Raw genomic sequence first — 252,430 nt, 5'->3', positions numbered from 1 at the left:
TATGTTCCAAAATCCTACTACAAATGGATGCCGTTAGTCACCATAATATTTGTTACTGATTATTGTTTGGCATTATCTTTTGATCTGTACACAATTTCAATAGCTCTACTGGATGGAAGTAATTCGTGGTAATCATAGTTACAATTTTTATACATTTTTTTGAATATTATGATTACTGATTTTTAGCTGTGTTGATGCTCACTGTCACTATAGTATTAACAAAAACATTTATCTCAACAAATATATTGCAAATAAAATTAAATGCTCTTATTAACCATTGATTGAAAGAATAGTCATTGTTAAAAGTATTGTAAATTCTAAGAGAATGTAGTCACCATAGTTTAGACAGTATACCTGTGCTACACAAAATTGGGTAAATACTCAACAATATAATTGTCAGAAACGTAACAGCCTATACTATTTGTTATTGAGAGGCAATAAAGTTTAGCTTGTGGAGCTGGAAGAAGAGAAAATAATATCAAATAACTGGAGTATGTATGAGAAGTGCAGAGGATAAAATAAAGATCAAATTGAATTAAAAGCAGGATCTGATTGTGTTTGTTCCACAAACCATAATTGCAACCTCTCACTATAATGTGAAATTAGTCAGTTTGAGTACACTTTCTCAGCAAAACATGCAATAACATACTGGTTGTTTACATGATTTTTTAAAACAATTTTATTTAATTTTTCCCACACACACCATACTACTACACATTCAGAAAATCTTCTAAGAAGTATGAGCTGTCAAAATTAATATCATTTTGTGTTTGGAGTTAATTTTACCCTCTGTTAAAATATTCCTTACATCAGTGGGTAGGTAGTCAAAGAGTTTTATTGCTGACTGATAGATTATATAAAACATTTCTCTGTCTAATACTATATTTATGTGTGTTAGTGTTATTTTCAAACAGTGATTGATTGTTGACAACTAGGAGGATCACTCAGTTGTAGAATAATTTAGACTTTGCTGTATATACCACTGATGAAATCTTCTCAAGCTTCCGTCCAAGTAGCAACTTTGAAATTTGTTGTTCTGCTGAGTCGCACTCTCATCTTCTGTCGAAGTGTTAATAATGTTCGGATCTCCCATATATGTACCTCAGTGGAGGCCATCTCCCCTCCCCCCAATCTCTCCCCAAAACTAGCTGGCAGACCTCATTGTCAGGGTTGTCATGGAACCTTATCTTACTTTATTCTTTGATGATGATCTCCCAAAAGCCACTAGCTCAGCACAACATTTCTGTTTTCTGAGTCCCTTGTTGGAGCTGTGTTCTGCCACTGCTGGTTTATCTTTAGGCCCTAGACATACGCATTAGTGTTCATGTTCATAAGTGGGTCACCCCTCCCCTCACACCTCAAGGATTCTCGTAATTTTGCTGAGGAAGGCCCAGTATACAGCATAAAGATGGATCTCTCTTTCTCTACCTGGCTGTATAATTTGTTTTCGTCAATTCACATCTAATCTGCGTTTCACTGTATTTTGGTGAAGCTTAACAGCTTTGCTTTTTTGGGAGGGGGGGGGGAGGGGGTGCTGTCTTTGCCACAGATGACACATGCCCTGTGTACTAGAATCATTAGCGAAGTGTGCCCTTGTGCCAGATGATGACAGCTCGTTGCATGATGGTACAGATCTATGTGGGTCTACTTTCTGTAGACTGCATGTTCTAGTGTACTGTTACTGTCAGTGTTTCTTCAAATGTCCAAAAATGGAAGACAGTTATGCTATTCTAGCTCCATCTTGGAACTATATGTTTTGATGGACACTGTTCAAGTGATCCAGCAACTCATTCAGAGCCTCTCTGCCATGTTTCCACAGAATACAGTTGTCATCCACATAACTGATGAAGTTTTTAGGTTTGAGCTGTGCAGTTTTTAGTGCCATCTCCTCAAAAAGTGTTCCATACAGAGATTGGCAGTCCCAGGGGCAAGTGGCAAGCCCATTGCTGCTCCCATCAACTTGTTCATAAAACTCCCCCCTCCACATTTGAAGTAGGTTGTGGTGAGTAAATGTTCAGTGTTTGGAGCTCAAAATAATCTGCTAAGAGTACTAAGACATCTTGAAATGATACATGTGAAAAGAGATGTTACGTATAAGCTCACCAGTAGATCATCCTTCTGCAATTGTGTCTTTCAGTTAGGCCACAAATTCAGTTCAGTTCATGTGATGATTCCAGTGTCTCACTATAGCTTTCAGAAGTGAGTTTAGATACTTGGCCCTCCAAATGTGAGTGCATTTATGATATTGACTGTACGAGGCAGCGGTACACCTTTAAATTTTAGGCAATCTCTTCAAGCATGGAGTTGATGGAGCATTTGGATACAGCCACTTCATATCTTCTTTCATTAGAGCTGATTTGTGAAACAAACCTATTGTTTTTGTTGTCATCTTGGGTGTTTGGTCCTTCTTCAGTTTCCTGCAGCAGAGTGCTTATTTTCTGTCAATAGTTATCAGCACACATTAGAACTATTACATTTCTTGAGTCAGCAGGAGGGAACTGATGTGTTTCCATTTTCTTGTAGCAATGATAGTGCTCTCCGTTTTCTGCTGTTGTCATATTTTATTTTCGAAGTCAGGATTTATCAATGATCCTACAAGTTTCCCACCTAATTTCCACTGCCTTTTCGGCTGACAAGCTATGAACTGCTTCTTCAACACAGCTGCTAATGTCCTGTTTTGGTATTGTGTTTGGAACAGAAGTGAAGTTCAGCCCTCTAGAGATGGCCAAGGTTGAAGTAACGTACAGTTCTTTCTTCATCAGGTACCTAATTCTTATGCTGTCTTTGACATCCTGGGTTTTCATCTGAGCTCCTGCCAGCCTCAAGTTTTCCACATTGTCTAACATTCTCACCTAGTGCCACCTATCCATAGTAGTGCTAGTCCTGGTGTATCCTTTCTCCCCATACCACATCCAGTTTACATAATATTATTAAGGCTGCGGATTCCACGTGATATCTGTCCTTTAAATCATGTCCGAAAGAACAGACACCGTGCATCAATTGCACAATTGTGTTCCTTGATGGGCAGTGAATCCACTATCTTCAATGTGGATGCACAATTATGCCTGATCTCCTGCGGGAACCTCAGATTTGAGAGTATGGAGGACATGGGTGGGACTGCAGCTACAATATGTGATAAAAAGTTTCCAGACACCTGGCTGAAAATGACTTAGAGATTCATGGCACCTTTCATCGGAAATGCTGGAATTCAATATGGTGTTGGCCTACCCTTAGGTTTGATGACAGCTTCCACTCCCACAAGCATACATTCAATCGTGCTGTAAGGTTTCTTGGGGAATGTCAGCCCATTCTTTGTGAAGTGCTGCACTGAGGAAGAGCTATTGATGTCAGTCGGTGAGGTCTGGCACAAAGTCGGTATTCCAAAACATCCCAAAGGTGTTCTATAGAATTCAGGTCAGGACTCTGTGCAGGCCAGTCCATTACAGGGATGTTATTGTCGTGTAATAACTCCACCACAGGCCGTGCATTATGAACAGGTGCTTGATCTTGTTGAAAGATGCAATTGCCATCCCCAAATTGCTCTTCAACAGTGGGAAGCAAGAAGGTACTTAAAACATCAGTGTAGACCTGTGCTGTGATAGTGCCACGCAAAACAACAAGGGGTGCAAGCCCTTTCCATGAAAAATATGACCGCACTATAAACCACCACCTCCAAATTTTACTGTTGGCTCTACACACACTGGCAAATGACCAGCAGGCAATGCACCTCATATGAAAAATGTTTGTTTTTGGGGGTGTCCGGATACTTTTAATCACATAGTGTATGTGGTGCTAGGTGGGAATGTGTGTCAGCTAAGAGGCATTCCGAGATAATCCACGCACTTGGGATGAACCTTGTGTGCAGCTGGCAGAGTGATTAATTCAACAGGAGTTCCTTCAAATCCCAGTCCAGCTCACATTTTTATTTGTTTCCACTGATTCCACATAAAGTCCTTATGCAGCCAACATCTGTTGTCCCTTCCCTTCCCTCTCTTCCCACACCACCTTCAATTTGCATAATATGTATCACAGCTGCAGACACCTCGCATTCATATAATTTGTTCATAGGTTGTTCCTTAGAAGACAAGATTTTTGGCTACCAAAAGTACTAATTGTGCTGGGGACCACTTCCATAATTTCTATTCAAAGCAAATTGTTGAAATTTTTACCATATGTTCTTAAGGTGATTATGTTGGGGAACTGTGAAACTTTCTTTGATATAGTTATTGGTTGCCGAGATTCAGAGGTTCAGTCACCATACTTACATGTGTAAAATACACACATAATATCCAGTTGTAGGTGTAAATGTAGTTTTAATTGATGTAGTGAATGCATGGCAAGGGTTCTGGAGTCATTACAAGGGCTCTGAAGTCATCAGGCTTTATATTTATTGGCATTTTTCACCAACAGGACTTAGACTCTGTTTAATGGGCAAAGCACACAGCTACGGGCAGCCTTGGCCTGTAAATTATTCAATGGTGCTTCTGGTGGTGTAAGCACCTTACAAAAAAAATATTTTGCTGTTGGAAATTAATCAAGCACTGCAATTTTTTGGTATACTGCAGGTGTAACCTAAAAATGTTGTGCATATTTATTTAAAGTGGTGTAAAGTGAACTTGCTTGGAAGGGAGAGGATTTTGTGTTAATCTTATATATGCGTACTTATTTGTTGTTTTTATGTATCGAAGTATATAAATAGACTCAAAATTTCAGTGACCTACCAGTGCAATTTATTTTATATAAACAGCATATCCTGTTGTAACAGGGCAAAGATGGGAACCAGTGAAAAATGCTCCTGTTGGGGCACAAAAAAGGCAAATATGCTTCTCTTTAAAAGACTCATAGAAAAGTGAGGAACCAGCTGCCTCTATCCTCATTCCACCTTCCTCACCAAAAATTTTCACTTGTCAACATACTCACAATTTTTTGTGTTGAAAGAGAGCTACAGAGAATCAGTGATGGGGGAAGAGAGAGGAGACAGTGATGGCGAGAGAGAGAGAAAATGGTAGTGAAGACAGTATAGTGGGTGTCAAAGAGAGGTGAGATAGTGAGGGTCAGTGAGAGACAGTGGTAGTAATAGAGAAAGAGGGATTAATGAAGGTAGAAGGAGTGTGAGCAAAAGAGAGAGGAGACAGTGTGAATGAAAAAGAAATGAGTGGAGACCAGAAACAGATTTGCGGTGTCTGGACTCACTCCCCCCCCCCCCAATGCGCACTTCCCGCTGTCCCTTGTACCTACATGTTCGCTTCACAGTCTAGGGTCAAAACCCCGAGCAAACCATCCCCAAGGACGTGTGACATGGAGGCAATGGTGATTGAAGAGGAAGACAAGAGACTGCAAGAGAAAAAGAAAGAGACACTGGCAATGGGAGAGAAAAATAATGAGAAAAAGGCAATGGCAGTGGGATAGAGAGACAGTGACAGTGATGGTGGCAGAAGAGGAGACAGTGGTAAGGAAGAGCAACACAGAGACAAACAGGAGAAAGTGCCAATGGGAGAAAAAAAAAAGACACATGGGCAGAGAGACTGTTTATAGAATGTTTGTTGTTAAAAGAGCATGAATATATTCAATGCAAAAAATTTGGTAAGGGAGGTGGAATGAGGATTGAGGCAGCTGGTTCCCCAGTTTTCTAATTATTTAAAGAGGAGCATATTCATCTTTTTTTGTGTTCCAACAGGTGCATTTTTCAGCTGGTCAGAATATGTTTTAAATTCTGTCATAAATGAATGTCAAAGATACTGGACTAGTTTTGCAGATCCCTTCTGCTATCCTTCTTGTAGATAGGTGTGAATTATACTCTCTTAAGTAATTTTGATATAATTTTTGCCATGCTACCAAAAATTACACTAGATAGGAACATTTGAAAACAAAGTTCACCATTTCTCATTTTGTTTTGCTACCTGCAGTTTCCCTTCCTCTGTTTGATGAGTGTATGGTCACCAACATTTGTGGTAATGATAGCCTTGACTTAAGATCAGACTTTTTTAAGGTTCTGTGAGAGTTCTTCTTGGTAGTTCATTTAGATTCTCCTTGTGTACTAATTGCATAAACTAAGTTTACTCTTGCCGCAGTGGCTGATGGAAGAGACTATAAATGCATTTCCCATTTACAGTGACTCCTACCGGCCACTGCGACGAGTGTCAACTTAGTTTGTGTGAATAATATGCTTCTATTTGTTCTACACATACAGTGTGATAGAGAAGCAGGAACATTGGTGTTAGCAGGAGTGTAGATGTTCAATAAGTGAGACAGGGGAAGGGGGACACATCAAACTGTGGAGTAGTAATGGAGATTTATAGAAGAGCAGAGTGTGTGGTTGTTGTGAGCATACGTTAACAACATGGTGGCAGTGTGACAGCCCTATAAAGAGTGTTTTATCACAAGTAAGAGAACCTGCCCTGCAATCAAGTTCCTTGTTCACACATAATTGGAATGTGGGTTTATACCTTTGAAGAGAGTGTTTTGGCTTGTATTGTGCAAGCTGCAGTGGTCAAGATTCTTCATCATTCAGTGCAAAAAATTGCCTCATCATTATGACTCATACTGTAAGCATGCAAAGAATCTTCCATAGTCTCAAATTTCATCCTTATTAGCTTCAGACTGTTCAAAAACTAAAAGCTAATGAATCTGATTTGTGCATACACTTTCCTGAAAATCTTTTGGCTAAAATCATAGAGAATGCTAACTTAAATGAAAATTTTTGGAAGTTGAATGCAGCCCATTTTTCACCTCAGCGGATTCATGAGGAAGTAGTACTGGATACGAACAAATATTTCTGTACTCGACCAGTGCCACTTACTCAGTGCTAAATTTACTATATATTGTCCATTGTGTGTCGTGGTGTCATAGACCTTTACTTCTTTGAAGATGGAGGCGGCTTCACTATCAGTATGACATTTCAATGGTATAGCAACATGATAGACATTTTTATCTACAAGGTTCCATTCTCTTTCAAATCTTCACATCCAGCTCACCTGGTTTCAACAGGATGAGCCTACTTCACACACTGCTCGACTGTCTGTGACTCCAGTGAAACATTTCTATGAAGCTCACATAAGTTCAAAGAATGCTGACATTGGTTGGGCTGCCCAGATGTTTAAAACTCTGTCTGTGGCTGCTTTTTGTGGGGACATCTGAAGAACCTTGTGTACCAGACAAACTTTACCCCGTTCAAGACTCGGTGTGAGGAAAACATCCCAGAGAACTCATTGTGCCGCACTTTGCAGAGTTTTTAGAATTGATATTGAATGTCTACAACAAAATGGATTACACTTAATAATGACAAAAGTTTTAAATAGTGTTGACTGAGGAAATTTCTATTAGTGTACTACATTACTGTATCACATTATGGCATCAAATAAAGTTATGTTTCAAATTTTCGTATTCCTATATGCCACCATATATTATGTAATAGTCACTGTTTCTTTGGAAGGTTCTTACAGAGACTTTATACCATTTAGAGTCCCACCTGTCATCAGCTGTTATGCTATGTATACCTATCCAGTGAGTGGTCAGCTATTCTTCCAAACATCTGCCACATTTCCTCTACATGACCTTGCCCAGAGTTAAATGTTTCAGATTCCTTGTTTAGGTATGATGTTATTGAGTCTTTAACTTAGTTACTGAGGCCTTCTAGACAGTTTTTGATTACGTCTAAGGTTACTCTGCTGGTCTCTAAGAAAATCCCTTGATACTGAGCCTTGCCCAAATGATCTCAAATACAGCTTCAGTTTCTGCCTTGGGAGTTTTGAGTTTCTTGTCTACTGAGCCAAACACACCACCACTCCAAAAATCTCACTGCTGCAAATTCTGGGTTTTAACTGTAGTTTTGTATGCTGTATTATATGAGTTGTATTGCTTATTAAGCATGCTTCAAACTCTGACACTTTGCTGCAAATTACTGTGTTGATCACTAGGAACCTAATACAGCAGTCCTGCTAATCCGAACGTTCGGTTAATCTGAACATGAAAAATGTTAGTGTGGAAAACTGAGTGCTTAACTGATGTACATACACACTATTTTAATTTACACAGTACAGTAAACATGTAATAGAAAAATTGACAAGAAGACATTAGGTTTAAACAATACATAACAATGAAAGAAAAGCTGTCAAACTTACTAAAATACAGCGAACATTTTATCCCTACTTTTTAGATGACAAAAACTCAGTCATTGTCTTTTTGGCGTAATGAAGACATTATGTTATATGACGCATAGTTGCACCATCGTATAATAAACATCAAATCAGCAGGTGTAGCAGTGGGCTGTTGCTCCATATATCGTAGCGAAAGGTCAAAGGCTTCTGCTGCATCACTGTGTGGCACCAGTTCTCCTTTGTCGCTTTCAAGCTCTTTGTCACTTCTGTCACAGCAGTCCACTTCTTCCTGGCCTAGAGTCAACAGTGGCAACTAAATCAACGTCAGTATGGTACTCCACACATGCCCATCCACTAATCTACATCTCCTCCACTAGCTTCTTCACAACCAGGGATTGTCTGTATCATTTTTAGTAGATTTTCGTCGTCCTTTTCAATTAGGTTGTCCTGAAATTCAAGAGATGTCCACCGTTTTCTTCATGCTTTTCTCAGAGTATTTTCTGAAATATTTTGCCATGCCTCAGCGGCTCAATAAACAACATCCTTAACATCATGTTAAAGAACATTAAAAATATCTTACACAAGACTACACAAAAAAATTGAAAACTAATTATATGTGGGGATTTCAACATTGACTTCACAAGTGAGTCTAATCAAAAAACTTCTTTACTGAACCTCTTAGCAACTTTCAATTTAAAGGCTACTATAGAAGTACCAACACACATCACAAAAACCTCAGCCACAATTCTTGATCAAATATTTACAAATGTGCCCTTCAAACATACAACACAGACCCACAGTACAAGCTTTGAGGACCACACAGCCCAAGAAATTAGTATAAGATTAGGAAAACCGTTTAGTTCAACTGAATGTCTAACTACTACATCTAGGAAGTATAATGACCAGAATATACAACATTTCCTTAACTATATGTGTAAAGAAACTTGGGAAGACATATATGAATGTAAAAGTACAAATGATAAATTCAACAAATTCCTAAATAGTTTTAGCTATTATTTTGAGCTTTGGATTTCCACTCCATAACAAGACAGTCACAAAAAAGGATCTGAAAAAAAAGGGGTCACGATAGGGATACATATATCTGTGAAGAAAAAGAGACTACTTCATGAAATATCTAGACAGCATACCACATCCCCAGAATTTAGTTCCTATTTTAAGAATTACAAGAAGATTTTAACAAAAGTCATAAAAGAAGCAAAAAGAATGGCAAATAGTTCCTTCATAGCAAATGCAAAAAATAAAATGAAAGCCATATGGGAGATTGTAAAGCATGAAACAGGAGTAAAATGGAGAGAATACCATAATATCAAACTGAATGAAAACACTTCTGTAATATCTGATCCCCAGCAGATAGCAAATAATTTTAACTCTTATTCCTCTGAGGCAGCTGAGATTCTGCTGAAGCAAAACCTTCAAAATGCCATCACTGCAAATCACATTAAAACTATCCCTAGTAACAAGTCTCTCTTCCTATACCTAACAGATGAATAGGAAATGCAAAAAACAATACGGGAGCTAAAATCAAAAATTTCCTCTGGTACTGACAACATACCAGACCATATCATTAAAAAATGTGCACCCTTAGTAGTTAAGCCCATGGTAGACATATGCAATAGTTCACTTTCTGAGGGAATCTTCCCAGAAAGGCTAAAAATAGCTAAAGTGAAGCCCCTGTCAAAAAAAGGGTGAAAAAACAGATATAACAAATTATAGGCCAGTCGCTCTACTATCTGTTATTTCTAAAATAATTGAAAAAATCTTTTTCATAAGACTCGTAGATTTCATTGAAAAAAATAAACTTTTCTCAGCTGCACAGCATGGTTTCCGAAAATGTAAATCCACTGAGATGGCTATTATTGATTTCTTAAATGAAGCTTTAAATGCATTCGATAAAAAAGAACACATAGCAACAATATTCATAGATATTTCAAAAACATTTGACATCGTTAACCATGGTCTGTTGCTTAGAAAGCTAGAAAATGTTGGTGTCAGAGGCCCAGCCTATGAATGGGTAAAGTTATGTACAAAGAAGGAAAAAATTAAACTTCCTATCACTCAGAAAAACAGTGTGTTAAATACAGTGTGCCGCAGGGTTTTGTACTGGGACCAACCCTGTTCTTGCTGTTTGTAAATGGCCTGGAACCATCCAGCCCTAACTATAAATACATTAAGTATGCCGGTAATACAAATATACTTGTCGAAGGAAAGACCCCAGAAGAGCTCCAAAATGAAATAAAAAAGAGCACTACTCATGTATCAGAATGGTCACAATGAACAACTTAATAATAAACACACGAAAAACAAACACTATGCATCTACACACAGTGCAGAATAAACAGCCTTTAACTGCAACCATAGAACTGTTAGGCAAAAGACTTGAAATTGTAAATAGCACTAAATTTTTGGGAGTTTGGATCCAAGATGACCTAAGATGGCAGAAACACACACAACACCTATGTAGTAAACTAAATACCATTTGTTATAGTATAAAAATTCTTGTTGGATGCATATCTATGCAAGCCATAAAAAATGTGTACTATGCCCAAGCAGAATCACTACTAAGATATGGTTTAATTTGCTGGGGAAATTCACCACTCAGCAAAAGCTGTTTTATTGCACAAAAAAAATTATAAGAGCCATGGAAGGCTCAGCACCTTGATCTTCATGCAAGCCCTCATTTAAAAAGCTTCATATTCTTCAATTACCATGCCTATATATCCTAGAAACAATAATGTTTATAAGGAAAATTGTAGATGAAAATAGCAAGATTGCTCCAGAAAACCAAAATATCCATTCATACAACACAAGGAATAATCAAGATTTACATATGCAGTTTTCACATACAACACTAAAACAAAAAGGACCCTTGCAAGCAAGTATAACAAACTGCCTAAAGAAATTAAGGCAATAATTAGCATGTATAAATTCAAAACTGCAATGAGTGACTACATGCTACAGAATTGCTACTATAGTGTTGATGAATTTTTATCTACAATGTAAATATGTGAAAAATTTAGTTTATACAATTAAGCCCAAAATAAGAAATGTGTACATGTAGATTTATCAGTGCATTATATGTGGTCTATTACATATATGTGTGTGTCTGTATAATCAAGGCCAAAAGTATGAAATGTGTGCGTGTAAAATTTATTTGTGTATTTGTGAAATGTTATTCCCATATGTTATATTGCTATATACTGAAAACTATACAACAGTTTTTTCTATTACACTTTATTCCAAATTATTTGACTTGTCCTGTATCATTATGTACCCAATATACAATACAATACATTGGTCTTTTTTATTTTGTCCACTAAAGGAATGCTATCATCTTGGATCAGCATTCTTAAAAATTGTTTTCTATAAATCGGTTTTCATGTTTGCAGTATGCCCAAGTCCATTGGCTGTAGATGTGGTGTAACATTCGGCAGCAAAAACTTTGCCACAATTTCTCCATCACATAATTCCTCAGTGCTGGGGTGAGATGGTACGTTATCAATCAAAAGGAAGGGTTGCACGGGGAGACAAATGATTTTCCTTAGAAAACTGTTGAACAGAGGGAACAAACTCTCCCTGAACCATTCTTTGAACAGCTTACCATCAATCCATAGTTTTTTTCTGGTTGTGATAATATACAGTCGGGCACTTCATTCTGCAGTTTTTAAAAGCTCTGGGCGTAGCAGATTTGTCGATCAGCATTAAAGGCAGCTTGTGATTACCAGCAGCATTGCTGAACTCTAATAGAGTCACACGATCTTTGCATATTTTAAAACCATGAGCATGGTCTTCTGCTTTTGATGCAAGGATTTTTGTTGGCAATGCCCTAAAAATAAGGCCAGTCTCGTGCGCATTATAAATTTGTTGTGGAGAATACATTCTCTCTCTTATCATTTTTTCAAACTCACCCAAGTATTGCGTCACAGTCAAAAGTAAGCTGCTCTCTAGTATTTGTTAGCTGATGGATTCCATGATGTTTTTTTAATCTGTCCAACCAACCCATACTCACACTAAAAGACTCATCGCCATTCATTAACTTCTTCAGGTAAACAGCCTTCTCCTGAACCATTGCTCCACTCAAAGGAGTTCCCCTTCCTATTTTCTGTGTAAACAAAGGAAAAGAGCTTCATTCACTTTAGCGTACTGGGACTGTTTCAAAGTCTGCCAAATTTCGAGTGGTTTTCCCGAAGACATTGCACAGGACTGTTCAAGCTTCACTGGTTCTTCTTCAAATCACAAATGGTTGCTTTACCCAGTTCCGTTGCCAGTTTAGATATGTTCTAACCATTGTCAATCCACTTCAAAAAATTCAGTTTTTCTGTGAGAGTTAACCTTGCGTGTTTCCGTATACACATGACAAAAATATGTACACTGCTACACCTGAACGAATACAATACAACTGTTACATGTGCCAGTGATCGATAATTAACGTAATCAAGTGCTTTGCGAGCCAGCTGGCAGTGCACTGACCTCAGCCTGTAGCGGAGTGGTTACATGACAATAACATCCCTGTAATGGACTGGCCTGCACAGAGTCCTGACCTGAATCCTATAGAACACCTTTGGGGTGTTTTGGAACGCCAACTTCGTGCCGGGCCTCACTGACCGACATTGATACCTCTCCTCAGTGCAGCACACAGTGAATAATGAGCTGCCATTCCCCAATAAACCTTCCAGCACCTGATTGAACGTGTGCCTGTGAGAGTGGAATCTGTCATCAAGGCTAAGGGTGGGCCAACACTACTGAATTTCATCATTACCAATGGAGGACGCCACAAACCTGTAAGTCATTTTCAGCCAGGTGTCCGGATACTTCTGATCACATAGTCTGACAAACCGCTCGTAGTCAAGGGAACGAATAGTGATGGGTCCTGTACTTTCCTCAGAAGAAAAATATCCATAGAAGAGGATAGCTCTTGAGGTACCGTTGCTGTTAGTGTCATGTCTCTTTCAGTAGCCCTCTGATCACACCCAATCGCTTTACAGCAGTCACAGCAATTTTTAGCTCATTATGAACAGCAGCTGACTGATTAGGAAGAACGGCATTCACATTGTCGCGGCATTGTGGCTGAAGCAGTGTTTTGCAGAACAGTAAGCATATATCTTTAAACTAACCTTGGTGACTTGTGTTTTAATTTCTGGATCTGTTCCATAACAATGATTATAAGTTCCTATTAAGAACAGAAATGATTAACATGAAACAAAATAATATCTGGTCCGACAAGAGGAGACTGAGTTTAAAACTTATTCCTTGAAGTTACTTGCAACTTTTAGTCTCACCAGAATTTGCTGATGAAATTTGTAGACTCACTAACTGGAACACAGAAATATTGTTTTATTAAAACATATACCTTGAATATTCTGAAAGAATATCTTTTTCTCACATAAATATTCACTGAAATTAGGAAAAGATAATTGTTTGAATGAAGATACTTCTGCAAAAATTATTTAGAGCGCAAACATAAATTTCAACAGATGCTACTGAATGAAATATTTTACTTGATCATCAAATCTCAAGGTTTATTTAGAGATGCCAGCACTTCTCTTTTCCCATGTTCCACATATTTCTTCGCCACTAATCTTCTTTCTGGAGGTCACTGGCTGCCATTGCCTTATAGCTACCTTCCTAGGAGGATGTCTTCTCTCTCTTCTCCCTTGTGCAGCCCACAAATAAATTCATTTTGGCCATCTGTTTCATCCATCCTTTCTAGATAACCAAGCCATAAGAGTTTTTATGTTTTTATTTATCAATTATTGTCTCTCACAATCTCTTTTCTTGTATTATTCTTCAAATAATATCTAAAAAAAATAAAGTTGACTTGTCATATTGGTCTTTGAACTACGTCAGTGTTGTTATTTGATAATATCCACTTCCTGAAAACCACTGTGAAGTCTATATCAGAGGATACATCCCATTGTACCTTACTGTTTTTTTAGATTCATATAGGCAGCATGGGAAGAATGAATGCTGAAATGCCTATGTGTGTGCTGTAATTAGTATAATCTTGTATTCACGGTCCCTTTCTGAATTGTGCATAGGAATCTGTTGTATAGTCCTAAATTTCTCACTTCATATAAACTGTGCTTTTGCTGTTGGGTGAAGCCGTGCGGGACTAGCCGAGCGGTCAAGGCACTGCAGCCATTGACTGTGCAGCTGGTCCCATCGGAGGTTCGAGTCCTCCTTCAGGCATGGGTGTGTGTTTGTCCTTAGGATAATTTAGGTTAAGTAGTGTGTAAGCTTAGGGACTGATGACCTTAGCAGTTAAGTCTCATAATATTTCACACACATTGAACATTTTGCTGTTGGGTGACATTGATACTCAGAGGTGAAATCATCACATCCTTAGCTTTTGTTGCATATAGTTCACTTTCTCTGTATCTCCAACTACAATAACCTGATTGTAAGAGAAAAGAAGGTTGTACAAAGTTTCATCTTCTATGGTTCTTCACATTCTGCAGCTGTTATCTTTTTCTCCACCTCCTAGGACTTAGGGGCTTTGTCTAGATAGATTTTAAATTAAACTGGTAATGACTGGAAAACTATACTCCCTAGTTTAAAGCTTTTACTACATACAACCTGTATGTAACTTGTACAGCTTAAATACATATATGCAATGCACCCACACTTAACATGCTGCTCCACACCCTTTCTTGTGGAACGGTGTCATAGGCTTGTTGCAGATCTACAAAGACTAATGAAGCCACTGTACCATTAGCTGTTTGTTTATGCGTGAGATTGTGTGTATCAGATATCCTGTCTAAGTACGGGTGCCCTTTTCTACATCCATTCTCCTTATACGATGTGTGTACTTCCATCTCTGTTCTTTATTTTTCTGACAGAGCTCTATTAGCCTTTCTCCGCTGTCATCTAATGTTTGTTTCCATTGGCACATATAATAGTCTCTTCAGTTCTCCATGAACTTTAAATGTTTAAGTTTCCAAGCATCGAGACTTTGTTTTCAATTGCCATTTCCTCACATTATCTTGAGAGTTCAAAAATGGCTCTGAGCACTATGGGACTCAACTGCTGTGGTCATTAGTCCCCTAGAACTTAGAACTACTTAAACCTAACTAACCTAAGGACATCACACACATCCATGCCCAAGGCAGGATTCGAACCTGCGACCGTAGCAGTCGCACGGCTCCGGACTGCGGGCCTAGAACCGCGAGACCACCGCGGCCGGCGATTATCTTGAGAGTTCTCATAAAACAAACCCCTGATTGCCTTGTCAGCATCGTGAATGGATGCATAAACTACCAGGGTTGTCACAAAGTGTCCATTAAACTCCATATGCATGTGATTCTGGTCCAAAAACATGACTGACCCATCTCCCTACTGAATGCGTAGGCCTGCGTGCCTGAGGTATTCACTGATACTTGGACACGTACAGTCTTTCCTGCAACAGACATAGACAAATCCTGCACTCATTGGTGAAGAGAGCCCAATGCCATTGATACAGGTTCCATTCGTGATGCTATCCTCTGAAAGCCACGGTGCTGGAAGCCATGCACTGTTTGCAATTGGAGACAATGTTGGTCGTGTAGAGACAGTTAATTACTATCCAGGTCAACACAAATTTCCCAGTTGGCTCCTAATTGCATATTTCTTTGTCAAAGATATTTGATGGTGTAGTAGGGAACTTTGTCAAATGTCGTCCAATATTTGATCAAATCTAGGGCCTCGCTGTAGATTTGATCAAAGAAGTTGCTTGTCTTCTGTTCACTGCAATGTGACATGTTACCACATGGAGCACTAGCATCGCTGCAGCATTCTGTTGTCTGTAGTGTTTTTATAAACATTGCCGGTAAGTATAATTGGTGTGTGCCGACAACTATAAAATTAATAGAGATGTATGAAGCTGCTGAGGAGCTTAACAATGTGAGACACCCTGAATACAAAAATAGATTAAGAAGATTGGAGACCTGACCTGACCTAACCTAACCCTCTCCTGTAGCAAGGAATCGGAGTGTTACAGTGAGCCTGTCTTCTGCATATGTAGCAGTTCTTAAGTGAATATTGTGCTTTGTGATATGAGGAAACACTTCACTGAGCACATACAGAAATGTATACTCATCCATTCTTAAGTAATTGATGTACGACAATGTCCTCCACTATAAGCTCACGTAACAAGTCTTGTTGAATGCTTTTATCGTGTGGTCATAAAACCCATGGCTTCATCCAGGTATGTTTCCTTTTCTTCCCCGCTTCTCATATGCATGTGCACACAGTGCAGTTGTGGTATATGCAACTGCTGTGGTTAATAACAAGTTGTTGTTGTCAGCCATCTTGAACTTTGACGAAAAATATGATGACAGTGTAATACCCCTTCTAGCACTACATCAAAGATCTTTGTCAAATATATTTGATGGAATATTTGATCACATCTTCGATCAAATCTTTGACAAAGAAATTTGATAGTGTAATATCGGCCATAGTTCAATTGCAATTCTCCTCTGTTTTAGTTCTTTGCCACAATTTGTGGGTAGCATCCATCAGTTGGTGTTGTTGACCACAGGCAATCACTGTGCAGGAGATCTTCAATGATTTGTGTCTCATAATGGTTGAATGTTCAAGTAAAGTTGCTGTGATGTGATATGCAGCTTCCCATGATGATATTTCTGCTTGCCATAAAGTGACAATTGGTACCCTGCCTAAGCACAAAATGACACTTGTAACGAATCTGGTAGGTTTAACATTGTAAATGAGTTGGATCGCTTCATTCCCCATTGGAGAGACAGCTATGTTTGGCCTTCTCTCGTTGTGTTGACCTAAAGACAAGAGTATTGGCTTGCTTTTCATATTTTCATTCCCTGTTGTTTAATGGAACCATCTTATGGGCCACTGCACTTAACATCAAATAAAATGTTATTCAGCAGAAGTGAGCAGCAGTAGGAATGTTGTGTACAGTAGATACCAGTGCCTCTTGCAGCAGCCTTTTTAATGCTCTTGGAATTATTTACACTCACTTCCCAACACATTTCTTTTTGTTGATAATAAAAATCAGTTTCAGCTGAACTGTGATTTATACAGCTACAATGCAAGACACAAAACAATTTTCGTGTGCTCCTTGTCAAGACTTCAGTATGGAGATATGTGCTGTGGCAGGCAGATATTCAACGAGCTCCCATACAACACACAGTAAGCAATTGAGAATCCCTACCAATTCAAAAGCAAATCGAAAATATATCTCATTAGTCATTCTTTCTAGGGGTTATCCACATATCTAGAGTCAGGGATTGAAAAGTTCTGTTAAGGCTGCAGCTTTTTTTTTGTGTGTGTGTGTGTGTGTGTGTGTGTAGCTGCTTTCCTTCAAAATTACTTGATTAAATTTAGATGACCTAAGCACGAATTGCATTAAGCTGTATAGTGACAGTTCATTATTAATACAGCATGCAGATTAAGTTTCAACGGTTTCCTCTTGTCTTTTTTAATGTATACCTTGACCTGTTCCACATCTCCATCTTGATGGCATCTACAGAACACAGTGAATGATGGTGATGAATCAGTCAATCAATCAGCAGCACACTGAACTGAAAATGCATGTTTTTTTGTACCCCTCTATGCAGGTTATTCTGCATAACAGTGTTCTGTAATTCAAATAGCATAAAGAAAGAGATATCTATGTATTTTTTTAAAAAAAAAGAATCTATTCACATTCTGAGGGCGGTGTAAAACGTTTTTTGAGCAGCTTGTTTGCAGAGTCAAAAGCTATTTGAAGGTCTAGATATATACATGTGATATGTTTCCTAATAATATAGCTCACATTTGTCACTTTTTTTTATAGTTTAATGAAAATGAGTGGAATTATACTTAATTTTTATGTTACAGAAGTGCATATAATCAGCTGCCAACACCGATGCAAAATATTGTCCAGAGTTACCTAAGGCATATATAGGGTGAAGAAAAAATATCACACTTGGCAGTCAGCATGTGATTCCTGATTGCAATAGAAAACAAAAGTGTATCGAGCAAAACCTAGCCCTCATATATGTTTAATGGAATTGTGATTTAAAAAACAAGGCTCTGACAGTGGTGTAAGTGCATGCTACATGGCCAAGAATAGGTAGAATGAACTCTGTGCTATGCCAGAACTGTCCCATTACCTCACTGAGGCAATGTTCCCTCAGTGGGGAACAGATATCTGGACTTCCTGTTGTTCCAGTTGCATTCACACCCAACTTTCTTTTTTCTCCAATTGAAGCATCAAATTATATCCATTTTTCACCTCCACAATGTGGTATGTTGTGTATTTCTTTTTGCTTCTGTTACCTTTAAACATTAAGACATAACATGAACTACTTACAGATGTATATGACCACTTTGTTTCATCATGACATAAATAAAGCCAATAGAAAATAAAAGTGGATACAGTAACATTGTCTGTATCATTGAGGCACAAAAAATTCAGTAGGTAGGCAACACTAAATTGCAACCTATGCTAAGCACAATAATTCCATTCTGTACATTTCATGTCCAGGCTTATCTTCACAGAGCTGGTTTGTACATGTACAAGAAACATTCACTTAAGATGTTCAAAGTGACCACCTTGCATTTGCAAGCACTTCGCCACTCACCAAATCATGATTTGCTGTACCCTAAAAACACATCTGCATCTACGATTGCTGAAGAGCCAGGCAGTTGAGCTGTTGAAAAAAAAGTCATATACATCCATATGTGGAGTACTATAAACTTGTTTAAGTGTCCCCACAAATAAAAAACCTAGTGGATTAAGGTCAAAGAAATGTGGAGGCCAGAACATTGGACATCCACAGCCAATCAATTTCCCTGAAAACACTTCATTTTAATAGTTACATACATTCATTCCAACATTCGGTGATGCACCATCATACTTAAACCATTGCTGTCACCGAACACAAAGTGGGACATTTTTAATGTGTCAGGCAAAGCATTACAAAGAAATATACAATATAGATGTGAATTCAACTTGTCTGGCAATATGTAAGGGCCTGAAAGCACTCCTCCCATTATTCAAGCACACAGGTTTATATGCCAGAGCATGTCTGAAAGCCACATTCATAGGTGACATGTGGGTTGCATTCCAACCAATAATGGCTGTTGTGGAGGTTGAAAATACTTTCACAAGTAAAGCTAGAGTCATCAGTTTTTCATGTTATTTTTAAAATTTCCATTATCTTGCACTCACTGCAAAAGCCGCTCACAAAACTATACTCAGCCAATGAGGTCTTCTGGCCACTGGTGTTGGGTTAACATGTAATGATGTGGATGCAGTTCTTCATCGTGTGACACTGCAAAAACCAGTCTTTGACATATCTTGAAGTGCCTTGTAACATCACAGACTCTTCACCGAGGTAACTGGTGAACGGTTTTGAGAATTATGGCCTCCGTTTGTGGAATATGTGTCTAGTCCTTGGATGACATCTGTCCATTGCTTGTGGACATAGATTATTGGTTTCCCAAAGGCATCGCTCAAGGCAATGAAAAATATTCTTATTGGGATGGCACTTTTGAGGGTACCATGCAGCATATGCACTAGCAGCGGCAGCAACTTGGTTATTCGATGCACTCAGCACCAAAAGCATATTTAGATATTCTTCATTTGTGTACTCCATCGGCAAGCCACCATACATGAATTGACAGGACCAGTTATGAGTGTGCATTCCATGATTAGTAGGTGCATGCATGCAATTTAATGAATCCCACTGTCATGTGATAGGTATTGTCTTGTGACAGAATGGTGTCGTGCTTGTAAATGATGAGAACTAGAGAACGGGTGTCTTAAAAAACCAGACAAGTGCAAGTAGGACTCACACTCTAAGGGTTCTGTACAAACTTAATTATGAATGTAAAAAGTTTACCTAAAGTTTTGATGCGTGAGATTGCAAGTATCAGAATATGTCACATGATAGATCCTATCCTTTGACTGCATAACATAAATTTTTTACACCACCAAAGAACATTAGACATTCGTATTTGATACAAATTTCAACTTTATAGCTCTATATGTCCTGAGAAAATGGGTCGCGACAGACAGACGGACAACAAATGGCATAATAACATTTTTATTTGAAGTTGTTACAAATTAACAAGTTTTTTAAATTTTTTCTTTACTTGTACTGTGAAACCTTCCTTCTTGCCAAATTTCATGATTCTAGGTCAACTGGAAGTACCCTACAGGTTATCATAAACGATTTCATGAGTGTAGAAAAATGTGACATAAATGATATTTTTGTGATTGCATTGACCTGGAAGCTTAAAATTTTTGCACTGCCAAGGAACAGTAGTCCTCAGTGTTTCACATAAATTTGAACTTGGTACCTCGATCTGTTCCTGAGAACAAGGGATCTTAAGAACTGGACAGATAGTACTTCCCCAAGTGCAGTGCGAAACCCTGAAAACAAAAAATGAACCTGACATGGCTTCGAACCACAGCTCCATGGTGGGTGTGGGGTCGACGTCCCAGCAGTCTATTCAGTGAGCTACGACTGCTACTATGGTAGTGTTGGGTGATACAAGTTCATATGTATATTCTGATGCGCTGCATGATGTAACAGTATTGTTAGCTCCTTATTTTCATACACTTCTTTTCAAAATTCTCCTGATCTGATTTTACCAGATTAATTTTTGTCTTGAATCTGGATGAGGACTCGTGCTGACTTCCGAATGTGGAATTTTTTCTTCACCCCGAATTTTTGAACAATTACACTAGGTATATAGCAGTTATCATATTTCATGGTCAAAGTATGGGTCTTAGTTCAACTGATGATACAATATGTGTATTAAATACATATTTGCATGACTGTAACTTTGTGATAAACACAGAAACATAAAGGAGGCAATATGCATCAACACAAGAGTATTGACTCTCTCTATTTATTTTCTTGTCATTTGCATGACACACATGTTACATATAGTGTACTGCCTTGTTACTAATGTTTCCGTTTTGTAATATTTCTTTTCTCTTATGGAGGGCAGAGCATAATATGGCAAGTGTTCTGTTTACACAACCTTTTCAAGCTCTTGTAGTATTTTAGTCAAGAATGACTTGAGGTTTTACTCATTCTTTTTCATTAGTTCTCTGCTTGTGCTATATCAGCATTATGTACTAAACTGAGCAGATTCTTGTTTATTTTTCAGCTCAGAGTTATTCTTTGTCTTGCTGGAAAGCTGAAGTATCTCCCATGTTCAAATTCTTGCTCTTTATTCCAGTTGGGATAATTATCTGGTTCAACTTGAAGGTGCCATGAAAGTCACTTGTATTGCATATTGAATATCATAATGATACCTTAAGCTACTATATCAAACATTAATTGTAACACTCAACACTCTTGGCCACAGTGTACATAAGGATGTTTCAGTTCTATCAATTACCCAAATATCTGTTCAAAAAAGGATTGATCAGGTAAATATCCTCTTTTGGATTCACATAACATGAAAGACATTATGTTAAATTGGTATATTTTAAGTGGCGTATACTGTATCTAGCCAAATCTTGCCTTTATATCTAAAAACAAAGATGATGTGACTTACCAAACGAAAGCACTGGCAGGTCGATAGACACACAAACAAACATACACACAAAATTCTAGCTTCTGCAACCAACGGTTACTTCTTAGGAAAGAGGGCAACCGTTGGTTGCGAAAGCTAGAATTTTGTGTGTATGTTTGTGTGTCTATCGACCTGCCAGCACTTTCGTTTGGTAAGTCACATCATCTTTGTTTTTAGATATATTTTTCCCACGTGGAATGTTTCCCTCTTTCATATTCAAGTCTTGCCTTTGATTGATAACAGAGACTGATCTACTACAAGAGTTTTTTCATGAATATGCCACTGCATTTAGTATTCCTTTAGCTCATGGTGCATTGTCCAGATTTTCTTCACTTATATTTGACTAGATTACCTGCATAATATTTTTAATTGTTGCAAAGTGTTGGAATATTTCAGTTACTTGAATCTGTGGAATGGTGTTGTTTTATCAAAAAATGGATGTAATATATGTGAAATTCATGTAATTTTACTATGATTTTCAAAATTCAGATCAGAAAAATATGTATGTCTTTACTTACCATTGTTCTGAACCAGAAATACATGGATATACATACCTGCTTGTCTGTTGAACTGAGAGACTTGGTAGTTTGCCATGCAAAAAGATCTTGAAGATCTGTAAAATTGGCATCTGCTGATACTTCATCTTTTGGGAAACCTGCAGTGTGTTCCATCAAGAAAAGGGGAGTCTGTTAAATTTCAGCAGCTCAACTGTGTGCTGAATAATGGTGCACCTTGGGGAAATGGCAGGAGGGGCTGTGTATACCTTGGAGCCTCATTCAGCATATTGAAGATGCTATTCTGGCAGCCTTTGAGGGAACTAGGGTTGTGAAATGTGTTGGTACAAATGATGCCTGTTGTTTGGGCTCAGATCATTCTTGGATTGCTCATAGAGTTTTAACAAAGCATTGTCCCCATTGTAATAACAACAAACAGATCTGACCTCTTTGAGGATGCCCAAATTCAAGCTGATACCAGTGATCAGCAACAGCTATTAGCAAAGTACAAAGGGCAGCTAAAACAAACAGAATGATTTATATTTTCAGTAAACTAGATAAGAGGCAATAGTGCTGTATCTCAAAAAACGATCTTGAAACATTTAGCTCTGGAGAGGAGCATGTTGAAGAACTGTGTCTCAGGTTTACAGAAAAAGTAGACCATGCACTTGGTAGGCCCCAGGGGGTCCACAACTCTTTTGTGGCTCCCCCCTCCCCCCACCCCACCCCTTCCTTTCCACTTCTCCCTCTCTTTGGGAGTGTGCTTTGTGCTAACATCTGGAGACGGACTCTTGTGGCTGTAAGATGTAATTTCTCTTCTTTGCTCTCTATGCTGGAAAGTCTCCATCCTCCCTTTCTCCCTCTCTTTTTCTTGCCTCTTCTCTTTACCCTCTTCCCCGCTGTGGCATTTGAGAACTCCCTTCTTTCCTTTTCTTTACTCCTCCCTTTCTCTTTCTTTCCTCCCTTTCTCTTTCTTTCCTCCCTTTCTCTTTCTTTCCTCCCTTTGTGTGTCTGAAGGCCGACCCATGAGTTCCCTTGTGTAGTCAGTGACGGGGTAACGCGTAATTCCCCACACGGGTAGACAGATAGGACACGTATGTACCCCCTGGTAAAGTCCAGGCCCAGGAAGGGGTGATTACCCGAGCTGGTACCTTCCAAATGTGCCAATTGGTCCCTCTGTCCATTTCTCGGGCGGTATGACCTGAGGTGTGGACAATCACCTAAGGTGGGAGTGCCATCTGGGAGGCCCACGCCATCTGGGAGGCCCACACAAGGAAGGAGCACACCATCGGAGACGCCGGTAATCATGGGGGTACTTTTGCAATGGTTTCCCCTATATCTACAACTTCTGCTCACAATAGAAAGCTAGATGAGTCTCAGCCATGGACAATTCTTCCATCAGTGCCAAAGTTCCTAGTTGTTTCTCAGTCTGACAAAGGTCAAGACTTCTCCACAGTCAACCCTTTCATTATCCAGAAAGGTGTCAACACAGTTGCAGGTCCTGTAAAGTCTTGTTACCAGATACGAAATGGCACCTTGTTGTTAGGAACAGTCAGTGCCCTACAGGCACAAAAATTAATGCGAACTACGCTGTTACATAGCTTCCCTGTCCAGGTGGATGTGCACTGCACTTGAAATTTATCACGTGGGGTGGTTTATACACGCTCACTCAATGGATTATCCAATGAGGACATTCAAAATTACCTGTCTGGCGATGGTGTAACATCTGTACATCAAGTCATGAAAAGAATTGACAAGGACTCTCTTTTTGACGTTTGACCGAGTTCAGCTTCTATTGAACATTAAAACAAGATATGAGATAATTTCAGTCCGCCATTACATTCTTCAGCTTCCATTGAACATTAAAACAGGATATGAGATAATTTCAGTCCGCCCTTACATCCTCAACCCTACGCATTGCTATCGTTGTCAGCGGTTTAATCATACCAGCCAGTCGTGTTCCAATATGGCCAAATGCGTTAATGTGGAGGGATACCCATGAGGGTGATGTCCACTCCACCCCCTCATTGCATCAACTGTATGGGTGACCATGCTGCTTCTTCTAGAGATTGCCCTGTTTTCAAAGACGAACGAATTATTCAGTAAATCTGAGTGAAGGAAAACGTGTCTGCATTTGCTGCTCGTAAGTTATTCACCAGTAGAAAGCCCACTGTGCTCCCAGCGGGTAAATATGGCACTGTCATTGCATCTCCTCCGACTACTAAGGAGGTCACCACGCAGACTTACAGTCTCACCTTTAGCGCCACAGTTGTCAGATCAGCCAGCCCAAAGATTGAAGATTGCCCATTCAATCTCCCCACCATCACCTGCTCATTCTAAGGCTCACCCTTCATTGGCTGCTGCTAAATCATGGGCCCCAAAATCAGATGCCTGGACTCCAAAAAAGAGCCTACTCGCGAAGAATTTTTACCTACCCCGACCTCATAACCATTGATTCCTCCCTCATCTCAATGTCCTGCTTCCAAGAAAGCTCATAAGAAACAAAGTTCCTGCCCTTCTCCGCCATGACGCGTCTCATCTACAGTGCCACCCAGCAGCAGCCGCCCTCGGCCGTCTTCCGTGTCACCTAGACGCACCACTGGTGGTCGATCAACCAGTGGATCACAGGCGGCAGGAGCTGCCCCGATAAACCAATGGGTCAGGATCTTCTGCCTTTGGCTGAATGCTGTTTCACACCGTCAGCAGCTGGGTCTCAGCAGTTGTTGAGTTGACAGCAACTGTGGTGATTTTTCGCTTTTCTGTTTACCCTATGTCAATTATCCATTGGAATATCCATGGAATTTGCTCAAATCAGAATGAATTGTCGATCCTCTTATGATCCTACTCCCTGGTCAACTTATGTCTTCAGGAAACATAGCTGCTTTGTCTTCCCTATTTCCAATCGGTCTGGTTTAATCTTCCCTCTGTTGATGGCACTTCGGCACACGGGGGACTTATGATTCTTCTTCATGATACTGTCCATCATCACCCAATCCCCTTAAACAGTTCCTTCCAAGTTGTCGCTGTACGTCTTTCCCTTTGTGGGTACACCTTCTCTCTTTGTACCATATACGTTCCATCATCCACACCAATGGTAAGAGCCAATCTCCTACATCTCCTTGGTCAGCTCCCGCCCCGTATTTGCTGGTTGGGGACTTCAATGCCCACCACCCACTTTGTGGATCTCTGTGTCCTTGTCTGCGAGGCTCCCTATTGATTGATCTCTTCCACCAAGCAGATCTTGTTTGCCCCAACACTGGGGAACCTTCATTTCTGTCTGCCTTCATGTCAAACTTCACTCATTTGTACCTTTTTGTTGGTACTATTCAGCTAGTTCGGCGCTTTGAATGGTTCGGTCTTTGCTGATACACACTCAAGTGACCGTTTTCCATGTGTCATTCAATGACAGCTACAACTGTCATCTATGCGCCCAAGACGCTGGAAGTTTTCCCAAGCCGATTTGATACTTTTCTCCTCTCTAGTGACATTCGATGACTGTCAATTTCCTAGCATTGACGATTTGGTCACTCATGTTACGGAAGTGATTCTTAGAGCTGCAGAACGTTCAATACCTTGTACCTCCCCTTTGCCCCAAAGCCCCCCAGTTCCTTGGTGGAATGAGACATGCCATGATGCAATAAGCGAGCGGAGACATGCTTTTCGCGTTTTCTGCCACCATGCTACGTTGGCCAACTGTATCTGCTATAAGCAGCAACGTGCACGATGCCGTCACATCATCCATGATAGCAAGAAGGCAAGCTGGGACTTCTTTACCAGCTCCTTTAACACATTCCCCTGATCTGTAGTGTGGAGTCGAATTGGACTGTTATCTAGCATGTCTAGTTTCTCCCTGATCTCTGGGATAATTGTCGTGCATGATACCCTAGTGGACCCAGTCGCAATTTCTAACTCATTGGGTCAACACTTTGCTGTGATTTCAAGCTCTTCAAATTACCCACCAGCCTTTCTCCTGATTAAACGAGCAGTGGAAGTGCAACCTCTTGCTTTCTCCTCTCAGAATAGCAAAAGCTGTAACACTGTTTCCTCCATGTGGGAACTCTAACACACACTCTCTTCTTCTCACTCTTCCACCCCAGGACCGGATGGCATCCACATCCAAATGTTGCTGCATTTATCATACCGTAGTCTGCGTTACCTCCTTCGCCTTTATAATTGAATTTGGACTGACAGTACCTTTCCCAGAAGATGGTGGGAAGATATCGTCATTCCTGTTCTGAAACCTGGAAAGGACAAACATCTCCCATCTAGCTATCACCTCATGTCCCTCATGAGTAGTGTATGTAAGGTTTTGAAGCATATGGTAAATAGCCATTTAGGCTGGTGGCTGGAGTCCCGAACCTTTTAACACCTGCCCAATGTGGTTCCGGAAAGCAAAGTTCTGCAGTTGATCATCTTGTTGCCCTTTCCACTTATATCATGAACAATTTTCTCAGGAAACCCCAAACGGTAGCAATATTTTTTGATCTGGAGGGAGCATACAATACCTGTTGGAGGACAGTCATCCTCCTCTTGGGGCTTTTGAGGTCGGCTGCCCCTTTTTATTCGTGTATTTATGACAGAGCACACATTTAAGGTGCGGGTGAACACTACTCTCTCCCGTACTTTCTCCCAAGAAAGCAGGATGCCCCAGGGCTCCGTGCTAAGTATTATACTGTTTGCCATCACCATAAATCCAATTGCGGATTGTCTCCTTCCCGATACCTCAGGTTCCATCTTTGTCGACAATTTTGCGATGTACTGCAGCTCTCAATGGACCAACCTTCTTTAATGTCGTCTTCAAGGACGTCTCAATTGCATCCACTCACGGAGCACTGAAACCGACTTCCGCTTTTGTACCAGTAAGACCACCTGTGTAAATTTTTGGCATCGTACAGAGTTTCCTCCTCCTTCCCTACATCTAGGCCTTGTCCACCTTCTGTTCGCAGATGTCGCCAAATTCTTGGGACTTATGTTTGACAGAAAACTGTGCTAGTCTTCCCATGTCTCATACCATATGGCTCGCTATCTGCAATTCCTCAACACCCTCCGTGTTGGTAAGTTTGTTCCAGGATTGACTTACAGAAATTTAAAAACAGTAAGTGGTACCTGTTAATAGCACTTATGGCGACCAGTATAATGAAGCCAAACACAACACACCACCAGCGCTGACTTGTAAACAAATAATAACTCGAGAAACCAAACAATGGAAACAACAGATGGGAATATCAGCAATGTAGGAAAGACAGATTGCTACTTACTGTAAAGAAAACACATCAAGTTCCAGGTAGGCACACGCACTGTTCACACACACATAACTACCAATTCCAGCATCTCAGGATGGAATCATTCAGAAAGTATCTTTTAAATGTGCTTGTCTTCAACTAGATGTGCCCTCTTTACGGTAAGTAGCAATCTGTCTTTTTTACATTGTTGATAATTCTCTTCAACTGTAATATACAATTTGTGAAATAAGGATTGAATCATCCCTTGACAAAGACATGACGGTTCTGCTAGGTGCAAAACAGCTTAACTGTCCAACTCAGCCAAAATCAGATCACTCAAACTAAACAAGTAAATAGAAAAACTGACAGAGAGAGAAGAGGGGATAAGTAACAGAAGAACATTGCTTACTAGTGGAATATTTCATTAAGAGTTCTATGGGCACACATAGTGTTCAGTCACTAATAAGACTGACTTAGCTGTGCAGTAAAATCTTGCCACAGTGATAAGACTGAGTAATGATGTGTGCTAATCCATAATTAATGAAATTAAAACATTTTTAATTGTACAACTTTTAGATTTGCCAACCAATATACAGTAGTTATTACTCAGTCAATACAGTAATTATTGCTCAATCGTATCACTGTGACAAGATTTTACTGCACAAGTCAGTTTTATTATTGACTGAACACTAATTGCACCCATAGAACTCTTAATGAAATATTCCACTAGTAATTTGCAATGAGTATTGGAGCATTTATTATAAAATATACAGGATTATTCTAAATGATGGACCCATTTTCAAAAATTTGTATGTATTCAAGTACAAATCCAAAGTGAACAAGCTTTATACCAGTGAAAAGAGGAAGTAGTTTTTGGCAGTGGGCGGGTGGTGATTGTTTCAGAAGCAGCTCGTAGAGTTCGCACGGCAGTACGGCTGTCATTCCATTTCTCTGTCAGCTGTGAGTGAGATGGTGGCTGTGAAGCACAAGGTTTTCTGAATTTTTTTAGTTTACAAAAAGTGAGTCACAGATTGCAGTGTAGCAGGCTTTTCATACCAAATTCAGTATTCCCCAACCACCAACTCTTAAAAGCATTAGCCGTTGGTTTAACCAGTTAAAACTGACTGGGAGTGTGGGCAAAGCAAAAAGCACAGGCCAGCCGCGTGTGTCAGAGGATGATTAATTACAAATTATTAAATTAATATCAAACATTATGAAAAAAAAACTTTAAAACTTCCTCTTCTCATTGATGTAAAGCTTGTTCATTTTGGATTTGTACTTGAATAAATACGAAGTTTTGAAAATGAGTCCATCATTTTGAATAACCCTGTACATTATTTGTAGTTGAACTTCATTTTAAGATCCAAGTTGACAAGCTGAATTTCCACCAATAAGGATACTACTTAAAGCCAACGAGGAACAGGAGCTTGTGAATAATATCATAGGTTCAGTGTCTTTTGGAAACACTCATTGCACACAAAGGCGCCTTGTTATAATTTATTTTCAGAATTCCTGCACCAGTGAGAGCTGGAGCAGCACTTTGAGCTGTAGTACATTTCTGTAAGATGGAAACTGACCTGGCTATTAGCTGTACAACTATGTTGTTTTTACCTAACAGAAGAGCCGCATTTGCCAAAAGAGTACGCAATTCATATTTCACAGATCATACAGTAGAGACAACGTTGCATTTTGTCTTCTAATCTCCTCAAGGCTGAGGTATGTGTATAATTTTCAAATGATAGTTTATTTCCTATGTAATGAACTTTGATGTGACAAAGAAAATAGCACAGAAATTTGCAAAATTTGATGAAAAGAAACACATAATTTGGCATAACCCCCAGAATTTGACAAATAAATGAATTGGACAATAACACTGGATTTTGCAAAACACAATACCAAATTTTGCAAAGAAAAAACATGGAATGTGGCAAAAAAATCTAATTTGGCTAAAAATAACTCTGAATGTGGCCAAAAGATAATACTAAATGTGACAAAAGACTATCAAAAAGTTTGGCAAATGTAGCAACTAATTTGGCAAAAAATAGCGCTCAGCTTGGCAAAAAATAGCACTGAATTTGGCCATAAAATAAAACTATTTTTTCCTGTTCTTAGATGTAGTGTAATCTTTACTTCCCAATTATGGCAGTGCTCTGACTGCAGAACACACTGAGTGAGGTAGAACAATGGTTAGCACACCGGACTCTCATTAGACAGGACAGTGTTTCAAATCTGTATCCAGCCATCCTGACTTCACCTTTCATGATTTCCCTAATTCACTCCAGGCAAATTCTGTATGGTTCCTTTGAAATCTGATTTCCTCCCCCTTTCTTCAAACAATCTGTGTTTGTGCGCAGTCTCTAATGACCTTGATTTTGATAGGACATTAAACCCTAATTCTCGTTACATCTTCTTGACTGCAGAACAGTTAGACTGATGGTTTACATTACTAACAAACTGAAACTTCGAAGACTCTGCTTTGAGTCAAACTGTTTTGCTATATACTACTGAAAAGATAAATGTTAAAAGCATCTTGGAAAAGATGGGTGGTAGGGAGCAAACAGAGAAAAATGAGAAAGCTACAGTCATGCTTTTGATTAGTTTGTGTGAAATTAGGAGCCTTCCATAGTTCAGCAGTGCAGTTGACTCTAAGTATTTTTATATGCGTGATGTTGAAGTATCATAAAAATGGATGAAACGGTTATAATGTTATAAAAATGTGTAGGATAACTGTGCATATTGATTTTGACATTTGCTTTGGGAAGTGGCGAAAAAAATAACTAGTGGTATGTTTCAGTAATGTCTCTGCATTCCAATCAATTAGAAGAATTTTTCTTTATACAGGTCAGAAGTCGCTCCATAGTTTTAAATGTCATTAAATTTTTTAATTAATGAATATTTCCGCACAAAACAAGTTCTCAAAACTATAAGACTATGTTTACTACACTACAATTACACACATGCTTCTGCATTGTTGACCAATTAGTGTAAACGTATAGGAAAGTCATCAATTTCTGCAAGGAATTCGCAGGTACATTTCCAAGGATGACTGTGATCCTCTCTTGTATTTCACCCAGAGTGTGTGGGTTTGTTCAGTACACCTCTTCTTTGGCACAATCCTACAAAAAATGTTCACAAGGGGTGAGGTCAGGACTTCTCATAGGTAATTCACGGGGTCCTCGCTGTCCCGGACAACATTCTGAAAAGTGTTCATCCACCTTTTCATTATCAGTGCAGGCAAAATGAGGTGGTGCTCTATCTAGTTGAAAAAAGATATTTGCAACATTGTCCCATTGTGATATCAGTGACCACACATTTTCATTAAGCATCTGTTGATATCAGTCACCATACATGGTGTCTCATAGTATGAATGGACCAGTGAGATCATTCTGCAGTCATACCGCATCAGACTGTCAATTTTGGTCAACTGTGTGATTTTTCAGTTGTCATTACTGGACTTGTTTCTGCCCAGTAATGACAGTTGTGTCAACTGATAAATCCCCCAATGTGAAATACCACCTCATTGCTGCTCCAAATAATATTCTTGAACAAATGTGGCCAGTAGTTATGACACGACAGCATAATTTCCCTGTATTCCATCTGCCTGTCACAATCCTCCAACAATAACTCCTATACATAATGGGGTTTCCAGGTCAGGTCCTTCTTCAACACAACAATCACTACATGCCTGCTGATCCTTCTCTCACAAGCTGCCTGGAATAGTGATAACCAGGACTGTGCATGAAGGTGTCCCTCACTGCTGCTACATTTTCTGCAGATCACGTCACTGGAAGTCATCATTCTCTTGGTTTATCCACAACCGACGCGGTTATCATTAGCTTAACGTCACAATTTCTAATGGTTTTAGTGTCAAGTGTGGCGTGAGGGTCCTGAAAACCCTGTCACCATTGCTCAACAATTGCAACACTTTGGACAGTGAAGTGACCTGGGTGCACTCTTGTAAAGTCAACTTTCCTACCACTCATCATTTACCATAGGAAGATGTTACAGATAATCAAGGTATTCTCAGGTATCCTGTAACAAAACACAACAACATTTGTTAATAAATATCAACAATGAAAAAATTTGTGGACATTTAAAACTAGGGAGCGATTTCTCAACCATCCTGTAGTTGTAGTGGGGTTTGCGTTACATTATCACTATTTTAAATATGTTACATATTACAAACCTATGGATGCAGATGTGTTGCTGCGTCTATTTGAGTGATCTTCATTAGTGGCAAATCATTGTTTCATTATTGCTCATGGTGATGAAGGTGAAACATGTCATCCATGAACTAGCATGTGACTGCGTTTAAAAGCATCAATTTCTTTGTAAATGATACGCGAAGTGTAGGTATTGTGAAAGTTATACTTTCCAATTAACAGTTAGCTCCATTGTTTTCCTCTACTGGTGATTCAACGGGAAATTGTATAGAATTCAAATCCACTCTGAAATTATATGCAGCAAACAGCTAAATACTCAGGTGACTCATTGTACATCTTCCTATACAGCTGTTTCTTGAATTTAGAAATCAGTTCATGGTAGGAGTAAAAAATCTTCCTATTAAAAATTTGATATTAGTATTCTGCAGTATTGTGCTTTCTATTACTTCAGATGTTGCTTTACTTTTTCCTTCACTTCCTTTAGCTTCTACTTTCTAGGGTTCCATACCTCAGTCAGTAAAAATGTAATTCTTATAGGATATAATTAGCCAGCTATCACAAGTAGTTTCCAATCAGATATTAAAAACAATTTATTATAGGACAATTTTTTGCACAGATTAGTTATGGGATAGAGATATGGGACTGTGCTGCTGACTGTGAACAGAATATTAATCCTGCAGAAAAGAGAAATCAGGATTATACATGGAATAAGGGACAGAAGCTCCTACAGGGAAACCTTCGTACATAATACATACCTCACAGTCTATTCACTGTGTCTTTACAGATTAATTACATTTTTTGTGATACATCAAAACAAATCAAACAAGTGCTCTGATATGCACATCTATAATACAAGAAAAACTGATACTATGGACAAAGAACAAAACTGAAAATGACAGACTGTATAGTCCATGTTAACAACCAGATATGATGTAACAAACTGCTGAGCTCTGTAAGGTGTCACAAAGGGAAATTATTCAAAGTGAAAGTGAAATCATTGTTGACTGATAAGCGCTTATACTCTTTGAGTGAATATCAATACATCAAATTGAAATCTTTGTTACCTTGTTATGTTAAATCTGAATGTTTGTAATAATTATGATGTAACATAAATTATGTTGTCTTACTAAGTACACTGTCATTTGTACCATGCAAATGTTTTCACTTATTCGTATATAAAATGTACCTGCTCTCTTTGAAGCTTGTAAATTTATTGTCGTACTAAGTACACCAATATTTGTATTATGTAGATCTATATGTAATCCCTTATGCATATATATAATGAATCTGTTTGTATGAAACATGTAAAAAATTGCTGTGACATTTGCAGAAGTCACCAGTTGGTGGCTTCACTCAAAAAATACAACAAATAGATTAAATAAATCACTTTGTTGTCCATTTGTTTGTCTATCTGTCTGAGTGTTAAGATTCCTTCTTCTCAGGAATGGTCAAACTTATTTCACATACTAAGGTCTACAGTCCTTTGGTGGTGTAAAAGACATTTAAGCTTCTCAGGCAATAGAATCTAAAGATATAGCAATCTATTTTACACTCACACACTTACTCATCAAAACCTTTCGGGTACTTTCTGTTGATCTCTAATAATGAAATTTGGCAAGAAGAAAGGTTTCAAAATACAAGTAACAGAAAAATTCCAAAAATTGTTAATTTGTTATTAAATCACATAAAAAATATTCTTTGCTATTATAAACCTAAATTCCATTCATAATCTGTCAAAAAATCTCAGGAAGTGCTATAGGGCTTTTGATTCACAAGGAATTTACAAATATTTTGTGTGGTAAGTGGCTGCACTCTGGTGAAATAAAGTAGCTTGCAACTGTGAAAGTGACACCATTGCCATGTAGCACTGTTAATGCAAAAAGCACCCCACTGCTGCACTGACTGCCTATGCCTGTGACTCATACTGCATCATCTAATATTCCAGAGCAGAGTAACACTGGTAACTGATGCAGGATTGCACTTTCATTATTTGGAATGAGGTTCCGATATTTCATAACAGGATATGAAGTGTTCCACAGAATAATTTGACATTTGCATAATAACAATAACCCTATTGCTGTGTGAACCATTTTATTCTCTGGAGACTTCCTTCAAGTCCTACCAGTAATTGCCGTAGGAATGAGAGCATAAAAAGTCAATACATCTGCAGTTGCCATTTGGCGTAGCATATTATTATAACTGCAAAATTAATAAAATAAATGAAAAATTTTAATAGTGAATGTAAAATTGCACAAAAAATTTAAACTTGAAATTTAAAAGTTCTTGAAAGTTGTGGAATTCCCTGGACTGATATCTTCCCAGTATCAATATCAATAACAGGCAAAAATCATTGAGCTTCTTGATTCCCAATATGAATGAACTACCTATATATGCAATTAAGTATGTACAGAACCATCAGTGTGTGAGTCCTACTCAAACCTACCTAGATTATTCTTTCCTTTTCTCACTTTCTTATGTTATCACTCACTGACGACGAGCTTTAAAACTAGATCAGATGAATTTTAAATATAATCAACTTGCATTTGGTATCATCATCATCTGGGATTCTATTTGTGAATAATTATGTAGTCAAATAAAATAGAAAGAAACTTCCACATGGGAGAAACATATTAAAAACAAAGATTCCAAGACCTACCAAGCGGGAAAGCGCCGGTAGACAGGCAAAATAAAATAACACAAAAACACACACACAAAATTACGAGCTTTTGCAACCGGCGGTTGCTTCGTCAGGAAAGAGGGAAGGAGAAGGAAATATGAAAGGATGTGGGTTTTAAGGGAGAGGGTAAGGAGTCATTCCAATCCCTGGAGCGGAAAGAAGCTCCTACAGGGAAACCTTTGTAATCATACATACCTCACAGTCTATTCACTGTGTCTTTACAAATTAATTACATTTTTTGTGATACATCAAAACAAATCAAACAGGTGCTCTGATATGCACATCTATAATACAAGAAAAACTGATACTATGGACAAAGAACAAAACTAAAAATGACAGACTGTATAGTCCATGTTAACAACCAGATATGGTGTAACAAACTGCAGAGCTCTATAAGGTGTCACAAAGGGAACTTATTCAAAGTGAAAGTGAAATCATTGTGGACTGATAAGTGCTTATACTCTTTGAGTGAATATCAGTGCATCAAATTGAAATCTTTGTTACCTTGTTATGTTAAATCTGAATGTTTGTAATAATTATGATGTAACATAAATTATGTTGTCTTACTAAGTACACTGTCATTTGTATTCTCCAGAGAATAAAATGGTTCACACAGCAATAGGGTTATTGTTATTATGCAAATGTCAAATGACTCTGTGGAACACTTCATATCCTTTATGAAATATCGGAACCTCATTCCAAATAATGAAAGTGCAGTCCTGCATCAGTTACCAGCGTTACTCTGCTCTGGAATATTAGATGATGCAGTATGAGTCACAGGCATAGGCAGTCAGTGCAGCAGTGGGGTGCTTTTTGCATTAACAGTGCTACATGGCAATGGTGTCACTTTCACAGTTGCAAGCTACTTTATTTCACCAGAGTGCAGCCACTTACCACACAAAATATTTGTAAATTCCTTGTGAATCAAAAGCCCTACAGTACTTTCTGAGATTTTTGACAGATTATGAATGGAATTTAGGTTTATAATAGCAAAGAATATTTTTATGTGATTTAATACCAAATTAACAATTTTTGGAATTTTTCTGTTACTTGTATTTTGAAACCTTTCTTCTTGCCAAATTTCATTATTAGAGATCAACAGAAAGTACCCGAAAGGTTTTGATGAGTAAGTGTGTGAGCGTAAAATAGATTGCTATATCTTTCCGCTCCCGGGATTGGAATGGCTCCTTTCCCTCTCCCTTAAAACCCACGTCCTTTCATCTTTCCTTCTCCTTCCCTCTTTCCTGACAAAGCAACCGCCGGTTGCGAAAGCTCGTAATGTTGTGTGTGTGTTTGTGTTTTATTGTGCCTGTCTACCGGTGCTTTCCCGCTTGGTAAGTCTTGGAATCTTTGTTTTTAATATAATTATGTAGTCAGTAGTCACTTATGACGTGTGAGCTCAGCAGCCACGTGTCATTACTTCTGTCAGTATTGGTTGAAGTGTTGAGCCGGTACAGTAAGTTGTGCTACCTATAACTGCTCTCCATGTGAACATCAGTTATCTTCCTTTATGACTGTCCACATGCCCAGCAATATGAGCAGTAGAGTATCTGTCCTTGTAGACAAATAGCACATCAGTGCCATCCCGTTACTGGTGGTGTGGTAGCTAGTGGTATGATGGAGTTCCTGCAGTAGCTGCAACTCGACTGATGCCCATGATCAGTTATAATGGTCTGAGAAATGCCAAACCTCGAAATCCATGTGAGTAACAGTGCCTTTGCCACAGTCTATGCACAGATGTCTGGTATGGGAATAGCTTCAGGCCAACTTGTGAAGCAATTGACTGCTGGGAGCACATGATGATGACCATCTGATTAGGGTAATGGCACGACAATTTCAACATTTATGTGTGAAAATATCGTCACCAGTGTTGGGAACTGCACCATTGGAGATAAAGTGTGCCAGCTGACTTTGTTGGGCTAACATTCTAGGCAAGAGCGCACACACTCTTTACGCTGCTTCTGTATTCCTGGCCACATCACCTTGCTTGCTACTTATTCAGCCATTTTCCTTACACTCATATGCGCCAGATTTTTTAAATCTTGAAACACTACACGACAATGTCCTACAGGTACATATATGCTTTGTTTGTTCCATGCTATGTCACACCAAATGGCGATGGTACAGTATGACACAGGAAGCCATTTCAATTGCAAAGTTGTGTGTTCGCTTAGAAGCAAGTCATGTAACATTGTGTTCTCTTGTTGTTCCGCTGCTATTTCATTCCATGGCACTGCATGTAGACTCACAATTTTGTGATGCGCAGTGTGTGACAATATTATGACTGCCCAAAACATACAAACTGCAGTTGTAAATTGTGCAATATATTGTGCTTCTCTAGACTGATGATGATGATGAGGAGGAGATTAGTGTTTAATATCAACGACGTCATTTGAGATGGAGCATAAGCTCATATTAGGTAAGGATGGGGTAGAGAATCGGCTGTGCCCTTTCACAGGAACCATCCCAGCATTAGCCTGAAGTGATTTAGGGAAATCATGGAAAACCTAAATCAGGATGGCCGGATATGGGTTTGAACTGTCGTCCTCCCAAATGCGAGTCCAGTGTGCGAACCACTGCGCCACCTCACTTGGTTTCTCTAAACTGATGAAGTGATTCATGATTTGTCGCACATGGGCAGAAACTAGTGATCAGTTTTTGAATAGTAAAGACGATACAATTCCTGCCTTCCACTGATGACTAAAAATGCTTGACTGTCATGTAAATCATCAATAGCTTGCAAGCAATAACACTCCAATTTCTTTGTTGTGTTGTAGGGTTTTGTGAATAAAACATGAGCAGTTATCAGTGGCTCTCCAATTTCTGCTGCAGTGCTGCTCCAGTCGTAGGTTGACTCACGTTCAACATGAGAGCTGGTTAGCACACTGGACTCACATTCGGGAGGACATCTGTTCAATCCTGTCTCTGGCCATCCTGATTTAGGTTTTCCATGATTTCCCTAAATCACTTCAGGCAAAATGCCGGGATGGTTCCTGTGAAAGGGCACGGCCGATTTCCTTCCCCATCCTTCCCTCACCCGAGCTTGCGCTCCGTCTCAATGACCTTGCTGTCGACAGGACGTTAAACACTAATCTTCTCCTCCTCCATGAGAGCCAGTGGTGCATTAATGTGTGGATAAGCCAAATTGGTGCTTGTGCTAAACCTTGTTTGACTTTGTGGGACACCTTTTCACTTATTGGGCTCCAACTCACTTTCGGCTACCAGATGTATGTTTGCCTGAAAGCAGTGAATTAAGTGGTTCCTATAGATTTTCCATATAGTGTGTTGCAGGTAGTAATTGATCATTCCATAAGTTCTGCGGAGCCCGTTGTTAGTTACCAGCAAAAGTATATCTTAACACTCTGCGATCCATCCCAGAAGTGGTGGAAGGTCTGCTGACAAGACTAAATATCCTAAACATTGGATCCATGTCTTGCCAAAAACACTCTTTACTGCTTTAATAACTATGCTATACCCTTGCAGGCACTGAAAAAGTTGTGTTGGGTGTGTGACATAGATACATATAAGATGAGGATATTATTCATGTAACAAAATATAGATGTCAGACCTTGCAACACATCATGCTTAAAGCATTGCCATGTTTGTCCAACATTTCGCAACCCAAAAAGCATGAAGTTGCATTGAAAAAGACCAAAAGTTGTTGTCACCATAGTTTTTTCTACATCTTCTGGTGCTACTGGACTTTGTACACATGCCTTTCTACAGTCGACTATGCTAAATATCTGAACTTGAGTGATGGCACAGAGTACCAATCAGGAATTGTACAAATGTTTAGTGCCCCGTAATCCCCACACAATCACCAGGATCCATCTCTTTTGGACACCATGTGGAGTGGAGGTCCCCACAAACTATTAGATCTAAAAACTAAAAAGTTCCTGTCCCACTGCCCATCATCATTTGACTCTTCATCTACTAGTACTTTATCAGACAGAAGTTTGCCAACAGATGAAAATGCAGCAAAAGACCTATGCCGAGTATAGGGTTAGCAACATTGGCAACTATAAATGTCCATGTAATTTCATGAGGTAGTTCTAGATCCAATGTCATCATATGTTCCCTATAAGTGTCAATGCGAGAGTTGGTATCTGAAGTGAGCATGTGTTGAATTAATCTGTTCATAGTAATGCACAGCCATTTGGATAGATTGTCACATCCACCCTGAATCAACAAGAAAATTTTGGCTAGAAATATTATCACAGGAAAACGACCACAGAGACTGTTTGCATTGCTGGGAGTGTTGCATTAGCATGGCAACTCACACTCTTGCTTTTTTGAATGCACACATTGTTGGTGATGAATATCGGCATCCTCTAACATTCTTCTACAGCGTTTGGGTGACTATGAGGATTGATGCGTGGCTGAACAGCTTCCCCAAAATGCCTCTGGTACCAGCACCACTGTAATGAAGTTGCGTCAAGTCTGCATCGCTTATCTTTCTGCTGCCTTATCGAATGTTCAGGGTCACACTCGTAGTGATTGTGAAATGTGCTCTTTTGTTCCAACAGCTTCAAATTTAGCCATGCAACCTGATCTTCCAACTGCTCCACACTTTTCTCTTGTTTGGTGCATCAGTGCCCATTGCACATGGTTCTGACTTCATGTTGACATTTGCTGCTTCATTGTTTGTTATATGACTTCTGTCGGCCACACTTTCCCTTTTGACACCTACTGGAATTTCAGAGGAGAGAGACACTATTGCATCAATTTTCTGGGCTAATTCCCTCAAAGGCAAATCTTGATGAGCTGCCACAACTGCATGGATTCTGACAAATAATTTATGTGGCCACAACACTCATAACAACTGTTCTGGTAGTAGCTTTGGACCAGTAAAAGCACATAAAGCTCGCAACATTTGTGATCATGATCTGTTACTAATCTGTTCCTTGTCAAAAGCTCTTTGCAGCCAAATCGTTGGCGACAAAGTGTTACGCCACACAAGTGTCTCCTTTATCAACGAGTATGAACATTGCCGTAGAATATCTTAGATTTCCTCCATAACTGCTCCTCCTAAATGCATTGTGGTTATTGTGTATTTGTCTTTGTCTTTATGCTTACCATGTTGCTGGAAGAGGCACTCAATATGCATGAACCAAATCTGTGGATGATTATGCCAGACTGTTGGAAGCTAGACGGCACCCAGTCAGTTTGCACTATACCTGTCTTGCTGATTACTCTTGGCTACTGCATGATGCAGCATAGTTGCAGTGTTGGTTGGCTCTGCCTTACCTTCTATCCCTGTCGAACATGATGGTGCATCTGTCATTATTGTTTACTAAGTGCAGTCGAACGTGGTGGTGCATCTGTCATTATCATTTACGAAGATTTTTTTTTTTTTTTTTTCAATTCTGACTTTTCTTTATCAAATCACATCAGGGTCACCACTATGGGTAATTATACAGTGAACAATGTAACTACCACAGAAACTCACGAATACAAGTTTCTAGAAAGTCTCTTTGTTGAAACTCAACTCGTAACTAACTAAATATCCAAAGAACAACAATATAAATTCTAAATTGCTAATAAATGTTCTTTGATGCACCAAACAGCCTTTGTCTGCCTCTTGCCTTACCTGTGCTCACAGTAACTAATGTTATCACATTTTTTTGACAATTCTGATCAGGGGCTGAAAGTAGGTTCAACATTGATCAGTCCTTCCCAAAAAACAATGTGTGTCATTTCAAGTAAGATAACGTTGCTTATCGTATATGGGAAATCCACAGCTATCATATAACTTAATATCTTCGAAAATCAAGCACTTAAGTGTTAAAAATTTAATGTTGTTGTTAAGCTTCTCGTTTAATGTTTACTCATGTATTTATTGCACATTGTCTGAAGGTAAAATTGCCTTTCATTTTAAAACTGCCTTAGCCACTGGTCATTAGCCATAAAAGTCAAGGCTATGAGTTTTCCATACAATGTACCATTCAGTTAACACAATGATGTAATGAAATACAATGTACATAACTTATAATGTAATAAATGATAAGGGACACAATAACATTTTCATTTAGAGTACTTTTTTTTCTCACATACACAGTAAATCCGAATTAACTGATTGACTCATTGACATATACAACAATGATGAGAAATTAATAAAGGAGGGGAGGTTCTCCTTAATGAGTGGCTGGGAGCAACAGAAACACAATTCTCTGTTAAAAAAGCAGTTTGGAAGATTTGAGGCAGTTGAATGAAATTATTTTGATTTGGACATTAAGTAATAAGAGAGACAGTCTACATCCAACTGTGGGAAAGACTGACTCCTCCATATAGGTGAGATCACAGCAGAGGGATCAACAACTTCATTCTGGTATCGTCTAGCTTTCAAATGAACAAATTTTGTATAGTTCTGTGAGTGATTGACAATGAGCTGATAGTGAAGTGTCTTTCTGGCCATCATTCTGTGTCTACATTTATTTCATGATGCAAAATGGCAAATACTTGGGATTCAACAATGAAAGATCCAGGATGAAATAACAGTATGAGTTTTAGAATAGACTGTTAATCACGAGATAGAGGCAGAGTTCAACAATGGCACATTTAATATTAGACTGCCAACAGAGATGAAAGTGGCTCTGTGTGTGTGTGTGTGTGTGTGTGTGTGTGTGTTCTTTCTTTTCCTCCAAAGGACTTAATCCTGTAGCTAAAATCTAACAGTCTACTGTTAAATGTGACAATCTGCTGTTTAAATATAGTTTACTCATCATTCTAAGAAGAAAATTCACTTTGTTTTTAAGGGTCAGAATGTTGAGTAACTTGTTTTTCAGTACATGAGCATAAGAAGTATGCAAATGGATCACTGCTAAGTGTTAGTTGCACATGTTCCTTCCAGACATTAGAAGGTTTGTCACTTCCAAAATATTAGAGGATCTTGTTTCTATAAATATTTCTGGAGCCAAATTTAGAAAATGGCGAAGAGATGTATTCTGTCATTTCATAAGAAAAATATTACAATAGCTGCTGCAGAATGGATTTATCAGTACTATACTGATATTACAATGAATAAAACACTGATAACATAATTTATGTAAGTAATGTGATATTTAATTAAACAGGATAACATCATAAAATTTAAAATATGAGTTACGGTATTTTCCATTCCAGCCAGGTGAACAAATAGACACAATTTTGAAATTTATGTCCCATTTTTCCACTTGGACAAATCCATGTACATATACAAGCAGACACACATGTTAATTCATGCACGCATGTGCACACAAACACAAACAGACACACACACAAACACACACAAACACATATGTTGCACTTCAATATAATGTCAGACTGTTAACAACCCATCACTTATCCCTGAAACTCAAACGAGTATCCCTGTCCAAAACTGTGAGGACCATTGTCCTGTTCCTCCTGCGGTTCCTCTATGGGTGTCTGCTGTAGTTGTGGTGCCTGTTGTTGGTGCTGCTGCTGTGGAAATGTAGCTGGAGCAGTTGAGCGGAAGAGGCCCAAACTGCCCTGGGGAGCAGCAGGTGCTGGACGTGGGGTTACTTGGACCTGTCAAGTGTAAAAATAAATTCGGAATATCCCTCATATCTTTTTAAAAACTGACATATTACCAACAGGAAATATGTAATCATTATTTGTATGATAATTCATTACATCACACTTATAAAAAATATTTACATTACCAGTTTTGGCAAGTAGTTACCGTCTTCAAATGGGCTCAATCCACTAGAAAGCTTTGTACAGATATATAACGAAATATAATTAGGCTCTGAATATCATGATCATTTAACAATTCAATGAATGTACATCATATTGTCATAAAACAAAAGACTAAATTTTTGATAAGTGATGATTACTAGTTTATTCTTTGTTGCATGTAACAAAGATGTTTAGACCTTTTTTCCTCTATTTAGTCAGGTGATTGGACCCTTACAAAGCATCATTATGTGCATTTAAATGAGTTATCAGGTGCTTATCTCCTGTACCGTCTTCACTTATGAGACTAGTTTCTGCACCAAATAAAGAATGAACAAAACTCGTGAAAGTAATATTAACAAGTTGTATACAACTATTGTGCATGAATCACAGCTGTACTACAGACTAAAGTTGGCCTGAAAATATATCAGTCTTGTATATTCAGATGTACCCATTACTTTGATAACCATCTGTACACAGTACACAAAATATTGTGGAAACTTGGTACATTCTGTAATTTGGGAATGAGACCGAGAATGTGACCATCATTTTTAATCTTTCCTGAAAAGTTATAATTCTGCATGAAACATAATTGGTGAACCTTTAAAGAAAGGGTAAAGTAGAGATATAAAATAGTAGTTGGCCATTTTATTGTGATGTGAATCTTCTCTTTTAATGAAATTGATAGGATGGCAAGAAAAGTTGTTGGTTCTGCACAGAGTGATTTTGTGCCAGGACAGGCATATGTTGTGTGTCATCATCTGCAGTGGGGTAAAGGACTATGTTGGCAAGATCAAGAGGTTAATGTATAAATGGAACTCGGGTAGGCTGTACACAGAGGATTCATAATCTGAGGCACTTGAGTGCCAAACCTAGTTGTCAACCAGTGCTTCATGTAGTGAGACATTAGTGTTAAGATTCTTTTCTTAGCAAAGCATTATGATATTTAAGAACAAACGTCTTATTAGGAATGACTAGGAAAATATTTCCATAAAATTTTAGAGGGGCTGCAAAGGCTGATTTTCATAGAATTTATTTCTGTTATAAGATTGTCCCAGACACATTTATGCCCTTTATTTGATGGTATAATTTCTTTGAAGCAATGTTTAAAACACATGTTGGTAACTTCATACTAATATAACAAAGAAACTAAGTAGATTCCTTACTCTAGCTGTGATCACTGTGTTTCTGTTCCTTTCCAGATGTATAAAACAAATGTAATTCAGTACTCCCTTGGACGCAATGATGGCACTGTGTTATTGTGTTTAAATAAATATTAACCAAGGATATATTGGCACCATGCAGTTTGTAGTAAAGTGATTAAACAATTTGTCATTGCAGTGCATTGTATCACAGTTTGTACGTCTTTCGTTGTAAACAGAATCGTGCTGCAAGGTACAGACCACATGAAATTCCAAACTAGTTCTTAAAATTCAAAATGGCATTTAGAAATCTTTGTCCGCTTTGGGTGTTGCCAGTAGGAAAATTGTTTCATCGGAGCTTAATATTAATATAATGAATCTATGCAGACAAGATATTCATCATCTATATTATCTTAAGAAGTTTTTATAAAGTTGCTGACTGAACAGGAGACACAGATGGCATTTAAATATGTAAAGCGTGTGTATTCCAGGAGATTACCTGATATGGAGGCTGTGCATGCTGCACAGGCTGTGGGTACGGCAGAGGTTGTGCACGTACAGCTGGTTGGTAAGCTGCTGGAGACGGTGGAGGCCTTGGTGTTGCAGCTGCTGTCTGTGGAACAAAGCAAGAAGCATGAGCTACTTTTTACGTCCTTGTAATATTTCCATGATGACACAAGAGTAACAGCAAGTGATCAGTCTATAGTTTGCAGCACCAAGTCCACATGGATATTAAAATGTATCGCTAGTGGTTTCGGATCTCCAGCACTCGTTTTCAAGTTTCCTACAATAAAACAGAACCTAAGGTATCACACTGGTCAGCTACTTGTAGTTAGCAGTTAAGTCACCACTTTGTCACAGAGACTTTATAAAAAGTTTGTACAGTAATCATGCGTCTTAACTTATACTAGTCATAAAATAAAAATGTAGGGTTAAAATGACATATGAAGATCACTTTTTACCTTTTTGCAGTCAACCACTAGATGATGCTATTGAGATGTGGCACTACTATTGTTTTAAAATGTGTCATTTGTTGTTGTTAAAAACATTGACAATTCAGGAATTGGCTAAGTAGTTTGTTTACTGTGACCATTTAAAGAAGTAGTACGGTGTAAAGAAAATGGAAATTCCATGTAAAACTTTTAATTGGATGATTTCTTACCATGTTCTAAGTAACAACAATGCCTTGATTCGCTTCATTTATTGTTTGGTAGTCACCTTCAGAGCAAATGGTTGAAAAGGATTGGCATGTGGTTTACTATGAAATAGATGCACTCTTAGAAGTATAGAAGACTGCAATATAATCAATTTTGTGTGATCATTTAGACAAAAAGACCTGTTTCTGATAGATTTTGCACTAGCTCAAAAATGTGGTTGTGTCTATTGATGTAAACAGATGGCCAAAAAATTCAACCAAGAAAAGGCAAAACCCATATACAAAATTTTAACAGGAAATTTAACTTGGATATATTCATATAAGCCAGAAATCAAGCAGCAGCCAACACAAAAGGGACCCAACTAAAGTGGATCATTCATGATGACCTTGGAAGATAATCATTGCTTGTTTATTTGGTTACATAAGACATTGTCATGACCAGTGGTATAAAACAGAATGAGATTTTCACTCTGCAGCGGAGTGTGCGCTGATATGAAACTTCCTGGCAGATTAAAACTGTGTGACCGACCGAGACTCGAACTCGAGACCTTTGCCTTTCGCTTCGGTAGTTCAGATGGTAGAGCACTTGCCCGCGAAAGGCAAAGGTCCCAAGTTCGAGTCTCGGTCGGGCACACGGTATATAACAGTTTGTTTACCAGAGATTGATGAAATCAGCAAACACAACTGTAAATGTGATATCATGCATCATCAAGACAATACCGGCTGTCATACAGAACATAAAAAATTTGATGAGGTAAAAACTTTTAATTCATATCTCTTTTCCATACTCAGCTGATTTCTTACTAAACAACTTCTTTTTGTTCCCTTATTTGAACAAAAATGCGTTCAGAGAGACAGTCGCATGATAAGAGACTATACATGAGTGAGGTGCCACAATGCATCTTGGTGCCCAACACACCACTTCCAACCGCCGTTATTGGTGAGACTTCTACTGCCAATTTTGGAGACTCCAGGCAGAGACAAGAGATATGTTATCTCATAATTCCTAGGCTGTATAGGGTAGAGTCACAACTGTAAAGCTGGTGGCAATTTAATGCGACATTGCTACCATATTGTGGAACAAACTATAAATGTATGAGCTTGCTGTGTCACCATCTAACAGTGGTCATTATGTATGTAGGCCTAACACTGGTTGAGAACTGTTTCTGATGATTCAGGGGAATACAATATTCATAACTGATTTGTTGAATTATGTATTTTTCTTTTGCCAATGACGTAAACATTGCAGACTCAAAACATTGGTACTTTTGTGATCAAACGCTGAGCAGGGTTCAAGATGAGAGCAAGTAATGCACAACTTGATATCACTGCATGGAGAGCAGAACCAAGATGACTTCAAGTAACTGGACATCATAAATACATGCAACTGTAGTAATGGTCATTCACTTGAACAATTACACCTGTGTTGAGGCTTGCTGCTGGAGCCAAACTTATTCTCAGTAGCATTTCTTTCAGTAGTAATGTAAGCAGTAAAAGCTGTCATTCCTTTTTCTGGTACTGCACGTCGCGGAATATGAATCCGCACCAGACGTCATGGATGTCGAAGACCTCTAGAGGTCTTTGCACCATCGCGCCATAAGCTGTGACGGCGCACACCTCCTGGCCCGCTTTTAGTGTGAGGGCACTACAGTGGAACACGTGGTTCCAACGGCCAATAGCAGCGCCCCTGATAGAGTAATTAAGCACCTGCCTCTCGCTCAGCCAGCCAGTCTAATCTCACATACGTCTGTGGACACATCACCTCGCGTTAGACAGCTTACTTACTTGTTCTGTGTACGAGTAGACGTGTTTGTTAGGTTTCCTGTGACTCCTTTGTTCGATCTTGTTGTTGTTCATTCTGTCCTTCTTGGTCGTGTCCATCCTCTCCTATTGTGTCGTTGTTCGCAGGTCTCTTCACAGGTCCCGCCGCACTTCTGTCATTTCAACCTTGCGACCGTCCCGGTCGCAGTTACATCTTGGCAGCGAGGTAAATGGTGGTCGTTGTTGGTATGGAGGCGAAGTTGGTCTGTCTGCTGGAGCAACAGAAGCAGCTCATGCAGCAGCAGCTCCAGTTAGACATCTTACAGAAGTCGCGGCAGTTGCTAATGGACAAAGTCGATGCCAGGTACACGTTACCGCAACAGCTTCGTAGTCCTCGGGTGTCCGATGCTTTCCCACGTCCACCGCCGTTTCCACCCTTTAATTACACTAAAGAGGACTGGGAAACCTACTTACATTGGCTAAAACAATATTTCACGGCATGTCATGCCATGGACGACTCCTTGCGGCGATCATTGTTTTTGTCTTGGGCCTCTCCAGACACGATCTTTCTTCTCCGCAAGTTGGCTTCGTTGTCAGATCCTGTGGCTCTCTCTTTCCAGGAGATCTGCCTTTTGCTGACAAACTATTACTCCCAACGCTACCATGTGGTCACCTCCCGGCTGGAGTTCCACCAGTACCATAAACAGCGTGGTCAATCGTATCGTTCCTGGGTCACGGACTTGCAGGGTCTCAGCTGTCAATGCGATTTTACGTGCACCAGTCAGCAGTGTAAGGCTTCGTATGCAGACTCCCTGATCCGAGATGTGGTGGTTCAGCTGGCTCTTGATCCTGAGGTCCATACTGCAGCGTTGAAACTCGACAACCCCTACTTGGAAGAGATTCTCCGCATTGCCCAATCCTTTGGAAATGCTCAAGTGGCTAACGAGCCTCTTATGGCACGACCACAGGTGGCAGCAATCGTGGTGTCACAGCAGGTTCCGCCCTCGCGCCGTCGACGTGGCCTGGCCGACAGAGGCCAGCGCCATCGGGACTCCTCATTGTCTGACGTTTCTATGGCATCGGGCGCCTTCGGTCGCCCCTCGTCACCGGTCACGCGGCACCACAGTGCTTTACTGCCCATTTGTAGGCTGACTGTCCCCACTGTTGTAAAACGTGCTTGTTGTGTAACAAGGAGGGCCACATCCAATTGATTTGTTGTAGTCGCTCGACTCACTCCAGTCCTGCCCCTCCTGGGCCTCCAGATACTGTCCATGCTCTGCAGTCAGTCGTCCCACAGGATAACCCATCAGTGCAGAAGCTTTTCCTCACACTCCGCATTTTCACAGAGGATGTCAGTTTTCAGGTCGACACTGGGGCCACCGTCTCACTGATTAATATGGCGACGTATACCCGGCTGGGCTCTCCTGCGTTGTCGCCTCTCTCTCGCCATTTGGTCGCCTACAGAGATGGTTCCATTCCCCTTCGTGGGCAGTTTGTTGTCCAGGCGATGTACAAGCATGTTCCCCGGCTCCTTACCCTCTTTGTCGTCGACCATCCATTGGCTTCATATATTTTTGGCCTCGATACATTTCAACTGTTTGGCTTTACAATTAATGACGAAGTTAAGGTCGTTTCCACCACTGTTCCATTTCAGGACTTGGACGATCTGTGCTCCGCTTTTGCGTCATTGTTTGCACCAGATCTCGGATGTGCTTCTGGCTTTCAGGTGCACATCACCCTATGGCCGGATGCACAGCCTCGCTTTTTGCGGGCCTGGCCCCTTCCGGTGGCCTTGCGGCCAGCGGTCAAGCAGAAACTTGATTGGCTCCAGGCGTGCTGGAGCCTCTAACTTACAGTGCATGGGCGACACCACTGGTGGTCATACGGAAATCCATTGGGTCCTTTCGGCTGTGTGGGGACTTTGGCGCTACAGTCAATGCTCAGTCCCTTGTTGACACTTACCCCATTCCCCAACAGGAAGACCTTCTTGCCAAGCTTGCCAGGAGAGAGTATTTTTCTAAGATTAACCTGGCTGAGGCATACCACTATTTGCCTTTGGATGCCGAATCTCAGAACATGGTTATCAACATGCCTTTCAGATTGTATAAGTACAAGCGCCTTCCCTTTGGTGTCTCTTGGGCGCCGACCATTTTCCAGCGATTCCTGGAGCAGCTTACACAGCCTACCCCTGCCAGTGTGAATGATCTAGATGACATCCTGGTCACCAGGCGTTCCCGCCAGTAACATTTGCAAAACCTCAGCACTTTATTTCACGCTCTGCAGTCTGCTGGTTTATGCTATCGGGTGGACAGGTGTTGTTTTTTTCAACTGGAAGTGGAATACGTAGGCCACTAACTTAGCAAAGATGGCATTTGCCCTTTGGGTCATAATGTTGCGGCCATTGAGGCCCTTCCTCGTCCCAAGGATTTATCTGAACTTCAGGTGTTTGGGAGCAAGGTTACTTATTACTAAATGTTCTTGCCCCAGGCTGCCTCCATTGCTCAACCCCTCAATCACTTGCGTCGCATAGGGGCACCTTTTGTTTGGTCTTCAGCCTGTGACCAGGCTTTTCTCCGTTTAAAGGCAATGCTTAAGTCTGCTCCCTTGCCTTACTCCCTTTTCTTCGGACCACCCCTTGGTTGTGGCAGCCGATGTGTTGGCATACAGCATTGGGGCTGTCGTCGCGCACCAGGATGCCGATGGCTCCGAACAGCCCATCGCTTATGCCTCGAAGACTTTGACCCCAGCTCAACAGAACTACTCCCAGATTGAAAAGGAGGCCCTGGCGATCGTGTTCGCCGTCCAAAAATTTCACAGCTATCTCTTTAGGCAATGTTCACCCTCCAGGCGGACCATAAACCCTTGGTTCCACTTTTCAGACCTCACTCTCACCTTCCAGAGTGGACGGCTCAGCATCTCCAGCACTAGGCATTGTTTTTACATAATTACACTTACACCATCCGGTATAAGACCACCACCCACCATGCTAATGCGGACACTTTGTCACGTCTCCCAGCAGGCTTCGATCCTGCCTTTGACCAGCAGGAGATCCTCTGCTTTCAAATTGATTCCGCCCACCAGAATGCGCTAGACGGTATGCCTCTTATGGGTGCTCAAATTGCTGCAGCTACCCGCCGCGATCCAGTCTTACGGTAGGTTCTCAACTATGTGGTCCATGGACGGCCGTCCTATGTTACTCGTCGGATGCAGTCCAATTTCAGCCCCTGGCGCCACCTGACCCACAGGCTCTCCGTGGTTGATGATGTCCTTCTGTTGGCCACGGAGTCAGATGCCCACCGAGTGGTCATCCCTCCAGAATTGTGGCTTCAGGTGCTCGGTTTGTTACACCGCAGGCACTGGGGTATGTCCTGTATGAAAGTTTTGGCTCACAGGCATGTGTATTGGCCTGGCATCGATGGCAATATTGAGTGCTTGGTCCATGGGTGCACTGTCTGTGCGTGTCACCAGGCAAGCTCCTCTCAGTTGTTTGCACCATAGCCTGTGCCTTGCCAGCCCTGGGATCGCATCCATATCGATTTTGCGGGCCCTTTTTTGGGGTCCAAGTGGTTACTCATCATTGACGTCTACTCCAAATACCCACATGTCCGCATAGCATCCACCACCACAGAGGCTACACTCACGGCCCTGGCCCAGGTTCTCACCATTGAGGGCCTGCCATACACATTGGTCTCCGATAATGGTCCCCAATTCAAGGCATCCTCTTTCCACGACTTCTGTCAGGCCAACGGTATCAAACATATCCGTAGCCCCCCTTTCCACCCTTCGTCCAATGGCGCGGCGGAGAGGCTTGCCCGCACTTTTAAATACCAGCTGACTAAGGCAGTCAACACATCTCCAACCATGTTGCCCTTACTCTGTTTTTGAGCACCTATCGCACTACGCCAATTGATAGACGCAGTCCAGAAGAGCTTCTTCATAGGCAGCAGCCGCAGACTGTGCTCCATTTGCTGATGCCATCCTCCTCCCACCCCGACTCCCGGCCCTCGTAGCGTTTTACCCTGGGTCTGCCACCCACCTCGGCACCGTCTCGGGCGTTTCTGCCCCTATGTGCAAGTTTCAGGGGGGAGGGATCTGGTACCGCGTGCCGCAGAATTTGATTCCGCACCATTTGTCATGGATGTCGAAGACTTCTAGAGGTCTCTGCACCGTCGCATCATAAGCTGTGGCGGTGTGCGCCTCCTGGCCCGCTTTTAGGGTGTGGGCGCCACAGTGGAACACTTGGTTCCAGCAGCCAATAGCGGCACCCCCGATAGAGTACTTAAGCGCCTACCTTTCACTCAGCCAGTCATCTAATCTCGCGTACATCTGTGGACACATCCCCTCGCGTTAGACAGCTTACTTACTTGTTCTGTATATGAGTAGACGTGCTTGTTAGGTATCCTGTGACTCCGTTGTTCAATCTTGTTGTTGTTCATTCTGTCCTTCATTGGTCGTGTCCATCCTCTCCCATAGTGTTGTTGTTTTCGGGCCTCTCCGCGGGTCCCACCACACTTTTGTCATTTTAACCCCGCGACCATCCCAGTCGCAGTTACAACACTTCTGTTATTATTTTGTAAGTGTGGGCTTGAGTTCTTGCAAGAAGTTAAGAATTGTCTTTCGTTGTTGCTGTTCTGTCATTGTGCGTGGAGATCAGGTTGAATGGGAGTGAAGAAGGAGAGGCCAGAGGGTACAGCAGAAGTCAAAGATGAACCAGATTATTTAGATGAAAGTCAGACTGAGGTAATCATTGGTACATGGACACAAATGTAATGCTGCAACGAGTATTAGATAATACAATGCAAGGTAATACCAGGTTTCTAAAGGCAGACCTTAATCTATAAGGAGAGAGTAGAGATGGGGGAATCTATGAAGAGGCTTAGACTTCTTGAAGGAATTTGTTGCCACGAAAATGGATTAACGGATTTTGAGGTGAAAATTGAGATAGTCAGCAAGAAAGTCAAATCTTTTAAAAAGAAGTTTAATCAGCTAATAGATGTAACTGAGTCAGTTTAACGTGACAGATAGCTGAGGTAGATGAGAAACTGACCATCAAAATCATGAACCTTTGGGAAGCAATGGAAGAAAATCTTGAGAAAGAGATTTCTAAAATTTGTTCTGAAATTATGGAAGGAAGAGGCTAGTGTTCTGGAGGGGACTATAAAGCAAGTTGACAGGAACTTTGGGGAACAGGTAGAACAGTTTAAGGATAGATACTTCTGGAATCCAGGTAAAAGTAGAATCACTAGAAAATAGTACTACGGGATGGAGCCATCCTCGGAGTATCACTAATTGGCATCAAGGGGTTACCAATCATGATTACAAATTTGATTCTAAATGTATTGAGATTGGGCAGTTAAAGCAGTAGGAGGGAGCAATACATTCTGAGACTTGATTAAGCAATTCAGGGCTAAATATTGGTTGAAAAAGATCAATACGGAGAGCAATGATTGTGATTCCAAGAATCATCAGTATGAGTATTGACAAAATTCCTGCTATTCCATGAAGGAATACATTGCAAGATTGTCTAGAATTGTGTATAATATAAATATGCCAATGTGTGAGAAACGTTTAATCTATTCCATACAGTAGAGGTTACCGAGAAAAGTGTAAAAGTATGTAAGTCTAATGAAATTTGATTTTGAGCAATGTTTGAGTCTAATAATAAGATAGATATGTGGTATAGTAGGGGGACCCAGAGAAGAGAAAGCAGATAATATTTTTAGAATGAGATGTGTTTAGATGTGTACAGGAATGAGAGGAGGAAGAGGTCGACGATATTATTGAGGTGGATATAATTAGCATTTATCAGTAAAACAACTCTCCACATTAGTAAAAGGCTCATCTAGGGTCAAAAATAAGAAGTCTAATAAGTTTTACTGGTGGTGTGTACTGGTAAAGAAAAGTAGGAGGTCAAAATTGAGTAGAAAAAGAACTATCAGAATTGGGGTGAGTTTATTTATTGTGAGTCATGTGAAACCGGACACATGTACAGACACATATTTCAGGGAATTTAGAAGAGGAAGGAAGAAGGGTTAATCAGAATGAATTAAACAAGTAATTGTTGATGTTTACAGAAACAGTGGAGAAAAGTTGTCTAGGAATCCCTCATTGAAATTCTATTTGATCATAGGGAAAGAGGAGAAGGAAATCAATCACAAGTCTGTAAACAATACACTGGAAAACAGATCTCAGGGAGAGAATGCAATTAAAGTTGATAATGTGGCTCAGGCGGAAAATAAGTGCCCAGAAGAGACATTAGCTAAATGGGAAGAGGAATTATGCAATATGGTTTCAGGTGGACTGGAAGATATTGTAGGATAAGTTGATAATAGGGAAAGTACTGGAGAAAGATGAGCCAGACAGTGAAGAGTATTTAGACAGGCTAGAGTTCAAAGAGGAATTAGAAAATGACTCAACGGAAGATGATTGGAAAGAAATACTATGAGGTGACGGCACAGATAACAAAATAGTTACATCTTCAACCGCAGGGGTGAAATGAGAAGAAAAGGAAATTGACATGGGAGAAACAGAGTCTGATGAGGATGGTGGAATTTGAATATGTTATGTGAGGATGGAGGAAGCAGACAACATTGTAGATAACATAGGTAGGGATGAAAAACCTATTTTAAAAAAATGTGGTAAGACAGTAGTAACAATATAGGAATTGAAGAGACTTTGTGCAAAAAGCCATCAATAAAGGATTAATCCAAGAGGGCAAGAAATACTTGAGACAGCTCATCATACAAGTACAAGGAAGTCAGTATGAGATGTTAGATAAAGGCCTGCTTTAAGAGGGAATTATGGAGGAAGAGATGAATATATGTCAGCCTATAATAAATATAAAAGTATGCGGCTGGCATTAGTAGTCTTGAGCTTTCTCCTTCACAGAATCTATGTTTGAAGTTTTAAAAGGCAACAAAATTTAACAGAGATTATGGTGACGGGTATTAAGGGCATGAGATGAAGCCCAAATTAACCTTGGAGTGATCACATGGCATCTTACAGTGCCAGGCACACTATTTACTCATTGTTGTTTAACAGACACACTGGCAGACTAGTGGCGCCATATACCTTCCAGTTAACTAAATTCACATAATTTTGCTCATCTACACCAAATTAAGTCCGCAGCTCTTGGTCTCGTGGTAATGTTCTCGCGTCCCGAGCGTGGGATCCCGGGTTCAATTCCCGGTGGGGACAGGGATTTTCACCTGCCCCAATATAACTGGGTATTGTTGTGGTGTCTTCATCATCATAATTTATCTTCATTACGGTCAGAGGAAGGCAACAGCAAACCACCTGCATTAGGAGCTTGTGTAGTACAGCGGTGCGGGTCTCTTGCATTGTACCCTTATGGTCTGTCAAGAAGCATGGGACTTCATTTTCATACACCAAATTAGTTACAATACAGTGTTGGAGAGGACATGACATTCCCAGTGTTGCATCACCGGAACTTACTAGATTACATGTGATCTTCACCACACTAAAGTTAAATATTCTGTTTTTATTTAATCTAGTAGTTTTTAATATTTGTTAGTAATAGCTGTTGGTAACAGTTAATAGGCCTCATAGAGGTTCTAAAGTTTGGAAAATGTATGTGACAGGTACACACTGCATTCCAGCTATAGAGGAAGATGATGAATCCAGTGATAAATTTGGCATTTTTAGGGCTGTAGAAGAAGATGGTGTGGAAACATGAACAGAAAACACAATCAGTGAGCAAGAAGTGGACTCCAGTGATAGTGATGATCATGTTGACAAATGTGTTCAAGGCAGAAAAACTTGTACAAAATTGTCAAGTGTGTTCACCATTAAATGTTGACTTTCAATGACAAAACATTGTCAGTCACTTACCAGGCATGGAAGGTGCCACAGAGAACACTAATGGACTGCTGGAACGCTTTTTCAACAATGAGTTCTCTAGCATTGCTGTATACAGTAATAAGAAGATATTTGAAGAGCAGAGACATTATTCCCGAGAAAGGAATGCTCATCGGACAAATCCAGTTGAAGTAAAAACTCTGTTAGGAATACCTGTATTTATGTGCTACAAGAAAAGACACCCATACACATACTAAAGATAATGGGCCTCCAGTAATACGAGAGAATTGAATTATCTCATCTGATAATGACTGAAAGACAATTTAGGTTCGTCTTATAATGTTTGAGATTCAACAGGAATGTGTGCTGGTAAACAGCCTCAGGCCATTTTGAGTTAGCAATGAACCAACATCCATTGTGAAATGTCTCACTTCTTTGATCTCAGGAACTGGGTGTATTGTATAAATGTTGTTGCTTCTGTAGAATTATTAGTTCTAAAATTTTGCTTTGGCTGTTTTGGAATAGATGGCAGCAGAGTACCTGGTAGAGTGCTGGCTGTTGTGGCTGACGGTATGCAAGCTGCCCCTGTGGCTGTGGCTGGGGCTGGTATGCCAGCTGTGGTTGAGGCCGCAGTTGTGGCTGTGGCTGATAGGCCAGTTGTGGTTGTGGCTGCTGCTGGTATGCCAGCTGAGGCTGTGGTCGAGCCTGCAACTGCTGAGGTGGTGCAGCAGCACCAGGTGATGGCTCGCCTTCCAGCACCTGTGTACATAATTGTCTCTCAATAACAAGTAATAATGCAACAGTAACATTGAAGTTGCTGTTAAATCATATTTGTAGCCTGACTTGTCTGAAATAACAGACATTATTTTGATCCTGCAGCCTCTATGAATCAAGACACGAAGGAATTAAAGGACATTAATTGTGGGTGTCACTGATTTATATCAATGGGACAAGTTGAAAATTTGTACAGAATCAGGATCGGACATGTGTCCAGATGGCGTAGTGGTCAGCACATCTGCCTAGTAAGCAGAAGACCCAGGCTCAAACCCCAATCCAGCACAAATTTTCAATTTGACCCATTGATATAAATCAATGGCAACTGGCAGCTAATGTATTTAATTTCTTTATATATAGTTTACAGTACTATTCATCACTGTAATATAATATAACCATGGAATTCCCTGACAGGCTGAAAGGAAAAATGTAGTTATCATAGTCTATTATTACATGATTAAAATTTGTACAGAGTGCCATTGAAGTAGAATGTAACGATAAAGAAGCGATATAAATTAGTTACATTTGCACATACTGAAGATAAATGATCAGCCAATAAAAATAATTTTCAATTAGTTTTCACTCATCTAATCTAGGTTAGAGAAGTAGGGCAAAAAATAAAGGAAGTGACACATAAAGATATGGATCAATTAGCCTCCTTTTCAGTAACAATTCATTTAGTAGTTATGCATACAAAATTATGATGAAGGGACCTAAACAAAAAGTACATGTGAAATTTATTAATAGGAACGAGGAGAAATAAAATTATCATCCATTTATGTAGGTATCTTTGAATTAACATTGATGAAAAGCAGAACTTTCGTGCATACTGTCTGCCAGACAGGCGTTAAAATCCTAAACAAAACAGTAACAACTGCTCAGAGTTTTCAGCTGCCATTAAGTACAATAAAAATGTTTCACAGCATGATCTTAATCGGTGCTGAGGGTTACAGGTTGAGTGTTTGGGTGCATAAAGCCAGAAAGGTAAGGACAGCACAGGCTCTACAGCAAGCACAGAGAAGTGTACTCCTGCACTTGACAAGCACTTATAGAACAAAACCAACTGAGGTGCTGCTGGTGATACTAGGATTCCTACCTATGGAGCTAGTTGTATGAAAGAGAGGTGCACAATACTAGCTCTGAAAGGATGAATAGAGGCAAATCGAATAAAGAAATAAAGGAATGCATTGATAAAGAATAGCAAGAAATCTGGGACAGGGCAGAAACAGGGTGGAGAACTTACCAGTTCATTCCTAACATAAAGGAAAGATCCAGAACAACATACTTCCTTCTGATCAAAGGAGCTGTTGGGACATGGCCTATATCCCACCCACTTAAAAACATGGCAACACACCACAAACACTTTTAAATATGGAGCAATTGGCATCCTTAACCCCATAGTCTGGCAGTGAACCGTTAACAAGATTTTACAGATCAGGACAGCAACTTTTCCGGTAGTACAGTGGCCTATAACACAATAAGGAATGAGTAACTGTGGCACAGCCCACCTAATTAGCTGTGTGGTTTAATGCACTGCTTTCCTGATGGGAAGGCGTTCCGGTCCCTGGCACGAATTCGCCCATCAGATTAGCGTCAAAGTTCGGTGTGCCGGCCAGTCTGTGGATGGTTTTTAAGGCGTTTTTCCATCTGCCTTGGCGAATGAGGGCTGGTTCCCCTTATTCTGCCTCAGTTACATTATGTCGGCAATTGCTGCACAAACACTTTCTCCATGTATGCATACACCATAATTACTCTATCACCCAAACATTGGGGTTACACTTGTCTGGTGTGAGAGGTTCCCAGGGGTTCCACTGGGGGCCGAACTGCATAATAACCATGGGTTTGGTGTGGGGTGGAGGTGGGGTGAGTGGACTGCTGTAGCCTGGTGTTGGGTTGTGAACCACTAAGGGCTGCGGCAGGGACAAAGCCTCTCCACCATTTCTAGGTCCCCAGTTCAATACAATACAATACAACTGTGCCACAGATTGAACACTCTAGAATATCGGGTTATGAACTGCAAGCGTACATGGTTGAGAGACAAGCAAGAAGAGGCCATACGTCATGACAGTAAAATGTGCCATGGCAGAACATCCTTCTACAATGACCTTCCGGAAGCAGTGAGGAGATGAGTCTCAGGAGGACGAGGAAGAATATCCTGAGATCCTGACAGCCATCACCAAATCTCTGAACTTTTGGTGGAAAAGAAACACAGCCCCTGTGAATCCTGAGTTGTGCCTCAGCATGCTGGGGCCTAGATGTTCAGACAAATGAGGTACCTAGCTTTGGCCTGATACCAAGCACAGTAGTGTAATGTACTTCTGCATAATTTAGTGTTGTATAGTAGTGTAGATTGGGATTATAAATTGAAAAATTTGTGATCCAGCAATACAGCAGAGTGTAGTAGAACAATAGCATGTGCTTTCTGGATTCCAGATGAACATATATGTATGTGCACAATATCGCCAAACAATAGGATGAAGAAATAGTTTTTCCTTTCCTTTAAAAATTATTACAATTTGTTTTGTTTGTGTAGAACACCCCCATCACCACCACCTCCCCTAAACTCCATACTGCTTAGTTATATTAACACATTTGAAATTATGTTAAAATACACTCAAAGACAAAAAAATGACGCACCATGAAGAAATTGTCCTAATCGAACAGAAATCGTTTGATGTAATGTTCATGTATCGACATACAAATGATTACAATTTCAAAAAGATTGGATGATCTATTCAAGAGAAAGAGCTTCACAAATTGAGCAAGTCAGTAATGCAAGCAGTTATTCAGCTTAGCATTGATTGGTAGAGTTGTTGATGTCCTTCTTAGAGATACTGTGCCAAATTCTGCACAATTGGCACATTAGACCGGCAAAATACAGAGCTGGTTGGAGGGCCCTGCCAATAATGCTCCAAACGTTCTCAATTGGGAAGATATTCGGCGACCTTGCTGGCCAAGACAGGGTTTGGCAAGCACGAAAGAAGCAGTAGAACCTCTCGCTGTGTGCAGACAGGCATTATCTTACTGAAATGTAAGCCCAAGAAGTCTTGCCATGAAGGGCAACAAAACAGGGCGTAGAATATTGTCGACATACTGCTGTGCTGTAAGGTTGCTGTGAATTAACAGCCAAAGGGGTCCTGTTATGAAAAAAAAATGGTATGCTAGACCATCAGTCCCGGTTGTCAGGCTGTAAGGCAGGTGACATTCAGATTGGTATTCCACCACTGTCTGGAGTGTCTCCAGACATGTCTTTGCTAGTCATTGGGGCTCAGATTGAAGTGGGACTCGTCACGAAAGACAATTCTACACCAGTCAATGAGATGCCAGGCCAAAAAGTGTATGGAGACGCCCCACACAGTGGCAGGATACGAACCTAGCTGTCGCCCGCCATATGGCCCCACAACCGGGAGTGATGGTTTAGCATGCCTTTTCTTTTCATGGATGACATCTTTGGCTGTCATCCATGGCACCATTACAGAACAGCAGTTCGCTGACGATCGTCTATGCCCCGTGTTGCTGTCCTTCATGGCAAGCCATTCTGTGCTTACATTTCAGCATGATAATGTCCACCCACACACGGCGAGAGTTTGTACCGCTTGTCATCGTGCATTCCAAACTCTACCCTGGATAGCAAGGTCGCAGTAGTCGGCAACTGAAAACGTTTGGAGCTTGAAGGGCAGGATCCTCCATTCAGCCCGAGATTTTGATGGTCTAACGTAAAACTGGACAGAATTTGGCACGACATCCCTCAAGAGGATATCTGACAACTGTAGCAATCGATACCAAGTGGAATAACTGCTTGCTTGAAGGAGAGATGTGGACCAGTGCGTTATTAACTTGCTCAGCTTGTGAAGCTCTTGCTCACAAATAAATTATCCAGTTTGTCTGAAACTGTAATCGTTTGTTTGTCTGTAGATATACGTCACATCTACCGATTTCCGTCCCATTCGGATAATTCCTCCGTAGCGCCTCGTTTTTTGTTTTAGAGTGTATTATGTGCTACATTTGTGGAAATTTGTGTGCAGTATTTGGTGTGTTCTTGTGTGTAATGACTGACTGAAAGAAAGTAACAAATAAATAAATAAACCCATTATCGGTCACAGCTCACGGCTACCGCATTCTGCGAGAGAGCTCGGACGATACAGTTACCTTGAAACCGTCCTTGCCGGCTGTGTAACGCACACTGATGGTCCGGCCGTTAGGGTCGACGTAAGAGTAGGCCCCACGGCGGCTGCCGTCGGGCGCAATGCTCTCGCCCTGCTGCAGACCGTTCTCAGCGCGGAACGCAAAGTTGAAGGCGCCGTCCGTGGTGAGTGCCTGGCGGTGCAGCAGGATGGCGGGTGGCGGTGGCGCGCGCGCTGCGTCCTGGCCGGGGGCAGGACCGGCGCCAGGGTTGCCGCCGGGGCCGTGCTGGGCGCGCGCCGCCCCCGACAGGAGCAACAGTGACAGCAACAGCGGGGCGGCCTGCGGGAGGAAGGACTTAGACACACTCAGCGCAAGCTCCCTGTCATAGCAGGCACCACCGTCCTTATTAACATTTGATTTGCTTCTAGACCAATTCTTCTCCTGCCGTGCACATTCTTCACCAGTGGCGACCGCTGTTAAGAGCATGTGAACACACTAACTTTTGACACCTTGCGGATTTACTGGTTATTTTTCTTTGAATGCTGTGAAACATAACGTAGATGCGTTAATCTGAAATACACGGCACAAATCTACCGCGCTATGCTGCATTGCTACTCCTTTAGACTCCGTGAAACTTGGCATCAGGATCGCGAGCACATCTTCAGTTGTGCACGTTTTAAGTATCTTTAGCGCATGCGCAACTGGTGTGACGTAATTGCCTTACGGGCTAAATACACACGGATTTGATAAACAACGTGTGCAGTGCACAGCTAGCCCTTATCTGTCTACTGCAAGTTTACATTAATGCTACGAGGTGGAGCGCACTGCAGCAGATTTTTATTCCCGTTCACTTGGCGTAAATTACGCTGGACGGTAGAACACTCCTCAGATATGCCAATTCATTCACTATATAACAAAATTAGATCGGGCATCAGTATACTTCAATTAAATCATGAACATCTAATGTGTACTACAGTATTTTGTATTGTACGTATGTCTGAAAGTTTTGAATGTTAAATTTAAAAAACCAATTTGTTTGGTATGTAACAATATTATACTAACAGCTGTTAGATTGGTATTGTTTTATTAGGCAACGAGTTTCGACGTTCCAGTCACGTCGAAACTGGTTGCGTAATAAGATAATACCAGTATAGCGGCTGTTGGTGTAATATTGTTACATTCCATTGACTAGCCGTTGTCCCACACTCCTGAACCTTGATGAGTCTCATTTACTTTGTATGGTAGGCTTGTGTTCTCTATTAAAACTGTCATTTTATGTTTACAGTATATTAGCCTCCAGCCGCCGGTGACATGAAATGAGCGTTCGCGATTGCTGTTTCTCGTACAGTGTCGCTGGGCCCGCCATTATAGCGTCTGGCTTAATTTCTGCTCTGTTTGCACGTCGGATGTCGCGGTATTCCCGTCGAATACTTTTCTGTTGGTTTGGAATATCGTAGGACGTTAGTTTACCGGCAAATCTATTTCTGTCGCTCCGAAATGTACAGCGTACTGTACTTCATTGTTTATATCATAGCACAAAAATAAACACACAACTGGAAGAAAAATGCACTCGAATGCAGGTGGCAGTGCAGCTCTGTTTAGACTGGTGAGTCAATGGGCGAGGAAGCAGTTCAGGGCCAGACTTTCACCTCTTCCCGGTAACTGAAGCCCAGCTCACTCTCGCCTCAAATTGTTTCCACGAGGGCTGTTTGATTTTTTTTCTTTCTTTCTTTTTCTTCTTACATTTTTTGAGTTGATTCGGATAACCTAGGTTTCGGTCGACCTGGGTTCGGTTAACTGTGGTTTTACTGTAATTTCACCAAGCTCTGACCGAGGCGCTGTAGAGCAGACTATTCGCCGTGTCATACAAGAATGTCATCTGAGAACTTTCCTTGGCGATCCAACAGAGTACCTGGTGATGACGGAGGGATCAATATATTATATGCGTGGCCTAGATGCTAGTTCGTAGTTTGAGAAAAGTGCAGTATTATTTGTCTGTGATGTAAGCATACTCTAAACAAACAAATAAATAAGTACACCACAAAAAGATTATAACACTGTTCCACTGGCTGTGACGAATGGACAGTTGATAACAGTTTAAATCCGGACAGAGATCTCGAGTTGCCATCTGTCGTTTACCATTGACACCATACCACATTCAACAAAGACTTGCAACTGCGATGTGTGTGGCGTTCCGTGGTGTTTAGAGATGAGTCTATGACGCCAGCGTGTCTATAGACAAACTGTTGAAAGGGTCACAGGAGCAACGATTCTCGAGACCCGTACCTCTCCAGCTCCTGGAACCATGGTGTGGGCAGGTATTGAGTCCGACAGCAGACCAGTTCAGTAATTTCTGAAATCAGGCTGAATGTTCCCCAGTATGTGACAAGAATGGTAAACTGTTGTCACGCCTTCACTACCGTGGCAGCCGGCCAGAGTGGCCGAGCGGTTCTAGGCGCTACAATCTGGAGCTGCGCGACCGCTACGGTTGCAGGTTCGAATCCTGCCTCGGGCATGGATGTGTGTGATGTCCTTAGGTTAGTTAGGTTTAAGTAGTTCTAAGTTCTAGGGGACTGATGACCTCAGCAGTTAAGTCCCCACATTTGAACCACTACCGTGGCATCAAATGGAATATTTCAGAAGTGCAATGCAAGGCCCCACTCTGAATTCACTACACAGGCTCCTTGAGGAATGCATGCATTCTTGACTGATCTCCTCAGTCCCCCTTTTTGTCACTCATAGAAGTTGTCTGGGATGCAATGGGAAGACGTATACTTTCCTATCACCCACAAGTTAACAGTCTTCATGAACTGACACAATATGTGTTTCAGGCATGGCAATAAATTCCTCAAGATTACATTCGGAGGCTAATTTTTGCATGCCACAACACGTACAACCCTGTATCTCCTTGGGACACACCTCATGCTACTGTTAACGATAGACACCAGTTTCGAGCGAAATGAAAGTTTAATACCATTTACAAGACGATACTGTACCATTTTAAGATTTCAAGAAAGCCTACGACTGCATAGACAGGCAAACACTTTTCAGTACACTAGAAGAATTGGGCACTGACAAGAAAACTTTGACAATAACTAAAGAAACAAATGATAGGAACAGGGGCGCCGACTTATAAAACATATTGGGGGAGGGGCGGCATACGGTGGGTCTTGCCCCGGCAAATTTTCTAAATGTTAGATGAAAAATAGTGAGTTTTAAAATTGTTTCAAGCATTTTAGAGTTATATGATCAACATTAGAACCCCGAAAACTGGACTCTCGATAACTCGACACTCTAGGAAGCTCGAGAAGCCTAACACATTTTTTGGCTTTGAAAAAAGAAAGAAAACATAAACAGGCACGGTATTTTCGTAAAAAAATTTAATTGATGGTAATAATCATGCTTATAGACTATGGCAGTTCAGTAAATACATAGCTCTGAAAAGACTGAAATTCACTACTTCACACACCATTTCTCCAATTGCAGGCTCTTGTGTAATGTACTCTCTTACATCACGCATATTTTTTTAAGAACAGTTGCTTTTTATTAGCGATATCGGCTAACATATTCAAGTGTACGCGCAATCTCTCAATGTCTAGGTCATTTTTTAAAAACTCGTTGATTTTTTAAAATTTGTTTCACCTCTGTTTACGAAAAGGAAGTACTCTTGTTCAACTACAATGACCTGTGTGAGTCCAGTTGAAGCAAACCGCTCAGTAATGCAAGATCGCACTGTTTCTCAAACTTCAATGTAAATAGCTTTGTAATATTCCTTTGGGGTTTTGAAAGTGTGCGGTGAGCTGGCTTCGTTGTTTTCATACTTTTTTGGTATACTTCGATTCTGAAGAAGCGAAGGATCTTCAACTTGTTAAGATTTTTCTTTTAAACACAATTCCCAAAAGTGTTCAAAAGTGTCACACCCTTCATTCAATACACAAATGAAACCCTCGTTTTTTTCCAGATCAGCAACACTTCATTAACGTGCTGTACTGGGTTGATATCTTGGCAATAAAGACGTAAAAAGAAATAAGTCTTGAATTGTTACATTGACTCAAGATAGCCTGCACATTTGTAACCTGCCTCTGTTTTGTCCTCGGCAGAAAAGGTTAAAAAAAACACTAGAATCTTCAAAGTTTTTGAATGTTCTCAAAATACTAGAAGCTCGCATAGCCTATCGAGTCGGGCAAAGGGGTCGTAGACCAGCTTGGTCGTTGGCGCTCTCACAGCGTATGCTTCTGAAAAGTTTTGTTGGATTCCCTTACGGGTTTATTAAGTCCTTGGCTAAAGCCATAATTGCCCTCATGGACGTAAGATGGCGGAAACTGTCTACAACTGCCAAGTTTAAACTGTGAGCAGTGCAGTGCACGTAACATGCTTTTGGTTGTATATCCAAAATTAATTTTTTTAGTCCTTTGAACTTACCTCTCATATTCGAGACATCATCATAGCACTGTCATCTTAAGTTATCCATTGACAAATCAAGACGAGCAAAAACTTCTTTTAAAATACTAGACAGAGTTTGTGATTCAGCGTTGCAGGTCTCGTATAAGGCAATAAAGTCTTCATTGATGATTAAGGAATCATCGACAGTACGAATACAAATTGACACTTGTTTGTGAATCGAAGAATCACTTGTTCCGTCAACCATAATAGAAAAATGTTCAGACTTCTTGACTGAAGTAAATACCTTTCTCAACACAGACTTTCCTAGTAGATCAATGATCTTGTTTTGAATATCGTGGGACGTCCACTTATACCCCGAAAGCCCTAACCAATCTTTAAACTCAGGTATGTCATTCATTCAGAGTTCCACGATTGAAAAAAAAGAGTTTACATCTTCGTGCCCTCTAATTGCTAGTCCTTGTCGGCATAGAAATTGCACGGTAGTAAAAATAGTCTCAAGAGCTAAAAGGCCTTTCTTCATATCACTATCCATTCAGTTGGGAGGCCACACTTTAGTTAATGATATAATTTAGTTTCAGAACACCTTCTTTATGCGCAAACGTATTTTCATGAACACGGAATTTATCCAAAGCCTTTTCCCAGTTAGAAAACCCAATGGAAATAAATGCATCTCTTTTTTATTTTTATTTTTTTGAAGAAAATTGTAATATATTTGTAGCATCTGCCTCTTTTCAGGTTTTGCAAAACACTTTTTGGGTAAGATACCTCATATTCTAGCCATGAGTATTTGATCAATCAAGACTTCTGAAATGATCTTCCCTTACCGGATTGTCCAGGTTTTGACTGTGAACGGTTCCAGCCTGAAGACGACGAAGCAATTGACGACACAATAATTGTTGGTGGTTGACCTGCAGTATCATCAACTTCCAAGAGTTTTGCACACGGGGACAAACTCTAAGCGTGCCCGCAGCACCGTAACACTAGCATGATTCACACCACTTGTTTTCAGTTAACCTGCTTACTACTGTAATAATTATTTGTTTTAACTCATTACTGAATGTATTTTAAAAGGTAACTATCGGCAAACAAGGAAATTAAAAAAAATTCCAACATAATTTTGTGATTTTACAAAGCATAATGTAACTAATAATTAAATTATTGGGGGCTCCGCCCCCCCCCCCCCCCCCCAAAAAGGAGTTTTTGAGGGGGCTTGGGCCCACTCAGGCCCCACGGGGTCGGCACCTGTGGACAGGAACAAAGTTCAAAATAAAATTCGACAGAGAAATTTCAGAACCATTTGAAATAAAAACTGTTCTAAGGCAAAGTGATGGCCTCTCCCCCATTGTTCATCAACTGCGCTTTGGAAAAGGTAATAAGAGAATAGTATCTTTCAAGAAAAATGAACCCAAGAAATCAAATCCGAATATAAAAAATCGAACAGCAAACTCAGCTGTCTAGCCTTTGCGGAAGATTTAGGAATATTTCCCGTAAACATCAATACAGTAGCTGACCGAACCAACCTGTCGAAAGAGACTGCGGAAAAAGGCACGATTACAAAATTCTTTCAAGAAGACAGAATTAGTAACAAACATTAAAATCCACCATAATTCCTAAACATAAAAAATTACCTTTCTCGTCAAATGATTATGACTTCTTCATCGTTGAAATAATTTTTATTAAAACACTTTATGTATTTACGTTCTTGTTCATGCATGATGTAGGCTTTTTGACTCTAAAAAGTAAATGTGTTTATGCTGTCAGATATTTCATCTGTCTTGTAAGAGAACGATAGTAGGAGAAAATATCAGGACCTCGAGTCACGAAAACAAAGCAAACAACACAATAAAGATTAAGAAGACACGAAATCACAAAATCCATTTCCATAATACAAGTGAGCTCATTCAGAATAGGTTAACTTTCGATTTTAGAAGACTTGTGATTGGTTGCTCATTTACACGCGTGCAAAAAAGGTGGATGCACTTTGAGTGGTTGATTTTAACCAGATAGTCACTCATGTAAATCGGGCTTTGAAAGAGACGTCGGAAAAATCCACGATTAGAGACAGAATTCTCAAGCACAAGACACAGTAGAATCACCGCAGTGAATAAATTTAAGTGCTCGGGAGAAATATACAGCCAAACGGTGTAGCTAAGATGCAAACAAAAATTAGAGCCCAGAAGATGGAAATGGCTTACCATTTAACGAAGAACGTTTGCAATAGAAAATCACTGTCAATGAAAAGAAAACTCCAGTACTACAAAAAAAATATCATAAAACCGAAGTGCCTCTATGCAGCAAAATTTTGGCTCTCAACAAAAAGGGTGAAACTGAAAAGTTCGAGCAAAAGGAAAGGAAGGAACTACGGAAAATACTCGGTTCAAGATAAGATGGAAGTACATGGACGACAAGAAGTAATGAAGAAATCTACACCCAAAATGGAAAACAGTCTGATGCTCTCAGGAAAAGGAGAATTTCATTTTATGGTCACATGGTTCGTATGAACCCGGAAAGACTGACTAAAAAAATATTTGGCCATTGCGAAAAAAATCCCAAAATGCAAATCAGTCGGCTCAGGGGAGTGAAAACGGGCTTAGCAGAAATCAACATTATGGGAGCAGAAATTGTAGACTGGGCGATTTTTCGAAACAAGATTCGAAAGGTCGGGGGTTTTCGGGAAAAGCTCAGGAATCGCGTCCCTATATGGAGAGACGAAAGAAGAAAAGAACAGAGTGAAAGATTGAAGAAATAAAGGGAAGATCTAAGATCAGGAATGAGAACAATGTCATGAGAAGTTATTTCAGTTATTCCATAGATGACCGAAATCGAAAAATAAGTGATGAACATTTCCACAAATTTTGATATAAATCGCACTAATGCTTCATGCTCTAACACTTCCTATTTCCGTCAGTCTAGGAATCAGCTCTGAAAAGTAGGCAGCCTGAAATGATAGTAATCATCAAGATTCGATAAACTTCATTTTTTGAATATCTTCGAAGTCAAAATTGGTATTTATTTTAAGTGTAGCATAGGTTAAAAACTGAAGTGACATATTTGTTGCAGTGGATAAGAAATTTACATTCGATAATGTAGAATATGCACCTAAATCGAACACTATTTGTGCTAAGTTCACTATTATTTCAGCTTCCTTGTAGTTATAGAAGCTGAAGCCTCCCGCCCCGTGCTCCCCTCTCCCTCCCATCAACCAAAATTCAATGGAATGGGGAAATTAGCATTTAAAATGTGATAGGCGAGAAAAAAAATGCCTTCAAAGCTTCCCTGACAGCATTCTCCGAAAGTTTTTTGAAGCTAGTATTTCACAAGGCTAAGAATGATAAGGATATGTTGTTGACTGGTTGAGTACCCGGTGTTGCGCGCTTATATATTCATTTCAATTCTATTAGTCCGTCACTTCCTTCCCCCTCTCTCTGTCCGTCTTATCTGTCCGCCTCTCTGTTCACCTTCTCCTCGCCCCTATCTCTGTTCAACTCCTCCTATGTTTTTTTTCTGATCACTTCTCCCTCAACGTTTGTCTGTTTGTCTCGTCCCCATCCCCGCCCCCTCCCCCTCTATGTGTCCATATCCTCCTTCCCCGCCGACCGGAGAGGCCGAGCTGTTCTAGGCGCTTCAGTCTGGAACCGCGCGACCGCTACGGTCGCAGTTTCGAATCCTGCCTCGGGCATGGATGTGTGTGATGTCCTTAGGTTAGTTAGATTTAAGTAGTTCTAAGTTCTAGGGGACTGATGACCTCAGTAGTTAAGTCCCATAGAGCTCAGAGCCATTTGAACCTCCTTCCCTTCTCCATTCCCTCCTCCCCCTTCTGTGTCCGTATTATCACGCTCACGATGATTACTGGCTCTTACCCTCACAGTGTTCTTTCCAGATAATAAGTAATATGTGTGCAAGTTTGGTTGAAATTGGTCCACGGGTTTAGCAGAAGTTTTTCTACCCCTGGCTTTGCCCACACAGGCACGTGTCACAAAGATTTAACGTATCTGTACACATATTTCATGTGTATCTCTGACGAATGTTGCCTCACAGTTTCGTTTTCACGCAGTTCTGTGTTTATGACGTCACATTTCGTGAACTATGGGCCGTACAATGATGTAAGTTGAGGTGCATCAAGTGGTATTCGTATGTGAACATTGTCTGCAAAATGTATCGCGAATAGAGATAGTAGTGGGCTACAGAAGTAATAAATTAAAACGCCATACCTGATGCGACAGTTTTACTGCATGAACAGCGAAAATGTACTAAGCGATAAAGTTTTGTCGTTTCATCATTTTGTGGGGGTCGTCAGTGAGAACAAGTTTCGTAAAGATTTGTAATCATCCATAAAGCTTGTTGCAAAAAAGGTTGGTGGTTCTAACCCGCCACAACAATTCTTTCCGGGTGGTAATACGTGTACCAAGTTTTGCTGAAATTAGTTGGCAAATAAGTTACACATTATGAGATGACTCCCAAAGACACGAGACGTGCCATGTTACCTCGGCATCATGAACAGCTCCTTAAATGTGGCAAACTCAAAACAGGTCATTTCCTTCCAATGGCCCCGACATCGATGTGTGAGACTTTTCTATTGCAAAATCAGAAACAGGAATCATACATTTCCTCTTAATTTCAAGTGTGCCTTTCTGATATCTTACGGTATGTACTAGGAGAGCTGTATGAACACCTGCTTGCACATGGACTGCACGAGCTGCCCCTCACTGCTTTGTTTCATACTGACAGTTTTTGACGTTTCTCCGATCAGTATCATCCCGATTTGTGTAGTGCTCCATAGGTTTCATATTATGCTTGTCACAAATGTGTTCGGAAGGTGATGTGGAACGTAATGAAATGTATGGACATCTGTTTTTCTTTTTTTGTGATCCATTTTTGATTAAACAAAGCCCATACATTGCCTGAAGTTGCGCACAAATTACTTGCGAAAACCCCATCAAAATTCGCCTAGTGGTTTTGGAGATCAGCGTGTTCGAACAGGCAGCACGAGCGTTTTACAAACGTATTCTCAGCATAGATGTTGGCTACGAAAACGTCAGATGTCTATAATGATCATGCTGCAAAAACGCAAACGTTCATCTTGTATGCTAGACGTGCTAAATTTTCAATATCTGTTGTATTATCTGTAACATACTTAGTACATTTTGTAGTTTTGGCCCTCTGTTGATATCGGCTCCTGTAATTTATTCATGGCAAAGACTATTTCCCCTGTGGTCATACTGCGTACAGAGTGGTGTCACATTTATCTCTCACCAGCACCACGTCTCGCTCCCGTATACAGGAAGTGTTGGACATTGGACAGAAATATATTCACTGCTCCACTGCCTCTGTACAGTTTTGTTTATCAAATGCGAATACTGTCGTCAACAAGATATGTGGTTCCATTTCGGTGAAATGTATTGTGGAAATTAGCAAATAAGTTACACATTATGAGATGACTCCCAAAGACACGAGACGTGCCATGTTACCTCGGCATCATGAACAGCTCCTTAAATGTGGCAAACTCAAAACAGGTCATTTCCTTCCAATGGCCCCGACATCGATGTGTGAGACTTTTCTATTGCAAAATCAGAAACAGGAATCATACATTTCCTCTTAATTTCAAGTGTGCCTTTCTGATATCATACGGTATGTACTAGGAGAGCTGTATGAACACCTGCTTGCACATGGACTGCACGAGCTGCCCCTCACTGCTTTGTTTCATACTGACAGTTTTCGACGTTTCTCCGATCAGTATCATCCCGATTTGTGTAGTGCTCCATAGGTTTCATATTATGCTTGTCACAAATGTGTTACCGAAGGACGCAACTCTCGAGTGTTATAGAGAAGAAAGAGTTAAAAATTTTTGATGCGTGCTTGTATACTTCGTATGGTCACAAACATTCAAGCAGTGCGTAATCGGGCGAGCAAGTGCGTAGCCTTGTAGTGCGAGGCCTGTAGATTGAACCTCGCTGCTGGTACTTTTTTCATTTCCCTGTAATTCTAACAAAAGATTTATTTTAGCTGTACAAATCAACATTAGTTAATTATTTATTTGTTGTTTATATAATATTTATTCCAAAAAAAAGAGAAATAAACTTTCTTCGTAAGGCGAAGGAAACAAAAAAAAAGGATACAGAAGGCTTTCAGTCCCATTAGTATAGTCATTTCATTTATATTATTGTACCTACATTTGTGACAAGCATAATATGAAACCTATGGAGCACTACACAGATCGGGATGATACTGATCGGAGAAACGTCGAAAACAGTCATTATTGCGACATACATGATTTTTCAATGTATCTTTTGCAAAGCAAAGTGAGTTTGCAGCTATAAACGGTTAGCGGTCTTCACGCAGTGTACTGGCGCATCACACATGTCGATGCATATCACCCAATACTGGTACAGACGACTGGTGGTAAACGGCTGATTGAATTTTTATGCAATCTTCTCTAGAAGCTGTCTCCCTACTCTGTTCGGTAATGGACGCGCAGTTTCGTTATCGTTTTGTAAGCTTCGTCGCCTGCATGTAAAAACAAACTTCGCAAGGCTGCACCAGAAGAGTACATTTCGTAGGGACTACTTTAATACTGTACTTTGGCGCAATAAAAGTAGGAATGAAGAAAAAACTACCGATAGCCAGATTCGATCCAGCAACATCGCACGTATGTGACTAGCCGTTACTCGCTCAGTCGTGGACTCCACGAATCCTAGCGACCAGAGAAATTATGTAAGCAGGTCTAGAAGTTTCAAACTTGAATTTCTCGAAAGTGGTTGAGAGTTGCGTCATCCTGTTTAAATATGTTGAATTCCTATTCGCGCTCTAAACCCAGACAGTGTGAATCAGATCTGTGAGGGAAAGTTCGTGCGGTACCCTTGTTAGTGTTCGTGCTGTCTTTCCTTTCTGTAAATGCTGTAGTCGCAGTATACATCTTTGTCGTAAACTGCGTCTATCTTAACACTATTCCTTGGACTCCAGAGGGCAAAGTTAAGTTAAAATAACGTTTAACAGTATTAAGAAACGTGGCGTTGGCAACAAGAGGTTGTCGGACAGCGCGCTGCATCAGAGAGACGGTCCTAGTTTACAGTTGACTACGAAGTTTCCATGTGAGAAGGAGAGTGAAGAGCGCAACAGTGGAGTTGCACTCTCCAGATTGATCAGTTGATTTTCGTAATTTTACACCGGTTGTAAGAGGCGACAAACTACGGTCGTTGTTGGCAGCAGCAGCTGCCGGCACGCGCAGCTGACGTTCTGCCAGGTGGTAAGCGCCGAATAACGGATCCAGCCCAATAACGCCTTTCACCGGCGTCTGATTTCTACCACATGTTAGAGACGAGAAACGGTCTCCTTCCATGTTCTGGAATTTCGAGGATTTATCGCAACAGAGACCTGCGTAATGCAGTCTGCGGGACAGTACAGAACCTATCAGCGTGGAACTTCCGACGCTCCGTAGTATGTTTATCATGTTTGCCTCACTCATGCCTCTGGGAACGTTGCTCGTGAAAGATTTAATACCATTATCGTCTTATATCAACGAATACTCAGAAATTGACTCAAACATACTATGTTCATTACGACGACACAGAAATTATTTAACGATGAAAAGCGAGAAATCAAGAGCTGTGGGAAACCTCTGCAGCCACACGTCGTATGTCGCACTAGCCTTCTTACATTTACAATCTTTTTCATAAAATTTCTTGACGTTATCATACTCCTTAATAAATCACTCCTTTGAGCGTTCTGTATGTCAGTCGGTGAAAAGGAACCCTTGTAGGATCAATTTGTTATCCGTCTATCTGTCTGTCAGTACGACTATTGAAAAACTCTTTTTCTTAGAAAGGGGGAAACGTACAAAATTGAAATGTATGTTACATATTAAAGTCTGCGGTCCTTTGGCGATTTAAAAAACTGGAGCTTGTTAGTCCGTGAAATCAAAAGATACGGCCATTTATGTCATATATTTTGATACCCGAAAAACTGACTCATTAAAACCTATAAGGAGCTTCCCGTTGACCTAGAATAATGAAATTCGCCTATAATGAAGATTAACAATACTAGTAAAGGGAAAAAACGCGATAAGTGTTAATTTGTAATTTGTAATTATGGGAATTTGAGAAGACTCAGTATGGACATGCGTTTGCGCGGACCATTATTCTGTCCCATGTAAATGGTCTGATTTCTTCTTCACATTTCCTGTCTTGTATTTAGTTGAGAGAACATCGATAGTGGTGTGCACATCTAGAAGGTGAAAGACAGGTGGAAGACGTGTTTGCTGGTTCTATAGACATAAGGAACACCTTGGCTGACTTTGTAAATTATAGGAATTATTTGAAATCTGATACACCGCCGAAACGGGTATTCGTGAGTGGAAATATCAGTTTCCTCTATTTTATCGAGTTTTCATGCAAAGGTCTTCACAGACAGAATAAGTTTCTAGATACTCAGTGGTTTACAGCATGCTCCATCTCGTTAAAGTTTCGGGTTTCTGGAGAAATAATTTCCAGTCTATATCCTCGTAATTATGTTGCATGAGCAACACTGCTATGCAAGCGACGTTGCTATATGCTTCATAACGTGAAGTATTGTGTACATGGTATAATATTCTGGCAAACCATGTGAAAATAAATGTGTTCTTGGACTCACAGAATCTGGAGATTGGTGTAGAAAAAAAAGCAAGCAAGCAGGTCGGGAACAGAAACGGTGACGCCTTTGTGCCGAGGGGAACCAACCCAGCCTTTGTACAACAGTCTTCGCGGTATATGTACAAGTGTCTCTCGAAAATAACATGATATTCTGGCAGACCATGTGAAATTATATATGTTCTTGTAATCCCAGAGTATGGAGGTTGGTGTAGAAAACAAGCAAGCAAGCAGGTAGGGACCAGAAATGGTGATGCCATTGTGCCAAGGGGAAACGGGCCCGCATTTGTACAACAGTTTGAAGAGTGACTTCGGTGCGCCGAGGATGCTCTGGTCAAGCGTCACAAGCAGATGACTTGTGACCATCGGCTGCGGGAAAATATCTAGTGTTACAAGGAGTATATACAGTGCTGTCTGTCTTTGCAGTATATATATGAGTGTCCATTGGTCGATAGCTATATGCATGATGCAAAAGGGGCGATTTTTTTATGGCGCAGGATACACATTGTATGTTTACTACATCGACACAGTACACGATATATTGCTGGGTTGGAGATTGGTTTCACGCTCTAGTATTCAAGCTTCCATTCTGAGTGACAGAGCAGCGTAATTGAGCAAGTGTCTTTCTGTATTAGACGATCTGTATGCCACTTTTACAGGGTTTAACTGTCAGTGCAATGTGACCATCTGTACAAAATAGTTTTGCAGCTGAAAGCCTCATCTGCGGAAAAAAAAGGCGGAGAGTGTTTCCGCACCGGCAGCAGTAGCAGGCTGGCAGTTAAATTCAGTAAGAGCCAATCAGAATGCTCCATTCATTCACAAGACATTGTTTGTGCTTGGACATAGGAGCCTGTACACAGCGATGAGAATGTTTGCCGTTTTGGAGATGTTTGCTGAAAGCAGGACTTAACGACTTCCAGGAAGGCTAACACTGGCGGATGGGGTGCCATGTTAGCACCATCAGAAGGAATGCATTCGGTCGTTATTCTGAGCTATTTTGTTAAACAGCTCCTATTTGGGCACGAATTTCCCTGCGGACAAGCTGAGACATCACAAAAGCGACGGCTAACTATTTCTGGGCATTTTACAATTTCTGAGAGGTCAAGTTGGCTCTTATTTACATAGCCACATGACATCAGTGTAACACTGAGAACCTTTTAGATGCGCCTGCGATGGTGAGTCACTACACTAACATTTGGCTTTGATGCGTCAGCCACGCTGGGCATGTAAACATGCATGCAAGGCTAGACACAGCTCGCATGTCCCATTAGGATATCTAGGAACAATGCAGGCTGAGCTATTCTGGCAAACATTGGAACAGATTTCTATAGCGCTAGACCTGCAGCTCTGTGCCATTGCGCCAGCAACGGTGCCAAGGTGAGCACGTATTTTGACAGGTATTCGCAGGTGTTGTCTATCAAAGGGATGCCGCCTCCTCATTCTTGCGGGACCCAGACTGACATCTGCATGTGGTTACACAGCTAACAGCTGCATCACCACTTCGAGGGGGCCACTGGTGCATCCCGACTCCTGGGAGAACGTGCGGTAGCATCCTGTGTGGTACAGGGTACGGTGGGTGGTGCATGCTGCACGATTGAAAGATTTCTAGCTGTGTGTAATTACGTGTGATGTGTGTTCCATGATGGTATCCTTGCACAATCTGCGTCTTTCCAAACAGCAGAGGATTATGAGCAAACTTTATTCTTATAAAAAAAAAAATATGCCCTTGAATTTCCCTTCGTGAGATCCTTCCTCTCCACCGAAGAGTCGCCAGTTTCCAGGTAGAGGAAAGGAAGAGGAGAGGGGAAGGGGAGGGGGCGAGGGGGGGATGAGGTGATCGATTTCCTGAAAAATCTTTAAATAAATAAACTATATTCCATACACTGCCTTGAATCCGCTCAATTGTTTAAATAAACAATGTTTGACACATTGTCCAGATTGCTTAAACAATATTCCATACACAGCAATCGATTTCCGGACAAATTCATTAGCCAAATAAACAAACTATCAACAGTCTTTTTGCACCATTTTTTGGGAGGGAGGGTGAGAGGGGAGGGAGTTTACCAGAGGGGGAGAGGTTAATTAATTGATCAATTTAATTAAGTAGTCAATCAAATTGATAAGAGTGAGAGGGGTTATTCCAATAACTCAGATCTGAAAGCGTACCTGTAGCAGAGAGGGGTGGAGGTTTCCTGACATGTGTGGGGGGGGGGGGGGGGGAGGGGATGTGTGCAGGTGAACAATAGTTTAAGGACCTATCAATTAAAGGAGAGCAATAGGTTAATGACCAGTCAATCAATGGAGAACAATAGGGTAAGTATCTGTGAATCAAAGCAGAACATTAGGTTTGCTTCCGAGTGCATACCTGCCCCTGATGTAGACAGCCTGCACTAACTAAATGCGCCGATGGCGGCTGTGGTCCAGTACTACTGGGGCTAACTTCATTGTGTACACCAGTTAACTGAAAGGAAAAGAAAGGTATCATCTCTTAGCAGAAATAATATCCTTGCCACCTTTCTAATATGAGGAAGAGAATTCGAGTACTTTGTCTGGAACGAATAATTAGTTAATCTGCTACTTGCTAGTGTGTGGTCGTCATGTAGACAACTCTGCAGAATCTAAGAACGGGACTAACTTCAATGTGAACACCGGAAACAAGGATGCATACTGTGTTTATCTTAACAATCACTTTATGTGGTCTTGATGGCATATGTACCTGGTTGAGGTTTAGGTTACAAGTGTGGCTACAAAATTTAGTTTTTATTGACTGTACCTAAGGTCGAATATATACAAAAAGTACCGTTGGAAGAAACATTGGGACATGCCAAGGTCTTGCAGTTTGGTGTTCAAAAATGGTTCAAATGGTTCTGATCACTATGGGACTTAACTTCTGAGGTCATCAGTCGCCTAGAACTCAGAACTAACTAAACCTAACTAACCTAAGGACATCTCACACATCCATGCCCGAGGCAGGATTCGAACCTGCGACCGTAGCGCCTAGAACTGCACGGCCACTCGGCCGGCACAGTTTGGTGTTGATTTATCTTCAGACTCGTATCACACTGAGGTCACAAAAGACATGGAATACCTCGTACTGTCGTGTCGGACCTTCTTTTGCTCAGCATAGTGCAGCAGCTCAATGTGGCGTGGAGTAGGTTAGTCGTTGGTAGTCCCCTGCAGAAATATTGACCAATGATACGTCTATAGCTGTCCATAATTGCGAAAATGTCGTCAGTGCAGGATTTTGTGAATGAACTGACCTCTCAATTATGTCCAATGACTGTTCGTTGGATTCATGTCGGCCAAATCATTCGTCCACTGTCCAGAATGTTCTTCAAACCACTCGAGAACAATTGTGGCCTGATGACATTGTGCATTGGCATCCATAATCATAATTCCATCGTTGTTTGGTAACGTGAAGTCCATGAAGGCTGCAAATACTCTCCAAGAAACCGAACATAAGCTTTTCCAGTCAACAATCGGTTCAGTTGGACCAGACGACCCAGTTCATTCCATGTGAACACAGCCCACACCATTATGGAGCCACCACCAGTCTGTACAGTGCCTTGTTGACAACTTGGGTTCATGGCTTCGTGGGATGTGCACCACACCATAACCCTACCATCAGCTCTTACCAACTGAAATTTGGACTCATCTGACCAGGCTACGATTTTCCAGTCATCTAGGGTCCAACTGATATGGTCACGACTCTAGGAGAGGCGCTGCAGGCGATATTGCGCTGTGAGCAAAGGCACTCCTGTCAGTCGTCTGCTGCCATAGCCCGTTAACGCCAAATTTCGCCGCACTGACCTAGCGGATACGTTCGTCGTACGTCCCACATTGATTTCTACGGTTGTTTCACGCGGTGTTGCTCGTCTGTTAGGGAAATTTGTGTTTTAACCCTGTGGTGCATGAATATCACTGCAGTGGACAACTTTTAATGGTCGATTCTCTGGCGTTTTCAATCAGTCATGAGGCTGAAAACGCATGCAGCATACAACACCAGTAGAGAGTGCCCGTTGCAGTGAACTGTGTGCATTTGCAGCCTCAGGACTGATTGAAAATGCCAAAGAAACGACCATTAACAGCTGTCCACCTTAGTGGACGCTATGCGCCACAGGGTTAAGCACAAAAAGAGCATGTACAGTAAACGTGCTAGTCGCCTAAATAGTTAATTTCGCATAATGTCTACGTACGTCACGTCTACGATTGTTTTTAGTGTACTCAGTCTGACAATAGAGTGGTGCCGAGTGTCAAATTTTAGTAGCAGTTCCTTATTGTCTGCAGTTGTATCTCGCCGGAACGAGCCTTGCAGCCTACTTGAACACCACTCGAGGCAGGCCATGTCGCGGATCTCGATACCGCCAGAGGCGTGTGTGGAAATATTGATGGTAATCAGCTGTTCCGTGACAGCGCCCGCCGCCGCCACCTTGCAGCTGCTGGCTGCGCCCTTTCACTTTCTGACCGAACGGGGCGCCGCGGTGATTTGACACATTTAGAAGACTTTTGGTTTCTTCCGCAGGTTGGTTGCGACTCTCCGAGCGATGTGGTGCGCTGTCTAATACAATCGGTCCCTGTTCGATACAAGCAAGGATCGAATCCCCTTTTATGAGTGGCAGTCAGATGGAAACGAGACAGCTAGGAAAAAGCAAATAAACTGTTTATTACGCTAGTGGCCATTAAAATTGCTACTCCACGAAGATGTCGTGCTACAGAAGCGAAATTTAACCGACAGGAAGAAGATGCTATGGTATGCAAATTATTAGCTTTTCAGAGCATTTACACAAGGTTGGCGCCGGTGGCGACACCCACAACGTGCTGACATGAGGAAAGTTTCCAACCGATTTCTCATACACAAACAACAGTTGACCGGCGTTGCCTGGTGAAACGTTGTTGTGATGCTTCGTGTAAGGAGGAGAAATGCGTACCATCACGTTTCCGACTCTGATAAAGGTCGGTTTGTAGCCTATCGTGATTGCGGTTTATCGTATCGCGACATTGCTGCTTGCGTTGGTCGAGATCCAATGACTGTTAGCAGAATATGGAATCGGAGGGTTCAGGAGGGTAATACTGAACGCCGTCCTGGATCCCAACGGCCTCGTATCACTAGCAGTCGAGATTACAGGCATCTTATCCGCATGGCTGTAACGGAGCGTGCAGCCACTTCTCGATCCCTGAGTCTGCACGAACAGTTCGTCTACGTTTGCAGCAGTATGGACTATCAGCTCGGAGACCATTGCTGCGGTTACCCTTGACGCTGCATCACAGACAGGAGCGCCCGCGATGGTGTACTCAACGACGAACCTGGATGCACGAAAGGCAAAACGTCATTTTTGACGTTTGGCGACATCGCGGTGAACGCACAATGGAAGTGTGTATTCGTCATCGCCATAGTGGCTTATCACGCGGCGTGATGGTATGGGATGCCATTGGTTACACGTCTCGGTCACCTCTTGTTCACATTGACGGCACTTTGAACAGTGGACGTTACATTTCAGATGTGTTACGACCCGTGGCTCTACCCTTCATTCGATCCCTGCGAAACCCTATATTTCAGCAGGATAATGCACGACCGCATGTTACAGATCCTGTACGGGCTTTTCTGGATACAGAAAATGTTCGACTGCTGCCCTGGCCACCACATTCTCCAGATCTCTCACCAATTGAAAACGCCTGGTCAATGGTGTCCGAGCAACTGGCTCGTCACAATACGCCAGTCACTATTCTTGATGAACTGTGGCGGTGTGTTGAAGCAGCATGGGCAGCTACATCTGTACACGCCATCCAAGCTCTGTTTCACTCAATGCCCAGGCGTATCAAGGCCGTTATTACGGCCAGAGGTGGTTGTTCTGGGTACTGATTTCTCAGGATCTATGCACCCAAACTGTGTGAAAATGTAATCATATGTCAGTTGTAGTAAAATATATTTGTCCAATGAATACCCGTTTATCATCTGCATTTCTTCTTGGTGTAGCAATTTTAATGGCCAGTAGTACAGTTTCAAAAGTAATCGCCATAACATACATTTATCCAATTCTGAGACAACATGGTGAGTGCCTTAATGGAAAAATGTTTGTTATTGCCCATGAAACCATGATTGTACCCAAGCGTGCACCTCTTAGCCCGAAGAAAGTCGACGGCCACGAATATCTTTCTTCAGGGCTCCAAAACTATGGAAATCACACGGGGGAAAGGGGGGGGGGGGGAAGAGATCGGTACTGTATGAGAATGTGTAAGGGCTTCCCAACGAAACGTTTGCACCGCAGCCGGAACAGCCTTGGCAAAATGTGGCCCCAATCACCCTCTCCATACAGTTTCGACCTCTCCCCACGAGCTTTCATAGTTTTAGAGCTCTAAAGAAAGATATTCGTGGCCTCGATTTGCTTTGGACGGAAAGGTGCACACCTGATTACAATCATGGTTGCATAGACAACGGCAGACATTTTTCCATGAAGTCAGCGAGCAACTTGTATCACAGTGAGAAAAATATATCTAAACAGTTATGGGGATTACTTTTGAAATAATAAACAGTTTACTTACAGGTTTTCTCCATCTATTTCGTTTCGATTTCTTCTGCTCCTTATATATACACATTGTCATCCGTAATAGGCTGGCAGATAGTCATTTTTTTGTTGTAGTGCACATTAAGTCTTCTCCCGAGTCCATTCAAAAGATATGCCTCTTTGTAAGCTCTCAGAAGAACATTCTTAGGTCAGTTCTGCAGAATAGAGCTTGTAAATTTTCCAAGCAGGAAAGTGCCACACCTGAATATCCGAGGTTTATTATTCAAATTTTTTTTTCTGCTAGAATATTATTGAAAGCGAAATCTATAAAACAATCAACACCTTTCTAAGTGGTTGTTACATAGGTGTTTTTCAAGAACAAAATCACGAATTCTCACTGTGCGAAAGTTGGTCCTGTCCAGAATATCAACCACAATAGCGCATTTTTTGGAATGACGGTGCCAAAATTTCGAACGCTTCAACAACAAACTACAAGAAAGAAGTAAGAGAAATGACAGAGCATCTGTTTCTGACAGGCGTTTTCTGCACGCAGAATATTTAGACGATATTTGAAATACGGACGGTGTTGTTCCAGAGCTCGATCCCATGGGACGTAACAGACTGGAAGCGAATGAAGTACTAACGGCTTTACGCTTCAGTGACAGTGACAGTGACCGCTACTCTGAAGTCCTAGGCAAAATACCCAAATTCTCCATAATTTCGTGTTGGTGAATTTGTTCTGAAAAGTTTCCATCATATTTTGACTCCTGGAAATTATAAATTTTCGAGTTCATTGAGTAGATGATACTGCGATGTTAGAGAGAAGGAATGTACCTAGTGTTTTCTTACAGTTCTCATAAGTTGTCCAAAAACCAAATTCCCAAATTATTTTATCGATTTGCCCATCACAAGTTTACTTACAAATGTGAAATTTTGCCTCGTACAAATTCTGAGTATAAGGTATTGCAAAATACAGTCTACAGAAGAAATAACTGCCATATTTTGAGGGACAGTTTCTCTAATTCTAGAGGAAGGAAAAAGGAAAATGTTGTTTTTTGGAATGGAAGTGTGAGAAGTTGTTTATTCCACTATATGGAAAGACTTTTCGTAAAATAGGCTCAGGAAATCCGCACAGGGTGAACCATACTGTAAAGAGCTACAAAAATATGAGAACTGCTTAAGAAATGAAATTGTAACACAACCTACGAAGTAATGGAGAGGCTGGCTTAGATTTAGTAACCGATTTTGGGTTTCATCGGATCGGTCAGAGCGCCCTTGATGTACGAACCTTAATTGGAACGTTCCGTCCAGAGTTGCAGAAGTTGTCTCAGGATGCTGAAAGTCCATGATCTGTTTCTCAATAAATCATGCATCGTTGGAGTTCAGAAGAGGGCAAAATAAGATACTTCCAGAAACGCAGCTGAATTACAGGGCATGTCGAAGAAATGCCTCTGGGAAAGTACGCCATAATTCGTTAGCGTTAGCTTAGTGCCAGTGTCTTTCTTCAACAATATGGCAATACTGCATCACATCGCTCAGTAGTATTGCTTCGGTCCTCACATCACTAGACTTCGGACAGAACGAGTTTACCTTCTAGGGAATTCAGACAGATCAAGTACCTGGCTTTCACAGAATAAATTAAGGAGCCAAACCGGAAAAAGCTGTATCGCAGGTATGAAGGAGGCTGCAGTAATCTGTATCTATACACGTACTACACAAGGTACCACCATCTGCATGGAAGAGGGTACCTTGTACCACTACTAGTCTTTCCCTTTCATATTCCTCTCGCAAATGGAGTGAAGGAAAAATGACAGTCTATGTGCATCCGTACAACACCTAATTTCTCTCATCTTGTCTTCGCGGGCCTTACACGAAATGTACGCCGGTGGCAGTAAGATCGTTATGCGGTCAATCGCAAATGACGATTCTCTAAACTATCTCAAGAACGTCGTCTTCGCACCAGGGATTTCGATTTGAGTTCATGGAGCATTTCCGTAATGCTCGCATGTTGATCGAACCTACCGGCGACAAATCTAGCAGCCTGCCTCTGAGTTTCTTCAATGTCTTTCTTTGTCCACCAAGTGGGGAGAGGGGGGGGGGGGGGGAGTCATATACACTTGATCAGTATTCATTAATGGATCACACGAGTTATCAGCACGCTGTCTGCATTATAGTTGAGTTACACTTTGCAGGAAGTCTCCCAAAAAATTGAAGTCGACCATTCGTCTTCCCTACAACAGGCGTTGTCGGCTCGTCCCATTTCATGTCGCTTTGCAGCGTTACACGTTAAACCCTAACCTTCCTTCCTTTTGGAACGTCACGCCTAGATATTTAATCGACGTGACTGTGTCGAGAAACACACCGCCATCATTGTATTCGAAAAGTACTCATCAGCATTAGCTTACGTTTTGATTCATTTAGAGCAAGTTGCCATTCATCACACCAAATAGCTATTCTAAGTCATCCTGCATTCTCCTAAAGTCAATTAGTGACACTTTCCCGTAGTACTTTATCAGCAAACAGTCGCAGATTGTAGTTCAACCTGTTCGTCATATGGTTTGCATATAAAGAACAACAGCGGTCCTATCACACTTCCCTGGGACACTCCTGACGATACCGCTGTCTCCGATGCACACTCTCCGTCCAGCCAAAGGTACTGTGCTGAAGAATGTAGGAATATACTGCAGCTCACTATTTACAACTAAATAAATAAATAAAAATAAAATGTGTCGCTCCCGAATGGTCCTCGAGGACGAGATTACAGCGTGCACAGACGAAGCGACGGGCAATTTTTCCAGTGCTGCATAAGTAAACGGATGGAGAAAGACTCTAAAACGTGGTACAATTTGGAGTACGGTTCGCCATGTACTACACAGTGGTTTGTAGAGTATGGATATGACGTAGATGTAGTTTCGTAATGGAGGTGTTACCAATGGCGTAGACTCAAAGTTTGAATTTCTAGCTTCAAAAATAAATAAATAAATAAAAACAAGGAGCTAAGACAACGATGCCAACTGTATACACCAGCGGTGAAATGCCGCTTTCTCCCGATCTATCTCAGCGCACCACAAAGTACTGCTGCTGTGGGGCGGATTTGTAAAATTTCCTAAGATCATTCAGTAACACAGAAGTTTATGAGGAATGTGAAAACGGAGACGTCCCATAAACAGTTTTCAGTTACTGCTAGAGCCTCGAACGGTGACTGCAGGCGACAAGACGCCTTGTTATTGGTATGCACAAGAAAACAAATAACAGCCCAGCCAGTAGAAGACAGCCCATCACCGCGGATAAAGAAAGCAAAACATTTGAGAACCAAAGTGAAAATAACCTGGGAGTAGTTTCGACTTAAGGAGTTTGCCTATCATGAATTATTCTGTTAAGATGACACAGTTAACCACTTCTACAAATTTCGAGTGATAGAACTATTCGCAGGTGCCCCCTGTGACTTTCTTCTGTGTTTCAAAATAAAAGGAGATATAACAGGAGAATATTTTCACAACACTGAAATGGTAATACAAAAATCGCCGAACCGGAGAAACAGGATTTGCGAAAGCAAGCACTTCCCAATCTAAAAGGTATCTCGCACGAATGGTGCTTCTTCAACGGCTTCAGAAGTGTGTATAGCACAGTCTGTTGTAAGACAACCTGCCACTTCTTGCCCTCCGCCAGCAGGAAGAATTTTAGCTACTTTTGCCACTATACTGGTCATTAAACAGTTCAAAGTGATCTTCTACTATATCTTTCGAGAACGGCCGTTATCGAACTGGTACCGTTGAAGTGCTATAGAAACAATGCTCGTAGATGTGTTTTCATAACACGGTGGTGAAAGGTACCGCAGGGAAGGAAGGTTCAGTTGGTGGTTTTAAATTATATGCAGACTGACATTATCGATCATAGTGTTTGTATTCCAATATTATGAAGCAGATTAGCCCTTAAGCTACTTTCCGATCTATTTACTCAGACACGCTCCGTGGTTGCATTTACAGGCTGTTTTCGTGTGTGTTGTTCGGGTTGAGCATTTCCGTGAAGTTTGAGTCTCACCTCACCAGAAACACGAGACACCGGTCCGCGATGTGTTTGCGCCTTGACTCTGTATCTGGAGTGAGTGTCACGGTCAGATCCAAGGCTCGGCTTCCCTTTCTCCTGAGCGCCAACTTCGCGACCGCCGCCCCACTTTTTGTCAAAGCCGCGTTATGGCGGTTCTGCCGACGCACTTTTCATGCCAGTAGACAATCTCGATGAAGTGGATTCAAAGCTGGTGACTTGATCATGCTGTTCGTAATTTGTGTCCATAAGATTAAGTTACCTTATGGAGTGTAGCGCAATTGTTTTGAGAGCTCATATCGATAAAGCAGATTGCAGTCTCGATGTTGACTTAAGAAAAATTTTGGACTCGGAGCCCACTAATTATAGATCAGAATCCTTAACGTTTGAATTCTTGAGCGTACTTTAAATTGGAATACAATAATTTTCCTTGAGACAGAAAAGTTTCTGCCGGCAAATCAGTACGGATTTACAAAGCGCCCCTCCTCCGAAACGCAACTTGCCCTTTTCTCGCAGAATATCTTTCGAACCAAGACGGAAGGCAATTGCGAAATATCATGTTCCTAGATTTCCGGCAAGAGTTTGAAACTGTGCCGCACTGCGTACTTTTAACGATAGTCTGAGCACATGTATTAGGTTCTCAGATATGTGAGTGCCTCGAAAGAGTTTCGCGTAGTACTTGACGTCTGCCAGTTCTGATTTTCAACATTTCCATAGCGTTCTCCCATGTATCGAACAAACCTGTGCCTGCACGTGCTTTCAGCATACTTGGTATGGGGCCTACCGACTTGAACAACACTCTGGGCTGGGTGGTACGAGTGTTTTCTGAACAGCCTTCTTTGTAGACGAGTCGGAGCCGGACGGGCAGTCTCCATCACGCCCCCACTCTATGGCGCTCTTGCGCCATAGCAGCCCCTTTTTGCAACTCGCACGCACCTCTCCGCAAATAGCTGCGCCCTGCCCTTTGTCAGAGCAAAGCGGTTTTCTTGCTACGCCCTGGTCGAGCACAGACTTTCACCGGCACCGCCTGTTCGGCACGTAGCTCATGGTTCCCTGAATTAACTACAGCCTTGCTTTAAATACCGTCACGCTTTTCGGGGGAAAGCGGCCTAAGAACTACAATAAATCCTTTTTTGTAGAGGCGGACGTGAACTGTCAAGTGCATTCCTGAGAACATTTGTTGGCAGCCTTGCCATTTCTTATTTTACTTATCCTTTTTATTCCCACTCTTTGCATGCCGAAGACCATCGGCAGCTTAGTGGAAAGCGCATTCCATCCCTCCTATGGTGCAAATCAGTCTCCTTCGCATGGTCGCGCTATAATAGTGATTCAACGCAACGACTTAATGTTTCTACTTGTTCGTGTGACATGGTCATTTGTGCCACCAATAGCACATTTCTCTATTCAGTTATAAATCGCTTATCATATGGTTGGCAAATATAATGTTACTGTGTGTACAAATTGTAATGCTTTTCGTGTGAGAAACATTAATTGATGAATCCATTTACTGATATTTTTCCCTGTTACCTAGATAATAAAATGGGCTGTTCTTCTGCTATACAATTACGCTTGTTATTCTCTCACTGAATTTGGCTACTTCAGTTTTCTTACCTGTGTTGCCCTTCATTTAGCTGAACTGACAGTTTGACAAAAAGACCTGACTGCATTGCATCTGTGGATGCTATAATGGACCGATTCTCATTTATTGATTTAGTTACATTCGTAATTTTGATCAATTATCACTGATAATGCGAAACTGAATCTTTCTGTTTGTTCTTTTGGTGTCTGCAATATTTTTTACGCGATTAGGCGATTCTATGCACAGGAGTGTAGTTTGTCAGTCAGTTCGTAATGCTTCAAATGGTTCAGAGCACTACGGGACTTAACATCTGTGCTCATCAGTCACCTAGAACTTGGAACTACTTAAACCTAACTAAACTAAGGGCATCACACACATCCATTCCCGAGGCAGGATTCGAACCTGCGACCGCAGCGGTGACGCTGTTCCAGACTGAAGCGCCTAGAACCGCACGACCTCGTAATGCTACTGACGTTTAGATAAATGAGTTATACAGCGAATAGCAGCAGGTCGCGATGAATAGCAAATCCAATGGAACCCATAATATGATGTGGCAAAGATTACATGAGTATTTCATCTCAAAAACTTATGTGTGTTACGTAAACTTTCTAGGGCGTACCTATTCTAGGCCTGCACGTAAGTCCCTTACCATTTCGTATTTATCTATCTCTGTCTCAAACGAATTACTAGGGTTGTGGGAACGAGTAGCTCTACTGTTGATAACATTTTTATGGGTGTATCGAGATTACAAAGCTACAGTGTTAAAACTCGTAGTTAAACTACAAAACCAATAAGGACTGGGCACTTCAAGATCTATTTGTGAAATGCAGTGTTGGAAAGGTGTAAACAACACATCTGACGTTAATGAAACATATAATTATTCTGGAGCACAGTCATAAACCACTTTGAAAACTGTTGTCAAGAAATTAACATTTTTAAATAGATCAAACGAACTTTGGGCTACCAATAGAATCAGAATATCATGCAAAGTATTCGTCATGGGATACGTATGACGACATGTCTCAAACACATTACAGTTTGTATTGTAAAATTATAACCCAAACCAACAGAGAATCAATTTGCAAGAAAAAAAAGAACGATTTGGAAAATAGTAGGAATTGGGGCATGAAAAAGGAATTCGCAAAATGAGGAAATTCGCTTAAATGATAATGACGATGCAGTAATGAAATACAGCTACATAATTGCAGACACTGCCAACAAGCTCTTTTTCCTTAGAAAAACCGCGGACGTTTTTGGTCTAAAGACGTCCTAGCTACATAGCCTACATTTCCCTGTGTCCAAAACAAGTTTAATAAATTTTAACTGTCGTTTTCTTTTTCGTTTCTTGCTCGACATACACAGATGTTGCTGCTGTTAAGCATAACAGTTCATTTTTCATAACACGGCTTCAGTGACGTCCGAAATACTGATTGGCAAATTTCTTGTGTGTGGCGACGTCGGGGAGAGTGTCTGATTGTAAACGATCTTGCTGTCAAGATAGGTACAAGCGCCCTTATGTTCGACTGTGTTCGTCGAACGATTCTAACACAATTCGGAAACGGTGGGGTGGTCCATTATTTTGCTGAAAGTACAGATCGTCTGCGGGACGATGTATGCAAGAAAACGGCCGAAGGTAATTGGATAGAACACATCTCCCGCTGTTTGTGTATCGTCGTCTTCGAGAGATCCAAACCCGTGCTCAACGATCCACCAGATCCTCTCCTCTTTAGCAAAGGCACTGGTTGTCTTAGCGCTGTTTGTGGACTTATTTTCTGCGGGCAAGTGTTCTCTTCACGCATGAGATGCTGTTTAATGTAGAGAGTTTCTCTCCTGTTGGTTCATCTGCCACATCTCTGGGACATGCTACAGGAATGATACGCATAAAAGCATGATGGTTCCAGTGTTTTCGCTTGGGCGACATCAAGTATGTGGCATGTATGTTCGTCTAGGTACTGTGACGACAACTGCTTATCTGTGCAGAGCTATCTATGTGCATGTTTTTCGTGGCGCATATGTTGGCTTCAACCAAAGATAACAGCCGACCACAGTGCGCTGGCCTGCTGGACGGATTCTTATAATCTGAAAAAAATCATGTGTATCTAGTGGTCAGCTCGCTCTTCCAAATTTACATCCGAGTTAGATACATAGTTCGGGCTAGACGCAAGTGTTAACCACAGTAATATCTCCGCACAAATTTTTACTGGCGTCCACAGAGCACCGGCCCAGCAAATGGGAGGTGTTACAGCAAATAATGATGTATTGCCCGAACCACAATTGTTGGGCAGGCTGTATGACTGTGTGAGGGCGTCAGAATCCGTAACTGACTCATGTTGTATGTTAACCGGTGACCTAGAAACGACGGAGAGGCTCCCCCCCCCCCCCCCCCCCCGCAGCTGCAGTGGTCCACAACCCCACAGCGACTACCGCAGACACTTCACCCCTCCCCCCCCCCCCCCCCCCACCCAGGGAACATTTCACAACAGACGAGTGTAACCACTATGTTTGCGTGGTAGACTAATGGTGATGTACGCGTATGTGGAGAACTTGTTTGCGCAGCAATCGCCGACATAGTGTAGCTGAGGTGGAATAAGGGAACCAGCCCGCATTCGCACAGACAGATGGAAAACCGCCTAAAAACCATCCACAGACTGTCCGGCGCATCAGACCTCGACACAAGTCCGCCGGGCGGATTCGTGCCGGGGACCAGGCGCTTCTTCCCGCTCCGGAAAGTTGTGCGTTAGACCGCTCGGCTAACGGGCGGGCAATTGACTCATAGTTGGATGGATGGATGGATGGATGGAGATGTTTGTATGGGCGCACGGCAGCAAGGTCTTCAGCGCCCTTGACCCATAGTTGGCCATCGGTGAAGGAAAATAAATCAGGTTTGTTTTAAGTACATGCTATAACGGTCGTGAGCGTTACCTACCTTTGAGTCTGGACGCGATGCTGGTCAAGAATTCATTTAAGACGTCAAAGGTGTCATTATCAACACCTCACTGAGTTTGAACGAGGTCGTGTAATAGGGCTATAAGAAGTTGGATCTCCCTTCTGCGATATTACAGCTGGCTGCTGTGACCGAGTGGTTCTAGGCGCTTCAGTCCGGAACCAAGCGGCTGCTACGGTCGCAGGATCGAATCCTGCCGCGGGCATGGTTGTTTGTCATGTCCTTGGGTTTAAGTTGTTCTAAGTTTAGGGGACTGATGATCTCAGCTGTTAAGTCCCATAGTGCTTGGAGCCATTTGAACCATTTTTTGCGGTATTACAGAACGCTTTGGCAGGAATGTAACCAGTGAACATGAATGGTGGCAGGGGTGGTCACGAGAGTGTACGGTCGCGAGAAGACAGGGCTCCGAATGACCGCGTAGCACTACCGCTAGGGAGGACGATCGTTTTCGGCGCATGGCTGTGGCGCATCGTACTGCATGCGCAGTAGCAATTTGGGTAGCAGTTGCCACCACAATGACACAACGAACGTTTACAAATCGGTTACTTCAAAGACAGCTACGAGCCAAACTTCCTGTAGCGTGCATTCCACTTACCCCAAACCGCCGCCATTTGCTACTTCAGTGGTGTCAAGTGAGAGGGCAGGATGCAGTTCTGTTGTGTTTTCTGATGAAAGTTGGTTCTGCCTCGGTATCAGTGATGGCCGTATGATGATTAGGAGGAGGTCAGTTGAAGGCCTGCAACCGACTTTTCTGCTTGCCAGATACACTGGACCTACATCTGAAGTTGTGGTCTGGGGTGCAGTTTCGTGTGACAGCAGGAGCAGTCTCGTCGTTATACCACGCACCCTGACTGTAATTCAGTACGTCAGTCTGGTAATTCGACGTGTTGTGCTGTCATTCATGAACAGTGTTACAGCGGGTGTTTTCCAACAGGATAGCGGTCACCCACATACTGCTGTTGTACCCCAACATGCTCAGCGGAGTGTCGCCATGTTGCCTTGGCGTGCCAGATTGTCAGATCTCTCTCCGATCGAGCCCACATGGGACATCGTCGGATAACAACTCCACCGTCATCCACAAACAGCGTTAACCGTCCCTGTACTGACCGACCAAATGCAGCAGGCGTGGAACTCCATTCCACAAACTGACTTCCGGCACTAGTACAACACAATGAGTGTACGGTTGCGGGCTTGAATTCAACATGTTGGCAGTTACGCCTGTTATTAATGTATCAAATGGTTCAAATGGCTCTGAGCACTATGGAACTCAACTTCGGAGGTCATTAATCCCCTAGAACTTAGAACTAGTTAAACCTAACTAACCTAAGGACATCACACACATCCATGCCCGAGGCAGGATTCGAACCTGCGACCGTAGCGGTCTCACGGTTCCAGACTGCAGCGTCTAGAACCGCACGGCCACATGGGCCGGCTTTAATGTATCAGCATTTCATATCTGCAATGATTTGTCCCGTGCTTCCATTAACCTTCGATCTTGCAATGTGAATCACTTAAATACGTTACCTGGACAGATGTATTCCAGAAATTTCACAACTTTCCATTAATTATTTTTTGGTGTTACGATTTTTTGCAATTAGTTTGAAACCTGCATTCGCTGATAGTGCGTGGCTAGGATGACTGTCGATACAGTTCTGTATTAGCTCTAATTCGTCGAATTTTCTCGTCATGGTCATTTAGCAAGACGTGTGCGGTAAGAAGCAATATATTGGCTGACCCGCCTTGGAAAACATGCCCTCGGAATTTCAACAGTAAGCGTCTCCGTGATGCAAACAAAGTCGCTTGTGGCCTCCGCCCATGTTGAGCATCCCTGTAATACTTTTGAGATTACAGAATGATTCTACGACGAAACATGCCCCTCTTCGTTGGATCTTGTCTATCTTTTCTAATAATGCAACATGGTAAGGGTTCCAGGCTTATGAGCAATACTTAATAATCGGTCGTACAACTGTTTTGTAAGCCACTTCTTTCGTGGACGAATTAGATTACCTAAATATCTTTCCAATAAATCTCAGCCTGACACCTATTTTTCCTGCAATTACACTACTGGCCATTAAAATTGCTACACCAAGAAGAAATGCAAATGATAAACGGGTATTCATTGGACAAATATATTTTACTACAACTGACATATGATTACATTTTCACACAATTTGGGTGCATAGATCCTGAGAAATCAGTACCCAGAACAACCACCTCTGGCCGTAATAACGGCCTTGATACGCTTGGGCATTGAGTCAAACAGAGCTTGGAAGGCGTGTGCAGATGTAGCTGCCCATGCAGCTTCAATACACCGCCACAGTTCATCAAGGGTAGTGACTGGCGTATTGTGACGAGCCAGTTGCTCGGCCACCATTGACCAGACGGCTTCAATTGGTGAGAGATCTGGAGAATGTGCTGACCAGGGCAGCAGTTGAAAATTTTCTGTATTCAGAAAGGCCCATACAGGACCTGCAACATGCGGTCGTGCATTATCCTTCTGAAATGTAGGGTTTCGCAGGGATCGAATGAAGGGTAGAGCCACGGGTCGTAACACATCTGAAATGTAACGTCCACTGTTCGAAGTGCCGTCAATGCAAACAAGAGGTGACCGAGTCGCGTAATCAATGGCACGCCAAACCATCGCGCCGGGTGATACGCCAGTATGGCGATGACGAGTACGCGCTTCCAATGCTCGTTCACCGTGATGTCGCTTAACACGGATGCGGCCATCATGATGCCGTAAACAGATCCTGGATTCATCCGAAAAAATGACGTTTTGTCATTCGTGCACCCAGGTTCGTCGTTGAGTACACCATCGTAGGCGCTCCTGTCTGTGATGCAGCGTCAAGGGTAACCGCAGCCATGGTCTCCGAGCTGATAGTCCATGCTGCTGCAAACGTCGTCTAACTGTTCGTGCAGATGGTTGTTGTCTTGCAAACGTCCCCATCTGTTGACTCTGGATCGAGACGTGGCTGCACGACCCGTTACAGCCATGCGGATAAGATGCCTGTCATCTCGACTGCTAGTGATACGAGGCCGTAGGGATCCAGCACGGCGTTCCGTAGTACCCTCCTGAACCCACCGATTCCATATTCTGCTAACAGTCATTGGATCTCGTCCAACGCGAGTACCAATGTCGCGATACGATAAACCGCAATCGCGATAGGCTACAATCCGACCTTTATCAAAGTCGGAAACGTGATGATACGCATTTCCCCTCCTTATACGAAGCATCACAACAACGTTTCACCAGGCAACGCCGGTCAACTGCCGTTTGTGTATGAGAAATCGGTTGGAAACTTTCCTCCTGTCAGCACGCTGTAGGTGTCGCTACCGGCGCCAACCTTGTGTGAATGCTCCGAAAAGCTAATCACATGCAAATCACAGCATCTTCTTCCTGTCGGTTAAATGTCGCGTCTGTAGCACGTCATCTTCTTGTTGTAGCAATTTTAATGGCCAGTAGTGTAGTTTTGTGTAGTCAGTCCGTCGCTATGGACGGTTACTGCTAGTTATCTCACGGTTGCTACTGTTCCAGTGGTTAATCACAATAGCGTAACAGAACAGTGGTGGGTCTCTTCACCCACTTGTGCCTATTCACCTGGCGTCGCGATGTTCTCAGAACACCTTTTGAAGCACACATTATCGGAACATTCTGTGTTGTACAGGATATCGAGGTCCCTTAACTTACGGATACGACCATAGTTCGGTTTGCGCGGGAACCGACATTGCCTATCGTGGAAACCTACATTCCGTTATCTGTAGCAATTCTAGTGAATGACACCCATAAAACATTGATCTGGTTATTCAGTAAGCCAACTCTACAACATTCGAAAGTCAACAAGCCAGGGATCGGAGTAGACTGTCACTCGTTGTGTGCTGATACTGTCGCTAACATTAATGTTGCCCGCACGTTATATACTTGTCGCACTTGGCGCGTGAACAGAGCTGCTTTGCGTGGGCTTTCAGGCGTTTCTAGCGAGCACTTTTACGATTTTCATTTGCGGTAGCGGCGGAACAATTTTCCGTGCGACGTAGCATGTGGAACGGCGCGCGCCGTCCATTTGGCGTTTCGCTCGTGCGGCGGCGGCGGCGCGGAAGCAGATTGCGACAAGGGCGGCCGGTACAGCGTGGGGACCCACCGACCGACCGCTGTAGCGCGCCTGCAGTCGAACGAACGGGCCGTCTCCTACACGCCTCTCCTGTAAACGGCCAGTTCCATGTGGTTAGACGGAAGCCTAGAGTTACGCTTTTCCCCGCAGTAAAAGTAACTATAAATGGAGCAGTGAAGTCATGTTGGAGGAGTGCTCTGTGCAAAGAAGCGTTGTTTACGTGGAAGAGACTAGTAGACACAGGAAGGTATCATATGGATTATGTAATGCTAACACCGAGATTTTGAAACAACCTTTTAAATTGTAAGACATTTCCAGGGCCACATGTGGATTCCGGCCACAATTTATTGGTTATGAACTATTGATTAAAACTTAAGAAACTGAAAAAAAAGGTAGGAAATTAAGGAGATGGGACCTGCAGAAGTTGAAAGGACCAGAGGTTGTCGACAGTTTCAGAGGGAGCACTAGGCAACAGTTGACTAGAAATGGGAAAGCAATGCAGTAGAAGACGAATGGGTAGCTTTGAGAAATGAAATAGTGCAGGCTGTAGAGGATCAAACACGTGAAAAGACAACGCCTGGTAGAATCCTTAGATAACACAGGAGATTTGAATTTAATTAATGAAAGGAGAAAATATAAAAATACAGGAAATGAAACAGGCGAAAGAGAATACAAACGTAAAAAAGTCAGATTAACAGGAAGTACGGAATGGCTAAGCAGGAATGGCGAGAGGGCAAATGAGATTTAGAAACATATGTCACTAGGCGGAAGATAGATTCCGCCTACAGGGAAGTCAAAGAGGCCTTTCCAGAAAAGAGAGGCAGCCCGATGAATATCGAGGGCTCAGATGCAAAACCAGTCCTAAGCAAAGAAGGGAAAGCTGAAAGGTGAAGAAGTATGTAGAGGGTGCATCCAACGGAGATGAAGACAATATTATAAACATGGAAAACGACGTAGATGGAGACAGATGGAAGTTGTGATACTGCGAGAGGAATTTGTCAGAGTACTGGAAGATCTAACTCTAAATAAGGCCCCGGTAGTAGGCGACATTCCGTCAGAAGTACTGATAGCCTTCGGAGAACGAGTAAAGACAATACTCTTCCACCTGGTGTGCAAGATGTATGAGAGAGGCGAGATACCCCCAGGCATCAACAAGAATGTAATAAGCCCAGTTCCAAAGAAGGCAGTTGCTAAATGTGTGAATATTGCCGAGCTATCAGTTTAATAAGTCATAGAATTTTTTACAGAAGAATGATAGAAGCCGACTTCGTGAAAGATCAGTTTGGATACCGAAGAAACGAAGAAACACGCGTGGCAATACTGAAAAAATATTCAAATGTGTGTGAAATCTTATGGGACTTAACTGCTAAGGTCATCAGCCCCTAAGCTTACACACTACTTAAGCTAAGTTATACTAAGGACAAACACATACACCCATGCCCGAGAGAGGACTCGAACCTCCGCCTGAACCAGCCGCACAGTCCATGACGGCAATACTGGCCTTAAGACTTGTGTTAGAAGATAGGTTAAGGAAAGGCAAACCTACGATTATAGTATTTGTAGACTTAAATTAAAGAAAGCTTTTGATTGTGGTGACTGAAACACCCTCTTTGAAATTCTGAAGATAGCAGGGGTAATATACAGGGAGCGAAGGTTATTTACAACTTATCAGAAACCAAACGGCAGTTGTAAGAGTTGAGGGGCCTGAAAGGGAAGAAGAGCTTCAGAAGGAAGTGAGACAGGGTCGTAGGCTATCCCCAATGTTATTCAATTTGTACAATGAGTAAGCAGTAAAGGATACCAAACAAGAATTTGGAATACACTTCAAGTTCAGGGAGAAGAAAAAAGAATTTGGAAGAGCTGTTGAACGGAATTAGCGGTGTCTTGAAAAGAGAATATAAGACAAACATCACCAAAAACAAAACAAGGATAATGAAATCTATTCTATCAGGAAACGACGCACTTAAAATAGTTTTGCTATTTGAGAGCAAAATAACTGATGATGGCCGACGTCGAGAGCATATAAAATGTAGACTGGCAATGGTGAGAAAAGAGTTTCTGAAGAAGAGAAATTTGTTAGCATGAAATATGGGTTCAAGTGTTAGAAAGTATTTTCTGAAGGTATTCGTCTGGAGTGTAGCCATGTATGGAAATGACATATAGCCGATAAACAGCTTACACAAGAAGGGAATAGAAGCTTTTGAAATGTGGAACTACAGAAGAATGCTAAAGATTAGGTAGGTAGATCATGTAACTAATGAGGAGGTGCTGAATAGATTTGGGGAGACAAGGAACTTGCGGCATAAGTTGACCAAAAGAAGGGATCATTTGACAGGACACAATATGAGACATCAAGCGATCATCAGTTTGGCGTTGAAGAGAAGTGTGGGACACGAAGAAGCGAATATATGAAGCAGATTCAGAAGGATGTAGATTGCAGTAGTTATTCGGAGATGAAGAGGCTTGCATGGAATCGAGTAGCATGGAGAGCTGCATCAAAACAGTCTCCAGATTAAAACTGTGTGCCCGACCGAGACTCGAACTCGGGACCTTTGCGTTTCGCGGGCAAGTGCTCTACCATCTGAGCTACCGAAGCACGACTCACGCCCGGTCGTCACAGCTTTACTTCTGCCAGTATCTCGTCTCCTACCTTCCAAACTTTACACAAGCTCTCCTGCGAACCTTGCAGAACTAGCACAGAAGTTTTAATCTGCCAGGAAGTTTCATATCAGCGCACACTCCGCTGAAGAGTGAAAATCTCATTCTGGAAACATCCCCCAGGCTGTGGCTAAGCCATGTCTCCGCGATATCCTTTCTTTCAGGAGTGCTAGTTCTGCAAGGTTCGCAGGAGAGCTTCTGTAAAGCTTGGAAGGTAGGAGACGAGGTACTGGCAGAAGTAAAGCTGTAAGGACCGGGCGTGAGTCGTGCTTCGGTAGCTCAGATGGTAGAGCACTTCGGTGCCCCGTGGTTCCGTGGTTAGCGTGAGCAGCTGCGGAACGAGAGGTCCTTCGTTCAAATCCTCCCTCGAGTGAAAAATTTACATTCTTTATTGCCGGCACGGTAGCTCAGCGTGTTCGGTCAGAGGGTTACGTGCCCTCTGTAATAAAAAAGAACTGAATCAATCGATCAACAACGAACATAAATGGATGTCTTACGACGTCCGCCCCGAGCAGATGCAACGAACAAAAGCGACCAAAATGAGGATTTTTTTAAAAAAAAAAGGAAAAAGAAAGATGGTAGAGCACTTGCCCGCGAAAGTCAAAGGTCCCGAGTTCGAGTCTCGGTCGGACACATAGTTTTAATCTGCCGGGAAGTTTCATATCAGCGCACACTCCGGTGCAGAGTGAAAATCTCATTCTGGAGAATTTATGTCGATTAATGACAATTTGTAATTTTTTCTGTTTAAATATTTTTATTTTTCTTTTCTGTTGTAATTTTTTTGTAGTCTAGATGCGCAGGATGTATCACAATTCATATTGACAACTGAAACAACTCAAAGTATAGGAAATAGAAGCAAAAAAAAATTCCAGTACACATGAGTCTGCTGACGAGCCGTTTGCAAGATAACTGCAAATGTGCTGTTACGAAACGCCACTGACTTTAGTATCAAATGTTGTCCGAGTTAGTACAAACATATTTGAATTCTAACATTTCCTATCAAGATCACTAAGGAAATGCAATCAGTGTACAAAGGAGATTGCCAATAAAACACCTGTCCGACTCGTTCTAGAAAATCGCTCAAGCGTGTGGCAGCCGTGCGAGATATGACTGTAATGGAATACTGAATGTACGCAGAGAAGAGCACTAAGGATCGCCTCAGGTTCGTTTGACCCGTGGGAGAACATCATGTTTAACCTGAAAATAACTGAATCGACAGACTTTTGAATATAGACGCAAACAATCCCTAGGAAGGCTACTTGCAAAGTTTCAAACACCAGCTTTAAGTGCTGAATCTAGGAATAGAGTATGATCCCTTATGTATCGCTCCCGTAGGGATCGCGAGCACAGTATTAGACTAACTGAGGCACTGAGAACCATAATGGCCTAAAGCACACCGTCATCGATTTTGAGATTGTGGTATGTACGGATACGTTGCTCTGCAGTGCTCGGTTGATACCTATGGCTGAAAAGATAATTTAATGTCTACATCATGTACGTAGTACAGTACTTTATAATCGCAGGTGCATCGCAGTTTTATCTGGAACTCAAGCCGACGGATGTGCTTAATGAAAATGATGTTAATAACGACCATGAAGTAGGTCATAATTGTGTGTGTGTGTGTGGTGAATTTAGTACCTCTTCTTTATGTTGTGATTCTAGTTTCAAATTGATTATAAACTTAACAGCTGTGAAAGGACACTATGCCACTAACCTATGTATGCAATTTCTTGAATTAACGTTAATAATAGATATAATCTCAAATATTAGTTAATAACGCCGGCGCTTCAGACCGAAACCGCGCTGTTGCTACGGTCGCAGGTTCGAATTCTGCCTCGCGCATGGATGTGTATGATGCCCTTAGGTTATTTAGGTTTAAGTAGTTCTAAGTTCTAGAGGACTGATGACCTCATATGTTAAGTCCCATAGTGCTTAGAGCCATTTGAACCATTTTAATTAATATTTCGTAACATAAAGTGGGTACGTTATTTTTTTGTAGGAAGCAAGGGATGGTGAGGCTTGTTTCGAAATAATTGGACCTATTTGACAGGTGGTTTGTGTATAAATTTCGTTTTCGCAAACATTTATTTTCCTCAAAACTTTGTTTTTTTGCTTTGGGCCCTTACGGTTCTCAGTGCCACAATTACTGCGAGCACAGAGGCATTTAAACAATCGCTCTTCCCGCGCTCCATACGTAAATAGAACGGGGAAAAGCCGTTATTAACTGGTGGAATGGGAGCTACCTCAACTGTCATTTGCAGAGTATGGATATTGATGCAAAAATTGCGCAAGTTTCGATCTACAGTTACAGATTTTTCTAAGAACATCTGAACAATTACGTACTGTAGGGTATAACAAGTTCATTGAGTGTAAACATTGAATCCTTTTTCGATGATGGTAGAAGTTAATTTCTACTGGAAATATGGGAATACAGAAAAAACTGTAAGTACAAATCCACACTTCCTCGCAAATTAATACGCCGTAACAAACATACGAAATGAATTAAGTAAAATAACGAGCAGACACATGTTTATAAATTTCAGGGCAGATATATTTAATATGGAAAAAAACGCTGGTTAAATAAATAAAAGCTAAACACTACCTGCGTAAAAGTACTTCACACTTTCCAGTTGCGCAGTTACCGATATTAAAAAGCTATCGAATATGTCAACCCACAGAGAATTAAAATGAAACGTATTTCAAACGACAACACCAGTAACGCAGCGAAGCAGTCGCATTGCGACAAGGCTGGAGCTTTAGGTATTGTGACAGCTCGTCCCGGCCTGTAGCGGCAAATGGCAGCAGGTAGGGTTGGGGCGGGCAGGGAACGCGCGCGCAAGGCACTCTGGCGCAACGGCCGGCCGCTGCTTTCTCCGGCACCCGCCCGCCAGCTGCTCTTTCCACTTGCCGATTACGTAATTTCGCTTCTTCTGTTATTAACTACAAAACACAACTAACGGGACGGAGGGTAATGTCGAGCTAGCAGAATTGTTCCTTCCTGTCTGTCACATGGTCCAGATGAAATTTCACTTGACTCGCGTTTCTGAAATAACAACAGGCACCCGCCCCAGCCTGTGATGTTTCATTTCGTTCCCCCCTCCCGTTCTGGATGCTCCACCTTTTTTGTCAGGCAGTATCACTTCGACAGTCAGCATCAGGATGGTCATCGTGCTCGATAGTGCAGCCCTGGTGAACGTAGTTTGCCGTCGCCTTCCTCTGACCTGAGTTAAGCTGTAGTTCTATCGTGCGGAAGAGCGTGGTGAATGCTGAATTAAAGGGAAAGAGAACGTGAAATCCGAAATAGGTCCATTGCCAACCATCTGGAATAGCATTAAATTGGACGCAGGTATTCATGTTCCGTTCAACTGGCGAATCACCATCCCAGTATCATGTGACTAACCAATAACGTACTGTGGAGAGATTTATGATTTAGCACAGGAATTCGGCGCGTAGTTGTATTCAGAAATTTTCGGCCAGCGTATCTCCTTCCCATGTCACTCAGAACAAGTGATAAAAATTTCTTGTCTCGCAGTGGTTGCCTTCGGGTCGAGCGGCAGTGGACTGGCTCGCCTCAGCGACCTCAGTTTCTCAGATGGTACCTAAAATTCTGTGGGACACGATTAAACGGTCACAGTACTCAGATGGCGATTTCGTATATTGTTAAGTTTGACGGAAGCACGGAACGCAGGATCTATCCGAAGGACTGTAGTAAATACACTATGCAACAGACCTGGAAACTGCGTGTAGTAGATGCACGTCTGAGAACACAGTGTGTATCTCTGATCCATATCTAATTATCGCATGGAAATTTTAGATGACTATAGATGAGATTGGTAGTGTAGCCAGCAATTGTCGCCTAACGTAAATAAACTGCAGGCAGAATGCATACGAGATCGGAAAGGGTCCATACAATCACTGCCATAGCAATGAAGCCGACTGCAGTCAGCAGTGGTTCTGAAATACGTTCTTGGAAAGCAATATTGCTGCGACAACGACGGAACGCGCTAACCAGTTTTACGAAGACGAGCAAGTAGCAGGCATCGCTTCTTTACTTGAGTGGTGCCAGAAAGTTCGATGCTTACAAATAATCTTGTCTTCGAAATGAAGTTTGCTGTTAATATAAGCTATGTCAGAGGTCCTCATAGAGGGCCTACATTTAACAGTAAGTACCCTACTTTTATTGTGGCTGGGTCTGCCTTACGACTCGTGAGAATTACTACGTCGCATGATGCTGCAATCAAGCAGTTTCAAGAAAGTAACGAAACGTGGCTCCAAGAAAGTTATGTTACTGCCATTTCCTCTCTCAGATTTGTTGTTTTTCGATTTATTGATGTAGGGTGTCGATAAAAGTAATAACTTGATCTGCTTCCACACATCGTTCTCTCTCTCCACAGACAAATCAAATTAGCGTTAAAATAACGGTGGAATTTGCTTGAAATGTGATATACGAATCACGTCTATCTGACAATCGATTCCTGTAAAAGTTGACTTCCTTTACTTCGTTATGAGCTTCGTTCCTGAGTCAACAGGACATTCCACAATCTTCCAGAGTTGGAGGCAGTCGTTGAAACACCCTGTGGCGGGGAGCTTCGGGTGCCCGTTATAGCTCGCTCCCCTGTTCTCCGGTCTGTTCTCTGGAAGGAGGGGAGTGCCGGCAATAGCGGCAGGGAGAGGGGGGGCTGTTGTCCCACCGGGAATTCCAAGTCTGTCCCAGCCTCACACGCCGATCCTGCAAATTCCTTTCATCCCACTTGAATGCTTCCGTTTAGAAGAACTTCTTTTCGCTTATTCCAAAGAGTTGAACAGCATAAAACGCATGTAACGGTTTAATGAGTCCAAAACCATACATATATATTTTGGGAGTTGCTGTAGAAAGAACGCCAGTATTCACCGCAGAGAGCTTTGCTACAAAACCTTCGTAAGTCCTGGCAGTGTGAGTCAAAAAAATTATTTTCTGCAGCCTATACCTCGCATAATGACCACTATAGTAAAATTAAGAGAAAATCGGACTATACAATGGGATAACGGGAATGTTCCCTCCTGCGTATCATTAAGAATTTAACTGGAAGGAGAGTAATGATTCTGGTACATCATGAAGCCTATACCACCCACACATCACACTCGTACGAGGGACTTCAAAAGGCAAGCCACAATTCATCACGACAAGCCGAGTAACTTTTATTGAATGCTGCACTACACTTCAAAGTGACACAGATACAGTCATCAAATTCCGTAAACGATGGCCGGGAAGTCTTACGAGTCGTTTAATTCCTCGACCGTAGATATTCGCTTCTTTGTCACCGAACCATTCGAAAATCGCTGCGTGAACGTCCACTTCGTCTGTAAATCTCGTCCCTCCTCCCCGCCCTCACCCCCCCCCCCCCCTCCACCTCTGCGATGTTATCTGTTTACTGAAAAGGTATGAATTTCCTGGTCAGCATCATCCACGTCTGTGCGGCCTTGGTAAAATTGTTTGCGCCATTTCATTACCGCTGGACGCGATACAGCATTTGGTCCGTATATAGACCGAATTTTATGGTGAATCTATGTGCAATTAAGGCGCATTGCCCACAAGAATTGCACTGTCCTGCGTACTTCAACTTTGGACTACATTTCCAGTTGCCGCGCCATTTGAATCGCAGATTCTGATGTACCTGTTATCGTTACCTCTGCAGAACTTTGTCTGCCGTTGACCCGGAATATGTGTACTCTCTCGAGACATTGTGCCACTTTTGTTGCACAATGGACTTCGCGTGGGATGACACGTGTAACTTACTTTCTAAAGTCAGTACGTATAATGGCTTCAGAGTAGAGGATGAGTTGCTACATCAGCGTAATTCACCAGGCGCGCTGGACTTGTAACGAAGCTAATGTCCTGTTAGAAGTGTGGATGGTGCTGTGGAAAATTTCTCACCATCAGTGAGAGTCTGAAGTGTAAAAAGAAAGCGCCAAATAGCAGGGCGAAATAAAACCTTACTGAGCAAGTTAAGTTTGTAGGAAATAAACGTTATCGAAGTAAAATTCGTGTTGTTCTCAACTCTGAATAACAAGGTCGAAGCTGACATTCGCGTATAGAAGTAGGAAGGCACGTAACAAATGACTTATACCACACATAAGCTTTTAAATAGACAAAATTAATCATTTCTTCACATATTGCAGATAGACAATCTCGGGTGACATATGTAATGTTGGTTCACTCATACAGTTATTCTCTTATTCAGAAAATCACTCTATTTGAAAAGGCTTTCTCAGAAGTTTTTCCTGTCTTACTTAAATTATTTAATAAAGCAACATGTTTCGATGTATAAACCTCATCATCAAGCTACAATCACGATACAAAAACAGAAGTATTCAACAGTCAATAGGGCTTTACATTGTCACTTTACTCCTATTTGTCTTGGACATTCGTTTATAGTCTGTTACTGTGCCTCAATAAGAAATTATTGCTGGGAGTTACTGCTTCATGTTTTCCCTCGCTTTTACACGCCACAATAGCTGTTTTAAGCGTGAGTCGTGAAAAAGTAAATGGAAGATCGTGGTTTTAACGTCACGTCGACGATGAGGTTATTAGTGACGCAGCACAAGATCGGGCAGGACGAAGATGGCGAAGAAACCTGGCCGTGTACTTTTGAAAGGGCTGATAGGACTGACCCCGACATTCGTTGTAACTGTTTTGGGGGAACCACTGAAAACCTAAAGCAGAATGATTGGACCAAAATCTGACTCCCTGTCTTCTCGAATGCTGCTCCAGTGCCTCAAGCAATGCGCCACATCGTTTGGTAGGAACGAGTCTTGGATTACTACATCATGCTGCGCCACTACCTCACACATAAGGCTCACCGAACATGTAAATATATTTCAACTGAAATCTGTGTGTCTGAAACATACAGTTCAGATATTTCTCGCTTTCTAACCCGGCAGTGCTTCATTTAATACGGTAATACAAAAAAAAAAAAAAAAAAATTGCGGAGAGACATTGATAATCGAAAAGATAATAGACTCTGTTGTTTTCCCACCAAAGATACGTTCTGCGGATTTATTTCAAGAAGCGAAAACAACAATTAATGCGACTGAATGGTCTGTGGCCTAGCAACATGCTATTCGGAACAAACCGTGAAGGATTCTGGACCACGGTAATGTCTGAATGCACGCTTGCCGGGACAACGTCCACATGCGCTCCACTTTTTCTTCCGCTGTGCAGGACAAGACCACCACTGAGGCTCTGTGTTAAGTTCAGGTGCCTCGGACAGCGACACCACTTCTTGGAAATACACAGCGGAAGGCTTCCCTGTTCATCCGAATGACTTCCAGCTCCTTCCATAGATGAAGAAGTGATTGGTAAGATGGAGTGAAACCGTCTAGATCGTTCAATTTCGCTTAACATCATTCTGCCTGCTGACATCATCAAACCACTAGTTGGACTTGTAAAAAAAAAGGTTGACAATGTTTTATTTATTGACACTTGACATTATTTTACAAGTTCTACTCTCGTGATAGCAGTAGCCGAAACACAGTTATAAATAACGTGACAACTTAAGCGATGTAGGCGGTTTTACTCACAAGCTATGCACAATGATTGCGGACTCATTCATGATATCGATTTGCTCTGTTAATAATAATAATAATAATTTAGTGTGACTCAGTGGCCGAGTCCCAACTCTTTCAATTGGGTGCCACTTCAGCGATTTACGTGCCACTAATTTAAATCTACACATGTTACCGAACCGGGGAAAGGGGACCTACACATCTTCAAAGCGCTGAAGCTAGATTAAAGGCCGACTGAAAACAACCGTGTTCAGCCAGGATTCGATCACGCGACTTTTCGGTTTAGAGGCACGCACTTTAACGCTAGACCACCACCACGCTCGAATTTATTTGGTAAAAAGATGGAACTTCTTGAACGGGCACCTGTGAGCTGCCGACATAGCGTAAACGCAAACCTTCTTTACAGGTACAGTAATAAAAGTGCAACACCACAACGATATACACTTCAGTAGCCACCAGTAGATCCCTGGTTATTTAAATAACCGAAATTCCATGTCTAAAACAGCTTCAGACTTCTGAATACTTCACAAATAAGTTAATGCGTTAAATATTTGGCGTTACGCAAGTAAGTGAGGAAAAGTTTAGAAAAACTTGGAAGTTATGTTTAAAGTTTATTGGAAGTCACTAAGCGTAAACATTGGATGAATAGTGTCCGTGTAATTTGCGCTCCGTTTTAAGCTAAAGATGATTTTTTACTCCTCTCATTGCTTGTCACATCATGTCTCCTGATTTTTGTGTCGTACATTCAATGGTAATATGTTGATACGGTCCGCAAACGTAAATTAATTAAAACGATATGCCTAAAGCTGAATTTACTGCATGAAAAGCGAAATTGTAATAAGCGTTAAACTCTTTCGCTTTCATCATTTTGTGGTGCTTTCATTCTCAAATACTGCACACATATAGTTTAGCTCTTTTGGCGCGATGTGTTACGTTGCCTCGAGATATATACACAGTTTCTCACTGCAATACTTTTCTTACTGAGCTAAAAATTTTACGTAATAAGATTATACCTTTTAATGAGTAAATCATAATTGCATTTACTGCGCTTAACACTTAACATAAGATTATACCTCTTAACGAGTAGATTATGACAGCATTTTAAATTTCTAAACTCGCTGTATAATGAATGATACGTAATACTAAAGGTCTAATTTTAGTTGCGTCTGGAAGCTGTTAGATAGGCAGCCTACAATTGAAACTGGGTGCTTTGAACCCTGTTAGCATTTTAGTGACACAGATAGCGTGCTGAGAAACCAGGCGTAGACGAGGCTTCCTAGTGTAAATTTTTCATATTTTTCGTGGTTGTTTTTATTGCTGCTTCGAACGAAGGCCGCATAAAAATATCTTGGCACCCTGGGAAAATAATTTTGATCCTGCGAATACGTGTTACTTCTTCAGCTCTCAATACACATGCTTCCATCATGTGCATTATGTCGCAGTGGACGTCCTCACCCTTTTAAAAGTCAGAACAGCTTCGTAGGATTTGTCAACGTAGAAAAAGCGTTCGACAACGAAAAATGGTTCGACAACGAAAAATGGTTCAACATGTTTCTAACTCTTCGAAGAACAGATGTATGCTATAGGGAAAGACGTGTATTATACAGTATGTAAAAGAACCAAGGAAAAACAATAACGAGACCAATAGAGAAGTGTTTAACACAGGAATGCAGTCTTTCTCCCCTACAGTTAAACCTGTATACCGAAGAACCAATGACGGAAATAAAAGACCGGTTCAAGAAGGGGATTAAAATTCAAGGGGAAACGATATGAATGATAAGATTCGCGGATGAGATTGCTATCTTCGGTGTAATTGAGGAAGACTTACAGAAGCTGTTGAATGGAAGGAACAGTCTAATGAGCGCCGAATACAGAGTAAACCAAAGAAAGACGAAAGTAACAAGGAGTAGCAGAAATGAGATAAGCGATAAACTTAAGTTAAAAACCGGAATCCAAGATGTTGACGAAGTGAAATAATACTGCTACCTTGGAAGCAAAATAATCCGTGGTGATCGAAGCAAGCAAGACATAAAAAGTGACTGGCGCAGGCAAACAGGGCATTCCTGGCGAAAAGAAGTGTACTGGTATCAAAATTTGAGGAAGGAATTTCTGTGAAAGCTCATCTGCTGCAGAGCACAGTACTGTAAATACTTTTCTTTGTGAAAGCCAAGCTCTCTTGATTTTAAGACCCTTATTGCAATTACTAGTTTCGACAGAATTGTTCTGTCATCTTCAGATTGGCATTACACTTTTCGATGAACCCTCTGCCAGGCACATGAATCTGATTGCGTAAATGTGCACATACATGTGTCCGACATTTTTAGAACATAGGGTAAGTCGACGACACATGCACGTGAACATATAAACAAAGTGTAGTGCCAATCAGAAGATACAGGACGATTATTCGAAACTAGTAATTTCAATCAAGGTCTTAAAATCGAGCGATCTTGGCTTTCAGAGAGAGAGAGAGTGTTCAATAACATGTGTAAGTCATCATACAGTTCTGTAAGGAAGTGAATCATGGACAGTACGAAAATAAAAAAAGAAGATAGTAGAAGCATGAGAGATGTGATGCTACAGGACGACGTCGAAAACGAGGAGGGTAGATAAGATAAGAAATGAGGAAGTTCTCCACAGACTCGATGAGGTATGAAATGTGTGGAATAACTGATGAGAAGAAGGCACAAAATAATAGGAAATGTTTTGTTATATCATAGGATACCTTCCATGGTATTAGAGGGAGTCGTAGGGATAAAAATTGTAGAGGGAGATGAACGCATGCTCGAGGACCCGGGATGTAAGTCATTGTTGTTTTAGTGGTGAAGTACTGGCGAAAAATTCCCGAATAGACGCTCAGTTCGCAAACTTAAACCTGTACAGTGTTATATGCGTTTTAATGTGGACAGATCGCTCGTCGTGAAGTGGGTCGCGTGCGACCGTCTAGCGTCGCTGTAGGCCATGGGGGAGAGAAGACTGCCTGGGGGGACCAGTCAAAGCTTTTGTGTCCTGCCATTCATGCCGCGAGGGACTGTTTGAGATGCCGCGTGCGAGTCCACTTTGTTTTTCCGCCGCGAGGGTCTTTCTTCCGTATACCATCGAGTTTCCGCAGGTACCACGCTCACCTCTGTGCCCGTGCCTTGTTCGTGCGTTGGTTGCAGAGTCAAGCTATAAATACTTCCCTCGTTAAACGTGACAGCGACGATGCAGGCTACCGGTAAAGGGCATTCTTAACTCCATTCGTTCTGAAACATGACGTGGCGACACTCCGACCACTGACGAGAGTAGTGCGAACTATAACGATGTTACCGCTTCGCAACGGTACCGCTACGCTAACAGGTGTACGCACGTGAAGAAATGTATTTAAGTGGAGAAATCCTGGACGCTTTTCTGCTTTGAGGTGAATGACAAGCTTATTATACTGTACATTTTCATGTAGTCGAAATGTACATAATAATTCCCAAAACTCCGCTACCGAGACGTGTTCACCTTGCAACGCACGAATTAGAAGAAAGACTGCAGTGTTTGGCCGGCCGCTGTGGCCGAGCGGTTCCAAGCGCGTCAGTCCGGAATCGCGCTGCTCCTACGGTCGCAGGTTCGAATCTTGCCTCGGGCATGGATGTGTGTGATGTCCTTAGGTAGGTTACGTTTAAGTAGTTCTAAGTCTAGGGGACTGATGACCTCAGATGTTAAGTCCCATAGTGCTTAGAGCCATTTGAACCATTTTGAACTGCAGTGCTCGGAAGAGAGCAGAAGAGTTCTGGCACGTGACTTACAGAATTCCCAAGTCAGTTTGTTTAACGTGAGTGAACACCCCAAGATTACCGTCTCCTGTTCAGTCATGCATTACCTCAAGATAAGTTTCAACCTTTCCAATTTGGGTGTCACCAGAAGTAGTCCACTACTCAACCACAATGTTATTGCACTTGGCCGTGACCGGACACAGGCGGCTACATTGCAGTAAACAAGTACGAGGTCTGTTAAAAATATTCCGGAATATTCGTAATTTCGAGTCAATGGTCTTTTAGAGAGAAATGCGATTGGCATCCCTGCACACGGTTGTGTTTGATGTGTAAATATTGAAAGTTTCACTGCGGTAGGTCTCTTAGTTATTGTTCAATGCTGAATCGAGTAGAACATTGTGTCCCATAGTTTGTGAATTACGAGATGGAAGAGCTAAAGGAGCAACACGTCTGCATTAAATTTTGTCTGAAAGTCAAGAAAACGTTTACAGAGGCACACCAAATGAAGCAGGAAGCCTACGTGACGAGTGCTTAAGCTGTATTCGGTGTTACGAATGGTTTATATGGTTTAAAGATGGTGAGACGGAAATTAAAGATGACTCTCGTTGAGGACGCCCTTCGACGTCTATCGACGACGCTCATGTTAGGCACGTGAACGAAATTGTGCGAACCAATCGAAGACTGACTGTGCGAGGGATAGCAGAAGAATGTAACATTTCAGTTGGATCATGTCATGAAGTCCTGGCACAACATCGCTGAAATGCACGGTGTTGCGCCAAGTTCGTCCCACGAGTCATGAGTTAAGACCAGAAAGACCTTCGCCTCACAATCTGCGAAGAGCTTTTGGATACCGTAAATGAGAACGAAATATTCAAAAAATGGTTCAAATGGGTCTGAGCACTACGATACTCAACTGCTGTGGTCATCAGTCCCCTAGAACTTAGAACTACTTAAACCTAACTAACCTAAGGACATTACACACATCCATGCCCGAGGCAGGATTCGAACCTGCGACCGTAGCAGCAGCACGGTTCCGGACTGAAGCGGCTAGAACCGCTCGGCCACTGCGGCCGGTCACGAGATATTCCCCAAGGGAATCATAACTGGTGATGAGACGTGAGTCTACGGTTACGATGTTGAGACCTAGGTTCAATCTTCACAGTGGCTTGGGAAAGGTTCTCAAAGACCAAAAAAAGCTCGTCAGTTCAGGCCAAATGTCAAGGCCACGCTGATAGTTGTCTTTCACTTTGAAGGATTAGTTCATTATGAATTCGTGCGAGAGGGACAAACTGTTAATCGATGGTACTATCGGAATGTGTTGCGACACCTGCAGGAAAAAGTGAGAAGGAAACGGCCTGAAATGTGGCGAGACGGTTCACGACCCTTGCATCACGATAACGCTCCCGCACGTTCATCCCTGTTAGTGCGTGACTACTGCACAAAAAACGAAATCACTATGCTGCCTTATCCTCCGTACTGTCCAGATCTGGTCACTGCGGACATTTTTTTTTATTTCCAAAGTTGAAAACGCTGTGAAAAGGATGAACATTTACAACCATAGACGAGAAAAAGAAAATTCGCAGACGGCGCTACGCGCAATCCAGCAAGAGGCGTACCAAGACTGCTTCGGGAAGTGGAAACAGGATTGGTAGCGGTATATCAATTGTGAAGGAAAGTATTTCGAAGGATACCATGCAGAATAAGTAAAAGGTAAGCGCAGAAAGAATTTGTGAACAAATATTGCAGAATGTTTCGAACAGACCTCGTACAGTGATGACTAAGGAAAACGCTCCGCACTGAAAAAGCTTTCAGGTCGGTTGTGTGTATTCTGTCAACCACGATTACGCGCTGACTAACGACAACCCGACCGAAACACCCTCACCAGGTGCAATAATATTTTGGAGAACTATTATTTCTTGCCACAAAAGGCGACAAAACGTTCTTGGATGCAGAAAAGTTTACAGTTGACGCAGCGTTTTGGAGATGGGCTACTTAATTTATGAGAAACAATGCTGGGCACTGGAGAATGCGCGCAGGCTCCCGTTACGTTGACTGAACAGTTGCAGAGGAGCGCTGGTGTGCCTGATATACGAGGATTGGCACTTAAATAGCGCCAAGTATGTACTTACAACCGGTACAAAAGAGTTACATGTTTGCACCTGTTACTGTTCTTCAAAGTAGTCACCAGCGTTGTGTAGAACTCGTTGCCAGCGATGTGGAAGGCGCAGTATAGGCCTACCGTTAGCAGAGCTTATTCTGTTGATGGTGCGAAGGGAGCGGTCGAAAGTTCTGGTGATTCTCGTGTACGACTGTGGTGGCGTTATCCTAACGCATTACGTTCCTCCGCGGCAGACCTCAATGCACAGTAATAATGTTCGTTTTTGGAGCATCACCTGCGACCAGCTTTGCGAAAGAAGCGGCGACACTTTTCTGCGTAACCCACCCATCTTTTCGCACGACAATGCGCGGGCGCATACAGCGCAAGCTGTGGTTGCCCTCTTCGGTCGATGGGACTGGGAAGTACTGTACCATCCACCATACTCTCCGGACTTAAGTGCTTTTGACTTTGATTTGACTCCGAAGATGAAGGAACCACTTCGTGGCATTCGCTTCAGAACTGTTCCAGAGATTCGACAGGCAGTAGACCGCTCCATTCGCACCATCAACGGAACAGATTCTGCTAACGGTATACTAAGCCTTCCACATCGCTGGCAACGGATTCTACACGACGCTGGTGACTACTTTGAAGAACAGTAACAGGTGCAAACATGTAACTCTTTTGTATCGGTTGTGAATAAATAGTTGCCGCTATTTAAGTTCGAACCGTCGCACGAATACGTACATTTCACTGTAGACTTCGCCAATGAAACACACACATGCTACTGAACCTTTGGCGGCAATACTAACGTCCGTTTTCTCAGAGACCATAACGGCTGCTGTTTAATAAACCTAGACATGCAGTTTCGACTTTACTATCCCTACTGCATCTGTAGAGTATCCATTGGAGGCTGCCGTTCTAAATCACTCCCTTTGCTGAACAGCTCGCGTGTGGATTGAGGCAAAATAACTGCCCTTTTTACAGATATACCCGTCTGCCTTATCTAGGTCTTATGGCCACTACTCAGAGTATAATGCTTCTAGGACGTTATTATTTACTCTCCCGACATTTCGACTACAAGCCGCATAGCCATAGCCACTCTTTGTAATAGCTATGCTTCCCATAATGAATCTGTGCAGCGGACTGTGCGTTGTTTAGAGACTTCGTGGCAGATTAAAACTGTATGTCGGACTGGGAATCGAGACCGGAAGCGAGCCTATCGCTCAAGTTGCTCTTTCCGACGACTCACGACCAGTCCACACTACTTCCATATTATCAGTATTCCTCTCCAACATTCACAGAAGCTCCCTGCGTACTTTGCTGGCTCATTTATTTGTTTATTCTTCATAATTGTAGCCTATTATCTGAAAATCTGGAATAGGCCATACAAATCTCATTTCCTTGGATAGAAATAAATGTATATATTAACTATTTATTTCTGATACTTAACTTTTCATTAAAAACTACAACTACTTCTACTGCTACAAAACAACAATAAAACCCTTAACTTTGCTGGCTTAGCTCTCCTGGAATAAAGGAGAGCATTGACAGGGAAAAGCAAAGACTCGGCTTCGAGTCTCGGTCCACCACACAATTTTAATCTGCCATGACGTTTCACAGGCTACACGTCTTACGACGGAAAAGTCTGAAGAAGTAATAGTAACAGCATGGGCGCGCTTCCAAAAGTTATTGACACATTAATACCAACGGGAAAACTTCAAGAAACACATCATTAAATGAACTGACTGCAATTTTTACACAGTCTGTCTGATGCACTGTTTGTATAAATTTATATAGTAAAATTTCTCGAGAAAAGCGAAACCTTTATTTCTAAAATTCCTACTAAAACTTGATGGTCATCTCTACAGCATTTTGGTATAGACAATACCCGCTGGGCTCGGCCGCTGTGGCCGAGCGGTTCTAGGCTCTTCAGTCTGGAACTGTGCGACCGCTACGGTCGCAGGTTCGAATCCTGCCTCGGGCATGGATGCGTGTGATGTCTTTAGGTTAATTGGGTTTAAACAGTTCTAAGTTCTAGGGGACTCATGATCTCAGATGTTAAGTTCCATAGTGCTTAGAGCCATTTGAACCATTTTTGATTTGTTCCTCAGATTATGTCATATGATTAGTCCACATTCGAGGTCACTGAGATCTCCTGGTCGACCCATTCTGCTGACAGCACAACAGCTTCCACCTTCTTTTATACTGGTTGGCTCGCCTCTCGTCACATCTAGCAGTCAAGTCAGGTTTACATTGGTGCGTCCGGATACTTTTGATCAAATAGTGTATGTGATCTGTAGTGTAGCGTGAATTCTGCCTCGTATTCACCTGTAGTTTCTTCGGCTAAGGTCTGAATTCCCTTCAAGATATTGTACGTAAGCTACTGTAGACAGTGTTAGAAGAGCAATTTCGTGTTAGTTATTGAGTTCATTTCGTTATTCTATTTTTTGAATTTGGCGTTTCAGTGTCTTCGTACACTCTTTTGAGTCTTCTCTTTAATCCGCGAGGTAAAGCTATTATCAAATTGAAGATTGTTTTGAATACCACGTTGTTTTTCTGGGCGTGGTCCAAATAGAGTGCGTAACTCGTACCTTTGAAGGGACCTCCCCCACCCAGTTTTAGGTTGACCTACGGGTGAACTCCAAAGCACAGTGCAGCTTGTCATTTTCACGTATACAATTCGTTATTTACAGAAGAATGGAAAAAGTCGGAGAAGCTGACTTTGGGGAAGATCACTTTGGGCTCCGGAGAAATATTAGAACACGTGAGGCAATACCGACCTCACGACTTAGCTTAGAAGACAGGTCAAAGAAGGGGAAACTTGAAACTTTTGACGATGTTGCCTGGAATACACTCTTCGAATTTCTGAAGGTTGGCGGGGTAAATAACATGGAGCGAAATATTATTTACAGCTTGTACAGAAACCGGACGGCATGAAAGAGCAGCTGTGGTTGGGAAGGGAGACAGACAGGATTGTTACCTGTTCCCAAAGTTATTCAATCTTTATACTGAAAGAGCTATGAAGGAAAGCAAGGAGTAGCTTGATTCAAATGGCTCTAAGCACTATGCGACTTAACATATGAGTTCATCAGTCCCCTAGAATTAGAACTACTTAAACCTAACTTAACCTAAGGACATCACACACGTCCATGCCCCATGCAGGATTCGAACTCGCGACCGTAGTAGCAGCGCGGTTCCGAACTGAAGCGCCTTAGAACCGCTCGGCCACAGCGGCCGGCGAGTTGTTTAGAGACGGATTTAAAGTTCAGGGAGAGGAAATAAAAAGTTTGAGGTTTGTTGATGACACTGTAATTCTGGCAGAGACAGCAGCTGATCTGGAAGTTCAGCTGAACGGAATGGACAGTGTTTTTAAAGGGGGATATAAGGTGACCACTAGCAAAAGCAAAACAAGGGTAATGGAATGGAGTCGATGTTGAGGGGACTAGACTAGGAAATGAGACATTAAAACTAGTGGATGAGTTTTGCTATTCGGGCAGTAAAATAACTTATGATGACCGAAGTAGAGACGATATGAAATATAACTGCGATGGCAAGAAAAATGTTGCTGAAGAAGAGGAATTTGCTAACAGCTAATATAAATTTAAGTGTTACGAAGACTTTCTGAAGGCGATTGCCTCGAGTGTAGCGTTGCACGGAAATAATAACAAGAATTTCAGTCAAGAAGAGAACAGAAGCTTTCGAAATGTGGTGGTGTAGATTAGAGTAATAGATAGTCACAAATAATGCGGACGTACTGAATAGAATTGGGGAGAAAAGGAATTTGTAGCACGACTTGTCTAAGAGCATTGGTTAGTTGATAGGACGCGTTCTGAGACATCGTGGAATCGTCACTTTAGTTCTGGGAGGAAGTGTGGGCGGAGGTGGGGGGGGGGGGGGGGGGGAGGGCATAAAAATTGCAGAGAGAGAGACAAAGAGGCGTGTGCAGTAAGCAGGTTGAAAAGCATGTTGGTTGCAGTAGTTATTTGGAGATGAGGAGGCTTGCACAAGAACATAACTAATGCCATATTCAAGCGCTACCGATCATTATCTCCTATAGCTACACACTCTTCCGCTTTTACATTTAGTTGCCATTTAGTACGCAGACTTGTTGTTTTCTTAACTCCATAATAAATTTCCCTTCAGTTATTCAATGACGATATCTTCCTATACACTAAATTATAATCATCAAGCAATGTTTACATTATCTGAGTAATCATTTACATTTGTTGAAAGTATATGTCTGAAGTAGCTTCTTGTGGCATTTCTGACGCTGTTTTAGTCCCGATGAACGACCGATATCTAGGACAGTAATGGACTGGTTGCTGTCATCGAAACTTATGCAAGCTAAGATGCTCCGTATGATCGTACTCCTATTTTCTTGTAACTTGTAAACTATCATTTAAGGAAATGTAGTCTATCTATTTCCCGTGCCTCCGCGATTTTTAAGATATCGAGTTGCTTCAAGGAAATGAAGCTTCTCAATTTTTGTAACAGTTTTTTTGTCAGGCGATTAAAGCTTCGTGTATCTTCTATGACATTCTTGAAGAGACACGTTAGAGATATTGACCTACAACTGTGCAAACATTCCTGTTTACAAGACTTCATGTGAAGAGGAGTGACCTCGAGGGAGACTGGCAAAGAATCGCAACTAAGTAATGGGGTAATTGTGCAGTTGTTCGGTGCGTTTCGCAAGGAGCTTCTGAGACCCAAATATTCCGCGATTGACTCAAGCATATTGTGACTAACTTCGCACGGTGGAAGCTGGCGTAGACATCGGAGAAAGATATTCTCAGAAGCGCCTGAGGTGCTATTAAAATTTTGTGTGGCCGGCTGCGTGCGTTCTGTTTTCGCTCCTTGTTCGTTCAGGAGTTTGTATCTGTCAGTCATTAATCTGCTGTTGGTGTTAGATGTCTTTAAAATTTGGAGGCTGTGGTCGCTTTACTAAAGCCGCAGCACTACGCTGGACAACATGGAACAGGAACGCTCATAAAGGCAGGAAACACGCCGCAAGGAGTTGTGCCACCCTTGATAAGCCCAAAGTCAGCAACGGTCTCTTGATAACAAAACTGACGTTCCGCAGACCATTTACACGACGGGTTTCAGATATGCATTCGTATAAACAACTGCTTTTCTCTCTGTAAGAGAGTGAATTTCTGCTGATTCAGCTACATACCCACGAGCGACATTAATCACAAATCGCTTCAACATTCAACACGTAATTTTTCGAACTTCCAATATGCTGGAATAGCTGTGGGTCAGCAACTTCTGTTAAACAGTAGAACGAAAAACCAGTCCGAAGTTGCAAATGTTACTTTTTTATTCACTCGATGACTAGTTTCCGGCCGAGACAGATTTTCAAATCATCGAAACATAGTCGAAAATGGCATTTATGAAGATATGAAAACCATGTAAAAAACGTGGAACGAACAGATAATTGTATGCGCTGCAGCTGTTCGTTGCATGTTTTTGACGTGGTTTTCACATCTTCGGAAATCCCATTTTCGACTGTGTTATGATGATTTGTAAATGTATCTCGGTCCGAAACTAGTTATCGAGTGAACAAAAAAGTAAATTTTGCAACTTTGGACTTTTTTTTCGTTCCACTGACTTAATTTTTCGTTTGCTTTTTGTTTTGTGATTTTGGTCATTTATTGACAAAAGACTTCGGAAAATTGTGGATAATGTCTGTCGCAACCTCGAAAAGTGCAGGAATGTTGGGTTTTTCTTGTTGCTGCACAGAATGTCTTCATAACTTTGTTGACATCATTAAAAATGAACAACGGGTTTACAAGGTTAACGAATAAACATATGGCGCCGTTACGTGATCTTTTCATATCACTGTGCTCGGTCAGCAACGTTTAGCGTGTAGCGAACTATTCACTGCTTTGCAAATGATGGTCTGTCAAAACGTCCATATGTTTATGAAGAATCATTACTTGGGACTCGCACTATGAGCATGTGTGTATGTTTGCATACGTTTGTGCGTCTGCTTGGGCGCGCGCATGTGGATGCACTTGAGACTGTGAAAATGTGTTCTCTTCCTTATTTTGAAAGTGTTCACTTTGCCACCTCCTGCGTCCCTGGACTGTAATATTGACACTAACTATTATTTCCTGGGCGTTGTGGTTATGCCTTAATACTGGAAAAGACGAACTGCCCTGTTAGGCAATGTTTGGATCTCCTTGATGTAGCCTTGGATTGGCCCGAAGATGTGGAACATTTGCGATCTGTCTGCGGCGAACAGGTTGCACCATCAGCAACGACCTTTCTGGATTAGCTTGTTACGTAGCGCTTGGAAAGAAAGAAAACGAATTCGATGCAGTGGCGCAACTAGTTTTTGTGCTGGAGAAAGTATTGTGCACCGGATAAATACGTTAGCGCGTGGCCAACTACAAGGGATATACGGAGAAAACAGGTCGCCCGAATGCTGAAATGGGTTTATGCAAACACGGATATGGAGGGCCTGCGAGGTGCTCTGCAATGCCCGTAAGCCGTGGGTGCGTGCAGTGCGTCACAACTTTCGCTGCCCGACAGCCACGCCTCGCAGCGAACGATTACTTCCGCGTGGTCAGTTTGGGGGCGCAGAGAAGTTCAGTACAGGGTGCCATGGGCGGCTGGCGTGTTAGTTTCCAGCGCCCGTAGCACTGCTCCATGCCGGTAGGCACGTAGCCATTCAACGTCGCCTGACTGCTCACTTACGTCAGGTAACTTCTGTTTGTAAGAGCTCAGCCTGTTTGGTTTCACGTAAGCGTAATAATAACAAAAAATATTTCCAACGCTGCTGTAAACTCGAAATCTGTTCGTAAGACACCATTCGTTAACAAAGTAACCTTATTTGGGACAGAGGACTACAGTAACGCTATTATTTGGAGATGATTTCTGGCACTAATGTAGCACAAAAACTGCAAAATCAGTGTCAGTATGTTCAAATAAAGGAGGAACGAAGCTAGTAAAAAAGCTTAATTATGACGTCTTAGCCTACATGAGCAGCGAAGAGATAACAAGGGCGTCCCATAAAACATTATAAATAATATGAAAGCCGTGTGATTAATTCGATTTGATAACACTTAGACGGCTCGTTTGTTAGTGCCGGTGCTTTTGTTCCATCATCGGAAGGTTAAGATGATCCAATTTTAAACGTTACCACTACACAAAAATCCTAGACTAGTGATATAACACACGACCTTGGCCTCTGTAGCTAGCTACGGGAACCTACAACGCCACAAAGACAGAATTGTCTGTTGGTTGAAAGATTCACTGAAGCATTTGACTAAATCATTCCTGTACTATACAGTTCAAATGGTTCAAATGGCGCTGAGCACTATGGGACTTAACATCTGAGGTCATCAGTCCCCCAGAACTTAGAACTACTTAAACCTAACTTACCTAAGGACATCACACACATCCATGCCCGAGGCAGGATTCAAACCTGCGACCGTAGTGGTCGCGCGGTTCCAGACTGAAGCGCCTGGAACCGCTCGGCCACAACGGCCGGCGTGCTATACAGTTGTTATGGTAAACAGAAAATACTGAGCGATATGACGAATTGATTCGGGAGAATCAGAATCAAATACCTGCCAGACCAACCGGAGTTAGAGGTTGGTTTCATACTTTCTTTAAGTCAAGTTACGTGTCTAAAGGGCTCCTACTCGATATTTCTCGCAGATTTTGTGAAACTATTAAGTTCTAAAAAAACAATCGGGCTTACACAAATTTTCTATTGTTTCCTGCGCTCGAAGATCATTTACGAGAAGAGGTGAGAGCGTATAACGACATAAATATGGAATCATGCGTTACGATCAAATGGTATGGAGAGATATCAAGCGTCCGCAGCTCGTGGTCGTGCGGTAGCGTTCTCACTTCCCGCACCCGGGTTCCCGGTGTCGATTCCCGGCGGGGTCAGGGGTTTTCTCTGCCTCGTGATGACTGGGTGTGACTGTTAGTTAGGTTTAAGTAGTTCTAAGTTCTAGGGGACTGATGACCATAGATGTTAAGTCCCATAGTGCTCAGAGCCATTTCAACCATTTGACTTTTAGAGATATCAAGCGTTCACCCTAATATGAACTCCTGATACAATGCGTACACGCCGGCAGTGTATCACTCCACTCAACTGCAAAACGGTAAACACAAACTGAAAGTCACACTTACAGAATGTGAAGTGCCACTTTAGTAATATTCATATAAAAATATACTCGACTGTATATAATAACGAAATACTATTCCACTGAGGCAAAGATGTGAATACATGATCACACGTAATCTCGTATTATGATACGTCAAAAATAAATAAAGGAAACGCGTTTGACTGGTTCCCAAAGACTCTCTTACTTAGTCGCAGATACGTACATCAGATTCGTACCAGGTGAAACTGCAAAAGGCTGGTCTGGAATGTACGAAATGTAGACAGGTTACTGATGAAGGACGTGCAGCAACCAGCAGAAATTTATTTCAGTATGCTTTACCAGTTTCAGATGTCATCCACCCATCCACGGCGGGAGCATATTTATTTTACGACATAAAATAAATAGAAGGTCTAACATTTGTTGTATGTTTATGAAGGAAATACAACGTGAATTTTTACTACATGGTTGCCGTAATTTCTGAAGGACCGGTTTAGCGGTGCGATATTGTGTCACTGTAGAGCATGTGTGATGAATAACGATAGCATGTGTTTCGAAAAATGTTCTCGGCAGCCATAATACTCCATCATTTTTCGGCCGTGCATCCGGGATAGTATTACTTCGTCCTCCGATATTTCTGTTGATACCGTATCTTCAAAGTGAGTCGGTGAAAGGAGTAAAACCACTTGACATATTACTGTAGAGTAAATACGCGTGCAGCAGAGATAACACTGTCGGATACAAGAGCGCGTGTCACAGACAAAACTATGCGTCAAAAAATAACAGCTGAAGAATTGAAATGGATACGTTTTAAGTGCCGAATCTGACATTTGTCAGGAGAATAAAATGCCAATACATTTCTCCTTCCACGAGTGCGCACTGAAATGTAATGTCTACCGGTTTTTTTTTTTTTTAATGTGAAAACTCTAAAATAAAACGAACTTTATTAAAATTCGACATCTTTATTCTTCATGTATACATATTTATTTTTCAGCTTAGTCGTCCTTGCCACGAACCATGTCGGCGAACGAGAGACGAGTTTTTTGACACCGTAAGGGTAGTTTGACTTTATTGACGGAGCCACATCCTCGCCGCTGTCGCACTGCTTCGCCGTTATCAAAGCGGTGTCCTCAAAGGTGTTCTTTAAGTTCTGAAAATCGAATGAGGCCAAGTCGGAAATGCACATGGAGAATGATCAATAACTGTGAACCCAATGCGTCGTATTGTTGCAGACGTAGCAGCCCTTGTGTCTCGTCTGGCATTATCATTCAGAAGGCGAGGGTGCTCAGTGCGTAAACGATCTTTCAGATTTCGAAACTGGCTTACAGCACGCTGTTTCTCACCCACCGATACAGTTAAGTTACACGCAGCCACATTACACGCTACTATTGGGAGGCCCCATAGCGCCAGAAGGCTGCAAATATGTATTCAAGAAGAATAAAGATGTGGAATGTTAATAATGTTTCTTTTATTTAAAAATCCGTAAGAAATTTCACATAAAACATTCGGAGGCTTTACTTTTCTGCACGCCCTCGTACTGACTGGTTTGTATACAAAACGTTGTTAAACTATTCAGATACCACAGGACTATGTTGCAGACCGTATCACCCAAAAAAATGAGACAAATTAGAAAAGGAGTACTTTATTAACAATGTTCTAAGTGACATACCAGGAAAGTGATTGGTTGTAAGTGCCGATAAGAAAATTGTACAAGTTGTTTCTCCGAAGAAGAAAACAGCAACCAGTCAGAGTTATTAATGCTATTTATTTAGACAAATAACGCCGTGATCGGTTTCGAACCGATAGGTTCATTTACAGACGGCTGTTAACGTTTATGTTACATTTATCGTTGTTGGCAGTAGCTGTTGGCTGTGTTGTGCCAACAACTAATGCAAACAACAACAAGTATAATATAAACGTGATCAGCCGTAGCTGATTACGGCGCTATTTGTGTAAGTAAACATCGTGTTTAACAGCGACTTGTATTTTATACACATTTACGTTCTCAGAAATTTTCGTTTTCGACAAATTGTAGGAAGAAAGTTTTTGTTCCGAGCGTCATTAATACTGAGGCACTGCGTTTTATTTGTGATAGTAAAAATGCAAAAATAGAGCATTATGTTTTTAATAGTAGAACTGAAGTCAACAAAAACTACAAATCTAGGGACGTGCAGCGAGGTACCGAGAACACAACGGTAGTGAAAACGCATTTGTGGAAAAATGCCGCTTACAACGATTTCCGTTTCCAGTCTTCAATTATTTCCATTGGCCATTCCACGGATGACGGGAAAGATATAATACTGGCCACAGCCTTATTCTGCTGGGGGCCAATGGTCAAGGAAGTTGTGGAAGTACAATTATCAGACGACCTGCTCAGCAGAGACGACAAATCATGGAAACTCCTCACTTCACTTCGGTGCTCTCAGAAGATTTATTGTTGTGAGTCTTAGTTGCCTAGTATTACAACACACATCATCCATTTTAATAATTAGCCACACTACACGTAAGCACTGCGGATTTGCTGACTCTGCGCTTTCTTTGTTAGACGCATAGTTTTATCTACGATTGACGCTCTTGTTGGCGACAGTGTTATCTCTGACGTACGTACATTTATTCCACAGTATTTTGTCAAGTGGTTTTATCGCTGTCATCGACTCACCACGATGATGGCAGGAAGGTTATCGACCGAAACATCTGTAGAAGAAGTCTTACTGTCCCCAATACACACCCGGAAGACAATATAGTAACGATAGCGGTTTCTAGGGCAGTCTTTGTTCGTGATACCTGGGACCCGAATGCCCTGGAGCGGTAGGAGCCTCTTCACATATTTTGGTCCTGGGAAAAACGCCTTTGTCCAGCAGGTAGTGGCCGGGCTTGTTGACACGCGTCAAGGAGTCGTACCACAAATAACCACGTGGGTGCAGTTACGAGAGCGGATTTGGCGGATACCTACAATACTATGCGGATTAAGCAGGGTCGCCAGTGTGCAAAATATGTCTGTAAAAAATTGTAAATGATGTTGTGCAACAGCTGGAGCATTCGGAGAGGAGATATCCCTAGGGCCGTAAACAGAAGGAAAATATAATCACATGGGAACATCTAGAACAAAATAAATCGTTCGATGAGCTACTTCTCGGCATATTCACAACAGAAAATCAAACACGTGTTAGTCTGTGGAATCAAATTTCGTATTCCTGTGTCACACAAATGTGCCCCCTAGAATGATTCCATGGCTTCAATCTGGAGCTGTTCACAGCTGTGAAAATATTGACCAAACTAATAATTAGCCAGGGATAAGTATTAATGGGGAACGGTGGGAGACAGACGAGTACTGTCGTTGGATAATGCATTCCGTAGCGTAATACCTACGCTGAATACTATTTGGACGATCATTCTTGCGGGTCAACATAACACTTCCGGTTCTCAATGATCTGTGGCATACGGATATTTACGGGAAATTGGTGCTGATTTCCCTAATCGTATTTTCATAATGTGTCACCTCAGCGGCACCACAAAGCCGTTACTGATGAGGATTCCGGCTCACAATGTTCATTGGGAGCGTTACGACAATCTCTGGAAAGTTCTCTGCACTACTAATCCACTATCTGCTTGTTCACGATGTTCGATCCATATACAAGAAAGATCTGGCGCAGAATTTCGTCGAATACTAGCTTCGACTGCTTCGTCTTGCGCCTTTGCCTTACTCATTAAATTTAAATGTTTGTGGATGTGCGTTGTGAAACAGTTTGTAAACAGAGAACACTGCAGTTAAAGACACGTTATGACACGTCTCAATAGTTTGGCGGAAAATGATGTGAGATATTGCATGGACGCAGATATTAAGAACTATTCATAAGTCTGATGACTATGTAATAATAAATAGGGCGAACATAAATTCTTTTGGAGATTACAAAGAATTATTTTTAAGGAACAATGCTAAATACAGCTATGTGGTTTGTAACAAATAGTAGATAAATGTATACAGTTTTTATGGACGTTCTTCCACAGATTAGTTGATAATCCTAAAAGAATTCATCAGTGAAACTGACGTACAAATCCGGTCGTAAAACGCCGCGGATTTCTCGGGGCTCATTCCTATAGTTCTATTGGTGATAAAAAGCCTTTGGGCTATGAACTACGAAACAGCCAACAGAAGGGTCGTCTTAGTGTCACCATCCTACAGTACAGGGTCAAAGTATATACTACACACATCCTCCTGCTTTTGGCAAATGGAACAAATCGGTTGCCTTTTTGCATTGGATGTGGTCTCCGGTGCGGTTGATGGGATGTATGGATGCACCATTAGTTCATGGGTGGTTCCTCCGAAAAACCCTATGTTTGTTCTATATTTTTGCCGCCTCTTGCGGGCTAAAACCGAACCGAGGATTCCAAGTCGGCTAAATACAGTAAATGGCTGAAATTTTTACGATATATTCCAAAGATCCCGATCTCGAACAGCTTTGAAAATGTTCTTCATATCTTTATCCGTTTCCGAGTTACAGAGGTTCAAAGTTACCCGACTCGTACTAGTAAAACAAGCAAGTAAAATACGCTGTGAGGCGAAAACGTAATTTACACAGTAACATAGTACGGAGAAATATTGTGTAAAGTGTCTCCATTATCATCTGGTAACACCATGCTGTAGTACTGAAGCACTTGCAAAATTGTTGTGGATGTAAAATCTGGTCTGAGATATAAAATTAGTTTTGCGCTATTTCAATTCCTCATAAGTAAACTATCTAAATTTTACTGGACAATAAATTTCTTTTCATATGAGTTACATTTCTTGCTTCAAGAGGGAAAGGAAGGGAACTAGCAGAAAAATGCTTCTATCGGAGCGCAAAAAAGGAGAATACGTCCCTGCTTATTTAAATGACTCAGACTGAGAAGTGGGGTACCAGCTGCCTTATTCTACCTTCCTCAGCACCTCTGAAAACTATCCCAAACGTTTTGGCATGCAAACTTATTCGCGCTTTTTAAAATGACAGTGGTATCGGCAAAGAGACAGAAAAGTGATAACTACTGGATGATAGCAGACAGTGGTTGTGTTATAGAAAGGGCGAAGGAGACAGTCGTAGTGTGAGAGAGAGGGACACAGTGGCAGTGGAGCGTAGCTGACAGTGACGGAACAGTGATAGCACAAGAGAGGAGAAGACAGTGCCAGTGGGGAAAGAGACAAAGAGAATGTGGAAGTAGGTGAGAGTCAGAGACAGTGAGGGGCAGAGTATAATATGACAGTGGCAGAGAGGAAGTGAGAGATAGTGACAATGAGAGGAGGCAGGAAAGAAGGACGGAAGGAATGAGATATTAGAAGCAAGAGAGAGCAAGACAGTTGGAGGAGACTGTACTAGTTGGACAGAATGAAAGGGACTGTGGCTGCCACGCAGGAAACAATGACAGAGGAGCACAAAGAGAGAATGCTAATAAGATGGGCTGAATGAGTGAGTGAGGAAGGACAACTGGGAGTAGCTGGGTATGAGAGGCTTACAACGATGGACTAGTGGGTGTGAGTGGTTACAGTTAGAGGAGCTCGGAGTTTCAGTTGAGTTGCATGTTAAAAAAAGTCGCGAATATGGTCGCATGCCAGAATTTCTCGGAAGAAAATTTTAAAGGTGCTGAAGAAGAAAGTACAATGAGGCAGCTGGTACCCTGCTTTTCAGTCAGAGTCTTTCACATAAACAGGAACATATTCGGATTGTTTGTGCTACGATAGGAGAATTTTTCCCCTCGTTAAAAAATGTCTCCGACGAATCGCTTCATATCTTATCGTTCTGGTATTAATTATTGATTCTTGGCGCCAAGCACTGATTATCCTGGAAGACACGGTGCTTTCGATATCATACACAGGTGAATAATGCATGTGTTGCAAACTTTTGCAGCGAAACAAAGAGCACCGAGTTTGAAAATAATATGCCGTGGAAAATGAAAGTTTCCACCAGACTGAAATTCAAACCCGGATCTTTTGTTTGTCGTGGGAAGTCACTCTAACATCTATCCTTTCAGAGCATGTATCCGGCCTCTGCTGAAATTCCTTTCCTATGATTTCCGAGCACTACAACCAAAGATTGGTACTACCACCACTGGGAAATTGATATGGTGGAGGACCGCTGCTCACCCTGCCATATGGGAAAGTGTTAAGTAAAACATATGAAAAGATCCGTGTTCGAGTACCGGAGTGCAACAAATTTTCATTTATCACGACATATTCATTACATTACTGGCATTTCTGTTCAGATTTCACTGATACATTTCACGTCACTGATTTTGTCCTTGTTGATGCCATTCATTCCGTTTGAGTAAACGTAATTCGGAGTGCAACAAATTTTCATTTATCACGACATATTCATTACATTACTGGTATTTCTGCTCAAATTTCACTGATGCATTTCACGTCACGGATTTCGTCCCTGTTGATGCCATTCATTCAGTTTAAGTAAATGTAATTCGTTTGTGTGTACGCCACTATGACAGGGTTAGCCACCGGCCGTACACCGTATTGCTTCCCCGGTAACACTGTCCCCACACACCCGTGAGGCAACTTCTCGTTGCGGTGTTCGTTAGTAATAGCAGGAAACATCTGTGACACTAAAAGTAAAGTGTCACCTCTGGAACCGGACTTGTATGGCCGTAAGATTAAGGAGACTGCTCGAAATAAGCAGGATATCTGGTTCGAATCACGATCTTGCGCAGAGTTTCATTTGTCACGACATATTCATCACATTGCAGGTTGAGCATCTCTGAACGGATTTCACTTTTATTATATCGTGACATTCCATTTCATTGATGTTATTCAGTTCATTTCAGTGAATTTAATTTATCTCGCAATCAATTTTTCTCGAAAAATGAGAATTCACAGACTGCATGATCGTCTGGAGAAAAAAATTGTGCAATTACTGATACTGGAAGTGTGCTTCGTGTTCGTTCACTGATGCAGTCCTTTGTTACTGAACGTGAGTACAATGTAAGACGTCCCATGTAAGTAGTGTTTTTAGAACTTCAGTTTTCCTATTAATCTTTTGCATCCGCTAATACGGCCTTCACAGCTAATACGACCTTCACATGACGTCACGTGTCGGAGGTAATTGGCGGATACGAAAAAACCGTTCATTTTTTCTTGCTATATATGGAAGTACCGTATAGAAATGGAACTGTTCGTGTTTCTAAGCAGTTAACGCCGGCGAATGTATTAGTGTCTGCTAATACCTGTAATGCTGTCACGCGTGAGATTGGAAACGGAAGTAAGGAAGTGTGAAACTGGATTTGGCCAGTAAGGCGAAAAAACTTTTTTCCGTAAATTTTAATACCTTATCAGACCTTACGTGCAGTTTCAATCGTTTATGAATCATAGCTTTTTGTGGTGCTTGAAACTAACGGTAGTTAAATGTTCACACGTCGAAGAAACGCAAGCCCAATTTCCGATAAGCTTTCGAAGAACCGTAACACTGATAATGTTAGAAGCTGCAGCTGCATTCTGAACCACGACTCGACTGTGGGCTCATATATTTCGGAGTAGTGCTTTCCGGCTGAGTCTCCCAAGGAGTCGTCAGAGACCGAATGAAGACTTCTCCTGACCATTCACTGCTTCTTCTCCTTTCGCCTCTTCTTCGTAATCTACCGAAGATAACTCGAACAAGAAACTTTGCCAGTAGTTGGAAGAAACCACATGTCACACCCGTTTACAAGAAGGGTAACTGAAGTGAACCACAAAACTAATGTACAGTATTCTCGAGATCCACATGTATAATCTACATTGTGAGCTAAAGCGTAATGAGGCGTCTCGAACAGAGTGACCTCTTTACTGCCACCTGGCATGACTTTCCAGAATATCCATCTTAAGCCTATTTCGCACTTTTCTCACAAGACATTCCGAAAGCCATGGATCAACGTCGTCAGGTGGATGCAGTATTTATCAATTTCAGAAAAAAAAAAATATGGTTTAGTATCACGTCTACACTTATGATCAGACGTAGAATCATATGGCGTATGAAGCGAAATTTCCGATTGGAGGGGTATTTCTTGGTAGGAAACGTGCAGGACGTTACCTTGGAGGAGAATTATCGGTAGATGTAAAGGTAAGTTCATGTGTGCCCCAGGGAAGTGTTTTGGGACGCTCGCTGTTCATGTTGTATATTGATGGCGTTGCAGATAATATTAACAGTAAGCTCAGACTTTGCGCAAGTGATGCAGTAATCTATAAGGAAGTACTCTCTGGAAAAAGCTGTACAAATATTTGGTGGTATCTTGATAACACTTTAAAGTCAGCTTGCTTTAAGTGTTCAGAAATGTAAAATTGTGCGCTTTACAAAAAGAAAAAAATGTAGCACCCTGTGAGTACAGCATCAACGAGTAGCAGTTGGAACTGGTTGACTCACACAAATACCAGGATGTAACACTATGCAGAGATATGAAATACGACGAGCAGATAGGCTCAGTTGGAGGTAAAGTAGGTAGCAGACCACACATGAGGTCGCTTATGTGTGTGGAATCCGTATCAAAGAGGAGGAACAGAGGATACTGAACATACACCGAGAGGAGGAGCACGGATCGTCGCGGGGTTGTTTGACCGTGGCAGTGTGTCGCGGAGATGCTGAGGAACTGAAACAGCAGACTCTTGAAGACAGACTCAAACTTCGCGAGAAAGCTTTCTTACAAATTTCTAGAACGAGCTTTAAATAAAAAATCTAGGACTATACTACAACCCATTACGTTATTGATCACTTAAGGGTAGTGAAGACTTGATTTCTGCAGTCGTTCTTCTCGTGCTTCATATGTTAATGGATCCGGAAGAAGCCCCAATAAGTGGTAGAATGGCCATGCGCTTCACAGGGGTTTGCAGGGTACAGATGTAAATTTAGATGTTTTTGGGATAGAATATGAAACAGACGCGCATCAACGATCTTGGTCTGTGATCCCATCCATCCGTCCTTTCACTTCTTTGTTAACAGGAATCTCGTGCAATCACGAGGGACTATTTACTGCGCAAGAGATTTTAGATAACACTGGATTGTAATTGAGATAGGAGAAAGAGTAAAAGAATGTCTTCAGCGTCACACCAATTAGGCAGCGATTAAATCTCTTTGGCGTATAGAATACTTTGCAGTTGCTAGTCCTACAGCGTCAAGGGACACAGCGGCCGGAGTGGCCGAGCGGTTCTAGGCACTTCAGTCTAGAACCGCGCTACCGCTGCGGTCGCAGGTTCGAATCCTGCCTCGGTCATGGATGTGTGTGATGTCCTTAGGTTAGTTAGGTTTAAGTAGTTCTAAGTCCAGGGGACTGATGACCTCGGATGGTAAGTCCCATAGTGCTCAGAGCCATTTGAACTATTTGAAGGGAGACACTCGGTGAATTACGAAGGCAGTTCGGAAAGTAAGGCCCGCTCGGTCGTGAAACGGAAACCACTGCGAAAATGAGAACAGTTTTATTTGCAACAATTAGCAAAACGTTCCAGCTACTTCTCTACATAGTTGTAGTGTTGTACCAACTTTCCAATAGAAGGCAACCACCCGTGCTTTCTGGCAATTCTGTACACTGGTCTACAGCTCATCGTCTGTGTCAAAGTGTTATCTTCATAGCTAACGGTTCATGTGGAGAGCGACGAACCACAGGGGGAGACAATTACAAGACGATGCCGTGCTGATTATATTTATACGTTTTGACGATAGCATTATGGCCTTATCACTTTAGGACATGGTGTAAAAAAGATCTGAGGGTGGTCATTATCGACTGGAACTGGCCATAGTCTAAAGAATTGATATTGTGATCTAAGTCTGCAATAAAAAACAAATTACAAGATGTATTGTGGCTGATGAAACACTTCACAGGAGCATCTTCATTGCCCATACTGAGTGCGGCCAAGAATTGGTATGAAGAAGGGAGCGCGTGACAGTTATGATATGTGGGCTGCGTGACATCAGGCGAAATCTCTCCTCAGGACCTCATCATTGGCTGGAACTATTTTTTAGGCATCTTTCCGTGCTAACAGTGTGCTCAGAAATGAAAAGAATGACGTGACGCGATCGACAGACATACTAGAGACACTAACCAACACAGCTATGCAAAGTTCCATCATTTTGTCACTGCGGTTTCCATTTTGCGCCAGATCGTGCCTCAGTTTCCGAACAGCCCTCATAGGTAGAGACAACAACGCGCCTACAGCAAGTTGAGAACTATGAGTCAGTCTACCAGTCGTGGTCGAATTACTCAATCGCATGACCATTGTTTCCGGTAGACAGGTATTGTGGTTCGAGTCTCGGTCCAGGAGGTAAGCTGATGGACGGTCGCACTGTTAGTGACAGCAGAAGAGCCGCTGCTGGGATGACGCTGCGGCGGCGGTGGCGACGTATCGGGCTACTCACGTGTGTGGCGGGGACCATGTCGGCTGGCGGTGTGGCGGTCAGGTCCTGACTCGGCGTCGGAGCAGCGGCGGTCAGCGGCGGCGGCGGCGGCGGGCCGCCCGTTTTATACGCGGGCGTGGCGCCGCGGCGGCGAAAGGCGCGGCCTTCCGCACCGGCCGGTTTCTTGTCCCACTTAATTGTCTTCTGGCCGGGCCCGGCAGGCACGCGCCCCTCGCCCCTGGGCTCTGGGTTCGCGCGGCCCGCCTCCGCACCGGGGCGGATTTTGCTCGCACGCGTCGCGCTGCCCGCGTCTGCCTCCAATGAAGTCCGCCTGCGGTATCACACTTCGCCGCAGTACTTAGGGTCAACGAATTGTTGTTGCTTTGGTCGTCAGCCCAAAGATTGGTTTGATGCAGCTCTCCATGTTACGCTATCCTATTTAAGCCTCTTCATCTCTGCATAGCTACCGCAGCCTACCTCCATTAGAACGTGCTTACTCTAATCATCTCTTAGTCTCCCACTTTTTTTACACCTCACACTTCCTTCTCTTAGGAGACTGACAACTCCTTGCCGCCTCAGGATGTGTCCTATCAACCGGTCCCTTCATTTAGTCAATTCGTTTCAGTACCTACTCATCTGTTATTCGATCTACACTACTGGTCATTAAAATTGCTACACCAAGAAGAATTGCAGATGGGAAACGGGTATTCATTGGACAAATATATTATACTAGAACTGACTTGTGATTACATTTTCACGCAATTTTAGTGCATAGATCCTGAGAAATCAGTATCCAGGACAACCACATCTGGACGTAATAACGGCCTTGATAGGCCTGGACATTGAGTCAAACAGAGCTTGGATGGAGTGTACAGGTACAGCTACCCATTCAGCTTCAATACGATACTACAAATCATCAAGAGTTGTGACTGGCGTATTGTGACGAGCCAGTTGCTCGGCCACCATTGACCAGACGTTTTCTGTTGGTGAGAGATCTGGAGAATGTGCTGGCCAGGGCAGTAGTCGAACATAGTCACATGGAGCCAGGGCAGGATGGTATGGCGGGTGTTTCAGTGTTGTCCATCCGAGTTTTGTGATCGCTTCCACGGTTTTTTGTCTGACATGTGGCCGTGCATTGTCGTGCAACAGCAAAACATCCTGCTTTTGCCGATGTGGTCGAACACGACTCATTCGAGCTTTAAGTTCCTTCAGTGTCGTCTCATAGGCATCAGAGTTTATGGTGGTTCCACTTGGCACGATGTCCACAAGCAAGAGTCCTTCGGAATCTAAAAACACCGCAGCCGTAACTTTTCCAGCAGAAGGTGTGGTTTTGAATTTTTTTTTTTTTTCTTGGGACGAATTTGCATGATGCGACTCCATTGATCGCCTCTTCGTCGCTGGTGAAAAATTATGGAGCCATGTTTCATCGCCAGTCACAATTCTTCCATGAAATTCATCTCCACCATTCTCGTACTGTTCCAAAAGTTCGCTGCATATCGTTTTCCTTCTTTCTTTGTGAGCCACTGTCAACATCCTGGGAACCCACCAGGCACAAACCTTTTTAACGCCAACACTTTCAATATTCTGCAAACACTTCATTCCCCTATCCCAACGTAGCGTGACAATTCGTTCATTGTGATGCGTCTGTCAGCGGTCACCAATTAGTTAACTCTCTGCACATTGTCTGGAGTGTGTGCAGTACGAGGCTTGCCGCTGCGAAGACAATCCTCAATATTGCCGTGCCCGCTTTCATCACGTAAGATGCTAGCCCAACGACTAACTGTACTGCTATCGACAGCAGCATCTCCATACACCTTTATCAACCTCGCTGTCTCGTTTTCACAGCACAGGAATTATATGACAGCACGTTGCTTCCGACGAACAAGTGTAGCAGCCATCTTGAAGATATGCTGTGACGGCGCCACCTGTGCGGCCGGTCCCGGCGGAGGTCCGACTCCTCCCTCGGGCATGGTGTTGTCCTTAGGATAATTTAGGTTAGTAGTGTGTAAGCTTAGGTACTGATGACCTTAGCAGTTAAGTCCCATAAGATTTCACACACATTTGAACATTTGAACGGCGCCACTCACGGGGACAGATTGAACTAAGTTTGAAAACAAGCTGGTAGGATGTATCAACACACTGTAAAACTTTCAGAAATGCAGAATGAAAACTGTATTTTTACAAAAATTTCTTTTGGAGTGACCCTCGCACTTGTCTCCCGTCACGAATATCATTAGCTCTTGAACCAGAGTTTGGTGAGGTGTGAACCCCAATGTTCTGTTGACGGTATTGTAGGGCGTTAAATAGGCGCAGGACTGAACATCATTGCGAGGTATATGGGAATGCCAGAATCACGCATATCTGTGACTCAGATAGGTTACAATATACACTCCTGGAAATTGAAATAAGAACACCGTGAATTCATTGTCCCAGGAAGGGGAAACTTTATTGACACATTCCTGGGGTCAGATACATCACATGATCACACTGACAGAACCACAGGCACATAGACACAGGCAACAGAGCATGCACAATGTCGGCACTAGTACAGTGTATATCCACCTTTCGCAGCAATGCAGGCTGCTATTCTCCCATGGAGACGATCGTAGAGATGCTGGATGTAGTCCTGTGGAACGGCTTGCCATGCCATTTCCACCTGGCGCCTCAGTTGGACCAGCGTTCGAGCTGGACGTGCAGACCGCGTGAGACGACGCTTCATCCAGTCCCAAACATGCTCAATGGGGGACAGATCCGGAGATCTCGCTGGCCACGGTAGTTGACTTACACCTTCTAGAGTACGTTGGGTGGCACGGGATACATGCGGACGTGCATTGTCCTGTTGGAACAGCAAGTTCCCTTGCCGGTCTAGGAATGGTAGAACGATGGGTTCGATGACGGTTTGGATGTACCGTGCACTATTCAGTGTCCACTCGACGATCACCAGAGGTGTACGGCCATTGTAGGAGATTGCTCCCGACACCATGATGCCGGGTGTTGGCCCTGTGTGCCTCAGTCGCATGCAGTCCTGATTGTGGCGCTCACCTACACGGCGCCAAACACGCATACGACCATCATTGGCACCAAGGCAGAAGCGACTCTCATCGCTGAAGACGACACGTCTCCATTCGTCCCTCCATTCACGCCTGTCGCGACACCACTGGAGGCGGGCTGCACGATGTTGGGGCGTGAGCGGAAGACGGCCTAACGGTGTTCGGGACCGTAGCCCAGCTTCATGGAGACGGTTGCGAATGGTCCTCGCCGATACCCCAGGAGCAACAGTGTCCCTAATTTGCTGGAAAGTGGCGGTGCAGTCCCCTACGGCACTGCGTAGGATCCTACGGTCTTGGCGTGTATCCGTGCGTCGCTGCGGTCCGGTCCCAGGTCGACGGGCACATGCACCTTCCGCCGACCACTGGCGAAAACATCGATGTACTGTGGAGACCTCACGCCCCACGTGTTGAGCAATTCGGCGGTACGTCCACCCGGCCTCCCGCATGCCCACTATACGCCCTCGCTCAAAGTCCGTCAACTGCACATATGGTTCACGTCCACACTGTCGCGGCATGCTACCAGTGTTAAAGACTGCGATGGAGCTCCGTATGCCACGGCAAACTGGCTGATGACACTGACGGCGGCGGTGCACAAATGCTGCGCAGCTAGCGCCATTCGACGGGCAACACCGCGGTTCCTGGTGTGTCCGCTGTGCCGTGCGTGTGATCATTGCTTGTACAGCCCTCTCGCAGTGTCCGGAGCAAGTATGGTGGGTCTGACACAACGGTGTCAATGTGTTCTTTTGTCCATTTCCAGGAGTGTATATTTATCTGAACTTGTCTGGGGGCAATGAAGACAATTCCTACGAATGTTCTCTTAGTAGAGGAACTGGAAACACCACTTCATTTTAGGCGACAATGGCTCCCCAGAAAATGTACGGGGTGTTCCCGTAAGAGCGTACAAAACTGTAACAGGACATAGCGAATGCTCCACTGACAATTTGAGGTGGAGAACCTGGGGCTGGAGAAACCAGCTTAAGGACATATGGAAGTAAACTTGTCTACCGCTTTGTCTAGCGTTACTGTTTTCCAGTCTATTTACAACTAACATGCGTACAAGTTTACACGTACTGTGCTGTTTACGTGTTCATTCTTTATTCCCTGCAAGGCAACAAGTAGGACTACCCTTATTATTAGGAAGTCATGTTTACTTCACTTGCACATGAGGTGGCTCTGTTACATCGTATTTAAACTGCCCCATGACAGAACGTGCTATGAATCAACAACAGATCCATACATTACTCAGTGCTGTTCAGAAACGTACAGTACAATACGATGGAGAAGTCCTGGTACAATTTCGTGGAACTCACTGACATGTACATTGTGTATTAGAAAGTACATTGTAAAGCTCTCGCTGCTGAATGGCTGTACAGGGAACGATTTCCTAACGGGTATCATCCTTCATGACGAATTTTTTTTTCTCTCGATCGACGAAAACGGGAGACTGGTTCATTTGGAAACAAGAAACGAGGACCTAGCAACGTAAGGACGACACCAGGGATAGTTGTCAGAAACTTTTCCGTCGATGTCATACTTGAATTGAGGTTGGTGGCCGTCAGTTTCAGCACATTTTGTGAGATACAGTACAAATATTACGTTCATTGTGTCAATGATGGTATTTGCATTTAATTAATGTAGATAAGAAAGTACACAGTAATGTGATTTTATTCCTATTATTTCCTTAAGCTGGCTTCTCCGAACACAAGTTCCCTACCTCAAATTGTTCAGTGGGAGATCCTCTATGTCCTGTTAAATTTCTGCACGCTCTTACGGAAACATCCTGTATATTGGAAAGGATAGCATTTACGACCCATCTAGTAAGTAAGAAACTGTCTTCCACAAGAGAATATCATATCGCCTTTCAGATTTTTTAATAAGTTTCCAACGCTGAACCGTCTTTCATAAAGTATTATAACAACAAGAAGACTTCCTGTGTGTCAAGGGCCGCTTTGTATCTGCACGTTCTCTGTTCCAGTGCTTTATTTGAAATTTAGTACATACATTGGCAGTAATCTTAATGTGATAACCAGCACGTATCTCTGGGAAAAATGGAGCGGATCTCTACATATCTACACAGATGGTTCAAGAACCGCGTCAGAAGGTAACGTGGGGTGTGCTGTCTTCTGTCCAAGAAGGGATCACTTTGAATAGTATAAGCTTCCTTCTTCAGCTGCTTCATATATGGCGGAATCAGTAGCAATCATGAAGGTCGTTAAGTACCCTTTAACCCAGAATGAGGAAGTGATTGTGATTATTTCTGATTCTAAAAGCATCCTTAGTGGCACAGAGAGCAGAAACTGGAGTAAATGCAACAATGAAGTCGTTATTGACGTAGCTAACGAAATAACGGAATATTCAGGAAAAAACAAATGTTTATTTACTTTGGATTAAAGGTCACGCAAGCATTTTGTATAAACAGACTGTAGACCTGTTGCCTAAGGAAGCTGCCATATCGGTAACCCTCTTAGATATCAAGTTACATTACATCGATTTGTTATATCAAATTAAAATGGATTTCAGATCACGGTGGGAAGAGGAATGGAAGACATCTAGTAATAAAGAAAAATACTGTAGTTGGATACAGCCGCACATCCCTAGCTTACCACGGTTTTACAATTTGTTAATAGACTACAGACTGCCGCATTATCTGATTGGTCACTGCGTCTGATTGCCAAGCAGTGGGCCCGGGTTCGATTCCCAGCCGGCTTGGAGATTTTCTCGGCTAGGGGACTGGGTGCTGCTTGTCTTCATCAACATTTAGTTTTCATCGACACGCAAGCCGTCCAGTGTGGCGTCAACTGAAACGCGTTGGAACTAGGCGGCCAAACTTCTCCAGCTGGGGACTCCCTGCCATCAATACCGTATGATAATTTCATTTCGATACACCACAGAGCTATCTCTACAATCACAAGAATGAGATTTAATCACAATAGTTTTCTACGCATTTATTTCGTCTATAACTAAGAAATTTTGACATTTTTTAATACAATAGCTCAGGTGTGGAGGGCATTTAGTCTCCTCCTGTCTGAAGTACGATCAACATTGAGAACAATTCTGTTCAGCTGTTAACAGTCTTAGGGTTCCATTCCTAACAAGAATTATTTGTCTTTCAATAAGGCATGATAGAGCGGTGCTCTGTTTTCTGTCAAGATTTATTTTAATTTTCAAATCTTACCACAGAACCTTAGTCACGGTGGAACTTCTCTCTCTCTCTTTATTTATTTTTTTTAATCGAAAACTCCAGTGTTTAGAAATTAAGTTTGCCTTTGTTTACACAATAGTGAAGAAACAATGTTTAGTTATGTTAATGAACCATGTTCATGTGTAAGGTGAAGAAATTCCAATTTTCACTGTTAGTGGCTGAAAAGTATATTCACATTTGAGGACAGTTAAACAATAAATAATAAATAATACTTTGAGAGAAGATATCCTAAGATTTAAATCGACATTAGACGTTTAGAAATTACTCTTTTCAGAGACGCTTTACGCTGAATCGTTGTATTTCCAGGATATTGCTCTTTCTAGACGAACTATCTGGGCACGCTTTAGCAACACCGTGTGTCGCGACATTGACTGGTAATTACGGAGTTGCTGGGAAACTGAAGATTTGCGCGGAACTGGACTTACGTAGCTCGGTTGGTATTGTAAGTGGGCTGCTTCTGTGTTGCCAGCGCCGTGTAGCACTTTGCGTTGGATCTCTGACTGCGCTTTCTTTGTAAGAGACTCTGTGGCTGGTCGGACTCGTTGGAAGTTAACCGCCAGTAGTGTTGGGCAGTTGGGCGTTAGTCGCCGGCAGTGAGGAAGTAATTGATGGAGGGTAGAGGTATGAAGTGTTAGCGTAGGCTAACGATCTGGAAGTGTCCGACTTGGAGATTGGAAATTATTCATGATTATATATCTTTGTACTGGATGTCAATGACGGTTTATATTCGTGTTTGAACTGGAAGTCATATTATTAAAGTAAAAATACATTATTTGGTTTGCGACAAAATATTTCCTATTAGTAGTCAGTGGCTTTAGTAGCTTTTATTTAGCTGGCAGTATTGACGCTCGCTGTGTTGCAGTTGTTCGCGTAATGAAGATTTTTTTTGAGGTAATTGCTTAATGAAATGTATTTTATTGTTAAGAGTTCTTTTCAGTCAGCACCATTCTTTTGAACTAATTATTTGAAGTCAGTTTGTAATTTTTTTTTCAGCAGTCAGATTGCGTTGCGCTAAAATATTGTGGGTCAGCGTTGACATGATAAGAAAAAGTAAAGAGAAAGTGGCTCAGTATGCTCAGTTTTACTCAGCTGTTTCAGAATCAAATAACGTAGAAATTTCATCTTCTCAGTCATTCTGCAATTTAAGTACAGTCACATTCATTTAAATAAAAAAGTTTCAGTATGACCACTGCTCAAGGACCTACGTCTCCATCTACGTTCGCTTCCGCAGGCACCTTACGGTGTGTGGCGGAAGGCACCTCTAGTACCACTGTGCTTTCCCCAGTTTCCCGTTCCATGCACGAACGACGTGTGTGGGAAACGACTCCCGGTAACCCTCTGTATGACATATTATTTCTCTAATTTTCTAGTCGTGATCATTTCGCGGGAGGTGTATGGGAGAAAGCTTACTCATAGGGGAAAGCAAGCTCTCCAAATCTGAACAGTAAACCTGTCCCTGACACATAAATGCTCTCTTACAATGTCTGTCACTTGCGTCTGTTGAGAATCTCCGTGACGCTCTTGCGCCAATTAAATGACACCGTGGCGAAAGACCTCGCTCTTCGTTTCATCTTCACTATCTCTTACCTGGTAAGGCCCCACAATGACTGCGAGAGTCCAGTTCGAGCGTCGGTGTAGCTTATACTCCATTCATCATCACACTATCTTCTTCTAAAGGCTAAGAAATGTCGCTGTATCCACCATTCTCAAGTTTGTCTTGTCCTCTTCATTTCTCCGATATTTTTGCACATTGTTATTTCCAATAGATCTTCGAATATTTTCTTTCTTACCCTCCCACTCGTATTTTATCCCAGAATTTGTCCTTCCGGTATGTCGGTTAAATATTTATTGTGTCCAAATATATGTCCAAAACGCTTTGTTTTCCGTTTTTAAATAGTTTATGTGAGATCATTTCATCTGATTCCTGTGCAGGTGGCCCCCTTTAGACTTCTCCAGAGCCACACTTGGTTCAAATGGCTCTGAGCACTATGGGACTTAACATCTATGGTCATCAGTCCCCTAGAACTTAGAACTACTTAAACCTAACTAACCTAAGGACACCACACAACACCCAGTCATCACGAGGCAGAGAAAATCCCTGACACCGCCGGGAATCGAACCCGGGCGTGGGAAGCGAGAACGCTACCGCACGAGAGCCACACTTGCATCGCTTCTTAGTGCTCTCTGTCCGTCTTCAAAATCGATGAACACAAGAAACATCTGTCATCAACATGATTTCCTCGTTTCTACCGTGACACAATGATTGTGAAGGGAATATTTATTAAATATGATTTATTCACATTTGCCCTGGGTCACATAGTCACGTTATTGATACACACAGTATACAAATTTAACACATTAGTTGCAAACGTTTATTGTTTCAGTATGTCGTTTGTATGCGTATACGCGGTGTGGCACGCACGTTTCCAAACTGATCAAATAAGAATTCGGTGGTTTCCTGTATCTTATTGAGAATGCTACAAAACGATTTTGTTCAGTCCGTAGGATGCTTTGTGGTTGTTTTAGACGGGCATGTCTTCGGAGACAGTGTAGTACAGAATGTGTCGTGTTTCAGTGAAGCTGCGGTGTTAATCGAGCCTTCACAGTACCATAACGGATGACCAAGCTGTGTAGTCTTAAAGCATCGGCTGCACTCCGAAGAGCGCAGCGCCGCGAAACGGCGACGAGAAGGCGCTGAACCGTGCGCAAATGGAAAGGGCGGGCAGTGCCTCAGTTCAGGAAGACAGAGTTCTGCTCCTCCTGTCAACGCTAATTTGACCAGTCGCTCATCACTGGTCAGCCCAGTTCGGTAGCACATTTCGAGAACACCTGTTACAAGTCTTACGAAGACGATACTTAGCCTGTGTTCTGCGAGCAGTTCTGAGACAATGTACTTGCGTGTAGGGGGCGCAAAAAATTAAGTAATGGTTCTCTTCTTTTTAGAAATGAAGTGTTATATTTAAGTTTAACGTACAGGTCATGCTGTATTCCTGCTACAGACCACCGCAACTTCTACCATGCCTTGTTTGTGTCGGTGCTGACTCCCACAGTGACCGACACAAGACAAGCTTCACAAGGTCGTAATTTCACATTGTTTGGGACACCAAAAGAAAAAGAAAAATGATGCTCGGGTTCCTCTTTTCCTCAAGATGATCTCGTTGTTAACGGGACGTTAAAACCCTTTCTTCCTTCCTTCCAGTAAACGCAACCCCTACAGATGTTACCGAAAACGTCCGTCTTTAAATTTGAGTGAACTTCTTAAAGGAACAACGCGCCTTGAAAGCGTGGGATTTCCTGTATTTTGAAACTTTCAGGTGTACTGGTGCGCAGGTTCAACTGCAAACCCGTTCTTTTAAGGCTCATATGCACAATCGGAAAACCGGAAGCGCACAAGGCCACAGCTACAGACGACGGCCAATTGTCGGCGAACGCTTTCTAATACAACTAAACAATGAACCAAAGATCTCGTAGACTGTCTTAATTTCTCTGCGTCTCCGTCCTTAATCTTAGTGTGCATCGTGGCATCTGACCGTCAGACAGTTGTCACACTTAAGAGGCCGATGCAGGTCCCTCCTATGCTCTCTCAGGGCTCGTAAACGTTTTAGAGCAAAGTTTGTAGGCCAGTAGCTATGGGAAATCACCCTAGGCACCAATTTGCCAGATACTGCTTTACGAGTTTATTTCTCGTGCCAGAAACAAACAGTATGCAACAAAATACATAAACACTATATCTTAACTAAGGACTAAATATAAGCGCTAATAATGAGCGTATGGTATTGGTGGCCGGGAGACCCATCGCGGGGCGGTTCGGCCGCCGCTCCACAAGTTCTTTAACGCCACTACGGCGACTTGCGAGTGAATGAGGATGAAATGATGACGAAAGATCCACAAGACCCAGTCATCTCGAGGCAGAGAAAATCCCTGGCCCCGCCGGGAATCGAACTCGGACCCCGTGCGCGGGAAGCGAGAACGCTACCGCAAGACCACGAGCCGCGTTAAAAGTCTTAAAGAACTGAAAACCACAACTTGGTAATCTGAAGTGACTAACTGTAGCTTTTGTTAAGTCCTCCCTGGTGCACAAGGCTGGCCATAGGCGATACTGCAATCAGTGGGCTGAGGTCTCCCCAGTAGCGAAGTCTCAAAACACAGACTCTGCTCACAGACTCCATCTCTGCTGATTAGATGTGCTCTCTGTGACACAAAAACTCTCAGGGTTGAATGACTTTCTTCCGTGTGGCCACAAGATTGTGTATCTTCAGCCATTAACCATGATGAAAATGCTGGTTCTAGCATGCTACGGTTTCAGTCTCGTTTGCTGTGGTAGAGCTCTGACTGTGTCAATGGCCGGCCGGAGGGACGTGCGGTTCTAGGCGCTAGAGTCTGGAACCGCGAGCCCGCTACGGTCTTAGGTTCGAATCCTCCCTCGGGCATGGATGTGTGTGGTGTCCTTAGGTTAGTTAGGTTTAAATAGTCTAAGTTCTAGGGGACTGATGACCTCAGAAGTTGAGTCCCACAGTGCTCAGAGCCATTTGTGTCAGTTGTCTTGAGGAAACACTTGCACGTTTTCAGTCGCATACGTGCTTGCTAGTAGCGAAACTGAGGATGAAATTCGGATATTAGTCATGTTATCTTTTATTTTCTGCTTTCTGCTTCTCAACAAATTTCAGTAGTTAAATTTCGGCAATGTAGTACAGCTTCTCCAGAGGGGTGGGCTATACACAGCCGCTGTTGATGCGGCCTGATTCACTGATAGCTACAGGGCCTGCTTTGGTATGTTGGGATTGACGCCATACAAGGTGTACCTATTCAGCTGCTGAGTAACACAAAGCGGATGCAGCAGTCCCCACAGTTTCTGACTGTACTCCACAAGTTATTCCAATCGCAATTTATGACAACCTCTTTCAGCTTGCTGCTTAAAAGACAAGGTAAGTCCAACAAAAGCCGTAAGTACGTTCGAGGTTCACGCAACTCCAGTTTTTTCCTTTCCTAGGAGACTTTTGCAACTACCTTTTGACTCTATGTTCCTAAAGTAAAAAATAAATACTTGTTTTTTCAGCGCACTCAGTTTGAGCTGATCCTTTCCCAGCATGTAGGGAGTGTGCTGTCAGCGTATATCCCGCATCTGTTCTCAAGTAGACTTTGTCAGACTTACGGGTAATTTTGATAATGAACTGAGAAAATAATATTTTCCGGATGAAGGAAAGAAACAGCAATTCATTGAGATCTAATGATGAAATTTACATGGAATTGAAACATATTTTAGATGTGCTAGATGTTTGTACAGAAGGGCCTACTCGTAATTTTCGCTATGCAGGAAACATGGAAAATAACGTTAAAATACACTCCTGGAAATGGAAAAAAGAACACATTGACACCGGTGTGTCAGACCCACCATACTTGCTCCGGACACTGCGAGAGGGCTGTACAAGCAATGATCACACGCACGGCACAGCGGACACACCAGGAATCGCGGTGTTGGCCGTCGAATGGCGCTAGCTGCGCAGCATTTGTGCACCGCCGCCGTCAGTGTCAGCCAGTTTGCCGTGGCATACGGAGCTCCATCGCAGTCTTTAACACTGGTAGCATGCCGCGACAGCGTGGACGTGAACCGTATGTGCAGTTGACGGACTTTGAGCGAGGGCGTATAGTGGGCATGCGGGAGGGCGGGTGGACGTACCGCCGAATTGCTCAACACGTGGGACGTGAGGTCTCCACAGTACATCGATGTTGTCGCCAGTGGTCGGCGGAAGGTGCACATCGATGTTGTCGCCAGTGGTCGGCGGAAGGTGCACGTGCCCGTCGACCTGGGACCGGACCGCAGCGACGCACGGATGCACGCCAAGACCGTAGGATCCTACGCAGTGCCGTAGGGGACCGCACCGCCACTTCCCAGCAAATTAGGGACACTGTTGCTCCTCGGGTATCGGCGAGGACCTTTCGCAACCGTCTCCACGAAGCTGGGCTACGGTCCCGCACACCGTTAGGCCGTCTTCCGCTCACGCCCCAACATCGTGCAGCCCGCCTCCAGTGGTGTCGCGACAGGCGTGAATGGAGGGACGAATGGAGACGTGTCGTCATCAGCGATGAGAGTCGCTTCTGCCTTGGTGCCAATGATGGTCGTATGCGTGTTTGGCGCCGTGCAGGTGAGCGCCACAATCAGGACTGCATACGACCGAGGTACACAGGGCCAACACCCGGCATCATGGTGTGGGGAGCGATCTCCTACACTGGCCGTACACCTCTGGTGATCGTCGAGGGGACACTGAATAGTGCACGGTACATCCAAACCGTCATCGAACCCATCGTTCTACCATTCCTAGACCGGCAAGGGAACTTGCTGTTCCAACAGGACAATGCACGTCCGCATGTATCCCGTGCCACCCAACGTGCTCTAGAAGGTGTAAGTCAACTACCCTGGCCAGCGAGATCTCCGGATCTGTCCCCCATTGAGCATGTTTGGGGACTGGATGAAGCGCCGTCTCACGCGGTCTGCACGTCCAGCACGAACGCTGGTCCAACTGAGGCGCCAGGTGGAAATGGCATGGCAAGCCGTTCCACAGGACTACATCCAGCATCTCTACGATCGTCTCCATGGGAGAATAGCATTGCTGCGAAAGGTGGATATACACTGTACTAGTGCCGACATTGGGCATGCTCTGTTGCCTGTATCTATGTGCCTGTGGTTCTGTCAGTGTGATCATGTGATGTATCTGACCCCAGGAATGTGTCAATAAAGTTTCCCCTTCCTGGGACAATGAATTCACGGTGTTCTTATTTCAATTTCCAGGAGTGTATTTTAAAAATAAAGAAATATCATATTCACAGTCATTTTTTTTTTTTTGACAAAAAGAAAATCTTCATACATCCCTCTATAAAACGTAAACGTACACGTACCATCAACCTAGAGATTGATTTCAACGCTGCCGAATGGGATCGACAACCAAACTCTGATAGGTGGAATGCCCTTGCCTTCTGATGATTTAAATTGGTATCTTACCTTTCTCCAACACTAAGCTTCGCCGGTGATAAACTTTTTGACATGTGTTTGCCTGTTGAAATGTAGTATTTATTTAATGAACATAAAAGTATATTTTTATATCAGTACATTATCTTGAAAGTGAACTACGTAACAACGTTTTAACATGAGACCTTCTTCCTCGCTCTCCTCAGTTGCGACGTGAACACAGTGGTTACACTTAACCAGTTTAATTAGGTTTTGAGTTGGAACCCTTACTTCTGATAAAGATCTTGTATAACAGAATCGGTACACGATCGCTGCCGAATGGGACCGACAACCAAACGATCTCATATGATCAACACACTCAAAATGTCTCAGTATTCCAGTAATTTTGTTCAGTTCCTAGAAAGCAGTGGTACATTCATTGCGAAATTTGACGGACCAGACTTGAAACTACTGAACTTTCTTTTTGCAGTCGACGCATTCTACTTTGTTATTAGCGGGTTAAGCCTTATGATGTATGATAGAGTGTTGTGCGAAGAGGATATTGTTCGTAGGCACATGATGTATTTTGGTTAGTGCTTCAGTCTTGTAAATGACATTGAATCACACCAAGGAATGTGCACTAGAGACCGCCGTAAGCAGTTTCCGCAATTTTCTAAAGTTTTTGTTGTTGTTAGATGTGAGATCGTGATATGTGCAGCATTTGTAAATATTTCGCGTTCTATGCATTTAAATGCCGTGAAACATATTAAAACAATTTGAAATATCTTCAGTTTCAATATTTTGCTGACAGGGAAGTAGTAACTTTATTAAATTCCTTAACGCGTTTATTACAAATTCTGTCAACAGTTGCAGTATTTATATTAGGCGACTAGTTTCGAACCCTACTGGTCCATTATATATATATATATAGAAAATCAATTTCAGCCAATTCAATCATTAAATGATGTGGCATCTTCGAGTCGTGGATTCAGGTAGGCTTTCAGCAGTCTTCTCCAAGTGGGACGGTCTTGGGCAGTTCTCTGCCAGGTGTTACCAGCGATCTTCTTGATGTCTTTGTCCCATCTGTCTGGTGGTCTTCCTCTAGGCCTCCGGTGCTCTCTCGGACTCCATTCCAGTACTAGCTTCGTCCATCTGTAGTCTTTTCTTCTTGCGACGTGGCCAGCCCACTGCCATTTCAAGGAACCTACTGTCTCTAAGACGTCATTAACCTTCGTCACAGACCGGATGTCATGTGCCCTTTTCCTATCCTTTTTTGTATAGCCCAGCATTGATCTCTCCATGGCTCTCTGTGCTGTTCTAAGTTTCCCTTTTGTGAATGAGTTCGGTGTCCATGTCTCGCAGACATATGTCATCACAGGAAGAATGCATTGATCAAATACTGCTTTCTTCAGATTTACTGGCATTTTTGATCTGAACACTGTTGAATTCCTCCCAAATGTTTGCCAACCAAGCTTGATGCGTCGACAGATTTCTGGCCTTATGTCTCCCTTCATATTTATAATCTGTCCATGGTAGACATATTCACTGACCTCTTCTATTAGACTGTCTTTGACTTTGACATCTTCAGTTGGGACCCATCTGTTGGACATTACTTTTGTTTTGGAAAGGTTCATGTTCAAGCCAACCTTTTGACATTCCGATGCAAGATCTGTAACTAAGTTTTGGAGCTCTGCAAAGTCTTTGGCAAGTAAGGCAATATCATCATCAAATCTCAAGTTGGTAAGCCTTCTTCCATTAATTCTAATTCCCTTACCTTCCCAGCTCAGCTTCGACATAGCCATTTCCAATACAGCCTTCAACAGTTTTTGAGTTGATTCGCCGATGTTAACATCAGGTGTAGAATTCTCGTAGATTTTCCTGAGCACTTCAATGTATGCTGCTCCCGCTCCTTGCTCACTCAAAGCTTGGAGGACAGCTACATGGCTAACGGAGTCAAATGCCTTTTCAAAGTCAACAAAGGCAATGCAGAGAGGCAGTTGCTCTGATAAGCAGAGCGAATGAATATATATCGATTACGACCAATGATCCCTTCAGTGCAGATGCACGGCAAGCTCGAACACTTAATCGAATCGGCGAGGGACCGCGAGTAATGAGGCAGTGTGAGGTATAAGCTGAGAATTTGGGTCTGACTGGAGGCGTGCTGCGGCAGTCTGTACTATTCTGGTGACGTAGCGGTCAGCGCATCTGCCTAGTAAACAAGAGACTCAGATTCGAATCCCTGTCCGGCAAAAATTTCATTTTTTCCCGTTGGTTTAAATCAATGTCTACTCGCAGCTAATGTTTTCAATTTGTTTGTGTCTGGACTTATAGAGGCTGCAGGATCAAAAGTCTGTTCTTTCGGACATGTGTGTTACCAAGAACCTGAAATTTACTAACATATTTGCTAAAATAAATCAGTCGAACACTTGGTAACATGAGTCTGTGCTTTTACAAGCATTTATGCTGCGTGTATCGTAATAAGTAACGAAAAATGATACGGCCCGAAGTACACCACGGTAGAAACAAAAGCGTTCAAGTAACTATGGGCCCACAGAAGAGTCCTTTACGAGATTGTTGCGAATTATCAACTACACGAATCGCCACCGTCTCCAGTACGAAATATTGTCCTTGTTAGTACTGATGCATTTGCAACGTTACCTTTTCTGTTAAGTACTCATCTAATTGACTCGAAGGTTTCGTCCTTGGCCCTTCATCCTTCTAAGAACACTCGTTGGGCCTGGGTACCTTCGGTTTTTGCGATGGACCTTCCAGGACTGCTTGAGGACGTTGTCCTTACGTAATATTGTGGAAGGTAGTAAATGGACGATGTGGCACCGGCGCATTGTTCTGTTGGTGTAGGACGACGTCTGACGCGGCAGTTTGGTGCAAGATGAATACGTCGAGCAGGGCATATTCCTCGGTCTGCAAGATCGTCTGACCTGAATTGTTTGGTTTTCTCTATCTGGGTTCGTCTCAAAAATGAAATGTAAAAGACTTCCGTTGATACGGCTGAAGTGCAGCAACGAACTGTACAGTCCCGGCAAGCCTTACGGGGTGATCCGAGAGTGTTTGAAAGAACTGGTTAACTCATTGCAGAGGACAGTCAGCATTGCATCGGAATGCAAGGACGACATATCGAACACCTCCTTCAGCAGGTACAGGCGTACAGTAAACTGTAACTTGTAATATGCTGAAGTTTAGTATTTAGTGTTGAGTGCAGTTAGATGGAAACTTAATCGAAAAGTTTGCATTTCAAATACACCTACATTAACTAGGACATATTTTATACGTAAGTCACCGGTGGCTCATAACCAAACATATGCTTTTATCTTACTAACGATTCGCTTGCGCACTCATGTTTAATAGAACGTTTTTGCCTGTATATTATAGTATATTTTTACGTGTATTAATCTTCACTCCTAATTATGATGTACTCTGCATATTACAACCCCGAGACAAATTTTGATTTCATGTACCGGTATCTTATTCAGCGAGTAAAAATACCATTTGAAAAAAGGTTTTTTTGGCTTGCTGCGTGTAAAATCTTGCGCTATGGGACTTAACTTCTGAGGTCATCAGTCCCCTAGAACTTAGAACTGCTTAAACCTAACTAACCTAAGGACATCACACACATCCATGCCCGAGGCAGGATTCGAACCTGCGACCGTAGCGGGAAAGATTTTGCAGATCTGTTATTTGCACATTTCATTATCTGTACATGGATATAGCCCTGGTGGCTTCTGAAATTCTCGACTGCGTTCCAGCAAGAGTGGGGAAAAGAGAATTCCAGTCGGGAATGCTTTCAGTTCCAGTATTCACCTGACAACCAAGGGCGGCCTCCCAATAAACCTCAATTGCAACCGGGAAATAGAAACTATGTTATTCTGTTGCTCATAGGCAAAAACATATGGACCTTCTGTGCCGGTGAATGAATTAGCGAGTAGGACAGAGTTGAGTCCATAACCCAGTCGACGTGCACTCAGCCATTTGTAACTCTTCGACAGCATATTTGACTGCCACACAGATCCTAGCAACGATTATTGAATGCTTATTTCACAAAATTCTATTTTTTCTGTCACTACGTGAGATAAATAGCACGCTGATATTTGGGACGTTTTAATAAAAATTTCCAAGAAACTTCTGAGTAGAAAATCAGCCGAGTGCAAGGAACACTATCACGATTATGACTGCTACTTCGTTGCATGTGTGAAACTTCCTGGCAGATTAAAACTGTGTGCCGGACCGAGACTCGAACTCGGGACCTTTGCCTTTCACGGGCAAGTGCTCTACCAACTGAGCTACCCAAGCACGACTCACGCCCCGTCCTCACAGCTTTACTTCTGCCAGTACCTCGTCTCCTACCTTCCAAACCTTTCATATCAGCGCACACTCCCCTGCAGAGTGAAAATATCATTCTGGAAACATCTCCTAGGCTGTGGCTAAGCCATGTCTCCGCAATATCCTTTCTTTCAGGAGTGCTAGTTCTGCAAGGTTCGCAGGAGAGCTTTTGTAAAGTTTGGAAGGTAGGAGACGAGGTACTGACAGAAGTAAAGCTGTGAGGACGCGGCGTGAGTCGTGCTTTGATTGTGCTAGAGCACTTGCACGCGAAAGGTAAAGGTACCGAGATCAAGTCTTGGTCCAGGACACAGTTTTAATCTGCCAGGAAATTTCATATCAGCGCACACTCCGCTGCAGAGTGAAAATCTCATTCTGGAAACACCCCCAGGCTGTGGCTAAGCCATGTCTCCGCAATATCCTTTATTTCAGGAGTGCTAGTTCTGCAAGGTTCGCAGGAGATCTTCTGTAAACTTTGGTAGGTAGGAGACGAGGTACTGGCAGAAGTAAAGCTGTGAGGACGGGGCGTGAGTCGTGGTTGGGTAGCTCAGATGGTAGAGCACTTGCCCGCGAAAGGCAAAGGTCCCGAATTCGAGTCTCGGTCCGGCACACAGTTTTAGTCTGCTAAAAAGTTTCATATCAGCACACACTCCGCTGCAGAGTAAAAATCTCATTCTCGTTGTATATGTGTTAGACAGAACTGTACTCGTTAAGAAAAAGCCAACCTTCGTTTTCATCTCGAAGTTCCTACAGCAACAAACGCATACGGACAACGGGCCATGACGTTCTTCACTTCCCTTTGCGATAATTGTTTCCAGCCGGACATAACATGGAGACTGAACGTATCTCTGACGAGTGTTGCGTAGCTGTGATATGTGGCTACTGATAGCGTTGGTGAGTAACGACCGCGGCACGCCGGTACAACGTTAGCACTTGCACAGTACCGGTGGAACACAGTGGCGACAGTCACCTTGATGTTTCTGACGCCAGAAAACTGGGCGTTTCCTTTCGACGAGGGGTATAGCCGCGAGAAGCCGAGAATAGAGGGGACCACCGTTTCTTTTTATATCCGGCACTGCTTTTAAAACCTTGAGGTACAGAACAAAACTTCTGCATAGAGATCTAACATTTTCTGTTTGTAACTAACAGCTGTTTTTACACTCGTTGTCAGAATGCAGTTTCAAAAATAGATAACTGGGGTAATAACACATCAAATAACAATAAAATCCAACGTCAAATACGATTTTGCTTCAAAGAAAGCGTTATCACTGTACAGGGTGGTCCATTGATCGTGACCGGCCAAATATCTCAATAAGCGTCAAACGAAAAAACTACAAGGAACGAAACTTGTCTAGCTTTAAGGGGGAAACCAGATGGCGCTATGGTTGGCCCGCTAGATGGCGCTGCCATAGGTCAAACGAATATCAACTACATTTTTTAAAATAATAGGAACCCCCATGTTTTATTAGATGCTCGTGTAGTACGCACTGAAATATGAATGTTACAGTTCGACCACTTTTTTTCGCTTTGTGAGAGATGGCGCTGTAATAGTCACAAACATATGGCTCACAATTTTAGATGAACACTTGGTAACAGGTAGATTTTTTAAATTAAAATACAGAAGGTAGGTACGTTTGAAAATTTTATTTCGGTTATTCCAATGTGATATATGTTCCTTTGTGAACTTATTTCTGAGAACGCATGCTGTTACAGCGTAATTACCTGTAAGTACCACATTAGTCCAATAAATGTTCAAAATGATGTCCGTCAACCTCAATGCATTTGGCAATAAGCGTAACGACATTCCTCTCAACACCGAGTAGTTCGCCTTCCGTAATGTTCGCACATGCATTGACAATGCGCTGATGCATGTTATCAGGCGTTGTCGGTGGATATCGATAGCTAATATCCTTCAACTTTCCCCACAGAAAGAAACCCGGGGACGTCAGATACGGTGAACGTGTGGGCCATGGTATGGTGCTTCGACGACCAATCCATCTGTCATGAAATATGCTATTCAATACCGCTTCAACCGCACGCGAGCTATGTGCCGGACATGCATCATGTTGGAAATACACTCCTGGAAATTGAAATAAGAACACCGTGAATTCATTGTCCCAGGAAGGGGAAACTTTATTGACACATTCCTGGGGTCAGATACATCACATGATCACACTGACAGAACCACAGGCACATAGACATAGGCAAATAAGCATGCACAATGTCGGCACTAGTACAGTGTATATCCACCTTTCGCAGCAATGCAGGCTGCTATTCTCCCATGGCGACGATCGTAGAGGTGCTGGATGTAGTCCTGTGGAACGGCTTGCCATGCCATTTCCACCTGGCGCCTCAGTTGGACCAGCGTTCGTGCTGGACGTGCAGACCGCGTGAGATGATGCTTCATCCAGTCCCAAACATGCTCAATGGGGGACAGATCCGGAGATCTTGCTGGCCAGGGAAGTTGACTTACACCTTCTAGAGCACGTTGGGTGGCACGGGATACATGCGGACGTGCATTGTCCTGTTGGAACAGCAAGTTCCCTTGCCGGTCTAGGAATGGTAGAACGATGGGTTCGATGACGGTTTGGATGTACCGTGCACTATTCAATGTCCCCTCGACGATCACCAGAGGTGTACGGCCAGTGTAGGAGATCGCTACCCACACCATGATGCTGGGTGTTGGCCCTGTGTACCTCGGTCGTATGCAGTCCTGATTGTGGCGCTCATCTGCACGGCGCCAAACACGCATACGACCATCATTGGCACCAAGGCAGAAGCGACTCTCATCGCTGATGACGACACGTCTCCATTCGTCTCTCCATTCACGCCTGTCGCGACACCACTGGAGGCGGGCTGCACGATGTTGGGGCGTGAGTGGAAGACGGCCTAACGGTGTGCGGGACCGTAGCCCAGCTTCATGGAGACGGTTGCGAATGGTCCTCGCCGATACCCCAGGAGCAACAGTGTCCCTAATTTGCTGGGAAGTGGCGGTACGGTCCCCTACGGCACTGCGTAGGATCCTACGGTCTTGGCGTGCATCTGTGCGTCGCTGCGGTCCGGTCCCAGGTCGACGGGCACGTGCACCTTCCGCCGACCACTGGCGACAACATCGATGTACTGTGGAGACCTCACGCCCCACGTGTTGAGCAATTCGGCGGTACGTCCACCCGGCCTCCCGCATGCTCACTATACGCCCTCGCTCAAAGTCCGTCAACTGCACATACGGTTCACGTCCACGCTGTCGCGGCATGCTACCAGTGTTAAAGACTGCGATGGAGCTCCGTATGTCACGGAAACTGGCTGACACTGACGGCGGCAGTGCACAAATGCTGCGCAGCTAGCGCCATTCGACGGCCAACACCGCGGTTCCTGGTGTGTCCGCTGTGCCGTGCGTGTGATCATTGCTTGTACAGCCCTCTCGCAGTGTCCGGAGCAAGTATGGTGGGTCTGACACACCGGTGTCAATGTGTTCTTTTTTCCATTTCCAGGAGTGTACATCGCCATCCTGTCATGCAGTGAAACGTCTTGTAGTAACATCGGTAGACCATTACGTAGGAAATCCGCATACATTGCACCATTTAGATTGCCATCGATAAAATGGGGGCCAATTATCCTTCTTCCCATAATGCCGCACCATACATTAACCCGCCAAGGTCGCTGATGTTCCACTTGTCGCAGCCATCGTGGATTTTCCATTGCCCAATATTGCATATTATACCGGTTTACGTTACCGCTGTTGGTGAATGACGCTTCGTCGATAAATAGAAGTCGTGCAAAAAATCTGTAATCGTTCCGTAATTTCTTGTGTGGCCAGTGGCATAAATGTACACGACGTTCAAATTCGTCGCAATGCAATTCCTGGTGCATAGAAATATGGTACAGGTGCAATCGATGTTGATGTATGATGTAAGGTGTCAGGCAAATCCAACACCTTCCATGAAAACCCTGACATAATAAGCAAATCTACTAGTATGTCACATAGCTCCGAATAAATCGTGACATTAAATTAACCAAAGTAATACAAGTAACGAGTGAGCAAATGGAATGCCGCAGACTAACACAAGAATGCCTAAATGCATGTCGTACCTTCCCACCGTGAGGCAGACGCAATTCCGAGGGGAGAAACGAGGACAGAAGCCGAGAGCAGAATCGTGTTAAGCTGGAAGGCCCTACGATAACGGACGGAGTGGACACCCACGTCGCAAGCCTACCGCTAAGTCTACCACCTGCACGTTTTAGCGTGAGGCTTTTTCGTGTCTCAGGTACGTCAAGGACCACCCCCAGCCCATGTTAAAAGCTAGAGCCCTCCAGGAAAACAGTATAGATCTTACGATAACACAAAAAGGGCCACTACCACCCGCAAGTTTTAGCGTGAGACTTTTTCGCGTCTCAGATATGTCAAGGACCACCCCCCAGCCCATGTTAAAAGATAGAGCCCTCCAGAAGAACATTATAGATCTTACGATAACGCTAAAAGGACCACACCAGCTGCAGGTTTTAGCGTGAGACTTTTTAGCGTCTCTGTTACGTTGCAAACTTTAAAAACATTGCCCCACCACGAAAAGTATAACGTTTCTCATTGGATAGACAGAATCTTTGTAGGCGGAGCTTAAGGTTAACATTGAGACCTGATTGGTCAGATGAAAACACAGCCAGATAGCTTTTTTAAACTAACTTCGGTAAATTGTAGTAAGGAGAAGAGGAGAGTTGGTTCCGAGACGGCGGGCTGGATGGCTGCTGCGCCGGCCGCTGCCGCCCTGACGCTGCTTAAACACCAACAAGGTAATGAACGCATGCGATGCCGCATTCTTGAGCGCATAAGGCTTCACTCAGAACTGCAGAAGACTCATCTGTTACACCCCTTTTTGCGTAATACTAGTGTCGATCGTTAATTAAAACTCATGGTGTTCACATTTGCCACTTGAAGTAAAAATCTGAAACGCGATGATTTTTCTTTTATATAGTTATTGAAAAGCCACATCAGCCACTGTAATTTACGACAAGTTAAATAAGTAATTAAAGATAATTGAGGGTCACTGTAGACCATTTTGATAGTTTTGTCTTTTGTGATACTTAAATTAAACCTAGATTACAGGTGTGATATGGCATAGGTCATCCTTCGATCGATTGTAGAACTTCGAAACCCATTCAGGGAATATTCGTTCACCTTTTTGTTGAACGCAGTTGGTTTTTACCATCCTGTATTAAACATCTCCTTTTATCAATAGTGCAATTTATAAACAATGTTTTGTGAGTAGAATAAAATTTCCAATGGTAAACTTAACTGATTTTTCGACGTTATTTTACCAGCTAACTAAAAATAGGAAAGCCTTGAACCCTTTCCACTAAATTTAGTTAGTATTAAGATTCTTTTACAGGGAGTGCAGTGGAGCTGACGCTGAGGTCATTAGGTATTTGGTTATATCATCGCTAGTCTCACTGAACTCTTCTGAATTCTACATGTCATGTGTGGTCTGGCGTCTCCTTACCAGCAACAGGACCCAGGTTCAAACTAGTTAATTCCGTAAAAAACACGCTCAGAGCGTCGTTGCGCGAAAGTGGTAGGGAGACACGATATAGAACAAACAGACACCACCATGAATGTTTAGAAGGATTCTCAACACCGACGTTTGTCAGTTACTCATGTGTGGATTAGCCGCGACAGCAGCTAAAACACCTACTTGAGCATCATCATTTGTAGCAGGTCGCGGTTGACGTTTCACATGTGTCTGAACACTTCCTGCTTCCTTAAATAACGTAACTATTCGGCGAACGGTCCGGATTCTTCTATGATGTCGTCCAGGATACCGAGCAGCATACATAGCACACGCCCGTTGGGCATTTTGATCACGATAGCCATACATCAACACGATATCGACCTTTTCCGCAATTGGTAAACGGTCCATTTTAACGCGGGTAATGTATCACGAAGCAAATACCGCTCGCACTGGAGAAATGTTATGTGATACCACGTACTTATACGTTTACAGCGCCCTCTGTCACAAAGGGAAAAAAGTGGTCTAACTAAAACATTCATATTTCTATACGTACTGCACGAATATGTAATACAAATGGAGGTTCCTATATTAAAAAAATGCCGTTGATGTCCGTTTGACCTATGGCAGCACCATCTAGCGGGCCAACCATAGCGCCATCTGGTTTCCCCCTTCAATCTAGACGACTTTCGTTCTTTGTAGTTTTTTCGTTTGAAGCTCATTTCGTGAGATATTTGGCCCGGTCACCATCAATGGACTACCCTGTATAAACGACCATGACTTGCGTGCAGGCAGAACCTGCTTTCATAGCTGAAGTCCACAGCTCGCCATTCCAAGCGATCCTCTGACAGCGATGGTCTAGTCGTGCACGTTGATGCTGTGATGAGAGCAGAATACGGGTTGGAGATGTGCATGCCCGTAGTCCCACTGCTAATAACTAGTTCGCAACAGTTGGCAGCGACTATGACCGAGCGGTTCTAGGCGATTCAGTCCGGAACCGCGCTGCTGCTACGGCCTCAGGTTCGAATCCTGCATCGGGCATGGACGTGTGTGATGTCCTTAGGTTAGTTAGGTTTAAGTAGTTCTAAGTCTAGGGGACTGATGACCTCAGATGTTAAGTCACATACGGCTCAGAGTCATTTGAACCATTTTTTCGCAACAGTTTGTCTTGACACACCTGGCTCACAAGCTATCTTATCTGTGCTGTGGTAGCTGTTCGATCTGCCACTGCCGACCTTACAATAGTACGACCCTGGCGGGCGTCTTGTTGCGTGGACGTCCACAACCTCGTCTACAGGTGTGAGAATGTCCACATAGCCACTGATACGAGCATCGGTGCTCAACTGACGCAGTACGTCCAACTTGTGTGTCAATTCCTCGGAAGAACCATCCCACCACTCTAAAGACCATAATTTGACTCCTTTCAAACTCGGACTGTATGAAGTACGAGGGCGACTGTGTGGCATGGTTGCCTTCTTGCTTCACACGTTTGCACGACACTGAGCCTTCTGGTTTGACCATTCCCAATTAAAGTGTAGACGTAGCTGGCGCCCTGGTAGCTATGTATCTAAGCTGTTGGCGGACGACGTTGATACCATTGTAAGGTAGCAGATTTTGCACCTTACATGATGCTAAAGCAGTACTAATACACGGAATACACAGAGGTAGCCATTTAACAAAACTAGATAATTGGCCCAGCTGTAGGAGAGAATGGACACAGAAAAGGAAGTTATGTGTGTCATGTCAAAGTAACGAGATTGCCGCAGAGGCTGGAACACGGCCGGAACCCCTAAGGAAGGTGTTTATGCCATGTCAAACTAACGGGATGGCCGCGGGCTGGACCCCTTTGCCGGCTGGCTCCTCAGACCACCAAAGAAGTTGGGAGAGGCTGGGCCATCACAACAAGAAGTGTGAAGAAGCTATATGCGAAAGAGAGGAAGACGATTTAGCGCCATGGTGACGGGACTGGTGTAGAGTGCGTAGAGATACATATTAGGAGTTTGGTGGCATCAGTAACTGCGAGAGAATTCTGTATCGTGGTCGGGTACAAAAGCGCACGGATACATGGAAGTCTGTGTCGTGATTGGCTACCAACGCGCACGGATCCATGCGGCGAAGGGTAGCATTCATCTCACGCTAGGTGAGGAGAACCCTACGTCATAGTGACGTAACACTACGTTATCGTGACGTAAATAACCTAAATCGACTACATGAGTGCGTATATCGATCTTTGCGGTTGTACCGATAACGTCAAAATGTAAATGCATGTGTACAAACGGAGTGACAGGAGTTATCTGTTACGCTCATCCCAGTTGAATTAATTATTAAGGTGTAATCCCAACAATTTAGGATGGTATTATGTGTTTCAGGAACATAATAAATGTCTTAACGAAGGAACCATAACGAAAGTAAAAACAAAGCTTTTAGTAATTTTTTTTAAAATCCAATGGATCGTGCATAAATCGTGTGGATATAAACGTAAAATAATTAATTATTAAGCTGCTATCCAAAGAACGTGGGATGTTATTGTGTGTTTCATGAACGTAACGAATATCTGAATGAACGAATCATAACCATAACGAAAGTGTCTAGGCATTTTTAGTCCGATTAATCGTGCATAAATCATGTGGATAAATTAAAGTGTTTCGTAGAGTTATAAAAGCCAATGAATTGTACATAATTCATGTGGGCAGAAACGTTAAACTGAGAAACTGAAGTTCGAAGTAATTCCGAATGTTGCTGGAAATATTAAACCATCTAGTTCCATTTAATATTACCTTCATGTTGTAAATCATCTACGAACAATGAACAGTGCAGATTCAAGACGCACACAACAGTCGATAGAACAACTCGTGAAACTCACGATGACGCATGCCTACGTCACGTTGACGTAGCGCTCTCCTCAACTAGCGTGAAATGAATGCTACCCTGCGGCGCAGAACCGCCAGGTTTGCGAAAATCTAAATGAGGAGTGTGGGGTCGGGACTGGACCGGAGCAGTCGCGGTGTCTGGCTGCCCTGCTTGGAGAACGCGGAGACAAGTAGGTGGGGAAAATTATCGGCATTGAGTCCAGTGGCTACTCTCCAAGTCTGAATGGTGTACAGCATACGACTCCACACGCGTAGCATTATCTGTTCCTATGATAGGAGAAACAGATTTGTACTAACTTGTGGTGTCCATATGTAATCCGAAGTGTACCTTCGCTGCCGTGCACTTGAGTCGACCAGCTACTCTTGGCATATGTGCAAGTAGCTTGAGTATTGACTAGTGACGGACTCCGCAATTGAACACTTACGTACAGGAGTTTACGGACGCAAACCACGTCCACGTTAGAGATTAAAGTCAAGCTCGCTCACGGGAAAGACGGCATCACGACGTTGGCAGGGCCGACCGTTGTAATTATCACGGAGAATTACGGTGATATTAGCAATCACCAGCCAAAGTAGGGCACTGTAATTCTAAATGACTTCGTATTCCACTAGCTCTTTGACTGGCGCTCTCTGATTCTGTGTCCGTTCAGGCAGAACTTCACTAGACTCACTTGCGGGTTCAGTGTTGACTTAAGGAGTCAGGAAAAGGGCATACATTGTGCCAATGATAAGCTAGTTAGGTTAGCGAGTGTATTGGATAGTCATGTCATGCTGGAAATATTGCTCATCCTGTTTTCTGAATAAATCTTAATTTGGTATCATATGCTAATCACCGCGTTATTGATTTCGTAGCTAGCAATCACCATATTTCGGTTTAATAAATAGAGTGTAATGATCGTTTCGATGAAAATTATACTAGAGGCATAACCGCGCGTTTAAACAAAGCCAGCTGAAATCAGATAGCAAGTCAAGGTCGACTAAGATTGCCAATAGATATTTTTCAATATAATGATAATTGTACTATAAAACCCCCGAACGTTGCACCATTATTAGCACATCTGGATGGCATGTCTTCATCGGATCAAAATCGACGTCGTCTTTCTCGGTGTATTAATTTTTTCCGGCAGTGTATTTAATATTCCTCCTAAAACACGCTGCATAAGTCGTTTGTGGTTGATGATATCACAAGCAGCGCTCAGGTCTATGAACTAAACACCGGTCACATTTATCGTTCTTATTTCTCTGTCTTGTATGAGATTAAGCATTTGCCGACGTCGTGACCTACACAGCTAGATGCAATATGAGAACACACCGCTGCAGTTGTGTGCCATCCGTTCAACAACCTTAAAGAGATTACGCTAAAGAAAGAAACACAAGGAGCATTCCAGAAGATTGCAGTAGGAAGTACCCTGGGCGGCTATGAGGAAACCCCAACGGCTATCTCTCGGAGAACTGAGACATATGACGAGTTCAAACAACAGCAGATTTTTTCCAAATTGGAGTACTGAGAGGTACAAGCAGTTCAACATCTACATCTACATGTACATGATTACTCTGCCATTCATACTTAAGTGCCTGGTAGAGGGTTCCTCGAACCATTTTCCTACTGCTTCTCCACCATTCCACTCTCGAAAGGCGCGTAGGAAAAAGGAACACCTAAATCTTTCCGTTCGAGCTCTGATTTCTCTTATTTTATTATGATGATCATTTCTCCCGGCGTAGGTGGGTGTCAACAAAACATTTTCGCATTGGCTCTGAGCACAATGGGACCTAAAAGCGGAGGTCATCAGTCCTCTAGAATTTAGAACTAATTAAACCTAAGTAACCTAAGGACATCACACACATCCATGCCCGAGGCAGGATTCGAACCTGAGACCGGAGCGGTCGCCAGGCTCCAGACTGTAGCGCCTAGAACCGCACGGCCACTTCGGCGGGTTTTTCGCATTCGGAAGAAAAAATTGGCGATTGAAATTTCATGGATAGATATCGCCGCAAAGAAAACAGCCTTTGATTCAGTGGCTGCCACCCCAACTCGCGTATCATATCAGTGACACTCTCACCCCTATTGCGCGATAACACGAAGCGGGCTCCCTTCTTTGCACTTTTTCGATGTTCTCCGTCAATCCTACGTGGTAAGGAACCGACACCGCGCAGCAATATTCCAGCAGAGGACGGACAAGTGTAGTGTAGGCTGTCTCTTTAGTGGGTTTGTCGCATCTACTAAGTGTTCTGCCAACAAAGCGCAATCCTTGTTTCGCTTTCCCCACAAAATTATCTATGTGGTCTTTCCAATTTAAATTGCTCGTAATTGTAATTCCTAGGTATTTAGTCGAATTGACAGCCCTTAGATTTGTGCGATTTATCGTATTCTCGAAATTTATCGGATTTATTTTAGTACCCATGTGAATGACCTCGCCAATTGCCACTTTTCGCACCATACAGTTATTCTCTCTAGATCATTTTGTAATTGGAATTGATCGTCTGATGATTTTACTAGACGGCAAATTACATCATCATCTGCAAACAATCTAAGGGGGCTGCTCAGATTGTCATCTAGATCATTTATGTAAATCAGGAACAGCAGAGGGCCTATGACACTACTTTGCGGAACGCGAGATATCACTTCTGTTCTACTCGATGTTTTAGCGTCTATCGCTACGAACTGTGACCTCTCTGAGAGGAAATCACGAATCCAGTCACACAACTGAGACGATACTCCATATGCACCCAATTTGATTAATAGTGAGAAACGGTATCAAAAGCCTTCTGGAAATCTAGGAATATGGAATCGATCTGAGATCCCTTGTCGTCAGCACTCATTACCGCGTTCTTTTGCACAAGAACGATATTTTCTGAATCCGTGTTGGTTGTGTATGAAAAAAAAAGTCGACGTTGGTCTTTGTTAAAAATTTCATTCGGTATAGGCGTGGAATATTGTCAAAATTCCCTCAACTCTGCTGATCAATTTTACAAAGGATACTTTGGAAACTGGTGTAGTATTCGCATTTCTGTACGGTACAATTGTGGGTGACGGCCGTGTCGAGATCGGTACGCCAGTTCCCGCCATATCACCGAAGTTAAGCACCGTCTGACATGGCCAGTGGTTGGATGGGCGACTGTCCGGGTACGCCGCATCGTATTGAGGATTTTCCCTTTCCTTTACGGCAAAGGGGACAGGAGAGATGATGGCGTAAAGACCTCGATCACGTCTCTGCGTCAATGTCCCGGATTCCATTCCAAACTTCTCTAAAAGTATGGTTCAAATGCCTCTGAGCACTACGGGACTTAACATCAGAGGTCATCAGTCCCACAGACTTAGAACTACTTAAACCTAACTAACCTAAGGACATCACACACACCCATGTCCGAGGCAGGATTCGAACCTGCGACCGTAGCAGTCCCGCGGTTCCGGACTGAAGCGCCTAGAACAGCTAGGCCACCGCAGCCGGCCCCCCTTGGTGCTCTTCCAGACAGTAGGCTTTGTATCGGCACTGGGTTTCACCTTCTCCCTTCTCTCACCATCTCCAAGACGGACACACTACACTGCACACACGTACCCATTCCAGTCATCTACACTTAACACTCACAGTTCATACTTCGCAAAGGAAGGGTGACTGCGGGCATGAAGGATAGGAAAACGCTTACCAATTATGGGTCTGAACGTGCCCTTCGAGATCTTCGATTCATGGCATACGACTTTACTCTTTTGTGCACTGTAGCGATCACCGTACCTCCGCCCTTTTCTCGTTTTGCGTTTAAAAAAAATAACAATCCTTCAGTCCTTCCATAGTTTTTCACAATACTTATTTCGTCTACGTTACAGTCAGTTTTTCGTTTACTTGCACGTATTTTTTATTTCACAACATTTCTTTACAATTTATCAATTCCATTTAAGCGAATGAAGCTTCCCGCTGCGTGTCAAAGAAATAGACGTTGCGGAAAACATTTCCTCTCCTTCCTTCTTTTCGCGAGAAGGCGGAGGAGAAGATTGACAGAAGATAACATGGCTTGCGAAACGTAGTTCGTAAAATTATGATCTCAGAGTGTGATTTTTGAGTTTCACCAGTCACAGTCGCTGTACCTGTCATAACCTTCACTGTCGTTCCACAATGATTCCTCTGGCTGCTATTAATTTCTACATGAACTGTGAAATGTCTGCCATTATGGTTTCACTAAGTTCGCCATCTTTGGCATTACCCGGCATACATATCTCCTTCATCGACACAAAGCACCTTTTTCGACACAGTAGGTTCGTTTGAGCAATTGGCAGACAGCGCCAGACATCGGGCTCTACTGCACATACGCAGCTACGATGGCGTAGGCAGCCCGTACTTGGTCCTTGCTCTGCTCATACATTTTTCGTCGCATTTGTGCTGGAATTTTGTGCGTGGTGGGGCATCACGTGACCATGTGCAGCCCTGCGGGATGTTGTTGAGAGGACATACAGAGCTGTACTTAGAGCAGTTGTTGTATCATATCCCACCCAGATAAGGGATGCGAATTAGGAAGCAGTTCTTGGCAAAATATCATTTCAAAATTAGACTCCATAGCTCGAAGTACCATAACATTTTGCTAAGGGGTGACTTTGACAGTTTTTTTTTAATTCTTACTCTGCAATATTTTTATGTAGCATTTCCAACAGGTTAACATGTACACAGCACTGCAAAAAGCTAGTACGATGGAATACAAATTTCTTGCAAAAAAAATAAAAATGAAGCAGTTCCTTGTGTAACTTACACCGGAATAAAGGACAATAAATTTCATGACTATTTCAAAATGTGTAAAAAATTAACATAGTAGTCTGTAAGGCAAAGAAATTGTACAACTGACAGTTTATATTCTACTCTAGGAATAAACATGAAGCCATGTGGGGAGTTAAAACGACAAAACACAGTATGCTGCCAGTCTACAATGTAGCATAGGATGGCATTCTATAAATTTAAGACGTAAACACAAATTAAGAAATAACTTCAGGCCTAGAGGAAGTAGTAGACAAGTGCCTTGTTTTCGAAAAACACTTTCACAGAAGGCAGATTTGTAAAATTCTGCTACAACTTTCATTATATTTGAAACAAATTATTTAGTTCAAAACTACTGACTAAATTTCCCTACTTAGCTTCAAGTAAATGTTTACGTATTTTAACATTTTTAAATGTTCTGATAATAAGTTGCAGTCTCTTTAATTTAAGAATAGATGATCGATGCAGCTAGCCGCTATCTCTGTGTAATTTCTTGTCTGTATAGACGTGTATCTGTTGTCTTTAAGATCCCTTCACCTTCACACACAAGTCTACACTGTAAAGTACGACCCTCCTACTTCTTGGCTGATCCGTGATAAGACAGGCGAAAAATTAGACTAATGGAGGATTATTAGTATTATCTCTATTTTCATTTGCTCTCTCTCTTTCTCTCCTTTATCTATATATAGTTTTTAATATAAGATTTCATTATAAAAAGAATCAGCCAAATAGAATCTTTGGTGGAGTCCTTCGTCTTGGTAATCAGCGGCTGGCTTGCTGTAAGAGATCTTTACATTTATTATTACTATTTAACACTGCAGTCAGTCGGGAGAATCAATCGTTTGGACAATTTGTTCCTTTTACGAAAGATTGCGAATTCCAGATGTGCACGAAGCCTATTTGGACGATTTAACACAGACTCAGTGGTTGCAGGCTCTCTTCGACACAACTGAAACTTCCCCACTAATTACAAGGCCAACGTGATCAACAAATGATCCAGAAAAAACTCATTCGTTCATTCACTCCAGAACAAAAAAGTCACAAACATTATTTATGGAGGAAATCGTGTATTAAATCCATCTCTGTTACATGTCCAGATCTCCGGTGATTCCACGCCCTAAATTATTTTCCATTTACAATCTCTTTCTCTTCAAAACAAACCACTAGCGGCACAAATGTTAATTGGCTCGCTTTTGCGAGAAGAAAAGCAGAATACGTATCTCTCAGAAACACGTCGATCCCTCAACAGATACTCCAGAAGCTGTCTTTGTTACCACTCTAACAACCATGGAGAATGCATATATGCATCTCTGTTATTTCAAAGAACAAAATCACTAGAAAATACTTTGGCCTCGATAGATAACTTTTCCAAAGTGAATGAATGTGGATGGTTTGATTGAAAATGATTAATTGGTGCGTGGTAGAGGGTATTTGCTGTGGGGACATTACAGTATGTTCGTACGTATATAGCATTAAGAGATCTTATAGTGCCATAAAAGGAACAGGACATTAAAGTCTACGCCAGCAGCACCGGAATTTCATAAACCGTACTAAAGTGCTTCATTACGCTCTAATTGCACATTTCTATGTCCAGATGCACCCTGAAGTACCTGATACTCAGATTTTCATGTGGTTTTCATGACACCAATTTTCTTGGAGGTCCAGTACTGTATTCTAATGTTTGGTTCTTTATTATGGTATAACGACATTCGTCACAGAAACTGAAAATTTGCACTTGAAATTGAAAGAAGTTGAAAGTAGCCGATAGTGCGGAATGAAACACTTCAAATAAACTAACTGCCTCAGAGGAAAAAATTAACAGAAGTCAATTTCTCTGTAAAACAAACAGAAATAGCTTCATTAAGACATTAATAGTTTACTGCTAATAACGTCGAATTAATATAAAATCAGAAAATTGAAACTACTAACTTATTTTGGTCTTTCATGGTTAGGAGAATGTATATTAATTCACCGAGCGAAGTGGCGCAGTGGTTATCACACTGGACTCGCATTTGGGAGGACGACGGTTCAATCCCGTCTCCGGCCATCCCGATTTAGGTTTTCCGTGATTTCCCTAAATCGTTTCAGGCAAATGCCGCGATGGTTCCTTTGAAAGGGCACGGCCGATTTCCTTCCCAATCCTTCCCTAACCCGAGCTTCTGCTCCGTCTCTAATGACCTCGTTGTCGACGGGACGTTAAACACTAACCACCACCACCACCACCATATTAATTCACTTGATGGCTCCCGGCCACAGATATCTGTTTTGTTTTCATTTGACGTGGGAGCTGTAAACGAAGACACGAAACATATACACGGGTCACGTGGGGAAGGAACCTCCCACTATAACTCATCTTGCTCTGCGCATGCGCGGTTCTGGCAGCTTGGGCGCGCCAGGAAAATTTTGCCGGATGGCTTCTGTCTACTTGCTGCTACTGCTCATACACCAAACAGCCACGCTCCAAGTAGCCAGAAGCGGGAGGAAGGCACTGCTCATACGCGAATTCAGCTCTGCGCATGCGCACGAGCTTGCTGGCAACTGCTCATACGAACCTCGTGTCAACATGAAATTCCCAGCCACGTGGTCAGCCTAGACCACGTGTTGGGGCTACACCCCTTGTTCCGGTTACTGTTCGGCACCACCTGGTAGCTGTCGAGCCCTGGCTTGCCGAGCGGCCCGCGCGGTCACGCCAACTCCGAACTTGCAATATTTTCAGGGCACCACAACTAGTCTGTTATCTCATAACCGATAAACGGACAGTTGATGGAATTTTTGCCGCTTACATACACGTACTGAGCTGCCCCTTCCCACCTCCACTCCCCTTCTCTCTCTCTCTCCCTCTGTGTTTGCCAAGCAAAGTCAATATTTTGTTTCTTATATTCTCTAGACGATAACACAGTTGAACAAGGTGATTTTTGTTTTTTGAGGATTAGGCCGTAGCCCAAGGCATATCTGTCTGCCTAATGTTTCGTCTTCCAATGTTGTCAGCATCAGAGCCTACAAAGACTTAAAAAGCAGTACAAACTTCGACAGTCTCAAGAGGCAGAACTGTTTATACGTATCCATGCTGCGATTGGTTCGTGACGTCATCAGATCGCTTAGAGCTCCTACGTAATGGGTCATGTTTCCCCAGCTTTGAGGACTCGGCAGTGTTTACCTTGTGAGTGCTTAACCTATTCACGCAAATTTTTACAATATTTCTTACAAAACATTCGATATTGCTTGTATGAAGTGTACCGAACAGTAACTAATGTTTGTAGATATCTTTAGAATGCTCCTTTCATATAACAGAGAAGTTAGAATGTAATATTCACGGGTATAGAAATGTAATCTAGGAACTTGAGTGGCGGTTTGTAAATATTAAATGTAATGAGTTAAAAACTCATTGTCAATTTACAGAGGGGAAAAATATAGTTTGATGTTAGGATTACACGAATTTTTATTAACACAAATATGACAGAAAATTTGTTACTTGTGGAATTCTAGTCAAAACTGTATTGTTTGAAGGTTATGTTACTTGTGCATGTTCCCTCACAATGACCAGACCGCTATAAAAATATCTTACTTATCACTCGTCCTACAGTACCTATATAAGAAATAGGGTGAAGTATTATTCACCTTGTGTGTGTATGTTTATGGTAACGTATAAACACACCACAATAAATGTTCCTCTCCACTGCGAAAATATCTCATGAATCGAAAAACTTTTAGTCGGACTGCTTTGATATAGTTTTCGACAGGAGGAAGAAATGCCAATGGCATACAACTGTTTTAAGTTTATAAATCCCTTTATTAACACGTACATACAAAACACAATTTAGCGTCAGGTCCTGTTTTCCAGTTGTCTCTGCGACAATTTGCAGCTCGTCTTTATCTTCTATCGAGGTCACTTGGAAACCTAAACATACGAAAACCATACTTGTAATGGTTAGTGCAATTCACATCTAAGCAGATACACATATTTACGACAAATTCTTGAATATGTTTAATTAGAAATCTTCAATTGCGCCGCGACTCGTAACACGTGTGAATATTCTATACTTGGGGGGAAAACGTGGCGGACAGTTCAGCTCAGATTATAGGAATCCTAAGACCGCTACCTGAGCTCACAGGATTGGGTCAATGTGTGTTGTGGAGCTTGTAGTGGGGAAGCGTTGTCGTTTCTTTTATTTAGCATTAAGGCCCACAGTTTGCCTAATTTCAATCCTTTTACTTTTCTGTAACAGTTGCTGTTGTGCTTTCGAATTTCAGTTCCCTCTCTGTACATCCTTTCGTAGTAATAATAGGATCTTCATAAAAAAAAAGGTATCGGAGAAACGAATTTGGTGGCTCGCCTGTCTCAGTGCACGATGTTCTACTGCCCATTTACCCGTGTTGCCCAGATGACAATTACTCTCCTATTCATTAAGTCAGGTGTTAATATTTTTTTTTTTTTTTTGTACACCTTGCAGGTAGGACAATCACAGCTATTAGTAGTCATCTTAGGTATTAATAAACTACTTCAGCTGTATCTGGTCCTTTATTATTGCGTCAGTACCGGTTTCGTGACACTAAAAGCCACGTCTTCAGGTGAACAGATAACTAAAACGTTAGAGCTGAAAATCTCAGAACTTTGTACCCAACATTGATTGTCTGTCGGAACAAAACAGCGCTAAAAGACGGTATGTCATAGAATAAAACAGCCGAATTCCAGTATAGTGGATGGGTCCGTTTCTCCAGTATATACGCAATCGCTTGCAGGGGACGCAGCCGCGTGCTGTGCCATATTGACCACGCGGATCCATCCACTATATTGGAATCTGGCTGTTTCATTCTATGACGTACTGTCTTCTAGCGGTGTTTTGTTCCGACGGACAACGAATGCTGGGTACAAAGTTCCGAGATTTTCAGCTCTAATACTTTAGTTATATAGTCATCTGAAGAAGTTCCTTTTTGTGCCACGAAACCAGTAGCGATCCGATAATACAGGACTAAATACAGCTGAAGCGGTTTATTAATATTCAAGGTGACTTCTTTTTGTAGTTGCAACGTACACTTGAACGCATGTACAAGGAATTAAATATACTCAAGCAGTGTAAAGCGGCGGCCGTAGGTGTGTTGTAGTGTTGAAATATTTGCAGTATTCTTTTGTTTACAAGCTGCTCCGATATCTGCTCTTCTTAGTTCTCTGCTGATAATGACCTACGACTGTTTTTACGAACGGGAGGAAAATTTTCCCTTCAGATGGATCTTTTTCACTAAAAACATATCTCTTAGGGCTTAGTGAGCTGCTTATTTGGCCGGCCGCTGTGGCCGAGTGGTTCTAGGCGCTTTCGTCCGGAACCGCGCTGCTGATACGGTCGCAGGTTGGAATCCTGCCTCGGGCATGGATGTTTGTGTTGTTCTTAGGTTAGTTAGGTTTAAATAGTTCTAAGGGGACTGATGACCTCAGATGTTAAGTCCCATAGTGCTTAGAGCCATTTGAAGCATTTGAGCTGTTTATTTGATCAGAGTAGCCGTTTCTTCTGACAGGTGTCGGCGCGAGTCTGTGACCTCAGGTAGTATTCTGATGATGTCACGAATAGACATTTGTACCCTGGGGCATGGGTGTGTGTGTTGTTCTTAGCATAAGTTAGTTTAAGTAGTGTATAAGTCTAGGGACCGATGACAAGCACTTTGGTCCCTTAGGAATTCACACACTTGAACATTTGTGCTGGTACGTATAAAAAGTTCCGCTTGCCGAGCTTGTGCCGTTTGTACTGATTTCTAAGTTTTTATAGCCTTTGACGGTGCCTCCCGCAAAGAAATATGCCCTGCGCGACTGTCTAATGCGCATAAGAGGAAAATCACCACAGACGCAAATGTCGGTCGTGGAAGCCTGCCTTTATGATAGCTGAACAAGGACAGTGGAAGTTGACGTAATATGCTCATTGAATGAGCCATCCTTGCATTCGCTTGGAGTGAATTACATAAAACACCAAAAGCTAAATCAGGATTTCAGGGAAAAAATTTGAACACCGCACCTCCAGCAAACGAATATGGTTCAAATGGCTCTGAGCACTATGGGATTTAACATCTGAGGTCATCAGTCACCTAGAACTTAGAACTACTTAAACCTAACTAACCTAAGGACATCACATACATCCATGCCCGAGGCAGGATTCGAACCTGCGACCGAAGCAGCAGCGCGGTTCCAGACTGAAGCGCCTAGAAACGCTCGGCCACCACGGCCGGCAGCAAACGAATACATTGTACTGCGGACAAAAGCGCATCCAGGATACGAGCTGTGGTGGGAAGAGAAAGGGCCTCGTGTTTCGAATGACGAAGTAGTCAGGGATTGTGTGATAGATCGTTCTAAGTACACTTGGCACTAGTCAGAATCCAAGAATGTGCTGGTTCACTTCAAACTGATACTGATGTGATATCTCTGTTTGTTTTGCACCCAGGCTTTTTTTTCCCTAGCGGGTGCAGGGGTGGAGACATCGTAGCGCATGAACCTAACTGCAAACGTTCTTGCTTCTGTGTCACATTACTCCAACGAAAATGCGTAAAAACGAAATGCTGGATGCATAACCTTCCTGCCTCAGTATGCAGATGCTGGTTTTGTCCGCAAGGATTGTCTGTCAAGCTGTTTGGCGAGCAGTGAATCGCCTTGGCGTGACCGCTCCACCCGCGCTCACGACTCGTAACTGTAATCGGTCGCTGCAGTCTGCACGCGCAGAAACGGGACCATTATGTGCAAACACACGCGCAGCCATTTCTGTGGAGGTGACACACGTACGTAGCGCACTCGCGGACAATGTGAGCAGCCGTGTGGTCTCTACAGTCTGGTCCGAAGGTACTGCCAGATCCCTCTTTTTTTGGTCATGACGTGTACTTATTTATCTCGAACATGTCATAGCAAATGTTGATACTTTACGTTCCAGTTTGTTAGTGATCCAGATCATCAATCAGTATGGGCACCATGATTGTCAGGGCACAAAATGGTGCGGCGACAGGTTCTTTGCGAAATTTTCCGAGTCATAGGCAGAGTGATTTCCTTGAATGCCACCTTAAGAGCTTTCTTCAGTTCGTCAGTTCTCTGGTACAGTTGTTTCGCGACATGCTGCTTAATTATTTCAAAACCGACCTGTCGCTTGATGTCGTATTTGGACTCCTCGCAGGCCACTCGATCCAACAATTCTCGAAAACGGAGAGCAATATGGGCAGAAGTTCTGCCTTGTTGAAGTCAACTGTCACCAAGAATGTTCAGTCTCTGAAGATATGGGATAAACCATTGACCCAACATTTGCAAGTAACAATACTGATTAACTGCACCTTCAAAGAAATACGGCCCTGTGAGCTGCCTGCTGGATATTTCATCCAGGTCATAATACCTCTTCATAATAATGTAGTGTTCCCTTGCTGCAGAATAAAATACCGGTGTTCCGACAAGATTAATAAATTGATAACCTTGTCCCGCAGTGGGAGCGTCAGAAACACATGGAGTTACCTTGAGCAACCTTCACGTCTTCGCCTCATGTCCTAATCACTCAACACATTTACGAATCGTAGGCTAAAAGATTTTACTTCCAGATTTTTTCATGTGTGTCAACATAGTCGTTTTCGGAATTCCCCTTTTCCGTAATCATTTTATGGGAGATTTGGTCACAGAACTCGCCACTGCTGCACACGTTTGTTGTCGTTTTGATGATCGACACGCCCTCTTTCCATCCAAAATGGATCCGGTTCTGAAGAGTTTCTGTCCACTTTGGTGGAGCTGTTTTATGGAATCGTGCCACTAAATACTATTGCACATCTGTTACTATTTTTCCTGTGCGCACTTGCCAGAACACCATCCTTCACACTGTAAATACTTGTGTCCGCCATCTGAAAAGAACGAAAAGACATAAGGAGTGTGAATGTATATCATGACCAAAGAAGAGGGGGGGGGGGGGGTGACAGGACTTTCTGACCTTACTGTGTAGTCGCTAGCACCTACGTTACAAGTACGCCCTCAGCACGGTACCATGATCTCACTCTTTCACGTCCGCAGGACATAATCACTCCCGTAGTGTAACTGATAAAACAAGAATGAGCACCTCGTCCAAGCCTCTGAGACGCCAAGGGCTGTAGACCGGCCGTCGTGTCATCCGCTGCCTTGCAGCGCCGTGCGGATGCCTTACGGTGGTGCCTTGGTCAGCACACAATTCTCCCGGCTGTATTTGCCGACTTTTGCGACCATGGAGCCTGTAACTCTCATTCTAGTATCTCCTCGATTGGCATCATGAGGCGTAGTAGATATGCTCACTCAGTAGCGTGTTGGTGCTAAAATAAAATATAGTGGCCTAATTACTATTGTACCCTCAATTGGCTAAGCTATAATGACTGTACGTTTTTATACAAGACAAAAAACATGTATCATCCACTTACAAAAAAAAAAAAAATGTTTTACAACCCCACAGCGCAGTTTAATTGGAAGTGGTCCATAGAGTTGACATTCTCCATCCATCTGAAAATATTTATCACAGTAACTCTACTTAGAAAGAAATGCATCACTTTAAAATACTGAAGGCAACTTGTCAAACCTATGTGAAATGTTATGTAAAAGAGGCGTCCGCTACTTACGAAAAAGTAACTGCGTTGAAATTATACCACTCTTCCATAAGCATTTTACATTTCAAGAAGCAGCTTACACACACTTCTATATTTAAGCCACTCACACGTGTAATAGGTATTATTACTCTCCTCTTCCTTCTCTTCGAATCCATCTACCTGCAGTAACATAACATAATGAGGAATAATTTCTTATCGAATTTGTACGACGTCTAGGCATACTAGATTTCTTGAAAACACCGACGTCCTGCAGTCATTTTCCTTCAGTAGCAACTTCATGGATGAACCTTCTGTCGACATTGAGGTCATTAGTGACGGAGCACAAGCTCGGATTGCGTCAAGTATCGAGAAGGAAATCGGCCATGCCCTTTACACGGAACCATCCCATCACTTGCCTGGAGAGATATAGGGAAATCAAAGAAAACCTAAACCTAGATGGCCGGAAGCGGGTTTGAACCGTCGTCCTCCCGACTGCGAACCCAGTGTGCTGACCACTGCGCCACAACGCTCTGTTTACTGGATGAGTTTAGAGTGCTGAATAATGCTTTGGTGTTCAGAACTTGCTTTATACACTCATTACCATCACGTAAATTTAAAACGATAATATCACTCTGCATTTATCACATTTTTAGCGTCGAGTATCAAATCTTTTATATTTTTAATTTTTTTAGCAGTGTCTATGCGAGCGATAACAGTGAACTGACTGTAGAGCTTAGTGAATGCTTCTTTTATACCTGAAAGTAAAGATCATATACAATCTTTTCTTTGCATGTCAGTGTAGCTTGCATGTAAGTATTAGCGGCGATGATGATAGTATACTCCAAGTAAAATTGCTTTGTGGTTGACAGATGTCAGTGTGCTCGGTGAGTCTTCTTCAGCATATTCACGGTGTATGTGCTGTGGATACTCCCGTCTTCCAAGATAACAACTGCTGTTTTCACAGGGCTGGACGCATCCGTTTCTCAGTTAATATTACCCAGCTACCCAGTCGCACCTCGCCTGGTTCCACTATATCATCCCATTGTTCGGAACAGCGAGTGAAACGGGATAATTAACATCCCTGCGGTTTGGTAGCTCTACAGGATCTACTGATCAATGAGCGGCCTCAGCTGGATCGGCAAATATTTTTCCCATGTGCGTAACCACTTTCTTTTGTGCAATGAATACTTTTTGCCTACGTTAACTCAGAATAGCATCGCTTATGATATCAGTGGTAGAAAATATGCAAAATGCGTTAACGTAAAGATTTCAATGTCTCAGTTGCCTAATATTCTCGGAAAGGAATTCGACCTTGTTCTTTTCACAGAGACCATACTGCAATTTGCCTTAGGCGATAGAAAACCTAACTGTGGTTGTCTGTACGCTCCTCCCGCATGCGAGTCCTGTGTCCTCCCATTCGGCCAGCCGCCCGCTCGGTGCTGGCGCCATACGCACGGCCCTTGAATGAGAGCTAGTTTGCTGGTGTTGTGCTTTTATTCTTCTTCTTCTCCCTTTCGATGTTAAAGAGCCTGCGATACGGATGGCTACAAGAACTCAGTAAGCACTTCCTGGTTCTCATCGAGGCTTGTCTCTCCGCTGCAAGTAATTGGATGTTTTGTTTTGCTTTGTCTCGCTTCCGGTAAGATAGCCTTGTATTTCTTAGTTTCATGTTCTGCCTATCCTAGTTCTCGGAATGTGCATAGCTCACGAGTCCTTATTACAGCATAAACCGTTTTACTTTCAAAGAAGCCATTGACTGAAACACACTCCCAGATAATGTGCTCTTTGGTGCCTATTTCTTCACATTCGCACACGCCCCTGATATGTCGACGTGTTTTCAGTAAATGCGAGAGCTATAACACATGACTTCAAGGTAATGTACTGTGCCTTTGGTGGGCGAAATGTACACTATGTGATCAAATGTATCCGGACACCCCCAGAAACATACGTTTTTCACATTAGGTACATTGTGCTGCCACCTACTGCCAGGTACTCCATATCAGCGACCTCAGTAGTCATTAGACATCGTTCGAGAGCAGAATGGGGCGCTCCGCGGAACTCTCTGACTTCGGACGTCGTCAGGTGATTGGGTGTCACTTGTGTCATACGTCTGTACGCGAGATTTCCACACTCCTAAACATTCCTAGGTCCACTTTTTACGACGTGATAGTGAAGTGGAAACGTGAAGGTATACGTACAGCACAAAAATGTACAGGCCGACCTCGTCTATTGACTCACAGAGACCGCCGATAGTTGAAGAGGGTCATAATGTGTAATAGGCAGACATCTATCTAGAGAATTACACAGGAATTCTAAACTGCGTCAGGATCCACTGCAAGTACTATGACAGTTATACGGGAGGTGAGAAAACTTGGATTTCATGGTCGAGCGGCTGCTCATAAGCCACACAACACGCCGGTAAATGCCAAACGACGCCTCGCTTGGTGTAAGGAGCGTAAACATTGGACGATTGAACAGTGGAAAAACTTTGTGTGGATCGACGAATCACGGTACACAATGTGGCGATCCGATGACAGGGTGTGGTTATGTCGGATGCCCGGCGACGTCAGTGTAGTGATAACAGTAAAATTCGGAGGCGGTAGTGTAGTGGTGTGGTCGTGTTTTTCATGGAGGGGTCTTGTACCCCTTGTTGTTTTGCGTGACACTATCACAGCACAGACCTACATTAATGTTTTAGCACGTTCTTGCTTCCCACTTTTGAAGAGCAATTCGGGGATGACGTTTGCATCTTTCAACAGGATCGAGACCCTGTTCATAATGCACGGTCTGTGGCGGAGTGGTTAGCACCTCTGTAATGGACTGGCATGCACAGAGTCCTGACCTGAATTTTACAGAACACCTTTGGTACGTTTTGGAACGCCGACTTCGAGCCAAGCCTCACCCACGGACATTGATACATCTCCTCAGTGCAGCAGTGCGTGAAGAATTGGCTGCTACTCCCCAAGAAACCTTCCAGCACCTGATTGAACGTAAGCCTGCGAGAGTGGAAGCTGTCATCAAGGCTGAGGGTGGGCTAACACCATATTGAATTCCAGCATTACCGACGGAGGGCTCCACGAACTTGTAAGTCATTTTCAGCCAGGTGTCCGTATACTTTTGATCTCATGACGTAATGCACTTTTGATCTACAGCTTTTAGTGTGGAGAATTTAGTATGTTCTCCCTTTATTCCTCTCCTGTCCTAGATTTCCTGTATTTCTCTATTTTCTTCTTCGATGCTCCTCCTGTGCCCAATATATCCTATACTTGCCGTCTTTGAGACACTGTGGTACTCCTCTCCCTGTCTGTCCAAGGTCTACAGATCTTATGCCTGGTATCAAGAGCGGCTCCTTATTCGATGTAGGTCTATACAGACGGTGTAGCTGCAGCAGAGACAGACCATAGTTAAAATATAGCTCAGGCCCCAATCCTTTGCCTGCGTAACAGCAAATATCAGCTCATGGCGAGCTTCGTAGCCTGTACCTTGCCTTTCGACGTCGAAATAGTTGTTACACTCTATGAACAACATAAGAACGATCGTTAAGGCATTACCTATATGTTTTAATGTGATCTCTCTCCAGTTATCCAATGGACCTGCATAGCAGCTTGATAAACGATACATTGGCATCAGTGAGCCATGCAAAATATCCCAGCTGTCCTCTCTTTCTCACCGAGGGTGATGGCGAAGTAATTAAGGCAACGAACTCTGATTCCAGTTCTCGTCTGATCAGCCAGTTTTTTGTTTTCCGACATTTTCACCTCAGGTCATTGCCGGGAAGTTTTCTTTGAAGTCCGTGACCAATTTGCTGCCTGATTCTTGTCGAACTCTAACCTAGTTTTTTGTCACTAATGAGCTCTTAATCCTTGATCTTTATTCTGATTTTCGCTGCAGCTGCCCTCATCCCCTCAAAGATATTGTCGTATGCTGCGTATAAATGAAGTAAGCGAACTGCAATTTCTAGCTGTTTGTTTCAGAAGAACTACTTTGGTATCAGCATGTTGTACTCTCTTTTTAATTGCCTTATGTTTTCCTCAGTTTATAATAACTTTTACGAGTATTCTCTCACCAAACGACACCACTGCGTAGCCGGTTTTTCATACTTAAATAAACTCAGCCAGCTGACGACAGAAATTTCTACTTCCTTGCGTCCTTGAACTAGTTAGTTATCTCATCCATCTGTCGCTGCAAATTTAGAACATAACGAACACATTGCCGAACTTATGGTGTATTTTCTACCGTTATTGACCATTCTTAATATCGAAACAATTTTCATCTTAGTATCGCTACATCATTGTCAAATGGCTCTGAGCACTAAGAGACTTAAACTACATCATTGTCATTATAAATAAAAAATACATAAATTATAGAAAGATTAACTTCATGTTCGATGTTTCTTGTGAACACGCTGCTGGAACCAAATTAGTACACCCTTTTAGAGATTACTAATTCACTGAAGATATATTGTTGCAACACTGCGTATGGAGTACATGAGATGATTACATTTACAGATCAGTAGCACTAGTATTGACCCATACTGAAACACTCGTATTAGCACGTGGTGTAGCCTACACGGGCGGCAATGCAGGTGTTGATTCTAGGATCCGGTACATCGCACAGATGGCGGATACTGTCCTGGGATATGTTACGCTACGCCTGTTCGACGTGAGCACGTGGTTGTGTAGCAGTTGTCTCCTCTCATCCCATCATATCACACACGTCCCCAATGGGAGACAAGTCCAGAGATCATACTGGACAGGGAAGTTTCTTCACACCTTGCAGAGCACGTTGAGTTTCAGTGGCAGTGTGTGGGCGAGCATTATACTGTTGGAGCAACAGATCACCTTACTGCTGCAGGGACGGAGAAGGAAGAGGTCTAACAACATTGTGTACATACCGAGCTGTGGTTAGCGTTCCCTCCAGAAACAACGAGGGTTTTAGCATATCGCGTCCCAGACCTTAGGGACCTGCGTGTCTTGGGTGAATCCACCCTACGAGACAGTGCTCACCAGGTCTGCGCCGTATGCTCAGACGACCGTCACTTGCATGCTGGCAAAATCTGCTTTCATCGCTGAAGACCACCGCTCGCCATTACAAGTGATCCTCTGACGGTACCAACCAAGTTTTACGCGTCGATGCTGTGGTGTGATTGGAAGGCGGACTAATGGTAGTAGTAGTAGTAGTAGCTTTATTCATCCGTAGACCCCTTTTTACAAGGATGTAGGACATGTCAAAGTATTTACAAATTTAGATCAATTTAAAATAAGCTTATTCGTATACACACTCTCTCGCTCTCTTTCTTTCTTTCTCTCACTCTCTCTCTCTCTCTCTCTCTCTCTCTCTCTCTCTCTCACACACACACACACACACACACACACACACACACACACACACACACACACACACACACACACACACACACTGGTGATCTCTAGGCCATTGTCTGTACCGCAACTTCCCATTTGCTATCCTGAAAAACTGAGTCAGCATCCCTCCATAATGAGTGAGATGTTGAGCTTAGAAAGAGGTAGAGGTGTTAGTATTGTGCTATGCGTAGCTTGTGGGTAAGTATTTTTAGAAAGGAAAAAAAGGAGGAAAAGAACATCAAGTGAAGGTGTTCTGTGGAATGTTGGATATTTTACAATCATTATTATTATTATTATTATTATTATTATTATTATTATTATTATTATTATTATTATTATTTATTTGTATAACATTTTTTATCAAATCCCTACTCTGTTTTAGCTAAGTAATCCTTCAATGTATAAAACGTATTGCATAACAGGTACTTTTTTGCTGCCTTTTCAAATAAGTGTATTTTAGCAATTTCTTTAATCTCTTTTGGTAATTTATTGTACAGTTTTATTCCTTGGTAGAAAATGCTGTTTTGAGTCTTATGTTTATTTTCTCTTGGTAAAGTAAGTCGAGTCTATCTCTTGTTGCATGGTCACGGACAGAGCTGTTCGTGCAGTAATTACCAATGTTATTTTTGATGTGTACAACTGACTGGTAAATGTATTCACATGGAGCAGTTAAAATCCCCAGATCTTTACAATGAGCTCGACTAGTATTTTTGGGTATCATTCTTAAGCCTCTTTTCTGGAGTTGGAAAACTGTGTTCATATTTTGTGCATTTGTTCCCCAAAAAAGTATTCCATAGCTAAGAATTGAGTGTACATATGAATAATAAGTAACTAAAAGACACTGCATGTTACACACTGATGATATGATTCTGAGGGCATAACATGCTGATGACATTCTGTTTGCAAGTAACTTTGTGTGTTCACACCACTTCAACTGAGAATCAATATTCATTCCTAGAAATTTTGCATTTGTTACACAGTCTATAGAGATGCCATCTACATTTAATTTAACATTGTCATTTTTCCTCTTCAAACTGAAATTCATGGTGTGCGTGTCCGTAGTCCCACTGCTATTTACATCTACTTCTGCATCTACATGGATACTCTGCAAAGCACATTTAAGTGCGTGGCAGAGGGTTCATCGAACCTCCTTCACAATTTTCTATTACTCGAATCTCGTATAGCGCGCGGGAAGAATGAACACCCATATCTTTTCGTACGAGCGCTGATTTCCCTTATTTTATCTTGGTGATCGTTCCTCCCTATGTAAGTCGGTGTCAACAAAATATTTTCGCATTTGGAGGAGAAAGTTGGTGATTGGAATTTCGTGAGAAGATTCCGTCGCAACGAAAAACGCCTTTCTTTTAATGATGTCCATCCCAAATCCTGTATCATTTCTGTGACACTCTCTCCCATATTTCGCGATAATACAAAACGTGCTGCCTTTCTTTGAAGTTTTTCGATGTACTGCTGTCTGGAACCGCGTGACAACTACGGTCGCAGGTTCGAATCCTGTCTCGGGCATGGATGTGTGTGATGTCCTTAGGTTAGTTAGGTTTAACTAGTTCTAAGTTCTAGGGGACTAATGACCTCAGAAGCTGAGTCCCACAGTGCTCGGTGCCATTTGAACCATTTTTCCAATTTAAGTTGATCGTAATTGTATTTAGTTGAATTTACGGCTTTAAGATTAGACTGATTTGTCGTTTAACCGAAGTTTGACGAGTTCCTTTTAGCACTTACGTGGATGACCTCACACTTTTCGTTATTTAGGGTCAACTGCCACTTTTCGCACTATTCAGATATCTTTTCTAACTCGTTTTGGAATTTACTTTCATCTTCTGATGACTTTATAAGTCGATAAACGACCGCGTCATCTGCAAACAACCTAAAACGGCTGCTCAGATTGTCTCCCAAATCATTTATATAGTAACAGCAAAGGACCTATAACACTACCTTGGGGAACGCCAGAAATCACTTCTGTTTTACTCGATGACTTTCCGTCAATTACTACGAACGGTGACCTCTCTGACAGGAAATCACAAATCTAGTCACATAACTGAGACGATATTCCATAAGCACGCAATTTCACTACAAGCCGCTTGGGTGTGGTACAGTGTCAAAAGCCTTCTGGAAATTCAGAAATACGGAATCGATCTGAAATCCCTTGTCAATAGCACTCAGCACTGCATGTGAATAAAGAGCTAGGTGTGTTTCACAGGAACGATGTTTTCTAAGACCATGTTGACTGTGTGTCAATAGACCGTTTTCTTCGAGGTAATTCATTATGTTCGGCCACAATATATGTTCTAAAATCCTGCTGCATATCGACGTTAACGATATGGGCCTGTGATTTAGTGGATTACTCCTACTACCTATCTTGAATATTGGTGTGACCTGTGCAACTTTCCAGTCTTTGGGTACGGATCTTTCGTCGAGCGAACGGTTGTGTGTGATTGTTAAGTATGGAGCTAATGCATCAGCATACTCCGAAAGGAACCTAATTGGTATACAGTCTGCACCAGAAGACTTGCTTGTATTAAGTGATACGATTTAGCGGTTTACAAATGTTCGTGTTGACACGCCTGGGCTCACAAGCCCTCTTACCTGTGCTGTGAAAACTGTTAAGACCTGCCACCGCTGACCTTACAATACGGCGATCCTGGCAGGCGCCTGTGCTGCGTGTATGTTTATAACCTCGTCTACGGGTGTGTGAATGTTCACGTGACCACTGATACCAATATCGTTGCTCAACTAGCGCAGCACGTCCAACTCGTTCAGCAGTTCTCCGGAAGGATCATCCTGTCACTCGGAAGGCCACAATTTGACACCTGTCAAGTTCGCTCAGTTGCGTGTAGGAACGACGAATGCCTATCCGTGGCATGTTTGCTGGCTTGCTTCACACGCTTGCACCACACTGAGCCTCCTGGCTGTGAGTATTCCCTATCAACAGGCAGGCACGCGTGGCGCTCTGGTAGCTATGCCACTACACTGTCTGTTGGCGGAAGACGTTCAAACCGTTATCAAGACATCTACTATCCTCCAGATGGCATATGCCGTAATAAGATGAAAATCGACGTCATCTTTCCAGGTATACTAATTTTTTTCCGGCAGTGTAAAAGTATGCTGTAGTTTTTCAACACATTTCCTTTTTATTTCTTACATTACATAATACACTACTGGCCATTAAAATTGCTTCACCACGAAGATGACGTGCTACAGACGCGAAATTTAACCGACAGGAAGAACATGCTGTGATATGCAGATGATTAGCTTTTCAGAGCATTCACACAAGGTTGGCGACACCTACAACGTGCTGACACGAGGAAAGTTTCCAACCGATTTCTCATACACAAACAGCAGTTGACCGGCGTTGCCTGGTGCAACGTTGTTGTGATGCCTCGTGTAAGGAGGAGAAATGCGTACCATCACGTTTCCGACTTTGATAAAAGTCGGATTGTAGCCTATCGCGGTTGCGGTTTATCATATCGCGACATTGTTGCTCGCGTTGGTCGAGATCCAATGACTGTTAGAAGAATATGGAATCGGTGGGTCGAGATGACAGGCATCTTATCCACGTGGATGTAACGGATCGTGCAGCCACGTCTCGATCCCTGAGTCAACAGATGAGGACGTTTGCACGATCAGTTCGACGACGTTTGCAGCAGCATGGACTATCAGCTCAGAGACTATGGCTGCATTACAGACTGTAGCGCCTGCGATGGTATACTCAACGACGCACCAGGGTGCACGAATGGCAAAACGTCATTTTTTCGGATGAATCCAGCTTCTGTTTACAGCATCATGATGGTCGCATCCGTGTTTTGCGACATCGCGGTGAACGCATATTGGAAGCGTGTATTCGTCATCGCCATACTGGCGTATCACCCGGCGTGATGGTATGGAGTGCCATTGGTGACACGTCTCGGTCACCTCTTGTTCGCATTGACGGCACTTTGAACAGTGGACGTTACATTTCAGATGTGTTACGACCCGTGGCTCTACCCTTCATTCGATCCCTGCGAAACCCTACATTTCAGCAGGATAATGCACGACCGCATGTTGCAGTTCCTGTACAGGCCTTTCTGGATACAGAAAATGTTCGACTGCTGCCCTGGTCAGCACATTCTCCAGATCTCTCACCAATTGAAAACGTCTGGTCAAGGGTGGCCGAGCAACTGGCTCGTCACAATACGTCAATCACCACTCGTGATGAACTGTGGTATCGTGTTGAAGCTGCATGGGCAGCTGTACCTGTACACGGCATCCAAGCTCTGTTTGACCTAACGCCCAGGCGTATCAAGGCCGTTATACGGCCAGACGTAGTTGTTCTGGGTACTGATTTCTCGGTATCTATGCACCCAAATTGCGTGAAAATGTAATCACATGTCAGTCGTAGTAGAGTATATTTGACCAATGAATACCCGTTTACCATCTGTGTTCCTTCTTGGTGTAGCAATTTTAATGGCCAGTAGTGTACAACATGTCATTGGCAACATGAGAAGTTATTGAGACTGAAAATTATCAACGACATTAATTAATTTTAAAATGACAGATTTACTGCTGTAGGAGGCTTTTTAGGAGAACCTTCGGCAAAATAAGACTAGTTACTCAAATTTTATCAGTTTCTGAATATTTTGACGTTGCCATACCTGCTAACTGAATTTAGATTTGTCGATTATTAGCTGTTGCCTGCCCATTTTGAACTCCTGTGAATGTCTCTAGCATACATTGGTTTAATGAATGACACATTTACGAAGGTGAGTCAAATGAAAACCTTAAATTTGTAATATCAAATCGAAATTTCGCGCCGTTATCCCGTAAGTTGGTAAGCATGCTACAAACAGTGTGCAGAATGGCCTGTAGTTGGCAGTATAGTGCAGATGCACACATACCGTCGCAGTATCAGCATAAAGATGGCCACCCCACTTTCGACTTGCACCAGGGAAGAACAGCGTTCTGTTACTCGGTTTTTGCGTAGTGAAGGTCTGAAACGAATGAAGATTCAGTAGAGTGATGCATGTTTGTCACAGCTACAAGTCTACGGATGGAGTTGGAAGTTCGCAAATGGTGTGACTTCAGTGGAAGATGCTCCTCGTCCAGGTCAGGCACGAGTTGTGACCACAGAACATTATAGCAGTTGAAGCCATCGTGAAGGAAAACCGCCGAGTGACACTGAATGACATTGCAGCATGTTTACAGATTAGTCATGGGTCAGCACACCACATTGTGCATGATGTTCTCCAGTTTCACAAAGTGTCTGCAAGATGGGTGCCACGGCAGCTGACTCCTGAGAGAACGACGTGTTGATGCGTGCGAAGAACTTCTTCGGCGCTTTGAACGAGAAGGTAGTGCCTCCTTGCAAGAATCGTTACTGGAAACGAAACCTGGGTTCACTTCCACCAACCGGAAACGAAGAGAGCGAACAACCCAGAACTTGTCCCAAGTGATTTTCATATGTTTGGACCACTCAAAGACGCAATGGGAGGAAAGAAGTTCTGATCTGATGAAGAACACGGTGCATGATTGGTTGCGCGGACTACCAAAAGAATTTTTTTATAAAGGAGTTTATGCACTTTGTAAGCGCTGGAGGACTTGCATTGACCGTGGGTAAGATTATGTTGAAAAGTGATATAGCTTTGTACCACTTCTGCGCAATAAATAATATTTCAAAAAATATTTAAGGTTTTCATTTGACTCACCCTCGTACAAACGTTACTCTGTCGATAGGCGAAAAGAAGAGAAGCGGAGGGCGACAGGGGAAACTGATGGGCGGATGAATCAAGAAGGGCAGTCACGTTTGTGTATGTGTGTGCCTTTATTGCTGTTTTATGCCATTATTCAGCTCTTTCATGGGGGTAAAAAGAACGTTGTTGGAGAGCGTTGTGCGCTGATTTGTTACATGTTTTCCTTCTGCTAGAGCCTTCTGAATAAAGTACCAAGCTTATATTGTTAACCTCCAGGTGTATCAGAGTACGCAAATACGAGATTTCGAAATTAGGTTGAAGGTGGTTCTCCTTCATAGGTATTTCGCTGAAGCAGGGAGTATGAGTTGCCATGTCTATAATCGCATTTTCTATTTATAATTTTCTGCTGAGCTGCCCTCTTTTAACTATAATGAACGGTAGATCTCTCGACCCAAAAACTGTGCCCACTAGTTGAAAGAAAGCACAGGTCACATTGGTCTACAAGAAGGGTAGCAGAATTAAATTACAAAACTATCGTTCAATATTTTTCACGTCCTTCTGTTATACATACAATCGTAGAACGTTTGCTGAGCTCAAACTGTATGAAGTATCTGGAATACAATGATTTCCTCCACGACAACCAACATGGATTTCCAAAACATCTGTCATCCGAAACACAATTCTCGTTTTCTGACATAACACTATGGAAGTCATGGATCAAGGTAATCAGATAGATGCAGTATTTTTTGACTTTGCGAAAAGCATTTAACTCAGATAATAGTTACACTTATTTTCAAAACTACGAGACAGTCGTACGCGGTATCAAACAAAATTTGAGATTGAATCAAGGATCTCTTGGCAGCAAAGAACCAGGATGATATCTTGTATGCAAAGTGACGTGTCCCGTCCCAATATAAGCCGCGATGATATTCTCCACGAGTTGCGTACTTTCTTACTTGGAGTCATGAATAATTTTATGCTTTCCTGTCTTTAGTGTTCCTCGGAGTTGAGCGCCTGTCACCACATGAAAGTCGATGAGGTGAGCCAGTTTCCTCTGGATGCACAGGATGGTCCATTGACAGTGACCAGGCCAAATATCTCCCAAAATAAGCATCAAACGAAAAAACTACAAAGAACGAAACTCGTCTAACTTGAAGGGGGAAACCAAACGGCGATATGGTTGGCCCGCTTGATGGCGGTGCCATAGGTCGAACGGATATCAACTGCTTTTTTTTTAAAAAATTGGGAACCCCATTATTTATTACATATTCGTGTAGTACCTAAATAAATATGAATGTTTTAGTTGGACCACTTTTTTCGGTTTGTGATGGATGGCGCTGCAATAGTTACAAATGATAAGTACGTGGTATAACGTAACATTCCGCCAGTGCGGACGGTATTTGCTTCGTGATACATTACCCGTGTTAAAATGGACCGTATACCAATTGCAGAAAAGGTCGATATCGTGTTGATGTATAGCTATTGTGATCAAAATGCCCAACGGGCGTGTGCTATGTATGCTGCTCTGTATCCTGGACGACATCATAGAAGAATCCGGACCGCTCGCCGGATAGTTACGTTATTTAAGGAAACAGGACGTGTTTAGACACATGTGAAACGTCAATCACGACCTGCAACAAATGATGATGCCCAAGTAGGTGTTTTCGCTGCTGTCGCGGTTAATTCGCAGATCAGTAGCAGACAAATTGCGCGATAATCGGGAATCTCAAAAACATCGATGTTGAGAATGCTACATCAACATCGATTGCACCCTTACCATATTTCTATGCACCAGGAATTGCATGGAGACGAGTTTGAACGACGTGTACAATTCTGCCACTGTGCACAAGAGAAATTACGGGACGATGATAGATTTTTTTCACGCGTTCTAGTTAGCGACGAAGCGTCATTCACCAACAGCGGTAACGTAAACCGGCTTAATGTGCACTATTGGGCAACGGAAAATCCACGATGGCTGCGACAAGTGGAACATCAGCTACATTGGCGGGTTAATGTATGGTGCGGCATTATGGAAGGAAGGATAATTGGCCCCCATTCTATCGATGACAATCTAAATGGTGCAATGTATGCTGCTTTCCTACTTAATGTTCTACCGATGTTACTACAAGATGCTTCACTGCATGACAGAATGGCTATGTACTTCCAACATGATGGATGTCCTGCACATAGCTCGGGTTCGGTTGAAGCGGTATTGAATAGCATATTTCATGACAGGTGGATTGGTCCGCGAAGCACCATACCAGGGCTCGCACGTTCACCGGATCTGACGTCCCCGGATTTCTTTCTGTGGGGAAAGTTGAAGGATATTTGCTATCGTGATCCACCGACAACGCCTGACAAAATGCGTCAGCGCTTTGTCAATGCATGTGCGAACATTACGAAACGCGAACTACTCGCTGTTGAGAGGAATGTCGTTACACGTATTGCCAAATGCATTGAGGTTGGCGGACATTATTTTGAGCATTTATTGAATTAGTGTGGTATTTACAGGTAATCACGCTGTAGCAGCATGCGTTCTCAGAAATGATAAGTTCACAAAGGTACTTGTATCAACTTGGAAGAACCGTAATAAAATGTTCAAACGTACCTATGTTCTGTATTTTAATTTAAAAAACCTACCTGTTACCAACTGTTCGTCTAAAATTATGGGCCATGTGTTTGTGATTATTACAGCGCCATCTATCACAAAGCGAAAAAAGCGGTCCAACTAAAATATTCATATTTCTTTACGTACTTCACGTATATGTAATAAAAAATGGTGGTTCCTATGTAGAAAAAAAAGTAGCTGATATCGGTTTGACCTATGGCAGCGCCATCTAGTGGGTCAACCATAGCGCCATCTGGTTTCCCCCTTGAAGCTACACAAGTTTCGTTCTTTGTAGTTTTTTCGTTTGACGCTTACTTCGTGAGATATTTGGCCCGGTCACGATCAATGGACCACCCTGTATATAGGTGCTGTATTCTTCTGTCGGATGTATTACAGATTAATTAATGTCCTTCTTCTAGCTTCTTTGGTAGATATACTGTAAGTGACCGTGTTAATCGCAGGGATTTCACCTCATCGGAATATTTCTTCGTATTTATTTTATGTTCTTCTTAGCGGTAAATGGATTCCTATCTTGTTTTATATATAGGCAGGATTGTTAATCTGCCTAATCGTAATATTTATCACTTCAAACTGTTTTCTACCAAAATTTTAAATAACGCTTTCTATAAGATCGTAGATCTATTATTCTTAAAAGTTCTTTTCTTCACTTGAACGTCGAACGCCCTTCAAATCTTAAACTGTTATGCAACAGGTTCTATGACTTGACGCAAAGTTCCCGTAACCGTAATATTTTGATATTAACTCCAGGAAGGTTAGATTGTAGGGAGACACCATTACACCGAAAAAGTGAAGCCAATCACCGACTTTTGCTGAGTCTTAGTGATGCGTTGGTACTGCAGTTCTGCTCTTCGATTGCACTTAAAATAGGAATAAAACGTTCAGATGTTTTACCACGATGTACACCATGATCAATGAGTGAGAACTGGAGTTTAAAACGAAGTTCTCAATGTCTGATGATGAGTGTTCATCCATGAAAGTATATTGTTTCAAAGTACATATTCAGAACTGACTGTGAAATCAATGCGCTAACACTAAGAGGGTAGTTTTAACACAGGGCTTTAACGGAGAAGCAGACTTGTAAGAGTCATCTATATGATACTCAGGCTTCAACTAACATCTATATTCGGCATAGATAAAGCTGTCAAAGGAAGTAAAAATGAAGGTAATTGTCATTACGTCCATAACTTGAAACCGACGTCCGCCATCTTATATAATCCAAAACTCCATGGTTCACCTTGGTGATACTTCCTGTGATGTCACTCTGATGCGCCAGAGGCCAACTGGATGTGCCCGTACCCAGTTTCGACCGTTGGGAATATCTATCGAGTTTTGTGGTCGTGTCCCAAATAGTATCTGGTGCTTTTATTGTGTGAAGACATAATTGTTCCATCAAACTTTATAGTTGCACTAACCGATCGGATCGTAATCTAAAGTTTAAAGGGATCATATTTCATTCGTATATGGAGCCGTTCAAGCAATATACCATTCCGTTCATCACGTTTATAGTATTGCCGACAACCCTGGAACATGTTTTAAAAAATTATATCTTTTTTTTTTGCCCTGTAAATTGCGACTATTGGTCACACACTGAATGGCGTATCATAGACAAGATTTCAAAGTGAGAAGATGTGGTAACTGCAGTGAAACTAACGCACTGGCATTACAATAGAACGAGAACTCTATTCTACGTGGGGTTACACCTGTATGCAGTTCTATTTATTTGATATTTCAATAATCGTCCACTTTGCTGACATGCTCAAGATACGAAAGCAAGCCTTGCTTCTTTCTTATTGCACACTTTTATGAGCTAGCAAAGAACATACAGGTAATTTTTTTTGCAAACGTGAACATTAAAAATGTTGCGCATACGAGTTGAAAGGTAAAATGTAATTGTCGTGTGACTAGGCCCTCTCGTCGGGTAGACTGTTCACTGGGTGCAAGTCTTTCGATTTGACGCCACTTCGGCGACTTGCGCTGCTATGGGATGAAGTGATGATGATTGGGACAACACAACACCCAGACCCCATCCGAGAATCGAACCCGGGACCTTAGGATTGACATTCTGTCACACTGAGCACTTTTTTTCCCATTTTGTTCGGAATTGTTCGTTGCGTTTGGTCTGGTCGGACGTCACAAGACATTCGTTCAAGTTGATCGTTGATTCCTTTACTCAGTTTTTTTATTATTATTACAGATGGCGAACAACCTCTGACCAAACACGCTGAGCTACCGTGGCCTCCCACTCAGCTACCGGGGGCGGACAGTTGAAAGGTGAAAATATAAAAAGAAGCAGTATCACTAAGCAAACAAGCATTAGTTTCTGAGTCTCATTCTCTATCAATACAAATATAGTAAAAGTGAAATTAAACGGATACCGAAAGCATGCTTTTTCAAACACTTCCTTCTCTTTTTGGTTTTCAAAAAATGGTTCAAATGGCTCTGAGCACAATGGGACTTAACATCTGTGGCCATCAGTCCCCTGGAACTTAGAACTACTTAAAACTAACTAACCTAAGGGCATCACATACATCCATGCCCGAGGCAGGATTCGAACCTGCGACCGTAGCAGTCGCGCGGCTCCGGACTGAGCGCCTAGAACCGCTAGACCACCGCGGCCGGCCTTTTGGTTTTCATAATATGTCAATAAAAAAGCAAGTTATATTAACGAGACCAAATGTGTGGTATTACTACAGCAGCCATGCATTCAAACGTTCGAAATGGCTTTCCTGACATGTTATTCATGTAAGCATTTGGCTTCAAAACAACGTATAACGTAAGTCTATAGCGCCATCCCCCTTCTTTTTTTTTACCTCCATGACGGCATCTGCACTTTATTCTAACCACCTTGATTAAATCTTGAGTTATTACCACAGTCAAATCTCAACTCAAGGAATTAATTGGAACTACTGCAAGGGATTATTCAAAATTGGTCACTTTAAAGAAATTAAAGTTTCCATCTTTCTATTTTTCCAGAATTATGATTCAAACACTCTTTTCAAATTAAATTTTTGATTTACTGCCTACAGATTAAGTTTCAGTGCATGATCCGACGGGCCTATCGTTTTCTCTGATACACTACTCGTTAATAACTTCGAAACGAGCGTTAACTGATCATCAAAAATCAAAATTAAAGCCCTTTCCTTTAAATATATATCACTTATAGGTTCTTCACTGTGACTCAAAAATAAGTAAAACTGAAAGTGTCTTCCCAGCTTGTTGGGCGGATCACTATGCTACTCAGCCTTCATAGTCGACACACATTTAGATTAACACATTTATTAATAATAATTTTAAAAAATGGTTCAAGTGGCTCTGACCACTATGGGACTTAACATCTGAGATCATCAGTCCCTTAGAACTTAGAAATACTTAAACCTTACTAACCTAAGGGCATCACAACATCCATGCCCGAGGTAGGATTCGAGCCTGTGACTGTGGCGGTCTGCGGTTCCAGACTGAAGCGCCTAGAACCGCTTGGCCATATTAATAAGACGCCGATATCATATAGAGTGATTATTACATGCTAGAGACCCCTTGTGAGCTTATACCATACATAAATCAACTTCAAACATCCCTTTACTAAGGATACGCAAAGAAGACTTGACAATGATGGCTGTTCTCGCAGCCGCGAACGTCGGTCCCTTTTACTTAGTGACGCACACTGCCGATTGCTACGTCGGCACAAACCCTTTGCATCACATTGCCAAACAAGAGAAACAAAATTTTTGTACACATGCCATATGGAAAATACGTTATCTAATATAAAACTTTTCTTGGGAACCTGATGTCCCTCAAGTGCACAGAAAAGACGACGCTGCTCACTGAAATCTGGAGCACCACTAAAGTCATCAACGCCTGTAGAATTAACCTGCGGTATACTCTAAGCAAACGTGTTGGGACCCTTGCTATGCACGTTGTGCTTTAATACCCTTGCAGACCATATTAATGGTAGCTGCTGTCATTTCGCAGGTGCTGCAGTTATCTGTAACGAAGTGCTATTTGAAAGAGTTGCACAATTATTCATTCATTCAGATAAGATTTCAGGCGGAGGAACGGGGGTTAAAATGTTGACAACTTGCTTTAAGCATTCAGAAATTCCGAAAAACAAAACAAAAAAGCGAAAAACGTAATACCATATGACTACAATGTAAGTGAGTCATATTTGGCATCAGTCAACTCATACAAATGCCTGGGTGTAACAATTTGTGAGGATATGAATCGTAATGATCACATAGACACAGCTGTAGGCATAGCAGGTTGCAGACATCGATTCATCGATATGATTTTCGGAAAATGTAATCAGTCTGCAAAGGAGATTGCTTACTAAGCACTCTTGTGACCAATCCTGAAATATTGCTCAGGACTATCGGGGGATATTTACATACGCAGAGAAGGGCAGCAATTATGGGCAAAGGTCTGTTTTACCCAGGGATAGCGTCATGGAGATTCTTATAAACTTCAGTCGGCAGATGGATCAAGACAGACACTAACTATTCCACGAGAGCCGACCTAAAAAGTTCCAGCAACCATCTTTAACTATGGAATGTAGGATAATAGTACAGCCCCTTTCGTATTGCTCCCGGATCAGACCCCCCCCCCCCCCTCCACAGGCTTCGAAGCACTCACTCTTCCCTCTCTCCATAGGCGAATGGAAACTGGTACAATGGAAAGTACCCTCGGCCACGCACTGCGTGTGGTTTGCAGAGTTTGTCTGTGGGATGTGGACAATGAATGTACTGTCAGTTAACCGAGCTCTCACCTTCAAATGCCCTTTCTTTATACACAGATAGAAAAGGAAAGGGGGCAAAATGTGTACAGTTATTGAAGTAACAGTCGCTCTTGTTTTGAATGATTCGTCTTCTTACTGTTCAAGGCCCGCAGCACTCCTGTGGCTCATCGGCTAGGTGGATACGTGTGCGAAGTTTCAGGTTCATCCTTCGGTCAGTTCGAATATTGGAGGAACGCAAACGCACACCATCTCCAATAGGACCATCCCTAGGAGAGAATGAAACTTTGCATGGAGAACAGCTTTACTTTTTACACGGCTCTTTGTCCGGTCTCTAGTCAGAATGACCGCTGCCGATTGGTGGTAGATTCTCTTTGGTAAGAGAACGCTTGTCAAAGAAACACGTTCGCGTCCTAGTGCCGGCATTGTTGCAACGTCCTGCTTTCTACTATGGAAGTGGCTGTGCGAAAACGCTTATTTCATGAAAACAGATGTTAATGGAGGAAAAGGGGAACGTAAAGGACTTGCTTTGTTGAGAAAAGAAGTCTACCATGTATGTACATCGTGGCGAAGCAAGTAATTATGGCAGCAGTCGGAGACACTGCACAAGATATCGCCCATGTCTGCGCTGGTTGCAGCCACTTTAGGCCACATTACGAAAGCACGTCCTCAGGGTGCAAAGGCGCACAGAAGCAGTCGCAGCACTACGGCGCCACCGGGTGGCTTATAGAAAAGTGCTAGCAGTTACGCAACACGTCACAAGTGGTAAGGCACAGGGCTTCTCAGCACGTACAGCCGCTGTCTGAAAATCTGGGCACAAGAGAAGCAGGCAGTCCCTGCTTCACTTTGAGACCCTAGCAGTCGCGGTTATACAACCGCGCCAGCCTTGTGGGGCAGCATGTTGATAATTATTCCTGCTCTTTTCCGAATGGCGGCGTCACGGCATGGCCAATCATTTCCACGCAACCATTGCTCTGTCACACCCTGACGTCAAAGTTCGCAGAAAAGATGCTTCTCTTTTACAAGCCCAGAACAGTCATTTGTTTAAAATCTATTTCGAATGTTAAATTTAACACAATTAGTTTCAGGAATTTCTTTTTTATTTCCAGTCTACAATTACTCAATATTGCCCTCATACCATCGAAATTAGTCAATAATGAGCATCCTCAGATCTGTTAAAGATTATTGTCCGAAATCGATAGTCTGACGTTTTATAATCGTACACTGGAAATAAAGGAAGAAATTCGTGTATTTCTTGGATCACAGTGTATATAAATACGCTTTGTCGCAGCTTCCAAAACTAGTTTCTTCTTATTATATCTTTAATACCCGATCAGTAGTCTTATTTCTTTTATAACTTTGACGTTGCCAGTGAAATGTTTATTCTTCGTTTCTCTGGAAATCCATAAAATGGGAAGACGTGATTACACTCACAGATACGACAAAAATGGGATATAATGTCAAAGTCATAAGAAATGGGTTATTATAAAAAAGAAAACGGACGAAACTGTCAGAGAACTGAATAAAACTGGTGGCAGCTATAATAATTCAATTGGTTCTTAAATTCATTCCCTTCAAGAGAAAGGAAAATGTCAGTACATCGGTCTTTCTTTCCTTTTATTAAATCAATTTAAAATCTCTTGCTCTCTCTTGATATTACTCTTAATTAACAGATTTTAAGGGCAGCTCTGTGGGGTAGAACTACTTACAACATCTAAAAATCAGATTTTAGTATCAGATCTAACGACATGTACCACTTACAAGCTTCATAAATTCTTTCCATCATTATCATTTTCAGGTACACGGTTGGGCTGGATTTATATAAGACTTCATGCTGAGTATTTACAGACCTCTGACTGCTTTTATATCCATGGTGCAGAAGAAGCTGCCATGAAATTATAGTCTACTTCCTTTCTTGAAGTATAGAAGACTTTTATAGCTACATGCTTCAGTCCATTCTGAAACAAAGGAAAATGCAGTATAGTAAAATGAAGAACATTTTTCCTTCGGCACTGTATTTCACTTATTACTATTATATTCGAACTGGAATAGATATGTCACAATCTCTTGTACGGCGGACTGTGGTCTTCGGAATGACAACACCGGTAAACGAGAGGTGTTTCAAGTAACCACATTTAAAATGTAAATGGTAAAGGCGTGCAACAAAAATGTAATGTCACACATCGTTCTCAAATCATTAACCAGCGATTTGTAGGAATAAAAAATTGCTGTAAAATCTGTTCAATCACATAAAACCGTGTCGTATAAGACTGGAACATCTCTATTTAGCTTAAACAGATTGAAGCGATATGTTTTGATACCAAAGTCCGCGATACCTAGTGACGACCTCGGCCTGTAGCATGTCATGCAGGGCCCGCAATTATCTTCATCCGCATAGTCCCAAAATCCTATAAGCAACATGAAACACTCTTCATTCACTGATGGATAAAAGCGTCTTAAATCGCACGCTAAACCTGTACAATGGATACACGTGAGTATGCATCGTGTACATGTGATACTGGTCTGCTGCATGAGACAGTAATGTCCCTCAGTGAAGTGCAGGAACAAGTAGATCACGAAGTGTCTTTAAGTATTTTGACCATTTGCAGGCCTCAGCGAGAATTAACTACTGCAGCCCCTCCATTCCTACCACACACTGAAAATCCTTCATCGATATCCTATCTGGAAAGTCAGTCTTCGAAGTCCTTGCAACTGCCCTGATCATTTATACAATTTGTTTGAGAAATAATGTTGTAACGATAAAAGTTGTATACTCTGGTGAGTGTTTCTCTGACGGAAGGTTAAATGATGAAGGTCTTGTATAGTTGAGAATAACTGAGTTGTTTATCACAATTAAGTAAACAGAAGTCTTGAACAGTATGCGTTGTAATTTTGGGATCTTTTCCCTCATTCATACGTAACGATGCGTCATATTTACCGAGGGCTCAGTGATCCCCTTTCGCCTAGTAAATGGGACAGAGACTAAAGCAGGGATGCTCAACCTGCGGTCCGCGAGCCCCATGTGGCTCAGAGCGAGTATCAAAGGGGCCCAATCTATCACACGACCGGTAAAAAAAAAATCCCATAAAATTTCGTTTATGTAAAGTTATGATAAACTGAATATTTTCAATGTGAAACTCCCGCCACACGATGCTATATTCCCATTGATCCATCGCGTTTTTTTATTTCTTTTGTTTTTGCTGTTATTTTTAATGTGTTCATGTTAAGTGAGAAGCCCAAAAATACTCGTCTTCTTGCTGAAGATACGGGCTGCCTGTGAGGCCCTGTAGTCGAAGGAACGGGTGCACATGAAACATCCCCGACAACTACCTATATCTTCACCATCTGCCTGAATGATGCCCCTCATGTCGTTATTTTATTTTTTTCCCCTCTTTTTTTCTTCACGAGTGCTTGCACATTGCCATCGCCGTGAAGCATCGTGTGCAGCGCCTCGCCAGTCCAGGGGACCACTTTCGGGGCTCAGACTGAGAAAATGTCGTGTTCCACTAGCAGTACTAATCTCTAAGTCTTGCGACGTGCGTTGGGCAGAAGTAAACAAGTAGTGCTGCAGCTTCTGCATCCTGTCACGAAACAGCGTTTCAGGACGGTGTGGCTGCTGACCGGCTGTTGACGCTGTACTCCGACGACACGGCGTTATTAACGCGCAGGACGAGGTCCACTTTGTGCAGTCTCTAGTCCATCCACAACGACCTGGTGTGAAACTGAGGTTGGGCTTCAACGCAGCGTAGAATCGAGCACTCGTCGTAGCAAGACGTCCAGTCCTCGTGGACCTGAGCTAAGTACACATCCCGGACGTAGTTGTGTAATGGGGAAGCAACGCCACGTACCTGGCGGGCACTCTCGACAGGCGTTCGACAGGATGATGGAGACAGCTGTGGGGAGGCGGCGCCAGCTCTACCGATGGTTAAATCCTTTGTCCACACTCGTACGGGGCCTTAGAGTTGTCCTCTATGAGACACTACATTGTTGTCTTCTGAAAGGTACGGAACACAGTCATACATAAAAGAGTACCGAGCTGGCCACACTTCAGCACCATTGAATTATGGCTACCGACCACGGAAGGCGCAAATCGGAAAGGCCTATTTTATGCATCTGCCTGGCGTCAAACAGATAGTCCCAAAGTGGACTACATCCTCCAAATGCAGACTAAGCAACACGTGGCTCCAATCGTCAGTTTGTATCGACACAGTATCTCACAGTATGTCAAGACAGCTTCTACCGTCGCTGTCAAGAAGAATCCAACTGCACATGCTACAAGTGACCATAGTTATTGTTGACTTGAAGACTAAACCAGAGTTCAGGGCAGATCAGTGGAAGCAAACAGTGAACTAGTACGACTTATAATATTTGTACTAAGCACGTGTAATGTTTCTGTAAATAAATTGTTTCTAATCTGTGTTGCCATCATTTTGCGGTAGCCGTCGCCTAACCCTATTTGGCCCTGTGACGGGACTGAATAGTTTCTGTAAATAAATTGTTTCTAATCTGTGTTGCCATCATTTTGCGGTAGCCGTCGCCTAACCCTATTTGGCCCTGTGACGGGACTGAATAGTTGCTGCCTACAACCAATCCACCGCATAACACAACACCATTCGGTGGTAAGGAGTTTTCTTTCTTCCACATTTATATGTTGGACGCCAAGTGTATTCGAATAACACAACACTATTGCAGCCAGTTTTGAAGTACGCAGCTTTTGTCTGGGAAAGGATGTTCGATACACATGGCAATCTCTTACAGGGGTGCAAAACTGGGCTCTCAAACTCGCATTGCGCCAACGTCAGGATTTCACGACGGCGGAAGTACATCAGATAGGTGGAGTACCTTAACCTGTGGGAGGGGTTTAGGCGATCGATCGATCGATCGCTGACCGCTGTGGGAAATGTAGGACGTCACAGAACTGTACATCCTCAACATAGGCACTGTGGTGGAGTACCACAACCCCACCAGGTGGACACATCCGATGGCGAAACAACATGTACTTGCAACATGCTATTTTAGCTTTGTGTGTTCCCATATCGACACCAGAGAAGACGCCCAAAGAAGAAAAGAACAAGGAACCGACATCAAACCCAGATCTAAGCCTTCACAGAAAATCAGAAGAAAAGGCATTCCTGAAAAAGAACGAGTTGACCAGCTGTTGCCCATCACTGAGTTAGGGAGGGAATTATTCCCCTAGCCCATGCCAGTACACGTTGACTCTTAGAAGTCAACCATTTGTCGTCCACAATACAATACTTGTTTCTGCCTGACGGTGGTTTTCGCTGAATAGAGTTATCTACAGTACATGCTTCACACAGGTGAAGGCGAAGCAAAGTGCCTGTATGATGTCAGATGGAAATGTCCGCTGCATCGGACATTCATCGTCTGGTTCCAGTAATATTAATAATTTCTTATGCTTTAATGGTCTAATGGATATTTTTCAATTGGAAGTCACTCCAGCGAGTTGTGGGTCTTTAACATACCCAGCAATCCTACTAGGGAGAGAAGACCACAGTTTAACGTGGAACGCCAACCACTTGTCGTCTCTGGCGAATCTTGACCTCACTGAATGATGAAGACTAGATCAACGAAAAGACAAAACTCAGGGTCTAACTGGCATATGACCTTACTTTAAGGCCTCGCAGCCCAACATCTAGTTGCTTTGGAATGCCCTGATACTTGTATCATGAGTTGCGCCCATCCCACACTATGCTGTCACGCAAACACCCAATGGAACGGAAGAGTACGAGTGGGGACAAAAAAAACCGGGAAATTCGTCATAACGTCTTTATTTCTTAATATTTTTACACCAAATTTTGATCAGCTTCCAAGTAATCTCCATTGATCACATCTGCACTTCTTTAAACGAAACTTCCATTGTTCAAAACAGTTTTTAAATTCAACTATCGGGATATTCTTTATGTTTTCGACCAATTTTTGTTTTACCTTCTCCACAGTGGCAATATGCTTTAATTTCATGTCTCTTTTGAGTCGGGGGAACAAACAGAAATCACAGGGGTGTTAGATCTGGTGAGTAGTGTGGGGAAGGATGGGGGGAGGGGGGGTGCACAATCGGTGTCATGCCGTTTTTGGTCAAAAAACCTCTTGAAGGAGAGGGCGACATAGGCCAGTGAGTTGTCATGGTGGACGAACCAGTCGCCTGTGCGCCAAAGATCTGTTCTTTTCTTCCAGGTACTCTCCCTCACCTTTTCAAAACCACCAAGTAGAACTGCCTGTTGACAATTTGACCCAATGGAACGAACTCTGTATGCACAACACTTTTGCAACTGAAGAAAGAAATGAGCATTCTCTTGATGTGTGACTTAACTTGGCGAGATTTCTTGGGACAAAGAGAGCCACTTATCTTCCACTGGCTTCATTGCTGCTTTGTTTCGGAATCGTATCATAGCACCACGATTCATCACCACTAATCACACTAGAAAAAACTTCAGGGTCCTATTTGAGCTGATATTGAAGCTCAAAACATGCCTGAAGTCGACGCTCCCTTTGCTCATCTGAGAGAATGCGAGAGACAAATTTGTCTGCAACCCATCTCATGTGCAGATCTCCGTATAAAATCCTCTGAATTGAACTCCATGATATTCCAGACATCACACAGAGTTGATCAATGGTTCAGCGACAGTCTTCACGAGGGAGGGCAATGATTTTGTCGACGTTTTCCTCACTTCTTGACGTTGAGGGGCATCCTGAACGAGGATTGGTCTTCACTTGACATTTCTCCATTTTTAAAACGTGAAAGCCACTCATAGACTCTGGTTTCACTTGGGGCAGCATTCACATAACCAGACTTAAGCATTACAATAGTTTCTGCGGCCGATTTCCCTGACAAGAAACAAAACTACACAGCTGTGCGTTGCTCTCGACAATCTGCCATCACGTATTCGCCGAAATGGAAAAAGGGCACCAAATGCATTGTTGCCAAATTTATCCCTTCCCTATGACGTCAAAGATGAAATTATGTATTGTTACCAGATTTACCCTGATAAAAGTCAATTGCCCTATGTATAAAATGGTGAGAAATTCATAAAGTGGTATGAAATTTAAAAGAAGTTGGGAAATTCAAAATGCCTCGGTTGTGCTACCAGGTTTTTCCCCTATCTCATGCTGTCACTTTGGAAGTAGTGGTGTTCTCCCACGTAGAAACTGGCAGAAAATTCTAAAATCCAAGAGAGGGCATTGCCATATTCAAGGTGGCCAACTTGAGATATTGGCACTATCTACAGTGTTGTCAGTTTTCCTGGGTTTTCCCCAGACCTCATACCAGTTAGAGCCTGCAGAGACTGCTGCTCACAGCTAAGGCAAAAGTATTTGTTTTCCCTGTGAGTCAAAGCCTGCATTTTAGATGAATCATGTTTCATTCGAGCCAGTCTTAAGATTGTTGCTATTTCCAGGATACATAAACATATTTTTCATCTTACAGGTAGTAACTAGTCTGAACATGCCTGGTGACCTACTTTCAGTGACATTAAAAACCGCTCAACATGTTTTCCTCAAGCTATTATTCACTCAGACATACACAGCCCTGCCATGTCACTTATAGAATTCAAGATGGCCACTGGGTTTTGCAACCCTGATGTCACACATACTGCTTGTCCTATATTAAAGTATAATTACCTTCTGCCATCACTCTAAGTGTGGATCTTTCTACTTCTTCTGTACTGGGTAAGGACAGGAATGCTTATCTTTATTGAAACTGACACCTTACTGCCGCCATGCTGAGCAGTCAGGTCTAACTGCTTCGTACATGGAGTGATACTAAGCGGTACTCAAGCTCACTGCAGCGCGCTCACTTCTGTCATGCTCCTGCTGCAACTTGCACCAACGGCTACCATTGCCCACAGCCCAGTACACCAGACCGTCCTGCCTGCCTGCTACTGAGCACTGTTTCGACAGCCCAGCGCACCGCTGCACATGATATTACACTAACGGCCGTTACCCCCATCTGTTTGTCCTCCCGCCTTTGGCTGTCACCCAGCAGCTACCACTTCCCTGTGCTCAAGGCATGCCCCTCAAGCCTCTGCATCACCCATTCATGCGAGAGATTACGATAACTGATGGGACCAGACCTGCATACTATTCACAATTATGACAATGGCACTTTTTCCATACCTGCCAGGATTGTTATTCATAGACAGACAAAAGGCCGTTTGTTCCCGCCTCCCCCAACAGGTCAAAGCCTGCCCGTTAGATGAAAGGTGTTTTTCTCATGCCATTCTGAGCTTGTGTTTTTTTCTCATACATGTCCAACATAAATAGCCGACTTCCTTCCAGTGATGATGAAAATCCACTTAACATGTTTCTCTCCCTCCTGTTATTTACTCACAAAGAAAAGTACTCAGTCTTGTAGAGACCCGCAGGGTTATTTATATCAGACTCATAAAAATTTACTGGTCAGGATGATAGAGTTTCAAATCACTTCACATAACAAATAAATTTTAAATGCCATCAGCACAAGATGATTCATCAGCTAATAATAAATGGTCCTTTGCAGGTAGTAACCAGAAATTGCATTGATTCGAAACTCTTGGAAAAAATGTTCAAATGTCTGTGAAATCTTATGGGACTTAACTGCTAAGGTCATCAATCCCTAAGCTTACACACTACTTAACCTAAATAATCCTAAGGACAAACACACACACACCCATGCCCGAGGGAGGACTCGAACCTCCGCCAGGACCAGCCGCACAGTCCATGACTGCAGCACCTTAGACTGCTCGGCTAATCACACACGGCGAAACTCATGGAACTCAATCAGAGAATAAAGGAACTTTGTGATGATAATCATCCATTAATAACCTTTCTGTTAGATCACCACCCACCAAGAAAGTGAATAAAAAAGTATTGTTGGTATAGTACAGTTGGTTTAATTTCAGATGTAGCAGGTACCACATACAGTTAAGATTCAACACAATCCATTATCCAAGCCAAGATTCCCCATACAGATCACTGCAATACATCGACCACAAAGTTATCCACACTGCATTGCCAAAGTAATACACACACACACACACACACACACACACACACACACACACACACACACACACGCCACAGATAAGTAATGACTTCAGTTAGGATTGGTGGTTGTTGAGTGAACATCACCACCATGAGGTGCCAGGCTCCACCTGAATAGTCAAAATCCTGTAAGTATCATCAGTATTCTTGCACCTCATATACATGTGCATATTTTAACTCTATTTATTTTCTTATGTCCAGATGATGTTGCGGAGTATCGTCTGACAAAGACATCTCAGCAAGAGTGTATATATCCATTTTTAATTCAACCCAGCAGTGATTTTTGAAAATCCACATTATGAAAGTAAGTGTAGAGTGCTGCAGGCTGTGTGACAACTCAGTAGTAATTGTAGACATGTTTATTCAAAATACTTCGACAACACCTACTATGGTATTGATTTATCATAAGATTAGTGTAGTCGACTTCCCATGAACAATAAAATGTTTTAACTCAACGGAATTGACTCACATGCAGAAACAGACCTCTAAGAATTTAATGTATAGCAGCTGTCATACGCAAGCCCTCAACCAGCGATTGGGTTGGCAGAATTACGCTTGTAGGTTCTATGAAACAATGTACATCAGTTTACAGGAACCGTTCCAGAAAATTTTAAATCCTATAGAAGAAGATATGGCTGAATATTTCGATGTGTGTTGCCTGACAGTAAATGGAGCTAAGTATGAGTTTACAATACTTGATGTAGGCATAGCATTGCGTTCTCAATTGATTGTGTATATATACCAAGCTATCTGTAGAAATAATGAAATATCATTATGACATATATCTTTCAAAAACACTATTCCAGCCCAAACACCAGCTACTCGAGAAAATACTTTTAGGCTTCGACCGTATTACAGACAAGACTTTCACCCAACGTGATGATGTCCCACTACCTGAAGGAGTAAAACCTGGTACAGTATCCATATTCGACAATGTGGCACTAGAAAACCGAGACCAAACATGCAGATACTTTTGTTATGGCTGACACAGATGTATTGACATCTATTATCTAAGTGAGACATATTCTAGGATTCCAGAGCTAGTGATAAGAGAGAATGCATACCTTATTATTAAGGGAGAAAATTCATTTGTGGATTTATGTGAAAATTCAGATTTTTAATGATAGTATTAAACGTCAACAATGGATCTTGCAGTTGGTGTGGAGGCCTGCGTGCCTCAACGATACAAATAGCCCTACTGTAGGTGCAACCACAATTGTGTGGTATCTGTTGAGACGCCAGACAAACATGTGGTTCCTGAAGAGGTGCAGCAGCCTTTCCAGTAGTTGCAGGGGCAACAGTCTGGATGATTGACTGATCTGGCCTTGTAACATTAACCAAAACAGCCTTGCTATGCTCGTACTGTAAACGGCTGAAAGCAGGGGGAAATTACAGTCGTAATTTTTCCCAACGGCATGCAGCTTTTTACTGTATGGTTATATGATGATGGCGTCCTCTTAGGTAAAATATTACAGAGGTAAAATAGTCCTCCATTCAGATCTCTGGCTGGGCACTATTCAGGAGGACGTCATTATCAGAGGAAAAACAAAAACGTGGCGTTCTACGGATCAGAGTGTGGAATGTCAGACCCCCCCCCCCCATCAGACAGATAGGTTAGAAAATTTAAATGGATATGAAGAAGCTTACACAGGATAGAGTAGCATGGAGAACTATATCAAACCAGTCTCTGGACTGAAGACCACAACAACGACAACTAGTAGACTTGAAGCATTCAACAAAAGTATAAAGAAATTATATACTTCTTCTCAGACCATCTCGAGCTTAATCAATGAATTAACTGCAAAGGTTGACATAACTGAAAAGAAGACAGATGCGTTAATGGCGTTGGTCACTGCAACTGAAAAAAAGGTGACTGAGATGGTATATGACTATACATTGTATATGGTTCTTAAGTCTGCTTAGTAACAACAAGTCGACAGAACATAAAGTCGTTGAAGCGTGTAAGACTGTAACAGAAATTGCAGTTGCTGAAGTTAGGGAATCTGAAAAGACACATGGATGGTTCATTGAAAAAAAGGAAGCTACTAGCTGTTCTACTGGGCAGACCACATACAGGTGTCGACCTACTTAAATTGGTCAAAAAGTGTGCTATCTCGAGTTTTTGTGGAGCGTTCACGTCGAATGCACTACCCACGATATGTGGAAATATAATGAACGTGAAACTGTAAATTTAGATATTGTGGCAGTACCTGGAACTCACTGTGTGGCGTATGTTAGAAGAAGAATATGAAATAGTGTCTAATATTTGGACTCATTCTGCGGTTTGCAGTTCCAGAAGAATTACGCCGCTACTTTTGCGGTAAGCAGTGTTACTACAAGTTCAGTACATATCTCTGAGTACACTTACGTCTCAAGTATGCCCTGACAGCTACAAAGAAGAACAAGATATGAAAATGATAGGAACACCGGTTTGTCAGCTGCGCATTAGGAGCAATATCACACATTTTGACTTCCAACGGTCGATCGCTGGTTCTAAGCATGAATTACTCTCCACCAACTGAACTGAGCAAAGGGGATAGGAGTATTGCACTGACAGGCTTAGAAACGTGCAGTTCTATTTCTAATATCACAGTACAAAACTGTAATCCAAAGCTGGTAAGTGGTAAAGTTGTGCAAGTACTTCATGGATTATATGACACTGATACTTATGAGTAAATGTCGGCAAACTTAAAACAGAAATAAGCATGACTGAGCGCATAATAGAATTTACAAAGGAGAATTCAATAGGATCGTTACTAGGTTTCCACATAAGGTTTCAAATAAATTTTACGAGTCAGCTTATTTACTGGATATACTACTGGTTAGCACAATTTGAGTCGAGTAACGCATATACCAGTAACATAACGAGCTTGTAGTTGCAACACTTCTTTATTGATTACACATACACATGCATTCATCAGCAATGAATTAACAACATCTGAATGTCAAGCCCCTATCCACAATAAGTATTTAAAAATGCACAAAATGAGTATAAAGAATTGTAGAGCACAAAAACAGCTTCAAATATATAGTCATTTAAAAATGTTATACAGGAATGAAACTTTTCGATGTAATGGAAGCAGTATCTTAAATTAACTTGCAAACAGGAGGGATTTCAGTCTTGCCACAGCCATACTGCACCATGACCAACTCTTAAATTACTTTCAATATGCAACTTAGAGATAGGCACAACCAGGGTACAATTTGCCTTTTGTGTGTGTTTATGTGCATAAATTTACTGACTTCTTTTTATTATCACTCAGTTTTACACTTATGCAAGCTTAAGGCAAAAAATCAATTTGATGAACATGTGATGGATGCGAGCAAACGTTAATCTATTACGATTTCACAAGCACACGATCCAAAGGGTGAACTTATACTCCACTTTGGGCAGTAGAAAATCTTCTGCCTAAAACAAGCCTCTCGTTGAATGGAATAGAGAAATCCCACGTTAATGGGGTCCGGGCGGCCCTGAGTTCAAATCCTGAGAGTTCCGTCACAATGCAAGCTCTCAGGGCAAGGTTTGCTCGCGTCGACCACTATACACGTTTCTTCAGCGTGCCACTAAGCACCAAATCCAAATTTACAAATGCGAGGCGCCATTTCTAGCCACTTTAGTAACATAATTTCATACCTGTTGCAGAATATAACTCGCCTCGTCACCACTGCAGTGAATATTTTGCTGCCCACTAGCACGAGCAACTGCAACAGTCAACAGCAGCGACCCGTGCTTCTTCGTTGCTCCAACTCAACTGGTCCTCACGGCACACGGCCGTGCCACGTGACATGGTGTCGCCAACTCCCGACAACGACAACATCGAAAGCACGCCACGTCACAGACTGGCTCGGCACATGCGCGGACCCACTCTCCTCGACTTGCGCACGAGCGCCACCACATATAGCCTGCCTCAAAGACGCAAAGAGAGCAAGGCACAGGGACAACGATCAAAGATGGAAGTAAGAATCGATATCGCCTGGCGCCAGAAACCCACCGCCTCAAATGTATTGCAGCGAATTCATTTCTCAATGATAAATTGACTCGTACAATTTACGGATTCTTCCATACATCTGTCCACCATATAAAATCATGGAGATGCTAAGGAATGCCATTTACATCCCAGTGACTGTTCAGACATTAGGTCATCTTGATTTGAGGACTGCAGACCAGAAAGATTGTCTCGTCGTTATTCGCTGTGAAGAACTTGTGATACACCTACATTTGAAGCAAAATAGGGATACCGCATAGGACAAGCATATCCAGGCAACAACACTTCATCTTATAACCGAAACACAACGTGCTAACATCAAAGAATCTGCAATTCCTTAAATCACCAGGCTAGAAGCCATGCAGCAACAATGTCAACATTCGATATAATCGCTTCAGTCAAATATGATGAACGAACCATTGGTCTGGAATACTTCTGACACAAACATTTTGCTTTGGCAATGCTGGATAAAAATGATGAAGTATGCACAATCATCCAGCACGAAGACACTTTGACCATTTCTAGCAAAAAATTCCTGTACTTGGAGGAGATATTCACGAAAAAGGATGGGAGTCCCACAGTAGCATCCTATCTTACACATAACGCATTCACTTTCCTGTTTCAAGAAATAACATACAAGCTGAATGGTGTTGAAATTTACTGCATGAGGAATGTAGGTATATCAATCTCAGGAGCGTGCACCTCAGCGTTAAAAGTGGATTTGAGCATTTTACAAAATGCAAGATGGTTTATGGAGAAACCGTTGTCAACAGATGAGTGCAAGTCTTGTATCTTCGTGAGAGTGGAACTGTCAAACTGCTGTCACGTCATAATTAACATTTAATTTCAACACTTTGGTACTATTTACAGTCTTATTAGAGCAGGGTCAGTTACAACACAGTCCACTAACGACGCAATATGGACGTCACATCAATCTAGACGTACTTGAAAATGGCGCTTAAGCTGAAGCAGTCTGTCGTAAATAAAGATTACTTATTATAAGCAGCTATTGATGTATCTACTCTAATAACTTACAGAAAGATTGATTAAAAGTGACACAGTCTGCTTTTCTGTACGTATGCTAGATTTCGTCAAGCATTCTGTGAGAGTGAAGAGAACAAGAGATGCCAGCTCAGTCCAAAGGAATTTAAGAATCTACCTCCAATTGCAGTTGTAGATCACTCCAAACTGAACCAATTTACAAAAAATGGTCCTGTTGACGTTGATATTGAAGCCACTGAGAACTTTCCATCAGGAATGGCAACGTTCGCATTAATACGAGTACCATATGATTTGATCATCAAGTAAAGTCAACTTACCTGAACTGTGTGGAGACACATAAATTAATAGATGTATCTTAACAACTAAACCAATTCAGGATGGATGTCCATCGCTTCCTCGATGAACGTGGACCTTTCATATTTAAAGATGCCACATTTTCTCGAATGAGGGGCAAGTTACCGCATCATCTTCTACAACTACCACCTTTCACAGACATCAAGTAACTCAAAATGCGTAAGAGTGCGCTATGCAACTGGGTTGAAGATCGAATAATTTTGTAAGACATAGTGACATTAATTCTAAATTTTTATTATACAGACTCGATTATTTACGTAAAAGCTAATGTATCGTCATGGATACATGATGTTTGCAAGAACTCCGCTTTTAGAGATCTAGAACTACACTCCTGGAAATGGAAAAAAGAACACATTGACACCGGTGTGTCAGACCCACCATACTTGCTCCGGACACTGCGAGAGGGCTGTACAAGCAATGATCACACGCACGGCACAGCGGACACACCAGGAACCGCGGTGTTGGCCGTCGAATGGCGCTAGCTGCGCAGCATTTGTGCACCGCCGCCGTCAGTGTCAGCCAGTTTGCCGTGGCATACGGAGCTCCATCGCAGTCTTTAACACTGGTAGCGTGCCGCGACAGCGTGGACGTGAACCGTATGTGCAGTTGACAGACTTTGAGCGAGGGCGTATAGTGGGTATGAGGGAGGGCGGGTGGACGTACCGCCGAATTGCTCAACACGTGGGGCGTGAGGTCTCCACAGTACATCGATGTTGTCGCCAGTGGTCGGCGGAAGGTGCACTTGCCCGTCGACCTGGGACCGGACCGCAGCGACGCACGGATGCACGCCAAGACCGTAGGATCCTACGCAGTGCCGTAGGGGACCGCACCGCCATCAACACCCGGCATCATGGTGTGGGGAGCGATCTCCTACACTGGCCGTACACCTCTGGTGATCGTCGAGGGGACACTGAATAGTGCACGGTACATCCAAACCGTCATCGAACCCATCGTTCTACCATTCCTAGACCGGCAAGGGAACTTGCTGCTCCAACAGGACAATGCACGTCCACATGTATCCTGTGCCACCCAACGTGCTCTAGAAGGTGTAAGTCAACTACCCTGGCCAGCAAGATCTTCGGATCTGTCCCCCATTGAGCATGTTTGGGACTGGATGAAGCGTCGTCTCACGCGGTCTGCACGTCCAGCACGAACGCTGGTCCAACTGAGGCGCCAGGTGGAAATGGCATGGCAAGCCGTTCCACAGGACTACATGCAGCATCTCTACGATCGTCTCCATGGGAGAATAGCAGCCTGCATTGCTGCGAAAGGTGGATATACACTGTACTAGTGCCGACATTGTGCATGCTCTGTTGCCTGTGTCTATGTGCCTGTGGTTCTGTCAGTGTGATCATGTGATGTATCTGACCCCAGGAATGTGTCAATAAAGTTTCCCCTTCCTGGGAAAATGAATTCACGGTGTTCTTATTTCAATTTCCAGGAGAGTATATTGGTATCTTTCACCGTCTCGCTTTAGGCTGTAGAAGAAGAATTATTTTGCTTGTGCATTACATAATGTAAAAGTACTATTAAATTGGATTATAAATAAATTAATTTAAAAGTATCTTTGATATCTTCCCAATTCGCAAAAAGTGAGCCTAACACTCTACCCCAAGAGCCGCCATGACATACGAGGTCTACTCCCGGTGGGAGCGAAGATAATACTGACTGAAATTTACCCTCAGCACTGCTGCGCCAACCTGGCCTATATAAAGAGGCTTAGCAGGCTCACTTTCATTTCAAAATGGCTCTGAGTACTATGGGACTTAACATCTGTGGTCATTAATCCCCTAGAACTTAGAACTACTGAAACCTAACTAACCTAAGGACATCACACACATCCATGCCCGAGGCAGGATTCGAACCTGCGACCGTAGCAGTCACGCGGTTCCGGACTGAGCGCCTTAACCGCGAGACCACCGCGGCCGGCACTTTCACTTCAGTCTAATCCAAGTATTCACCTCTATTTTTTATACCAGCCTTAGAATCACCGTCATCATGGAGAGGTCAGGTAGTGACAGTGGCAGTGGCAGCAATAAGTGCCGTCGTTTCGAGGGCGAGGTTGATGATAGCAGTGTACCATCTTTCCTCTACATGTAAGTATTAGTCATATATCCTGTGTGTAAGTGGTTGTATTTTCGATACTCTTGACTGTTATATTGTTGCTATTTTTACGATTGATGAATGACTATACTCTGAGGCAACCCTTGTGAGTTCACCATCTCAGGACCCTGATGATAAAGATGTGACTGATTTAATCACTTCATCCAAGGATTCTGGTGATGATGTTGGTAACCTACCTCTATACGTACCTCTATACGTCAATGAGCGTCTATATTTTCTCACATTTTACTTACCAGTATCATTCCCGCTGCTTCAGAAACAACCAATTATGATGTCGTACCGCAAAGACCATTCACAGCTTTGACAGTAATAGAAGGTTGGCGTACAAACATCAGCCCGTGCATTGAGCTGCTGGCTACAGTATCTTATGATAAGTATTGTATATACATCTCTGTGTTAATGTTTGTATTTTGAACATATTTTTACTCATCCAGGGTCGTTCTCACTTTTTACAGAATCGATCAATGTTCAGGCACTCACATCATTTTCGGCATCGCCAACATCAGAGGGCTGGCAATTAAATATTAACTCATGTACTGAAATACTTGCCGCACTCAGTGTGTAACATGCAGTGTCTTTTAGCTAAATATTATTCATATGTACACTCAATTCCTAGCTATGGCATTCTTTTTTGGGGAACAAATGCGCAAAATATGAACACAATTTTCAAACTCTAGAAAAGAGCCATAAGAATAATAAACCAAAATACTAGTCGAGCTCACTGTAAAGAGCTGTTCAACACACTGGGGGATCCATGTGATCACATTTACCAGTCAGTTGTATACATCAAAAATAATATTGGTAATTACTGCACAAACAGCTTTGTCCATGACCGTGCAACAAGAGATAGACTCAACTTACATTTACTAAGAAAAAATAAAGATAAAACTCAAAACAGCACTCTATACCAAGGAATAAAACTGTACAATAAATTACCAAAGGAGATTAAAGAAATTGCAAAAATACACTTACTTAAAAAGGCAGCTAAAAAGTACCTGTTATGTAATACATTTTATACATTGAAGAATTACTTAGCTAAAAAATATTGATAAAAATGTTATACAAATAAATAATAATAATAATGATTATAAAATATCCAACATTCCACATAACACCTTCATTTTATGTTTTTCCCCTTCTTTTCCTTTATAAAAATACTTACCCCCAAATTGGAGGGATGCTGACTCAGTTTTTCAGGATAGCAAATGGCAAGTTGCTGTACAGAAAATGGCCCAGAGATCACCAGTGTGTGTGTGTGTGTGTGTGTGTGTGTGTGTGTGTGTGTGTGTGTGTGTGTGTGTGTGGTGAGTGAAGTGTTACGAAACAATGTGTGTATAGTGTGTGCAGTGACTGATAGTGAGATGTGAGTGAACTTTGTGGCGTTACATTTTTTAATAAGTTATCTGTAAAAAAAAGCATTGTATACCAGGAGTAAATCTAATGATTGTCTCTAACTAGAAGTCTGTAAATATATGTGTATACGAATTAGCTTATTTTAAATTAATCAGTGTAGCCCTTGCTCATTTCAGTCGTGAGGCAAGAGAGTATCTCAGAGTTGCTTATCGTGATAAGTCGACTGGTCATGCAGCATCAGTTGCTTGACCCACCACATCTACGGATTTTAAACCCTGGACTTCTACCTTCGGGGCCATCTCAAGAAGCTCTTGCATGCTGTTGCAATTAAGAACGTAACGCAGCAACAGCAGTGAACTGACAACGTTCCAGAATAACATGGACGGAGCCTGCAACATTCTGAGAGTTGAAAAAAGTCGAGCACGTCTCTGTCTTCGTTTACATTGACATCATTTTGAACATGTCCTGGGCTAAACGTACAGTGCCTACTTGTTTTGATTTTGGGTTCTTTCATACCGTTACTCTCTGAAAAGAATTAATTTTCTGTTACACTTGTGATCTCTTTTCTACTGCATAATAAATCAGTTTCAGACCAAACTTTATTTAACATTTTACTCTTATTTCGATTGTACATTGCATTCATGAATTGTGTACAGTTGCTCTTGAATATGTATATGATGTGCTCAAAAGTATCCGGACACCCCCCAAAACATACGTTTTTCATATTAGGTGCATTGTGCTGCCACCTACTGCCACGTATTCCATATCAGCGGCCTCAGTAGTCATTATACATCGTGAAAAAGCAGAATGGGGCGCTCCGCAGAACTCACGGACTTTTAATTTGCACAGAGGAATGGGTGTCACTTGTGTCATACGTCTGTAAGCAATATTTCCACACTACTGAACATCGCTACGTCTACTGTTTCCGGTGTGACAGTGAAGTGGAAACGAGAAGGGACACGTACAGCACAAAAGCGTACATTCCGATCTCGTCTGTTCGCTTATAGAGACCGCCGACAGTTGAAGGTCGTAATGTATAATAGACAGGCATCTATCCAAACAATTACACAGGGATTCCAAACTGCATCAGTATCCACTGCAAGTACTATGATAGTTAGGTGAGAGGTGAGAAAATTTCGATTTCATGGTCGAGCGGCTGCTCATAAGCCACACATCACGCCGGTAAATGACAAACGACGCCTCGCTTGGTGTAAGGAGCGTAAACATTGGACGATAGAACAGTGGAATAACGTTGTGTGGAGTCAAGAATCACGGTACACAACGTGGGGATCCGATGGCATATTGTGGGTATGGCGAATGCCCGGTGAACGTCATCTGCCACCGTGTGTAGCGCCAACAGTAAAACTCGCAGGCGGTGGTGTTATGATATGGTCGTGTTGTTCATGGAGGGGGCTTGCACCCCTTGTTGTTTTGAGCGGCACTATCACAGCATATTCTACATTAATGTTTTAAGCACCTTCTTGCTTCCCACTGTTGAAGAGCAATTCGGGGATGGCAATTGCATCTTTCAGCACGATCGAGCACCTGTTCATAATGCACTTCCTGTGGCGGAGTGGTTACACGACAATAACATCCCTGTAATGGACTGGCCTACACAGAGTCCTGATCTGAATCCTACTGAACTCCTTTGGTATATTTTGGAACGCCGAATTCGTGCCAGGGCTCACCGACCGACACCGATACCTCTCCGTGAAGAATGGGCTGCCACTCGCCAAGAAACCTTCCAGCACCTGATTGAACGTATGCCTTCTAGAGTGTAAACTGTCATCAAGGCTAAGGATGGGCCAACACCATACTGAATTCCATCATTACCTGTGGAGAGCGCCACGAACTTGTAAGTAATTTTCAGCCAGGTGTCAGGATACTTTTGATCACATAGTATGTGTGTGTGTGTGTGTCTGTGTGTGTGTGTGTGTGTGTGTGTGTGTGGACATATGATTCGTTATAGGTCAGTGGATCCCTGTTAGCCAACTCTCAGACTTTAATTATGGTGATGACACCGAGTTTTTAAGCATCTCGTGTGTGTGTAAATTATCTTATACTTATAGACTGCTGTGCTGTATTTTTGCAGAAATTCTTAATAACTGGAGCTGCCACCCCTTCATCTGCAACAGGGCCTTCGTGAGCAGTGGTGTTGACACATTTGCGTGGACATTCACAGCCTGTAAAGCCAAAGGGTGCACCAGCGGTGGCTGAGACACATCCCCACACTGCATCCTCTGCGGCCAGCAGTGCAAGCATTGTTGGCAGCCGGATTGTCATGGGCTGCAGCAGCACCATCAATGTCACCATCACCACCACCACCACAATCAGGGCCATTCAGCCAGTTTAGCAGCACCATCATCACTGGCAGCAGGATCATCTGGATATTTTTTTTAAAGGATGGGGCCCCTCCACGCCCACACCAACGTGGTGACCAAACCAAAAGTTCTACTGTCACCTCCGTAAACATGTTAGTTTTTTGAATCAGGCATCACAGGATGCGGGCTGTGATGTTGTCCATGCGTCTGGGTAAGATTACTCATTAACATGGTCCATCGGGAGATAGAAGTGGTCGAAAACGATTGAAGGGTAGCGGTTGTAAGGGCAGAGGAAAAAAAGTACCAAGGCAAGAGCCAAGGGAAAAAAAACCTCTGCGACAGTAGGACGGGTAGTAAGGGCAGTAGCGGTTTGCTATCTGTGACAGTGCATGCAAGGTGTGGTTATGTTAGTTCGAGGTATCGTGCATCGTTACCTTTGTCGTTGTTGGAGCTTGTTGCGGCGCTTGCTGCGGTTGCTGCGTCCCTGCAACAGTTCAAGGTCGTTGTAGATTAGTGGGCGATCGGTCATAGATCGGCTCACAGACGGTGTAGGGGGTGTGTGTGGCTGTTTTGCGTGCTGTGTACGGTACGGTTTCCCTATGGTTGCCTGATTTTCGGCTGGTTGCACATCTGGGTTCCCAGCAATAACTGTGTTGCAGGTGCTCGCCAGTGCTGTCGTGTTAGCGTTCTATGGACCATAGATGTTTAGTTCCTAGCCAGTAATGTCTTTGGTCTGTTATGCTTCCATCTATGGTTGTAGTCGTAGTTACCCAGAGAAAGAATAAACGGGTTGCGCGAGTGTCTCGTGTTATTGTACAGTCGTGTGGAGAGTTTTTGGAATACCTGCAAGATGGTATCTAGCCGATATTCCCGGTGAAGGTCCGCGATGCGTGTGTAGCGCGGAGCGTTGCTTATGATTTTGAGCACTTTGTTCTGTATGAGCTGCAGACGGCGCAGGCGAGTTGGCGAAGCGTATCCCCAGACAGGGGCTGCGTACGTCATCAGGGGTCTAATAAGTGTCATGTACATGGACCTAGACACCCTCCTGTTCAGTGTGCTACGCCTGTTAAGCATAGGGTAGAGTTGTTTGAGCCTCACGCTAGCTTTGTTGGTCACGTGTTGGATGTGGTCCCCCCAGAGTAGTTTCCTGTCCAGCCAGACACCGAGGTATTTGACCTTCTCGCGGAAACGTATTGGGCGTGTGTGTAGTGTTATTGGGTTGCAGTACTGGTGTTTGCGCAGTTGCTTCGGTCTTCTAGTGAACAGAACGGCCTCGCACTTGTCGACGTTTACTCTAACACGCCATTTCACCAGCCAAGGCTCCGCCGTTCTGAGTGCAGTCTGTAGTCGTGAGTGAATGTTAGACGGCTTCCAATCTTGCGCGAGGATGGCAGTGTCATCCGCGTAGATTGCTACCGTCGTGTTATGTGTAGCTGGGAGGTCGTTAATGTAGAGGTTAAACAGTAAGGGCTCTAGGATACTTCCTTGGGGTACTCCTGCCTGTATACCACGTCGTATCGATTGTTTACCCTCCACGTCGGTGTTGAAACTCCTGTCCGTGAGATATGAGTGTATGAGACGTACGAGCCCGTCGGGGAACCCTGCGTCACTAAGTTTGCGTATTAGGCCGTTGTGCCATAGACAATCGAAAGCCTTTTCGCTGTCCAGGAACACCGCCCCAGTTGCCTTGTTTGTGTTGTATCCGTGTGTTATGTATTCAACGACGCGGAGGAGTTGTTGTGTTGTTGAGTGGTGATTCCTGAAACCGAATTGCTCCGGTCTCAGGGTGTCATTTGTGATGCAGTGCCTGGTGAGTCGTTTAAGTATTACCTTCTCAACGATCTTGCTGAGCGCGCTCAGCAGACTGATGGGTCGGTAATTTTGTGGGAGGGAGTGGTCTTCCCCCGGCTTCCTGAACATCAGGACCTTGGCCGTCTTCCAAAAGGCGGGGAAGTGTTGGTGCTTGAGTATGGCATTCGTGATGTGTGTTAAGTATTCTACAGCTTTGTCCGTGAACTCCTGGAGGACACAGTTTTGAATGCCATCGTGACCAGGGGCCTTCCTAGCAGTGGTATGCATGATGGCCCATTTGATCTCTGCTGTATTAGCTTGTCGGATGTTGTTGCGCGCTGGTTGGGCCAAGATGCGTGTGACCTCCTGGTCCGTAGCAAGTGTGAACTCTGGGTCTGAGGGATCCAGGTTCGGTGTGAATGACGCTGCGAGTGTGAGGGCCATCAGTTCCGCTTTTCCTTCCGCAGAATATGCTGGTCCGTCGGGCCCTTGTTGCGTGGGGGTGTACAGTTTCTCCCTGGTGAAGTGTCGGGCTAGCTGCCACACACCAGGTCGCGTGGTGTCCAGCCCTGCGAGTTTCTGGTCCAACTGTTGTGTTTTGAATGTATGTATTTTTTCCCGGATTATACCCTGGAGCCTGTTAATGTGCTGTTTGAACTGCTGGCGCCTGGTACGCTGCCAATGTCTCCTGAGGCGGTTCCTCATTGAGATTAGGCCCAGGATTTCCTGGGGCAGGTTTGCACTGTGTTGTTGTGGCGTGCGGATTGGTATGGTGTCGGCTATTACGTCCTAGACGGCGCCGGTGAGGGTTTCAACTGCCTCGTCAATTTGGGCTGTCTCGTTAATCGCGTGGGTGGGTGGGATGCGACTGTCAAGCGTTTCCTTGAACTGGGTCCAATTCGCGCGTTTTTCCATTTGCTGCAGTGTTTCTTCAATGTACAGCACAATGGGTTGGTGATTTGAGGGCAGATCGTTTTCAACAGCAACATTGAGTGTCGTTGTTATGCCCTTGATGAGGGCCATGTCTAACACGTCTGGCCTGTGTCCCCTCCGGTAGGGAATGTGCGTCGGTTCGGTCGGCGCTAGTGTGATGTAGTTTCGTCCTAGTGCGTGTTCGTATAGTTTCTTGCCGTTGGAGTTTCGTATTCGTGAGTTCCAGTCCGGGTGTTTTGCGTTAAGATCTCCAGCGGCTATTACGCACGGTGATATGTTGAGTATTGTGCTGATGTCGCCTGTTATAATGTTTTTAGGGCTGTTGTATACTAACACCAGTGTAGTGTAGGCTCCGTTTAACTTGACCCTGACGACGGTCGCCTCTAGTTTTTCAAGTTCAGGGAGTACTATGTTTCTGTGTTCTATGTCTTTGTGTATGATGATGGCTGTTCCGCCATGACCAGAGCTGTCCGGTCGGTCGGTGCGATAGACGCAGTAGCCGGTGAAGTTTAGTTGGTTTGAGCTTAGTTTCGCTCAGTAGTGCAATAAGGATACCCTTACGCTCCATGAGCGCGGCAAATTCCGCCCTTTTGTTGTTGATCCCGTCTGCATTCCAGAACAGGATCCGTGTTAGTGTTCGGTTGTTTGCGTTGGGGGCGGGATGTAGCGTGTTATCCATGTATGGGTGTAAACAGTGTGGTGAATGCTGTTTTTATGGCGGCCCAGTACTGCCCAGGTTGAGCAGACATGAGCTGTGTGAAGAGTGTGGCGACGGCCGCCATGATCTTGTTAAAGATCTGAGCGGTCGTGTGATGGGGGAATATTGTTTCCAATAATAAACCCTCAAATGTTGTGTTGGTGTTGTGTGTGTCGGCCTGTGGCTCAGTTGTGGTGTTGGCGGCCGCTGGTGCGCGTGTTGGCGTTATGTGTGGGCTGGCGCTTGTGTTGCTGTTATGTGGAACATTTTGAGGTGCCTGTGTGTCAGACGTGGTGGGGGGTGGCGTGGTGTGTGTGCTGGAGTTGCTGGCTTGCTGACTGTGTGTCTGTGTGTCATTGTTTCGTTGTCGCTGGGTATTTTGTTGTGGTGCACGTGTGTTCCAGTTCCTGTTTCCGCGTGTACGCCTACGCCTTCTCTGGGCTTTAGGTTCTGGGGTTCTTTGTGTGTGTGTGTTTACCTGTGTGTCATGTGTAGGTTCGCAGGCAGTGGCTTCAGGGGGCGGGGTTGTGTTGTTTTTAAGAGCTGGTGTTGGTACCGGTGTGGTTGCAGTGTCGTGTGTTGGCTGAGACGACTGTGTTGTTGTCGCAGCGGTTGTTTTAGGTGCGTGTGCTGGGCGGCCTGCTCCGCTCCTCCAGGGCGTGTAGCCATGGCGAACGTCACTCCGTTCCTTACAGGGTTAGGTGCGGGCCGTGGACGTGTCATGACGTTGGGTGGCTTTGACTGTTGATTTTTCCGCCTCTGCGCCTCTCTGTATACGTTGCAGCCCCTGTAGTTGGCCGCATGGCCTTGGCCACAGCTGGCGCAACGGCGTGTGTTTTCTTGGATGTGTGTACATGCGTTGGATGCGTGTTTGCCAGCGCATCCGCGGCAACGGGGTGGCAGGCCGCAGCGGTGGGCCGAATGACCGAACCGCTGGCAGTTGTTACATTGTTGCGGGACCTGTGGCGGTTCGTATATCTCTACCCTTACGTCCATCCGCAGAAGGCTTCTTATCTGCAGAAGGCCGCGGGAGGCGGCCGTGTCGGCCATCTCGACCAGGTAGTGTGGTAGACGGTGGTGAGAGCGGAAGCCTGTCATCCTGGAAGCACTTTTGTAGACGAAACCTAGGAAGTTGAGCGCCGCTTGTACTGTGTTGTTTGGGGTACTGGGATCCACTCCCTTTACCACGTACTGCTGTGTCCGTTCTTCTGCGGTCCTGTACGTATAATGTTCGATCCCCTTTTCTTTGAGGAAGATAAGGAGATCTTTATATTCAGTGCTAGTAGATACGTACAGTGAGGCCCTATCCCCAGAGTACTTCGTGTGTAGCGTGCAAGGTGAGTGCCTTTGCGCAAATGTTGTGTTGAGGACGCTGAGGTCCCCGTAGTTCTGTATTACGACTGGGGGGAAAACCAGTCTTCTGCTGTGCGATCGTAGCTGCGGTTGGTTCTTGTGTGGTGTTGCTGACCGCAGGTCGGGTCGTGATTGTTGTTGTGTTGGTGTTCCTAACCGGAAGTGCGGATGTTGGTGTAGGTAGCAGCGCATTTCGACTACCTTGCAAGTGTGGTTGCTCGCTTGTTTGTGTGGTGTTTTTCTGTTTGCGGCGTGGGCCCTCCACCTGCCAGCGCCCAGTGTAGTGTTGTTCGGTGTCCGCATTTGCAGCTGTTGGCTCCGCCGTTGGAGTCAGCTGCCGCAGTGGGATAGTGGTACAAGAGTCACCAGTTGCAGGTGAATGTAAAGTTATATGGAGTGTGCTTGTCCGCGTGGGGGAATCACTTGGGCCGCAGAGGTCGGTTATCAGTCGACGCTGGCTCAGCAGTTCCTGCGCTTGCGCAGCGATCTGCCGGTCCTTGTCGGCCAACACATCCTCAACGGCGGCAAGCGGGACGCTGACGTCGACGGGAACAGCCGACTCCAGCGCCTCTTTAGCTGCAGACTTGCTGCGGGTTAGGGCGGGGGAAACACCGGCGGAATCTGCCATCTTCGTGTTTAGGAGCTTTATTTGGTTTGGGTGAGCACGACAATTATACTTTTTCTGACAAGAAAAGGCTATAAGTAGGTCCTACAGAAGAGGAGGGAATGTCCTACGACCTAGCGTGCGCCGTTGGTGCAGTGGCGCGGCACCTAAAGGAGGTGAGGAGGAAGAGAAGTGGCCTACAGTACGAGGGGTGGTCCGACGTGAACGGGCCCCTGGCACTGATCAACCCTAGCACAGAACGAGATAGTCTCGCTAGGTTACGAGTTACTGTGAGCTTCTCCGCGAGCTACGCGGCTTTTCGACGAAAGGGAGCAAGCTCAACCTTCCGCCGATCCACCTAGCGCTACTGGCGCTTCGAAAGGGAACTCCCTGTAGAGCAGAGCGGTCAGCGAGGCCTAAACCCCAATAGCTACCGTTGCACCGGCCATCACCGACTGAGAACTCCTTCCGCAGTGACGGCAGGAGCGCGTCTTCATCTGGATATGGTGTTCATAGTATTAGTGGTGATTAACTATCAGCCAGCAGTAGCCACTCCACCCATTTTGAAAGTGAAGTAGAGTATGTTCAGATATGCTGCACAGTATTACCATTTTCAGTTATTCAAGGTTCAATTGGACACAGGATCTTGCTCACCCACATCCGTTATTCGGCTGTGTACTAAGATCTAATACTTTTCATGAATGAGTACTTACCCATTCTGGAAAGTTAGCTTTCCAGGATACTAAAGGACCTGCAGTACCCTAACATTAAGCGGAGCACTATGATATACTGCGAGTTCACTCCCCACCTAAGGAGGGTGTTACAAGGAACGTCTTTATACGTAAACAAGGTGATAATGACAGAATTGTGGGATATATCAATTGGTGACTGGATGATGAATGTACCCAAAGTAAATACAGACCTGGCTCTCTGAATTCCAACAAAGATAATTGGGTATAGCCCTCCATAGAGTTCTGTGTTTGGGCGTTCAACACATCTGTGTGCTCCAGTACATGGATGGTCATCCTACATCCTCCTTCCAAAGGATATAGCTGATAAAAGGGCTGTTACTAATGTCAAAGAAAAATGATAAATACTGTTGCATCTGTGAATGGAAAAGAAACAGAAATATACATAATTTTAATGACTCAGCTAGCACTGCCACTGGGACAGCGATTAGCAAAGTCTGTGGATGAATACACTGATCATATTGGTGCCATTTCCATGCAGAGTTGCAGTCCAGGCGAAGGCAATCCGAGTGGTGAGGTAACAATTATAGCACACTTCTGGATGAGACTATGGAGTGTAGTGCCACATGTGCTTATAAAGTCGTACCAGTGTATGAATATGACCATCAGTGAGTCTGCAGTGTTGTGGCACAGTATGACTGGAGAGGCATCAGCATGAGTTACTTTGTGAAGTCATGCTGGCTGGTGACGCTATGATACTGCAGAGGCAGCTATGTGCAGGGGCTTTGGGTGCATTGTCTGGCTGTGCGGCACTGCACAAGAACCAGATAGCACTGGCCATGGACTGTCTGATGTTTGACATGTGGCTGTGTGATGGCACGTGCCATGGTGTAGACACTGATGATACTACATTGTTCCCCTTCCCTCCTCCCGAAAAACTCTCACCATTGCAGTCTAGTGTGAGGCCATGGCGGCAATGGGGTGGCCTGAGTCTGAGGCAGGTTGATGTCAGGCCAGGAGCTGGGTCCTGACATGGCTGGCCAACATTCCAGCATAATCCACATTCCAGCATTTGCTGCACAAGCGTCTGGAAAACCCAAAGATAAATTCGAGGCAAAATGCAACTCTAGCTTGTTCTGGTGGCATAGAAAGATGGCTTAATAGGTCTGGTAAAAAAGCAAGGAAAATGTCTGTTTCGTAAACAATGCACCATATTTCTTGACATAACCTACTTCAAGGGATATACATTTGGTCCAGTGACTCTCCAGATTTTTCATCCCATTGGAAAAATAGGTTCTGTGAATCTCTGCAAAATACGCGTTGGCTGCAACAGTCATTTCCTCCTTTGATGAAAATTTCTTCCAGCAAGCCAAAGTTCCAAATAAGAGAAGATGAAGAAGTACTCGGGGCTAAGTCTTGTGAATAGGATGGATGGGGAACCAATTCAAAGCCCAGTTCATGCACTTTCGCCGTTGGTATCGTTCTTGCATGGATTTGGCATTAGCTTGGTGAAGTAGCACTTTTTTGTATGTCAACTTTCCTCTTTTTCCAGCCAACACAAGTTTCAAAGGGTCCAACAATAAAGGATAATTGGGTCCAGTTATGGTTCTGCCTTTTTGCAAGTGAGCTATGGGGATTATTCTTTGGGAATCTCAAAAGATAGTGGCAATCACCTTACCAGCTGACAAAATGATCTTTGCCTTCTTCAGTGCACTTTCACCAACCTTTGTCCGCTGTTTTGACTGCATTTTTGACTCTCTTGTGTAATGATAGATCTGGATTTCATCAACAGTCAAAAATTCGCGCAAAAAGTCTTGAGAAATGCGATTAAACATCGCCAGACATGGTGTTGAAACAATGTGCCAGATACATTTTTGGTCGACTGTGAGCAACTGCAGCACCCACTTTGCACACAGATTCTTCATAGGCAATTCTCCATGCAGGGTATTATACATTCACTCATTTGAGAAGCCTGCACTGTCAGAAACCTCAAGAATTTATTGGCAGTCTCGCATTACCATATCATGGATCTTGTGAATGGTTTCCTTTGTGGTGACCTCAAATGGACAGCTTGAGCAAGCTTCATCTTTGGTTCTTGTCTGCCTGTGTTTAAATTCATTAATTACAAAAGTTAATCATCTTTAAAGATGGTGCAGAGTCCTCATGAACTTCATACAATTGCATTTTTATTTGTGCAGTAGCTCATACTTTCAAATGAAAATGTTTAATAACAGCATGACACTCGGTTTTCTCCATTTGCAATCGCAGTTGGCACACTTACCAATACAGTTACCTATCTAATGAACTGTATGTTGTTGAAATTCTCTATACAATGCTTAAAATAATCAAGCTTACTAAATATGAAAGCACAACAAAAAATTTCCATTCTTTAGTGGAATTTTACCAGAGTTATCAAACCATTGTCGTAGGTGAGTCGAGTTCCATGGGTGTGTCAGTAGATGATGGCAAAGAGGATAATAGCCATGGCTGGGGTGGCAGGAGGTGCAGCGTCCATTACAGTGCTGCAGACTTCAAGAACAAAAGATGCAGCGCAGATGCAGGTGGAGGCTGGGGGTGCAGTGGCAGATGGTACAGCGCCCATGGATCAATTGACCCAGGTTCCAATGTGTCTGGCAACAGTAGCTGTGGTGCAGGGAAAACTGTCGGTAATGCTGGGTAGTTGGTATGAGGCCCACCAAGGATAACTGCTGACGTAGAAACCTTCTGTTCAAATATGCTCTGGAACAGAAAGTTCTGCTCTAGTATTGGGAATAGTCAAGAGTGCAAGTTATTGTAGTGTCTGTGATGATGGTGACCCAACCTGTCAAGAATAACATAGGTTGTTGTTTGCTGTTAGATTGTTGTGAGAGAGGTACCAACCTGATGTGGATGATCCCATTGACCTTACAGAAAGACATGATTTCTATTAAAGATAACTATGGACCATAATCTGACACAATGGTGCCTGGTAATCGTTCTTGGTAGAATATAATTGTTAAAGCTTGAGTTGTGCTGGCTGATGCTTCTGAATTCACAAGTACCACAAAAGGAAATCTGGAAAAGTATCCACTACAATAAGACATCGTGTACCCCAAAAAATGGGGCTGCAATATCAATGTGAAGTCGTTGCCAGTAGACATCCGATCAGGGACAGTCGATAATCCCTTGATAAGGGACAGGCAGGTTCTTTGGGCATCTTTTACAATGTGCCATCATGTCAACAATGTCCTTGTCCATGCTCAGCCATGTGCAGTGCCACCTGGTGAACTGCTTTCTACAGACGATGCCCCCAATGTTCTTTACAAAGCAAGTACGGCACCTGCTGGCACAAAGATGCAGCGATCAGCAACTAGATCTGTTCGTTTGGTGTGTGTAAGGCCACAACTCCATTCTGGACTGAAAAGACATCCCACTGAGGAACCACAGCTGAAGAGTCACATGGGGAAGAAGCTTCCTATCCGCTGGCCAGCCTGACTCCAATAAACAGGTGAAGAAGCCAGAGGGTACCAACTTGTCTCGCGTCTATGGCGATCTAATGATGGTTAGTCGGAAAGATAACCATCGTGGCTTCATCAGTGTGGCCAATGCGAAAGCAATCTTGCTCAGAAAAATCAAATTCTGTGTCTGATTTGACATACCATGGGTTGGTAGATAATTTTTATAATTGGCCAAGGCAAGAGCACTAAGTTGGAGTTTTTGTGTTGTCTGGATGAGCATAAGTTTGGCTGAATGGAATAAACTAATGAGAGGGTTCTGGTCCAAAACATAAAAAAAATACGATCTGTAAAGATACTGATAAAATTTGAAAAGGCCATAGAAGACTACTGTCAAGGCTAACCTTTCTCAAGTTGATTGAAATTCACCTGAACTTTTTCATGCAATGATGCGAAAGCAATTGGGAGGTCTTTGGCGCCGATCCTGTGGGGCAGCTTCCCCAATGCCATATGAGCAGGCATGGACTGCGAGGACAACAGATTGTGTAGGACTGAAGTAGACTAGATATATGTTGCTAAGCAAGACATTCTTTACTGCCTGGAAAGTATTTTCTTGCTAAGATGATGAGACGAAAGGAACAATTTTCCATACGAGAGCATATAAGGGTCAACGACCTGCATAGCGTTAGTTATAAAACAAAGATAATATGAGATATTGCCAAGGAAAGCCAAAGCTCAGCGAAATTCATTGAGGAAGAGAGCTTACAAGTAACCTCCGAGTGTTTGATGGGAGGGCGAACTCTGTGGGAGTCGATGATGTGACTGAGGTATTTGATTTGAATAAAGGAAAATTCTAATTTCTTCCACTTGCATTGGAGTCCATCATTGGCGAGTGTTTGGAAGAGGCATTGCAGGTTCCAGAGGAGCTGCTGTGGAGACCTGCCAGAGGTGACAACGTCGTCCAGATAAGGAGCAGGTAGGAACTTTCGATGACATTTTCTATAAAAAGTGTTGGAAGACAGTTGGAGCAAAAGCGCTGCCAAAGGCTAAACGCTGGTTTTGGAACAGCCTGATATGAATGTTGATGAAGAAGAAGGCTTTTGTTACGTCATCCAACGGAAGTTGCAGAGAGGTATCCTTCAGATCTGTCTTTGAGAAGAACAGGCCACCTTTTAATTTATCCATTACCTGTCCAGGTGGATTCACAACGGACTGTGCTTCGACAATGGACTTAAAATCTGCACAAAGGCAGATATTTCTGTTGGATTTTCTGACTATGACATGGGTTGACGCCTACTAACTGACAGAGATGAGTGTGATAACCTGGAGGTCCTGCATCCATCTGAACTCTGCTGCAACGTCCTCGCAGATGACATGGGGGACATCTCGTGCTTTGATTAATCTCAGCTGTGTAGTGTATTTCATGATACTGTGGGTGGAAAATTCTTTTGCCTTACTGAGGGAGTCCTCAAAAAGAGTCCTCAAAAAGCTGATGATATTTGTCACAGAGCTTCATGCCGCTGTCATTATGGATATGGTAATAGATCGTTGCCACATTATGCTAGATTTGGAGGCTGAAGATGACAAAGGTGTTGAGGCTAAAATTTTTAGGACTATTCGAAGAGTGAAGCAGCGTGATTGGAACTGTTTTAATGCTGATTCTCTAGTGCATCTGTAGAAGAAATTTTCCAAGGACAGCGATGTGATCCCTATTGTATGCGGTGAGGGCCTTTGGTGGAGGCTCAAGCATTGGGGAGCAGAGCTTTTCGAATAAGCACTATTGATCAGTGTAACAGAACTCCAGTATCCAACTTGAAATGGAGATCCTAGTTCTGAATACACAATGTTTCGAGAAGTTTCTTTGGCTTGCGTACAGGCACACAAGGATGCTGGAAGCGACTGACAGCCCAGCGAGATAATTCATGCACAGCGGAAACGCTGTAGCAGGTTTGCACCTAGGAGTTCCTAGATAACAGAACGCAGCACGTCATTCTCAATGGAGAGAAGTCTTCCGAAGTAAGAGTGATTTCAGGTGTGCCGCAGGGGAGTGTCATAGGACCGTTGCTATTCACAATATACATAAATGACCTGGTGGATGACATCGGAAGTTCACTGAGGCTTTTTGCAGATGATGCTGTGGTGTATCGAGAGGTTGCAACAATGGAAAATTGTACTGAAATGCAGGAGGATCTGCAGCGAATTGACGCATGGTGCACGGAATGGCAATTGAATCTCAATGTAGCGAAGTGTAATGTGATGCGAATACATAGAAAGATAGGTCCCTTATCATTTAGCTACAAAATAGCAGGTCAGCAACTGGAAGCAGTTAATTCCATAAATTATCTGGGAGTACGCATTAGGAGTGATTTAAAATGGAATGATCATATAAAGTTGATCGTCGGTAAAGCAGATGCCAGACTGAGATTCATTGGAAGAATCCTAAGGAAATGCAATCCGACAACAAAGGAAGTAGGTTACAGTACGCTTGTTCGCCCAATGCTTGAATACTGCTCAGCAGTGTGGGATCCGCACCAGGTAGGGTTGATAGAAGAGATAGAGAAGATCCAACGGAGAGCAGCGCGCTTCGTTACAGGATCATTTAGTAATTGCGAAAGCGTTACGGAGATGATAGATAAACTCCAGTGGAAGACTCTGCAGGAGAGACGCTCAGTAGCTCGGTACGGGCTTTTGTTGAAGTTTCGAGAACATACCTTCACCGAAGAGTCAAGCAGTATATTGCTCCCTCCTACGTATATCTCGCGAAGAGACCATGAGGATAAAATCAGAGAGATTAGAGCCCACACAGAAGCATACCGACAATCCTTCTTTCCACGTACAATACGAGACTGGAATAGAAGGGAGAACCGATAGAGGTACTCAGGGTACCCTCCGCCACACACCGTCAGGTGGCTTGCGGAGTACGGATGTAGATGTAGATGTAGATGTAGAGACTCTTCAGCAACCAAATGGTTTAGGAATGCGGGATCATCATCATTGACCTGGTGAGTGTCCATTGCTTCAGAACCATGGGTGGCCGAGTTAACAGATGGGACCCGTAATTTCCTTGAACAAACGTTTGGAATGCGACTAGCCTTGTCGCAAAATAGACTTTCGGTTCAGCAGAAACAGCAAGTGTCTCTATCATAAGAGATGTAGCATTGGGGACAGGATAGCAATTTTCCGCAATTACGCTACTTCACGTTGTTTATAATGCCCAGTAGGACCAGAGACCCCATGTGTCCACCAGAAGTGAAATTTCCAGCTCTGCAGTGTCAAACAATTCCTGTGCCTTGATAACACAAATGAATCTGAAGCGTGAGGTTAGAGAGTTTGAGGACTTCCTCCTAAAGTCTAGAATCAGAACTATAGCAGTCCGCAATGTGGCGTCTGTGATGGGTTGCTGCAGGGACATGCGAATTTGCAGGTGAGGATCATGCCCCATAACTCCATAAGCCACTGCCTATAGGTCGTGGTGAGCTGGGGTTTTGTTTGAGGAACTTATACCGTGTGGTAGTGATCAACATCTGGGAGTTGAAGCAGTTATTGACAGCTATAATGAACTCTCGGAAAAGAACTGATGCAGACCTCTAAAGGAAATAATCTTGATCCAAATGCATAAGATATCTATGCCAGCCAGAGAAAAAAAAATATGATCTTTGAAAATGACCTAAAATGTTATACGCTACAAGGGCTTGAAACAGCGGTAGTGTCAAACTTGCAGAATGGTGGATCTGAGTAGTGTAGTCCAGGATGAGACTCAGGAGTGTGTTGCAATGTGCACTTATAAAGCCCTGGTGGCGTTTGAATATGCCCGCCGTTTGTGAGTTTGGGGTGGCGTGGCACAGCATGGTTGGAGCAGCATCAAAATGTAACTGTTTAGTGAGGCTACGCCGGACAGTGCTGTTATGATACTGTAGACGCAGGTCCGTGTGGGGGTCACACCTGCACTGTGGCCTTGAGGATTGCGTGATGTGTGACATGTGGCTGCATGACGGTCATGGTGTAGCCATTGATAATACCACAAGAACTGCTTTCTTTGGTCGCTTCTGGCTTCCAACTATCATTAGTGGATGTTATAAACATGATGGTATTAAATTTCCAATGAGTCTTCAGGAAATCAGCACGTTTGAGAGGCAGAATACCAAAATATCTATTCAACTATACAAACAATCCTGTTGGATTAACATCCACAACTGAGCATTATACCAGAGGTTGAAAATAGCGCTTCAGTTGTAAAGTTCTTTTATTATCACACGATCGATTTCGGTCTCTTAAAGTCCATCTTCATGTGTCGTACTGGAAATAGCAAGAGGCGGGAGAGTATATAGCCAGAAGGAATGCAAGACAGATGATTCTGTTGTTACATGCAAAGTTGTTGAAATTATTTATTTTTCTAAACTTAGTGGGTGATGTCAGAAACATGCACTTTTATTGTTAATTTCCGAGGGTGAGAAACAGCACTATTGCTGGATCAGATGCATGTCGCGCCTTCTCTCCTAAATGTCGAAAAATAAGGGTGCAAGAAATTTTTGTCCTAGGTGCCTGGACTCATTTACTACAAGTGAGCGATTAACACAGTAACTGCTGGATAGCTCTATCACGGACCATGTACATTTAGAGATGCCTACTGACAGGAATAAATTCTCGAAGGTTAAGAATTTTGTCCACAAGGAGCGAGTACGTTTTGAAACATATTCATACTTTGAATGCCTTCTCACTCACGTTGCAGGCTGTGAAAGTGATGCATCTGCTTCACATCACACTCTCACAGCACGTCACACACCTTTTTTGGCATCACATCAGGTTCTATGCGAAATAGTGCAGCCCCTGCCTGATTACAGCATCGGTATGAGCAAAGAATGTGTTAGTGTCTTACCTGACATCACTGAGAGATTGCTATACATATATCAAAATCTTGCAAAAACGTACAAATATTTCAGTTCTGAAGCATTGAATACAATTTTATATGTTTATTTCTTGTATATAGTGGAACATGCCTAATGCAGAAACTGAATGCAAATTTTAAGACTTAATAATTCATTATATAATGCAGAAAAGAGCGTTATATTCTAGTATACCTTAGTTATTCATTTATGTACAAGGAAGCTACTTCTAACACAAAGATCATACAGCTCTGATAATGCTATTATGTGAAAGAGGTGGTAGTTGTTCTGTTAAACAACGACTTCACCAGCAAAAGTCAAGCCTTTGAAAGAAGTGAACTACATGCATTATTTTCTGCCATTTTGAATTGACGTTAAGCAATTTAGGTGACAACATGATGTCAAACAAACAGAATGTGTCAATAACACACTCGTCTTATAGATATTACACTACTTTTAGCCCAGCACTTTCTGCCGTCATCGAGAAGACGTTTAATCGGAAAACAAATTTCTTAGAACTGGTGCAACTGATGAGGAGATATAATCTACAATTGAAAGAGCATTGTTTAAAACTCGAAGAGTTCGCTGGTGGGTAAAAGAGCTTATCTTCTTATTTGTCAAAAGGGATACAAAATGAATTTATTTGTATTTTGGGTGAACGTTGTAAGCAAAAATTATTTCTGATATAGAAAAGGATAAGCACTCCCGATGAAAAGAGGACTGACCGATGAGCTAAATAATTAGATATGTCCATACAGAAGACAACATTGTGGAAATTGAAGAATCCTTCTTACAAGAGAAGCTGAACACACATCAAGCATGAAAACAGGAAGAAACTCGATTGTGAAAAAAAAGTAAAGTACACTCCTGGAAATTCAAATAAGAACACCGTGAATTCATTGTCCCAGGAAGGGGAAACTTTATTGACACATTCCTGGGGTCAGATACATCACATGATCACAGACAGAACCACAGGCACATAGACACAGCATCAGAGCATGCACAATGTCGGCACTAGTACAGTGTATATCCACTTTTCGCAGCAATGCAGGCTGCTATTCTCCCATGGAGACGATCGTAGAGATGCTGGATGTAGTCCTGTGGAACGGCTTGCCATGCCATTTCCACCTGGCGCCTCAGTTGGACCAGCGTTCGTGCTGGACGTGCAGACCGCGTGAGACGACGCTTCATCCAGTCCCAAACATGCTCAATGGGGGACAGATCCGGAGATCTTGCTGGCCAGGGTAGTTGACTTACACCTTCTAGAGCACGTTGGGTGGCACGGGATACATGCGGACGTGCATTGTCCTGTTGGAACAGCAAGTTCCCTTGCCGGTCTAGGAATGGTAGAACGATGGGTTCGATGACGGTTTGGATGTACCGTGCACTATTCAGTGTCCCCTCGACGGTCACCAGAGGTGTACGACCAGTGTAGGAGATCGCTCCCCACACCATGATGCCGGGTGTTGGCCCTGTGTGCCTCGGTCGTATGAAGTCCTGATTGTGGCGCTCACCTGCACGGCGCCAAACACGCATACGACCATCATTGGCACCAAGGCAGAAGCGACTCTCATCGCTGAAGACGACACGTCTCCATTCGTCCCTCCATTCACGCCTGTCGCGACACCACTGGAGGCGGGCTGTACGATGTTGGGGCGTGAGCAGAAGACGGCCTAACGGTGTGCGGGACCGTAGCCCAGCTTCATGGAGATGGTTGCGAATGGTCCTCGCCGATACCCCAGGAGCAACAGTGTCCCTAATTTGCTGGGAAGTGGCGGTGCGGTCCCCTACGGCACTGCGTAGGATCCTACGGTCTTGGCGTGCATCCGTGCGTCGCTGCGGTCCGGTCCCAGGTCGACGGGCACGTGCACCTTCCGCCGACCACTGGCGACAACATCGATGTACTGTGGAGACCTCACGCCCCACGTGTTGAGCAATTCGGCGGTACGTCCACCCGGCCTCCCGCATGCCCACTATACGCCCTCGCTCAAAGTCTGTCAACTGCACATACGGTTCACGTCCACGCTGTCGCGGCACGCTACCAGTGTTAAAGACTGCGATGGAGCTCCGCATGCCACGGCAAACTGGCTGACACTGACGGCGGCGGTGCACAAATGCTGCGCAGCTAGCGCCATTCTACGGCCAACACCGCGGTTCCTGGTGTGTCCGCTGTGCCGTGCGTGTGATCATTGCTTGTACAGCCCTCTCGCAGTGTCCGGAGCAAGTATGGTGGGTCTGACACACCGGTGTCAAGGTGTTCTTTTTTCCATTTCCAGGAGTGTAGAAAGAGTGGACGGTCCAAGAACACCCAGTGCAATATAAGGGGGTTGCTGAACGAAACAGCATCGAGGTCTAGTGGTCACAGTGATGGATTGCCAAGTGAGGCGCCGGCACTGTAGCTCAACGTGTTCGGTCAGAGAGCTGGTTGGCCTCTGTAACAACAAATAAAACTGAGTGGAAGGATCAACAAACGAACTTGAACGGATGTCATGTGACGTCCGCAACGACCAAACACAACGATCAATACAAAAAAGAGGGTTAGCTGCTGTCTGTAGTAAAAAAACTGACTTAACTTCAAAAACTGTCATAGGACGTCCACCCGAACGAATACAACAATCAATTACGAAAAAAAGAAGATTAAAAAAAGTGGGTGATCTGTGGTCAAACTTCCCACATGTCAATTTTTTTATTTTGCTGTTTGCTCTATTCTAATTTTTGTCTGTGTCACAGTGTAACGACCGTTTACAACAGCGAGGCGTAATGTGGGGGACCTATAATGAATGTTGATTCTGCACAAGTACTCTATCAGCAGCCGAAAGAAAGTGGATTTCGAATGGGAACCGCAAATATTTAATGACAAGGTGACAAGTCAACCGAATCCTCCACCGGAAAACACGTGTGGTGTGTCAAATAAGCCAGTAGTGGCAGTACGTGAGCCATATGACAAGAATCCCTTATGGACGCGCCTAATTTGACGACTCATAAGGGAACGAGATATGCCTCCTTGCCCGATATGGGTGTTCGTATGAATGTGAATGTGATCACTTCAGAGGAAACTATGAAAACGTAAGAGTTTCTCTGTGCTCTGTCAAACATATGTTATTAACGTTTATGAAGGTGCTTTCCGTTTTGGAAGTCTTCACTCTTGGATTCCTTTGTTGTAACATATTCCACATCCTCTTATTTGTTGTTTTCGTTTCTGTGAGACGTCCTTGTGGTATCTCGCCTGCTCTCCATTCATCACACTTACTTGCGACGGTAACGTATTCTCACCACACGACTCATATTCTATAACGCAGGTCCGCAACTAAAAAACTGCATAGGATTTTTTTAACATTTTCTTATAGATTTTGACCTCCCAAAACTAGGAAAAATATTCAAAAAATTCTATCAGATAAGCTTTTGTGTATATTGCAATATTTATGTTCATTAGTTATAAACCTAAATCTTTTTTTTAATTTAATAATTATTAAAAATTATATCAAATATAATTGATAAAATAAACTTAAATTTAAAAATTTACAATGTTAACTATTCTTCGTTACCACTTGCAGTTTTTACCGTGAACTCCCGGGCGCCAGAAGCAAATGCAAACAATCTTACTGTTCAGTTTTATCGTGATGCGACAAGTCAATCGACGATTTATACCTCGCATGAAATGAAGAGAAACTCTCAGTAGACATACTGCTATTCAAGTGAACGGTGCTGTTGTTTGTGTCTAGTCACGAGTACAAGAGGTTGTTTTATTTCTCCAAACAATTTTTGTTATATATGTGCTGAATACACTATTAACAGTCAACAGAGAAACGTTAGTGATTTTGTGAGGAAAGTTTGTTTTGCTTACTTTAAATTAAAACTTGGTGATCAAGATAAACTGTGCGTCCCGCATAAGGTGTGTAGAAGTTGTGAAGAAGATCTTTGTTTGTGGTTTAAGGGTAAGAAAAATGCATTTCGATTTGGAATTCCTATGATATGGCATGAGCAGAAAAACCATACCACTGATTGCTACTTCTGTTCAATTGACGCAAAGGGATTCAATTCAAAAAACAAAGAAGCATAAGTTATCCTAACCTTGACTCATCTATACGTCCAGTGCCCCATAGCTCTGAAATACCTATCCCACAGTCACCTTCCAGTTTGGAGGAATACCTGAGTGAGTTGGAGGACAAAGTTACATTACATCCCCAGGGTGAATCAAGCTCAGATTTTTCTTCAGACGAAGATGAAAGACCTCAACTATTTTCTCAAAGTGAGCTCAATGATCTAGTAAGAGATTTACGTCTTTCAAAAGATGCAGACGAACTGTTCGGTTCCAGGTTAAAAAATAAAAACCTTTTTTCATCTGATACCTCATTTTCACGGTACAGACACCGAGAAAAAGAATTTACCCAGTTTTTCTTAAAAGAAAGAAATTTAGTTTTTTGCAATGATGTGGAAGGGCTCGTGCATTGCTTTGATATGCAGTATGACTCATCTGAATGGCGCTTATTCATTGATTCATCCGAAACTAGTCTTAAAGTAGTATAATTGCATAATGGAAATAAAATTTGCATCGCTTCCGATGGGATATTCTGTACATATGGGCGAAAACTATAACGATTTGGCCATTATCCAGGAAAAAATCAAATATCAGGACCATCAATGGATGGTTTGTGGGGACTTCAAAACACTCACGATGCTTTTCGGTCAGCAGGTAGGCTGTACTAAATACCCATGGTTCTTATGCTTGTGGGATAGTAGAACCAGAGAACAGCACTGGACTAAAAGTGATTGGCCACCCCGAGAAACTTAAAAACCTGGAGAGAAAAATGTTATCAATACTACTTTGGTACCACCAAAAAAGGTTTTGTTGCCCTCTCTCCATATCAAATTGAGGTTGATGAAACAATTTGTAAACCCGCTGCAAAAGAATAGGGACTGTTTTAAATATCTATCTTCAAAATTCTCGAAGCTGTCAGAAACAAAGTTGAAAGATGGAGTTTTCACTGGCCCTGACATAAGAAAACTTTTAACTGACAGCCTCCTTGTGGAAAGTATGAATGAGAAGGAAAAAGAAGCTTGGGTATCGTTCAAGGACGTAGTGCGAAAGTTTTTGGGAAATAGTAAGGATCCTGACTACAAAAGCATTGTTCAATGGATGCTAGCTGCATACGAAGCTCAAGGCTGCAAGATGAACTTGAAGGTTCATTTTTTACGCTCCCACGTAGACAGTTTTCCTGTAAACCTGGGAGCTTACAGTGAGAAGAACAGGGAGAGCGGTTTCACCAGGATGTCCGTGACATCGAGAGACGGTATCAAGGAAGATGGGATGTCACTATGCTTGCTGACTACTGTTGGATGCTTAAGCAGGAAACTAAAGATGGAAATCGGAAAAGGACTCGGTGAAGTATCAAGGAAAAGAAGAAAAGGTTTCATAAAAAATATGAATAAGTATAATATTGTTACTATATGTCTCAAAATAATGTTTCATTGGTTGTAAAAAAAATTATGTTTGATAATTTTGAATAAACGAGCGCTTTTACCAATTTTTTGTGCTTGAATTTGCAAAATAACCTTATGTGGTAGAAAAAAATGGACATCGCGTCTGAAATCAGCGCATTCTGAAACATATAATTCAATAAAAAATACGACATGCAGCAGGTTTTTTTTTTTTTTTTTTTTTTTTTGCAGACCTGTGTAATCAACGTATAGTATGACAACTGGCAAGACTGCAGAAAGACGTTCCAGTGACCAGACGGACAGTTTATAATGTTGTGGGGAAAAAAGAAACAAATGGTACATGGGAGTTTTGAACACAGCTCAGACGCTTGGCACACTTACCCATGACGCAAATGCTAAGTCAGACTGCTCTTCATTGTACTTCTTGTTCTTAGACCGTTCACTATTTTGCTTCTTTTTCACAGTTCAGCGCACCTTCTTCCTGTTTTCATGCTTGATCTGCGTTAAGTTTTTGACGGTCTGTCAGCTGAGCCCTCTTACCAGTAAATCTGACTACGGTGCACTCGGGAGTTTCCCTTGTTAGGTACATTAATGTCAGTAAAGATTGCAGAGGGCACGTCAAAGGATGTTCAACAGCAGCTGGAAATAGATGGGCTGGATATTGCGTTGTGCAGCGCTCACATTTATGCCAATACCTCATCAATGTCAGGTGTACATGGAGTAGTACAAGTCAATCCAAAAGCTATGTTTAGTCTCTGCGTTAATCATTCGTTTTTCTTTGTGGAGTTCATGCAGTTTTATGTGTTCCCTCTAGTGTCAGGAACTGTAGAGAAGCTACATTCATTCTTCTCGCCTTCCACATGTAGATGGAAATCACTTGTAGGAATAATAGGAACACGTTTGGAGCGATTGTCTGATCTCCGCTGGAGTGCTCATTACAATTCAGTTAGTCATGACAGGAAACGTGGAAACAACTATGAGCACTGAGGAACATATGCAAGGTCCATTCAAAGCAAACATCCATACTAGACCTGCAGCAACCTTGCTCCTGCAACTGCATGTGTTTTTACCTTTTCAATCTACTCCAACTGGGCACACGATACTGGAGAAAGTAAATTTAATCCACCAATTTATTAAGTCTCCAAAAGTGATCCGATAATAGAGTCTCCAAATTAAAAACGCTGAATGAATTTTTAGTAACGGACGAACAACGATTTTAGGAAATACTGTTACTTTTGACACTGAAAACTGAAATGCCGGCCTTTTTGGCCGAGCAGTTTTAGGCGCTTCGGTCTGGAACGCGCGATCGCTACGGTCGCAGGTTCGAATCCTTCTTCGGGCATGGATGTGTGTGATGTCTTTAGGTTAGTTAGGTTTAAGTAGTTCTAAGTTATAGGGGACTGATGACCTCACATGTTCAGTCCCATAGTGCTCAGAGCCATTTTAACCATTTCGAAAACTGCAATGATGTGTACATTAACACTGGCCGACGAGAAAGGAGACTCATTTCTATCTTCTCTTCGATAGTGTACATTATACTCATCACAAATCACCCTGAATGACTGGGGCGCATTTTCCTTATGTTTCCACTTGTTTACTGTCAACTCCAGCACGTGGACGAGTTACACTATCCCACTACCTCTATTGTGTGCTAATGCGGGAAAGTCGAAGACATTCTTCTGTTACGCTTTTAATAACGTCATGTTTACTCAACTGTAAACTGCGTTATGTTTTGAACAGATCCTGAGCAGAGAAAGTGGGTAAGTGAATAAAAGATATAGGGTGCCATTTAAGACATTCTGCTGTTCCTATCTTCGTAACGAACAAATTATCAAGAAAAGCAATCATGCTCGTTTATGTCCCCATAGTGGCTAAACAACTTTTGCTTGGTACTTTTTTTTATTTTGCTTATGGACAGAACCCTAATTGTGTCTGCGAAAATGCCAGAAAAAACTGAACTAAAACAAGGTGTAATTGTGCGGTTTTATTTTGCCCTAATTTTGATGTGTAAGGTATTTAGGCGTAAGTTGTGGAGCGACATATACGAAAATCCAGTAAGGTAGATATTGTTAGATAATTGTATGGAGAGTGGTTCAATCAGATTTTATACACAGACAAGCTAAAATATAATTATCTACGATGTTACTTTGATTGATTCTTTATTTTTTTTTTACTTTGAGTTCAGGCTCTTGAAAAATAATGTACGCAGATTTACTCATTCAGGTATGGAATTCGGCTTACAACTACTTCAGGAAATAACGGTTCCACAGGATTTTGCATTAATCTAAGTTCGTGTACGATGTTTCATTTTAATGGCTTTGATAGACGAAGAGGAAAGCGCAAAAGAATAAAAATTTTGTAGCGCGCCTTGTGCATCTCATTAGGGAAGTAATTTTTTGATGTACTACTACTTCGAATGCGGGTATAACAATTTGAGGTTTTATTTCTATGAAATGTCCATAGAATAATAACCCATTTGTAAAAACACGATACCGTGACGCAAAAATAAATTTAAATAAACTTTTTATGTCAGTTTCTTTCGCATAACTTTCTTTTTTCTCAATAAAAATATAAATAATATTCATGGGAGGTATAAACACAATACTTCAGAATATCTGCACTGTAACATTACATATTTCATACACTTAGGAAACTACCGCCTTGAATAGAAGTTCGCCATTCCTTTCACTGTTCCTCTTCTCAATACGACTGCTGCCACATTGTTTACTACAGCTGTGAAATGTATGACTTCTGATGCATAAATCGAAGTCTGCTTTTTCTTAGATTTGCTTCCTTCATTGTGATGAAGTTGACATACTTCGCTGATGTTAGCTGTGCTGTAACAGCGTTTCCGGTAAGGCAGTAAGGCTCTATTTATTTTTCGCAGTTACATTTTTGGTCCTGTGTATGTGTGTGCTGAGAAGCCCAAAACACGCAAACACAGCTTTAGTTTGTTTTGTCGTACTTTTTAATTCAGTCAAATAATAAATTTTCATGGAATATTGAAGCGAGCAATTTTCCTTTATTCAAAATGGATTTTAATGATTTCCTGCTGTAAGAAAAGTTGGAAAAGAAGCCAAATGATTGCGAAAAATCCCACACTTTCGGACTCCAGCTGAACAACTCATTTGTCAGCTAAATGGTATTAAAAAGAAGCCAGAGTTAGATCTAAAAAAGCTGGAAAGTTACAAAGGTTACACCAATATTTAAGAAAGGCAGTAGGACAAATCCACTAAACTACAGGATTGTGGAATACAGGCTATATGGTGTTCGAACACTATGAATTACCTCCATGAGAACAGTGTATTGACACACAGTCAATACGGATTTAGAAAAGATCGTTCTTGTGAAACACAACTAACTCTTTACAAATGTTAAGAGCTATTGACAAGGGATTTCAAATTGATTCCATATTTCTAGACTTCCAAAAGGCTTTTGACACTGTACCACATAAGCGGCTTGTAGTAATATCGCGTGCTTATGGAATATCGTCTCAGTTATGTGACTGGATTTGTGATTTCCTTTCGGAGAGGTCACAGTTCGTAATGATTGACGGAAAGTCTTCCCCAAGGAAGTGCTATAGGCCCTCTCTTGTTCCTTATCTACACTCCTGGAAATGGAAAAAAGAACACATGGACACCGGTGTGTCAGACCCACCATACTTGCTCCGGACACTGCGAGAGGGCTGTACAAGCAATGATCACACGCACGGCACAGCGGACACACCAGGAACCGCGGTGTTGGCCGTCGAATGGCGCTAGCTGCGCAGCATTTGTGCACCGCCGCCACAGTGTCAGCCAGTTTGCCGTGGCATACGGAGCTCCATCGCAGTCTTTAACACTGGTAGCATGCCGTAACGGCGTGGACGTGAACCGTATGTGCAGTTGACGGACTTTGAGCGAGGGCGTATAGTGGGCATGCGGGAGGCCGGGTGGACGTACCGCCGAATTGCTCAACACGTGGGGCGTGAGGTCTCCACAGTACATCGATGTTGTCGCCAGTGGTCGGCGGAAGGTGCACGTGCCCGTCGACCTGGGACCGGACCGGAGCGACGCACGGATGCACGCCAAGACCGTAGGATCCTACGCAGTGCCGTAGGCGACCGCACCGCCACTTGCCAGCAAATTAGGGACACTGTTGCTCCTGGGGTATCGGCGAGGACCATTCGCAACCGTCTCCATGAAGCTGGGCTACGGTCCCGCACACCGTTAGGCCGTCTTCCGCTCACGCCCCAACATCGTGCAGCCCGCCTCCAGTGGTGTCGCGACAGGCGTGAATGGAGGGACGAATGGAGACGTGTCGTCTTCAGCGATGAGAGTCGCTTCTGCCTTGGTGCCAATGATGGTCGTATGCGTGTTTGGCGCCGTGCAGGTGAGCGCCACAATCAGGACTTCATACGACTGAGGCACACAGGGCCAACACCCGGCATCATGGTGTGGGGAGCGATCTTCTACACTGGTCGTACACCTCTGGTGATCGTCGAGGGGACACTGAATAGTGCACGGTACATCCAAACCGTCCTTGAACCCATCGTTCTACCATTCCTAGACCGGCAAGGGAACTTGCTGTTCCAACAGGACAATGCACGTCCGCATGTATCCCGTGCCACCCAACGTGCTCTAGAAGGTGTAAGTCAACTACCCTGGCCAGCAAGATCTCCGGATCTGTCCCCCATTGAGCATGTTTGGGACTGGATGAAGCGTCGTCTCTGCGGTCCAACTGAGGCGCCAGGTGGAAATAGCATGGCAAGCCGTTCCACAGGACTACATCCAGCATCTCTACGATCGTCTCCATGGGAGAATAGCAGCCTGCATTGCTGCGAAAGGTGGATATACACTGTAGTAGTGCCGACATTGTGCATGCTCTGTTGCCTGTGTCTATGTGCCTGTGGTTCTGTCAGTGTGATCATGTGATGTATCTGACCCCAGGAATGTGTCAATGAAGTTTCCCCTTCCTGGGACAATGAAATCACGGTGTTCTTATTTCAATTTCCAGGAGTGTATATAAACGATTTAGGAGACAATCTGAGGTTGTTTGCACATGATCTGTCGTTTATCGTCTAGTAAAGTCATCAGAAGATGAAAACGAATTGCAAAACAATTTAGAAAAGATATGGGAATAGTGCGAAAATCGGCAATTGACCCTAAAGAATGAAAAGTGTGAGGTCATCCACATGAGTGCTAAAAGGAATCCGTTAAACTTCGGTTACACCATAAGTCAGTGTAATGTGAAGGCCGTAAATTCAAGTAAATACCTAGGAATTACAATTATAAACAATTTAAATTGGAAATAATACATAGAAAATGTTGTGGGGATGGCTAACCAAATACTGCGTTTTATTGACAGGACAGTTTAAAAATGTAACAGATCTACTAAAGAGACTGCCTAAACTACACTGGTCCGTCCTCTTTTGGAGTACTGCTGCGCGGTCTGGGATCGTTACCCGTTTGGACTAACAGAGTACATCGTGAAAGTTCAAAGAAGAGCAGTACGTTCTGTATTACCGCGACATGGGGGTGACAGTGTAACCGACATCATACAGGGTTTTGAAGGGAGCCATTAAAACAAAGGCGTTTTTCGTTGCGGCGGAATCTTATCACAAAATTGCAATCACCAACTTTCTCCTCCGAATGCGTAATCATTTTGTTGACGCCGACCTATATAGGGAGAAACGATCGTCATAATAAGATAAGGGAAATCAGAGCTCACACGGAAAGATATAGGTGTTCGTTTTTTCCGCGAGCTGTTCGAGGGTGGAATAATAGAGAATTATTGTGAAGGTGGTTCGATGAACCCTCTGCCAGGCACTTAATTGTGATTTGCAGAGTATTCATGTAGATGTAGATGTAGATGTAGATGACTAGGCAACACTGATTGCTTCAGACAGATGATGTCCACCCTCCAATACCGCCGAAACATTCTCACTGGGAACGGAACAGTTACACACAACAGTTCGGTTCGGAGGACAAGAAGACCACGGCCAACCGCTCGTTTGGAGGAATAGCCCCACTGCTTAAGCCGTCGGCACACGGACCGTGCTGTCGAACGTTAACGTTGAGCGTGCCAAGTTCAACGTGCTGCTGAACGCCCAGGAACGATGCGACTTGTGCATACGGTACGTGGGCCCCAACGTGGTATACACGATCGCAACGCACTCCAGCGGCAGTTGACAGATGTTTCTAGTTCGTAAATCACACTGTTTACTCAACGGGAGCGTATAAAATTCCCACTTTAGCTCTATTAAAACGCACATTTCCTCCATCGTCAACAAAAAAGAAAGTAACATGTCCAATCAATAAGGACACAGGCTTATAAAAGTTCCGTTACAAACAGTGCGGTACAAATTTGGAATACTTATTCGCATAAGATAAACATTATGTCATTTCCACATTTTAGTAAAACCCCAAGGTCAGTCTTACTTGATCACTGTTCCTACCCAGTAGCAGAATCTTTGCAACATGTGTATTACGAAGCGTAAAAGAAAAAGTAGCAAAATATCTTTATAAAAGTAGCGCAAGCTGTCCTGTAGATTAAGTCAATCGAACAAAGTCATCCCTCAAAAAAAGGTCAACTTATATTTACATAAAATCAAATATTAAAACATATAATTATATGAAACTAATAAGAAAGTATCAGAACCTAATAAAAACTCGAATGTTAGGGAAAAAATTGGAAGTGTTAATTAAGACGCGAACCACGGCCCCAACAAAAACTCATAATGGAACAAGGAGGCTACTGATTACACTAAACCAACAACACCCAGAATATAGAAAATCATATCATGTTAGCCCTTGCTGAAAACGTTAATCGTAGATAATTATGTTACTAATTGAAATTTAATTGTACCAAGAACAATGCGTTTTGGGTGGATCTTCAGTGTGTTGCTGCCTTCAAATAGCCTACTCTCATAATACGCAAGTTACAATAATTGTTTTGCCACGAATATGATGCTTCTCATTATTTTATTGGAACGAATCACACACCTAACAACGGGTTTTCCAGTGGTTCTCAATTTGCTGGTGCTCAGAAACAGCATATGAGTCTCCTAGATGCAAAACTGTCCATGTCCTCGATAACCGGTTTTGAGAAAAAGTGGAAAAAATTGTTTTCACTGGGCAAATACACACTGCCCTGCACTGTATGTTGTATACATAAGTATGGATTAGTACAGAACCATTAGGGGCTATTGAAAAAAATCGGGAATTCAATGCATGTAAGATATAAGCAAAATAAAAATGGACTTGAACAGTTTTGCATCTGACTTTGCAGATGGCCACTTTCGCATGCAATTGAAATGGACATGGAGAGTTTTGAACATGGCTAGTTGTACATGAGGAGAGGATATGGGGTGAACATAAAACTGTGTATTCAGTTTTAATTTCTTTTAATATTTCTGAAGGTACATGGTGTTATAACTGACAAACTACAATCCACTTAATACATCATATCTGGAACAATGTCTTCATTTACTCCTGCTAGGCATTCTGATTCAACTGATGCCCGTGACCCGCTGGAACCTAGTAATGTCATGTACCACCACAGGGCTTCACGTTCCCTCCAGAACTCACCATAGTGTTTCTCGAGGAGTTTTGAAACATCCTCCAGTTTCTTTCCATTAATAGGAACAACCGTGTTCGTAATGCAGCTCGAGTTTATGTGTCCTAAGTGTTTCCCACGTTTGCATACGGACACTGTAGGTTGATTTCAGAATTACAATTAGGCTCCCCTTGGACTTTTATATTCTGAGAATGTGTATAACTTTCAGAATAAACAGCTGTAAGAGACCACACAAGTACAATGTTTACATGCTTGTGGTGGCCATCTTACATTACAGTCAGATGACCCCAGCCTTCAATGCGATTTGTCAAAAAAGTCAAGGCAAGTTTTGCACCCAACTTACTGATGGACATGGACAGTTTTGAGTTTAACCTCTCTTTTCGTGAGCTGTTTTCCATAGGACATGGAGAGCTTTGAGCATAAATATCATTTTAAGCATGTGTAAAATGTCATGCTCTACAATCCAGAGTTGCCAACTCAATTTTTTTTTAAAACGTGGACATGGACAGTTTTGCATCTAAGCGACTCATGTACAGGGTGAGTCACCTAACATTACCGCTGGATATATTTCGTAAACCACATCAAATACTGACGAATCGATTCCACAGACTGAACGTGAGGAAAGGGCCTAGTGTAATTGGTTAATACAAACCATAAAAAATGCACGGAAGTATGTTTCTTAACACAAACCATGTTCCGGTCTCTTCTGTACCTAAGGTCCATCACCGTTCCCTTTGGATCCCTACGTAACTCGGTGCTCTCCGATACACACGATCGAATAGCGGAGGAGTGGTACTCTAGCTTCACCTTTAGGTTACAATATCTCCGAATGTAATTAACATTTTACAATGCAACAGACGGCACTGATTATTTGTTTAAATGTTCAGATGTGCTAACAAAACTAACGGGGCTCCATTTTAAAAAAACGTAGGTTTGTGTTAAAAAACATACTTCCGTGCATTTTTTATGGTCTGTATTAACCAATTACACTAGCCCCTCTCCTCACGTTCGATCTGTGGAATCGATTCGTGAGTATTTGACGTGATTTACGAAATATATCCAGCGGTAGCGTTAGGTGACTCACCCTGTATACATATAGGCTTGAAATGAATGCCAATATGGCGCCTCACAACTCTGTACCGAAGGGATACGGCGTGCGTGTGACGTAAGTGGCGTTGTGCCATCTCATTGATCAACGCTCAGACGCACGCTCAGAATATCTGACATGCCAGATATTGCTCTGCACGTTCGGAATGACTCCCGAACGTTCTATTTCACGCTATGACGTCTGAAACTCGGCACGCTCAACGTTCGGATGCACGGTCCGTGTGCCGACAGCTTTAGCGTCTGTCGTAGATCGGGGACAGAATTCCCCCGCTTCACTCCTGCGGCCGCAACCGGCGGCGTGGCTAGCGGGCGACACGCAGCTAGCAAGTAGCTGGCACCCGCGCACAGCTGCGGCCCGGACGCGGCCTTGGCTAGTCAAAGCTGCCCTGTGTCGCGTGACTGCCTTTCTTGTCGCGCGCCGTTGCTTACGTGTTAGCCGTAGCCCGCCCGCCCGCCCCCTGTTCCGGCTGCCCGCTCTCTTCCCGCTACTCGAAAACAGCTGGCCGATGCCGATATCGCTTTCCCTATCTGCTCTTACGCGAGGAATGGCGCGAAAAAGTCGCTTCTCTCTCATTACGCGACGTCTAGGCAAGAAGCGAGTCCAGCTTATAAAGCAGCCTTGGAATTTCGTCCGGTCGGGTTACAAATCCGGAGTCCTTGCAGTCGAAAGTGTGCTGTCGATTGTCTGGGCCGCTATTTTTACAAGGTTAGAAACTGTCTTTCACGAACATACACGGCGGCACAGACGAGGACATCTGCACAATACGATCCATAAACGCACCGCCATACAGCAACAGTGCGACCGAATAAATCTGTCTTACACTGTAGCATTCAAAGGGCTGAATGTTCTTGTCTATGACTAATTTATTAAACTCAGAACTCTACAGTTTTCTTCCACTCAAGTACAATGGTTCCACTCACACGTTACATACCGCCAACAGCATGTAATGATCGGAACCAAGATCACAACGACCTATATTGCATCTGTTACTTTTCTCGTTATATGTTAATGATGATCATCTCCCATGTCAAATATCATTTATACGCTGACGACCTTCAGTTATACCTAAGAGCATGCACAACAAATCTGCACTCAGCAATCTACACTATGTCATCAGAAGTATTCGGACACCTGGCTGAAAATTACTAAAAGTCCGTGGTGCCCTCTATCAGTTTTGCTGGAATTCAATATGGTGTTGGCCTACCCTTAGCCTTAATGACAGCGTCCACTCAATCAGCCATACGTTCAATCAAGTGCTGGAAGGTTACTTGGGCAATGGTATCCCATTCTTCACGGAGTGCTGCACTGAGGAGAGGTATCGATTTCATTATTTCATTTCCTTAACAGTACAGAGTAACCCACCGCCTTGAAATGTAAGGTGAGTCTGATGCTTCTGAATCTAATAGCGAAGACTTGTGATTGTCACTATCTTATTGGTATACAGTTGTTAGTACTTTTTTTAAAAAAATAATATAAAGAACATAATACATAAAGATTTCTCTGAGGTTACAGCGAATTGAATGCTTAACAATTGTTCAAATGGTTCCATATAATTTGTTACTACCTAGTTGATGAGAATATAATTTATACAATGCAAATGCCAAAGAAAAAAAGAATATGTAGCACAATGAGCGTGGTTAAGAGTAATTTGTAATATACAGAGAGAAGTGAATGCTGTATTTGTATGAGTAATACAGTCTAAGTAGCACGTTGTTAGTAAACGCCTATATCGATGTCGGTCGGTGAGGCCTGGCACGAAGTCGGCGTTCCAAAACATCCCAAAAGTGTTCTATACGATTCAGGTCAGGACTCTGTGCAGGCCATTACATTACAGGGATGTTATTGTCGTGTAACCACTCCGCCACAGGCAGTGCATTATGAACAGGTGCTCGATCGTGTTGAAACATGCAAACGTCGCCCCCGAATTCCTCTTCAACAGTGGGAAGCAAGGAGGTGCTTAAAACATCAATGTAGACCTGTGCTGCTATAGTGCCACGCAAAACAAGGAGTGCAGGCCTCCTCCATGAAAAACTGACGCTGTTTAGAATTCTCGTGTGATGGTCTGGATAGATGTCTGCCTATTACACATTACTACCCTCTTCGACTGTCGACGGTCTTTGTCAATCAACAGACGAGGTCGGGAAGCACGCTTTTGTGCTGTACGAGTCCCTTCACGTTTTCACTTCACTGTCACATCGGAAGCAGTGCACCTAGGGATGTTTAGGGGTATGGGAATCTCTCGTATGACACAATTGACGCCCAATCACCTGACCACGTTCGAAGTCAGTGACTTCCGCGGAACGCTCCATTCGGCTCTTTCACGATGTCTAATGACTACTGAAGTCGCTGATGTGGAGTACCTGCCAGTAGGTGGCAGCACAATGCACCCAGTATGAAAAACTTATGTTTTTGGGGGTGTCCTGATACTTTTCATCACATAGTGTATAACGTAAATGCTGACTTATTTGCTTTGTCAGAAAGGCTACAGAACATAGGTCTGAAACTTAAACCATATACGCAAGCAATCTCAGTTGCTCCGAAATACTTATTACTCCTCAGTTCAGAGAATCTTTTCCACTGTTAATCCTAAACAGCTCAGAAATAACCTTTTCATCTTCTGCAAAGAATCTAGGGAGAATTCTGGACCACCACGTAGACAGGACTGATGATGATGATGATGATGATGATGTTTGGTTTGTGAGGCGCTCAACTGCGCTGTCATCAGCGCCCGTGCGAAGTCACAATTTTGTACACCGTCCAAGTTTTACACAGTCCGATCTAGCCACTGTCAGGAATGATGACGATAATGATGAAATGATGAGGACAACACAAACACCCAGTCCCCGGGCAAGACAGGGCTGAAACGTAACTACAGTCTGTAAGATGTCAGTATCACTTCATTCACTACACAAATATAAAAAAAATATTTCCAGACGAGTTTAAATAGAAACTTTTAGAGTGGCTAATACTCCCCTTCCTTGATCATGGAGAACCTATTATCCAACGCCTTTCATTTGACCGCTCGTGTCAGCAGGAACTGGCGCTGAATGCTTGTAAGCGATGTATTTGTGAGGTACCTGTACGTTATTTCCACCATATAACTCCTGCCCATGAACAATTGTCATGGCTGCTTGCCAATTAGCAGAGAGATTATCATGTATCGTGTACCCGATCATTGCTCTCCTTCCTATTTATCTTAATTCTTACGCTACTATGTACATTCTCAACAAAGTAAAATCCTCTCTGTACCACTATACAACACCGGCATGTTCTCTTAATCTTGTTACCGAGTGAGGTGGCGCATTGACTAGCAACTGGACTCGCATTCGGGGCGACGATGGTCCAAACCCGCGTCCTGCCATCGTGATTTAGGTTATCTGTGACTTCCCTATATCATTTCAGGCAAATACCGGGATAGGTCCTTTCTTTCCCCATCCTTCCCTAATCCGAGCTTATTCTCCGTCACTAATGACCTCATTGTCGATGGGACGTTAAACGTGATTCTCCTCCTCTAAATCATTTTCTGTATCAGGAACCCGATATTCTTCATCAAAATACACTCCTGGAAATTGAAATAAGAACACCATGAATTCATTGTCCCAGGAAGGGGAAACTTTATTGACACATTCCTGGGGTCAGATACATCTCATGATCACACTGACAGAACCACAGGCACATAGACACAGGCAACAGAGCATGCACAATGTCGGCACTAGTACAGTGTTTATCCACCTTTCGCAGCAATGCAGGCTGCTATTCTCCCATGGAGACGATCGTAGAGATGCTGGATGTAGTCCTGTGGAACGGCTTGCCATGCCATTTCCACCTGGCGCCTCAGTTGGACCAGCGTTCGTGCTGGACGTGCAGACCGCGTGAGACGACGCTTCATCCAGTCCCAAACATGCTCAATGGGGGACAGATCCGGAGATCTTGCTGGCCAGGGTAGTTGACTTACACCTTCTAGAGCACGTTGGGTGGCACGGGATACATGCGGACGTGCATTGTCCTGTTGGAACAGCAAGTTCCCTTGCCGGTCTAGGAATGGTAGAACGATGGGTTCGATGACGGTTTGGATGTACCGTGCACTATTCAGTGTCCACTCGACGATCACCAGAGGTGTATGGCCAGTGTAGGAGATCGCTCCCCACACCATGATGCCGGGTGTTGGCCCTGTGTGCCTCGGTCGTATGAAGTCCTGATTGTGGCGCTCACCTGCACGGCGCCAAACACGCATACGACCATCATTGGCACCAAGGCAGAAGCGACTCTCATCGCTGAAGACGACACGTCTCCATTCGTCCCTCCATTCACGCCTGTCGCGACACCACTGGAGGCGGGCTGCACGATGTTGGGGCGTGAGCGGAAGACGGCCTAACGGTGTGCGGGACCGTAGCCCAGCTTCATGGAGACGGTTGCGAATGGTCCTCGCTGATACCCCAGGAGCAACAGTGTCCCTAATTTGCTGGGAAGTGGCGGTGCGGTCCCCTACGGCACGGCGTAGGATCCTACGGTCTTGGCTCAATCCGTGCGTCGCTGCGGTCCGGTCCCAGGTCGACGGGCACGTGCACCTTCCGCCGACCACTGGCGACAACATCGATGTACTGTGGAGACCTCACGCCCCACGTGTTGAGCAATTCGGCGGTACGTCCAACCCGGCCTCCCGCATGCCCACTATACGCCCTCGCTCAAAGTCCGTAAACTGCACATACGGTTCACGTCCACGCTGTCGCGGTATGCTACCAGTGTTAAAGACTGCGATGGAGCTCCGTATGCCACGGCAAACTGGCTGACACTGACGGCGGCGGTGCACAAATGCTGCGCAGCTAGCGCCATTCGACGGCCAACACCGCGGTTCCTGGTGTGTCCGCTGTGCCGTGCGTGTGATCATTGCTTGTACAGCCCTCTCGCAGTGTCCGGAGCAAGTATGGTGGGTCTGACACACCGGTGTCAATGTGTTCTTTTTTCCATTTCCAGGAGTGTATTAGAAAATTAAAATCCTTCCAAACATCAAAAGACAGCTAATGGCACACTTTATGTCAAAACAGCTATCTCTTCAGCAGCTCAATCTCGCCAACCCCACCTCCTCACTTTACCCCCACCTCCTCACTTTACCCCCTTTGTCTACATCCTCCGTTGAAATTCTCTTTTGTCCTAGCAGCCATTGCCATTTTCATTTCAATCCTCTCCTCTTCCATTATCCCTTGCCACTTCTTCTAATACCAAACAAGGTAGCCGAGCGGTTCTAGGCGCTTCAGTCTGGAACTGCGCTGTTGCTACGGTCGCAGGTTCGAATCCTGCCCCGGGCATGGATGTGTGTGATGTCCTTAGGTTAGTTAGGTTTAAGTAGTTCTGAGTCAAGGTGACTGATGACCTCTGATGTTAAGTCCCATAGTGCTTAGAGCCATTTGAACCAAACAAAGCTTGAAAAGAGCTAAACTGTCAATATCATTCTTCATTCCTCCATTATTTTGTTACTATTATTATTATTATTGACAATTATTACTTTTTATTAACCATATGTTACCAACGCTCATAAAATATACGATTGCAGTTGGTACCAATTTGTGGTCCCTGCCAATTCTGCACTGTCAGTATACAGTTTACAACAGGACACTTTTTACATATTTTTGGAGACATAATTCTAATTATCTCAGAAACTATAAATTATGACTTGCTTTGAATAAAACATGAAGTAGTAAAACTTACATCAGTTTAGTTACAACGTTAACATTCCCCCCCCCTTTAGGGTTCTAAGGCTTATAATGCTTAATAATTGTTATTGAGTTATTCATGTAAAAACTAATCAATATCATTCTTAATTCCTCCATTATTTTATCATAACTTTTAGTGTTACTTTTATTTTATATCGTTGCCAAATATTATTTTTGTTATTATTATTATTATTATTGTGATTGTGAGGTAACGTGTTTTGTATGTGACGTTCCTGATCAGATGTAAGAGAGGGCTACAAGGGCCCTAATCTGGTCAGGCTAAATAAACAGTAAATAAATAAATTTTTTACTACCGTAATTATGAAGCCCCCCCATGAACCATGGACCTTGCCGTTGGTGGGTAGGCTTGCGTGCCTCAGCGATACAGACAGCCGTACCGTAGGTGCAACCACAATGGAGGGGCATCTGTTGAGAGGCCAGACAAACGTGTGGTTCCTGAAGAGGGGCAGCAGCCTTTTCAGTAGTTGCAGGGGCAACGGTCTGGATGATTGACTGATCTGGCCTTGTAACAATAACCAAAACGGCCTTGCTGTGCTGGTACTGCGAACGGCTGAAAGCAAGGGGAAACTACGGCCGTAATTTTTCCCGAGGTCATGCAGCTTTACTGTATGATTAAACGATGATGGCGTCCTCTTGGGTAAAATATTCCAGAGGTAAAATAGTCCCCCATTCGGATCTCCAGGTGGGGACTACTCAAGAGGATGTCGTTATCAGGAGAAAGAAAACTGGCGTTCTACGGATCGGAGCGTAGAATGTCAGATCCCTTAATCGGGCAGGTAGGTTAGAAAATTTAAAAAGGGAAATGGATAGGTTAAAGTTAGATATAGTGGGAATTAGTGAAGTTTGGTGGCAGGAGGAACAAGACTTTTGGTCAGGTGGATACAGGGTTATAAACACAAAATCAAATAGGGGTAATGCAGGAGTAGGTTTAATAATAAATAGGAAAATAGGAATGCGGGTAAGCTACTACAAACAGCATAGTGAACGCATTATTGTGGCCAAGATAGATACGAAGCCCACACCTACTACAGTAGTTTATATGCCAACTAGCTCTGCAGATGACGAAGAAATTGAAGAAATGTATGATCAAATAAAAGAAATTATTCAGATAGTGAAGGGTGACGAAAATTTAATAGTCATGGGTGACTGGAATTCGAGTGTAGGAATAGGGAGAGAAGGAAACGTAGTAGGTGGATCTGGATTAGGGCTAAGAAATGAAAGAGGAAGCCGCCTGGTAGAATTTTGCACAGAGCACAACTTAGTCATAGCTAACACTTGGTTTAAGAATCATGAAAGAAGGTTGTATACAAGGAAGAACCCTGGAGATACTAAAAGGTATCAGATAGATTATATAATGGTAAGACTGAGATTCAGGAACTGGGTTTTAAATTGTAAGACATTTCCAGGGGCAGATGTGGACTCTGACCACAATCTATTGGTTATGACCTGTACATTAAAACTGAAGAAACTGCAAAAAGGTGGGAATTTAAGGAGATGGGACCTAGATAAACAGAAAGAACCAGAGGTTGTACAGAGTTTCAGGGAGAGCATAAGGGAACAATTGTTAGGAATGGGGGAAATAAATACAGTAGAAGAAGAATGGGTAGCTTTGAGGGATGAAGTAGTGAAGCAGCAGAGGATTAAGTAGGTAAAAAGACGAGGGCTACTAGAAATCCTTTGGTAACAGAAGAAATATTGAATTTAATTGATGAAAGGAGAAAATATAAAAATGCAGTAAATGAAGCAGGCAAAAAGGAATACAAACGTCTCAAAAATGAGATCGACAGGAAGTGCAAAATGGCTAAGCAGGGATGGCTAGAGGACAAATGTAAGGATGTAGAGGCTTATCTCACTAGGGGTAAGATAGGTACTGCCTACAGGAAAATTAAAGAGACCTTTGGAGATAAGAGAACCACTTGTATGAACATCAAGAGCTCAGATGGAAACCCAGTTCTAAGCAAACAAGGGAAGGCAGAAAGGTGCAAGGAGTATAGAGAGGGTCTATACAAGGGCGATGTACTTGAAGACAATATTATGGAAATGGAAGAGGATGTAGATGAAGATGAAATGGGAGATACGATACTGCTTGAAGAGTTTGGCAGAGCACTGAAAGACCTGAGTCGCAACACAGCTCCGGGCGTAGACAACATTCCATTAGAACTACTGACAGCCTTGGGAAAGCCAGTCCTCACAAAACTCTACCATCTGGTGAGCAAGATGTACGAGACAGGCGAAATACCCTCAGACTTCAAGAAGAATATAATAATTCCAATCCCAAAGAAAGCAGGTGTAGACAGATGTGAAAATTACCGAAAAATCAGTTTAATAAGCCATAGCTGCAAAATATAAACACGAATTCTTTACAGACGAATGGAAAAACTAGTAGAAGCCAACCTCGGGGAAGATCAGTTTGGATTCCGTAGAAATGTTGGAACACGTGAGGCAATACTGGCCTTACGAGTTATCTTAGAAGAAAGATTAAGGAAAGGCAAACCTACGTTTCTAGCATTTGTAGACTTAGAGAAAGCTTTAGACAATGTTGGCTGGAATACTCTCTTTCAAATTCTAAAGGTGGCACGGGTAAAATACAGGGAGCGAAAGGCTATTTACAATTTGTACAGAAACCAGATGGCAGTTATAAGAGTCGAGGGACATGAAAGGGAAGCAGTGGTTGGGAAGGGAGTAAGACAGGGTTGTAGCCTCTCCCCGATGTTATTCAATCTGTATATTGAGCAAGCAGTAAAGGAAACAAAAGAAAAATTCGGAGTAGGTATTAAAATCCATTGAGAAGAAATAAAAACTTTGAGGTTCGCCGATGACATTGTCATTCTGTCAGAGACAGCAAGGGACTTGGAAGAGCAGTTGAATGGAATGGACAGTGTCTTGAGAGGAGTATATAAGATGAACATTAACAAAAGCAAAACGAGGATAATGGAATGTAGTCGAATTAAGTCGGGGGATGCTGAGGGAATTAGATTTGGAAATGAGACTATTAAAGTAGTAAAGGAGTTTTACTATTTGGGGAGCAAAATAACTGATGATGGTCGAAGTAGAGAGGATATAAAATGTAGACTGGCAATGGCAAGGAAAGCGTTTCTGAAGAAGAGAAATTTGTTAACATCGAATATAGATTTAAGTGTCAGGAAGTCATTTCTGAAAGTATTTGTATGCAGTGTAGCCATGTATGGAAGTGAAACATGGACGATAAATAGTTTGGACAAGAAGAGAATAGAAGTTTTCGAAATGTGGTGCTACAGAAGAATGCTGAAGATTAGACGGGTAGATCACATAACTAATGAGGAAGTATTGAATAGGATTAGGGAGAAGAGACGTTTGTGGCATAGCTTGACGAGAAGAAGGTATCGGTTGGCAGGACATGTATTGAGGCATCAAGGGATCACCAATTTAATATTGGAGGGCAGCGTGGAGGGTAAAAATCGTAGAGGGAAACCAAGAGATGAATACATTAAGCAGATTCAGAAGGATGTAGGTTGCAGTAGGTACTGGGAGATGAAGAAGCTTGCACAGGATAGAGTAGCATGGAGAGCTGCATCAAACCAGTCTCAGGACTGAAGACCACAAGTACAACAACACTTATGAAGCAGCCATTTTCTTTTAACGGAAAGGCGTACTTTTTTGAGTGACGTTCTAATGCTTCTGTGTAGTAGAGTAGGGCCTACAGGAGACACGTCAGTGTTGACAGTGCAAAATAGTGAAAATAGCTCGCAGTGTGAGATCCAGACTGTTGACATTTTCCAGCTTTGTATTCCTTACCACGTCAGCACAACATAAAGGTCTGTTTTCTAAAGTACTGCAAGCGCATGCCCGATCTGCGTGGCGCCGAGCGATGTGGGACAATGGCTAGCGCACTGGATCGAATGCGAGAGGGCAAATGCCGAGATAGTCCTTTTGACAGGGCTCGGCCGTTTTCCTTCCCCGTCCTTCAAACGACTGAGCTTGTGCTCCGTCTACAATGATCTTCGTTCTTCTGCGTGGCGTTTACGCGACTACTGGGCAAGGCAACTAGAAATGGCAACGGTGCGCGAGAGAGGGAGCGAATACACTTCGCTCAATTTGGCGGAAGTTGCCGAAGATCGCCGATGCTGCTTCGCTCACAGTACACGGCCACGTTGATGGCACAGCTGAGTGTTCTCTCGTTCACGGCCACGTGGATGCAACGCGCGAACATTCACTTGCGCAAGCTATGTTTGCATATCGGCCCCAAAAACGTATTTTGTAAACCGATTTTACAATACCATTCCTGCTTCGTCATATAAACACCCCAATATGGATTCTGAAAATCCGTTTCTAGTGCCTGTTTTCCACTTTCATAATCGATTTTCACTCCATGTAAACGCACAATCGTTTTTGAAATGAGCTTGTATTGTCATGTTAAGTCTTGTTTTCAAAATATTCGACTAATGTCGGTGGGGTGACTTACCGTGCAATGAAGGAGTAGAAGAAATATTAGACTGAGCGTAAAACTGTCTATCTTTAATATTTAAGTGAAGAGAAATAGCGATTGTGCCAACTAAACCAGAAACTGGAACAGCTGTTTTCAAGACGTCACATTTAACTGGGCTAGGAAATCCGCTTCACGTCTTAAAATGTAAACTCGGTAGCAAAAAACAGTTTCCAAAATTCCGTTCTCGACTTTCGGAAGATGTGTCGCATGTAAACATAGCGACGTAGGCTCCGAACCTACATTGCGCGCATATACGATGTGCTTCGCTTACCTCCAGAGTTAGACGAAATTCATTCAAATGACGAACAACGAATTCAGAGAAAAAATTCTATTCGTGAATAACTAAAAAACATTAATTACTTGGAAATGGAATGAAGTTCCGTGCTTCTTGACAGAGCGTAGAGGAACGATGCGGGAGACCCGCGTCGACGTACCGGGCAAGGTCCTAATGGAGGTGAACATGTAACACGTCAACCTCAGTTGCAAATAGAAACCGAACTTCACCAAGGTTTCCATTAGTTGACAACCACGCTGGTGGTGGAAAGGAACACCCTACCACAGGTACTCCTCAGCAAACTTGTTGCCAGCGTGGGAACACATTGCAGAGTACGCACAACTGCCTGTGGCGACGACACATCCTATTAATATCTACGACCCAACTTTTGTACTTTCCAGGGGATCATCACAAACCGCAATGTCTTCAGTGTAATTATTGTCTTTGAATAAAATGTCATCTGTTCGTCCCATTGCGCGTTTCTCTGGGTTACCTTCTGTACTACACTGTAGCAGTTCGTTTTACGAGGGTGAGTCAAATCAAAACCTTAAGTTTGTAATAACAAATCGAAATTTCGCGCCGTTATCCTGTAAGTTAAGCGTGCTACAAACAGCGTGCATGGCCTGTAGGTGGCAGCATAGAGCAGATGCACACATACCGTCGCAGTATCAGTATAAAGATGGCCGCCCAAAATTTAAGGTTTTCATTTGACTCACCCTCGTATGTATGGTCTAAGTTTCATCGAGCTAAGTTACTTGGCAGTGATAAATAGTATAACAGCTAATTTTGTCCTTAAGCTCTGCACAATAGTGTAGGTTTCTTCACAAATAACAAATTACCAAATTAGTTCACACCTAAAAAACAGTAAAGATAATTTTTCAGATTCAGACAAATATAAAATCACGTGTAAAACCAGTAGTTAGGAAATTTAATATTAGATATAGTAAATACGTCAACTGTTACACACTAACTAATTCACAAAACCAGCCATAGCAACACAGTTAAAAATCACTGGACACCTATTCACAAACAAAGAAGAAGGTTTAAAGCACTTCATCACTTCCATAAATCACGCACAGTGAATCACATACAAAGGTTTTAATAGAGACGCTGTAAATTTTTATTCACCACAAAAATTCAGGAGTAAAAATACTCAATGACAAGCTAGATAGTGAGTCAATTAGTTCCTTCAAATGTTTCTCCTGTAGATAATGAGTGTAGTAAATCCAAAAATATGTTCATCTTTTCATATATTCCAATCAATAGGTGTATCAAACTGCATAAAATAGAATATAATAATTGACAGTTTAAGCAGTTAGTGCTCATAGTGATAGAGGTTATAAGTGACGACTTGATGTAAACAATGTTATTCGCTAAAAATGGAACACGTTTCACTGTATCCAAGCACTTTGTGCCATATTTTGATTTCACAGAAACAAACAGTGTGAGTAATGATAAGTGTGTGTGTGTGAATTTCTGTACGATGAAGGAGGCACAATATCTCCAAGCATATTATTATCTAAATATTATTATCAAACGTTAATATGTAAAAAAACCTCAAGATTAACATTTACAGTAAGAGAGACAGAATAGCACATATCCGAAAAACGCATAAAATACCTAAGTGAATAGTTACTCTTGAATATGGGAATAAATTCAGCAAGCGCGTCGTGTTTTGCATGAAAAAACGTAGCTGGTAAAGTGTTTTATTATTTCAGTCATTAATGACACAGTTGTGGGGTCACTACAAATACCGATTATGATGAATGAAAATAACCTCTTCATTAGTTCAAATGGTTCAAATGGCTGTGAGCTCTATGGGACTCAACTTCTGAGGTCATCAGTCCCCAAGAACTTAGAACTACTTAAACCTAACTAACCTAAGGACATCACATACATCCACGCCCGAGGCACGATTAGAACCTGCGACCGTAGCGTTCGCGCAGTTCCAGACTGTACCGCCTAGAACCGCTCGGCCACAGCGGCCGGCTTTCGTTTGTTATATGATCCAATTTTCAGTAATATCCTGTTGCACCACATTTCAAAATCTTGTGTTCTCTCCCTGTCTGCATTTTTTCCCTCAATATTTCACTCCTATATAAATCTACACTTCAGACGAACACCTTCAGAAAAGTACTCCTAACACTTGAATTTATAATCGATGTAAACAAATTCCTCTTCTTCTTTCAATTTTTCATTTCGTAATATAATTCTTTCAGTGCATCTGACTTAATTTAACTGCACGACATTATCTTTGGTAACGTTCATCATAGAGCCTCTATTCGTGACACTGTCTATTTCGTTCGAACTGATCTTCCAAGTCATTCGATGCCCCTTCCAGAATCACAATGTTTACGGCAAACTTTAAAGATTCTATTCTTCTCCCTGAAGTTTAGTGCAGTTTCCGAATCTCTCCTCGGTTTCCTTTATTGGTTGCTCATTGCACAGACTGAATAGCAAGGATAAAACTCCAGCCCTTCATCTAACTAAATAGTGACTGCAGTACGAAAACAAAACTTACGAGAGTAATTATTTACAAAGGTGAAAGACTACAGAAAGCGCCAGGGTAAAATGCTAAGTAATTGGATGTAGAACTACTAGATACTGAAGTTCTTGACATACAGAGACAGCGTGGAAAACAAATACTGTGCTGCCATTATTTAAAGAAATTGCTTATTTTTGAAAGTATGAGATATGTGAAAATTTCTGGTATTGTGAGACACTTTATCTGAAGGTAGAGTGCTAGCAACGCTCTAAGACTTGGAATAATTACTTTTGGGATGAAGAACTGTTTTATGTGCTATTCAGACACAAACTAGGAAAGTCACTGGCGCGAATGACGTATTGTGTGTGGAAACATTTATAGACTCTAAGACGCCGGACAAGAACGTTTTTGGTGGTTATAATTAAATTGCAGCTACTCAAAGAGGTGCAATGTGGGTTGTAAATATCATATGGCAGCGCAAAGTGGTAGATATTCTAATGGGTTACAGCAGTTCAGATTTATACTGAAAAAAATTATTTCCAATTCTGGCCACTAGGTGCAAATCTGGCGCTGTGAATAGAAGAAAGATGTATATAAATGTTTACATATGCGAAGGATTAGAAATGCGAGGTGGCAGAAAAGTTCCAGTAGCTGGACTTTAATTATAATGATCCGGTAGAAAGGAGCGAATGTTTGGCCTATAACTAAGGTGAGCTGAAATCAGTAGCAATGGATAAAGCCAGAATCGCCTTATACAACAACAAACACAGTCAGAGTTCCAGTTCAGAAGGTCCAGAGTGCGAGGTAAGTTCTGTTTTAGGGCAGTAAACACAGCCTCTAATAATAAGATACCATCTGATGATCCAGCCTCCGGATCGGGTATCTGTTTCTCATACTGTGCCAGCAGCTATCCCTATGCGACGATCTTCCCGTGACCTCTGGAGCCGCAGCAGACAAAAGCGGAAGAATTTGCCATTCAGATAATATGACTGCCATTGGAGCTGCGTGGGTAGCCGTGCGGTCTTAGGCCCCTTGTAGGACCTTACCACAAATTTCCAAACCGCCACTGGAGCGCCCGGACTCTAAAAACTGGAAGTGACTTAGGGTACAATTACCGAGTGTCTTTTAAAGGTGGATGATGAGGGATTGGTGCATCTGGGAACATAGAAGTGGAAACTGTGACTACCGAACAGGCGATTCAGCAAATGTACTAAGTGATCATCACACATTCGGACTAAACGAAAGTAGGAAGGAGTTGGGCTGTTGTGGAGGAGGAGACCAGACAGAGAGGTCATCGGTCTCATCGGATTAGGGAAGGACGGAGAAGGAAGTCGGCCATGCCCTTTCAAAGGAACCATCCCGGCATTTGCCTGGAACGATTTAGGGAAATCACGGAAAATCTAAATCAGGAGTGATGTGGTTACACTGGGAGAGGTATTTGAGCCGTGTCTTTCGTAGTGAAATTGCGTGCTGATGGAATATCGTCTCAGTTATGTGACTGGATTTGTGATTTGCTGTCGGAGAGGTCACAGTTCGTGATAATTGACGGAAAGTCATCGAGTAAAACAGAAGTGATTTCTGGCGTTCCCCGAGGTAGTGTTATAGGCCCTTTGCTGTTCCTTATCTATATAAACGATTTGGGAGACAATCTGAGCAGCCGTCTTCGGTTGTTTACTGGTGACTCTGTCGTTTATCGACTAATAAAGTCATCAGAAGATCAAAACTAACTGCAAAACGATTTAGAAAAAATATCTGAATGGTGCGAAAAGTGTCAGTTGACCCTAAATAACGAAAAGTGTGAGGTCATCCACATGAGTGCTAAAAGGAACTCGTTAAACTTCGGTTACACGATAAATCAGGCTAATCTAAAAGCCGTAAATTCAACTAAATACCTTGGTATTACAATTACGAACAGCTGAAATTGGAAGGAACACATATAAAATGTTGTGAGGAAGGCTAACTAAAGACTGCGTTTTATTGGCAGGACACTTAGAAAAAGTAACAGACCTACTAAGGAGACTGCCTACACTACGCTTCTTCTTCCTCTTTTAGAATACTGTTGCGCGGTGTGGGATCCTTACCAGATAGGATTGACGGAGTACATCGAAGAAGTTCAAATAAAGGCAGCACGTTTTGTATTATCTCGATATATGGGAGAGAGCGTCACAGAAATGATACAACATTTGGGCTGGAAATCATTAAGAGAAAGGCGTTTCTCGTTGCGACGGAATCTTATCACGGAATTCCAATCATCAGCTTTCGCCTCTGAATGCGAAAATATTTTGTTGACACCGACCTACATAGGGAGGAACGATCACCACGATAAAATAAGGGAAATCATAGCTCGTACAGGAAGATATAGGTGTTCATTCTTTCCGCGCGCTATACGAGATTGGAATAATAGGAAATTGTGAAGGTGGTTGAATGAACCCTCTGCCAGGCATTTGAATATGATTTGCAGAGTATCCATTTAGATGTAGATGTAGATGTTAGCAAACAAGCTGTACGAACTGCTCGCATCCACGACTTGTTGTAGACGGCAAGGGGATCATTTATGTTCAGATCAGATTTGACCATCGGATCGATAACAGTGACACATCATATTATGCGATCTGGGTGGGATTTCATTTCAGCACGATACACTTGGTATGCAACCAATAGAAACATACTGTGTAGGATCAATGGGAGCGTTGAGGGCCTGTGGTGCTTGCGGCCTTCCTATCGGAACAATCCTGAGATCACGGCTCCCGGCAGCGGCTTGCTAGCGGTTGTCGGCTTCACCATTTTTTGTCTTCTGTCGTAAGTAGTCGTCGGCTGCAGGCATTGCCCTGAACAAAAACTTGCCGCCACCGTAACCCCAGCGGTTACGTTGTCTTGCATACCGGCTAACGGTTGAAGCCAAGCACAGTGTGATGGCCGTGACTGTTACATTTAAGGAAGAACTAAGTGCTGCTTCCTTCTTCCGTAAACAGATACAAAGTAAAAACCTGCTAAAAGCTAAACCAGGGCTAGATAGTGGTCGTAGCCACCCTTGAGTAACCCGACGCGTTGTTTCCATCCAAATTTGTTACCTTATCACATCCTCACATGCAATGAATTAATCTATTATCAATACACATTACTAGATAAAAGGCCCCTGCCACGTCGCTCTGCCTGTATGTGAAGGCTAGTCTCAGGAACTACTGCAGAGTTTTTGGTACGGTTTTCACTAACAAATAAAAAATATGTGTGAAACCTTATGGGACTTAACTGCTAGGGTCATCAGTCCTTGAACTTACACACTACTTAATCTAAATTATCCTAAGGACAAACACATCCACCCATGCCCCAGGGAGGACTCGAACCTCTGCCGGGACCAGCCGCACAGTCCATGACTGCAGTGCCTTAGAGCGCTCGGCTAATCCCGCGCGCCTTTCACTAACAGATAAACTGACTAACATAGATTATTTGGATACATAATTTATAAATATTCCGCACAAACTGACTGAACTATGACGAATCAAATAACCCAGCCGTACTTTTCTGTCTGTATGTGAAGCATGATATCAGGAACTACCGCGTGAAATTTAAAATTGTCCCAGCTAATTAAATGTTCAAAGATAATTTCGGGAATGCAGCCGGTCCTTGTGGACTGAAGTTTACGACGACCGGCTGCAATCCCGAAACCTCTTCGAACAGTAAGTACCGTATTATTTATTTATTTAACCTGATCAGATTAGAGACTCCACGCCCTCTCTTACATCGCACCGGAGTTTCACGTATACAGTACCTGTTTTGCAGCTTAGTTCCATAAGAAATAACAATAATTTTAATATGACGAATATTAATAAAATGATTTGAGCGTCTTTAGAGACAATGTGAATAAATAGTACTAAGAGTTAATTACGTTAATAGTGGCAGTACTTCACTAACGATAGTAGTGGCAGATATAAAAGAATTGGTGCGTGGGTGTACAAAATAGATTTTTTCTGATACAGCGAGTTCTGAGAGGGGAAATTTAAGGAGACTGCACAAGCTAAGAACACTGGGAAATCAGTGTCTGCGTTGTTAAGAAATACGATGTGTGGTTGCGTATGACTGACGGCAGTGAAAATTTGTGCTGGACCGGGGCTCGAACCCGGATTGCCTGCTTTACGCAAGCGGTCGCCTTACTCGCTTTAGCTATCCTGTGCGCGACTTACGATGGTCACCCATCCAAGTGCTAGCCCAGGCCGACAGCGCTTAACTTAATTGATCTGACGGGAATCGGTGTTGCTACTGAGGCAAGGCCGTTAGCGATTCCTCTTTATATATTACATATTTATTTATATATTATATTTTTAAATAGTTATCTAAAACACGCGCGTATTCATATGCAACTTTGAGTCAAACTTTCAAAGCAATCGACTGACTTCTTTTAGACTTCTATGAGCAACAAAAAAAAAAAAAAAAAAAAAAAATGCAGACTCAAATTTTACGTAAGAAAGTTATTTTATAACATTTATCGACTGATGCCAAAAGTAGATCATTTTTCTGTTCCTCTTCCCTTTCCTTAATACATTATTTTAAATGTATAATCTGATTTCTCTGCAAATTTCATGGCAAGAAAATCCACGACGAAGAATTATTTCAATCCCGCATCCTGATATCGAAAATGCCACGCTGTTTTCTTTAGAATTAAAATTCTGTTTAGGCACTTTTACATTCTTTTTTCAGATGGAAAAGTTGTTTTCACTCCTTCGTAGAACTGTATTGTACTCTAAAACCTTGCATTCGCCGATTCATGATCCTAGCCAGATTCCTCTGTTCACGAAATCACTACCTTCCATTAAGTTTTCGCGAGTGTCTACGTTATTACTGTATTTGAGTAACTGCCAGATTGTAACATTCGATTATATTTTATACGTTGTGTGGGTCTGGGAAGACGACTATTAACGCCACATCGTAGTTAATAGCTGCGAGAGCATCGCATTATAAGTTTCTTACGCGTATAGAATGCACCTCTCACAACAGAAGAGGACCTATACTGAAATTATTAAATAACTGTTGTCCTCTTCGTTCTCTGTAGAGGTACGTTTGTTAATAGCGAATAACGAGCTTGTTGTTGTTGTGCCGTCATCACGAAGTATCCATGTGCGCTATTATAGCCTGGCTAGTGTTATTACCTTATCTGACCACTGACTCATCTCCCAGGGTGGTGTGTCGAGGTTATGGACTCTGACTACAGACGTCCATGACTTTATGCCATAAGTGAGCACATCAAATAGCTGACTGCTGACACTAAGAGGCTGAGCAGGTAAATGGGTGCCATCCCAACATACATAGAAAATTCTGGATTCTACGTTAACCCAATTTCAAAGGAATATTAGCACTTCAACGTGTTGATCCCCTCAGCTGGCCGCACAAGTATTCGAAGCGACCATAACGACCTCTACTGATTCAGTTGTGTGTTTCGTTGATAATAAGTGCAATCTCTAACACTGATGTGGAACGTTTCAATTACTTTTCAAATCTAACACTTTTCCCCGGTGAAAATATGGCAACACACTATTTACTTGACTGACATTTACACCAGTTATCTTTTCACGCACGCCCCCCCCCCCTCCTCCCCCCCCCCCCACACACACACACATATTACAGTGTTACACATTCAGAAATTCTTCTGCAGAATAGAAGATGTTGTCAAGGACGTATGATTTCGATTTGTGTTTGAATCTATTAGATTCTTCATATCACCGGGCATGTGGTAAACTGAGAAACGACGGTATAAGGTCACTTGTGATTCTAGTATTATCTTGGAGAATGTAGTTGTATTTGAAATGTAGTTAATGGTTGGCAACAAACCCCATAACGTCTACATCTACATCTATGCTCTGCAAAACACAGTGAAGTGAATGACAGAGGATTCTTAGCATGGCACCACGTGTTACAGTGTACTCCCCAGTGCAATCACGTATAGAGCGCAGGAAGAATGAAATGCTTAAATGACTCTATGCTTGCTTTAATTACTCTAATATTGTCTCCCCGATTCCTGCGAAAGTGATACGTAATGGACTACACAGCGTCACTACATTCTGCACTTGACACTGTTTCTTGAGACATTGTACACTGAGGTGACAGTGACAAAGCTATGGATAGCGATATGCACATATACAGATGGAAGCAGTATCTCGTACACAAGGTATAAAAGGGCATTATACTGGCGGAGCTGTCACTTGTACTCAAGGATTAATATGAAAAGATTTCCGAAGTTGTTATAGCCGTACGACAGGAATTAACAGACTTTGAACGCGTAATGGCAGTTGGAGCGAGACGCATAGGACATTAAATCTTGGAAATCGATGGGGAATTCAACATTCCGAGATCCACAGGTGCTGGGAATATCAACTTTGAAGCATTACCTCTCTTCATGGATAACGCAGTGGCCGACGGGCTCCACGTAACGACCGACAGCAATGGCGTTTGTGTAGAGTTGTCATTGCTAACAGACAACCAATACTGCGTGAAATAACCGCAGAAATCAATATGGGACGTACGACAAATGCATCCGTGGGGACAGTGCGGCGAAATTTGGTGTTAATGGTTTATGGCAGCAGACGACTGACGCGAGTGCCTTTGCTAACAGGACAACGTCACCTGCAGTGCCTCGCCTGGGGTCGTGACCACAGCGGTTGCACCCTTGGTTCCGGTTTCAGCTGGTAAGAGCTGATGGTATGGTTCGAGCGTGGTGCGGACCACTTGAAGCCATGGACACAAGTTGTCAACAAGATACTGTGCAAGCTGGTGGTGGCACCATAATGGTGTGGGCTGTGTTTACATGGAATGGACTGGTCCTTGGTCCAACTGAATCGATCACTGATTGGAAATGGTTATGTTCGGTTATTTGGAGGCCATTTGGAGCCATTCATGGCCTTCCTGTTCCCAAACAACGATGGAGCTCTTGTGAATGACAATGCGCCATGTTAACGTGCCACAACTGTTCGCGACTGGTTTGAAGAACAGTCTGGAAATTCGAGGGAATGATTTAGCTACCCAGGTCACCCGACGTGAATCACACACAACATTTATGGGACATAATAGAGAAGTTAGTTCGTGCACAAAATCCTGCACAATTATGGGCGGCTATAGAGGCGGCATGGATCAACATTTTATGCAGGAAAATTCCAACGACTTGTTGGGTCCATACCACATTCAGTTGCTGCACTATGCCAGGAGATCCGACACGATATTAGGAGGTATCCAATGGCTTTTGTCACCTCAGTGTATGTTGGCTTTCGCGTGATAATTATTTAAGTGGTTGCCAATTTTGTTTCTTCAACATTTATATGACGCTCTTACGTCAGTCAGGCAAACCTGTGACCATTTGTATCACCCTTTTCTGTATACAGTCAAATACTCTTTCTTATTATGGGTCCTCCATACTTGAGCAGTATTCTAATATGAGACGCATGGGTGATCCGTAAGCAGCCTGCTTTGCAGAGTAGCTACAGTTTCCCAGTATACCAGTATCTTCCACGTGCCTTAACTCCAACTGAGCCTATGAGATCATTGTATTTCATACCCTTAAAAATTGTTACGCGAAGATATTTGTGTGACTTGACTGATTCAAACAGAGACTCATTGGTACTGCAGTCATAGGACACTACAGTTTTTAGGTTTTTCCACAATTTTACATTTCTCAGCATTTAAAAAAAGAAATGTTAGGACCACACTGAAATTTTCTCGAAATCTGATTGAATATTCCTTCAGCTTGTTTTCTCAGACAGAACTTCATCACAGATAACTAGTTCATCTGTAAAATGTCCCAGATCGCTACTAATATTGCCTGACAAATCTTAATGTACAACATGAGCAACAAGGATCCAAAACACCTTTCCTTGAGGCATGCTTGAA

At 42.8% G+C, this 252,430-nt stretch overlaps 1 protein-coding gene and 1 non-coding gene across 2 annotated transcripts; both read right to left on the bottom strand.

Moving 5' to 3' along the window:
- Positions 1 to 39,995: 39,995 nt before the first annotated feature.
- On the bottom strand, positions 39,996 to 208,516 carry LOC126334921 (tyrosine-protein phosphatase non-receptor type 23-like). The gene is made up of 6 exons (XM_049997685.1): positions 208,158 to 208,516; positions 125,368 to 125,677; positions 58,672 to 58,986; positions 54,289 to 54,507; positions 43,513 to 43,626; positions 39,996 to 41,724 (listed from the first exon to the last, which is right to left on the bottom strand). The coding sequence occupies exons 1-6, from the start codon at positions 208,514 to 208,516 to the stop codon at positions 41,518 to 41,520; spliced, it is 1,524 nt and encodes a 507-aa protein (XP_049853642.1). The 3' UTR covers positions 39,996 to 41,517.
- On the bottom strand, positions 142,776 to 142,850 carry Trnas-uga (transfer RNA serine (anticodon UGA)). The gene has a single exon. It is a non-coding gene; the product is annotated as a tRNA-Ser (tRNA).
- Positions 208,517 to 252,430: the final 43,914 nt, after the last annotated feature.

The sequence above is a fragment of the Schistocerca gregaria genome, chromosome 1 (genome assembly GCF_023897955.1).
Source record: "Schistocerca gregaria isolate iqSchGreg1 chromosome 1, iqSchGreg1.2, whole genome shotgun sequence".
Taxonomy (NCBI): domain Eukaryota; kingdom Metazoa; phylum Arthropoda; class Insecta; order Orthoptera; family Acrididae; genus Schistocerca; species Schistocerca gregaria.
Note: the sequence above shows the minus strand (reverse complement) of the source record. Positions and strands in the feature narration are given on the sequence as shown.

Bases quoted from the DNA above. Each gene is read 5' to 3' on its own strand.
- LOC126334921 (XM_049997685.1), bottom strand. From the start codon at position 208,516: ATGGCAGATTCCGCCGGTGTTTCCCCCGCCCTAACCCGCAGCAAGTCT. The intron at 125,678-208,157 runs GCAGGTGGAGGG...GTGATACCGCAG, and splicing joins CAACACTACACTGGGCGCTG to GCGGACTTCATTGGAGGCAG. The intron at 58,987-125,367 runs GTGAGTAGCCCG...TTCCTCCCGCAG, and splicing joins ACATGGTCCCCGCCACACAC to GCCGCCCCGCTGTTGCTGTC.